At 48.0% G+C, this 271,208-nt stretch overlaps 25 protein-coding genes and 1 non-coding gene across 45 annotated transcripts; 15 read left to right on the top strand and 11 right to left on the bottom strand.

The window, feature by feature from the left end:
* Positions 1-18,863: 18,863 nt before the first annotated feature.
* Positions 18,864-22,804, bottom strand: LOC117903171 (prominin-like protein). The gene is made up of 11 exons (XM_034815016.1): positions 22,375-22,804; positions 22,175-22,322; positions 21,963-22,094; positions 21,718-21,905; positions 21,494-21,658; positions 20,897-21,027; positions 20,504-20,836; positions 20,335-20,444; positions 19,357-20,284; positions 19,151-19,296; positions 18,864-19,091 (listed from the first exon to the last, which is right to left on the bottom strand). The coding sequence occupies exons 1-11, from the start codon at positions 22,667-22,669 to the stop codon at positions 18,914-18,916; spliced, it is 2,754 nt and encodes a 917-aa protein (XP_034670907.1). The 5' UTR covers positions 22,670-22,804; the 3' UTR covers positions 18,864-18,913.
* Positions 22,805-26,230: 3,426 nt separating this feature from the next.
* LOC117903170 (AF4/FMR2 family member lilli) lies at positions 26,231-38,975 on the bottom strand. The gene is given in 5 exon segments (XM_034815014.1): positions 26,231-29,279; positions 29,416-31,737; positions 34,926-35,137; positions 36,153-37,915; positions 38,555-38,975. Coding segments are annotated over 4 exon segments (5,673 nt in total). The 5' UTR covers positions 37,767-37,915; positions 38,555-38,975; the 3' UTR covers positions 26,231-27,754.
* A 17,912-nt stretch (positions 38,976-56,887) lies between these two features.
* On the top strand, positions 56,888-57,579 carry LOC117903176. The gene is given in 2 exon segments (XM_034815021.1): positions 56,888-57,488; positions 57,491-57,579. Coding segments are annotated over 2 exon segments (648 nt in total). The 5' UTR covers positions 56,888-56,914; the 3' UTR covers positions 57,565-57,579.
* A 47-nt stretch (positions 57,580-57,626) lies between these two features.
* Positions 57,627-59,550, bottom strand: LOC117903173. The gene is made up of 2 exons (XM_034815018.1): positions 57,960-59,550; positions 57,627-57,859 (listed from the first exon to the last, which is right to left on the bottom strand). The coding sequence occupies exons 1-2, from the start codon at positions 59,209-59,211 to the stop codon at positions 57,768-57,770; spliced, it is 1,344 nt and encodes a 447-aa protein (XP_034670909.1). The 5' UTR covers positions 59,212-59,550; the 3' UTR covers positions 57,627-57,767.
* A 227-nt stretch (positions 59,551-59,777) lies between these two features.
* On the top strand, positions 59,778-60,965 carry LOC117903175 (28 kDa heat- and acid-stable phosphoprotein). The gene has a single exon (XM_034815020.1). The coding sequence runs from the start codon at positions 60,042-60,044 to the stop codon at positions 60,714-60,716; it is 675 nt and encodes a 224-aa protein (XP_034670911.1). The 5' UTR covers positions 59,778-60,041; the 3' UTR covers positions 60,717-60,965.
* A 177-nt stretch (positions 60,966-61,142) lies between these two features.
* Positions 61,143-62,121, bottom strand: LOC117903174 (ribosomal RNA small subunit methyltransferase NEP1). Its single transcript, XM_034815019.1, has 2 exons — positions 61,893-62,121; positions 61,143-61,826 (listed from the first exon to the last, which is right to left on the bottom strand). The coding sequence occupies exons 1-2, from the start codon at positions 62,058-62,060 to the stop codon at positions 61,236-61,238; spliced, it is 759 nt and encodes a 252-aa protein (XP_034670910.1). The 5' UTR covers positions 62,061-62,121; the 3' UTR covers positions 61,143-61,235.
* A 55-nt stretch (positions 62,122-62,176) lies between these two features.
* Positions 62,177-62,784, top strand: LOC117903177 (NADH dehydrogenase [ubiquinone] 1 alpha subcomplex subunit 7). The gene is made up of 2 exons (XM_034815022.1): positions 62,177-62,360; positions 62,439-62,784. Exons 1-2 carry the CDS (start codon positions 62,298-62,300, stop codon positions 62,682-62,684), a joined length of 309 nt encoding a protein of 102 aa, XP_034670913.1. The 5' UTR covers positions 62,177-62,297; the 3' UTR covers positions 62,685-62,784.
* On the bottom strand, positions 62,775-64,705 carry LOC117903172 (probable cytochrome P450 4d14). Its single transcript, XM_034815017.1, has 4 exons — positions 64,500-64,705; positions 63,972-64,428; positions 63,330-63,901; positions 62,775-63,262 (listed from the first exon to the last, which is right to left on the bottom strand). The coding sequence occupies exons 1-4, from the start codon at positions 64,660-64,662 to the stop codon at positions 62,925-62,927; spliced, it is 1,530 nt and encodes a 509-aa protein (XP_034670908.1). The 5' UTR covers positions 64,663-64,705; the 3' UTR covers positions 62,775-62,924.
* Positions 64,706-66,112: 1,407 nt separating this feature from the next.
* On the top strand, positions 66,113-70,016 carry LOC117896382. Its single transcript, XM_034804686.1, has 9 exons — positions 66,113-66,334; positions 66,393-66,779; positions 66,839-66,908; positions 66,972-67,534; positions 67,601-67,927; positions 68,097-68,393; positions 68,460-68,919; positions 68,978-69,522; positions 69,582-70,016. Exons 1-9 carry the CDS (start codon positions 66,175-66,177, stop codon positions 69,902-69,904), a joined length of 3,132 nt encoding a protein of 1,043 aa, XP_034660577.1. The 5' UTR covers positions 66,113-66,174; the 3' UTR covers positions 69,905-70,016.
* A 683-nt stretch (positions 70,017-70,699) lies between these two features.
* Positions 70,700-81,754, top strand: LOC117897795 (rho GTPase-activating protein 190). 7 transcript variants are annotated; one of them, XM_034807123.1, is made up of 16 exons: positions 70,700-70,822; positions 72,942-74,234; positions 74,305-75,020; positions 75,081-75,663; positions 75,725-75,903; positions 75,976-76,218; positions 76,288-76,356; positions 76,980-77,105; positions 78,394-78,438; positions 78,715-79,224; positions 79,526-79,750; positions 79,945-79,997; positions 80,069-80,462; positions 80,537-80,668; positions 80,737-80,881; positions 80,953-81,754. In XM_034807123.1, exons 2-16 carry the CDS (start codon positions 72,952-72,954, stop codon positions 81,149-81,151), a joined length of 4,902 nt encoding a protein of 1,633 aa, XP_034663014.1. In that variant the 5' UTR covers positions 70,700-70,822; positions 72,942-72,951; the 3' UTR covers positions 81,152-81,754. The 7 variants fall into 7 exon arrangements, with proteins under 7 accessions (XP_034663014.1, XP_034662772.1, XP_034663098.1 ...); XM_034806881.1 differs by having other exon boundaries at positions 79,526-79,759; XM_034806961.1 differs by lacking the exon at positions 70,700-70,822 and adding an exon at positions 71,082-71,235 and having other exon boundaries at positions 79,526-79,759.
* Positions 81,755-84,963: 3,209 nt separating this feature from the next.
* Positions 84,964-87,804, bottom strand: LOC117898302 (probable ATP-dependent RNA helicase DDX10). Of its 2 annotated transcripts, XM_034807701.1 has the most exons (3): positions 87,772-87,804; positions 87,173-87,585; positions 84,964-87,116 (listed from the first exon to the last, which is right to left on the bottom strand). In XM_034807701.1, exons 2-3 carry the CDS (start codon positions 87,539-87,541, stop codon positions 85,035-85,037), a joined length of 2,451 nt encoding a protein of 816 aa, XP_034663592.1. In that variant the 5' UTR covers positions 87,542-87,585; positions 87,772-87,804; the 3' UTR covers positions 84,964-85,034. The 2 variants fall into 2 exon arrangements, with proteins under 2 accessions (XP_034663592.1, XP_034663508.1); XM_034807617.1 differs by lacking the exon at positions 87,772-87,804 and having other exon boundaries at positions 87,173-87,675.
* A 464-nt stretch (positions 87,805-88,268) lies between these two features.
* LOC117898219 (calpain-D) lies at positions 88,269-94,946 on the top strand. Its single transcript, XM_034807493.1, is given in 7 exon segments — positions 88,269-88,954; positions 89,550-90,169; positions 90,256-91,198; positions 91,580-93,932; positions 93,990-94,256; positions 94,314-94,456; positions 94,517-94,946. Coding segments are annotated over 7 exon segments (4,782 nt in total). The 5' UTR covers positions 88,269-88,676; the 3' UTR covers positions 94,695-94,946.
* Positions 94,947-95,555: 609 nt separating this feature from the next.
* On the top strand, positions 95,556-98,533 carry LOC117899059 (septin-1). The gene is made up of 5 exons (XM_034808864.1): positions 95,556-95,656; positions 96,225-96,417; positions 96,489-96,747; positions 96,802-97,167; positions 97,235-98,533. The coding sequence occupies exons 1-5, from the start codon at positions 95,639-95,641 to the stop codon at positions 97,488-97,490; spliced, it is 1,092 nt and encodes a 363-aa protein (XP_034664755.1). The 5' UTR covers positions 95,556-95,638; the 3' UTR covers positions 97,491-98,533.
* Positions 98,534-98,983: 450 nt separating this feature from the next.
* On the top strand, positions 98,984-101,347 carry LOC117898808 (translation factor waclaw, mitochondrial). The gene is made up of 2 exons (XM_034808501.1): positions 98,984-99,557; positions 99,626-101,347. Exons 1-2 carry the CDS (start codon positions 99,054-99,056, stop codon positions 101,171-101,173), a joined length of 2,052 nt encoding a protein of 683 aa, XP_034664392.1. The 5' UTR covers positions 98,984-99,053; the 3' UTR covers positions 101,174-101,347.
* LOC117898414 (uncharacterized protein DDB_G0284459) lies at positions 101,229-108,596 on the top strand. Of its 3 annotated transcripts, none has more exons than XM_034807911.1 (4): positions 101,229-101,419; positions 105,349-106,411; positions 106,467-106,548; positions 106,627-108,596. In XM_034807911.1, the coding sequence occupies exons 2-4, from the start codon at positions 105,405-105,407 to the stop codon at positions 107,938-107,940; spliced, it is 2,403 nt and encodes an 800-aa protein (XP_034663802.1). In that variant the 5' UTR covers positions 101,229-101,419; positions 105,349-105,404; the 3' UTR covers positions 107,941-108,596. The 3 variants fall into 3 exon arrangements, with proteins under 3 accessions (XP_034663802.1, XP_034663887.1, XP_034663716.1); XM_034807996.1 differs by lacking the exon at positions 101,229-101,419 and adding an exon at positions 103,282-103,399; XM_034807825.1 differs by lacking the exon at positions 101,229-101,419 and adding an exon at positions 103,313-103,428.
* Positions 108,597-109,186: 590 nt separating this feature from the next.
* LOC117898573 (proline dehydrogenase 1, mitochondrial) lies at positions 109,187-119,267 on the top strand. Of its 4 annotated transcripts, XM_034808130.1 has the most exons (11): positions 109,187-109,395; positions 111,451-112,218; positions 115,120-115,241; positions 116,134-116,220; positions 116,288-116,469; positions 117,247-117,282; positions 117,584-117,648; positions 117,714-118,067; positions 118,144-118,497; positions 118,559-118,736; positions 118,799-119,267. In XM_034808130.1, the coding sequence occupies exons 2-11, from the start codon at positions 111,643-111,645 to the stop codon at positions 119,002-119,004; spliced, it is 2,160 nt and encodes a 719-aa protein (XP_034664021.1). In that variant the 5' UTR covers positions 109,187-109,395; positions 111,451-111,642; the 3' UTR covers positions 119,005-119,267. The 4 variants fall into 4 exon arrangements, with proteins under 4 accessions (XP_034664021.1, XP_034664099.1, XP_034664268.1 ...); XM_034808208.1 differs by lacking the exons at positions 109,187-109,395; positions 115,120-115,241 and adding an exon at positions 115,601-115,722; XM_034808377.1 differs by lacking the exons at positions 109,187-109,395; positions 115,120-115,241; positions 117,247-117,282 and adding an exon at positions 115,601-115,722.
* LOC117898967 (probable ATP-dependent RNA helicase DDX56) lies at positions 119,191-122,727 on the bottom strand. Its single transcript, XM_034808747.1, has 4 exons — positions 122,596-122,727; positions 121,784-122,535; positions 121,141-121,569; positions 119,191-121,080 (listed from the first exon to the last, which is right to left on the bottom strand). The coding sequence occupies exons 1-4, from the start codon at positions 122,656-122,658 to the stop codon at positions 120,645-120,647; spliced, it is 1,680 nt and encodes a 559-aa protein (XP_034664638.1). The 5' UTR covers positions 122,659-122,727; the 3' UTR covers positions 119,191-120,644.
* On the bottom strand, positions 121,649-121,741 carry LOC117889665. The gene has a single exon (XR_004648541.1). It is a non-coding gene; the product is annotated as a small nucleolar RNA Z30a (small nucleolar RNA).
* A 175-nt stretch (positions 122,728-122,902) lies between the features above and the next one.
* LOC117899140 lies at positions 122,903-124,147 on the top strand. The gene has a single exon (XM_034808993.1). The coding sequence runs from the start codon at positions 123,109-123,111 to the stop codon at positions 123,991-123,993; it is 885 nt and encodes a 294-aa protein (XP_034664884.1). The 5' UTR covers positions 122,903-123,108; the 3' UTR covers positions 123,994-124,147.
* A 297-nt stretch (positions 124,148-124,444) lies between these two features.
* Positions 124,445-125,155, top strand: LOC117899562 (mpv17-like protein). The gene has a single exon (XM_034809700.1). The coding sequence runs from the start codon at positions 124,628-124,630 to the stop codon at positions 125,129-125,131; it is 504 nt and encodes a 167-aa protein (XP_034665591.1). The 5' UTR covers positions 124,445-124,627; the 3' UTR covers positions 125,132-125,155.
* Positions 125,156-125,217: 62 nt separating this feature from the next.
* Positions 125,218-127,241, top strand: LOC117898897 (protein misato). The gene is made up of 3 exons (XM_034808624.1): positions 125,218-125,387; positions 125,443-126,172; positions 126,228-127,241. Exons 1-3 carry the CDS (start codon positions 125,307-125,309, stop codon positions 127,139-127,141), a joined length of 1,725 nt encoding a protein of 574 aa, XP_034664515.1. The 5' UTR covers positions 125,218-125,306; the 3' UTR covers positions 127,142-127,241.
* Positions 127,242-131,366: 4,125 nt separating this feature from the next.
* LOC117899288 (S-antigen protein-like) lies at positions 131,367-132,178 on the bottom strand. 5 transcript variants are annotated; one of them, XM_034809409.1, is made up of 2 exons: positions 131,591-132,178; positions 131,367-131,548 (listed from the first exon to the last, which is right to left on the bottom strand). In XM_034809409.1, the coding sequence occupies exons 1-2, from the start codon at positions 132,122-132,124 to the stop codon at positions 131,456-131,458; spliced, it is 627 nt and encodes a 208-aa protein (XP_034665300.1). In that variant the 5' UTR covers positions 132,125-132,178; the 3' UTR covers positions 131,367-131,455. The 5 variants fall into 5 exon arrangements, with proteins under 5 accessions (XP_034665300.1, XP_034665466.1, XP_034665132.1 ...); XM_034809575.1 differs by having other exon boundaries at positions 131,651-132,178; XM_034809241.1 differs by having other exon boundaries at positions 131,367-131,847; positions 131,878-132,178.
* Positions 132,179-135,381: 3,203 nt separating this feature from the next.
* Positions 135,382-135,678, bottom strand: LOC117895981 (putative polyketide hydroxylase). The gene has a single exon (XM_034803952.1). The coding sequence runs from the start codon at positions 135,676-135,678 to the stop codon at positions 135,382-135,384; it is 297 nt and encodes a 98-aa protein (XP_034659843.1).
* A 10,367-nt stretch (positions 135,679-146,045) lies between these two features.
* On the top strand, positions 146,046-146,955 carry LOC117899205 (leucine-rich repeat extensin-like protein 3). Its single transcript, XM_034809114.1, has one exon. The coding sequence runs from the start codon at positions 146,172-146,174 to the stop codon at positions 146,874-146,876; it is 705 nt and encodes a 234-aa protein (XP_034665005.1). The 5' UTR covers positions 146,046-146,171; the 3' UTR covers positions 146,877-146,955.
* Positions 146,956-157,698: 10,743 nt separating this feature from the next.
* Positions 157,699-172,777, bottom strand: LOC117902712 (neurotrimin). 4 transcript variants are annotated; one of them, XM_034814279.1, is made up of 10 exons: positions 172,498-172,777; positions 171,979-172,148; positions 165,924-166,109; positions 163,832-164,024; positions 163,633-163,761; positions 159,733-159,852; positions 158,959-159,129; positions 158,312-158,367; positions 157,996-158,227; positions 157,699-157,947 (listed from the first exon to the last, which is right to left on the bottom strand). In XM_034814279.1, the coding sequence occupies exons 1-10, from the start codon at positions 172,712-172,714 to the stop codon at positions 157,751-157,753; spliced, it is 1,671 nt and encodes a 556-aa protein (XP_034670170.1). In that variant the 5' UTR covers positions 172,715-172,777; the 3' UTR covers positions 157,699-157,750. The 4 variants fall into 4 exon arrangements, with proteins under 4 accessions (XP_034670170.1, XP_034670187.1, XP_034670178.1 ...); XM_034814296.1 differs by having other exon boundaries at positions 172,012-172,148; XM_034814287.1 differs by having other exon boundaries at positions 171,979-172,118.
* A 981-nt stretch (positions 172,778-173,758) lies between these two features.
* On the top strand, positions 173,759-174,829 carry LOC117895126. The gene is made up of 3 exons (XM_034802539.1): positions 173,759-173,897; positions 173,975-174,527; positions 174,602-174,829. Exons 1-3 carry the CDS (start codon positions 173,819-173,821, stop codon positions 174,753-174,755), a joined length of 786 nt encoding a protein of 261 aa, XP_034658430.1. The 5' UTR covers positions 173,759-173,818; the 3' UTR covers positions 174,756-174,829.
* The last annotated feature ends 96,379 nt before the right edge of the window (positions 174,830-271,208 follow it).

Here is a 271,208-nt window from a genome sequence, read left to right as displayed (position 1 = left end):
TGGGGGTTGCCCACGTTTAGGTGCACTTTTATCCACACACCCTCCACCTTTCGCTTTTGCTCTCAGCTTTTGCTGCTTTCTTATCGGGCGCCATTTCTGTTCACTCGCTTCATTTTAGACCGCCTTGTCGTCGCCCGTGCTCCTCCCCCCATCCATTTTCCACTAAATCTATGACAAATGTAAACAGTCGTCCCTTGGCCATGCGGGCTGTGTGGGGCGTGTGGGACAGGCATCGCCCCCCTTGTGGTCCCCCATCCTCCAGCAATGCTGCTGATTGTGTTCGCTTTTGGTTTGGCGTTTTATTTCCCCCTGGTTGCAACTTTAGATTAGAGTTAATCAGCTTAGCGTGTCACTTTGACTATTAGAAGGAGGTTGGAGTTGGATTGGAGTTCGAGTTGGGTTGGAGTTGGGTTGGTGCAAGAGCTGGGTTGGAGTTGGACTGGGGTAGGAGTTGGAGCTGGTTAGGGTTCGAGCGGGGCACGAGTTGGGCTGGGGTTGAATTGGGCTTGGGTTCGAGCTCCCGCTTTTAATTATGATTTTCTTTTGCGAACATCTCTCTTTCAGCTCTCTCCGCGCCACAGGCAGCAGGACTTGAGGAAACCCCAGGTGAACACACACAGTCCATTGTTCATGTCCTCATCCATGGAGTTGACACTGCGCCAGCCGCCATCCTGCCGCTGCGGCTGGAACTGTGACTGCGAGTGTGCGCGCAGGTGTGAGCGTGCCAGCGATTGGTTGCTCCTCTCCCGAAGCTCCAGCGCAACCAGCTGCGCCGGCTGATGACTCACTGCAAGGAAAGGCACTTGCAGCCTCAGAGGATTCAACGGGGATTCAACCACTTACACTTGCTGCCCATGCTGCTGCTGCTGTTAATTTTGAAACGAGATTTCGAACTTGGTGCTTGAATTTCTACTCTCTTTTCGTTGGAGTTTGAATTTGTTGTGCTGGCCTGCTTTTGATCCTGCTGTAGAAAGTGAGGCATGCCACATGCCACGAGCTGCATGCTCCATTAACCGGCGATGAGCTGGCGGCTGCCAATGAGATTTTCACCAGGCTGCACCATAAGTGCCATCCAAACAGGATTTTCGAGTTGTGGCAACTTAGAAAGTAACAGTGACATACAGCTGTGGCAAGTGCCACAGTTGCAACTGCCACATCGGAGCTGGAGCTGGAGCTGGAGCTGGAGCCAGTGCAGCGACATTCATTGATTGCCTTTTTGGCATTAGTTTCAATTTATTTCACTTTGAGTGTGATGGATGGCAGCAGCGACAGCGGCGAACGTGTCACAGACCCAAGCTATCAATTGCAGGGCTGGCAGGGCTGGGTGGAGCGCACTTTTAATGCCCAAACAATTGTTGCTCGAAAATAAATCTTTATCATTACAGCACAGCACAAACAAACAAACACAAACACAAACAATGGCAACCGAATTGAATCGCAAACGAAAACGAATCGAATTGAATTGGAAAATGGAGACAAGATGCTGCAGAATGGAAAAGGGAGCCACTGCCAAGCGATTCTCTGGATGCCCTTGCCGTTGGCAGTGCAGACCCCGACGGGCAGAGTGTACACCAAAGGCGAACTGAAACTCAAGCAACTTGAGAGCGAAATTGCCCAGCAATCAGCTGGTCATTGTACGGCTGGGTGGGTGGAGGGATTTGTATGGCTACAAGGAGTGGTTCGGCTCCGGGCTTCGGGCTTCGGGCTGTGCGGAATCAAGGAGCCGGCTACCACTTGACAAATGCTCTGTTCAAAAGCTGTGGACAACATTTAATTTCACCATTTAATTGGAGCATCCAAGTCGCCTGTGAGAGAGCGTGGAGCCCCACTCCTCCCTCCACCCGCACTGCAAATGCCAGGCACAGTTTGATGCCTTTATAAATTGCACATCAAAGTGCTGCTAAACGATTTCCAATTGACTAATTGCCGCTGACTTGCTGCCACAAAATATATTGGGGCTGGCACAAGCATTTATTTGGTAACCCCTTTGGGTTCAGCTTCCGTGGAGATCAATTTCTTCTCTTCCAAGTGCAGGCTGTGCAGCTTCTCTTTCTCTCTCTCCCTCTCTCTCTCTCTCTCTCTTGCCACAACAACAGCTACCCTCCGCCAGGGGGCGCACAGCGCGCGAGGAGCATTGCGTGCGTGAGAGAGGGAAAAAGAGTTTCATGTTTCCTTCACTCTGCCCATCATAATGAACCCATCTGAGCCAGATTTCGTAGTTTTTTTTCTCTCCGAGTTTTTGCCACGGATTTGGTTCCCTTGTTTGGCGCTTCAATTATAAATGCAGCATCCAGAACGCTCTGGAGAGGGTCAACAGACCCACGGGATCTCGCGTTGCGCGCCATTTGCCACGCTGGAAACACATCTGAAACACGACTCCACCCCGGCAACGTTTTGCGTTCGAAGTCGACAAATAACCGTAAACCAGTGAACGAAAACAAATCGGCGGAAAAAAAGATGAACTGAAAACGAGTGACAATACAGTGAGGCCTCGGTTCACTTTTAGCGATTTAGCGTCATGCATGGTAAATATTTATGTGGAATACAAGAGATTAAAATGTGCACAAGCGAAACACAAAATGAAGTCCCGCTCTCACCTGTCCCTGCTGCTCAAATATGCTGAAACTCCTGCACAAAAATGTCATTAGATTGAAAGGGAATGCACAAGAATCAACAGATCGCCCGCTAACCCTTTTCGAACCAGCGAGAGAGAGAGAGAGAGAGAGGGGGAGAGAGCATGCGGCAGTCGGGCGGCGCTTGCAGCCTTTTTGCCGCTCGCTTTATCCGGGAATTAGCAATATTAAAGTCGTCGCTCGGTTGTTAAACATATCAACTATTTGTAGTACAATTCATAATCTGTGCGAATTATGCGCAGTCAATATTATCAATAGGCAAACGCACCCCTGCCCCCATCCACAGGCACTAATTAGATGCACAAACACACACAGAGGTGGAGAGAGGGGGGAAGAGAGAGATTTAATGAAAGCAAAGCCGATTGTAGGCCATAAAAAATAAGCAAAATACGCGCATAAATGAGTGCAACACACACACACACACACACACAGACACAACACACGGGGGAGTAGCGAAAAGTAAATTTATTAAATGTACACAACATCCGTTGCTATTGTTAACCATATTCGTGTCCAAACAAAATGGCCAACACACACATGCAGTGCGGGGCGGGGGGGGGTATTTGGTGGGCCATGGACGGTGGGAACTCAGCTTAAGGGAACCGAAATATGCAAGCAATAAATTCATGGCGAAAAATATACCAATGCCACCGGGGTAGCCCCCCCCCCTTGCATGCAAAAGTGTAGGCGTGGTGAAATAAGATCAAACAAAACACAAAACACAACAACCCGACCGAGCGATACCCTGCCAATCGGGAGCAGTTCGTACTCCGCACGTAACGGATCTTCACCATGCATTTGCTTCTCAGAAAATACGCGAAAGAGAGAACGTTCTTTGGTAGCTTTGCGCTCTCTGGTTTTGTGGTCCCGCTTTACCTCAGGGATCAGCACGCAGGTACTCACGCGGTTTAGTGCTTTTGCAATGCAAAAACAACAAACACAACAGACACGACGCCAAAATCGTTGCTTGCTTCTCTGCCGCTGCGGCAGCCGATCAATTTGTGCATCCGAAGTTGCTGCTCTGCCGCTGCCGATCAATTTGTGCATACGAAGCTGCTGCTCTGCCGCTGTGCATACGCCGAAGCTCTTACGCTGCTCGAGATCTTTTTCTGCGACGCTGCAACGGCCTCTGCTCCAGGCTTCAGTTGTGATCGTTTGTGTTCGATTTTCAGATGTTCATGTAAAGAGGTGGGCCGGGCTCGATGCCCATCATCATTCATGGAAAACGCAAAACTTTTGCATTGTACAACTATTGGGAATAAATACCATTTCGGTGTGCACATGTACGAGAATAACTGTGCACATGGTATGCGCAGGGGACGGGAAGAGGGAAAGAGGGAGAGAGGTGTGGCTGGGTTGGGTTGGGGGAAGAGGCCCGAAAAAGTGCAAACAACTGCAAAACCATATCAATGGCAATGATGACGATGCTCCTCCACGTGACCATTCTGCGTGTACATACAAATTGGAACGTGGAATAAAAAAACACACACACACACACACACGCGCGCAAAACTTTACATTTCGCTGTACAGTGCGTTACGAAACTGCGGGGCAGCGCAGGTGAAAACTGCCGCTGAAACAAATGATAATTAATTCGGTAACCAAGATCAGAGGTGTCTGTGTGAGCTTTTTCCATTTCGTTGAATGTGACTTAATGGTAACTGCTATTCATTTCTCGCAGTGTCCATGCCCCATTGGTAAGTTGAACTTCCGCAATGCTTTATTTAATTATGGATAACTTTATTTACTGGCTACTCGCACTCGCTCCGTGTACATTCCGCATGCATCTGAAGTGTGTGCTGAGATTGTTGTAATGGAATATTTGTGTTACTCCTTGGGTGAGGTAACGTAACTAAATTATGGCCAGTTGAACAACTTTGTACATGCATTTTTCAATTAAGAGAAAAGTCGATGCCGTGCGGGAGGATGTGAGCCCCAGGGATTGCACAGAGACACGGCAGGGAAATGAGAAAAAAAGGCAATTCACATTGAAGCTGCCTCCTGCCGCTGCAGAGATAACTTCTTGACTTTTGGGCAAGTGCAAATACTCGGGGCTAGAGCGTTGTTTAAACATTAGCAAAGGAGCAGCGATTGCAGGACAGATGGCACACAAGACTCGTGTCTCCCCGCCCGACTCGCGACCGAAGCCTCTGTCCAATGTCAAGAGTGGCGGATGGGCCGACTCGGGGTTAGCCCAGGAACCTCAAGCGGAAACTGTGTCAAGTGAATGAGCGGCACAAAAAACAACTACACCACGAGGCACAAAAATATAATATGCCGCGAGAACTGCAGGCAGGCGGCCGACATTAATCTTCGAAATTTGTTTTGTGGCAGCGCTCTGGGTCCAACCACAGAAATACTTACAGAAAAAACCGAGAGAGAGAGAGAGAAATTTTTATGGGCCGCGGACTTTGGGCAAGTGACGCTTGAAATGTAACCAAGGTTAATAAGGCCAAAGGGGTGGCCGAAACGGGATTACGGCTGCGATTACGGTTACGTTTATGGCTACGGTCCACAGTCGGCGGACAGAACTTATGGCCCCTGGCAATTTAACGCTTGCGATTTTCCTCGGTGCTGGACTCCGATTGAATGCCAAATGCACACAAATTGCTTAGGGCAAAAGGGACAAAAACAAAACCAAAAACAAACAAAAAAATGTGTTGTGGCTTGCAAGTATGCACGGCGTCGGTGGGCCCACGAAAAAAAAAAGAGCAGCAGCAGAGTCAACGCAGCAGCGAGGAAGCGAAGCAGCGAGGCGGCAGAGTCAACGCAGCAGCGAGGAAGCGACGCAGCGGCGCAGCGAGGCAGCGACGCGGCTCATGGGGCCCACAATGTTATGCTCCAAGGCGCCTTTTCTTCGGCTCTTCGCTTTGGAAAGCTTTTAAAATTCACACGCTGCGCCTTGCAGCAGCAGCAGCAGCAGTCCCACCCTGATTTAGTACCATTCCCCACCCCCCCCAGCCAGCCCCCAGCCTTTCTCTTTCCCCACTTAATGCAATTTCCTTCACTGTATGTGTGTGTGTGTGCCTGTGTGTGTGTGTGTGTGTGTGAAACCCTGAGGACCGGCAGCCCCTGGGGGCTGTGGAATTTTCTTTTTGCCTTTTCGGTTTTGGCTAATTAAATTTTATGCTCGGTAATTTTAGAAGAAAAAAAAACAGCAAAAAAAAGCCTCATCAACATTTTGGCAAAAGGAGCGCGCCATTTAGGGTTGGGTGCGGACGAGGGGGGCGAGGCTGGCGAGGCAGCCCCAGAAGTTGCAGCAGAAGAAAAGCGTAGAACGAGAACGCAAATTACAGGCAATAAATAAAGCATCAACGGGGAAATCTTTGCACACTTTTCGTTGCCGCAGCGCCGTGAAGAGGGCTCCACAAAAGTGCACGCGGTGGGGAGGTTGTCCCTCAGCCCCTACACAGCACTCATAAACAACGACAGCGCTTTAATTGAGCCATGGCCAGCGAGAAAAGAAAACCCAGAAGCGCCTCACTGACACCCCAAATTAGTTAAGCAACGGACAGGGTAACGGAGAGTGCGACGGACAGGGTAACGGACAGTGCGCCGGACAGGGTAACGGACAGAGCGACGGACGGGGCTCAAAACTAGCGCGAAGGAGTCCGGGCTCTGGAATCTTGGATCTGGACCATGAACACTTCACTGGCATGAGGTACGGACACACAATAAGCACATTTGGCCATAAATAACATCTGTTCGCGCCGGGGGACACGGTAGACGACAATGAAATCGATTTTCAGGCAAAAACAATTTGAAAAATAATAAAAAACTGTCTTTTATGGTACCCGAAAACCGAAGACTTCCAGTCCTTACAGCTACTTTCTGCACTGTAGAATTGAGGGAAAGAATGGAGGCACTCGAAGTGGTGACGCGCCACTTACCGCGCTGACCACCAAGTGGCTAGTTGTGGAACTAGTTACGCGGGTAGCGAAAAGCGGGAAGTAAACTGGACAATGGCTGGAAAAGGGGGCGAGTCGGGGCCCAGACATTTATCATTTCGCACAGGCCCAGCAGGGGGGAGCACCGAATGGAGCGGAAGGATGCATTTCCCGGCAATGCATTTCCATCTTGCTGCATGCTTCCAGGCACAAAATGTACATAAAGATTGAAGGATTATGAGGCTGCTTACATAAATGCATAAATGCATGTGCATAGCTCCATGTGTGTGTGCGTGTGGCATAAATTTCATCTTTCTGGGCGAAACTCAATTACTTTTAATTGAATCAAACAATTGTCTCTGCGTGTGTAGAGTCTGGCGCTAAAAATGCAATTTTAACCAACAAAATTGCAATTAAATTTTGGTTCAATTACTTTCAGCCATTTGAACTTTTGCTCAATGCAATTAAGCCTAATTGGGCATACATTTTCAATCAAATTGGCCAGAGACTACGCCAGAGTCCACACGAGACACAGACACAGAGGCAGAGACAGGTGTGGCATGCCCCGCCCTGCCACATGATATGTGCAAAGACTTCTCGAACTTTGATAAGCGAGCAAGAACGAGTGTCACTAGAAAAAGGGGCAAGAGGGCACAGCACAACCGGGGCTGGTATTATATGTGAGAAATGCCTGACAATATGTGTCCAGGAAGCGGATATTAAAGCTCGAGAAGGGGAGTAGCGGAGAGCGCAAGAACAAGGCAAGAAAATAAAATAAAACAGCAGACAGCAGTCGCTCGCTCGCTCTCTGCTTTTCCTCTTCCTTTGGGTACGGGTTATGCCCGAAATTTCTTTGAATTTAAATTCAAACTATTTTTGCTTGCATAAATCGAAACTAGACTGAGATTTCCACTCACTCAACAGCTTAATAACAGACTTCTGACTGCCTCATTTCCTATTTTTATTTGATTTGTTTATGATTCATTCTCAGTTTTACTTCGTTCTCTAATTGATCAAGGAAGGGATTCGCAGAGTATTCTGCAGCGTGTTTCCCGCCTCGACTTGCAGCTCCTTTTTTCCTTGGTTTTGGTTTTGGTTTTTTGTTTTCTTTTTATGTGTCCAACTTTTGATTTGATTTATGGGTGGAAAAGCAAGTCATGAGCGTAAGGTCGCTGCTTTTTGTCCATCGCTGCTGCTGCTGCTGCTGCTGCTGCTGCTGCTGCTGCTGCTGCTGCTGCTGCTGCTGCTGCTGCTGCTGCTGCTGCTGCTGCTGCTGTTGCTGCTGTTGCTGCTGCCACCTGGCGTGTGTAGATGGCGATAAGACACTTACGGAACTTCCTCTCCCTTCCCCGTGCAGCCCCCGCCTGGCTGCATATCCATCTGCTCGGACTCTGGGCAATGCGATAAGGTTCGTCCCCACTCTCTACTCTTTTTTTTTCGTGTGTGCCTCAGAATGCCGAAGTGAATTGAATTTAATAGGGAATTAATGGCATGAAGTGGCACTCAAGGAGACTGACTCCTGGTGCGGCTTCCCTTCGCTTTCCATGCAAAGTGCTGCTGCAAGTTGGAGTTCGACTTTTGCCAGTTTTTGGCAGCTCCTGTCGTCCAGCTGTGCATACAATAATGGGCTTAAGCGTTTAGCCCTGGCCCAAGGGCCGACACTTTGTCGAAATTTGCTGAAAAATCACCACACAAAAGGGAGGAATCTGCTTCGATTTTCGACTTATTTGCTGCCCAAGTCTATTGGCTTTTATTTATTTCCAAGAGCTGGCATACATGCCCCGAAAAATGTACGAAATGTATGTATTTATGTACGCATTTATGTGCTGCATGAAGCTCTAATGAATGACTCTTAAATTTGCTTTTCGAACACACAAAAACATTCAAACCGCACAAAATGATTAGTTTAAAATATTATCTTTGTGTCTGTTTGGCAATTTGGATTTAAATTTCCATTTTCATTTATTTTGCTGGCTAATATAATTTGCATTGTTGTGTTTTTGGCAATTTTGAACCAATTTTCATTTGCTGCTCTCGTGTGTGTGTGGGGGTGTGTGTGTGGGGGTGTGTGTGTGGGGGTGTGTGTGTGTGGGGGCAGAAACAGCTGAAGTGTGGCTGAGCTTTTTTGTGTGTGTTGTGCACTGCATGTAACTCGACATAATTCAATTAAATGCTGCAAGTCATTGGCACTCGGCCTGGTTTTGGTTGCTTTTTCCTCCTCTTTTTTGTTGCCGCTTCTCCTTTTTTGTGATGTATTTTTTCGTGCTAATTGGTTTGCCAGTCAAATGCCAAAATCGGCCAGCCTGTAATTTGAAATTTGCTTTTGGTGCAGGGGCAGGGCCAGGGACGGGGACAGTGGCAGGTTCAATGAGTTTACAGCCGCAAAGGGGGTCAGAGCAATTAAGGAGCGGGCAGGCAGGGGGTGGGGAGAGAGCAAACCCCAAAATCAAATAAACATGAGGGCAAAAAAGCAAAGCAGAAACGAGACAAAAGGTCAACCAGACACGCGGCTCATGTCAGAATTGTGTGTGTGTGTGTGTGTGTGTGTGTGTGTGTTTGCTCGGATTTATGCCACGCCACGAGGGACAAAACAAATTGTAATGAATAATATGACAGCAGGGCAGAGCCCAGGCCATACCCTGTAAATCAGTCAGAGCAGGAGCAGGCTCCCCCCCTCCGCTCGGTTGACAAAATGTTGTGCTCAAAAGTGGCCAAATAGATGCCACTTTGTTTGCACATTATGGGTGTTATGCAAGCACACACACACACACACAAACTAAGCAGAGGCGCAGGCAGCGGCAGAGACAGCAACAGCAGCAGCAGAGGCGCAGGCAGAAGCAGAGACAGCAGCAGCGGCAGCAGCAGCAGCGCAAGCCAATCTGTGTCAGTGCCAGTGACATGGAGACAGATAGAGCAACTGCCAGTTTATTTAATTGAAATGTTCGGGGAAACCTATAAATTACATATACTAACATGCCGGCAGGCCGCATGCACAGGGGGGGACGGGGGTGGGCTTGCAGCAATAACGGGGTATACCAACCAGTGATGGACATGCACATTAGCAACTGTATTTGTATGCATATCAACGTTCAAATAAACAAAGCAGCAAAGACAGACGCAGAGGAAGAGCGAGCAGGAATGGGCCAGCTGGCTCCGCACTCCTCGTGCACTCTTGCCTGCGGCAGCGTCCGCTGCTTTTGCTCGGCCGCTGTGTCCTCAAGTGAAAGTGGCAAAAGCATCCTGCAAAGCGAGTGCATCCTACATAGATGCCACATCCCACATGTCCATGTCCATGTCCATGTCCATGTCCGGAAGTGCACTAAATAAAGTGACAACAAATAGCAGGCATTACTCTGTGCCTCCCTGTTTGGCCACACAAAATGGAAATAGTTGTACAACTGCTGACTGGCATTCCGGGCTCAGGGTCGAGAGGCTCATTCTACATATGCTGGCCAAGAATTTGACATGTCCAAGTGCTGACAGTATGGAAATAAGTGCAGTGTGCCATACGAAGCTGATTCTCTGCCGCTGCCGACAGGCGATCGTTGTGCAGTTGTTTCTCTGCCGCTGCGACAGCCGATCAATTGTGCATACGAAGTTGCTTCTCTTCCGCTGCATCGTTGCTCGCATAGGCCGAAGCCACACGAAGCTTTTACGCTGTGCATCTGCCGACTGCGCTGCCCGTTGGCCATGAGCTAAACGAAGCTGCTGCTCTTCCGCTGCCGACAGGTGATCATTTTGCATACGCTGCATCGTTGCTCGCATAGATCGAAACCACACGAAGCTTTTACGCTGTGCATCTGCCGACTGCGCTGCCCGTCGAGCATCAGCGAATCTTCACTTCGATTCGAGCCTATTCAAAATATATTAAAGGAATCTACAAGCCTGTACAAATTCTTTGTATTTTATGGCTTGAATTTGTGTCTCTGTAAGTGTCAAAATGCTATCCAGTGCAGCCAGCTGAAGCATCCTGATAAGTTCTGGTTCATCCGCTCTCGGCAATCATCTAGTTTATGTCCATTCATATGCAGGCACTCGATGGCAATGCAATGCTTGTGCCTGGCAGCTTCTGGCCACTTCTGGCAGCTCCTCGGTAGCTCCTCGGTTCAATGGTTCATTTGTGGCTGGGCCCTGCCAGGGCTGCCAAAAAAGCGCACACACAAACAGGGTGGCAAATTGGTCGAATCGATATCAAGAATTTATCGTTTAGCTGGGCAGTTGAACACGAAACCGAGTTGGAGGAGGAGCAGGAGCAAGAGCAGGAGGGGGGCAGTAGAAGTCTCCGTGTCTCTAAGAGTGTCTGCTGGATTTGCATTTGGCAGAGGCAGAGAGCCACAGTTATTTAATGCCCACACAAATACACTCCAACACCCCCAGTATCCAGTCCCCCCGTTCGTACAGGACAGACACAGACACAGAGCCAGTCGCAGTCGCAGTCGCAGACACAGTTGCAGCTCCCCAAGGGAGAATCTGCAGAGCCGCTCGGTGTGGATTGTGCTTCGGATTTTGGAGTGTAAATTCAACATTTAGTGCTGCAATTAAATTCAAGTTAACTTGAAAGCCAAAGATATACATTTCCAAGCAACTAACTGGCTCAATGGAACCTGCTTCTGGGTCAGTGGCCAGCAGCAGTCACGTCACATGCGATGTACCTGTCTACCCATCCATCACAAATATATGAATTACTTGTGTGAGACAGCAATTCGATGGCAAACAGTGGTAGATTTGTCAAGAAAGCTCGCATTCAACTTGCGTGCAAAAGAAACTTATTTGTGCTTCGGGTAGAAAAGTTTTAAAGGCATTAAAGCAGGCGCCGGCAGCGTCGTGTAGGAAAAGATCTCGGGCAGCGCAGTCGGCAGATGCACTGCGTAAAAGCTTCGTGTGGCTGCGGCCCAAGCGAGAAACGATGCAGCGGCCGCCGATCAACTGCGTTTGCACAATCGATCGAGGGTCGCAGCGGCAGAGAAGCAACTGCGTATGCACTACTGATCGGATGCCGCAGCGGCAGAGAAGCAAGAAACGTTTTTGCAGATCACGGAAAGGTAAATGCATAGAGAAGATCCGTTATGGCAGAGAAGCAAGAAACGTTTTGGGCTGTGTGTCTCTATTCCGTTGTCTGTGCATACGAAAGTCACATGAGAGAATTCTGATGGTAGGGTAGCCAATGGTCGAGGCTCTTATGGCCTCCCTTTATGTGTGCTTCTGTTTTTTGACTCTGTCGTTTATTTGCTGTGCCCATGTCCAGACACTGTCCTCTGTAGCCAGCCACTTGATTTCTCCGCACCTCCGCAGAAACACGACAGGGAAGCGGCTGAGACATTCGTCTTGGGCACGTGCATACAAAAGCCAGAGACTGGAAGGCAAATTTGTCGGGCACGTGGAAATTTACGACTGCCAAAACGAAACAGAAACTGCAACAGCAACCGACAGCGACACCAAAACTGAAACCGATACAACTAATTCAAGCTGACAAGACAGCGGGCCAGGGCCAGGCCAGGCCAGGCCAGGGCAAAGCCTTTAAGGCAGAGCCCAGAGAGAGGCCGAGTGGCTGAGTGGTACTGGCAGCCTGCACTGGAGGGTTCTTCGAGGTTCTGCGAGTGGACTGCCGTAGTTGGCCTTGTCACTCGACGTTAGACGGGGCTGTTAGCCGCAACTTTTTCTTTGGGCTCGTGTTTGGAGTTATGTTCTGATTGTGGTCCCGAAATGCGGTGTCCGGTGTCCGGTGTCCGGTCAGCGAAAACGAATTGAAAATGGCGCCACTTTAAGGATTTATATTCCCCCGCTGCGCTCCATCATCGCGCGGCATCAATTTACATACAATTTTTGTGGGCAATTTGTTATAATAAACATGTTGCTCAACAGCGGCAGCAGCTGCGGTGGCCCAGGCAACTTGTCAAAGAATTTATTACGCCTGTCCCAGCCAGCGCCACCTCCACCCCGCTCTCTCTCTATGTGTCTCCATGGCCCCCTCATCATGATTTATGGCTGCGAGCCGTTTACAAGAAAATCGTCGCTTCCTTTTTTCCCAAGCCCGCGCCTACTTAGGATGTGCCCTGGTGACGTCTTTGTCCGACTCCTGCCTGCCTGACGCTGGTGCCATAAATTTGGTCAGATATTTTTAGCGCAGAATAGAGAGCATCTCCGTTACCCCAAGCCATGTAAGTACACCCTGTCCCAGCCATCCTCTATCAATTACGTAATTTCCCTCAGGTGCGAGACATTTCCATCTTACAATTCTTCCATTGACTCTACTTGATATTCGTTGATGGACAACGATGATGCCGCGCCGAAGGTTTTGTGTCTGATTAAATACTTAAAGAGGCAAACGATAGTTTGCCTGCCAGATTGCTCATTTCACCCACTGTGCTGTGTGGCTTGTGCTGGCCAACAAAGCGTTGCTAACCCAATGCGATTGTCAATTAGAGGGAAGCTGTTACAGGCTTTTGGGGTTTGTAATAGGATCACAAGCGATTTCTACGGTTGGGTAATTTAATAGAAAATTAGTGGCAAATAAGGACACACACACACACACACAAACCGGATGGGCTTGTGGTGGTAGCTCATCCCCAATGGCCGCTGTTCGACTCTTTAAACACTGCCCTAAAATTCATTCATTTTACCAGCAGAAAAACTTCCCCTCCACAATCCTTTAAGGACTGTCATTAGAATTTGAGAAGCCGCTGCATACTTTGAGGCGCAATTAGCGACAAACTTCAAGTGAAAAGGCTCTTTGGGTTTGGGGGGAGGTGCTGAACCTGTCGAAATTTCTGACTGTTATGACAATCACGCAGCCGCTATCTCTGCCACCATTTGGTTACGTCCCATCCCCACGATTATGGTTATTTTATGCCAGTGCTTAAGCTCAGCAGGAGGCGGCAACCTCCTCAGCAACCAAGGATAAGTTTCCACCCCGCCCCACTTCACCTTTGGGTGGAGACTGAGGCCCCTTCATGGAATTGGTTTTTGGGTAGCAAACACTTTGTTAAATCCATGCATAATGAACCAAGATTATCGTGGACTTAGCTCTTGCTGTGTTTTTGTTTCGAACTGTTTGGGCAGACACCAATTGAGTATTTATCTAGACAACACAGAGACAACAGACACGAAGTCACAAGCGAAAACGCTTATTGCTTCTCTGCCGCTGCGGCAGCCGATCGATTTTGCTTACGAAGCTGTTTATCTGCCGCTGCGGCGGGTGGCTGTGCAAGGGCCGAAGCCACACGAAGCTTTCACGCTGTGCATAGACCACAGCCACACGGAGCTTTTACGCTGTGCGGGTGCCGACTGCGCTGCCCGAGATCTGTCTGTTGGATGATCTCTTCTAAAAGCTGCTGGCCACTAATGCAAGCTACATACTTCCAATTCGAAATGCGAAAAGAGCAACCACACACAGACACATGCTTGCATGGACACACACAGGCAGAAGTACTCGCAGAACACACGCACGGACAAACGAACACACGAACACACCTACTGTGGAGTAGGACCCGCATGCCAAGGAGCGCCCCTTTGGCAACGCTTTTATGCCTGCCAACTACTGAAAGTGCTTCAATTAGCGCTCTGATGAACTCTGATGAGGCCAAAGTAAATTATCTGCTAATTGAAGTATGCCTCCTCCTGTCAGTACTCTCTCGTTCTCTCCATTTGCGCGGGTAGGGGTAAGGGCACATGTGCGTAGGTGACAGAGCAACTGGTCATAAAACTCCTTCGCTGCAGGTAGTGAAATCACAGCAAGAAAAATATTCTCAAATAAAATTATACATAATTTGAGTCGTATAAAAAGTATGCAAAAGGTGGCGTGGTAGTAGGCCAGTGGCTCGGGCGGAAGGGGGGTATCTAAGTGACTCAATCGAGAATCGAACTTAAAGCAACTAAACCGTGAAATACTTATGTCCTGCTTTGCTGGTACAAATCTTTGGCGTGTTGTCCCCCCTGCCATGAAGCTGCTGCTACGCCCATTGACATGTTCCGTTGGCTCCTTCGCTTGCTCACGTAGAGGCCATAAAAGAAGCTTCGCATATGCAGCCGGGTATATAATAAAGCACGGGAGGCAATGAGCCTCATCATCATCAGCGGCAGCACCAGCACATATGTACATACATAGCAGCAGATGCATGAGACATCCAGCACTAAAACAGTGCGAAAGACAGAGCGGTTGAGAGAGAGGGGTGAGAGACAGACGACATTTGAATGCCCTACGCCATGAAGCATCACCACTTCAGAGCCAAAGGAGAGTCATGCGAGCGAGCGAACGACACAGTGAAGGGATCGTCAACAGCAGGGGAGAGCATCTCGAGACGCTCCCTCGCCCAGACACGTGCCACGGACATGCGGAACTGTGAAATGGAGCAATTCCAGGTGAGAGGTGAGGAGTGTGGCTGGGAATGGCTGGGAAATGAGTCGAGTCTGACTCGAGTCATTCATTTATGCACTTGCTGGCTGGCTCATGCGAGTATTGTTGCTCACTTACTCAAATGTTATTAAGTGCCATGAGGCACTCTCTCCCACCACACTCCACACTCGTGTCTGCTGCTTTAGCACTCAAAACCCACCAGTCACACTGCGTGTGTGTGAATCCTGTTTTGATTTTGGGTTTGTGTCAGCTTTTGGTTTTCAAGTCCTGCATGCAACTTTAATTTTAATGCAACATCCAGCCACACCGAGTGCACCGATGGCATCCTCCAGAGCACACATGGGTCAACTCATCTGGTTGTTGATGGTCGTGGTCATGGTTTTGCTGCTGGTCGTAGTCCTAGTCCTGGTCCTGGTCCTGGTCTGGCATGCACCCTTAAATCTCCTAATCGACATTGACGGCCACAGTTGGCCCGAAAAATGAAATCCGTAAAACTTTTACCAGTTGCATTTAGAAAATGTCCTCTGGCCCAGGGCCAACGCAGCAGCAGCAGCACCAGCACCAGCAGCAGCAGCAGAGGCGGCCATCTCTAGACACGACGGCCATTGAGGCTACTGTCGGAGACAAGGCAAAGCCGGTGGGGGAATTAAAATTCTGAATGGAAAATTCCAACTGTGCACCATGTTAATGGCAAATGGCGTTCCGTTCCGTTCTGCTCGCACTTGTCCTCGCTGCCAAAAGTTCCATCTTACTCTCACGACTGCTCTCTCTCTCTCTCTACCAACGAAATGATCCGGTGGAGACCGTCTCCATCTCTGTCGCCGTTTCGGTCTCCATTTCGTTCCCCGCCGCTGGCTCCGTCTCTGGCTCCGTGTCGGTCTCCATTTCATTCCACGTCTCCCGTTCCCGTTCCCGTACCCGACTCGGTCCGCGTCTCCGTCTCTGTCTACGCTTCGGTTTCGGTTTCAGTCTCAGTACACGGGTGCCAACAGCAAAGGGACGGGGCGGCAGCAGCATACGAAAATTTATTACACTTGAAATAGCATATACATACACACATACATACATATGTATGTATGTACATGTGTGCATGTGACTCGGTACATAGGAATGCAAGTACGAGCGGGTATCTCGAGTATGCATCCTGAAGTAAAGCTTAAAAGTGTGCGTACGACGTAAGCCAATTTTCTGGGAGAACGTTAACAGCCCGAAAATGCAATGAACTCCATGAAAGGGGGGACGCACACACACACGCACACACACAGCTACATACGCACCTTAATGGTTGAACTTTTTGGCTTGGGTAACATTTCACTGGGAACAGTCAGCGTCAAATGCGTCATGCAGCAACTTCCGACAGCGACATTCGCTCGCATTTCTAATTCGATTATTCAGCTGGCGGGGTGGGTGGGCAGGGGAGAGCGAGAAGCCAGAGCATGACGTCACTGCAGACATTGGCGTGCAGCTACCGAGATTTCATAAGAAGAAATGTACGAAGGGCCGCCAGCGATGCTCAGCCGCGGAATCATATTGCCAATCGATTGATCTCTCTCTCTCTCACTTATACGCACATGTTTACTGTGTGTAACTAGCAAATATTCCATGCCAAATGTTAGTTAGTAATTAAACAAACCAGCGTCAAAGCTAATCGAATCGATGGGCCACCTCATAATCGTTGGGTCAACATAATGGGGCATGGTGTCGGGGTGTGTGTGCCGCAAACACAGTTCAAATGACGCTCAACCTCTGAAAGGGGCAGCAAGCGAAAACAAAAACAAGTGGAGCGGTGGTGGGTGCGGGGTGCGGGGGAAAGCAAAGTGTTTGCTCTGCGCGGTTCGTTTGACAGCTCACACATTGCACACTGATGCGGTTCCTGCCTGCACACTCTCTCTCTCTCTTACTCTCTCTCTTACTCTCTCTCTCTCTCTCTGTGTGTGTGGCTGAGCTGCCTGACAGTTGGACGTCACTTACTTACGCTAATTAAAACGACTATCGCGCGCTCATCCCCCCGCACAGCACTTCGTCCCTGTCTGTCACTGTGGCAACTTTGGCGCAAACAGATGAGCGCAGCGCTGCCGCACAGGACAGTCTCTCCCCCCGCCACTGAAAAACTGCATCCAGCTGTCCGGGATGCTGTACGTGCTGCTTGCAACCCACCGAAGGTTGCATTTAATTTCCGCTCTGTTGAGCGGCAACTCGGTTGGGTATCGACGACGGGTTTTCAGCTGGCGCATGTTAGCAGCCAGCACAAGTAGCCACAGTTGACAGTTAGCCAGCTCTCCCAAAGCTCTCTCCCAACCGCTGCTGTCGTCAGTTAAGTTCTGCAGCAGACTGAGGAGCAGAGTCACAGTCACAGTCACAGTTCCACCCCTGCCCCAGGGAGGATCCTTTATAAAACGTTCAACTGGGAGCGTTAACTCTTCTTATTCTTCTCCTTGACTGCTGGCAGCAGCTTGGGAGTTGGTCCTCTGGCTGACCCTGTCCACAGCTGACTCCGCGCGGACATTGGGTTCTCGCTTTTCGCCTTTTCGTGCACTCACTGGCAGGGAGTTCTGGTCTCTGGTCTCTGTTCTGTTGCTGCCCACACCTCCCCGCACCTGAATGTTATGGAATCACACGCTTCGCTGCTCTTGCGGCGACAGGAGTTAGCTCTGCTGGACTGGGTACTGCGGGTGGACAGGTGAGTGGTTACAGGGGGGCATGGGTAACCAAGTCCACCCTTGGTTTACCTTGACTCGGATATGTACAGCTGCCGGGAAAATAAACTTATAACTCGACTTGTTTGACTAACGAATTTAAGCGACTTTTTCCCCCGTTGCTTCTTCTCTCTCTCTCACTCTCTCTTTCGCTTGCTTATTCTGCTTTCATTTCATTCTCCTTATTCCTGTCTCCCATGGCTGCTGGCTCCTCTCCCACACTGCTGCTTGCTCCACCTTTTGCACTGCTTCCTTCCTCCATTTCCATTCCTGGATTCTGCCATCGCTTAACTCTGCTTTGTGATTTAATTTGCAATTTGATTGTAATAGATATCAAAGTGCTCGTAGTGGTAAAAGATTTTCACTCTCTCTCTCTCTCTCTCTCGCTGTGCCGCTCCATTCCACCGTCCCGTCTCTATTGAGGTTCACTCTCTCTCTCTCTTGCTGCTCCTCTCCACTGCACCGTTTCTATTGAGGTTCATTGTACCCGCGCGCACAGTGGCTGCAATGACAAATCTAGCAGGAACAATTTTGCAAATTTTGAAGCAAAAGTTAATTATGTTTTAGAGTTGAAAGTGTTAAAACTGTTAAAGTGCCAACTGGTAACTGTAATCGGAACTGTGAACCTCATCGCTGTTCTCTTTTCCTTCTCTTTTTTCGCCTCTTGTCAACGCTCGGAGCAGAGTAGGGAGAGAGCGTGGGCCTCCCACTCCGTTTGTTGCTCTTGCATGCATCGCTTTACGTTTTATGCATTTGTTATAAAATGACAAAACTTTTGTCATTAGGCCTGTTAAATAATAAATTATTTTGAATACAAGCTGACATGGAAAAAGCAAAGTGTTCTGCAGAGTTTCGGGGCAGATGTGTGAAGCTCGTGCTGCTGACCCGAGGCACAGAACTCACACATGCACGGGCACGGGCACGGGCACGGGCACGGTCCGTGCCAAGAAAAACTTTTCTGACTCGTCCAGTGTTCAGCATCCATCGTGCGCTCTCCACGGAAATAAGATTTATTAGATATGGTAATTATGCACAAAGTCACTCCACACACTGTGTGGGCAAAAAGTGCGGACTGTGAGCTGTGGCTGTGGCTGTGCCTGGATGTGCCAGCCTTTATTTAAGGATTGTTTTATGAGCATATGTGGAACGCAGCTTGTTCAATGCTCAGTACTGCAATAAATCAGCTGGACTCCAATAACTTTAACAGCCGAACAAAGTCCATCCCAAAAGTATCACGAGCAAGCGGTGGGGGAGAGAGACTAGCTGGATCACTCGATAAATCGGGTGCATCAGAGTACAGACACCACTAGAAATTTTATTATACATAAATATCTCTACCAAAGACTAATCTAGCTTGTTCTTTCTGTCTTTATTGGACTCTAAATCGTTGATAATCGCCGTTGTCGTTGACGTGGTCGGCGCTATCGTGCTCCTGTCATCGACAATCGTTACTTCTTCACAGTCCGAATGTTCGAACTGACCACCTTCCATTCTTGGTGGCTGGCCCCTGCAGAAGGGGCAGCTGCAATGAAGGATTAACGATTAGTGTGTGAAATGTCTTGAATGATTACAAATACCAACCTGGGCTCCTCCGCTATCACTCTGCTGCGCACAGGCCGTATCGGGGGCAGACTTATTTGCTTGTACAAGCACTGCAAGCGATGAGCCACACAGAGGACGGGCATGAGCAGGAAGGCGGCTATGACCACGCTGATCCAATAGCCATTCTGCAATTGGATCGATCGATTGATCAGTGAGTGAGCAAAACAAACCAAAGAACTGCTTACAATGGGATCCACCATGCGATTGCACACCAAATCCAGACCGTTATCGTATATATAGCTGAGTGGCTGACAGCGACCCACAACGTAGTTGGCTTCGTGGACTACCATGCGGATGTACGTGTTGATCTGTTGGTCAACCATTTCGGTTAGGTTCTGGGCCAGTGTGGCCAGATATGCCGTCCCCTTGGTCTGTATAAATTTCTCAGTATCAAGCACCGACTGTCTGAGTATTTTTATGGAATCGCCGAGGTTGTAGTTCTGGTACAGTAAGAGCTTATCAGCTTTGCGCAGTGCTTTGACCATTGTTGCAACATCTCTGTGTATAGCTGCATGAAACGCTCTCCTAAACGACTGCAGACTCACGTACTCGTTCTCGAAGGCCACCTTGGCCATGTGGTAATGACGAGCCGACAGTGAGCGCGAGAAGCGCAGCAGATCCGCTTCGAGCTGTCGCAGATCCATGGGCGTGAGTTCGGGGCAAATGGATTCGGTGAACAGGCGACTGTCGTACAGCCCCACAATGTTCGTCTCCGACTTGGTCAGAAACACATCCCTCTCGTACGCTGTTAGCAAGTATGTTTTGGATAGATCCAGATTCGGATCAAAATTTCTGTCTTGCGGTGTCGTCACGCGCACGCGCAGCAAATTGTCCACGTTGTAGATTCTCTGCTCGCGCAGAAACGGAAACAGAAATTGCTCCCCCTCGCACGCCTCAATCACTGACGACAAGCTCATGGGTGCGGCTCTTTCGCGTTGCGACGAGAAATACTTCTTCAGATCGATGTGCGCATCCAGCTGCCGGAGCAGCGCACTCGCCTTCTGCTGCCTGAGTGGCGCGCAGGCGCCTTTGTATGCCACCGAGCCGATAATAAAGTAGAAGAGGCCCACAATCAGCATGGCGGAGATCACACAGAATATCAAAATCATGGCGCTGCAATCAAACAAATTTAAGTGGAGGATGGTAGTGAATTATTTGCTTACAGTATGAGAGCGTAGGAGCCCAGCTTCATGGTGAAAAAGGAATCGTTGACGCCTGTGACGCGCGGAGCTAGGCAGCCGAGAACCAGAGCAACAGTCAGCACAATCAGTATCTGTGTGGAGCGATAGATAGAAGCCTGCTCCGAACGATTACTCAACCTGCAATACAAACCGCAATCACGCACACGGAGATGTAGAGGACCACGTAGTAGCGCGTCTCATTGAACTTATCGTAGAGATCCTCGAAGGCACGCGTCGCACGGAGAGTGCCCAAGTGAATGTCACTGATGACCACATCGATTATTTCTTGTAATTTTCGCGACTCGCCGGCAAAGAGAATGCCGCCCTTGCGTATATCTCGGATTATCGGCGGCGTCACACGCTCCAGCTCATCCTTGATCTTTTTGCTCACCGCACGGAGACGCTCCAGCATCAGATTTGCTCTGTACTGGTCCGGAAGGAAGACCACCATCATCTCATATCTGATTTTCCGCAAACTGGGTGCCTATAGGGGGGGTTGGGGTGTTAGCGTAATATTCCAGCATTTAGGGGAAATTGTATTCACTTCGTCCAAGTGCAGGCATCTGGATGTGTCAATAAACTCAATGTCGGCATTGCGTAGAAATTTCAGGCATTCCTTACTCCCACAGAGCACCGTTGCCGCAAAGTTTATTTTACGCTTCACGCCGCGCAGAGCTGTCAAAACAAAACGAAACAAAAGCAAAAGAGAAAGGAAGTAGCAGATTACGCTGTGCAAGTTCCGTTAGTGTTTAAATGTGGGCTAAATATTTGCAGGTGCCCTCTCTGTACTGCCGCCACCCACATGTTTCACAGAGACAACAGAAAAGACTTGCTTCTATGCCAAAACGGATCTTCACCATGCAGAGAGAGCTTTACTCAGAGAGCAGCACAGCGTCAGAGTCAGCGAGAGAGAGTGTTCTTTGGCACCTTTGCTCTCAGCGGTCGGCATGCAGGTTCTCACACGTCAACAGACACGAAGCTAAAAACGTTTCTTGCTTCTCTGCCGCTGCGGCAGCCGCGCAATTGTGCATACGACGCTGCTTCTCTGCCGCTGCGACGGTTCGCGGTACACGTAGCTTTTACGCTGCTCGTGTGCCGACTGCGCTGCCCGAGAGATCTTTTTCTTTTCTTTCTTTCTTACCTTCTCTGAGAACGAAGGTGTCCCGCAGCAAGTTGTTTTGCAGGGATACAGTGTCGCCCGTATCTACTACCGCCTGGTAAACATTGTTTAATATCCGTGCGAGCTCCGCCATGGCATTGCCTTCTGCCACATCGTTCAAGTCTCTAAACAAATGATTGGGTGCATCTATGGTGGGTAAAGGACAAAACATTACATTGGCGATGGAAAGGCACGGATTATGCTACCCTTGAGTGTGGCTACCAATTGGGTCTCCATCTCCTCGTAGTTGCTCACAAACAAATGATGAACGTGATCGCTGACATCCTTCAGGAAGTTGCAAGTGTCCACGCTGCCCACTTCCAGGATTTGCTTCGTGGTGGTGAGCCCCCGCTCCAGCATGCCATTCGAGAGGAACGCCAGCACCATGCAGCAGCTGTGGAGCAGGCCAATAAGCATGCGATTTGGGTAATACCTGACCCCGTGACCTTACCCGATCAAAGCAATCATCAAGCCCAAACAGGTGCCCAAGACAACGCGTCGCCGCACATTAAGATGCGTCTCGCAGGCCGGACAACCCGCTCGAGTCTTGCAGCGAAAGCAGCAGAGGCAGAAATATAAGACGCTGATGACACACACACACACATACACACAAGAGAGAAAATAAGTGAGAGCACAGCACACAGCAGTGCCAGAGATACTCACCCTATAAAGGGTATGGCGAGAATGAGTGCCACCTGGACAAGCACCCAGGCCCACATCAGCCAGTAGGCGTTCAGCCACTGGGCCCAATCTTCTTTATCGACTTTCGGGCCCAGCTTCATGTTATCCGTGCCCAAGAACTTGATGTAGCCTGCAATCGAACATTCAGACACAACATGTGCTGCACAACATGTTGCACTCACCCCTGGGTATTGTCGGATCCATGGGGAACATTTTGTCGAAGAAAGTGCGTGACATTTTGAACACAATATCCACCCACATGCTGGGATTCTTCGTTCTCTGTGAGTAGTTCGTTGTGGGCACAAACTTCGTGAAATGAACTTCCTCAAAGTGGCCCTGGCCCATTTTCTCGTGGGTGGTGCCATGCCCTGAATATCCATTGCGCCAAATGTACGGCTCATCCGGTGCGCTCCATGACTTCACCGGCGTGACCAACACAAACAGAAACAGAGCGGCGCAGATCCTCTCTTTCATCATGGACGACTATCGGCTATCGCAAGTAACACATTTAATTTTCATGCAAGGAATCATAAGCAGCGAAAGGTTGTCCACTCTCCGTGATATTTGAGTCAACGAAGGCCAACTGTAAAATTGTTTGTGTGTTTTTGTTGTCAAATGTTTAGCTATTTGTTTACCAGTTGGCACAGAAACTACTGAGATGCGAAAAAATGTCTATGGCAGATGTATTTCAGGTAGCAGAATAGGAACCGAAAACTGTTGGTACTCAGTGTAAACATCAGGCGACGCAGTCGTTTACCGTTACCCTTCTCTCACATGCCAATATCATGTGGTAGGGAGAGGAGGAGATGCCGATAATGCACAGATGCTTACATATGTATGTATGTATATGCTTACACGCATGAAGCAACTATATAAGGAGGTCTTGTCGTCAAAAATACGGGAGCGTAACAATGCTGTCAATAAGTGCGAGTGAAACGACAATGGAGTGTGCGCCCAACCTTCCGCGTCGACAAGCAAATGTTAGAAAATACGAGGACGAGGAACGCTGCCGACGACGAGACCTCCTTATAGTTTCTTCATGCTTACACGCATGTAAGCTTAAAGCTCCTCGTTGGTGGCATATTTCCGACAAGTCGATGCAGCAAAAGCAGAAATAAATATAATTATTAAAGTACACAACGGTCTTGTGTTCTAATACAACTAATTTCTATGCTCCAAATTGTGTACAAAGCAGCTAAGAATTTTGTTATTTGCTCCACAAAAGAAGAGGCCAACTTCAGCTGCAAAGTTTCGGCAAAGTTTGTGCTCTAACGATAATGTCACAAACCGCATATTAAAGACGCAATTTACAGCTCACTAGTTGCTAACTAATTACCAAAATTACCTCAGAGTGTGAGGGCAGCACAGACTCCAGCAAGAGGCATTAAGCCCGGCTAAGAAACCAAAGAAACAAACTTTTGGCAAGTGCGAAAGTAAAAAACAAACAACTTGGGACTCGGGTGAAGGCAAAAAGGGCGCTGCAGCTGGGGGCTCGCTGTTGTCTTGGCCAAGACAAAGGGTAAACATTTTGAGCGAGAAAAAGAAACTTTTGCAGCGCAAAAACCCATTCGGATGCCCAGCCTTACCAAAGGGCAGAACATTTTTAAATGATTTTTTGTTGCACATATCAAATTTTGATGATAAAATCAGGTCCCCATCCCCAATCAGCAGACTATGGCTCGAAAGTTCCCATTGTAAGTTTCTTCCAAGTCATTTTGTCTCACTTTCAAGACTTTAATGCTACAACACAAAATGTGTCTCAGTTGCTGCCCACTTGCAGAAACAAAGAGAATCCCCAGGCAAATACAGCTGCACAGCCTGAGGGCATCCTCCAACTGCCCTCCTCTGTTTTTGGTGCAAAACTGTTGGTGTCTGCCTTGGCATTTGATTGTTTGTCGATTTATATTCTCATTATGTTTTCGCGCTTGTTTTACCAGCGCGCAAACCAAGCCAAACCGAAGCGAGGAGAACTGAAGTGAAGTGAAGTGAAGCGAGGCGAAGCGCATTTGCGAATCGTGTCTGGGGGTGCCCTGTCGGGTGTCCTTTGAATAATGCCCGGCTATACATTGTGGTCAACGGGAGACGGCAGCTGGCAGCTGGCAGCAGAGGATAGTCGGCCCAAAGTTTCCTGGCAGGGAGGACGCCATTTGGCCATCAACTTTTTTGCTCGCTGCCGCAATTTGGTGTGTCCTGGCATGCTTCTTACAACCAAACTGCTTGTCAATCACTGATGTCGACCGCTTTTTATGCTCGCTGGGACACTCATCAATTAGTCAGCCTCTAATTAAAGAGTGTCGCAAAGCGGAGAGAGTGCCAAATATTAAAGAAGTTTCCGCTCGGCGGCTGCTTCTGCTGTTTGCAACATTAAAATTCAACCACATGCCTGAAATGAAATCGTTGCAGCACGCTCGGCTCGTATCTGCATCCCAGTTGACTTCCGCTTTCAAGCTGTTTGAGAGGAAAGCGAGACATATCGCATTTCGGTTCGGTTCGGTTCGGTTCCCAAAAGCCCTCCCTGGACGACGGCGCTTGGCCCTGGACCTGCCAGCGGACTGAAACGTTTGCGGTTCTCGCTTCATAAACAATTTGTGTATATTTCATAAATATTTTTATACAAATTTCTGCCTTTCATGGCGATATTTCCATGGCGGTTTCCATGTTTTATTTGCCAGAATTACAGCTTGCAGCCAAAGGATCAACTTTTTTACACCCCCCACCCCCCATGTTGTGAGTGTGGCAGAAAGTCAACTGCATATGTGTCTGGAGACAGGAGACGGCAAAAGAATGTGTCGAAGAGGGGCGTGGTGGCGGGCGGGAAATGACTGAAGCGAAGCGAGGCCAAGGCAACTTTTTATACACTTCGTTGCAGACTTTCGACCAGAGTCCATGCAGCACTCCAATCAGCACTTTCGAATGAGCGGAATATTCAAAATTTGCCTGCGAAGCCAAGAAACGAAGCGGCTGTAAGTGCATTTGATTTTTTTTAATTTTCTCTGATAAGATAATGCCAATCGAGGGTATTTTCCTATTTGGGCAGACAACTTCTTTCATTTTCGACAGTAGTTGTTGGCTCTGTGAATCCTGTCCGGCAGACATGTGCGTTTTCCACACAGGACACGGACACAGGACACGGACACAGGACACGGACACAGACACGGTGAAAACTGCAAGCAGGGGACAGAGGGCCACATGGACACACTAGTGCCAGCAGAAGTTGCTGTACCCAGGGCCGCCCTCCCAAGGGTCATGTTTATCTTGCGCTTACACTGAAAATTCCCTTAAACTTCATTCATTCGATGCTGCTGCTGTTGCTGCTGTCACGGTTCTGCTCTGTTGCAGTTTTTCCACACAGTTTGACCCCTTCCCCCACACCACCAAGCATTTTATTGCCCAGTTTTCGTGCAATTTGTCCTGACCGTGGTCCACTAACTCCCTCTGCATCACCCCACACCCTTTCAGGCAGCAACAGAATTTTACATTTCATTGGACAAGGCAACAGACCAGCGACGCATCGATGACGCACCATAAAGCAGTTTCCCTTTTTTAGTTTTAAGCTCCTTATAACGGAAATTCACAGTTTCAGTTGCAGCTTTTCACCACAGTGCGTGCTGCTAGGCGCAAAGCTGCGCTTTATGCGTGTACTTTCGGGCGCAAAAGCTTTGGCGGGTTGCATTCCACCACACTTACAGTTCGAGGCAGTGTCAGACCAGTGAAAGATCACAACTAGAAATGATTAGCGTAGAAATTAGGGTTGAGGGAAAAGGAGTAACTATATCTACGCATAGTAACCCCTAAAGCAATGACTTTACACAGATATTCACCACCCACTACGTGCTTTTCCCCATGGGCAGCAACTCGCGTGCTGCTAGGCGCTAACAGGCAGCTAACAGTAAGGAGCAAAAGCTCTGGCTAGAGACAGTTCGAAGCACGCGCGCCACGTCCTGCAATGAGATTTCAAAATAAAAACAATTTTTGGGTTTGTTCTTGCTTAGGTTTTTTGCTTCATTTCTTTATTTGTTTCCCGCTATGCTGTTGAAGTTTCTATCTGCTCTGGCAAAAATAAAAATAAAAATAAATCATAAACAAATGGTTAAATACTTTTACGGATTTCTCAACAAACTGTACATATTCTGTACATTTTTTAACATAATTAATGTATGTAATCATAGGCTTTACATAGTTCCAGCTTAATTGCCCACAATCTGTGTTCTGGTAGCGCTCTTTGAGTAGATGTCTGTGGGCTTGCGTAAATACGAAAATACAAATGATTTAAACAAAGCGCCCAGATATTTTAATAACAGCACAAATTAATGTTTTTGTTTTTTGTTTGGGAAGGAATTGAAAGAATAAAATAAAATAAATATTTTCAATCAAATGCCTAATGATAATAATAATAGTTTATGTTTAATTATCTTAGCAAATAAAAAAAAAATTAAAGTTGATTAAATCCATAAAACGGATATTCCAAATATTTCACACAAATATTTATGTACATATACAGTCTGTATATAACTTAATCATCTTATGGGTATTTTTCTGTTTCTTCCTTAAACACTATCTATCGAATCGATCTCTTTTTTGTATGTTTTAAACATAGTTTTTTTTTTAAGTTTTTCGTTTTCTTAATTTTTGTTCTTTGTTCTTTGTTTTTCCTCTTCAGTTGTTTTGTTTTTAGTTGTAGCTTTTGTGTTTATGGTAAGATTTGGAAATGGTTCAATTATAAAAATTGCTTAGATCTTAATACACGACGTTCCGCTGTGAACTCTCGGATGAGCGTGCTGATAGTTAGGATCGTTAGCCAATGGAATCTCTCAATTTCTCACTGCCACTCATTATTACTTATTATTTTACTATTTCTTGACTCACTTTCTCGCATCGCTGCTCTAGATCTAGTTCTTGTCGTAGTTTTGGTTGTTTAGTTTTCCTTCGTAGTTTTTTCTTTTTGCTTTTTAGATTTAGTTTGTTGCAGAAATTTAATTTCTTGCTTACAATTTACGAGTTATTTTACATATATATGGATTTATATATAATATTTCTTTACATATGTATATGCATGTAAATATTGCTAGTAAAAAAAAAGGACTTTCTTTCATTCGAATATCTAATGCGCAGTCGAGAGCAAACGAGAGCCAAAAAATGCTGCGTGGCGGCTTGGCTTCTGTTCTGTTTTTTATGTTTTTTGTTTGTGGTTTAGCATTTTTGTGTGTGTGGTTTGATAATAAATTGTAATCAGTTCTTTGAGTTCTCATTTGAAAATGTTCTACGCGCAAATTCAAGTAGCCATTAAGATAGTTAACCTCCAACCTCACTCCATCTGTTCCATGCAGCTCTCCCACTCTCACTCTCCCTCTCTCTCTCTCTCTCTTTCAACCTCTGCCTGTCTGCCTGTGTGTCGATTATTTGTAGTGGCATATAATGCCCAGAAATTGTTTTAGTTAGCCTACTTAAGAGCTAATCCAAAAAAAAATAGGTATCCATATTTAAGATTAATTAATAAATAGCTTAATTCTACAACTCAAATTTACAGTTGGATATTTGTTGGGGCTTCTATCTCGGCCGCTCTCAGAAGGGAGCATCGCCCGCATACCACGGATGCACCCACGGCGCCGATGGCGGTGGCGTCGGCGGATATATCGTCGGCGATGGCTGACCGTGCGAATGATGCGCTGCCGCCGCAGCCGCTGCTGCTGCCGCCGCGGCCGCTGCATGATGGTGGGCGGCCGCCGCCGCTGCCGCATGATGATGATGATGATGCTGATATGGTGCAGTGAACGCTGCCGCCGCTGCGGCCGCTGCATTGCCGTAGTAGGAGGCTGCGGCCAGGGCTGCGGCTGCTGCCGCCGATGTGGGCGAGGCCGTGGCCGAGGAAGTGTGACTGGAGGCGGGCGACAGCCGAGCTAGTCCTGCCGCGCACACGCTATGCCGTCGCATCATAATGTGCCGCTGCTGTGGCGGCGGTGGCGCGCGTGCTGCTGGCGGTGGTGCTGCCGCTGTCACATGTTGCTGCTGCTGCTGCTGCTGCTGCAGTTGCGCTGCCCTGCGCTGACGCTGCTGCTGCTGCTGTTGCTGTTGTTTCTGCTGCACCAGACTCCACTCTGGCAGGGCGCTGCTTAGCGGCGGACTCAGCATATTGGCTGCCGCCTTGCCATACAGATTCGAGAGGTACGCATGCTCCGCCTCGGCCATTTTCTGTGCGGCAGTTCTGCCACTTGGACCCGAGGCTGTTGCTGCTGTGGTGCTGTTGCTGCTGCTGCTGCTGCTACTTCTGTGACTGCTGCTGGTAGTGGGATTGTTGCTTCTGCTGCTCGTGGTGGTGGTGGTGGTGGTGTTGGTAGTGCTGCTCCTGGCGCTGCTTTGCTCGGCATGTTGCCGCTTCTTAAGCAGCCGCTGCTGCTCAGCATGTTGCTGCTGTTGCTCAACATGTTGCTGCTCAGCATGTTGCTGCTGCTGCTTCGCATGTTGCTGCTGTTGTTGGTGGTGTTGCGGTTGCGGATGCGGTTGCGGTTGGTGCGGGTGTTGGTGTTGGTTGTGGGAGTACAACATTTCGTATGTGTTGCTGTTGTTGTGTTGTGTTCGCTGCTGCTGCTGTTGCTGCTGCTGCTGCTGTGACTGAAAGTGTTGGTGTGCCGGTTGGTGGTTTTGGTGGTGTTGCTTCTGCTGTTGCTGTTGCTGTTGCTGCTGCTGTGGTGCTGGTGGCGGTGCTAAGGCTGCACTCGTCTTTCGCTTCACTAGCAGCCCATCGCTGCTCAGATTGTGCGGCGGCGTTAAGGCTCTTCTACGCAGTGGCGTCGCTGCCACTGTCGCTGCTTCTGCTTCTGTTACTGTTGCTCTTGTTGTTGTGTTGGCTGTGGCTGCTGCTGCTGTTGTTGATGTTGTGGTACTTGTTGTGTTTGTTGTTGGTGTAAAATGTTGTGCTCCCCAGCTTAAATCCTAGCTCGTTCGCGTCCGCTTAGCTGGCGGCTGCTCCGACTGTCGTGTCATGAATGTCAACTGCGTCATATACTTGATAATGTCGCGCACCTGCACAAGCGGCATATTCTCCGTGTACTCCGTTCGATCGTACTCCATGAGGATCTGCACTTGTCGCCTGCAAAATGAGAGAGGGGGAGAGAGATTTCGTGAGTAATTGGTGTCTGCCGCATGCCAAGTACAGTCCAAAAGTGTTTCAGTTTCGTTCGTTCCCCTTTTGGCAGCAGTGAAACGAAGTGAACTTGAGAACTTACCGGTTCGCCTTGTACAACTCCACGCCGAGTGCCTCGATCAGACGCTTGCAGTGCTCGAGCGGCACGGAGGGGAAAAAGTTCTTCTGGAACTCAATGAGTGTCATCAGCTGCTCGGAGTCGTTGTAGGCCTTCATGTTGATGCACGGCACCAGATGCTTGTCCACGCACACCTTCTGTATCTTGTACGGATGCAGGTTCATGTTGTTTGTGGGTATCTCTGGTATCACGCACAGCCGCTGTGCACCGTCCGCAATGGCGGCAGCCGCCGCATGGGCCAGCGCCGCATGGCGTTGCAGGTGCAGAGAGGCGCTGTTCGCCGACGCTGAGCCCGAGGACGAGTTACTGCCGCTGCTGCTGCCGCCGGTGCTGCCGGTGCTGCCGCCACCGCCTCCGCCGCCACCGCCGCCACCGCCGCCACCGCCGCTGGCATTCGAGGAGCTGCGTCCATTCTGCTGCGCATGATGAGCGGCCACCGCTGCCATGCGCTGCTGCGCGACAGCCGCCTGCTGATGCTGCTGCAGGTAGGCCGCTGACGCTGCCAGAGACCTTCGGGAAGAGGACAAATCGATAACGTCAGTGGGTGTGGTTCGACTGCCAGCACCAGGATTCGGACTCTTCCCATCCTGCTGATAGTGGCTACTACTATTGCTACTAGAATTATTACTACTAAACTGTGGCGAGTGTGTGGGATGGGTGTGTTGTGAATGGCTGTGATGATGATGGTGGCTATGGCTATGGCTATGACTGTGACTGTGACTGTGGCCATGACTGTGGCTGTGTGTCTGACGCCCGTAATTGACAGAACCCCCGCGACGACCGCTGGCACTGCTCTGCGGCGAGAGCGAGAGTATGGCCATGGGCAGATTGTTCGATTTGGTCGAGCAGATGACGCTCTTCTGTCGCCCCACACCGCCCTTGCCGCCACCGCCGCCACCACCGCCGCCGGCGGCACCTCCTGGCACACCACCGGACGCAGCCTGACCATTGCCCAGCGGCGAGGCGGCCGTGGTGGAGGCACTTGAGCTGGAACATGAGCTGGAGGGTGAGTGCAGAAAGTGGCCCGGCAGCTGGGGCGTGATGGTCACATTTGGATTGGAGGCCAGCGACAGGGTGGTCACACCGGCAATGCCCGCCAGCGCACCGCCCAGACCCACGCCCACCGATGGGGACATGGGCGGCGATATGTAGGAGGGCACCAGATGACCCTGACCATGATTGGATGCTGCCGCCGCATTCGTCTGGATGAACGTGGAGAGATCGGGATTGGCCAGAACCTTCTGTATGACGGCACGCATCTCGTCCGTCATTTTCAGCTTCTTCTCAAAGTCCTCCAGCGCCTGGGTGGAGTTTAGGGATATGGTGGTGGCCCCACCGGAGCCATCGCCACCGCCACCGCCTCCTCCTCCTCCTCCTCTGCGACTTTTGCCGGTGCTCATCTGCTCAGCTCCGACTCCAAGTCCGCCATCTGGTATCAGTGGTGGGACATTCGGCTTCGTAAAGGTCACTCCACTGCCGCTGCCGCTGCCGCTGCTGCTGCCACTCCCCGTCTTGGAGCTCTTGCTGGCCGATTTGTTGGGATTGTTGTAGTCCAGCATCGTGATGAGATCCGTGTCCAGCGGCAGGGAAGGCAGCGTCGGAAAGTTCTTCTGTCCCAAGCCTGAGCTGCCTGCACCAACTCCTCCTGCGATGACTGGATGAGAGCCAACACTGGCGGCATTGGCGGCGCCTCCGCTGGTGCAACCCTTTAGCTGCTGACTGAAGAGCAACCGCTGGGCGGGCGTCAGCCGATTCCACACGGCCAGATTCGTGTAGTCCGCCCTCGTTGATGGCAGGTTGTAGTTGAAGGAGTTGCCCGTGTTGCCGCCGCCACCGAACAGGGCCTGGACATAGCCAGCAGCGGCTGCCATGGCAGCGGCCGATTGGGATGCGTTGGCGTTGGTGTTGGTGTTGGTGTTGGTGGAGGCGCAGGAGTTGGTGTTGGTGTTGGAGGAGGAGGAGTTACTTTTCTTGTTTCCGCCGCTGCTGAGGCTTTTCGCAAGAGCGTGGCCGGCGGAATGATTGTAGGTACTGTTGTTGTTGTTGCTGTTGGTGTTACTGTTGTTGTTGTGCGTGTTGTTGTGGGTGTTCTTGTTCTGTTGGTGTGTTTGTTGGTGGTTTTGACTGTGATGTTGTTGTTGTTGTTGTTGTTGTACGTGGTTGTTGTTGAATGTGCTGTTTTGGTGTGGTTGGTGTCGTTGTTGTTGTTGTTGTTGAGTCTTTTGTTGCTGTTGTTGTTGTTGCTGTTGTTGTTGTTGTTGCACCAGTGATTGCTCGACATTCGACCTAGAAACATTATACATAATACATAAGTGTTGTAACCTCTTGTTGGAGAGAGCTCTCTGATCATAAATTTTCCACTTTCTTTTGTTTACATTTTTTTTTAAAGATATATTTGATTTACTTTACAATTTGGTCACTTTTTAATTCGTTTTTTGAGTTGCTTTTCAATTTACATTCGTTGATTCTCAATTTTTGTTGTAATTGCACTGTGTGCTCGCGCCTTTGCCGTTCGGATTTGATCTCATTTGTACATTCTCATAATACCCATACATATGTACCACACACATGTAGCATTTTTTTTTTGGTCTAATCTGTAGCTAATCGACAAGTACACAGACTACAAGTTTATATTTTAATTTATTAATTGTTTTCTTTTTTGGAAAAACAGACAGCGAAAAGTATGGGACGGGTTTATGGGTTCTCTATAAGCAAACGCCTAAAGTTTCTATTATTGCTATTATTATTATTGCTATTATTATTTTTGCTCTCTCTCTCTCATTCCTTTCTTTTCTCTCTCTGTTTTTGCTTTTGCCAAAATCTATTTTTTTATTTGTCCTTTTGTAATGAACATTGAAAATGTGTGCGAGTATGTGTGTGTATGTGTGAGTGTGTGTATGTGCATGATCAACATGACAAGCTTTCAAAAAGCTCTCTCTCTCTCGCTCCCTCTCGCTCCTTCTCTCTTCTCCCTAAGCTTGCCAACCTTTCGCTCAACTTTTACGGCTGCTCTCCTGCTTAATTTACCGTTGCGTTTGAAACGCATTTCTGTGTGTGTTTTATTGTTTGTTTGTATGCAGATATAATGTAGCTAGGATTTTGTTTTTGGGCGGGCGGGGGAGAGTGAGAAGACGAAGTGATGGAGGGACGCGTGGGCCAAACGGGGGTTGAAACCTGCCACCACCACCAAGAAGACTTGTTTGCTGTTCTCGTTCGTTTTCGCGTTCATTTTGTTCATTGTCGTTGTCGTTGTCGTTGCATTGTCCCATCCGTTTCATTCATCGTTCGTCTCAAGTCATGAGTCAGCGTCATGCGTCAGCGTCAGCGTATGTCTGTTTGTGTTTGTGTTTGTGTGAAGAGTGTGCGTGTGTGTGTGTGTGCGGGCGCGCGATTTCATTAGGGGTAGTCAGTACACACAGCCATAAAATAAATGTAGATATGTTTGTTGCATATTATATATTTAACGATATATCTATGTAAAAACATTATTATTTTCATTGATTTCTCATTTGAATATGCGAATTTATGTTTTTCAAAATATGTTGTTCTGCCTCTTTTGACATTCGATCTCTCCAAGGAAATTATTAACAATTATTTGAGCTTAATTATTGTACAATACAAAAGAAAGAAGCAGTTGGGCGGGGGGCGGTAGGGGAATAAAGGAATAAAAACAGAGTTGTACAGCAAGAAACAAATATTGAAAAAAAAACAACAAAAAAATGATATAATAATCATAATTATTATAATTAATTATTTGTGTAGGTATTTATTTATAGAGAAAAATGTATGCTACATAGGATCTATAGATATTTGAATATTATTTCTGTTCGGGTTCATTCGGGGTTGAGCAACCATCAAAAAAAGGAAAGTTAAGGGACATGCAATCTCATCTCTAGGGGGGTAGGGTACCATTAACAAATCTTTTCAAAACTAACGAAAATAAACTCTACAAAATGATACATATATGAGAGTGTGTGTGTGCAAGTGTAGGTGTGTGTGTGTGTGTGATGAGTTTAATTTGAGTCAATTTAGAGTTTAGTTCTACTTGGGACTAGGCCTGGGCCAATTATTGTTAGTCGAAATCGTTGCCAATTTAATACATACTCCACCCAGTCACCGCCCCAGTCGCTGCGCTCCCGATACCGAAACCAATACCGAACCGATTAATTCTGTACAATTTAGAGCCGCGCTTGAGGTACCCTAATGCATTAGGAATCTGGAGAACCGAAAACAAAACGTAATGAGGTGCAGAAGGTCGGGTTATTTTTTGTTTCGTCTGTTTTTGCGGTCTCGAAAAATGTGTTTTTATTTGTAACAAAATAAAAACATCAAATAAACTGCTGTAGACGCGATGTCCTTGAAAAGTCAACTGTGGACTGTACACGATAAGTCGTAACGGTGTAATTATTTGTGTGTGTTTTTCTGTACTTTCTGTTGTTGGTGATGTGAGAAGTCTACGGATACGAATCAACATGGAATAATTTACCTTGCAAAGAAATTACGTTAAGCGAACAAAATTCTAATAAATGTTGCATGACTTTGAAAGGCAAACAAAGAGCACAGAGAGTGAGTGGGAGGGAGAGAGAGGTAAAGAGAGTTGGACAGAGACAGAGAGAAGTTATGCGTGGAGCGAGTATTATTTGTTTTTTTTTTTTTTTTTTTTTGTATATGTTTAAATATAGTATTTGATTGAGGTAAAAACGGTAAACACAGTTTGCAAATATGTATATTTTCAATCAAATTAAATAAAATGCGTGCACAAACGCCGATTTCGGTAGCCTCTATTTATATTTCTTTTTTGTGTGTTTTTATCATTTTGTTTTTTTTTTACTTTATTTTATATCTAACATTGAGAATGATCCAAATAAACAATCGGTGCATTAGATAAGAGAATAAAGAAAGAGCAAAAATAATATTGACTTTCTTTATATGTTATATGTCGTGTGGCACCCTAATGGCAAGTACAATTATAGCTCAAGCGGCGATATCTCAATGTCTCGCCCGTCACTCGGGGCCACAGGCCACAGGAACAGTAGAACAAAAATGCAAATTAATCGTTTGGTAGCGATACTTATCGCTGTACAACACAACCCTTCGAGAGACATTGAGACATTGAAAAGTCGACCTCTTAGACCCATTTTGCTATGTGTAAATAAAACAACAGCAACGGAAAAATGATAGAGTAAGGTTTGATATTGGCAAATAACGAATTACAACAAAATTTGAAAAACACAATTTCTGCGCATTTGCATCGAGATTCAACAAAATTAACGTCGTAAATATGTAATCAATAATGTAAGGTAAATATCATTAAAAGGAAAGCAAAATCAAATGGTATATAGAATATTATTAATTAAGAGATTTTTTTTTTTCTTTCTTTTTTCAATAATTTTTTGTTGGCTTATCATTAGCAGAAAATAAATAGCAGGGGGAGGGTAAATGGGAGGTATATGTGGGTAAGTGGTGGTACTTACATGTGATTGGCATTCTGGCCGGCTGCGGAGCGCACCAATGGGGGTGGGGCATTGCCCCCACCGCTGGCATTGTGACTGTTCACCGAGGACATGGAGATCGCAGGATTGTTGTAGGAATACGGCTGACGGCTGCTACCACTCATCATCAGGTTGTTCATGTGCTCGCGATAGCTGCCCACACGATTCGCGTTCGCCACATGCGACTGTTGAGCCTGCAGGAGGATGTTGCCCAAAAATGATAGAACAAGAACGAGAGAGAAGCCGCATTAAAACAACTGCAAAAGGGAGGCTTTAGAAATCGCACAAGTCCAAACGGCAGCAACAACAGGTTGCCGTCACACGACTATGCATGCATGCGTGTGCATGTGTGTGTGTGTGTGTGTGTGTGTGTGCATGCAAACAAACACACAAGTGTGCAAGTGCGAGGGAGAGGCTCTGCTGCCGCTGCTGCACACTACGGCTGGCTGACCTAGTTTCCCCCGACTGCGCGGCTGCTGCGCGGTTGTCAAACTGTGAAAAACTCAGTTAGAAAACTCCAACCAGCCACATGCACACACTCTACATACAGTGGGCACCCCCTCAACTGTCGCCGCAGCAGCCTCCAGTACATAGTTTGATTTATTCGCCCCTATATGTAGCAGTATGTTTTACATACATATTCAAGTACATATTATGTACATACATAGAGCTGTCATTACTAGCCATTACTGACACTTATTGTTACTATATTAACCATAAATAAATACCAAATATGCTTAATGTATGTATTTGTGTATGTACAAGCCCAAGTAGAGCTCATTGGAGGTGCAGAGAAGAAGAATGAACGAAAAGGGTTTTTGTGGTACATTTCATGGTACATAATATGTACAACTTTTTGCTTGCTTGGAGCCTGGTTTCATCAATCCAAATCGAATGTGCAAAACGTAATATTATGTTGTTCGAACAATTGCTCAAATATGTCTAAAAGGCGTGAAAAGTTATGAGATAAATACATATGTTGAATATCTAATCCAGCATTTGTTGTAAATATGTAAATACATGTAAATATGTAGAAAGACACTTTTGGACACTTTTTGCCATCTCTAAGCAAACACGACTCATCTCTAATTGAACGATGCTCGTGCCCTTCGGCCGATACCCTAGAGCAGATCCCTAAATCACATCTATCTATGCGTTTGGGGGAACAACTAAAGAATCCCTAATAAATAATAGAAATCCAAAACTTACAATCATTTGGGCATGCAGCTGCATGTTAGTTTGTCCCGACATCCAGCCGCTGTTGGCCAGCGCCTGCACCGTGGCCTGCGAGAGCATGCGGTTGTTGCCCGCTGACTGCTGCATCATATGTGACGCGGCTGACGCCGCCGCAGCCACTGCCTGGGTATTGAAGGCGGCCGCTGCTGCTGCCGCTGCCTGCGAGGCGCCGAATCCGCTGGCATTTGAGACGCCATTGGCGTTGGCTGCCGCTGCAGCGCGTTGCTTTATCAGCTGCTGTGCGGCAGCTGTTGTCACGCCTGAGCTGTGCTGCTGGGACTTTTGTGCGCCTACACCCCCGCCACCGCCGCCAGCAGCGCTGCCACCGCCACTATTGGCGGAGTTGTTGACGGCCGTGCCGGCGTTGCTCGAGGAGTTGGTGTTCACAGTGGTCGTGATCTTTGGAGGTGGGGCGGAGGGTTGGCGGGTCCAGTTAACAGAATTGTTAACATTCGCCCGATTGCCAATGAGCAGATTGGAGTCAACGACCTTGCTGGGCCAGTAGTCCTCGAATTCGGTGCCATTGGGGAAGTAGCTCTTGATGTCCGTCAGCGAGATGACGGCGACATTCTCGCTGGAGAAGAGCTCGTTGCGAATGCCCTGGACCTTGCAGCAGAACTTGAGGTAGGCCAGATCCCAGCCATTGAGCAGCTCCGCCTTGGTCTTGAGGTTCTCCGTTTCGCCCTCGAAGTAGAAGAGCGGCACCACCTGCTGATTGTTGCGCACCGTGTAGGGGACGACGGACTCCTTGTTGATCCGGATGAAGCCACACTTCTCCGAGGGCGTCTTGCTGCCGGTCACCAGCTTGCGATAGCAAATGTCCAGGAACTGGAAGAACTTGGAGGCGTCGCCAAGCCGCACCACCAGATCCTTTTGCGTGAATATGTCGCGACCGAACTCGCCGTCGCAGTGCTTGTGGTTCACCTCGATGAACAGTCGCGCCTCCGCATCGGTGATGTAGTAGCTGCGCACGCACGTGCAGCTCGAGTAGATGTCCGGATGCAAGCAGTTGAGGTACTTGCCGAGCAGCTTCAGCTCGATCATGCGCACCGAGCAGTACTTCTCCGTCTGCCGGTAGATGTATGGGATGGAGACCTTGCCGAACTGTGCCCAACCGAAGCGGCCCATGACCGACTCCTCGTCACATGGCCCGCCCGAGGAGGATTTCTTCTCAGTGGCTTCGCCTGCGCCAGCGGCCTGGTTCTGTATCAGCACCGAGCCGTTGGCCCGCTGTCCGTTGGGTGCCAGGGCGGGCACCACCTGCATGGTGCCGTTGGGCAGCTTCTGGTGGCGTGACAAGTAGCTCATGATGTTCGTCTGTCCATTGCCGTTGGTGACGGGCGGCTGCATGGCTCCGCCGCCTGAGCCGGCGCCATTAGAGTGCTGCATGGCCTGGCGGCTGGCCAGCGCGGCGGCCTGATGCTTCTGTTGCTCCTTCATTTTGGCGGCCAGCTCACGGATTTCGGCATCGTCAGGGCGCTCCTGTTTGACGGTGCCAGGGGTGCCGCCCAGGCTGTTGCCTTGCAGCGGCAGTGATTGACCGTTGGCGTCCACGACGCTGGTGATCTGCACATCCTCGTCCGACATGACGCGGATGTGGCACGCTCTCTGTTGTTATCTTTCTTTTATTCTCTCTTTGTTTCGCCTCTTGTTAAAGCGTTGCTCGTTTTTGTTCTCACTTCACTCGCAAAGGGATTTCGATACTGGTTTTGTTGTTGTTTATTTCATCCCAATAGCTAAAGGAAGAATCAGAAAAGGTAACTCTGTTAAAAAAACCGTTAAAACTGCACTCTCTCTCTCTCTCTCTTGCTCTCTGCCACACACAAATTCGGTTGATGACGTTTTGTTAGAGAAACACAGACACACACGCACACAATTGGGCACTGGTATATGTGGGAACGAGGGGCGGCCACTCTTTTAGTGGCCGGCATGCGCGCTCTCCCTCACACTCTCTCTTCAGCGCACACAGTTGACACAGATATGTATAGCCACTCTGGACACGCACACCAGCAAGAAAACGTCTGAAACGTGATGTTTTTGGTGTTTCTCTCTCAATCTCTCTCTCTCTCGCGCTGCGTGTGTGAGAGAGTGAGTGTGTGTGTGTGTCTGACGTGCTGTTTCTTTCGCGCGCGCACTTTTGGCAGTATTTGTTGTTGTTTTTGTTGGTGTTTTATGTTGTTTGTTGTGTTTTTGCCGTTGTAATTGTTGTTGCTTTTCGGTTGTTGTAATTTTTGTTGCATTTTTTCATTCAATTTGCAATCTCCACACTCACACACACACACACACAGCACCACTCATGCACACCAATTTAGGTACATACAAAGCGTCTATATACAATTTACTATATATTATTTATCACCACCGCCCACTCTTACACAAAACAAACTGCGACTTCTGCTGCTGCTGCTGCATGATTTTCAATGATTTGAATCCAGATGGGTTACGAACAAAAAAAAAACTATAACCAATTTTCTGGATGAACCGCTCAAACATTTGTCGCTTGCTATTTTGCAATCTGTATTCTGTATTCACTTCAAGGTGTAACAATTCTATGTGGGTCTCCGTCTCCACACACACACACACAGACACGTGACAGCCAAGGGTGACGCGGGTTTTGGTATTTCAAAAAACACCAACAAAAAAAGGTAACAAAATAACACTACTATTCTGCTGTGGCTGCTAGCTTTTCGTTTTTCGCGTTTGCGTTTCGCTCTCTCACTCTGCGGACTGTACGAGTGCCACGACGACAACGTCCTCCCGTCTTCGCAATAAACAAACGAGTGTGATCGTTGTTACGAAAATTATTTCAACGAAGTCGACTGAAAAATGTGTGCGGCACGGCACACACACACACACATGCACACAGAACGGGAGAGTGAGAGCGAGAGCGAGACAGTTTGTGAGACAGCGCTTTTAGCGGGAGAGACTGCGGCGCTGACGCCAGCTGTGACTGAGGCAGCGGCAGCACCAGTGCAGCGCAGCAGCTTTGTGTGTATGCGTTGAAATACATATATACATATGTATATTTAAGTATATATGTACATATATATTATATACATGCACATACGAATATAGAGTAAAAAGAAAAAGAAAAAATTCAAAAATACACAGAGGAAAAGCAGACCTGCTGCTGCTGCTGCTGCTACTGCTGCAACAACGACCGAGGGCATGCAACGGAACGAACATTTTGCCGAATTGCTGCTGCTGATGCTTCTTCTTCTGCTTCTTCGCTTGCTGTCCATGTTCGGTTCCTTCGGCAAACCCCCCCTCCCATCACCTAACAGACACCTTGAGTCACGTTGCGCATTTCTTCTGGCTCCCCACCCACCCCTCACCAATCTTCTGCTGCTTCTCCTTGTTCTACTACCCAGCCCCATCTACCGTTTCGTCTAGCTCTAAGCGGCATCGTCGACTGTGACGACGGGCAGCGAGCAGAGCAGAGCAGAGCACTGGCTAGATGTTACACCTACAGTGGTTCGCATTGGATGAACATTTGTACAGATGAGGTACAGATGGGCGAATACATTTTAAGTCGGACTTTTCTACGTAATGTTACAGCTGCAGTTGGGCGGTATCTACCACAACCTAACCTAAGTTAGGCTCTGATCGGCTATGGTCAAGTGCATATGTACATACATATGTACAAGGGCAGGCGTATGATTCCGTTAGCTTACTTTTAATATTTTTCCCCTCAAAGTTGTAAATTGTTTAAGACTTAGATATAATTTTACCTCTAAAACTTCGTTAATTTTCAAGATAAATTTATTTTGAATGTATTAGTTTCATTTTATTTAATTTTTTCTAAACGAAACCAAACTCAACTCAACTTTTGTTCAACTTTCCCCCATGTTTAGCCCCTTTTCGCACGCACATGTCACCACTGTGCAAGGAAAGCCTAACCCAAGTTATGTACAAGAGCCACCGCCTCCCACTCCTACAACACAGACACAACAGCAACACACGTACATGCATTCACATAGAAGAACAGCTAGAAGAGAGCTGCGGACAGACGTCGGACGCTTGCTTGGGTCAGAGCCATAGCCATGTGGTAGAGGAGGCGAGATGTGGGTTGTGTGAGCTCCCCGTGGGCGGAATGTGTGTTGTGGGTGTGCAGGGGGTTCGCTATTATGGGGTGGGGAGGGAGAGTCTCTATTTTTGGCAACACCAAGCCGCGGTTAGCTTTCCCCCATCCCCTGCCCAGTATGCACCACGCAATCCCTGATGGCCTGACTGGCATTCTCTCTCCCACTCTCTTTATCTCTTTCACTGCTCTAACACTCTCTCTCTAGCTCCATCCGCCTGTTGCCCCCACCCCATCCCTTTCTGTCGGCCGCGTGGGTGAATGCAAGAAGTTTTTGGTATTCGCGCGCTGAGGCCAGGCCAAGAAAGGCCCCGCTTCAGGACGGGGACCGACCAGAGAAGACCACTGCAAAGCAACCAACGAATGCCGCTTCGTGTCAGCTGGCTCTGTGTACATATATACATACAGTGGCTCCATCGCATAATCGGACAGCGGTTTCCTCTTTACGAATGTGCTCAAAAAGTATATAGAAATGCGTTAGACCAACCGTTTTTTCACTTTTTATACAACTTAATAGTATTACCTATCCAAATCATAAACAAAAAGTCATACTTTTTAGTGAGAACAGTTAGTTTTAATCGAAAAACCAAAAAAAGTCATGTTTTGAGACTCAACGCATAATCGGACAGGGCAAAAATGCCAAAGGAAAATCCCGTTTTTTTTCCAAAAATCTTTTCATAGTCCCGGTTTTTCTTATCGAATGTATGCCATGGATGCCTGGATATATACCAGACAAAACAAAAACATTTTTGTATGCCCCCAGGAGAGCAATCCTTTTTCGAAATTTCGCTTGCTATAGACATAGAACACGGAAGAAAACTACTCGGAAAACCGCCAAATGGATTGGAAAAGGCTAAACTATGGTTCACTAAATAAATATAAGGATCCATAATAAGTTTAGGCTGGTCAAAATTGTTCGGGAAAGCCACGGCTAACTTTTATATAAGCCAAAAGAGCATTCGATATTAAAAAAAATTAGTAAAAATAACTTTAAAAATTCATAAAAATTAGAACCTACTTCAAAATCGATCGGGAAAAGTGGTTTTCCCAAAGAGGGGGGTCTTATACATTGAAAAAGTACCATTTGTATGAGAGATTTCCCTGACCTAGTACATTTATGGGCTCTAACATTGAAATAATTAAGTCGACAACTTGTACTGAGAAAATTAATTTATCGAATAAGGCATTTTGATGCTATATCCTCTAAAACTCCAATTTTTTTGGTAGCATTGATTCAATTATATCTTTTAATAATAAACACTATCAAAAAAATTGGAGTTTTAGAGGATATAGCATCAAAATGCCTTATTCGATAAATTAATTTTCTCAGTACAAGTTGTCGACTTAATTATTTCAATGTTAGAGCCCATAAATGTACTAGGTCAGGGAAATCTCTCATACAAATGGTACTTTTTCAATGTATAAGACCCCCCTCTTTGGGAAAACCACTTTTCCCGATCGATTTTGAAGTAGGTTCTAATTTTTATGAATTTTTAAAGTTATTTTTACTAATTTTTTTTAATATCGAATGCTCTTTTGGCTTATATAAAAGTTAGCCGTGGCTTTCCCGAACAATTTTGACCAGCCTAAACTTATTATGGATCCTTATATTTATTTAGTGAACCATAGTTTAGCCTTTTCCAATCCATTTGGCGGTTTTCCGAGTAGTTTTCTTCCGTGTTCTATGTCTATAGCAAGCGAAATTTCGAAAAAGGATTGCTCTCCTGGGGGGCATACAAAATGTTTTTGTTTTGTCTGGTATATATCCAGGCATCCATGGCATACATTCGATAAGAAAAACCGGGACTATGAAAAGATTTTTGAAAAAAAAACGGATTTTCCTTTGGCATTTTGCCCTGTCCGATTATGCGTTGAGTCTCAAAACATGACTTTTTTTGGTTTTTCGATTAAAACTAACTGTTCTCACTAAAAAGTATGACTTTTTGTTTATGATTTGGATAGGTAATACTATTAAGTTGTATAAAAAGTGAAAAAACGGTTGGTCTAACGCATTTCTATATACTTTTTGAGCACATTCGTAAAGAGGAAACCGCTGTCCGATTATGCGATGGAGCCACTGTACATATGTATGTACATATGCATATATGTGTGTGTGTGTGTATGAATGTAAGGTTAGCTATGTACGTGTTGGTTGCGCAGCTCAGCAAAAGGTCGCTCTGCTGTAAGCATTTACCAAAAAGAAGTAGAAAGAGAAACATTTAATTAGCCGAGGGCCCTGGTCCAGGGCCACTCTCTACACACACAGTTATGTACATTTACATATGTATGTATGCATCTACTGGTTCTTCTCTTAAGCTCAGCTTTTACGTTTAAATCTTGTTCTATTTTGATGAGGTGTACTGAAATCTTTGCTAATTAGTCAGCTGTTTACGGATGGGTACACCCATGGGTATTCCCGTAATTCGTCGAATTTGATTATTTCGTCAGCCAGTTCCTCCAATACATACAAGTGTACATATGTATGTGTGAGTATATACATAGAGTGTGGTATGGGTGTTCTCACGCACTCACACAGATAAGGCCACTGCGTCGCTGTCGCTGCAGACGAGTGCCATAGCCGAGCGAAGAGCAGCGAAAAGCGAACGCCAAGCGAGGCCCCGTTTCGTTTTACGCTTTGCTATGTAAACATGCCTAAACATGTCCATGCATGCGTGTGCTTGGTTGTGCTGTGTGTGTGTGTGTGTATGTGTTCGTGGTGCGGTGGTGGGTGGGTGTCTCTTTCTCTCCTCTCTCTCCATCTCTCTCGCTCTATGTCTGAATGTTTGTGTGTCTATCAGGCAATGATGTAGCGGGGGGGTATGGGCATCCCTGCCAATGCTCTGATTTTGGCAATGTTCCTCGAGCAGGGTAGCTAGGGGGAATGGAGTTTGTTGCTGTCGCTGAGGGGCGGACGAATTTCCGAACAGGCCCCACTACAAAACGAGGGCTGCGAACATAGTTTATCGCCCCGACCAGGGCGGCAGTGCACACATTCCCTTTGTGAGATCATCAACATGATTGGGAAGGCCTGAAAACTTATTTATATTTTTAAGTGCAACTTTTGAAAACTTTTTCTATGAATTGAAAATATGCACATGTATGTACATATTCGCACGCCTTGCACATGATAACGTTATAAGATCATTCTTGGGTTAACTAGGAAGCTCTCAAGGTAGCTTCTAGCTTAATCTAGAGTGCTCTAGTTTCTCTTTCACACTCCTCTGCCGCTTCCACCCGCATCCCAAGAGCTGACCATTTTGGCTCGCTCTCCAGCCTGCTGTCTCTTTTTCTTGGCCAATCAATGGGGGGACCGGACATCCGTTTGAATACCCCACACACACCTCTGCAACCCATCGCTCTACCCTCATGCAGGCAGCAGCACCCACAGTCCACTCTTCTCTCTTTCAGCTCTTCCATCAGTTGATTACAAGTTGGCTGTTGCTGGTGTAAGTGTGCTGGGTGGCTCCATTATCAGTATCCCCCATCTTACGCTTATCAATTTCTTGGCATTGTAATCTATGCAAATGCATCAACAAAATAAAAGAAAAACACCAACAACTGCAGAAAGAGGGAACTCGAGAAATCGAAGAAGAGGAAGAAGAAGAGACGTGCTTAGATAGTTTGCAACACACACACACACAAACACACACACACATGCATATGTACATAAATACATACGGGGACAGAGCATTTACTTGGCTGCTTTATGCACTTTCATTCGCCTCGGCTCGCTACTGCAGTTTCTCGCTCTCTCTCTCCGCCCCTCCTCCTTCAACAACTCTGCTGCTGCCACTGCCGACGCTCTGCTCTGCTCTCTCAACGGTCTGACCGGGGCCTCACTGCGTGCACTCTGTTCAATGCCCCCATCCACCCATTCCATTCATCTCGCTCTCTCTCTCTCTCTCTCTCGATTGAAAGGCCCTTCTGCTTTCTGCCCAGCCAGCTGGCCTTTCCAGCCCTTGGCTTCATTGTCGTTGTCACTACAGTCTCTTCGTCTCTTCTTTGTTTTCCTTTCCCTACCATTCTCCCAATTGCTAATAAGAGGAGAACAACAAAGACTCAAAAAGCAGACCAAAGGAAAAGCGAAGAAGAATTCAATGACATGCTTCCAGAAAGCAATGCAGAAGCGGAAAGAGAAAGGTGAAAATGGAAAAGGTGGGTGAATCTTCGCCTTCCGTTTTCTACACATTTACCTTTTTATTCTTCTTGTGAATATCGCTCTTCGCTTTCATTCCTTTTCCACCATCCTTAAATCTTCTTGCAAAATTTCTGATCTGCTCTCCTAGTCTTCGCTGTCCATAATTATTTCTGTTTTTGCGTACGAACTTCTCGATATGAACTTTTCACTGTAGAACTACGATTTCGCTATTTTCTGTTGGGTCTTCTCAGTTCTCTTTCGTTCCTTTTTATTCGCTGTAAACTCTCAGTCTGACTTCCCTCTTCTTTTCTCCCTCTCTTCTTCTTTGTTTTCCACCCTTCTTTTCATGCCTGACACCATTTTCTTTTCTCTTAGTATTCGCTTTCCTCCCTGTACTATCCATCATCATTATTTTGCGAAATTATTGCAATTACCACTTTGCTTTCTTCATTTCCGCCAAAATACATACATAAAATGTGCATACATGTACATATGTATATGTTCAGACGTATGTACATACATATGTACATTTATTTACTCTCTATTAATGTACCTGTCGTTAGTGTCCTTCGTTGTCCTGACCTCAGCCACATGGACCTTGGCTCTCTACCATGCAATTGATATCGTTGAACTATTCTCAATCGTCTGCTTCAGCGTGTTCTCCTACTCTGCTTGAAAGTGTTCTCCTACTCGTCATCCGCTCTTCATCATTTTCTTGTCTGCCCAACCACCCCCGCCAACACTTCTTGTTCACCTTTCTCTTTTTCTCGCGTTATCGTTGCGCTTCATTTGCTTACATGGGGCATATGGGTTTCCTTTACGGGCACAACTGTTGCTCCAGCTGTGCGCATTATGGCGGGTATCTCGCGCACACTCTCCCGAATGGTAGCGCATACAAGGTGCGGGCCAGCCGTCGCAACGAACTTCTGACCCATGCAAAAAGAAACAGCAGCAACAACACTCATCGCGAAAAAGCAAAGAAATATCATACAAGAAATATGTAAGCAAAAGAAAAGAGTACACTGTAGCTACAATGCGATACCTCGCATTGTGGCGCAGCGGGTATGAGTGAAAATTTGTATATCCGACTTTCAACTTTTATAGACCCAAATTACCTAATTAAAATTAGTGGTATTTAGATGTGTATGTGTGTAAGTATGTAAGTGCTCCTTCTGTCGCATAAATTGGGTTACATTTAACATACGCTGATACTCCCCACGAGTACTGGGCATAAATGCCGAACAGCAAGCGAAATGTTAAGCTAGAATTAAGTGTGTGGCCGGGTTATTGGGCTGCGGCGGGGTGCATCATGTTGTCTAGAGCGGGCAGGGAAGGGATGTGAGTAGGTAGGTGGAGAGACGAAAGAACGAACGAGCGAGCGGACGAAACAGTTAGACTTTGCCATTCATTCCCCACGACGTCATCAAACTTCGTATCTGCCGCTGTCGCTGCTCTGCTCTGCTCAGCTGCTCCATGCTTCGCTTCTGCTATTCTCTTCTGCCACTGCTTCTTCATCATCGTCTGCTTCTTCTTCCAAATTACTTGTGTACACAAGCACTTGCACACACACACACAGTCACTCAGGCACACACACACCGGTTTGTGCGTGTATGTGAATGTATTTATTTTTTTTTTTCGTCGTCGTTTGTGTTCGTCTCGTTCGTTGCTCACTCGTTTGGCGTCGGCTGCCTCGGTGGCGCATATTTAAACGTGTTGCATAGTCTCTTGCGAGGCCCTCGTCAGCGCGTCGCCGTCGTCGTCGCAGCGCAGGCAAGGCGAACGTCGGACCGACTGTTGTCCGTCGTTCTGTCCAACTGTCCGTTCGTCACTCATTCAAGCACGCTGCTAGCTAGGCAGCCACTCTCTCTCCCTCTACACCTCTCACTCACGCTTGCTGTCCCTCTCTCTCCCTCTCTCTTCCTCGCGCTTGTTGTCTCCCTCTCACTATTTGCTTCACACAAATTCAATTGGCCTCAATAATGAATTAACGAAAAAAAAAAGTCCAAGAAAGGAACGGCTTGCTTTGAGGTCCGAAGCTTTTGATACCCTTGCAGATTAATGTACATATGTATGTATGCATTTACATTGTATGTACATATGAATCTGTATTTTATGGTTGTATGTACAAACATATGTAACCACTTATGTACATATACATACATATATGCATAGTTATGTACATATGTGTAAGCAAGTAATAAAACAATTGGCACCATCCTCTATTGTAGGGTATTGAAAGGCAGCAACATAGTAGGTGGCGTAGCGTGCGAAAAGCAGCACATAAGAGAGAGCCAGAGTGGGTGAACGGGAGATTCACAGTGAAGAGCGGAAAGTGTTAGAGAAGACAGACAGAAAAAGAGAGAGAGAGAGAGAGAGAAGGCCAATGCATGCATACATGCATACATATGTATGTAACTCGACTTGTAAAAATGATTGCCTTGGTTAATGCTAAAAAACCTTTTTCATTCCCTTTAACCCCCTCAAGTTCAAACTCCCAAAGTGATCTCAAGGCATATACTACATACATATGTACACATGATGCATGCATATGTACATACAAATGTGCATTACAATTAATTTGTTTCCTTATCGATCGCTTTGGAAATTATATCCATGTACGATCTATTTTTAGATCTGTGGATAGTCTCTTTTTAAGGTTAGTGCGTCGCCCTTTCTCCTAACCATAATGGGGGTTAACAGTTAGATATATTTGTGTGGGATTTTTCGGTATTCCTCTCGCTCTGCCTCTCTCTCTCGCTCTCTCTGTGTGTGTGCCGGCTGCTTCTGTTGAAAAACTTGTTGTGCCGCCGCCGCCGCTGCCCGCGCACACACAAAAAGACGAACAAACGAACGAAACGAAACGGGGCCTGCCTCGAGAGTGTGTCTCTGTCGACGACTCTGGAGATTAAAGAGCAGCAGCAGCAGCAGCAGTCCCAAACCCCCGTATGAGTAAGCGAGCGCGTTTCGCAAGGCCAGCGGTTCGGGCGCTTTGCGTGGGTGCGAACGAGATGGCCAGCCTAACAATGTAGCGTATTTTCTGTGTGTGCATGATTCCCTCCCCACCCCAATCTCCGCCAACGCTCTGCAGGCGTGCTTTATCTATCGCCCCCGCATCGAAGCGCAGCGTATAATATCTGTACACACATCCATATGTACATATGTACATACATACATACATATGTATGTGAACATACATAAATAATGAATGTATTGTAATGTAATGTAAGTATGTACACACTTACGTAGATATTTGTGTATTCTATGTACTAAATGTAGGAAGCTATGTACATATGTATGTAAGTTTATATCATCATCCGGCCGGACAATGATTTTTTTTGGTGATTGATATCTTAATGCGAGACATCTGACGCGACGCTTTACTTCTGCCTGACGCTGACGCAGCCTCGCTGCTGAGGTCGCGTGAATGATTGCATGTGCCCGCTCTCTTCTCTAACAATCTTTAGCTGTCCGTCTCCCGCTCTCCCGCTCTCCACCTTATTATCTGAGTATATTTTCTTGGTGTAAATTTAACTCGTTTTTTTATTTTATTTTTTTTCGCTTTACTTCATTGCCGCCGCTTAGTATACCCTCTTGAGAGCTATTACGACTTTGCACAGATGTTTGCAACTCAGAAGAGGAAGCAGAAGATCAACTCCCGATAAAAAACAGCTGCCAATCCAATCAATCGCAAAAAGCTTTGGTTTGTGTTCAATGGTTATACATATGTACATATGCATGATATGTGCAGGGTATGAAATGCGTCGACAGCCGATGTTTTTATGTTATTTTCCTTATGCCTTGTTTTGCTTTTTCGTGTGTTCTTATTTGCTTGCGATTTCATTTTCTTTATGTGCGTGCTTCTACATCTTCCCTCGACTCGCACCCGCTCTCCCGCTCCCATTCGACCAACGACCTACAACTACAACAACTACAACCCGTTATGACTTTCAGGTGTGCTCTCCCAATCGCCCGGTCTCGCCATTTCTCACTCACACTCATACGATTGTGCGCTGCCGCCCGCTTGTTTCGGTTGTGCCGCTGCTGCTGCTTATTTGGCAGCGCCGTCGCCGTTTTCGTCATTCCTGCCTTGCGCTTTTTCCTTGTTGTTTTATTATTGTTATCAATATTAAAGCATTTCTGTGGCGATGCCCTACAGGGGAGCGTTGGGGCCAATTTGTTTTTGCTGGTTGATTGAAAACTTGTTGGTAATAATAAAATAAATTTTTTCCATTTACCAGGAAAATATTACAGTTGCCACTGTTTATTTGTTGGAAAAAACGCATATTTAGCTTATTAATTATAAAATGAATATTTTGTGTATTATAATCCAGATTGAATCCAAATTACTATCTCGAACTTTAACATTTTCCTATCGGCCAACAGCTAATATTAATAGCTAAACTACATTAAAGAATATTCTGCATTGTCGTGTAAATATTTTCAGCATTATCGGCACGCAGCGACCTTGAGTTGCAAGGCATTGCCAGTGTCTGCTTGGCTGGCGCTATGTTGCCTTCCATTCACAGCTATGTAGATAGAGCGGAGGCCGTCGCCGAGCCGCGCTGTCTGCATTGCTGCTGGCTCTGTCGCTGCCTATGTCGGCAGCGGCCGCGGAGTTGTCGTCACCGTTGTCAATGCATCCGATTCTTGGACACGGACGGGCTGCTTCAGGTGCCGGAGATGATTTTGCAGCGTTAAAGGGGACAGCGTCCCAAATAGAGCTACGTACATACATATGTACATTCTTTCCCAGGTTAGACACATTAAGAAACGGGGGCGCAGAGACGCGACGCTTCCGCATGCTAGAACCAAAAGCCCCGTTATGAGCGGGCAGAGCTGTTCAGGTGGGTTTCTGTCTCCCACTGTGTGTGTGTGTGTGTGTGTCTGATAACACACACCCGGGCAGAGTTGTAAAGTGACAGCCAGGGTCGGGATCTCGGCGCTGGCGCTGCTGCATCTTAAGTGTTTAGCTGGAAAATTTGATCATTGGCGCCATCTAGTGGCAGGGACTGACATCCAGGAACGGATGTACCGATTAGAAGCAGCTCTAAAATACGAACAACGCCGACAGCGACAGCGACGCCAGCAGAGCGCAGCAAAACAATTTTTTTTGCGTGTTTGCTTTTTGTATAAACATTTTTTGTTTGTTTTTGTTGCTTTTCTGTCTGCTTTTCCTGTTTTAGTTTCTCTGCTTTTTCTTTTTGCCAATTCATGTTGGTAAATTAGCAGCAGTGGAAGAGGGAGAGAGCAAGAGAGAGAGCGAGAGAGAGAGTTAGAGTGGAAGAGAGAGACAGAGTGAGAGTTGTGGGAATTCTTTCCTTCTCGGAGATGCCTAAAAAAAAGCTACTGCTACTGTTGCTGGAGAAGAGGGGAACATTGAAAAGGGAAACATGCAGGGGAGGGAAAGAAAGGGATGGGCAGATACAAAAACTGCTAGGAGCAGGGAGAGGGGGGAAGCATAAGGGGTATTGTTGCTGAAGGAGCTTGCCGATGAGAAGAAAACTGCGAAAAGTACAGCTAGACGCAGCGACCTGAAAATTTATGTACATCCATACATATGTACATACATACATACATATGTACAAGTACAGTTGCTCCCAAGGCATTGAAATGTAAGGTAGAAGTACAGTTGATACCAGCGAACTGTGAGATTAATCCAACGACTTTCAATATTAACTAGCAGGACAGCTGATCCCAGCCTACTCCAGCGACTTGTTGCCTTATCCAGAAGTATGTAATTACATATGTATGTACTTATGTACAAACATATTTATATGTAAGTTCATACATTCGTGTATTTCTATACTTATTTACACACACATATGAATGTATGTATGTACATTTGTACATATGTATGCATCATTATTGTTAGCAAGCGTGAATCATGAATTATGGGAATTTACATTGGGAATTGCACAACTTTCTAGATAATACGAAACTCAACACCAGCTGTCATCATTTACTCATTAATTGTTTTTAGTTTTGTTTTGCTTTACTTGTTCCTTCGTTGTTTTGTTTTGCGTGTGAATTTGTTGTAGTTGAAATAAAACTAACAGTAATAGTTGCGGAGAAAGAAGAGGTGATAGAAGAAGTCCGCTTCATGTACATAAAATTGTACATAAATTTGTATATTTGCACATATGTATGAACGTACATACATATGTATGTACCCATGTATTATGCATGTATGGATTAGGGGAATTACCTTTGCGAGGGCTCATGACGTCGGATGTGTTCTTACGCTCAGATTAGGGTAAACCCTTGATTACTCATCATTATTATCCCTGCTTCCATTACCCTAACTACAACTACATGCTTCAATTTTTACATACATAAATAAATATGTACATATGTATGCATACAGATACTCCTGAAATTCGGCCTACCTGATTGTGCAAAATCAATTGAGCAGCCACCTAAAGCTTGATCCTCGCTTCGCATTCTACCTGAGTGCAATTACTAGGCTTACCTGGGAAAATTGTCTCCTAAATTGATTGCAAATAGCACTATAACGGAATGGAAGATGCTGTAAGTATGTAGGATTATTTTACATACTTTAAAGTGCATAATTTATAACCAGATCTTGCTGTAATATAATGAATTATAATGGAAGTTTCGTTGTTTTTTCTCGCTCACTCTGCGTCCAAAGAGGCAGACTTAATGCAGGGCTCTACAACATAATCCTTTATCAGATGAAAGTAAAGCAAAGCTGATACCTAACGTGTACATAAAGCAATCCAACCTTGAGCTACCCACCAGCCAGTAGACAGATGGACAAATAATGGCATCGTCCCATGTGCTTTTCTCCACGCAGGTTCACTTTTCTTAGAAATTTTCTGGCCAGCAAAGTGCCAAATGGCATGTTTCGTTTTCTCAATTTGAAATGTAAACAATTTGAAGTTTGCCAGGTAATGATTTATGCGCTTGAACTCGGAAAAATGTGAGTTTGAGAAAAGGAAACCTACTGTGATCCTTGGCTCTGAGTATCTAAAGGGGCGACCTCGGAGGTCCAGTCAGAAATAGAATTTTTATTTCGTATTTTTCGCTTTTTGTGCCGGGCTCTCCCCTCTCTTCCTTCGCTCACGTCACTTACTAATGCCTCCATCGCTTATCCACCAATCATTTATCATCCCGTCTCGTTCTGGCCCTGCGTTTTTGGGTATCATCGATTCGTATACACAGAAACCGAAGAGTAAAAAGAAAATTGGTTTTTCATATGTATGTACTTGTGTATGTATACATATTCATATACATAGATGTGTACATGTGTACGTACATCTGTGTGTATTCGCTTTCAGCTTTGCCTTTTGGCGCTTTTGCTTTATGCTGTTGCTTCGCATTTGCTTTTATGTATGTATGTATGTATTTACATACATATATGTACATACGTACATACATATGCCTGAGTGCATGTGTATGTTTTATGTGCGTAGCTTTTTGTTTGTGTTCTGTGTGTGTGGGTGTGTGTGTGTGCTGTTGTGTGGTAAGATTTTTGTCTTTTTGCACCGTTCAGCGCTGGCTTGGCTCACAAAGAAATAAAGAAATAAAATGAATAAATAATAAAGAAATAAATAAAGAAATAAAATCGATTCACATGGTACATACATATGTACATATGTATGTATGTACATATGTATGTACAGACTTTTACATATTTTCCATTTATACATTTTTTTGAACCACGAAAAACGATGAAAGATTTCAAGCAAACACTGAAAAAGTGAGATGGAGGAGAGTGGAAAAGAAAAGCTGTTGGCATTAAGGTGATGCAAAAGTACAAAGCCTGAACATTAAATATGCATTACCCTTTCAAAGGATATTACGATTATGATGTACTCCCCCAACGCAGAGAAAGAAAGCAAATTCGATGGCATTCTAACAAAATGTCATGCACTCGACATGTATTTGGTTTTAATGGGATTCTCTGTGGCAAAATAGTTGCATCAATTCATATCAATCGATGGGTAAATTTTTAGACTTATTTACCTACGCCAGGAAGATAATCTTTGATGGATCTTTTACTCAAGTTTAAACCTTAGGTTTTCCGAAAACTGTTAAACATCATCAGATAAGGAGTGCAATGCAAAGTCCTTGTCAAAATCCCATTAGGATTTTAACCATTCAGAAAGATCCGTGAGTTTATTTGCATATTTACAAGCTCGCAAAAGTCGGTTGAACCATCATACAGAGGGTAATGGGAGGTGCAATAATGGCGCAAAAAGGGTTCGCGGGTGGGGGAAGTGGGGTTGGGGCGTTACACACATCTGCAAAGTGCAGATTTTTGGCATCCACTTCCACTTGTTGTGAGAGCGACAACACCCAAAGACCCACCACACCCGCTCCTTCCAAAATATGTTCATCTTGAATCGATTCCATGGGAAAATGTTTGCTGCCTAGAAACAAAGCGCAAACAAAATTTATCTTCTGGATACACAAACACACACACACACACACACACACACACACACACATACATATGCACAAGCGAAATTGGGAAAAATTAAAAAATAAACCCGAAAAAAGAATGAAACAAAAGACGAATGAACGAATGAACGAACGAACGAACGCCAAAATGAAGCCATAAAAGCAATGAAAAGGAAATCAACGAAACTGAAACAAAAAAGAGAATACGAGATATAAATCTGTGTGCCTGTATCTGAAAGATACACATACATACATACACGTGCATGTATGTGTGCACAAATACATACATTTGCGTATACACATGACTGTACATACATATATGTACATATGTATACATGTACATAATCTGCAATGATCTCTCCAGCTCAGTCTTCTTGGTGGCAGAAAAAAAGGTCAAATTATTGCGCGCTCTCTCCCTCCCGCTCTACACTCCAAAAAAGCTACTCACAAAGAGAAAGATAGAGAAAAAGCATTGCGGAGAGGGACGGGAGATAGAGAAGGAGACAACTTAAAGTCGCAGCTGGTTAGGTAAGGAGAAAGAGAGAGAGAAAGATGTACATAGGATGGAGATATGTACAGAAAAATGTAAATATGTATGCTGATTTCATCTTTACCTACGAAATATTTCTTATTTAAATAAATGTTATCACATGCAAATAAATAAATACATACATATGTATGTACATATGTAAGTACATATACATATGTACATACACTCATGCATACATATGCACATGGCCAATACATATCTGAGGGCCACAACAGAAGCAAAAGCAGCTACAACCAACGAACCCAAAAAGCAACAGCAACAAGAAGTTGAAACATTTTCTTGATGACAGAAGCTTTTAATACCCTTTCAGCTCTGTCATTCGCGTCTCGCATGTAAAATACAAATGGAAATTTCAATGGAAAGTTACACCGAGAGTCAAAATTAAACAACTTATTACAAATAAATTTCAACATATGTATTTAGCTCTGTGCCGAAAAATAATTTTTTTATTTATACACTTATATGTATACATTTGCAGGTATTTCTATTACCTTGCGAAAACCAATATGCTCTTGGATGTAAGGGTATCGGCTCCAACAGCAGTGCAGCGCAGCCGAAGGTCGTCGCCGTTATGTTATTGCTGTTTCTCTGCTCTCTGACGCTGTCGCTGCCAACGTCGACGGCAGCCGCAGCAGAAACACACACAAACACACACACTAACAGCATCGACCGCAGCATAGATTCCACTTTGAGAAATTTGAGAAAAGTGCATTAAATTTTCGTATTTTTCGTACCCACTTTCCCCACACCCACCGCCACTACACGCCCCCTTTGCGCACACACACAACATTTCGTTGTGCTTTCGCATTCAAAAGCTGCATAGATATTCATGGAAACCTACAGAGGTATGTAGGAGTTTGTGCATTTGTATGTACGATGTACAAATGTATGTATGTATGCATATATGTACATACATAAATAATAATGGCATGCCATAAGATATACAATTCGCATTTTACATATGTATGTATGTATGTACATATGGACATACATATTTATGTTTCCATGACAGTAAAATTGGTGGCACCCATGGTGAAGAAGTAGCAAACGGAAGAAAGAGAAGCAACAAATGCTGTTGGGAGAGGAAGAAAAAGGATAAGGAATGGAACAGCAGACGATAGAAGAAGCAGATGGAAATTATTAAGCAAGAAAGGGCCACCAAGCGATGCCAGGATTAGCCGATAAAGTGATGGGAGAAGAGTAAGGGGAAAATAGGAGCAGAGACTAATAAAATGTTCAGTGAATAGAATAAAGAAATTTAATATTTCAATGAAAACAAAACGAGCGAAGGTGCATGCATGTATACATATCTAAATATTTACGTACATACACACACATGTACACACATGTTTCCATACACATGTAAGCAGGAGAAACCGTAAAAGGAGATTAAAAAGCGAAGAACAGCGCAGCGACATGAACAGTGAGAGACGATTTGCAGAGTGGACCGTTGGCAAGAAGCTGCTAAAATGAATCCTTGGCAACATTGATTATAGGAACAGTGCAAAAGACACAGGGAAATGACAAAATAAATGGCAATAGAAGAAATTACGTGTTGGTAGGAGGCAAAGTCACCTCAGTGGCAAAGAAGCGGCAAAAAAGGTAAGCGAGAAGCACGATCAGCAGCAGGAGACGGCACAACAAAGGATCAAGAGAGAAGGAAAAGTGTAAATGGACTGGACTGGAAAGCAAACAGAAGATGAAACCAAAGGAAGACCAAACACCCCACCCCGTCTCTCCTTTTGCCACTCCACAGAATAAAACCATTAAATGGGAATCGAAGCGAACGGAAGGAAACGAAGTTGGGAACACGAACACGAGCACGAAACGAAAACGGACACGAAGAGAAGTTGGAACGGTGCCCTGTTCAGCAGCATTCCCATCCCACATACACACACTACCGTTTGCCCACCCACCCTGCCCCTAGCAAAAACAACCCCGTTGCCTATGCCACCCCTCAGCCAGGCTAGATGGGTCCCGTTCCCGTACCTTCCCGCCTACGCCCCTGCTCATGCCATTAACTCGCACACCAACAGCAGGCAAAAAAGTGTGTGTGTTTGTGTGTGTGTGCTCGCGTCGCTGTTGCTGCCTCTCGCTTCGCTCTACCTTTCCCATCACGTGGCGTGGCGCGTCGTCGAAGCGGGGCCTCGACAGGAGACTATTCAAGTTGTGTGTCTCGACATACATACACACACACACACACACACACACACACACACACACAAACAAAGAACTCTCGCATACATACGAACAATTTTGTTGGCTTTTTTTTGTTGATTTGCTTTGCTGTTGTTCGCATTGCTTTTGTTCGAACACCCACCCATACATACCTACATACATACATATGTACACACATATACACAGAGAGATCTGTGTACGGTTTATTTCTCTCTACATTTTGTCGGAATGTGCTGGGGGGTGGGTGTGGAGGTAGACATGGAGAAAGAGCAGCAGGCGGCGGAGGAGGATGAGGAACAGGTGGTGGCGGTGGTGGTGGTGGGTGCGGGCGCTGCCGGCCACCATTAATTCCTAACCTAACAATCCATTGGCTGCAACCGATGTCACATTAGGCCATCAATTTGCGGTAATTATTGTAAGCTTCTAACTTGTGTGTGTGCACACCATACATAAATGTGCACGTGTGTACACACTTACATATTTATGTGCATATCGGTATGCCACTTTGCGAATAATGCCCCGATCTTGGCTGTCTTCCTGCCTTGCATACTTTTTCATTGAAAAATGGTGGAAAAATATTTGTTCATAAACTTTCCATGGGTTTAACCAATTTTATCTAACCCTGTGGTTAGATAAGGTTGCGGAGTAATTGGATTTTGGAAGGCATAAAAACGACGACCATCCAATGCGTGGTAAAATGTTCAGTTTTCCAACTACAAAATTCTCGTATATTCTCCAACAGACAATAATCCTTTGCTTGTTAGCAACAATATTTTATTTGGCAGTTAAACTTATTTCATATTTATATTCAAAAACTGGCGCCAATCTAATTTGTGATTACACTTAGTGTTGATCAGCGATTACTATTTAACATGCCGTTTGAAAGCGTGCTGTTAAGCGCAAGGAGCTCAAGGAGCCAAACAAATATCGATATTTTTAATGTTTTGTCTAGATTACTTTGTAGCCGTCTTGCGCTCGTTTCGCATGTTTTCTTGAACCTTGGAGCATGCGTGTGTGTGTGTGTGTGTGTGTGTGTCTTATTTGTCGTTCTATTTTCCGTTCGAAATTAAGGAATACCATTTGTTGCTTCTACAGTATTTTGTTTTGGATTCTGAGTACTCACCTGTTAAAAGCTGTCTGGTACGACAGGGATGACTTCTTATCATTTTCATGCGAATATCATCCCTGTCCCTGCGCCGTTTAAGCGCAAATTATGCTGTTAAGTGCAAAGAGCGCTGTTAAGCCAACAAATAAGCATTGGGCGCGTGGATTTAACTTGAATTATTTGCCAAAAAAGCACACAGCTCAACATAAAATTTGGCTCCCAATGTACACTAACCTCTTTCACGTCGATAACAGTTAACATGATCTCAAGGCTGCGCTCGTGGTCGGCGCTGATAACTATCGATGTTAAACACAAACTCGGCAGCAGCATGGCAGCAACAACAACAGCGACAGCGACGACTCCTCCAGCAGATCAGCGAAATGTGGAGATTAAGGCGAGGATACCCGGCGGAGCTGAGGACTTTGCACGCCGCCTGGACATAGCCAAGCAGCTGACTGGCAGCCCAACGGGCGAGCTCATCGTGCAGCGGGATGTCTTCTTCAATTCGCCACTGGGTGGACGGCTGAAGCTGCGCCACCTGCAGCCACCGGCACGCTCCGAGCTGCTCTACTACAATCGTCCCGATGTCGCCGGTCCCAAGTTGTCCAGCTTCAACAAGCTGGAGATAGACGAGCCAGCGGTGCTGGAGAAAATACTCATCCAGACGAACGGCATCCAGGGCGAGTTGGCCAAAACGCGGCACTTGTTCATGCACGAACAGACGCGCATCCACCTCGACGAGGTGCGGGATTTGGGTTACTTCATGGAGTTTGAGGTGTGCCTGCGCGCGGAGCAAACCCTCGAGGAGGGTCAGGCGGTGGCCGAGCAGCTGGCGGAGACTTTGGCATTCAGAAAGCGGATTTGATGAGCGGCTCCTACTTCGATGCGCTGAGCAGTGAAAAACGATAGAATTTTTGTTTCATTTTTATTTGTTTGCAAAGTAAACGAATGAACGTAATTGTTTTTCCTGTTTCTGGACTGACTAAATGCAAATTGGACACTGGGGGGACAAGAGCAATTGCTGGCTTAAGGCTAAATGGCTTATAAATCTAGGACTGAGGATTACGCAGGACGATGAACACAGGCAGGGGGGGGGGGCAGCCCCACCCCCCTTAGCAGTAGGAGCCAATCAAGCTGATGGAAAGTGTCTCCGATATGGGATCCGGCGCAGAGATCGGCTTCCAATACAACCAATTGTAGCTGACTGCAAGAGAGAGAGAGAGAGAGAGAGAGGCAGAGAGAGTGTGACACAAACTAGAGCGAGCAAGCAATAGCCAAATAAGGATAAGTGTTGTTCAACTCACGAACAAAGGACTGCGTGAGGCGGATGGACAGTGTGCGACAACGGTGGCGACACTCGCTGGTGGGACGCAAAATGATGAAGCGTGTGCCCACCGCCTGGTGCACATACACATTGGGGCACTCCGTCTCGGGCAGTGTATAAGCCGGCGCTTGGGCCGTATCGATGGCCATGTAACGCTCGAGGGCCACGGCCAGGCTGGGCAGCCGCGAGGGCCGCGCGAAAATGGGCCGCAGCAGGCGCGCGGGCAGCATGCGATTGCAGCGCCACAGATTGTGCGCCTGCTGTGTCCAGGTGGGTGCTGGACTGCCGCCGCTGCTGTTGAACTGCCCGAAGAGATCCTCGAGATTGTGAACACCTTGGTTGGTGGAGTGCACGCGGTATGCGTCCCGCTGGAAGATCACATGATTGCTGGCATAAATATTATAGAAGTCCCCCAGATCCATGGCATCCTGTTGGCCCTTGAACGCAAATGGCACACTGTCACCGCCCACGCTCAGGCCCAGCGGCTGAGCGTATTCATCGCTCTCGAGCCAAACGCTCTCCACATTGGCACAGGGCCCGCAGCTGAGATCCTCCATTTGGAAGAAGGGATTGCCCATCAGGCAGGACTCGTCGTAGAGTTCGGTCAGCCGTGGAAAGCGCTGGATCAGCGGCATGGTCATGCGCCGCCACATGCGCATCCCCGGATAAACCGTTGACTGCACGACACGCTCGCTGCCGGCACCAGCACCAGCACCGCCGCCGCCGCCGCTGCTTGCCGCCTCATAGCGGTACGCGGCCACGCACAGCGACACTAGCGTCAGGTAGAACAGCCAGCAGAGGATTTGCCGCCGGCGATCCAGCAAATGATGCAGCACCTCCAGCTTGAGGTAGGCCATCAGCTGCGGTGGCGGCAGCAGCGCTGCACTGACAATGCCTCGGTAGCCGCCCCCAGCTGCAGCAGCAGCATTCTGCTGCCGAAAGTACTGGAACAGCACGTAGCTATCGAAGGACAGCGGCCGCACCTCCCGATGCGCCTCGGCCAGACGCCGCAGCTGGCGCACGGCGCTGCTGTAGCGTTGCAGCAGCTGCTGGCGACTCAGCTGCATAAAGTTCAAATCAATATCGATGTCATAGTCATCCATGGCCTGCCTTTTACGCCGGCTCTCCTCCGTCTCTGCATTCGATGACGTTTTTGTCTTTGTCTCCGTGTTGGCCCGCGGGGGCTGCGGGGGATTGTCGTTCGCCCTGTCGCTTGCGGCCTCCGTGTGCATATATACGAGTTATCTGAATTGTTGTTGCCTTTCGAATTGTTTATAATTTATTGCTTTTGCTTTGCTTTTGTTGTTGTTGTTTTTGTTAACGAATTTTTGCGAGTGGCGTGAGATTTTTTTTTATTTACATTGCCATTTGGCCGTCAGATGGCGCTGCTTCTGTTGCCAGTTTTTGGAATTTTGTTTCTTATTTCGGCCCCGTACTTAGCATACACTTGAATTTTACTATGCATAAAGTGTGTACATTTTAAACCATAAAATTGCGTTTTCGCGTCGTTGGGTTGGCAGTTTCTGCGTGTAAAGACGTAACAAAAGTGCAAATTCCACCCCACCACAATAGAAGTAAAAAAACACTAACGCGTGCACTGCAGCTGCAGCTAGTGGTGGGAGTTTATATTGGGGGTCACACTTGGCGAGAACTTAAAGTGCAATTGCAATTGAAAAAGCTACGCAGCACTTGATTATTATTATTTAGTTACATTATTTTCGTTTCTCTTTTCTTGTAGCTAGAATTTGGAACATTAAAAACATATATTATAAATTGTGGTCTGCCATCGATGGCTAATCGATAGTTGCTGTCGCTAGTATCGATTGTACTATTTCTGTCCCGTCAATTTTATTTGGAATTTCTGTGTGCAAAAATTAAAAGTCTGCGCGACTAAGTAGCCAAATCATTGGCAAAACCCACACCTGGCCGAAGGAGCGTATCAAATTAGCAGAAACTGAGCGTTTGCTGGTTGCAGGAGAAGACCAAACCACACCACACCACACGCACCCACACACACGAGTGAAGGAAAGAAAAAAAAAACAAAGAGCCAGCAGCACCAGCCATGCCACGAGGAAAGTTCGTTAACCACAAAGGCCGCAGTCGCCACTTTACATCACCCGAGGAGCTGCAGCAGGAGTCCGAGGAGGAGAGCGATCAGTCAAGCGGCAGCGGCAGCGGCTCCGGCGACGAGGAGACCGGCGGCGACAAGGCCTCCGGCAGTGCGGCGACATCAAAGCCAAAGGCGCCAGCGGCCCGCAAGACTGCCACCCGTCCAGCCCATCGTCAAAAGCAGCGTCCGGCGGTCAGCTCATCGGAATCTGACTCTGAGGAGGAGTCCGATGATGATTCCGAGCAGGAGGCGCGAGATGCCAAAAAGGGCGTGGCATCGCTCATCGAAATCGAGAATCCCAACCGTGTGACCAAGAAGGCAACGCAGAAAATCGCAACCCTAAAGCTGGACGATGGCGGCGGCTCCTCGACGACCACCTCCTCATCCACCGCTGCCGCTGCCGGCGGCGCCAAGCCGGAGCTGTCACGTCGCGAGCGTGAGCAGATTGAGAAGCAAAAGGCGCGTCAGCGCTACGAGAAGCTTCATGCGGCCGGCAAGACGACCGAGGCGAAGGCTGATCTCGCCCGACTGGCACTCATACGCCAGCAGCGCGAGGAGGCCGCTGCCAAGCGCGAGGCAGACAAAAAGGTGGCAGCCGACACTGGCAAAAAGCCGGGATCCAAGTAGGCAGAGGCCAAGCACCACCCAACCCCCAGACCCCCAGGATGCCCGCAGAACCAAATGGAAGAGGGCTAATGGCAATTAGTTAAGCAAATGTAAAGTAAACAAATGAATCAGGAAAGAGGACTAGGAGCAGCTCCGATCTGTTTGCCGCGGAGTAGAGGAGCATGAGGAACGCCAGGAACTAAATTTTCAAAACAAAAACAAATCTTCAGGTTTTCTATGCAGCGTCTTTTTTGTAATTTGAGAATTATAAAAAAAAGAATAAAATAAAAATTATGTAAATGTATACATAAATACATAATGTGTATGCATAGTTACATAAAATCCACAAAATGAAAGTGCACGTCCCATGGTGGAGTGCCGTTATCCGCAGTGGGGAGTCGCTCAAAAGGGAAAAGCGCTAGAAAGGGATGGCGCTAGAGCTATTGATTCCCGTTAGAGTGTGGCCTGTGTGGCTGCATGTATTTTACAGTCGGAAACTAAGTGCAACTTAAATACTAACTAAACAACTAATCTTTGCGACTAAACTACCTTCCACACCTCCTCGAAGGCGCTGCAGAGCTTGGAGCAGGCGATGGCCGCCGACAGCGGATAGTTGCTGATGGAGAACAGCTCCTCGGTGTAGTCCGTCTTGAGCACGCCGTGAGCAAAGGCGCCAATTACCATCACCACGGGCTCATCGTAGGCCACGCTGCCCTCGTCGCCGTGCGGCACGAGTTCGCGGCAATTGGTCACCAGCTTGCCGGAGAAGGACATGGCGTACTTCTTGCAGCCAACCGGCAAGTGGTCTGTGATGGGATTCTTAATGACGCTCATCAATCGCCGCGACGAGTCGTTGGCCCGAATCTGAAATTTGTGCAGCAGCTGAACCATGAGGCCGGCAAACCTCTTGAAGGTGCGTGGAATGCGCGTCTGTGGGTTTATCTCGATGAGCACATTGTGCTCGGTGCGCACAAACACTTGCAGCAGGCCGGCACGGTTCAGCGGTGAGTCGAAGAGCATCAACAGGCATTGGTGGGTGATGTCGGGGCGGCAGGAGCCAGGATCGCGTTGATTTTTGCGCATAATGCCCGCATGATCGTCGCAGTTGAGCAGCTCAAAAGTGCCGTGCACCTGTGGAGTGGATGGAAGTTGGTCAGTGCACACAATTTATGGCCACAAAGCACTCGAAACACTCACCTTAACCGTCTCCAGCTGTGCGCCCTCCAGCACGATGATCAAACGCTTCTCGCTGGCATTCACGTGCAGCACCTTGAAGTGCTTCTTGTCCAAATCAAACTCTGGGTCATCGCTCTTGCGCCCCACAAATTTGCGCTTGCGATTTATCATTTTTCCCTGGCCACCCATTTTTTTATATTTATTTGTACAAAAACAAAAACCATGTGCACCATGTGCGGCCAGCAATTATCGATGATTGCAAATATTACAGCACTGCCAAACGGTATTCGATACTATCGATAGCCGTACTGCTGCACATCTTCAGTCAAAACAACAATCAGCTGGGCGCTCAAGTTTTTTACGCCTACAAATTACAAAGTAAAATCATTTCAGACAGTTAAACATTTTGTTTTGGCCAGAACAAGCATGTCTGTTGTACGCCGTGACGTGGCCCCCTTGCTGCAGCGAGTTCGGGCCTTTCTCCTGGGCGTAAGTATGGCCGCCGCAAGCCTCCCAAATGTTACGTTATGTAAGAGGAATTTATGCATTTTATTTATTATATTGCAGCGTGAGCACACACAGGCGCTGCGCTTCGAGGATGGCGTAGCCGATCGCACCCAGCCACCACCAAAGATCCCCGATGGACCCTCGCAGCTGTACTCGGCCAACTACTACTGCCTGCGCGATGGACGTCGCGAGGTGAATCCTCCCATCGATCTGGTCGAGCAGCAAAAGCAGCTCGCAGCGGAGGGCACTGCGTCGCCCAAGGCGACCAAGTTGCCCACTCCCGGACAGGTCTATGCCTGGGATTAAGTTTCTTTTTGGAGTAGCAATCCCCTCCCCTTTTTTTTGTGTTGTAAATTGATTTTAGGCTGAAACTAAAATAGAATCCATGGAAGCCAGTCAAAGTGGATGAAAGATTTGCCTTTATTGGAATATATACAGTGCGATTCGGCTTATAAACTAACAAGAAATCGATAATTGATATCGATATCGATAGCTGGCTGCTGCCCATCTTCCGTCATAACAACAAACAGCTGGGCGCTAGGAAATTCAATAGACGCGCGGTTTGATCGCCACATTGATGCCCGTGGTGGAGCGTAGAATGATATTCAGCACCAGCTGCACGTCCTCGCCTTGGGGCAGCAGCTCAAAGTGTCGCACCATCTTGCTAATGGTGCTCTTCATCTCGAGCATGGCAAACTTTTGGCCAATGCAGTTGCGCGGACCAGCGGAGAAGGGTGTGTAGGAGAAGGAATTGATTTCGCCCTTGCGCTCCGAACTGAAACGTTCCGGCACGAACTTGTGCGGCTCGGGGAAGTGGTCCGGATCGCGCTGAGCATGGTAGATGAGTATCATGACATCTGTGTTGCCGGGTATCAGCTTGCCGTCTGCAGGAAGGCAAGAAACAGCATCAGCAAAAAGGGAAAGAAAAAAAGGAAACGCGCGGCAACCCACCCAGCACGGTGTCCTCGACAATGTGGCGTCCGATAATGGGCACCGAGGGATACAGTCGCAGCGACTCCTTGATCACACACTCCAGATACTTGAGCTCGCCCAGCTGCTGGGTGTTCACGGGCGCATTCTTGTCATCGCCGAGCACATTGCGCACCTCCTGAAAGACGCGCGCCTGCACCTCCGGATGGCGGGCCAGCAGATAGCAGGTGAAGGCAATGCTGCTGGTGGTGGTGTCATGGCCCTCGAACATGAACGTGTCCACCTCCTCGCGTATATCCTCGTTGCTCAGCGGCGCACCATCAACGGTCGACTGCAGCAGCACATCCAGCAGGGCCATGCGACGCTTCTGGCCGACATCATCCTGGGACGCTGCATTGGACGCCTCGTACGTGCCATCGGCAATGGACTTTTGCAGCAGATCCCTGCGCTCGCTGATCACGCCGTTCGTGAAGTCCTGCATCGTTTTTATATTCGCATTAAGCTCGGCAAAGGCAGAGGGAAAGAAGAGCCGCATGAAGATGTCCAAACGTTGGGCGGGATTCGTGAAACGTTCCGCCAGCATGGCAGAGGCACTAAGGGGAGGAGCAGGAGGAAATGATCAGACTTCGCGCTGCATCCAACTGCAGCTGACATGCAACTCACGTTGTCACCGACTGCACGTAGGGAAAGTTTGGCTGCAGCTGCGCATTGACCTTCACGCCCATGGCCGTCTCAGCGATGATGTCCAGGGCGCACAGGCAGGCAACGGGAAACATATTGATCACCGTCCTGCCGTCCGCCCGATCGTACAAATTCCTCACCATAATGGCGCTCTGCTGATCGAAGACCTCCACAAACTGTTCGAGTATCTTGAAGTGGAACGCGGGCGTGATAATCTTGCGCCTGCGGAACCATTTCTTGCCCTTGCTCAGCAGCAAGCCATCGCCCAGCCAGTTGACCAGCAGGCCGTATAAATTGTTCTTCTGTATCGTCTGCTGGCTGCTCATGATCGCCTCGATCATCTTGGGGTCCGCTGTCATCAGGCCGCGATCTTGGAGGATCTGCACGCGTATGTTCTTGCCATGTGTCCGGATCAAGCGCCACTGCAAGTCGAACACAGCTGCAAGGGAGAGGAGATGGTGGATGGTGATTTGCTGCCAGAGGATTGCTTCGTTCTTGCGCGCTGCCTACTTTTGGGCGTCTCCTTAAGCATCATTGGGGCATTGCCCACGACGGGCCATCGGAAGGGCCCCTTGATGCCGGCCTTATCAAAGTATTTGCTGTGTTTCCGACCCACCAGATAGTCCCAGACGACGGCCACCGTCAGCAGCAGCACCAGCAACTCCACAAACATTTTCCCAACTAATTTCCTATCCAACACGTTCACGGTCCACGACACACTGCTTGGCCATGCTCGCTGGTGCGGCTGTTTTGTAGCCAATTTTGGGCTGCGATAAGCAGGGAAGCCGTAATCAGCGGCCAGTAAACTTTAACCGTCGCCTTGGGGTTGGCAGGTCAGCAAAGGGGCTGCAGATGGCCCAAGCCTTTGCCCTGGCAATGTCCCATTTATCGGCACTCGTTTGGGGCATCTCTTCTGCTGGGTTATCAGTGAACAGAGCCCACCCCTGCCTCGCTGGGGGACCTCCAACCCCCCACACGGCACGGCGTGGAAAGTCGCACGTTCAGCATGACTCAAGGCCTTTGGCCACTATCGGCAGACTAGAACTCCTCTGATTCACATGGCAGTGGGGCAGGCGAGTTGAACGTTCGTTCAATCTGCTCACTGGATAGCAGTCTGGGCAGAGCTTTATCTGCGCCTGATCTCTGATAAGATCGACGGCTGCGCAGAGATCATAGGAATGGGCTTAAGGCATGGGAGCCTGCCCTGCCTTTTGGCTGCTTTTTGTTGCTCCAAATCTTATCTTGTTTGGGGCGTCAGGCCAGTCATGCTGAGACAGCGCTTTTCGGAGCTAATCTCCAACACGATCGTAAGCGTAAATGGATAACAAAATAGCTATTGGCCGGCAAACTGCAGTGGAGAGTCAGTCTCTAGTGGCTGCATTAATGGCAAAATAAGAGCAGATCTGCAGCGATTTCCCTTAGCTGGTTCTTGCTCTTAAGAACCGATTCTCTCTCTTCAATGCAATGTCTGAGCCATGGTAGAATACTAATAGGTAACGTATTCACCACAGTGCTTCTCATTCCAGGACCATATGCAGAACGTAAAACGTTTGCTATCTCTCTCTAGCGCTTGCCTCTCTGAGCGTGGTGAATAAGCTTATGGTCCTCCACTCAGCTGACGACGTTACCTATTAGTAATTCTACCATGGTCTGAGCGCAGCTGAGTTCTAATCGGTTGGATGCTGTGCGCCACAACAGGTTCGACGACATCCACACTGACGCTTCCCACGAGAGAGCGAGCGTCCAGAATGTCGCCTGACCGATTGGACTTTTGTTTACATTTGTTTTCCCAGCGCGTGGGAGGCGCAGACCTTTATCAGCACACTGATAGGGCAGACATTGTGTGTGTAATTCTAGCTGCAACTTAGTCTATGGTTTGCCTAACTTTACAACTGATAGCCAGCAGATAACCGACTCGGAATGGCATTCTTTTAGTCGGTGTAGCTGATGTTCGGTTGTGCAGCTTGCAGTGTTTCCTGTAAATCTAAACAGAGGTAGAACTATTGCCAAATCGCGATAACAAATGCGAGCAATCAGCGTGATTGGACAGAGTCCAATTTGTGACTTCTCTTAGGCAAAGGTTCTCTCTTAATCACGACTCTTATGGAGCGCTAATCTGTAGAGCCAAGTGGCACATTGGATTACGGTCTTGGTCGCACAGTTCGCTTGCACTTGTGGCTGCACAATGATCGCTTTCGCTTTGTTCCTGCTGGCGCTTGCTTCCCTCCTTGCGTGGGATTTTCTGTGGCGCAAGCGGCGCAACGATATGCTGCACTATATGCCAGGTCCGCGTGGACTGCCGCTGCTTGGCAATGTGCTCATGTATCGCGGCCTCGATGCCGAACGTAAGCTCAAAGCTAAGCCAATGTATTCCCGTCTTCCATGTCTGCGTTCTGCTTGCAGAGATCATGGGATTTGTGTGCAAAAATCGCAGCAAGTACGGTTCGCTGTACAAAGTGTGGGTGCTCAATCAGTTGGCTGTTTTCTCCACGGATCCGCGCGACATCGAGTTCATTCTGAGCAGCCAGCAGCACATTGCCAAGAACAATCTGTACGAGCTGCTGCACTGCTGGCTGGGCACGGGCCTGCTCATGAGCACTGGCAGGAAGTGGCACGCGCGCCGCAAGATTATCACGCCCACGTTTCACTTCAAGATCCTCGAACAGTTTGTGGAGATTTTCGATCAGCAGAGCGCCATTATGGTGGAGCAATTGCAGCAGCGGGCGGATGGTAGAACGGCCATCAATATTTTTCCTGTGGTTTGTTTGCTGGCGCTGGACATCATCGCAGGTGGGTTGCAGGATCCTCCAGCCATCGCCAAGTTGTTTGCATTTTCCGTATCCCCATAGAAACCGCAATGGGCAGCAAAATCCAGGCACAAATGAGTCCCAATCTGCCCTATGTCCAGGCTGTCACGGAGTGAGTTTCCATCGTCTTGCTGCCGCACTCGCTCGAGCTTCCAGCCACCTCCTTTCCTTGCAGGGTAACCAACATCATGACCACCAGATTCATTCACGCCTGGCAGCGCATCGATTGGCTTTTCCGTTTGCTCAAGCCGGGCATGGCCAAGCGGCAGGATGTCGCCATTAAGGTGATGCATGACTTCACCGAGGGCATCATTAAGCAGCGTCGCCAGGCGCTCGTCAGCGGCGGGCAGCAGGCGGAGGAGCAGCAGCAGCAAACGAATGAACTCGGACAGAAGCGTCGCATGGCGCTGCTGGATGTGCTGCTGCAGTCGAGCGTCGATGGTGCGCCACTCAGCAACGATGACATACGCGAGGAGGTGGACACGTTCATGTTCGAGGGCCATGACACCACCACCTCCGCCATCTCCTTCTGCCTGTACGAGATCTCGCGTCATCCGCAGGTGCAGCAGCGTCTGCTGCAGGAGATACACGAGGTGCTGGGCCAACGCCGACAGCGGGCGGTCACCCTGCGCGATCTGGGTGAGCTCAAGTATCTGGAGAATGTGATTAAGGAGTCGCTGCGGCTGCATCCGCCCGTGCCCATGATTGGCCGCTGGTTCAACGAAGATGTGGAGATACGTGAGTGTCCTATAGGAGGGGCTTTCCGTCTTAATTCCTGACACTAAGCACTCCTTTGCTTTGCAGGTGGCAAGCGCATTCCAGCCGGCACCAACTACACCATTGGCATCTTTGTTCTGCTGCGCGATCCCGAGTATTTCGAGTCCCCCGATGAGTTCAAGCCGGAACGCTTTGACAGCCCCTCGCCCCAGACGAGTCATCCCTATGCCTATATTCCCTTCTCGGCGGGTCCGCGCAACTGCATTGGCCAGAAGTTTGCCCTGCTGGAGATGAAGAGCACCATCAGCAAGCTGCTGCGACACTTTGAGCTGCTGCCCCTGGGTCCCGAGCCACGACCCGCCATGAATATTGTTTTGCGCTCGGCCAACGGTGTGCATTTGGGCCTACAGCCACGTGCAACTTAAATTTTACACTGTGAATGCTGGAAAATATTTGTTAATTGAATTTCCATTTTGGTTTTAATGTTTTTTGGCTGTTTTTGTTTGGTTTTCATTTTGTGGCGCTGCTTGCAACAGCTGTTATGCACCCAATCAGCTGTTTGCTCTCCCTCTCCCACTGCTAGTGGTGGACTTTTTGAACCCGTTTACTTTATGTAATTGCCCCCACAGCAACGATACAAAAACCAAAGTGCACGGACACACGCGTCCACAAATAGTTATCCAAGTGCCAGTTCAAGTGTTCCCTGATAAGACCATGCTGTTAGCACTGCTGCTGACCCTGACGCTGACCCTCATTGTGGTGTGGCTGCTGCAGCTGGCAATGCGTGAGCTGAAGCATCCGCTGAGAGGGTTGGTGCCCAGCGTCTCGCAAGTGCCGTTAGTCGGTGCCGCCTGGCAGATGCGCAGCTTTCAGCCAGACAGTAAGAGACAAGACCCTGCGATACTCAGCTCCGCCGATATTTACTGCTCCGCTCTCTCCTCTCTAGATCTCCATGAGAAGTTCTCGGAGTATGTGCAGCGTTTTGGTCGCAGCTTCATGGCCACCGTGTGGGGCCAGGTGATTGTGGTCACCGCCGAGCCACGCCATGTGGATGCGCTGCTGCACAGCCAGGAGCAGCTGCGCAAGAGCAGCATCTATGGCGCGCTACGCGGCTGGCTGGGCAATGGCCTGCTGCTCAGCCGTGGCGAGCAGTGGCACGGCATGCGCAAGATCATAACGCCCACGTTTCACTTTAGCATATTGGAGCAGTTCGTGGAGGTGTTTGACAGACAGAGCCAGCGGCTGGTGGAGCGACTGCAGCCAGTGGCGAAGGATGGCCGAGAGCCGATCAATATTTATCCGTTTGTGGGCCTGGCAGCGCTCGACATCATCACGGAAACGGCCATGGGCGTGTGTGTGGATGCACAGCTCGATGCGGAGTCGCCTGTGGTGCAGGCTGTTAGAGCGTAAGTTGCCAATGCCGAGCTATCGCTGCCATTTTGTGCTTAACTTTGCTCCTGGCAGGGTGACAAACACTTTGGCCACGCGCTTCATGCGTCCGCATTTGCTGCCGCCGCTGCTGTTTCGGCTGTGCTGGCCCAGCGGCTATCGGAAGCAGCGTGAGGGCATACAGTGCCTGCATCAGTTCACGGATCACATCATCGAACAGCGACGCCAGCTGCTGCGGCGGGAGAGCGAAAGTGCAGCGGATGGGCAGCGGAACAGTCGCAATGCCTTGCTGGACACACTGCTGAGGGCGCGTGCGGTGGATGGGCAGCCGCTGACGGATAAGCAAATACGCGACGAGGTGAACACGTTCATCTTCGAGGGTCACGACACCACCACATCGGCCGTGTCCTTTTGCTTGTACCTGTTGTCGCGGCATGCGGACGTCCAGCAGCGGCTGTTCGATGAGCTGCTGGCGCACTTTGGCCGATATTTGGATCGTTGCGTGGTGTATGCGGATTTTGCCGCTTTGCCGTATCTGAATTGTGTGGTCAGGGAGGCACTGCGTCTGTATCCGCCCATTCCGGCTGTGGGACGTTGCCTGGAAACGGATTTGACAGTGGGTAAGTGGCCTTAGACTTAGCTTTAGCCTTGGACACGAGACTAGGACCTACCTCTGCAGTAGGTGGCCGCATACCAGCGGGAACGAATGTCATTCTGCTGCTCTGGCAACTGCTGCGGGATGAGACGCTCTTCGCAGATCCACTGCTCTTTCAGCCGGAGCGACAGCTGGGCAAGGGCGCCTACAGCAATATTCCTTTCAGTGCGGGTCCGCGTAATTGCATTGGCCAGAAGTTCGCCCTGTTTGAGGTCAAGACTGTGGTCATTAAGCTGCTTATACAGTTTGTGCTGCTGCCCCTCGGACCGGATGTGCAGCCCTCCATTAAGATCGTTTTACGCTCCAGAAATGGCGTCAATTTGGGACTCAGGCAGCGCCAGTATTGAATCAGCTGATTTGTGTTTCAAAAACTCGCTAGAGCACCGCGCTATTATCGATATTTGTATCGATATATTACCAAAAATCTACTTAATTGCAATAAAGTTAGTTTAACTGAAATGATGTTTGTAGTTCATTTTCATAATTAAATTTAATTAAATACTTGTGTGCCCGTTTTTAATTAGTGGTGACGTCGATTGATAGCCTAGCTATCGTTATTGTGGCAACTGTTGCTTGCAGTTGGTCGGACTATCGATTCAGGATCAACAGTCCTGGGAGGTGGGAATTCAATCAAACCAATCAAAATCATTATTTTTTTTTGGAGCATGAACGCTCCCTTGGTTCCTGAAGGGAATTAAAATTTCAAATACATATTTGTAAAATATAAGGTATGAGAGTACACAATCCAATAAAAAGGAGTATTTATAATAAGCTAAATTGATACTTCAATCGGATTAAATTATTGTTTCATTGTTTTTTTTTTTTTTATATTTAATCGCTACTGCGAAATTGGTTGGTCGCAGAGATGAGTCCGCATTGACCAGGTACTTCAGTTTTGTGTTGAATATTATAAAAAAGTTACTGAAAATTTTGAACTCAAAAAAGAGTTGTTTGCCGAACGAACACTAGAAATAGAATGTTGTTTCATTGTTAAGAGTCTTTGCAAGCAAGTTAAATCAAATAGAACATCAAAGTCGTGGAATATGATTTGAGACTACGGTATATTTCGGTATATTTTTAAAATGAGAATGTATATTTTGGTACATTTGTGAGGGCCTGACTGTATATCTTATCGATAATTACGCGGTCACACTGCTAATTGCATTTTTGTTGTTATTAAAGCTCAGCTCGGATGTGGAATAACTTTTATTACTATATTTATACCGTTTAATTAAACGTATTGGAGCTGTGAAAGTGCAACAATTGTGAGTAAATGTTGAACAAAACTCGAGGCAAACTCCAACTTTTCACTAGCGTCAGGAGAAGTTTTTTCTTTAGTTTTGTGTGTGTTTTACGATGCTGATTCGTAATTGTCTTCTTGTATACGTCGTGTACGCTCTTGCTCGCTCGCTCGCTCTTGGTCTTAGCTCTCCCAACGGCATCTCCATGTCCCGTGGCCGTGTATGAGTGTTCGCGTGCGTGTGCGTTCTCTCGTGTTTGTGTCTGTGCAAGCTGGTTGGAAAATAATTAAAGCAAATACAACTAAAATTTGTTGTAAGAATTTGTCTATTGCCATCATTAGAAACAAACGAAAAGAATACAACAACAGAAATAAAAGAAAGTTGCTTGTCTGATTATTCGCCCCGTGGCCCTGCTTCTCCTTTGTGCGCAACTGCAGGTAATTGTCGCAACTCGTGTGTGAGAGAGAGTGACTCTGATAGAGAGAGCGAGGGAGAGCTGTACAGATGAGAGTTGAAGTGGAAGTGGATGTGAATGTGGGAGTGGGAGAGAGACAGTGATGGAAAGACGGATGCGGCAACAGTGTTTTCTGCATCAAATCCGAATTTCGGCTGCAAACAGTTCAATGAAGTTACACAAAAATTGTTTGTACTCCATCTCTCTCTTTCTCTGTCTCGCTCTCCATGTTTCTCTCTGTGGCCCCCCCTCGGTTCGTTCAATGCCCCACCCGTTGCATATTCCTCTGCACTTGCAGCCAGAACTACTATCGACTCCCCTACTCCCGCCCCTTTGTAAAGTGAAGGGCCTGGCAAAGTGAATTGAGAGGCAAGAACATCAGTAACCGTAGACTAAGGTTCTGCTCGCTGCAGCATTGTCGTTGTTATCGTAGGCCCTGCAGTTGTTGTTGTTGCTGTTGCTGTTGAGCTGCCCGGGAATGTAGATTGTACAGGAAATCTGTTGCTGGAACACTTTCATCTCTATGGGGGCCCTACAGCAGAGCAGCAGCACCAGCACCGCTGTCCAGTGTCTCCAATTTCGATTCTGCGTGCTGCACTTGCAGTTGGAGCACAACACACACACACACACACACAAACATACCCTCACGCTTAAACACACACACACACACGTGGAGGAGGGTTTCGCTTGCAATAATTTGTAATGCCGGAAAAGCTCAATTAATGTTTAGAGTACAAGTAGAGTAGAGTAGTGGTGGGAGGGGGGGGGGGGGCAGTGCTTATGTTTATTTGCATTTGACTCTGGTTTTACTTGCGCCCCTCTTTGCGCCCCCTTCAATGTTTATTGGTACACACCCACACAACTGCAGCCGCAGCAACAATTCGTGTTTTTTTTTTGCCTCCCCATTCAGTAAATGTTGTGTAGTTGCTGGAGAGCGCGAGCAGCAGGAAGGAGAGAACAGGATAACAACAGCAACATCTGAAAATTAGGAGTGAGAAAAATGCACTAGCAACAACAACAACAACAGTAACAACAACAACAACAAAATCCACCCACATTGAGTGCGGCTCACCTCCTCTCTCTTACTCTCTCAGTTATCGGAGGTTTGCTCGCTCTCTGGCTCTCGCGCTCACTCTCTCTCTCTCTCTCTCTTTTGCTGTCTTGCGCCGTTTGTAGCAGTCAGCAGGCAGGCAGGCAGCAGCAGCAGCCTCAGTCAAGACAGAAAAAGGATTTGTGTTGCAGACAGAGTTTTCCCATAGAAAAATGTTGTAAAATTCAGGTACTGGCACGGTCTAGGACGAACAAAATAAAAAGAAAACGTAGCGGGTATTGCAGGCAATTGTGAAATCAAGCGGAAGGCATTTGCAGTTCGAAATCAATTTGGTTCCATTTTCCGCTTGGCACCGGCAAAGATAACCAAAAAGGAAAAGAAATAGAGTCCGTTTTTCTTTTGTCGACACAGCAGCCGCCAGCAACCAGCAGCCAGCCGCCAGGCTCTCTCTCTCTCTCTCTCTCTCGCTTTCGGTGTCTCTCTGTGTGTGTAGGTCGGGCGCGGGGGTGTCCATCCGTGGATGTATCCGCCGTAGCTGCGTGTATAGGGAAAATTGTGCAAAGATGAGAGTCCGGGATCCTCATCCAATATGTGCTAATGGTAGCGAACGATAACGCTCCTCTCCTCTCTTCTTGCAGGTGCTTCAAAATGCGTCAGTTCAACATTTCGGTCATTGGACTATCCGGTACCGAAAAGGATCGCGGCCAAGTGGGTGTGGGCAAGTCATGCCTGTGCAACAGATTCATGCGGCCGATGGCCGACGATTACTTCATCGATCACATATCAGTGCTCAGCCAGAGCGACTTCAGTGGACGGATCGTGAACAACGATCACTTCCTGTACTGGGGCGAGGTGCGCAAAACCACAGAGGAGGGCGTCGAGTACAACTTCAATATCATCGAGCAGACAGAGTTCATGGACGACTCCACATTCCAGGCCTTCAAGGTGGGCAAAATGGATCCCTACTCAAAGCGCTGCACCGCCACCAAAGTCTTCTCCGCGGAGAAGCTCATGTACATATGCAAGAATCAGTTGGGCATCGAGAAGGAGTACGAACAGAAGGTGATGCCCGAGGGGCGTCTGAGCATCGATGGCTTTGTCGTCGTCTTCGACGTCAGTCCCGTGCCAAACCGCAGCGTTGAGAAGCAGGTGGAGTTCGTGCAGAATGTGATTGCCACCATTGTGAAGAACAAGAAGCCGCTCGTGCTGGTCACCACCAAGAATGACGATGCGTACGAGCTGTATGTGCGCGAGGCGGAGAAGATCAGTCAGCGCAAGGACTACAAGAGCACGGTGCAGCTGATCGAGACGTCGGCCCATGAGAGCATTAACATCGATTTGGCCTTCCTCATGCTCGCCCAAATGATTGACAAGGTGAAGAATCGCGTGAAGATCATTTCGTACCAGGAGTCGGCCAAGTCGCGCAAGGAGCTGCTGGACACCAGATCGGAGGCGGTCACACGACTGATACGCAATCAGATCACCGATTATCACATCCTCTGGTCGCAGGGCTCCAAGATGCTCTCCCAGTATCGCGAGTGGAACGAGTTCTTGAACATATTCGGCCACGAGGCCGGGCAGAAGCTCTTCCGCCGCCACATGAAGAAGCTGCGCGATGATCACCTCAACAAGAAGCTCCACCAGTATCTGGATAAGTTCGCCCTGGCCTTGGAGTACATGCTGCCGGACATTGGGGCGTTGAATATCATCGATGACGATGCCTGGGACTGTGCCCGCAATTATCTGCAGAATCACATTGAGTTTGAGCAATATTTCTTCGAGTGCCCCCAGGCCTCGTGGACCGAGCTGGTTGACATGGACGAGGCCGAGGATGAGGCGCGCATACCCTTCGATGTGCTGGAAACCTCCGAGGCAGAGACAGTATTCCGAAACTATTTGAATTCCGTGCAGCAGGACAAGAAGAAGATTGGGTAAGTCCCGCCAAAAAGCAGCAAAAATCTCCCACTCGATACTCATCCTTGATATTCATTCATCCCTCAGCTGGAAGCAGCAGTTCAAGATGCTGCTGGAGGAGTCCGGCTTTGTTACGCCCGGCAAGCAGCTGTCCGAGGTGCGTGTGCTGTTCATGGGTCGCGAGTGCTTCGAGGCGCTGTCCGAGCATGATTGCCAGCAGATCTACGACATCCATCAGGACGAGATTATCGAGAAGAGCAAACAGAACTTTGTCGAGCTGCTGCTGGAGCATGCCCAGTACTTTCTGCAGTTCAAGAACGTCGACATTATCACGCAGGAGGATGTGCGCCAGATCACGGATGTCATACAGGAGGATTCGCGCTACAAGATGCTCGATCGCCTGGACCAGGAGCGACGCGTGATGCTCGTGCAGCATCTGCGCTTCATTCACTGCCCCATACGCGATCATTGCCCGTTCTTCAACAACTGTGTGGACAGCCTGATCGAGGAGGTGCTCGCCGACAAGTCGGCCACCAGCAATCACAAGACACCGGGCGTCGGAGTTGGCGTTGGCGTTGGTGGCGGTGGCGGCGGCTGGAAGACGACTGGCAATGGCAGCGATCGCACGCTCAATCTGCTGATTGTTGGCTCCGAGCATTTGGCCAGCGATCTGCTCAACGATATACGCATCTGTACGGGCAGCAAGGGCGAGTACATCTACGAGAATCAAACGTATTATCTCAATTATCGCATTGCCAATGGGGACATGGAGGCCTTCAAGGCCATCGATGTCTACTCGAGTGGTGAGTGTGGCTGCTGCTCCTCCTTCTGCTCCTCCCCGACACACACTCTCTCTTTTGTAGGCCTCATCTGCGTGTACTCCAATCAGCAGTCGTTCGAAACGCTCAAGGACAACCTGGAACGAACGCTGCTGTGCAACCTGGAGCTGGAGGATAAGTTCGAGAATCTGCCCATTGTGCTGGTGTATCAGCCGCAGGATCTCAAGGAGAACGAGGTCGAGTATCTGCGCAGCGAGGGCATGCGCCTGTCGGAGATGCTGCACTGTGACTTTATCGATCACACGCAGAACCATCAGAAGTATGTCTACGACATACTGAACATTGTCATCCTATCGCTCAAGCTGACAGAGATGAAGAGCTACGATCCGTATCCCTCCAATCACACCGATCTCCGTATTCTCTGCTGCATCTTCTGCGGCGATCAGTATGACATTGAGAACATTGTCCAGCCGCTGGTCGCCGAATCGACGCTCGTGAAGGCCAGCGAGCACTCGATCATTGTCGATGTGTTCATTGGCGATGCCAAGCGGCGGGTGGAGTTTATACTCTCCTCCTACCACGGCACCAATCAGTATCGGGATGAGCTTATCCATGGCTACATTTACTTCTACTCGGCCAAACGTCGCTCATCCCTGGCCAATCTGAGGTACGTACGAGGGGTCTATGCCAGTTTCCTAACTAACTAATTGTTGGGTTACTTTTGACAGCATTTTGGCTGCCCAGAATGCCAACATTCCGTTGCAGATCATTGCGGTGACGGAGAGCGGCGGCGTCAATGCGTTCTTCAACAGCGACATTTGTCAGTTTCTCATTACCGAAGGCAATGCACTGGCCGATCGCTTCAAGGGCAGCTTCATGACATTCTCAGCGGATCAGTATGTTAAATGTAAGTGCCCACCGTGCCCCCTACTGTTGCCTTGCTTCATGCTCATTATTTGCTCTCTTTGTGTGCTTGCAGTTGCATTTTATAATCCGTTCCTGAAGACCGCCTGGGACAACAAGTATGAGGTGGAGAATTTGCATGTGGAGGAGTCAATTACTTTAGATTCGGGCGAGGGTACGCTGGAGAGTTCGGTGAATCAGATGCCGCGCCCACCGCCCCGCCACGAGAGCTACATGCTGTCAAATACATTGGGCACCGATGGTTCCGGCAGTGAGAATTACGAAATGCTTCCTACCCGATCTCTGAACTCATTAAATGGTAAGCGACCAACCGAATGGAAGTTTTCTGTAATTTATTGTCTTCTTTTTATGTCTTTTCGCTTTGCAGAAGAAAGAGATATATCATTAGATGAAATCTACGATGAAAACAACGAAAAGCCCAAGCACCTGCATCAAAGTAAGTTCCATGCTGGCGGCCACTAAAACCCAACCCCACATTTATCCAAACCCCAACAAACAATAGAAAAGAAAAAAAGAAGAAAAACTCTGACCAAGCCAAGCCCAAAAAAACCAAAAACCAAAAACCAAACCAAAAATATCCGATTCAGAATTATATTCGTGCGCCAAACTGTCCCAAGAAGAAACAGAAACACAATTAAATATGATAATAATTATGATAATAATAATAGCATTCCCAACTACCTACCTGCCCGCCTCTACCCAACCACATGTATATGTATATGTGTATATAAGTCGTATATATATATCATATATCTATTATATATTCATTCATTCATTCATTCGTTCCATTCTCATGCTCATTTCTCATCAACCATTGCCATAGATCATTCTCACATAAGTGCGTTATTTACTCTCCATATGCCATATACAGTATCTATATGCTATATAATATAATCTATAATGATTAATGATTAATTAACGATTCATCTTAACCAAACCTTTTTAATCGATTTATCTCTGTGTGTGTGTCATTTGTTGTTGTCATTGAAAATTATTTGCTCAAACTCGAATCGAAAAAACGAAAAAAAAAAAAAAAAACGAAAACGAAAACTATATAAGGATTCCAGATATTCCCTCCTCCAACAACTCCTCCAGAGCCAGCCCCTCCAGATCATCAGCTCATTACATGCACATATAAGAGTCAATTCGTTTCGGCTTCAGAATCAAGTTTGGAAGAAATAACATGTAATCTAACTATTTGAATATATTTCAACCTATTTGCTTCCCTCTTTTTCCACCTATACTTTTATTTCTCTATCTCTCTGCCTATCTCTCTCTCTCTCTCTCTGCGTATCTCTCTTTTTCTTTGATTTATATTCCTTAGACGGTTTCTTTTTCGTTATTATTCTGCTCCATCACTCAGTAAAATAAACTCCACAAAAAGTGTCACCAACTCCACTCTAGTAAGCCTTTGAGCCCTTCCCTCCCGTCCTTCCCTCCTCCCTGATTCCCTAAGCAAAAAGGTGCTTAGCCATAGACCTTGCGGTGGTAGCTCGTTCATTTTTATGAAACAAAATAGATCTTTATTCAAAACTCTCGAAAGTGTCGCATCCTGACTGAGGAACGCCTTGAAATAATCGGAATTTTGAAGGTCTCTGAGAGTTGGAATCAATCTCTGCAAAAACTTTCAGTGTCAATTTGCTCAAAATCCCTGACTGAGGAGCACTGCTGCATGTCGCGGTGCAGGCATGAATCGAGACATGAAGGAGGGACATCGCTCAGTGTCCTTTAACTACAGCCCAAAAGGTGCAACGAGACCCCGCAAGGTTTAGCTAGCCTCACAATCTCCTAATCCTCACCCTGCACTTACCCCACACCAGGGCTCTGCTCTGCTCTGCAGCGTCGCTGCCGCTAACGTGCACGCGCATTACAGTTATTCTTACCGTTTTGCGTGCCCGAGCTTAGCCCAGCCCGTTCACCATGCAATGTGCTTTCCCTTGAGTTTTCTTAGCGACTTTCCTCCCATTTTCGCTTATTAGTTGTGTTTTAGTTTCCTCTTTTTCGTGTGCTCTTTTCCTCTTTTTGCGCGATTCTTTGGTTGATCCTTGAGTTTTGCAGGCCGCGCGCGGCAGCCTGCTGTATACGAAACACATAATCTCTCTATGTAAATACACATGCTCTATAAACCATGTATCTATAAACCCATAAATCCCGTACACCCCACCCGATAACCCAAGAACCCAACAACCCGACAAACCCTTCGATTGGAATCGAAATATTTGTACAAAAGTTATTTCGTTCGTTTGCTGTTCTCGTTCTTGTTCTCCATTTTGCTTTGCCATCTCTTTGCTCTCCCAACCTTCCACTCTCTCCCCCACTCTCTCTCTCTCTCTCCCTCCTTCTGTTTTAGTGGAAGATTTTTCTGCAGCGCTGAGTCGAACCGAAACTGATCTGGTAACTCTCTTCTGCTTCTCGTTTCTCTTTCTCCCATTTTGTCAAACTCTCTCTCGCACCCACACACACATACAAGCAGCGGATGTCAGCGGATCGAAGGATTCATTGGCCACCCACGATGCAGGTTAATCTTTACTGTTAATGCTCAGCACGCAACCACCCTACGCCCCAGTCCCCCGATAGATATATATTTCCCAGCTAGCTGCCTGATTTTCCCGCTCCTTCTGCACGCAGTTTGTTCCGTTACACCACCTCCCCTCCCCACCACACACCCCTCAAGTTTAGCTGTAGATGGGAGAAGCCTGCTGGATGAATGATTGAAGCGGGAGAGAACCCCCCGAACTCCACCTCCACTCTTAGGCCTGCCTAATCCGATCTCCCAATCTCTTTCCTAAATCAGAATGGCTGGAGGACAAGAGCGATGGGCGACGCAACATGAACAAAAACTCAATATGGAACAACTTCAGCGGCTCAACGCACGCCTACACCACGGGCCGGCGGCACATTGACTCCAATCTGAACAAGATCCGTCCGAAGGGTCCCAGCCAAACGTTGAAGGTGGGCGAGGCGCCCAGCCGCAACTGTCCGGCAATGAGCTCGTCCACCTTTACGCTGCCCACACAGCCGCCGGGCAAGCTGAATATGAAGAATTTCCAGCTGGTCAGCGAGGCGGTGGCCAAGATGAACTTCACGGGCTCCGGTTCCGGTTCTGGTTCGGGCTCCGGATCTGGTTCCGGCACTGGCCTGGGCCTCTGCACTGGCAGTGGCAGCATGGCCGACTCATATCTGGGCGACTGTGAGCCCGTGCCTGTGGGCAAGGATGGCAAGCGGTATGATCACGCTCAGTTGGATGGCGAGGACGAGGACTCCGAGGAGCTGGCCGAGTACGAGCAGATCTATGAAAACGAAGGTAGGATCGAATAGGATCGGTAGGATCGGAACCTCCTCCTCCATCACCTCAATCACGGGAATCTCTCGAAACTCTCACACCTCTCTCTCTCTCAAATCATCCTCAAATCATTCGCTAACGCACCCCCCGCAACCCCGCGCTCCTTACTCCTTCCGGTTTAGTTTTTTTTTTGTACTCTCTTTCCCCCACCACCCCTATCCCCCCCGCCAGGCAGGGCATTTATCCTAGAAATCACAATCCCCTGCTGGATCACACACACTCATTTTGTTCTTTTCTGCCTTATTATCCCTACCATCCACAGACTGCACCGAGTCGGACAGCTGCGCCAGCTCGACGGAGCGGCGTGTGCGCCAGCAGAATGCCTACTACAAGGCCAGCAGCAAGGCGAGCAAGGCCAGTGCCAAGAAGCAGAAGAAGAAGAAGGTGGCCATACCCGTGCAGACGCCGCGTGTGCCACCATTCGGCTCCTATGTGAGTCCGCCGGAGATTCCACTGCACTATCAGCGCATGACCGTCGTCGGGGCAGGTGAGAAAAGTATGTGTCGTGTTTGTGTTGCATCAAAATCCTACGATATCCTGCTCCTGACTCCTCCTACTCCCTCCCCCGCTTGGGTTTGTTCTTGGATATCAGCTGTTTCTGTTTCTCTCTCTCTCTCTCTGTCCCCGTGCCAACCATGAACCATGCCACCGCTCAATGCTTCACATTCTTCCCATTCACAGAGAAACCCGAGGCTGGTGTGCCGGAGTTCATGAAGAGCGACAAATCCCCAGAGGTAAGCTCTCGCTCTGGCAGGGGTGCGCCACTCATGAGGGACCTCTTTGACGCTTTTGTCCCCTTTTTTAGTATTCCATGGTGCCGGAACTGACTGCAGCTGGTATATTCGGCGCTGAGAATCTGCCAGAGTACAACATGAATGCCAAATGCCTGAAGGACTTTGAGAAGCACGAGAAGAGGCGCATCAAGGAGGAGACGGCACGCATGCGCAAGCAGCAGGAGAAGGAAAAGGAGCAGGAGAAGAAGCTCAAACGAAAGCTCAAGCAAAATGCCAAGGGACTGGCCGAGTCCGTGGAGGCGCAATTCGGCAAGCTAATGATTAGCTCCGAACAGGGCGAGATACCCATTTTTCTCAACAAGTGCGTGGAGTTTATCGAGAAGGAGGGTCTCGACTCGGAGGGCATCTACCGTGTGCCGGGCAGTCGGGCGCATGTCGATATGCTCTTTCAGCGTTTCGAAGAAGGTAAGAGAGAGATTGACAGGGAGAGGATTAGCCAGCACCAGCACTGTCTACATTTTATTCCTTGCTGTTTTCAGATGTCAACACTGTCATCGATGTGCTGGACATACCCGTCAATGCCGTGGCCACAGCACTGAAGGACTTCTTCTCCAAGCGCCTGCCGCCTTTGTTTAGTAAGGATATCATCAAGGAGCTGGAGGAGATTGCTGGTAAGCAAAGCGCACTTGGACTCGAAGAACGAGACAGTTCAATTGTCTTGTCTGCCCATTCATTTCAGGCTCTCGTGGCGTGGGCTCCTCCAAGCTGAATGTGGAGGTGAAAACGGATCGCAGCTGCCGCTTGATAGCTTTAAAATCGCTGCTGCAAAAGCTGCCACCCATTAATTTTGCCATACTCAAATACATATTCCAGCACTTTGTGCAGTAAGTGAACACTGACTGACTGTTGGCCCCTTTTGGCAGCTACTAAACTCTCCAAATAATAATAATTGCAGCGTCTCGGACAACTCCAAGCTGAACAGCATGGATAGCAAGAATTTGGCCATTTGCTGGTGGCCCACCTTGATACCCATTGACTTTACCGACATGGGACACTTTGAGCAGCTGCGGCCATATCTCGAGGACATTGTCCAGACGATGATTGATCAGTTTCCGTATCTATTCTGCGGCAAGGATGCGTTTGTAATGGTCTAAGCAGCAGCAGCAGCAGCAGACAGCAGACAACAAGAACAACAACAACAGATCCTAGATAGACTCAATGTTCGCATGCGTGTGTATGTGTGTGTATCTCGTGTGTGTGTGTGTGCGTGTGCGTGTGCCATGTATGTGTGTGGATAGAAATGAAAGGGATAGCAAAGGGAGAAAAGTAAGCTAGAGAAAGAAAAGGCAGCCCATCGATCGATCGATTCATTTTGAGTGGAGTACAGCAGAGACTCACAAATTAGAAATTTGAACCCCGACCACTTGAATGCATTGGCGGATGTGAAATTAGAACCTGTGGTACACAGCTTTGCATTTTGGTTGCACTAAAACCCAAAATGGGCCGTCCTCCCCAGCCATTCGTGGCTCAAAATTGTTTAAATTTATGTCAATTGATGACTCAAATTTCAAATTTAAATTTAAATTGTTTCTCTTAAATTAATTGCAATGCACTTCTATACATTTGCATGTTCAATTTACGAAATATTTATAAATAATAATTGTTTTTCGATCAAGTAAGACTGGCGCAACTATTTAACTATTTTATTTAAACAAATAATGGCCATAAATGAGAAATTAGAGTCACCCCGAGCCATAAGCAAAGTGGTTCTAATGTGTGAGATTCTGCTGTAGTCGTAGGAGGAGGAGGAGTACGAGGAGGAGTCGCTTAATTGATATATACAAAATGCTCCATATACATACATATGTTTACAAATACTTCATATATATAATACGATGATGATATTATTGTCTGTGTGTGTATTAACGTTTTTTTTTTTGTATTTCAGGTGTGTATATCAATGTGTGTGCGAGTGTATCTGTGTGTAGCTGTGTTTTGTATTCGTAGCTGTAACTGCTGTAATTGCATGTGTAAAGTATTTTTGGGGGGTGGTGAGGGGGAGGTGGAACGAACACTTGGCTAAGTAGGGTATATGTATATTTATTTTTTATATACTTGCATACATGCATAACTATGTAACATTCATTACATACATACATACATACATATATGTATACATATATATTTTGTATATCCAATGGCTTTGTTGTGTTTCCGTGATATATGTAAACGCGCGTCAAGTGTTTTTTCTCTGCGTGTCCCTGTCGTTGAATCCATTGAGTGAGAGACACCCCACATCGAAACCTTCCCAGAGATGTGGTGTGGGTGGGCGACAACGCACAACTAATATAAAATATTACATAAAATACAATTTATAAAATTAAAACTAACAAAGAAAACCAGAGATAAAGAAATGAACAAAACAAAACAACAAACAAAAAAAGAAAGAAATCGAAAACGAAATACTGCGGGAAAAGGATTAATACAATTTACTGTGTATCTGTGTATGCTATAACTGTAATTGTAACTGTAACTGTAATTGTAATTGTAATTGTAACTGTAACTCTTACTGTAACTTAAATTGTATGTTCAAACACCAATTTCCACAGAACGTGCATACATAGTACATATATACAACACGTATCTATATAATATATATATGAAGATAACGACGCTAGATATCTAGAATATCTACAATTAAAGCTATATAACTACTACTATATCCATTACTGTATTGTGTGCGTGTATTATATCTAAATATATTATATTATTATATAATAATTAGCCTAGAGGCGGAGGACAAGTAATGCCACAGGATCTGCGGATCTGGATCACGGATCCAGATCAGGATCTGAAGCATAAGCGTAAGGCACATTATGCGGAAGATCCGAATAAAAATCGAATTTTCGAGCTAACAACTAAATGTGCAACTCATTGAGCGAGCGTGTGTGTGTCTGCGTGTGTGTGCGTGCATGTTGTATCCAACTAGACGTTACCCCCTAGATGTACATACATATATACATGCATATATATGTATATATGATAATGCCGATTATGATAATTACCACGTTAAGCGTATGAAAATAAAATTGAAATTCAAATTTACGTGCGTGCAACACACCTTGCCCGGCGAAGAACAGACAAAGCAAGTAACACAACCACTCTCCAAAACTCTCCAAACTCTACACTGATTGTCTAAACGATATTCGCATACATACATATAACCCTACCAAACATGCATACATAAATGTAATGCATGCTCCAATCTCTCTCTCTCTCTCTCTCTCTAAATCTCTCTTCGCGGCTAAGTAATTGAGTGTGCGTGTGTGTGTGTGTCTACGCAAATTCCATACATGCATAACTGTATTTTAACTATCGATGCGCTGCTGCTGCAGGTGCATGTGGGGGCAAAGGAAACAAAACAAAACAAAGCAAAAAACAATTGTAGACAACATAAGCCTAAGTGTTATTTCTTGTAATTGAGCATTAATTTTTTTATATAAAACAAAACTTAAGTATGTAATATATATATATGTATATGTGTATGTGTGTGTGTGTGTGTGTATTGCATCTTGTGTCTGAACGGACCTCAAACTTAAACAAAACAAAACAAAAATGAAAACAAACGAAACGAAACGAAAAGAGAGCAGAAGAGAAATACTCCAATAGAGCAGAGAAAAAGGCTCAAAAACGGCTTAGAGATGAAATCTGTTGCCAAAAACAGAGAGTAGAAAAGAGAAGAGAACAGAAGAGTAGACAGGAGACTGGAGACGAATGAGCGGATGAAGCGGAATAAACAATTAACCATTATATAGTATAATTTGTATAGATGTGTGTCTATTGCATTATTTGTACACGTACATATATATACCGTCTATGTATTAACGTATATATGTGTATGCATTTATTTATATACGCTAAACAAAAAAACAAAACAGAAAACCAAGCAAAAATATGTCTTAAAAGCAAAACTAAAACAAACAAAAACAAAAAAAAAACGTAAAAAATGAACAAAAAAATAATTGTAATTGACGTGATGTGTAATGATATTTTTAAAAGCAAATTTTATGCCACGCCCATGCTAAGCAAAACAAAACACAATCCTACGCCCTCTCCTTTGCCCGATTCCCACCATTCCCTCCCCCTTTCCCATGCGTGTCCGCGACGCGACGCGTCGATCACCCACCCACACACATGAACACAACTCTGCTCCCGGGCCACATCTCCAAAACACCACACATTGGGGTAGTCCCATCGATGAGTCTGGTAGCACACATATCCACTATATCCATACACATACATACATATATGCCTGTGCTACCACTGATTCTGGGCCCTTTGCAGAGGTGAAACATCCACAAGAGCATGAGAGGAGATAGAAAAACAAACAAAAAACAGAAAGAAAGATAAATCATAAAATGAAATCAAACGAAAACGAAATAAGAATAAACTTGTGGGCATTTTCCAAATATTTGTGAAGCAGTCGGTGTACGTTTTTTTTTTTATTAATTAAAGGGGAATATCAAAGACTTGGAATGGATACCTAAGAGACATATCTTTTGATCTATTAGAAGTCATCCTATGTTAATTGTTGCTAGGAATGTTTCTCATAGACATTTCTCTGTGCGAAATGCAATCTCTCTCTCAGAACTGAAAGTGTTCCCAAGTCAAATTTTACTCCATTTCCTGTACTTTGCAGTTCTGTGGGTATCCAAAGCTCACACTTTGAAACTTTGGTAGAGATTCAAGGTCCAAAGGTCGTGTCAGAGGATTAGCTAGAGGACACACAAGCAAAGACAATGCAAGCGCATTCAATTTTTAGATCTCCACGCTCTCATATGTGAGCAACCTAAAAAATGGTTGGTGTCTTGGCATTGGTTGATTTCTTGGCTCGACCAAATCTTGCTTGCCGGCTGACGTTCTGCTGAGCGTTCCAATGATTCAAACATCAAGAAAAGATTGGATGTTAGAGGCTATTAAAATAACAGTAATTTTGCATTAATTTATTGAAACAGTCGAAGAACCCCCAATAACCACTTAACTACCCAAAAGATTGGCCACAATCGCCTCCGTGTCCATCAGCGTCATCTTTTTCGTTATTTTGGACTTTTTGTGGGCGGGCTCGTCATCGGAGCCCAAAGCATCGTCTTGGTCATCATCATCAGAGCTTAGACTGGGCGCTGGCCTAGCCTCCGATTGATGATCCGCACTGGACTGCGTTTTGTAAACTTTATCGGGATCGGGCAGCCAGGATAGGTCCACAGAGCCCTCACTGTCACTATTGGCATCGTCTGCCGACTCCCGATCGTTGTTCGCCTCTTCCTCTTCGCTCTCCTCTTGGGCAGCCTCCGTCTTCTTGCGCAGCTTCTCGCGCTGCAACTTGTGCCGCTTCTTGACCAGCTCGCGGAAGCGCAGCTTATCATATTGATCCTCCTCGGAGAGCAGTGTCTTGGATAGCATCAAGTTAATGCCACCATCGTCGTCCTTGTTCTTGTCCTTTTGCTGGCGCTGCTGCCGGGTGCTGAGCGCCTTCATCTGGCTGCGATCATCGGCCACAGTTTCGCCCTCTTCGTTGAACTTGAGCTTGGAGTTCACCTGCAAGTTCTTCTTGAGCGCCTTTTTGGCCAGCGACGCTTTGGTAACGAGCTTTTCGCGCTTCGGCACCACCAGCAGCTCCTCCGACTCGCACTCATCTTTGGTGTCGTCCATCTGTAACTCCAGGGCTCCACCCTCCACATCGTGATCCCTGCGCTTGACCTTGATCAGATCATCATCGTCATCGTCGGTGCCATCATCGCCATTACTGCTGGCATCCGCACCAAAGGTGTTCTGTCTGGTGCCAGCTGGACCCTCCTCCTGTCCCTGTCCCAGCTGTTGCTGTTTCTGACGCCAAAGGAACTTCGCGAGGAAGGGAACACGCGGCGTTACCGCCAGGCCCAGCGACTGTGCGTAGGCGTCCAGGTCCAGGCTGAGCACATTGAACAGACGCTTGTTACGCATGAGAAAGACGGACTTGATGTACGAGAGGAAGGCACGCTGAGCGGTGGCACGCAGCTCGGGGAACTGCGCCAGGAACGCCTCGATCTTGACGCGCGGTGAGAAGAGCTTCTTCGGGTCGATCTGCACGCAGTGGATGTTCAGGTTGAGCTGCTCCTTCAGCGCCCCGATCATGTACTCCTCTTCGCTGGGCGTCAGGACCAGAAGGCACTCGCCGCGGGTTTTGTTGCGGGCGCTGCGACCCGCTCGATGGATGTACTGGGAAACATCCTCGGGGCAGTCCAGCTGGACAACCCAGTTCACTGCGGGAAAGTCAAGGCCGCGCGAGGCCACATCCGTCGAGAACATGACCACGTGACTCTTGCGCAGGAAGTCCTCGTAGATGGCAATGCGGCGATCCTGGTGCAGGGTTCCGTAGAGGGCAAGCAGCGGACACCCCGGCCTTAGTTTACAGAAGATCTCATAGAGATACTTTGCCTGCTTGCAGCTGGATACGAACACGATGATCTTCTGCTTCAAATGGTTCTTGATGAACGACCATAGCATGGTGATTTTGTCCTCCAGATTGAGCACCACATAGCTCTGCTGCAGCAGCTCCGGCACAGCCAGTACAGCAGTCGTCTGACCACCACCCTCCGTTGTGGCTGCGGATGCTGCTGCTGTCTGGCCACCATAGCCCACGTAGACGGGATCCACTAGATTGAGTCTCGCCAAGTCCTGAACAGTGTTTGTCTGCGTGGCCGAGAAGAGCAGCGTCTGCCGTTGGGGCGGAAAGTTTTCGATTATGGAATTCAGCGTCTTCTGGAAGCCCATGTCCAGGCAACGATCCGCCTCGTCCAGTACGAGAATCTCCATGGAGCTAGTGTTGAACAACGGATTCTCGTCCATGTGCTGCAGCAGACGGCCGGGCGTGCAAATCAAAATGTTGCACTGATCCATTCGCGTTCGCTCAAACTTTAGATTCTTGCCACCAATTATGAGGCCGGCCGAGAAGTCGTGATGCTTGCCAATCTTCTTAAGGGTCTCGAAGATCTGGTAGGCCAGCTCGCGAGTGGGTGAGATGATTATAGCGCCCACTCCATCCGTGCGCGACCATTTGTTGATGAACAGATGCTCCAAGACCTAAATAGAAAATCTTCATCAATTGTATTTTCTTTTTGTGTTTATCAGCCACTTACGGGTATGAGGAATGCCAATGTCTTGCCACTGCCGGTGACAGCAGCGCCCAGCACATCTTTGCCCAGCAGTGCTGGGCCGATGCTTTCCAGCTGCACTGGCGTTGGGTTAACGTATTTGGCCTCGGCCAAGGCCTTCTGCGTCTTTTGCGAGAGTGGGAACTGTGCGAACTTCTTGATGGCCTGTGCATCGATCTCTTTGTATTGGTCCTGGAGTGCACGGATCTCTAATTCATTGGCCGCCAGTTTTGACTTGTTGTACTCCGGCCTGGGTCGATGATGCTGCTTGTTGCTGGCGGCGCCTGGTTTTCCATTGTTCGTCTTGGGGCGCGGTCCAGGTTTACCCGACCTCTTGGGTTTCTGTCGCTGCATTCCCTGGTTATTCTATATTCTCTCCCAAAATGTTGCTAAAAATCCAAAACACGTTCTTTTTGGATGCAGATTTCGCTACAGCGAAATTGGTTGGTCGCAGAGGTGAGTCCGCATTGACCAGATTTCAGTTCTGTGTGTTCTTCAGTTTTGTGTTGAATATTATAAAAAAGTTACTGAAAATTTTGAACTCAAAAAAAGAGTTTGCCGAACGAACACTAGAAATAGAATGAATGCAAAACACGTTCTGGTTGCACGCGGGAATCGAGTCACGATGAATTTATTTACATCAGTGTGACCGCGGAGTATCGATATACTTTACCGTTTGGCTCTCAGATATATACCAGAAATATACCTTTCTATTTTTTGAAATCAGCTATATTAGGGAAAATAACAGGGACATATACGAACGAGACTTTTTACAGTCTGGGCGAGTTCTTCCTCATCCTGTCTCCTGTCGCAAAGACGCAGCCCTGGTGTTAGCAGACCAGAAATCGATAGAAAACTGCAATGAGGCTATGAAATGTTAACTTTTTTAATTGTAAGTTCAACTTTATTGTACATTTATTTGATCTGATCTTGCATCTGTTTGCGATATGGTAATCTCATTAGGGCGAACCAACTAATCGTTTAATTCAGTTACTTTAGTGCACTCGACAGCCCTAATTTAATTGATACAACGGTATGGCAGCCCTGCACAAGTTGTTCTCATCTCAGTTGTTATCGATAAGTTAATCAGGTGGGCCGTTCTTATTGTTGCTGTCCGAAGTTTGTATCTACAACAAGGTCTGCCCATACAATCTGCTAAATATGTGTTGTGCTGCAACAGTTAAAAGTGTGAAAGGAGCGCGCGGCGTGAAACTGTCGAAAGCAATTGCCATTGCCTGGGTCTACTGGTGCTCGCTGTGAGGCTCTGTCCGCCCCCCACCCCGCCACACAACAGCACAACTCGAACAACAACGGGCGCTGATAACGGTAGCTTCAGACGCAGCAGCCATAGGCCATAGGCAGAGCGAAAGCTCCAGTTCAAGCTAGTGGCAGGGCAGCCAGCCCCAACTCCAAGCAGTTCAACAGCAGCTACGCTGTTGGCCCCCTGCCCCGGCCTCTGTCCCTTTTACCCAGCCATTCAGTGTCAGTCATGGGCACCATCTCATCGGTGCTGCAGTGGTCGTGCACCAAGTGCAATACGATCAATCCAACTGAATCTCTCAAATGCTACAATTGCGGTACTGTGCGCAAGGTGTTTCCCAGTCCTACCGCAACATTGTCGTCGCACCAGACGGTCACAGCGACAGCAACAACAACTACACAGCGACAGCCCAGCACTTGGATACATCGACAGCGAGCACCCCCGCATCCGGCAGAAGCGTTGCCAGCTGATGGAGAGTCGCTGGATAGGAGCAAAACGGTAACCAGGTAAGCACGCAGTAGGTAGGCAAAAGCAAAGCAAAAGAGCTGCGGTGGGCCTAAAAAAGTCATCACACAAAAACAAACAGCCTGTCTTCCATGTGTATTTGTGTGCGTTGCGTTAGTGTGTGTGTGTGTGTGTGTGTGCGTTTCGCGTGCGTGCAGCGTGTGTGTGTTTGTGTGCGTGTGCCTGTATACATAGAGAAGGAGGAGGAGCAGCAGCAGCAGCAACAGCAACAACAAAAAGGAGGAACAGAGACGAAATTGGGGAAAATCGATTTGGAACCAAGAAACATTGTTTACAATTTTATTGATTTGGTTTTTAATTGAATATTACTCTTCGTTCCATCGTCTCCCCTGGCCCACAAACAACAACAACAACCAAATTTGTGCTGAAAATTAAGCGTCAAGTGAAGTGAGTGGGCAAAAAGCGCAGAGAAAGGAACAGAAGGAACACCAAAAGAAAAGAGGAAGGGGTGGTGGTCCGCGAGTCGAGAGTCGCGAGTCGCAAGTTGGATTTCCATGCGGTCATTGAAATAACCTTTGACGCGTGCAACCCCTAACCCACACCGTTCTCCCTTTTACCCCCTCCGTGTGCTTCCAGAAATGAATACAACAAACATGTCTACAAGTCGCTGCTGCGCGGCTGTCTGAAGCGACCGCAGCGGAATAGCCAGAACCTGCCCGCCAATTGCGTGGATTGCGAGGATACGCGAAAGTACATCAAGAGCTCCATCGAGCTGTATCGCCACTTCTCGAATCCGGCGTTGAACCGACGCTGGATCTGCCACGCCTGCGAGACGGACAACAATTCGGTGACCTGGCACTGCTTGATCTGTGACACGGTCAGCTATCTGGCGCCCATCTACAAGGACGCAATTGCTGGCCAAGAGCTGGCTGCTGCTGGCAGTGTGTTGGGCAGCAAGGGGGATTTGCTGGTGGACAGATCGGAACCGAATAATCATCACCAGCATCAGCACCAGCACCAGGAGGAGCAACAGCAACAGCAACAGCAGCAACAACAACAACAACAACATTCCCAAAAACGACAGCTCAAGGGCAGTGGTCGCAGCGGTAGATTCTCACTATTTCGTCGCACCCAAAGCCTGAGCACGGCCATTGACAAGAGCTCCTCGGGTCGCAGCTGTCACATTTGCTATGTGAACAATCAGAGCAAGGATATCTTCAATTTGCCGCAATCCAAGCCGCAGCTAGTGGCCGCAGGTGAGTAGCAGAGTGGCAACGCTCCTCCCCACCCCAGTGGCAACTCTAATCTCTGTCTCTCTTGCGCTCGTTCCCGTTCTTCCTAGGTGCTCCTCCGTTGGCCAGCTGCAGCAATTCCCGTTTTGCCATTGCCAATGACACATTCTGTCGCCGCAAGCAGAACAACAATAACAAGAACCAAAATAAAGTTGTGCGCGAAAGTTGCGCCAAAAAGAAATATAATTTTACGATCACAACGCTGTCGCGATCGGCGGCCAAGGAGGTGCCCAAGTCGATAGCCAAGCCGCTGCGACAGCAACTCCTCCTGCAGCAGCAGCAGCAGCAGCAGCCGACGACGAAGCAACAGCAAGCGAATGCGCAGCGTGAGCCAGCAGCAGTGAGTATGAATCCAACACAGTTCACCATACCGAGGAACGGAGTCTTCATAGCGGTCAATGAGTGGTCAGAGCCGACAACCAGCAGCAATGTGGCCAGTGGAAAGCGCACTCAGCAGCAGCAGCAGCAGCAGCAGCAGCAACACAATAACAACAACAACAACAGCAGCAATAGCAACAAAAACAACAACAAGGAGCAACAGCAGCTATACGAGAACGATTGCGTGGCCTTGGCCCAGCAGCAGCTGAGGGCAAGCGCGGCACAGGCAGCACAGATAGCAGCAACCGCCGTGGCTGTGCCCGAGATTAGCTCACCTGTGGCTGTGGCTGCGGCTGAGCAGCCGCTGCCGGCAATGCCCATCTACGCACAGGTGAACAAGCAGCACAAGCTCAAAAAGAAACAGCAGCAGCAGCAGCAGCAGGAAGCGCTGGCCAACAACAATGGCCTCAACAGCGTTGAGGCGGCAGCAGCAGCGGACAACGGCAGTGGCAGCGAAGCTGTGACAGGATTTGGTTGCCTGGGCGCCAGCACCGATGGCAGCGGCGAGGCCAGCGAAACAGAATCGAGCAGCACACAGCCGGAGCTGCATGTCGAAGAGCATTCCATTTACGCCAAGGTCTGGAAGGGACCACGCAAGGCGACAGAATCGAAAATGTAATTGTAAACCCCCGGCCAGGGCACAGAGAATGGACCCCACTGTGCTCCTGTGCGCTTATCAGTTTCTGTTTTGGTTTTCCGCTGATTATGTTTTGCTTTTTGCTGCGACGCTGAGTCACAGACCGGCCACACAGTGAGCACTTGCCCCTTGGACGTAGCACAAATGTTAAGCCAAAGTTTGTCCACTTGCGCGGGTGCCCACTGTCGCTTTGGCTTTATCTTTTTTCGTTGTTGATTGTTGGTTCACCTTTTTGTTGCGGTTTTCAGTTGCTCATTTCGCAGCTTCTACTTCCCAGTTTATTTGATTTAATTTCTTATTATTATTGTGGCCACTTGTGCTGTTTGTTTAATTGCCTTTCTGCCTGTGTGTGCTTGCAGCACGCATGAACCGCGTCCCAACGCCGCCTCAAGCTCAAGCTCAGCAGCGACTGTCGGGCAACGCAACGACAATAAGCCGCTGCTGGTGTTGGCTGCCCACAGCAGTCGCAGCAAGATGTGGACATGCATCAAATGTTCCTACGCCTACAATCGTCTCTGGCTGCAGTCCTGCGAGATGTGCGAGGCCAAGCTGGAGCAGCAGCAGCAACAGCAGCAGCAGCAGGCAGGTGCGTAAACGGCGCAGAACTCTCCCGAATTTGTGTTAATAAATTGTCTTGCAGAGACACCCACGCATCGCGATGAACCGTGGACCTGCAAAAAGTGCACGCTGGTCAACTACTCGACGGCCATGGCCTGCATTGTGTGTGGCGGCTCCAAGCTGAAGAGCATCTCCTCCATCGAAGACATGACGCTGCGCAAGGGCGAGTTCTGGACCTGCAGCCATTGCACGCTGAAGAACTCGCTGCATTACGGCATGTGCAGTGCCTGCAAGTCGATACGCCTGCTGCCGGTCGAGACGGTGCGCGAGCGTCCCGACGGCCAGTCGTATGAGGAGCAAGACGCAGCCGCTGCCGCAGCCGCAGCCACTGCTGCTGGGCAGCATCTACCAGCGGGCAGCGCTGGCAATGAGGCGAAGACGCCCACAGTCATGTCTATGCCCATGCCGATGCCACTGTCCATGCCCATGGCCATGCCCATGCCTATGCTGCAGCTGCCCGCAGCTGTGGTGCATCGTGGCTCGCGCAGTCCATCGCCCATGCCACAGCAGCAGCAGCAGCAATCGCAATCGCAGATGCAGCCAGTGAGAAGCTCCTCGGGTGCCATACCAAAAAGACACAGCACCGGCGGCTCCATTGTCCCACGTAACATTTCCATTGCCGGGCTGGCGGCCGGCACTTCGGCCTACAACATACAGCAGCAGGGAACGCCAGCAGCTGCTGGCGCCAAGAAGTGGCAGTGTCCGGCCTGCACGTACGAGAACTGCGCCGCCTCCGTGGTCTGCGACATCTGCTCGAGTCCGCGCGGCCTGGTGAACGCTGTCATCGGGGATGCTCTGTCCAGGAAGTCCATACGCGTGGCCCTCACCGACATCAGGCAGGAGAGCAAGCTGATGGAGAACCTGCGCCAGCTGGAGGAGACCGAGGCGCTGACCAAGTGGCAGAATATCATTCAGTATTGCCGCGACAACAATGAGCTCTTCGTGGACGACTCCTTTCCGCCAGCGCCCAAGAGTCTCTACTACAACCCGGCGAGCAGCGCCACCGAGGGCAATCCCGTGGTGCAGTGGCGTCGCCCCCACGAAATCAACTGCGACGGTGGGGCGTATCCACCGTGGGCTGTGTTTCGCACTCCCCTGCCGTCGGACATCTGCCAGGGTGTGCTGGGCAACTGCTGGCTGCTCAGCGCATTGGCCGTGCTGGCGGAGCGGGAGGATCTGGTGAAGGAGGTGCTCGTGACGAAGGAGATATGCGCACAGGGCGCCTACCAGGTGCGCCTCTGCAAGGATGGCAAGTGGACCACGGTGCTGGTGGATGATCTGCTGCCGTGCGACAAGCGCGGCCACTTGGTCTACTCGCAGGCGAAGCGGAAGCAGCTCTGGGTGCCGCTGATCGAGAAGGCGGTGGCCAAGATTCATGGCTGCTACGAGGCACTCGTCTCCGGCCGTGCCATCGAGGGCTTGGCCACGCTGACGGGCGCTCCCTGTGAGAGCATACCGCTGCAGGCCAGCTCCCTGCCCATGCCCAGCGAGGATGAGCTCGATAAGGATCTGATTTGGGCGCAACTTTTGAGCTCGCGCTGCGTGCGGTTCCTCATGGGCGCCAGCTGCGGCGGCGGCAACATGAAGGTCGACGAGGAGGAGTATCAGCACAAGGGACTGCGTCCCCGGCACGCCTACTCCGTGCTGGACGTGAAGGATATACAGGGGCATCGGCTGCTGAAGCTGCGCAATCCCTGGGGCCACTATTCGTGGCGTGGCGACTGGTCGGATGACTCCTCGCTGTGGACGGACGACCTGCGGGACGCCCTGATGCCGCACGGCGCCTCCGAGGGCGTCTTCTGGATCTCCTTCGAGGACGTGCTCAACTATTTCGACTGCATCGATATCTGCAAGGTGCGCTCCGGCTGGAATGAGGTGCGCCTGCAGGGCACACTGCAGCCCCTGTGCTCCATCTCCTGTGTGCTGCTCACCGTGCTGGAGCCCACCGAGGCGGAATTTACGCTCTTCCAGGAGGGTCAGCGCAATTCCGAGAAGTCACAGCGCTCCCAATTGGATCTCTGTGTTGTGATATTCCGCACCCGCTCGCCGGCGGCACCCGAAATCGGGCGTCTCGTGGAGCACAGCAAGCGGCAGGTGAGTGCTCCTCTTTGACCCCATCTCCTCCTCCACTCTGAACCGAATCCTTTGCAGGTGCGCGGCTTTGTGGGCTGCCACAAGATGCTGGAGCGTGACATCTACTTGCTGGTTTGCCTCGCCTTCAATCACTGGCACACTGGCATCGAGGATCCGCATCAGTATCCGCAGTGCATCCTCGCCATCCACAGCTCAAAGCGTCTGCTTGTGGAGCAGATAATACCCTCGCCGCATCTCCTGGCCGATGCCATCATCAGTCTGACGCTGACCAAGGGCCAACGGCACGAGGGACGCGAGGGTATGACCGCCTATTACCTCACCAAGGCAAGTTTTCTCCACCTTTTTCCGCAACTGCAAATGTTGAGAATGATTTGTTCGCAGGGCTGGGCGGGTCTGGTTGTGATGGTTGAGAATCGGCACGAGAACAAGTGGATTCATGTCAAGTGCGACTGCCAGGAGAGCTACAATGTGGTGTCCACACGAGGCGAGCTCAAGACCGTGGACTCGGTGCCGCCGCTACAAAGGTAGAGCTTCAGCTTTTGTATTCACTTTTCCCCTTTAAACATTTGTTTTTCCCCTGGCAGGCAAGTGATTATTGTGCTAACCCAGCTGGAGGGCAGCGGCGGCTTTAGCATCGCTCATCGTCTCACGCATCGGCTGGCCAACTCGCGGGGCCTGCACGACTGGGGACCGCCTGGAGCCACGCACTGTCCACCAATCGAAAATGTACACGGGCTGCATGCACCGCGCCTGATCACCTAAGGATGGCACGCATGAAAATAATGAATGAATCAACGCATAAACGGATGGGTGGGGGGATTATGCCTGGAGCACTGGTTAAAGATAACGAACGATTAATGATGATGATGATGATGATTCCTTTCGATGTTCTCTCGATGTGTACTTATGTATGTTCTTGATTTCCATTCGTCTCCGCTCTAGTCGATGTTTTGTAAACGTATTACGTACCACACACACATACAACAACAACAACAAAAAATACCAAAACCCAAAGGAAAGAAATATATATATATATATGTATAGATGGATATAGGATACATATCCCATCTGATCAAACATAACACGGGACTGCTTCAAAGTAATTAACATTTTGTATACAATTTTCCATATACTTTTTGTGGGCCACGGCCTGGTGGATGGAATGGCAATGGCTTTTAGTTGTTTTAATGGACAAATGGCAGAGCGTTTTTAGGTATAGATATTCTACAAAACAGGCTGATAATATGACGGCCCAATGAATTACTTCACGTAGACGCATTGCAATCAATTATTGGCCGTTTCATGTTTTCCAATTTAAAAAAACGTTTACTTAAGCATCGATACTATCGGTTGGTGTTTTCGACGTTTTTACAGCCCTTGCCAGAAGACTAGAGACTCGATAGTTAGAGGATGCGTTAGAAAAGAGCCCATTCTTTGCCCCTATGTGCAATCTTTGTAAAAAAAAAACACTCACTCACTATAAATTCGTAAAACTTCAGTTGAGAAAACAAAATTTCAAATATCGAACATTATAAATTATACAGCCAAAACGCCCATCGGTATATTTAATATACATTATTTTGGTATATTTCTGAGGGTCAGACGGCATAGCCTATCGATAAGTCCGCGGTCACACTGCTGGCGCTCCAATTACCATTTTGCATTGTGTTCGTTCGTTTCGTGTTTTTTTTTTTGTTGTTGTTAAAATGGCTGATACAAAGGGCGTGAGTAGCCTCGATAATTTGATATACAATTTTGATTAGCCTGTGAAGTGATCGCTGCAGAAAAGCAATCCATTTAAAGCATTTCCATGCAGATGCAGTGTGTGGGTGTTGTCCAAAAATGCATCCCGATGCCGATGCCGCTGCTTCCTCCTTCGTTCTGTTCGCCCTGCGTCCGCTCGTTTGCGCAGTGCAAGTCAAGTGATTCACACACAACACATGCCGGCGTCGGTGTCGGCGTCCGCGTCGCTATCGGCATTCTTTCTTTGTTTGCGCTTGCAGATCTCGCCGAATGTCCCGCCTCTGACCCACATTCAGAGAGGAGAACTGGCAATGGCCGTCGGTAACGCTAGCATTTCGTTGCTTCTTTGCCCAACATACATACATACATATGCACATATGTACATAAATATGTCGATTGAAGCAAGAGAAATTTTCGTAGTTTCGTTGTCGTGCGTGACAAGCATTTAAAACAATTAAAAAGCGACGCCATCAGCGCTTTCTATGCGCAAATTTCAACAATGTCTGAAGACTCATCTTTTGGTGTTATTTGTTTGTTGGTTTGTTGCAGTTTTCCAGCATCGAGACGCCCGGCTATGTGGGCTTTGCCAATCTGCCCAATCAAGTGCATCGCAAGTCGGTGAAAAAGGGCTTCGAGTTCACGCTGATGGTGGTGGGTGAGTCCGGTTTGGGCAAGTCCACGCTGGTCAACAGTTTATTTCTGACGGATCTATACCCGGAACGCATCATACCCGATGCCATAGGTAGGCGTTATGCTCCAGCCCAGTATGTCTTTGTTCTCTGATGACTCTCTCTCTTTCTGTCTCCCTTGCAGAGAAACAAAAGCAAACAGTCAAGCTGGAGGCATCGACGGTGGAAATTGAGGAGCGCGGTGTCAAGCTGCGACTCACTGTTGTCGACACACCCGGCTTTGGTGACGCCATTGACAATTCCAACAGCTTCAGTGCCATACTCGAGTACATCGATGAGCAGTACGAGCGCTTCCTGCGCGACGAAAGCGGCCTCAATCGTCGCAACATTGTGGACAATCGCATACACTGTTGCTTCTACTTTATATCGCCCTTTGGGCACGGGTAAGCATACACTGCGCACTCCCCTGTGGGCATTCCTAAAGCTGCTCTTTGTAGCCTGAAGCCATTGGATGTGGAGTTCATGAAGAAGCTTCACTCCAAGGTGAACATTGTGCCCGTTATTGCCAAAGCCGATTGCCTCACCAAAAAGGAGATATTGCGGCTCAAGTGCCGCATTATGCAGGAGATTGAGGGCCATGGCATCAAGATTTATCCACTGCCAGACTGTGATTCCGATGAGGATGAAGACTACAAGGAGCAAGTGAAGCAACTGAAGGAAGCTGTGCCTTTTGCCGTCTGCGGCGCCAATACACTACTCGAGGTCAAGGGCAAAAAGGTGCGCGGCCGTCTCTATCCCTGGGGTGTGGTCGAGGTCGAGAATCCCGATCACTGTGATTTCATAAAGCTGCGCACAATGCTGATGTGAGTTTCAGTTGAGTTTTAGTTGTTGCTGCTCTTGACATTATTTTCTGTGTGTTCTTTCTGCCAGCACCCACATGCAGGACCTGCAGGAGGTAACGCAGGAGGTGCACTATGAGAATTATCGCTCCGATCGCCTGGCCAAAGGCATTAAGGTCAAGGAGAATGGCATCAAGCAGGAGCGTGACAACAATGTGAATGCTCAGGCACAGGCCAATAATGCGCTCTCGGAAAAGGATCGCATACTGCAGGAGAAGGAGGCGGAGCTGGCACGCATGACGGAAATGCTTGCACAAATGCAGGCACGCATGCAAGCGCAGCATTGAAGCGTTTTCCAACACCTACACTTACACACCTACATCTTAAAAATCAAGCAGCGAATTGCACGCCAATGTGCAATCGTTTAGTTTATACACAACAACAACAACAAAAACAAAAACATATATATATATATATTTTGTACGCAGATTTAATTAAGTTGCGCTCGCGCTTGACTATATATTCTCAACTGTAAAACGAATGGCGCTAAAAGTATTTTGTATTAATTTTTTGCATTCATCATATACATTACATATTTGTATGTACAATGAATATCAATATATAGTACATAGTTATATAAACACACACACAAAACCACAGGCGAGCAAGCGATGTAATTGTTTACCCACAAAAATGCTCATCAAAACGCGTACACAAAATGGCCGCAAAAGTTCTCTTCATATCACACACACACACACAAAGAAACACTCCTAAAAGTCGAACATGAATTAACTGTATTCCTACTATGTATTTAGACATGACTTTGTCGATATTAACCATGGATTATTGCACACTGTATTTGCATTTAGATTAAGTTATAGTATACCCAACCCCCTCGCCCCCTGGCCCCCTGGCCACTCATCATCCAATTTTATTGTATGTTACTCGACACACATTTTGTATCGTCTTTATAGCCGCTCTGATCTTCCGTATTAAGCGTTTTTTATTTAGGTTACAGCTGTTGGTCGTCCCTCGTTTTGGTGTTCGAGCTATGGCACCCTGTTCAGCACCCTGTCGCCTGCATCCTATGCACAATTTGACTGCTCAAAACGTGATCGTTAAAGTACTTGAAGCTCTTTAAAGTGATTGATCCCCCTCCTAGCTGACATGGACAATGGACACCGAACCATAGTTGCGAGCGCGAATTCGAAGCACGAGTCGGGGTGGCACGTGGGTCACGTGCACTCTCGAAAGTGAAAACCAAAATGTGAAATCTCTTATTTTTATAATTATATGTGAACTATTTTACCCAACAAAAGAACTATTCGCTATGACTACACTTATATTCTCTACAAGGTGCGTTCCACACTAAACGGAACATCTTACAAAATAAAAAAAAACCATCAAAAGTGTACCTTTGGCAGCAGTTTTTTGTGAGCATTCCAAAGGGGTTTCTTTTTTCAAAATGCTTATCTTTTATATCCATTAAGTAGGGCCTTATTCGACATAAATTCCGACACGTTTTGGCCACTTCATTGTGGAAGGAAACTTACTCACAATTTACCGCTAAGACTTACTCTAATGCCTGTTGCCTGCACAGTTATTTCCTCTTGTTAAACCTTAGATCTGCTCTGCTTACTATCTCTTGTCTCAATATTATGGCATTAGCTTGCTGCTAAAGCTTTTTGGTTTCAAAAAATAACGTTAGATTAATAATTTTAAGCTTTCACAGATTTGGCCGCCCTGCAGGCTGGTATATAAATTATTTTTCGAGCTATTTTTACGTCGTAATTGAGTATATTGCGGTATATTTGATGGATAAGTCCGCCCTCACACTGGTCACACTGCACTGCGCACATGTTGTGCGGTAACAATTGCCGGGCGAAGAAAAATGTGAATGTAGAGAAAAAATGCACAAGACTCTTTCAATCCGCTGGTCCCTTATCCAAGCGGTGGGCATTGTCCATTCCCATCCAGCCAGTCGGTGCAAGGGCACCGTACTTTGGCCATGGCAAGCAGCCTGCAGCTGGCGCAAGGGCCTATCCACAACAAATCGGGTCAAGGACGCGACGGCGGCATCAGAGTCTGACTCGGGTTCGGGCTCGGTATCGGAGCTGTCTCAGGATGCGCTCTTGAGGGACTTTGCCAAAATTCCGGTGGAGCGTATACGCAATTTCAGCATTATTGCCCATGTGGATCACGGCAAGAGCACCCTGGCCGATCGCTTGCTGGAGCTGACGGGGGCCATTTCAAAGAATGCCGGCCAGCATCAGGTGCTGGACAGCCTCCAAGTGGAGCGGGAGCGCGGCATCACAGTGAAGGCTCAAACGGCCTCCATCTACTACAAATACAAGGACGAGCTGTACCTTCTGAATCTGATAGACACGCCCGGCCACGTGGACTTCTCCAATGAGGTGGGTTAGCAGGCACCCAGGCAGGATATTTGTCTGAATCGGTAATCATTTCAATCCTTCCCATGTAGGTTTCCCGCTCGCTGGCAGCCTGCGATGGAGTCATCCTGCTGGTTGACGCATGCCACGGTGTCCAGGCCCAGACCGTGGCAAACTATCATCTGGCCAAGCAGCGGAATTTGACTGTGGTGCCGGTGCTCAACAAGATCGACATCAAGCATGCCAATCCCGAGCAGGTGTGCCACGACCTGCAGCTGTTATTCGGCATCGATCCCGCCGAGGTGCTCAAGGTGTCCGCCAAACTGGGCACGGGCGTTGCCCAGGTGCTGGAGCGAGTTATCGAGCTGATACCTGCGCCCACAGTGGATCGGAAAAGTGCGTTTCGTGCCCTGATCTTTGACAGCTGGTTCGACAAGTACCGCGGAGCACTCAACCTCATCTATGTGCTCAACGGGCAGCTGGAGCAGGGCCAGGACATTCAGTCGTTGGCCACCAAGAAGAGTTATCCCGTGAAGAGCATCTCGGTGCTGCGTCCGGTCGAGTGCAGTGTGGCTAGCCTGTCCGCCGGCCAGGTGGGGCTCATCGCCTGCAATATGCGCAACAGCAAGGAGTCCATCATTGGGGACACCATCCACCTGAAGAACCAGTCGGCCAGCGCCGCCGGCAGCTACCAGCCCCAGCAGCCACTTGTCTTCGCCGGCGTCTTCCCCGTGGATCAGTCCAAGCACGTGGCCCTGCGCAGTGCCATTGAGAAGATGGTGCTAAATGACTCAGCGGTCACCGTGAAGGTGGACTCGAGTCCGGCATTGGGGCAGGGCTGGCGGCTGGGCTTTCTCGGCCTGCTGCACATGGAGGTCTTCTGCCAGCGGCTAGAGCAGGAGCATGGCGCGGAGCCCATTATAACGGCACCGTCGGTTACGTACCGTCTAGTGTTGGGCAACCCCAAAATGATCCGTCAGCAGGGCACGGACACCATGGACATATCGAATGCGGCGCTCTTCCCCGACCCCAGCAGCATCCGGGAGTACTACGAGCCCCTGGTCATGGGCACCATCATCACGCCCACCGAGTACGTTGGCCAAATTATCGGCCTGTGTGTGGAGAGACGCGGACTGCAGCAGAGTTCGGTGAACATTGATGAGGCGCGTATTCTGATGAAGTACGTTCTGCCGCTGAGCGAAATCATACTGGACTTCCACGATCGCCTCAAGTCGATCAGCTCCGGGTACGCCAGCTTCAGCTACGAGGACAACGGCTACCATCTCACCCATCTGGTGCGTCTCGACATTCACCTGAATGGGCGGCCCGTCGACGAGCTGTGCCGCATTGTGCACAGCTCCAAGGCCACCGGCGTGGCCCGGCATATGGTGCACAAGCTCAAGGATCTCATACCCAAGCAGATGGTGCAGATAGCGATTCAGGCGTGTGTCGGCAGCAAGGTGCTCGCGCGCGAGACCATCAAAGCCTACCGCAAGGATGTCACTGCCAAGCTCTACGGCGGCGATGTGACGCGCCGCATGAAGCTGTTGCGACAGCAGTCAGAGGGTAAAAAGAAAATGCGTCTCTTTGCGAACATTCGTGTGCCCCACGAGACATTCATCAATGTGCTGAAGCGCTAGGATCTGCAATTGGCATCCAACCACCCACCCACACATTCGTATGTAACAGGCAAAGGAAGAGGAGCTGCATTTGGCAGCATTGTGCGTCAGCAGCAGACGCCCACACACAACGAGCAGCCCACACCCACATGTAGGATTAACAGCAGCGAGAGGAGATGAGAGACAGTGAGAGAAAGGAGAGCAGCGAAAGAAGATGAGAGACTGCGAGAGGAAGGATATTTACCGGTTCGTGTTTGTGTATGTGAGGTAAGTGCGCCACACTCTTTTTTACTCTCTTTCGCTTGCCTATCGCAGCTTCAACTCCCCACCCTCCGCTACCAGTGCTTGCTATGGTGAAAGATAACCGTTCATTATCGCCTGAATATAGAAATAGAAATAACGGATTACAAACCGCAAATGGGGAAATGGGCGTGACCGCATGCACGCCCATATTTTATAATGCTAATGAACTTAACATTGAATCTATGTACATAGATAACAACAATTGTTGGTTAGAATTTGTGCTAGTAGAGACATTCCTCGTTCATTCGTTTCCGCCCCATTGGGAGAATTTCCATACCCAGGATCAAGCTTACAAATAATGTGTTCTGCCCTAGAAATATGTTTACATTTTTATGTTGAACTTTCTCTTTTAATTACAACTAGTCCAAATCGCAAGCTTCCCCTTGGAGAAGGAGATTTACCAGCTTCAGGTCGAAAAGTCAAAAGTGTATTAGCAGCTTCGTTGTGGTTCTCGGGCAAATCGTTGCGTTTGTTCGCTTGTTTGCTTTCCATTGCCTATGTGGCACCCTCCCTCTCAATGAAAACCAAAAGAGGATGAGGAAGAGCAAGGCAAGGCAAGGCACAAAAAAATCGAATTTCCCTGACCCTGAAATGTGGCACAGAGACACACTGACTGACGCACACTTGCGCACTCAGAGAGAGAGAGAGAGAGAGAGAGACAGAGCTAGATGTAGTGCATAACGGTATCCTCCTGCCTCCCCCAAACACACAACTTGAACATACAGATGCACACATACTGCCATACAAAAATCTGTGTTCGAATGCAGATGGGGGTTCGGTTTCTATGTGTGTGTTGTGTGTGAGATAGCAAGTTCTTAGCTCGCTTGTGTCTCGCTCCCGGCAAAAATGTTGTTGTTTATGAGAAAGATAGAGAGAATGAACGGAACAACAGAATCGTACCAAACCGAACCGAACCGAACCTCCAAACCTGATGGACGTCGTCCGTTAGGTGTGGGTTGAATGATGGGGGAGGAAGTGCGCGGGTGAGGGCGCTGACGGTGTCGTTCATCTCTATGTGTGTGTGTGTTTGTTTGTTTGTGTGTATGTGACCTTGAAAAACAATAACATTGTTGTTGCTTCTGTTTTGCTGCTGCTGGTTCTACTTTGCTAAAAGTAAAAATGCAAATTGCAAATAAACCAAATCCGAGCAAAACTGTTAAATGATTATGCAATAAACACCGGACAACCGAAGCTCCAGAAATGGTATTAGCTCAAGGGGGGAGAGGCGATCGAGGAATACTGCAACTTGTCCGATCATCTGGAGAAGTGCCAACTTGTTGCAGTTGGAGATGATGTGAGAGAGGGAGTGTGCGATTGACTGTACGTGTAACTGTGACTGCAGCAGCCTCCCTCCACTCTTTCTCTATCGCACCCTGCTCCTCTTCCGCTGTCAGCAATCAGCTGCACTGGCTTTGTCTCCCCTCCCCCTGCCCCCTGACCAACGGAAACAGCAGAGAAGGAGACGACAAACAACAAGAGTGGACTGAAAACAGCTGAGTCTGACCTCCATGCCCAAGTGCAAGAGAGATCGCAAGTGTTGGCGCTCTCTCTGCTGCGTTCAGCCGTTATGTTGTGCACATGTAAATGTGGGGAACGGAACGACCAGGAGACACACACAAGCAAGCACATGCAGAAAGGGAAAAAGATAGAAAAAAGTGTCCGTGTCCGTGTCGACTCTGCTGCTGCGCGCAATTGAACCTCACAGAGCAGCAGCAGCAGCAAGCAGCAGCGACGCGACTTCGTCTCGACACATCGCCATCGTCGTCGTAGTCCGCTGTCGCCGTCGCTATCGCTATCGTTGTGTTGTCGTTGTCGTTGTCGTTGCCGTTGCCGTTGCTCTGCCCGTACACAAAACACAAAAACACAGTCAGTTTTCATTCTCATTTGACATCATCAACATTGAAATTTAATTAAATAAGAGCAGAGCGACCGAGCACTGTGACTGTGAGTGCGATTCGATTTCTTCGATTCAAGTAAATACTTTAGTTGAGACCATTTCAGGCGGGGCTTTATTAATGGCCCGGTCAGGTTCATTAGTTTTCATTTAGGAATTGGATAAATAAAATTCCGCCATTCTGCCATTTCATCCACAACAAATTTTCTTTGCAAAATAGTCGACGCGCACAAAATAACAAACGTCATCAGCTGTTTCTTTACCTATGTGTGTGTGTGTTCGTGTGCGAGCGTATGGCTGTGTGCAAGCTTGTGGCTCGCGAGTCTGCGAGTGTGTACGGGGGGGTACTCATTTTAGTTGTTTTATTTTTGTGAAAATTAAAAACAAGTGAATAAAAAGTGGACAAACAAAAGAAACAAAAATTGATTGCATCTAAACCTAACCTAGAAACGGAATTGAGAGAACGAGAATTGGTTTTTTGAAGGTTATGGCGATGCCATTGCCTCGACCACCCTGCGACCCCACCGCCAGCCGTCTCAATAGATTGGCCTTGACCGTGTGTGTGTGTGTTTTTGAGTGTTTGTACGTGCATGCATTTGTGTGAGAGGGGCAGCAACAGTGACAAAAGCAACGGTAGCTAACAGCTGAAAGCTGCAGTTGAATTTTTGCTTCAAGTGGCAGCCCAGCAGATCCTCCCACACCACACACTCTACACTCTACCAAACTGTCACAGAATTGTTGTTATAAAACTCAAATCCCAGTCTCAAAATTGGCAAACATTTTAATAGGAGGAAAAGGGAATAAAACACTTAAGCCCTGTGCGTTGCCCACAAACAATAAACAGCAGCACCAGGCAAAGCGCAATCAAGTTCAAAGCAAAATGCAAAGAGAAAGAGAAAAGGCGAACGGCATCTACCGCACACACACATGCAAACGCATGAACCTGCGCGCATTCGCACTCTCGCTCCCTCATACCTATACAGTCATGGCAATCGCACAGCTGTACACGTAGCCAGTGTTCATCGCGAGAGTGAAGTTTTGTTGTTTTCTTTTCTTTTTTTTTTGTTTTCTTTAGTTTTTATTTTGTTGTTTTGTTGTGAAATAATTGTGCAATCCAATCCAAGAAAGTGGGTGAACGGTAGACAAAGTAAAATATTAATACATATTGAATCGAACAGAGTAACACTTCCATACATGTGTGGACATAAATGTGTGAAATTAGCAGCTGTTGGTGTGAAGGAGAGGTGCATGAAAAACTTGTAAAGAATTCAGTTACTTTTCAATAAGAACGACCAGTGTTGTAAAAAGTTACAGTCTGCTTTCTTCCCCTTTGTATGAATTTCTTTTCGCTTAATTTGTTTATGCAAGTACACAGGCTTATGTATTCGCTGACCGATCAGACAGAGTCATACAACTGTACACAAATCTTACATATGCATGAGCGTACATACATTGTATGCATATGTGCGTAAAAAATATCGCTTTCGCGTACGTACACATGCCAATACATTTGTTCATGTTTGTATGGGGGTATAAAAATCGCACAAAAAGAGAGGAAAGTGTTCATTTTCTCACATATTCATTCATTCTCTTCCTACCGTTTAGGCGCAAAATAACACAACATTTCATAATAATAAAAAACACTGGTGTTGGTGTGAGTTTTTTCGTTATTTTTGTTTAAATAAATGAATGGGAGGGGGGTGCGATCACACAAACACAGCTGATAGTGGTTGACGCACTAGAATATATGTGCAAACACACGCACTCACACACAAACACACATTAGTATCACTCTCGCACTCACTCACTCTCTCTCTCCGCTCTCGCATGAAACTGGCTGCTTAAAATTGTAAACAACTCAATACCGTTTAACAGGGCTGCCAAGTCCTGTCAACGATTGATTTCAAGCATATTGGCAGCCCCGGCGATCTGTGTGCGAATTTGTGAAATTCATTTAACTGATCCAAAATTTTCCGTCTCCTTCTCTTCTCCTTCACAGCGTAATGTGTTTTACAATTTCCAACAAGAAGCGGAACAATTATTCATGAGATAAAGATGATCAACGGATTGAGTGTAAGCGGTGGTCAGCAGCAGGCAGCAGCAGCAGCAAATACGAAGAAGACGAAGGCAAAGTCAGGTGGAGGTGCTGCAATAACATTGCACTTTGCCTACAACAATAACAACAACAATAGCAACAGCAGCAACAGGAACAATTATAATCATATTACTGGCAACAAAATGGACCATCAAATGAACAGCAACAATCCAAAGGAATCGCTATCCACGAAGGTGCTCAAAATAATAGAAAGCATCAGAGGAGGAGGTGGAGGAGGAGGAGTTGGAGGAGGAGAAGCAACAGCGGCAGGTGAAACTATAGCAGGGGCAGTGGCAAAAGCAGTAGAAGAGGCGGCAACAGGTGGCAACAGCGCTGGTGGGGCCGTGGCAGGCCTGAACTGGTTGCCAATGCCCAAACGGCGCACATCTTTGCTGCAGCAAGCAGCAGTTTCGAGTAGTACCTCAGCAAACACCAAAGAGAAGGAGCAGCAGCAGCAGCAGCAGCAGCAGCAGGGGAAGAATGCCATCAAGCCATCAGCCTCGTCTGCTGGTGAGTTGCCTTTGCAGCCACAGCGCACCGAAGACCAGGAGCACGCGTTTCGACTCATCGAGGATGTGCACAACTATGCCAAGCTGCAGGACGACAGCGAGGACGATGGTGAGGATCTGCTGGACGATGACGAGGATAATGATGATGAAGACGAGGACGATGATGAAGAGGAGCAACAGAGAATGGCAGTGCCAGCGCCACTGCCAGTAATGAGAGTGCCGCAGGAGGTGACGCGCATCCAACTGGAGGACACCGAAGAGCATGTGGATGTGGTGACTGTGCCGCAGCAGGAGGAACTGGTACAGCAGCAGCAACTGCAGCTGCAGCAGCAAACAGCAGTTGAAACGGAGGACAGAAGACCCGAGCACCATGCCCGGCGTCCGATGAATGCATTTCTCATCTTCTGCAAACGTCATCGGGCCATTGTCAAGGAGCGCTACAAGTCCCTGGAGAATCGGTGAGTTCATTGGATCCCAACAGCCGCAGCTAGCAGCTAATGATTCCCCCCGCAGAGCCATTACCAAAATACTCGGCGACTGGTGGGCAGCACTCGACGAACAGGAGAAACATTGCTTCACGGACTTGGCACAGCAGGTAAGGAGAAGGCAGCTGCTCCATCTAGATTCTAGAACTTCAACTTAAACGGGAACCCTTTCCATTTCTCCTTCTAAGAACAAAGATGCCTTTTTCAATGCCAATCCCAACTTTAAGTGGTACAAATTGCCAGCTCCACCGTTGCGCACACTGGCCACACGTCCCGGAAATGCCACAGCGACTGCTGCCAGCGATGGCCAACTGCTCGAGGAGCACCCGCAGCAAGTGCCGCTGCAGTGGGAGCAGCGCAATGAGCTGACCGCCTCCCTCTCCGCCGCCAAGTTGCTGCGTGGCAACTTCTTCAAGCTGGCCGATGAGACACAAATGGGTGAGCTGAGCGCCCTGCTGCAGGCACAGGTGCAGGAGAAGAAGAAGGAGTGTGCGCTGCAGCAGGTGCTGAGCGAAACGAGCCAGTTCCTGAGCACACACATGCCTGGCGGCACCAAGCGGCCCATTGCGACACAGGACAGCAACTCGAGTAACTCCAGCGAGGAGGATGCGGGCATATCCCCCTGCAAGAAGGCGAAATCCTCGCGCTCCTGCAAGGGCAAGATCTACCAGGAGCTGGTCAACTCCGGCCAACTGGCGGCTGTGGCTAAAAAGAGCAAAATCCGCCTGAATAGCGGCGGACAAGCAGATCCTGGCGTAGATGCAGCCGTCAGCAGCCCCCACACGCAAGTGGAGAGCCTGGAGGTGGCCAACAGCCAGCATCCAAGAAGCGTCTCCGAGTCGAGCAGCAGCGGCGGCGGCGGCATCGCCGGCTTTGACCTAGAGGAGAAGATCAAAGAACTGACGGCGCTCAGTCTGGATGCCTACTTGCAGCGCAAGCGCAGCACCAAGAAAAAGAAGAAGTTTACGGCGGGCAAGAAGCAGCGCAACTCGAACAGCGCCAGTGCTGCGACAGTGTCCGCTGGAGCAGGACCAACAGCAGCCGCAGGTGCAGGTGCAGGTGCAGCAGTGAAAGCAGAGACCATCGATCTTGTGCGGAAGGAGGCACAGCGGCAGGCAGCGGCTGTGGGCAGTCAGAAGCGCAAGGCACGCAAGGAGAGCATCACACGGCGCGACGTGAGCGCCATTGAGCAGGAGGTGGCGTCCATTCTGCCTTTGACCATCAACGGGTGCTACATCTTCGACCAGACCGCCGCCTGCCCGGATGTGGCAGCGAAGGCAGCAAACAATACGACGTCCCTGACCCTGTCCACCACTCCCTCCGCCTCCTCATCGTCGTCGTCTGCGTCGCCGCCACTCTCTTCGGCCTCGTCGTCGTCATCGTCCTCGTCATCATCGTCGTCGTCCTCCTCGCAGGCAGCTTTCGATGTGACCTCTACCTCAGATCTACTCATACTGGCCGAAGTAGCCGCCAACCGCACTGAGCTGACCAAGTCCAACTAACAGGGGGGAAGCGGATGATGATAATGATGCTGCCGCCTCCGTGCACCACCAACATGCAACAAGCCACAACAAGCACCAGCACCAGCAGGAAGCACTGCTGCACCCCCCATCCACCACCCTGCACTCTTTGTATGTGTATAAGTGTTGTGCAATGCCAGAAAATGTCTCTCTGCAAGCGTCGGGAATCGTTGGTCGGTGGTGGTGGTGGTGGTGCGACAGAGACGGCATAATGAAGAAACAGACATTCGTTGATCTACAATTTAGTCAATAATATTATGTAAAGAGAGTGGGAGACAGAGAGAGAGAGAGCGTATGCGTATGCGTGAGAGCGAAAAAATTGATATAATTTTATTTAATTTGTTGTGATAGGCAACTCAAATCGGTCGCGATCGGTTCTATGATTATCACAGCGCACGCATCATATATGTTTATACATATGTATACCATATTTTTTTTATACATAGATGACTTGTTCTGTTTTTGTTTGTTAAGTTTCTCTTTGATCGGGCCGCGTCCGAAATTACCAACAGCTGGACCCTCATTAAGTGTTAATTATTATTATTATTATATTATTTCTAATAATTAGTTGTAATTTATTACTATATGTGTCGAAACGCAAACATTATGCAAACAAAAATATATTCATCCAAAAAGTAGAAATATGTTTTGAATTCTTTGGCGTGTGCACCGCTCAAATTTAAACCGGAGCTGCAAGTCAGCTGGTAATCGATAAGTATAGCAACCCTGTTTGGGATTTGGTGTGGCCAGATTGTTTTTCACATCAATTCATTTGAGCAAACAACAACAAACGTGATTTTAGCCGGCTGCTGAAATGTAACGATCACGCGGGGAGGTGGGGGTTTGCCCGGGTGTGGGCTGTTGTGCAAGATAAGGCAAGGCTCTACGCCCAACCAACCGCCACTTACATAGATAAGCCGAGGCGCTCCAATTGGGCGCCGAAGGTGCGATACAACCGGACCAAGATGGCGGGCGCGTGATTAAGAGAATGGGCTGGCTCACGTGCAAGGAAAGAAACGGCACAGCGCAGCATAGCACGGGAGCAACAGCAAAACAGCTGCCTTGCCACACTCTCACAAAAATGTGGCACCCCTGCCATCCCCTTCCGACACCTTACAACCGAACCAACCCAATCCACCCCAAATACCAAAACCATACACCGTTTTGACCATTCTGGCAAGCTTTGGACGAGCTTTCGCCACCAGTTTCGCTTGAAAATGTTGGCCTTAATTTAGTTTGTTCGCGCATTCAGACCCTTACAGTTGTTCATCTTTCTCTCTTTCGCTCTCTCCATCCGATTCTCGATTCCCGTACGAACGTGTGTGTGCAACAAGACCCCAAAGAGCAGGCAGGAAAGAATCGAGCCGAGCGGCAGCCCCAACAATATTCGTAAAAACTACAAATTGCCAAAAAGAAGTGTGGCTGTATTCAATTGAGGTACGGTACGGTACGAAACAGAACGCTACGGATTTCCTGTCATCGGCATTGCCGCGCACTGTCTGTCCGGCTAGAAATCACGAAACTCTCAGAATCAAATTCAAAAACATAACTTTTGGGCCCACACCGCGACTGCGAGCGATATAAATTATTTTCTGTGTATTCGCCGATGAGAAGTTGTCGGAAAAGTGTCATTTGTGGACGGGAAAGATAATTGAAAAGCGCTGAAAAAAGAAATAAGAAAAAAAGGTAAAGAACGCACACGCACACAGATACACATAGGCAAATGTGAAAAATGTACCAAAAAAAGAGGAAGCATTGGCAAGTGGTATTGGTGCGGTGGGTAGTGGGCGAGGGGGGCTGGGGTGTGTGTGTAGCGAAACGGGCGTAGTTGTGTATGCGAGTGTCATAAAAGGATCTCTATATTATAGCGAGAGAGTACTGTTATATAATAAAAGCAGTCACTGCCTCTTGGCCGCACGCTGTACTGTTCTCTCTCGCTCCACCATCCCATCCCACCTTCCGAAAGAGACTTGAGCTAGCAACAGCAAACGATTTTGATGAATTTGCAACTTAATTTGTGTATCGCGCGCGGGGGGTTTCTGCTACTGTTTCTGCTTCTGCCTCTGCCTGCCTTCACATCTCGCGCGCTGTCTGCGCCCCACACTCCACCTGGTCTCGAGTGTGTCACTCTGTCTGATGAGTGATGCCGCTGCCGGGAGGGAAGAGAGACAATAATAATAAATCGTAATGAAATTTTTGCAATGAAACCCGACAAGTTTTGGTTTGATTGTTCTGCCGCTGAGGCGGCGAGGAGGCGGGGCAGACACAACTACTAGTGGCAGCATCGACAGAATTAAAGGGAGCAGCGGCAAACAGCAAACAGCAGACAGAAGACAGCAGATAAATGAGTGAAAGCAGTGACAGCTGCGTGAGAGAAGAAGGCAAAGAAAGCAGTTGCAGCAATGATGGGATGGGGCGAGGAGGCAATGAAGCAACAGCGTCTAGCGTGCATTTAGCATGCCGCTAATTAATTAAGAGTCAAGAGGAAGAGACAAGAATAGAGGAGAGCCCAGAATGTGAAGGGGCACAGTCACAGTCAGGGCCTCACTGCGGAGGAGTTCGTGTACTTTCTATCCATTGCGCTTATACTCTCGTCTTTGCCAGCTTCGGCCCCCCACACCACTTAATTAACACCATTTAGTGGGTATTCCATGTTTGCGGCGCATTTCAATTAAATCTAAGCATTCATTAGTGTGAGGAACAGAAGCCCGCAGAGAGGAAGGTTTCAATCGGAATACAAAAATCAGAGCCAAAGGCTACACAAATCCACACTCAACAGCCGCCTATCGGTAGGGGGCTCGCGCTGCTGTGACGTCACAGCGCCATATTTCTAAAAGGGGCAAAGGGATGAGACACGGAAACAGGGTCACATCTGAACTGTTATGTAAAAAGCAGAACGCGAACCGACCAGGATTTTCGTGCTTCGTGTCGGTCGCCGTCGCTGTGGCTGTCGCTCGTGTCTGGCGGGGACGAAGAACGGCTCTGCCAATTCGTCGTCATTCGGGCACTGCGCTGCCGCCGATACCTATGCTTTGGCCTTCGAGGCGTCGTCACAGTTTGTTTCGTGCTTTTGCGACAGCAAAACGTTTCGGCGTGCAAAGCGCAATAACACATAACACAGGGGCAAAAAGTAATAGTCGAAAATCATTAAAAAAAAACACACAGAAGCGAAGAAATTGAAATAATGTTTTTTTAATTTAACATTCTTTGAGGTGTTCCATTGTGTCTGTGTGTGTGTGTGTACTTGCGTGTTCGGCTGTGTGTTTGTGTGTGTTCCTCTCACGCGTTGCTCTCTTTAGATCTCTATGGGAGCCGTTTGCAATTGTTGTATAACAGAAGCAGGCAGCCAGCCGTTGGAAGAGAGAGCCGTGTGCCAGAGAGGGAGAGCAAAATCAAAATCAAAAGCTCTCGTAGTATACCCAGAAGAATGGGAAAAGCAAATGCAAAATCAGCTGTGCGTCTCAAATTATGTTTTTTTTGTATTTGTTACAGCAGCATCAGCAGCAGCAGAAAAAGCAAGAAGAAGACTGGAAAGTGTACGAAAGGAATAAAAGCGAGTGAAATAGCGCCAGGCACACAAGGAATACAAGAAAAGAAGCAGCAAGACGCAGCAGCAGCAGCAGCAGCCGAAGAGCGACTGACCCATCGAATTCCCTTTCCTCTCCCGAAGCACTTGCCCTTGTAATGGCTCTACTTCGGTCGCTGAGGACCCAACGTACCACAACATACTTGATCTACAGCCGCACCAGCGTCAACGTCAGCTCGAGCAGCTCAGCCGCCGTTGCTGCCATCAGACGCAGCCTCCATACCACAACCGCCCTTGAAGTCGACGTCCAGGCGAACAGCCAGAGCAGCTCCAACCAAGAGCTCCAGCATGGGCAGGCAGCAAACATATTGCGTCGCCGTCAGCAGCAGCATCATCATCACTTATTGAGTCGCCTGATTGGCACACCCGTGGGCGTTGGAGTCGGTGGAGGATCGCGGCAGCACGCTCGCTATGTTCACTCCGGCCAGAACGGGCGCCAGTCCCATCAGCTGGTGCAGCCCGAGGTCATCGTCGGGGAAACGATGCGCGACAAGCGACAGCTGGGAAAGTCGGCGTCGCCCAAGCCGACCGGGACGCCGCAGCGCGATCCGCTCGACGTAAGCTTCAACGATCCGATTGCTGCCTTCAAGAGCAAGACCACGTGGGAGCTGGTGCGCGCCTATATGGTGTACATGATCTGTTCCAGCGAGAAACTAGTCGAGCATAATATGACGGTAAGTGGCGGCGGTTCTCCAATAAGCTTCTCTTTCCCCCAGTGCTCGTGCCTCGTCTCTGCCGCTCCCTGCTTCTCTCTCGCTTTGCAGCGGTTGAGCGGCAGGAGCTGCTGCCATCGACGCTGATCCGTTTTGTGCTCTCTTAGATGTATCACCTGTGATCTCTGTGTGTGTAAATGTGTGTTCCTCCTCGTTGCTCTCTTTAGTGCTTTGACAGACAGAGCGAGCGCGCTCTCCCTCCCCCCTCCCCCCTCCCCCCTCCACGCTGATCTCTCTCGTAATAATTTCTGCAGGCGAAAGGTTTTCTCTTGCACTTATTGCTTCTTCCCATTTGACCTGCTCAACCCCATCCCCCTGCTGCTCATTTCTTATGCAGAATATAATTCGTGTGTGCGCCAGCTGTTGGCTTCTCTTCCGTTTCCTTTGTGAACTTTTTTTTAGTGTGAATTCTTGGCTAATTGCTTGACTACGTGATGTTGTTGTCGCTGCTGTTATTTTTGTTGCCGCTGCTGCTGCAGGTGCAGGCACTGCACTCGTCCGCGAATTGCTGAGTGAATGGCTTGAATGACTGACTGATTGAGTAAGCGCTCACTACGATGTGCAGTGTGCAATGTGAGTGCATGCGAGGGTGTGTGTTTGTGCCAAAGAAAAGGAAAACTTTTTGCATTGCAAATTGCAGTGGGACGACGTAGTGTGACCTTGCCAGTCAGCAGTGAGGCAGGCAGCAGATACACACACACAAACACAAACACACACATGCTTATCTCTAGACAAGTATAAGGCATATGCAGCCAGAGTCAGGCCCCCAAAAGAGGGCCAATCAGAACGCAGGCAGCAACAACAGAAACAACAACAAGCAACGATACTCGAAGCATTGGATACCCTTGCATTTACATGTGCAGCTATCAGCAATGTTATAGTCATGCGATTACGATCAAATTAAATAAAACTAAAGGCAGTCTTGGGTTTGCATCAACTTCGCAGTCACAGAGCGAGTCCAACGGCAGCCTTTGTACAGTTTCCACAGCAATTTTACAGCCGTAAATAGTAAAGTTTACCTCAAAATTACTTCAATTATTTATTTGCTTCAGCTTTTAGCCTTTAGTCATTCCTTTGGTTTATGCGAAATTTGTGCAGTTGCAAGCCAAAAGTTGTCTTCTCTGCGTTGCCATCTCTTGCACACTGTTTCCAGGGCATCATCATAGTTGCTACCTCCCCATCTCCATCCACCCTTCTGCCCGTGGGGCTGATTTTAATTACGTTTTCAGCACACACACCCACCCACACCCCTCCTAGCGTAGGTCCCCTTATCCACTTGATTGTTTATTGATTATTCCAACAATGTTTGATCCATTTCCATATTGGAAATATAATATGTACACACATACATACACACATGCACACATATAATGCTGCTCCCTGAGACGCATAACATGTGGGCATTAGTCAGCACTGTCCCCCCTCCCCACACCCTCTTGCTAGAGAGAAAGGCTTGTCCCGTTATTGCAATTGCTTTTGCTTTTGTGCTATTTAAAGTTTTGCTTTTGGCTACGGCGACGCTGCCGATGACGCTGACGGCAACGGGTCTCGTGATGTGTCGGAAGGGGTAGTCGGGGGGCGGTGTGGAACTGCTGGCAGGAACTTAACAGCAAACACCTGTCCTCGGTCCACCTACTCATTCTCGCTCTCTCCTGCGCGCTCTCTTTTTTCTATACCCGCCGTTCGTTCTCTCCTTGATTACTTTTTTCGAAATTGTTTGCCAAAAACAAAAGTAAAGCACGAAAAGTGCCACTAAAAAACCAAAAACAAAAAACAAATGCGAAACGAGAATTGTTTTTTTATGTAACCAGTTTTGTTGTTGCTCTTTTTCGCCTGTGCTTTTGGTCAATTAATTACTTTGAGAACCGGTTCCTCCCAGACATTGGCATTGTGCTTGTACTCCCGCCGCCTCCCCCTCAAGCACCTGCTGTTGTAACCCGTCTGTGGCCCGACGGATCCCGCATCAGACACGTGCCCAGGAGAATCATTCAACAATATCTGTCAAGGAGGAAGGTCAATGATCTTGCTCTCTGTCTGCCACTCTCTCTCTCTCTGTCGTTCTTCGACCCCTTCGTGCATTTAAAGATCTTACAGAAGTGTTTGCCAGGAAAAGGGAGACTTAGTTGCACAGCCTTGATCTTGCCTTCTCCTGGAATCGCATAGAAATTCCATTTGCTTCCCATTGTTCGTTCTGCGCTGTGAGTGTCTGTTGTCGTTGTCGCCGCACTGCTTGATTTATTTTCGTTCGACTTTTGTTCTGCTTGATGGATTTACTTTGCTTTGGCATAGATCATCTTTCGCTCGGCCCGTTATGGACATACCATAGATACACACATCTGTAGCTTTCCTTCCTATTTTCCTAGACTTTTTCTTTGTCCAACTCTGTTCGCATTGTGTAGGCGTGTCCCCCGCACAATTGTCGCATTTTCGCTTGGACTTTGGCAAACGCTTTACCCGGCCTTGACTCGTTCACGCTGTTCCTTGGCCTGTTGGCCAAATTCCAAATGTTTTATGTCTCATCCAGTGACGAACGAGCGATGGAACGAACGGGGGAATGCAATGGGAAATGGGACTGTGAATGGGCATTGGAACTGGAACCCATTCACCGTTCACCGTTTCTCTTAAATTTACTGCTGCTGTAGTAGTCCCCTCCCCTGAGTCCACTCTCTCTCTCTCTTAGTTTCTGGTCACACTGTTTTTAGTTTTTATTCAAAATTGCACACATAAAACGGTAAACATAAAAACCAATACAAATATTTCTAATTTGAATTCCCAAATATACCAAAAAACACACACAATAAATATTGGAAAATTACTAAAACACAACGGAAAACAAAAAATGTTCCAACGAAAATTTCGCAGCTTATGAAATGGTCGAAGCAGATCTTGGGGACGCGGTTATTCACAATGTTGATGAAGGCGACGTTCTATGGCCACTTTGTTGCTGGCGAGGATCAAATCAAGATAATACCCACACTGGAAAGGTAATTGCCCATTACGATAAACCCACTCACTTACCGCTTTCTTTTCTCTCTTTCTTCCTACTTTTTCTTCTTTTTTTCTATTCTTTTTTTTGTTTGTTTTTTTTTTGTGTGTGTTTTGTTGCCCTTGGGTTCCCGTTGTTGCGTTTTCCGTTACCGTTTCGGGTTTTTGTTTACTCTTTGAATTTTGAATCGGAAATATTGCGGTTGTGCCCCACCAACACCCCAACCACCACAACCAACCACAACCGCTACAACCGCTTTGTATGTAACCGGAATCCACATGTCCACAAAAAATCAATCGAATCGAAATGTATTCAACGAAACGAAACCATCGCATCCCGCCTGCATCGAATGTACAGCTCCTGAAATTGGCACGCAACCTGCTGGGCCAGAGACTGTTTGTGCTGCTCATGAAGTCCAGCTTCTACGGACACTTTGTGGCCGGCGAGAACAGGCACACGATTGTGCCCACCCTGGAGAGGTTGGGCAAATACCTACAATACCTACCTACAACAAAATACACTCTTTGTCGCTACTAACGAGCTAAAATCATCCTGCACTGAGCGTGCGGGCATCCATTTGTGTGGCATGTAGCAACAAGCATGAAGATTTTTTCTCGAATTCCTGAATCTGATTACCCTCTCCCGCTACCGCCCCCGCCCCCCAATCGAATGCTGCAACCACCCACTACTACTATCTATCGCCTAAAATGAAACAAAATTTGAAACCCACTACCGCCAGCCACCACCCCCCCTCCCTCCCAAACTCTAACAACGAAATTCTTTTTGATGTAACTAATCTCTTAAGTGTGTCCATGTTGAAGTAATAATCGTGATCAGAACCTGACCTGACGAGTGTCCTTTATCTTCCCCTTTAACCTCCTCAAATGCAGACTCCGTTCATTTGGCGTCAAGCCCATTCTTGACTATTCCGTCGAAGAGGACATCAGCCAGGAGGAGGCAGAGAAACGCGAAGTCGAGTAAGTACAGTCAGTCACCCGCGCAATCGTTTCCCTCTCTAACTCACACTTTGTGCTCTTTGGGCAGATCTTCCGTTTCGAGCGCTGGCGATAACAAGGAGGAGGGCGCCATGCCGCAGTACCATGTGGACAAATCGTTTGCCGACCGTCGCTATAAGGTGAGCAGCGCCCGCACCTACTTCTATCTCAATGAGGCCACCTGCGAGCGCAACATGGAAACGTTCATCAAGTGCCTGGAGGCTGTTTCGGGTGAGTCACGAACACTTGCACCACTCTTCCAGTTCTTGGCATGTTCATTGCAAAGTTTTCTCAGCATGAAGTTTATTTTTCTCGTTTTTTCCATTGTTTATTCTGCACCCAAGCAGTGACCAAGATTTTGCATGAGACATCAAACCAAAAAGGGTTCTATTTGGGGCAGTTTTCGCAGACAGAATGACGACTCGCAGGGGTCGCTGGTTCTCAGAAGCCAACAAGAAAAACAAACGGCCAACTCTTTGATGGCAAGTCGCTGCCGATAACACCAGCAAAAAATACACAAACAGAATCGGAATAAAGCAAAGAATCGAATAAACATTGAAATGAAATTCGATCTCGATGCAAAATCTTGTCATTTGATCATCTAGTAATTGATTCAGTTCGTAGAAAGGTTTTCGGTTTGCGGCAAACTCTTTTCAACTCTTTTTCACTTGAATTTTGAACCAAAAGCCGATCTGAAATAATAATAACAAATGCAAATCCTCACGAATTTCCTGCTCTTTCAGCATGAGAAGCGTTTTCCCCTATGCTAGTGTCTCTCTCTCTCTCTCTCGCTCTCTCTCTTTATACTGCTCTCTCCTATATCTATCTGAGTATAAAGTAATTTTATGGCATAAAATAATTTAAGTTTTCTTTCGCCTCCACCCTCCCCTCTTCCTCGCAAATGGTATGTGGCTACAATAAAACGAAAACAAAACCCCCAAAAATCGAATCCATCTGTCAACAATTCTGTCAAAACTCCCATTGAAAAACAATAACCCTAACAATAAGATGACGATGCCAAGGTGCCCCGTGCCAGCGCCGCGGGTAAGGCAAACAAAAGCAATAACCCAAAAGACAAACCCAAATAAGTATCAACACAAAAAAACACCTACCAATAGAGTTGAAAAAGTTGTGCTTTTTGGCATCATTTGTGTGCAGTTTGTAGTTCGTTTTTTGTAGATTTTTCCAATCGTTTTGTAGCGCTTTGAACTAAACTAGAAGTCAAGTGCATGCTCCGTAGAAACTGCTTGCCCACTGGGCTTTAGCTGCTTCAACAACTGCTTTACACTCGGTTTCCTTTCCATGTTTTTCTTCAACAACTCAACCAACGGAAATTCAACAACAGGCGCTACATTCGGCACTGGCATTACGGCCATCAAGCTCACCGCCCTCGGCCGTCCACAATTGCTGGTAAGTGGCAGCGCAAATGTACGACAAGGAGAAACATCTGCTAATCCCATTTCCATTCCCATTAGCTGCAATTGTCTGAGGTGATTATGCGCACACGCCAGTATATGGAGGATCTGATGGGTGGGCAGGGCAATGTGCTGACCCACCACAAGACGATCAAAGATCTCGAGAAGTATTATGCCACGCTGGGCGACAACAAGAATGTGCAGGACTTCCTTAAGAATGTCACCTCGGACAAGGAGGGCATTCTGCATCTGTTCCCCTGGTCGGGAATTGTCGATGAGGACTCGCAGCTGAGCGACACGTTCCGTGTGCCCGATCCACAGACCGGCCAAATGCGCCGACTGATCTCACAGATACCGCCCAAAGAGGAGGAAATGTTTAGGAATATGATTCGTCGTCTAAACACGATTGTAAAGGTAAGCGACAGCCAGACAGGGAGAGCGTGGACTCTGCTGGAAATCAGTTACTGATGCGTGTTCCCCCGCCCGCCAGACTGCTGCCGAGCTGGACGTGCGCATTATGATCGATGCGGAGCAGACCTACTTCCAGCCGGCCATTTCGCGCATCACCCTGGAGATGATGCGCAAGTACAACAAGGACAAGGCCATCGTTTTCAACACGTATCAGTGCTACTTGCGCGAATCGTTCCGCGAGGTCGGCACCGATCTGGAGCAGGCCAAGCGCCAGAACTTCTACTTTGGCGCCAAGCTGGTGCGCGGCGCGTACATGGAGCAGGAGCGTGCACGTGCTCAGGCCCTGGGCTATCCGGATCCCGTCAATCCCACATACGAGGCCACCACAGACATGTACCACAAGACGCTGTCCGAGTGCCTGCGACGCATCAAGGTGGGTTCAACGTTGTCCCCATTCTGCTCTTGCAATATCTTGAAATGCTTTGCTCTTGCAGCTGATGAAGGACTGCGGCGATGATGCCCGGAAGATTGGCATTATGGTGGCATCCCACAACGAGGACACCGTGCGCTTTGCCATCGAACAGATGAACCAGATCGGCATCTCGCCCGAGGACAAAGTGATTTGCTTTGGCCAATTGCTGGGCATGTGCGACTACATTACCTTCCCACTGGGTGAGCTCGGGCCTTTGCCAACCTGTTTTCGCAGCGCTCAACGTTTCCGTTTCGTATTGCAGGACAGGCCGGCTACTCCGCCTACAAGTACATCCCGTATGGACCCGTTGAGGAGGTGCTGCCATACTTGTCGCGTCGCGCACAGGAGAACAAGGGTGTGCTCAAGAAGATCAAGAAGGAGAAGCGACTGCTGATGGCTGAGATTCGGCGTCGCCTGCTGCGCGGCCAGCTCTTCTACAAGCCCAAAGGCAACTACGTACCCATCTAAGCCTGCTATCGGCAGGCAGCACACTGGATGGACGCGCACTGTACAGACACACACGGACAGGCACAACGTACAGAAATGGGTTGCGGTGACAGCGACAAAGACCACCACCACCACCACCGCATCCAAGCGATGCTGTTGATGATTATATGTCGCCAGGGAATTGTGCTCGCTTCAGGCTTTTTTTTATTCTGTTTGTTATCCATTCTAAATGTTTACGAGATCTGCGTCCACTGCTCCTTCCACCGCACATGCTCCACCCACAATCCACTCACAAAAACGAAAGGAGGAGGAACAGCTGCCGAACGCGAAGGAGGAGAATTACAGCCATAGACAGCGCAGGATCAATGGAAGAGGAGGATGAGAGGGGAAATGTTTTTCTAATGAAAATATGTATGATATTTTGATGTCTTGTTGCAACCAATAAATTAAAAAAGAGTTCTGTATGTGTGTTACAAAAACAAAAACTAAAAACTAAAACCAAAAACCAAAAACCCCCCCATAGAAACGAACAGAAAACGAACGAAGAATCCAACGGATTTTCGATGAAGAAAGTAGGAAGAGAGAGCGAACATTTTTTAGCATCGTAATTTAACACATACAAAAAAGAAAACATTACAGTATATAAAGATTATACAATTATATAACAAACATAATGAGAGCAAAACGTTTATAGAAATACATACACATAAATATGTAACGAAATATGTATACATAGAGTATATTATGTACATGCATATGTATGTATGTATGTATGTATGTATGTGTATGGCTGCATTTTAGTCCAAAACTTTTTGTTGCCTTTTTCCGTTCAACTTTCCCTTGCAATTCGATGTTGTTTTCCTCCTTAATATTACGATCTGCCCCCTGAGCGAAAGAGTTAAAGACAGCGAAGGACCAAGAGTACAGTCATCCACTCCAGAATAGTCAACGCACTGCCGTGGGCTGCAGCGAGAGCGAGAGAGATGGAGAGAGAGAGAACCATTAGGAACCAGGGATAACCGCGCATACCTAAACCTAACACCTCCTATTATTATTATTATTATGATTATTATGATTATGTTTATGGCTAAATTAACATTTGATGTACACATATGAATATATTTTTAGCGTGTAGCAAAAGCGATATTATAAAAGTCATTAATACGATAGTGGGACACAAACCCGAGCACTTTGCCCTGCCCCGCCCCTTCCTTTGTTCCGATTTGTCCCAGGGAGTTGATAATTCCTGGCAGACACGACACAAACTTTGGTTATAGCACCAGGTTGGCCAGGAGCGTTAGTCTTTGTTGTCTTTAGTAATATTCTCATGATTGCTATTATTATTATTGTATTTGCATAAACGCTATAAATAAATAATTGTATGAATGTTAACTATTTCAATGACAATAATAAAATGTTAAAAACGACCAATTTCCCATCCTCATTTGGCGTCAGTTGATGGGGCAATTTCCTTCCCTCCCCAGTGAACACATTTATTCGCACGCCTCTGAAAGGGACAGGCTGTGGCCCTCTCTTTCGTTTTTGTTTTCTTTCTGCTCAATGAAACAATTACAAAACTTCCGACTTTAACTCATGGAAACACACGATATTTATGTACTCTATAAAAGACTTTCTTTCGATTTACAAACTAAATGAACTAGCTAAAAGTTTTTCTTCTTTTTTTGCCTTGTGCTGGAGCGGCGATTGCCAAACTCCACCATCAAAGGATCGTTGGTCTTGCGGTCGAAGGCTGCCTTGGCGCCTGTCGTGTGGCGTGGCCGCTTGCCATCCGCGGAGGATTCGCTCGAGACTGTGGTGGAGCCAACGACACGCTTCAGCACCTTGGGCACCATGTACTCGGGCATGTCGGACAAATGGCTGGGCGTTTTCAGTATGCGCAGCGGCTTGTCGTGCCGCAGGGCATTCAGATCACGCTGATGATCCTCGAAGTAGCCCTTGAGCTTGACACTGTTGAGCACCTCGGTTTTGATTTCGCGCAGGCGAGTCTCCTGCACGGCAACCCGCGAGGCGGCACGCCAGGCATCGTACGCACGATAGCGAAAGGACTCCAGTTCGTCCATTTTGAATTGGTAATTTCTGCGCCAAAGAAAAACATGTAAATGCTGCTTACAGTTGGGAGACTCTCGCGCCACTTACTTGATGATGGTGTCGCCCTTCTTGGCACTGAAAGTCACACGGAGCTTCTGCTCGACGGCATCGTTGACGCTCGACTCCTTGATGCTGACCAGCGACAGCACAGAGCCCTTGTTGTTGCCTCTGGCCGTGCGTCCGGCACGATGAATGTACGAGGTAACATCCAGCGGAAAGTCAAAGTTGATGACATTATTCACCGACTGGAAGTCGATGCCACGCGAGGCGCTCGACTCGAAGTCGCCGCGCGATGACTTGCGCTTGTCCTGGACGCTTGCATTGTCGGGACGTTCGAGGTAGTGCTGGTCGGAGGCAATGATGATGTCGTACGTGCCCTTGTTGAACTGGCTAATCATGTTGATGCGAATCGAGGCCGGCAGCTGTGGATTGAGCACGCACGCCCTAATGCCAAATTGCTCCAAGAACAAGCGAATTCTGCAAGCAAAATGAAAAGTGTGGGGAAGTTTGAATGGAAGTTCTTGCAGGGTGGGGGTTTGGTTGAGGGTCGGCCTGATCCATCAGCGAGAAGATTAGTTACTGGTCATGCGTGTGCCAACTGTTGCCAGATGCGCACTCCCTTTTCACTTTGTGTTTAACATCATGCGGGACTCAGGACTACTAGGGCAAGGGGCACGCTTTGTGCACTTACTTGTAGCTGCGATCGATGGTGTTGACGAATATGATGGACTTGCCGCGCACAAGTTGCAGCTTAAGCAGGGCGTACAGGATGACCGGCTTCTCGTTCTCTTCGGCCAGGATGCGCTGGTGCGTGAGCTGATCCTGTGACACCACATCGGGCTCCTCCAGCTTGAGCGTGACTGGATTGTGCAGGCACAGACCCTTCATGCGCACCACATCGTCTGAGAGCGTGGCCGAGACGAGCACCGACTGGTATATGGATGGCAGATGTTTCAGCAATGCCTTGAAGTCCGTTTCGTAGCCGAAGGCAAATATCAGATCTGCCTCATCCACCACCAGAGTCTCGACTTTCTTCAGGTCCAACACACCGTCGACCTTGGCGTGGTTCAGCAGCTTGGCTGGAGTGGCCACAACAATGTCGGGGCGCTCGGCCAGGGCATGGCGCTCGGTTGCAGTGTTGCTGCTTGTGCCCGAAATGTCCGCAACGCGCACAACCTTGTGGCAGAGTTCGGCCAGCTGCTCGAGGACGGCGCGCGACTGCCGGCACAGCTCTTTGGTTGGGGCCAGCACCACGGCGCTCACACATTGCTCGGTGGCAGTGAGCTTGGAGTTGAGAATTTTCTGTATCAGCGGCAGGGCATATGTGGCCGTCTTGCCGGAGCCGGTGCGAGCGCGCACGACAACATCCTTGCCCTCAAGCAGCAGCGGAATAGCCGTGCCCTGAATCAGCGTGGGCTGCTCCCACCCCAGCTTGGACACTGCCTGCACGACGAAAGGAGAAATCAGTAAACGCGGAATAGGTGTCAGTTTCTTGGCTACTACCTTGAGGATGCGATGGTCCAGCTCGAGTTCATGGAACTGTGGTATTTTTTCTGGACCGCTCATTGTTGTAAATTTCTAAAATGCGCAGCGAACAACGCACATGTTTATGTCTAAAAGTAGTGTTACCCTAAAATACCACCAAATAAATGGAATATACCATTTTGTGCCGCAAATATACCTTCATCTGTACGGTATATTTATAAAATATACCAAAACATAGTGGGAGGAGCCGTGGGTTCGCCACTAATCGATATGCGATTGAATAGAAATATAATAAATACAGGCGTGTGAAATTTAAAAATTAATTATGCGATTTAATAATAAGCTTTAATCGCTGGAATTGCACAAATATATTCGTAACAGAAACTGAAGCAACAGCTTTCCCATATCACCACTTCTGGCAGCTGTTATTTGCACGCTCTGCAACACTAGTCCAACCAAGCACGTGCGTGCAGCTAGGCGGCAGGCGTTTGTTTTTAATTATTTATTGAATCGTGTATATTGTTAATTCTAATGGAGAAAGATGACAAGAAGAGTGCACGGAAACAGGCCAAGCAGGCAATCGAAGACTTTTTAGAAGACAACGACTGCGAAGCCCTTCAGCCGAGCAGCAAAAGCAACAGCTGCTGCGGTTGGGGCCTTCAAGAGTTCGATGCCCAAACGCACGACGCCTGGCTATTGAAATGCCCCAAGAGTCTGGATAGCAGTGAGCTGGAGGGCAAGCGCATCAAGCTGCCCGGACGTCGCTTTGTGGGCGATCTCCAAGTGCGGGGCAGCGAATATGTGACAGCGTCCCCTGAAACCATTGCCTACACGAATGCCAAGGGCAAAAATAAGGTTCGCAACATTCCCATAAGTGGCATTGTGGTTGTCAGCAAGCGTCTGAATTTGGCGCAGCCCAGTGCCATCCAGCAGGCCACACCTTTCCCAGCGACCGCATCACCGCCGAACTTCATGATGCCTGTGCGGCATCCGTTCTTCGGCCGTGACTTCAAGAGGCGCATTAAGTTGCCCCAGGAGATTTCCCAGCAACTGATCGAGGCGAACAACAAGAGCATTGCGACATCCGAATTTGTGCGACGCAATGCAAACTTTTACAAGATTCGCAAGCAGATTGAGGGCTCTACACAGACGCTGGAGGAGAAGGAGCACGATGTGCGTCAATCGGTGCTGACCGGCGTGAAGCCAGACTTTATGAATCCGGGCAGTGGGCCGAAGTACAACCTCGGGGACCTCACCAGCGGCGACAAAGAAGAGCGTATAAAAAAGAAGCAAGTCTCGTCCGTGGAGAAACCGAAAAAGCGCACAGCCAACGGAGAGGTAAAAGCGATACGGGACAGCGCAGATGGTGCGTCACGAATGAAACGAACGAAGCTGGTAACCAATGGAGTAATATAAGTAATATATTTAAGCAGAAAACAGCCTGAAACTGAATTGAAACGTTCTTAGACTCCGGATATCGTGTTGTTTTTTATTTTTTTTGCTTATGTTCAGTTTTAAGAATACATTTCGAGAAAGTCTTTGTGAATTAAGTAAACAGACTTACCTTTAATTGTTGCTGTTTTATTTGATTGCTTTGTGGTCAGGGCTCGGCGCGGCATAGGAAACGGCTCTGCCGCTCACGTACAGCTGCATTACAGTAATTCAAACCAATATCAATGCATTGCAATGTTCCGTTGTGCGTGCTGTCTGTGCACACAAACGCACCAAACGGAGCCCTGCTGTGGGGGCATTCGTCTCTACTTAATTGCTTGATCTTGTAGGATTTTCTTATCCTGACAATTGCAAGATGACAGTTGAGTGTAAATTAACTGTAATCAGCGTTGCTTTCGACACATTTCGGGAATGTATTTGGAAATCCTAAAATTTGAGGGGCATTGACAACCCTTTTCCGTGTCCAAAATTAACCAAAACAAACTCGCAATGTGTTCGGAATAGGTTACAAAATCACATTCATTCCGTTTGCCCACACTGCACAGGTGCACGCCGCAGAAAGGAAACACGCAGAGGAAGTAGAAGGAGAAGCAGAAGCATGGCGCTGCGTGCCTACATACGGGAGGGCCTGAACGTGGCCGCAATCATGGGTGCTGGCGATGCCATTGCCCAGCTGGTCATTGAGAAGAAGTCGCTGCAGCAGTGGGATATTGGACGAACGGCCCGATTCAGTGCGCTGGGTCTGGTGTTTGTTGGCCCGGCTCTGCGCAAATGGTACGTGACGCTGGAGAAGCTGGTGAGCAAGGATCAGCCGGCGCTGCGGCGCGGCATCAAGAAGATGGCAATCGATCAGACCGTGTTTGCGCCCACCTTCACGCTGGCCATGTCGTTTGCGGTGCCCTACGTCAACGGCGAGGATACGGACAAGATTAAGAATCGCATTCGGAGCAGCTACTTTTCGATTATGCTCAAAAACTACATGCTCTGGCCGGCGGCACAGTTCGTGAACTTCACGTTCGTCCCACTGCCCTACCAAGTGATTTATGCTCAGTTCATTGCCCTCATCTGGAACTGTTACATTTCCCTCATACTCAACGAATAAAAGAACTCCAGCGGATACAATTAAGTATAAAACAAAAACAATTCTTTCAATTGCGCGCTCGCTATCGTAACAGCTATCGATAGCACTCATCGATATCCGCACCCATCGATAGTGTTTGTTGGGAAGTGCGCGGCTGCTTGCAATTTCATACGAATTAGTCACTTTAGCCGACATTATGGATTATACACGTGAGATATTGACTTTCCAGTTCGGCACCTATGCCAATTATGTGGGTGCACACTTCTGGAACCAGCAGGTGAGTCCATAAGGGCAGTATTAGTTGCCAAATTAATGCTTTTCGCTTCTTGCAGGAGGCACACTTTGTGTACGACGGCGCCAGCAAACAGATGGCCGAGGAACAGCGGCCGCAAAACGATGTACTGTACAGGGAAGGCCTCAACGACTACGGCCAGACGACCTATACGCCGCGTCTGCTCTCCGTTGATCTGGCCGGCAACTTGGCCCACCTGCCCATGGGCGGCGAGCTCTACGGCAACTTTGTGCAGCGCAACAAGGAGCTGCTGCCCCTCACCATGGGCAATGATCTGCACAAGCTCAAGCAGAGTGCTGAGCAGAACAATCTCTCCACCGTCGATCAGCTGGAGGTGCGCGAGCAGCCGCAAGTGCCGATATCCGAGTACCAGCGGGATTTGCTGCAGGGCGCCATAGCAGCCGACAAGAACTACCAACTGGCGGACACAACGCGCAGCTGGGCGGACTATCTGTACGCTAGATATCATCCGCGCACGCTCAACGTGCTGCCGGACTTGATACGCGACAGCGAGGTGCAGGCCTTGGCCACCCAAGCAGCCGGCAAGGAGATCTGGGACGGGGAGGCCTTCAACGAGGATTTCTGCAACCGCATCCGCCAGTACGCCGAGGAGTGTGAGGGCCTGCAGGGCTTCCACATGCTCTTCGACATAGATGACGGCTTCAGTGGGCTGGCCAGCAAGTGCATGGAGCACCTGAACGATGAGTACGGACGCGTGAGCTACGTTTTGCCGCTGCACTATCCGCGGACTCCTTCGTACAATCAAGCAGGTGGGCAGCCAGGTCACTCCATGTGGGTTTTCCCAAGTAACTTTCTTCCCGTTAGATCCGCGCACGGCGCACAGCATACGCGTGGTGAACAGCGTCATGAGCTACTACCACCTGAGCGAGCAGGCGACGATGTTCACGCCGCTGTCCACGCTGGAGACCATTTGGCGGAACAACACGCTGCAGTCGCGTCGCCTGCCAGGCGTCGCATGGCGCGAGGGCAATCTCTATCAGACTTCGGCTGTGCTCGCCGCCTTCGTGGACACGATGACGCTCAGCTACCGTCTGCCGCAGACGCCGCAGTCGCTGGTGCGCTTCTGTGACAGCGCTTGCCCGGTTGGCCGCAAGCTGACAGCAGCGGCCATGGCTCTGCCCTTTGGCTTGCAGCAGGAGCAGGACCTCATCGACTTCCTAGACCAGAGCGGCGACCATTCCCTGCTGACACAGCTAACGCCGGGCTGCGAGGCGGGCAACGCGTATGTGGTGCAGTCGCTGATGGCGCGCGGCATTCCCACCAACCGCTTGAAGCGTCCGCAGGAGCAGGCTGGCCCACAGCTGCGCATGGCTGCCTACAGCTGCGGCAGCGTCTCGCAGATGCTGCAGCTGTACTACCAGTGCAGCTTCCACGGCAGCGTCACCAATGCTGCCTCCACGCCACTGCCCCTGAGGACCAGGCTGCCGTTCCCCTACGAGCTCTTCGAGGCGAACATCGCAGCGGACGGCTTCCAGGTGCCCGGAGGCGGGGAGCGCGAGCCGAACAGCCGCGTGGAGTCCGCGCCCGTGCTGGCCGCCCTGCAGAACTCCACCAAACTGGGCGAACATCTCGACAGTCTCCACGCCCAGACCCATCGCGTGCAGATCGCCAAGCTGCAGTCGTACTCCCAGTCGGCCGTCGATCGCGAGGAGTACGATACGGCCCTGGACAAGCTGCTCGAGTTTCGCGACAACTACGCCGACTCGCAGTACCTCTGAAGGGGGAGTGTCTCTCTCTCTCTCTCTCTCCCTCTCCTTCATCCGATTGTGATAAGCATAGACTAGAACAAGCACACAATAAAAACTCATTAACATGGAAGCGCATGGCGCAGGGATTGCATTTCTAGGATCCACCCGCGGCACCCGCAGTGCATTTTCTCTTCGTTCTGCGGCGCCCTGTGAATGGGAAGTAAGACAAAGGCATGGCCTTTGTTCTCTGCGGTGCTTTGCATTGGCCAGGAATTCACAAAAGTCGTCAAAGGATTCAGTTTTGCATTCCCACTGGCCTGTTGAGACTGTGCGGCATATTGGCCAGGAGCAACTCTTGACTGGAATTGAATTTGAAGGCAAACATTCATGCAAACTAATTAGTTTATATTTTTTGTGCTCTAAAACGATTGGCCAATTCTATGGGAAAGTTGCTCATTTAAACGTTAAGAATTCTGTTTGAATTTATCAACGAAAAACTGTTCTCAGTTCTGCAGCCCTGAACGAACCAGGTTGCAGTCTTGGGTGCAACAAATTCACCACCAGCGGAGATCGTCACCTTCTTAGTAATTTCACCATGGGCAGTGGTTCTTCCGTGCAAGCAGTGCAAGATTATTTCAATTATTATTTATAATTCTGTTGCGATTATTTGCGTAGCGTTTGGCTCATGAAATGTTGAGGCATGTTATGTAAATGATGTTTGAATAAAATAAATATATTTTGTACACATTTCAAGTCTGAGATCTGCCGGAAGCTCGTTCATTTTCGCAGTCATCGCTCCCCGCTAAGTTCCTTGCTGAGTATCAGCCAGTCGCATGCTGCAGACCGCTCCGCTTTGCTGTTGTTTTGCTTTGTCTCCAGAAGTGAACCCGAAAGGCACTCTTTCCGGGCTGGCTCCACCTTTGGCTACAGGCTACGTGCGGGCCAGTTCTCGTTCCGCTGCTTAACCCTTTCGGACATCCGGAGTGAAAGTTGTTGGCCCCCGCTCCATCTAATTTATACGGAAATTTATTGCCAATAAAGCGGCAGTAATTGAAATCTCAACGGGAGTAAATCACAATTTTATGGACTGCCAAGGCACACTCTCGATTGAGCTCCAGCCGCCGATAAAGGCACCTCCAAAGGATAGCAGAGGGGGGAGGGCTGCTGCGGGGGCTGTTCATAATTTCACACTGGGCCTGGGCTTCCTTCTCTCTGGTCTCAGGTCTTTGGTCTCAGGTCAAGTTTCGGGTTGCGCCCGCCCCGCATTGTTGTGCAAATTAAATTTCAATTTGATTGGCACACGGAGGTCCCTCCCTCTGGAGCTTCTTAAAGCAGCTGCTGCCACGGGCTCGCCTCTGAAAAGGGACCCCAAATCCCGAAATTAAAATTACGCCAACGACTTTAATGGAATATGTGCGTGGCATTCGAAATGCCACATTCTGGATCGGAGCCAACAGAGGCAACGCATGCGAAATTATTTGTCTCTTTCGCTTCTAATTTCATTTCTGGGTTAAGTAATTTGGTTTTCTCTTCGTTCTGCGCCTGGCATTTCCTCTGGTTTCGGAGTAGAATTTACAGTCGTTTTTTTTACCATAATTTAGAAGTTTTTTAGCAGCAAAAGCCACAAAGCGCCCAACACTGGCGGCTAGATGACACTATTCAACAAAAACCAACTTTCCATTTACTCAGCGAAGCCAACTGACTTTTTCCCATCGATTTGCAGCCTTAAAATATTTGACATATTTTTTTGTATAATTTTTTCCTTGGGCAAAATGCTTTTGAATGCATTTTGCGGGCAGCTCTGCTTTTTCTCTGTCTCACAACTGATTTTAGTGAGCTTTGCCATTCGGAAAGGCCAATAAAAGCAGCTCCAAAGTGTAGCTGAAAAATTTCTAGCTTTCAAATTAAAAATTCACAGCTCAAGCAGAAACATTTTTTAACACTGGCAAAGCCACAAATCCAGCAGCGAAAGTTGCTTCGGTTTGAGGGGTTACAAGTCCTGCAGCGTAGTGTAACATGTGAAAATAATAATTGAAAATGAGTTTGCCAATTTGTGGATATTTTTTGGAGCATTTCAAATGAATGATAAACATCTATTTGGGCGATTTCCGCAAGCTTCTGGCACTTTTCAGTCCTTGCACGTGAGTTCGAGGACAGGAGAACAGGGGGGGGGGGTGGGGGAGCTGTCCCCGAACCCCGAGCTGTCCTATCATTTTCAATTAGCTGCGCCAATTACTCAGTTGGTCAGCTACTTAAGTGCTTGGCTTGGGCGCCTTCCGAGTTGATTTTTAATTTCATTCCCGACACCATTTGCGGCCCCACCCCACCCACTGGGTACTTCATCATTTCATCCCATGGATGGGGAGTCCTGGCGCTGGCACTGGCACTGGCTGGAGCTGACTGACTCCCGGGGCAAAAACAAACTTAACAAACTAAATTCGGCCGAAGGCGTCATTTAACTGCCGCCTACCCACCCCTCCGCTCTCTCTCGCTCTCTGGCAGCTCCTTTAGCTATCCTCGCCGACATTTCAATGCCTTTTTAATCTAGAACAAAAGCAAACTTAATTTGCCACAACATCTGAGATGGCACGGGGCAAAAGGAACAGCCAACAGCACAGGACAGGCTACGGTTGGGCGGGGACGCTGACGGGGGGGAGGAGGACAACAGTCGACGACGTCACTTGACACATAATTTAATTACAACAACACTTTCGGGATGGGTACGACCACGCGCGAGCCACAAAGGAGTGTGGATGGGCATTGCCACTTTGAAGTTAAGCACTCTGCCCCATCAGGCCGCCAGCACTCGTTCGTCCGCCGCTGCCTCTCGCCACTCGCCACTCGTCTCTCGCCTCTCGCCTCTCGCCGCGCACACCGAGAGTGTTGAGCAACAACTTTCGAGCGCAACGCGTCCTGAATTGTAATTAGTGCCCAGAAGCAGGGCAGATCTGGCTAGTTCTGGCAGGGGAAGTGGAGTCGGAGTCGGAGTCGCTTGATTTATGGAGCGCGCGCATTTGTAATTGTTATTACGTGTGAATGCTCCACTCGAAGTTACAGTTACACTTCCAACGTTCAACTCAATTGACTGCCCCCACCCCCCGCACTGCATGTCCTGGCCATAAATTCGTTATCCGTGCTAATTGTTGAAGCGAATGAGGCGTGATTTGATAAGGCGCTGGCACCCACGGAATCACGGTCACCAGTCCAACCCGTTTGACCCATTGACATTGATACTTGACCCGCCTTGAAGCGTTTGCCGCTTTAGCCGATCAATAAACAAGTGCCAGTTCAGTTCCAGTTCTGCTTTCATTTTGGCGAAAAGCAAGCAGTGCAACGCACATGTGCTTGCAAGAGAGACAGACCCTGTTGCGCTCTTAAATATGTTAGAAGGTGCGCTCCAAGCTGAAATTGCACTCTCTTTCGGGGATCAATGCTCTAGCTCCATCCCTTTCTTACGCTTGGTTCTCGCACAGTTAGCAATTTCACCATGGTTTGTTTCTTTGCTTTCTGCGCACGCAGCTTTGTGTGTTTTTGTGTGTTTGTTTTTGCACAGCCTTAATCCCGTTGTTTTACATGCATGCAGCTCTTAAGTGCTCTCGGCTGATGCTCCCCCCACCCCCCTCTCCACTCTTCTGTTTCGTGTTTTCTCTTTTCGGCAGCTTTTCGAGTGCGAATTTCGTCATCGGAAATTGACCAAATACAATTAAATAGAAAACTGTTTCGCCCAATTATGGCAGCAGCGGGCGGCGGTCAGAGGCAGGGCGCACTTAATTCCCAATTAGATGGAAAATGGTTGAATGGAAGCAGCCGAGAAATGCTCCCTCCCCAGCAGCACACAGCTGCAGCTGTTTCGGGCCTCCCGGCTCGGCCTCGGGGCTGTCCATTGTTATCGGTGCTTTGTTTTCGGCCACACAATGAATCGGTAATCGCCTCCGGCTAATTAATGGAATGGGCCAAAGGTGCTTGCATGCATCGTGCAGCGTGCATAGAGATAGAGGTAAGCCCACGCTGACTCCCGGAATTGAATGGGAATCACTTCGCACTTAACTGCCTGGGATCAGGTCAAACAATTTGGCCGAGGGATGCGCCTCCTCAGCAACAGCTCCAGCATCAGCATCAGCTCCAGCATCAGCATCAGCTCCAGCACTTGTTGTTCCATAAGCGGATTATGTTCAATTGGGCAGCCGCACAGCTGCCCCAGCATCGGAATTACACGCACCCAAAGCCCTCGGGCACCAAGCACAACAAAACAATATTCTCGTCAAGCCATACATATATTTATTTATTTACTGGCTTCCCGCACGCCCCCCCAGCAGCAGAAATGTAAGCCAGATCTGAAGCAGGCTAATCGGATCCCGAGCCGCTGGCCTCGGTTGAGGTGGACTCGTCTGTGCTGGACGCCTCTGTGCTGGCAGAGCTTCCCTCTGTGCTGGAGGCCTCTGTGCTTCCCTCTGTGCTGGCGGCGTCTGTGCTGGCGGCGTCTGTGCTGGCGGCGTCGGTGCTGGAGGCGTCTGTGCTGGCGGCGTCTGTGCTGGAGGCCTCTGTGCTGGAGGCGTCTGTGCTTTCCTCTGTACTGGGCGCGTCTGTGCTGGAGGCTTCTGTGCTGGGCGCGTCTGTGCTGTCGGAGCTTGCCTCTGTGGTCGTGCTGCAGTTGCGTGGTGGCCCCCATGGACCGCCTGGACCCCATGGACCACCAGGACCGCCATGACCACCGGGACCGCCATGACCACCGGGACCTCCAGGGCCTCTGGGAGGGCCACCAGCACCTCCGGGGCCTCTGGGAGGACCACCAGCACCTCCGGGGCCTCTAGGCGGACCACCAGGACCTCCTGGGCGACCACCGGGGCCTTGAGGACCACCGGAACCTCCAGGACCTCCACGACCACCCGGTCCGCCAGGACCTCCACGACCACCAGGACCGCCACCAGGTCCTCCTGGACCTCCACGACCAGGTCCTTGAGCGGCGGCCAGAGAGACCACGGCGAAGAGAGCGACTAGAATGAATGTGCGCATTTTGCTATCGGCTTGCGATCAGTTTGTTTTAGTGGAGAGACAACTCCAACTGACCTTAGCACTCCACTAGGGCTCTATATATACAGCGAAAAAAGAAAAGGCTGGCGGGGGGAAGCGAGTCATCGAGTCAGCCACAGGTGTTTCATCCGTGACGTGTGCAGGCTGAGCAAACTAACGTCAATTCGGCGGGGGCTAAGGTAAACCCCACCACACTCTTCACTCTCCACTCCCCACTCCAGCTCCAGCTCCAGTCAATGGCTCTGGCAGCGGCCTTGGGTGGCGTCACATACGTCGCAGATTCCCACGAGCAAACAGCTGTTTTCGGGATGTGTTTGTCTTACATAAGCCAGCGAGAGTCGGGCGGGTCTCAGGTCTGATGGTCCGTCCGGGAATTGGTGTCTTGTGTCCACATCCCTCGCTGGCGCATGCAAAATATTTACCATCGATAGAGATACGTAGATACACCTGCATAATGCACTCGAAGCGTCAGCGGAAATGCTCCAATTTGTTGGTTCAACATCAACAAAGTGGTGCAGCCGCGACTCGTTATCAAATGAATATTCTGGAAAATGTGTGCATGGGCCTTAAGACGAAGATGAAATGATTTTCGCACAAAACAAGTTTCAGTTCATGTTTCGTTAATAGTCGTGACTTTGGTGATGTTTTGGTTGAACTATTGGCAGGCATTTGGTGTTCCTTAGTTTGTTTTTAGTACAATTTCGCTAGTTTTATGCTGTTTACAATGTGCAATACACAGATACATATGTCTACACATATTTACATAAAAAGAAATTAATATTTAATTGCCATTTCGATTATACACTGAATCTAATCACGACTGATAACGAGTTGATGTAATACTTTGCGGTAAAGACAACGAAAATACATATAGAGCAAATTAGCTACGATTTATACATACACATGTACATACGTTCTACATACATATGTATGTATGTACGTACGTACATATGTAGTTTACATTTGCATGCATGTAAATTAAAATCTCAAAACAACTTTTGCTCTTCTCCGCACTTTCTGCTCTCCCCGCTCTACCTTTTATGCCTGGCTGGCTGTGGTGTCTGTGTGTTTGCATTGAAATTTCTCGACTGTCATTTGCAGTTTGTCTATTTGCAGCTCATGCCTTTTCCTCCCAGCCAGGATCTCTATCTTCATCCGTCTTATTCGAACATGTCCACATACATAAATACAAACATTCAATGGAGTTGTTGTTTTTTGGTAATTGTAATAAATTGTCTTGAAGTTTTATTTAAATACGATTCGTATTCGTATTCGTATTTGTTTTGTTTCGCTCCATCAAAATGCGTAATTAAGTTTCGGCCTCTTGCTACTCCTTGCAGTTCGAAAGAGCAGTTCGAAATCGAAAACTTGTTCGAATTGTGCAACCTTGCTGCCTGTTATTGTTTTAATATTTATCAAGTCTTTTGTTAAGCAAAAAATTATAAAATGTGCAAATATTTTTAAATTGTTTCCAACATTTTTACCTTCTTCGATTTGTTCTCAATTTCCCGTTTGAACCATGCAAAAACGCAAGCAGAAAGAAGCCAAATTGTGGGGGGCAGGGCAGTTCACATTTGAAAACTTTAACGATTTTCGCTGCATTTTGGGTAAAATTAAAATGGCCCACACTTTGTTCTCGGCTTATTTGATTTCCGGCCTGGCCCCCATACGGGCAATGGTGCAGTCGAGTCGACGGTAAAGCCAAGACCAACGCAAAAGGAACAAGAAAACAGAACAACAACAAAAGTTTTTATTTGCATTTCTTTGCCATTTCGCTGCAAAACAGAAAGTGAATCGAAAGAAGTCTGCAGGTATGCCATGGCCCGGGCCCAGGGGAGGCGGTCTCCCTGCTCCGACCACCAGCAGCTACAAGGAGCTTGTTTCATCTGGAAAAGCTCAACGGGAAACAGAAAGGAAGGCCAGCCTCGAAAGGGTTGAATACTGTGATACCCTTACGCAAAGTTCGTTCCATGGAATAAATTAATTTTCTGAGATTGGCATAAAAAACAAAAACGAGAGAATTCGCTCCAAGGCGAGAACTCAATCGCAAAGGCAAAAACCAGCCAGCGCGAATTCGCTACAAGGCGAATTCCCATCACAGCAGCAGAGCGCAAAGCAAGAATGAGCGAGAGCGAGATCAGGCAAGAGCGCAAAGCGGATCGTCGAGAGAGCTCTGCAGCTTACCTACAGCTTCTGTTGGCTTTGTTGGTTGGTTGAAGTGAATATATTTACGGACGTGGCTATACCTCCTTGCAGTTGTTTTATTGTTCTCTCGTGAAAATCATGATACTCTCTGCAAGAGCATCAAAATCCAACTCATTTTACACAGATTCTTCTTTTTCTTCGTCATCTTCTGCTGTTTCTCACTCCGCACCACTTCACGCTACTTCAGTCCACCCTTCCCTGCCACCACTTTCTATACATATAAACAATTGAAATGAATTTGTTTCCTGTACACACACCCACACACACACACGCAACAAGAAGAGCAACAAAAAAAAGGGAAAACTTTGCCGACAAACTTTGACTTTGGTTATTGTTACAGTTTAACTTTGTTGCCTTTGCCATGCCTTCTCTTCTTGTTCCTATTTTGATACCCTCTAGTATATGGCTTGCGAGTGCAGATGTGTTCAGCACTTTCGCGGAATATACCAATGTTCATCGTGTGATGTATTAAATATTGGCAATTAAATATTGTTTCATGATTTTTGCTCATTTATTTATAGATTTTAGCCCCAACTCATCTTGAACAACTACTCCTACTTCATACTCGTGCTCCCGAAACTCAAGTTAAAGTGAAAGAGAGGATATCTTCGGTGCTGGACACTTGCCAACTAGCTGCTCAGTTGCTCGCTTTGTTGCTTTTGCACTTGTGCCATGTGCTCTGCTCTGCTCAGCTCGGCTCAGCCCTTGTCGCCGCGACGCACTTGCCGTTATTTCCGCTGTTGCTGTTGTCGCCAATGCCAGAGAGAGTGAGTGCTAGGGTGGGTGGCAGAGGGGCGTGGAAAACGAAACTTTTCAAATAAAATGATTTCTTATTTAGGCATCCGATTTGAGACACGCCTCTTCTGCTGCTTCCCCACACCAGGCACCACCCTTTGAGAGGACTCTTGAGTTTCAGTGCGAAAACCGATACTCTCAGATTTGGAGTGGATATTTTCTGATTTCAATATGTGCGACAAGCTCTTTATTCTGTTTGCTAAAGAATTTGTAGAGCTGTAGATGGGATCTCCTGCCGACTAGGAAGATCCGGAGTCTGGAGCCTCGGAGGCTGCATCATCGGATGGTGGAGCATCGGATGGTGGAGCATCGGATGGGGGTGGAGCCTCCGTAGAATTACCGCTCGGGCCATGACCGGGTGGACCTCCATGACCACCATGTGGTCCTCCAGGACCTCTGGACGGACCGCCAGGACCTCCAGGACCTCCAGGTCCCCCCGGACCACGGCGCGGCCCACCGCGACCACCAGAGGGGGGTCCCTGGGCGGTAGCTACAGCGACCAGGGCCAGCAGAGCAACAAGAATGAAGACGCGCATTTGTTTAGCTGTTTGGTAGACTGAATGAACAATTCCAACTGACACGACCGTCCACTGGCCGCTCCTATTTATACCACTGCTAATTAGCTGGACTTGGGTCCGGCACAGATGTGGCAATCCGTTGATATTTGCTCTGGCCAAACATTGTATTACATTATTGTGGGATGGAAAACATCAAGGCCAATAAATAGTGCAGGGCATTTCCGATTGGGCTCTTGTTTACACAAAAGTTAAGTCAATACGCGGGTGCTACAAAATAGAAGTTTTGCCTAGGTTTAGCTAGGAACTGGAGTCCGCTTAAAGCGTAATCAAATCCATTCAGATCTATCAGATTGAGGCATTAGTCAGACACCTAAAGTATTTCTGGACATCTTCAAGCTGGAACCCAAAACCAGCAGAGAATTTTCTTTCATTCAACTCTTAATGCACTTGCCCGTATTTATTTTGATTTCCTTGAAGGTTTACCCCCAACCCAAAGTCTGAGTCAAAAGTCTGAAGTTGTTTGGCAGAGATTTGCGCGACACAATAACCTTCCACGTGCTGCAGATCCGCAAGCAACGAACTGAGATGGTATCAAAAAATGTCTACACATGATTTCGTTTTATTGCTTTATGACTGTGCTGAATATGTGTCTTGCCTTCGTCTTCGTCTTCGTTTTCGTCTTCGTCTGTGCTTTGGCCCCCGTTAACTCTTATGAATATTTCACAGTGGAAGTACGAGGAACAGCGGAAGATGAAAGTCGCGAAAGAAGCTCAAAGTTTGACATTCAGACGGAAGTTGCCGCTATCCTCCATCACCAAACGTCCCGCGGAGACCAGCTCACACACACATATCCCTTGTCCTACGCCCTTTTCCGCTACTCAACTGCAGGCCGCCCGCTCTTCTCTCAAGTGTAACATTTTTTTCTCCCTTGTGGGATTTATTTTTTTTTGTTTAGTTTAATTTATGAATCTATTAAAATCGTAACAATGCATGTGGGAGCTTGCAGTAGTAGGATTACGTGGCCGAAGGACCTTTCTTACAATAACTTTTGATGATCTGTTTGGCACGGCGCGTGCTGTGAATTGTCAATAAATAAACAATTTTGACGGAGCTTCAAAGTGCACGGATAAAGCCCTGACCCGTGCACTACGAGCCACTTGCCCGCGCGCGCTGCTAAAACCATTTTGTGGCTCTCCACCATGCTGAGAGTGTCTGCCCCCCCCACCACATTCCCTGGTTGTACTGTTATTTCCCTCTGGGTCTGAGCGAAGGTACCGCCGCCCCAACATGTTTTAATATGATAAAGGGGGGGAGGGTGAGGGCGAGAAATCGAGTTAAGCTATTTCCCAGCGAGCTTCAAGCTGTCTGTGCTATCAAAGAGTTGGTTTCATGATATTATTTATTTACCGCTGCATATGCGAAATATTAAAATTTAAATTCTAGGACAGCCACTTTGACACATCGCTTCTGGTTCTAAACGGTACGCAATGGGAGAGAGAACTCACCGCTTCTGTCACTTGCCCCGCAGCTTAATGTCCACGTTAATGGTTGACCCCGGTGGTCCGGGCGGCTCCGTTGATTTGTGGTCACCTGTCGATGGCATCACTCAAATTTTGATTAGCTGAGCATCCATGCGAGCACAACACGCATCGGAATGTTGATATGTTGATGAAGCATTATTGAGTACGAGCACCGAGCTGCTGCGCTAGTTCGAGGTTTGGTCTATTCCATGCGTTCCGCACCGCGCCGTTACGTTTCTCTCCGCTCCGCTCCGCTTCATGTTCGCTCTGTCCCTTTCAGGCCGGACTGTGGCCGGTTTCGATTGCACAATCGGACACACAGTGCATGGTTCCAGTCCTCAGGCAGCTCTCTCTCTCTCTCTCTCTCTCTCTGTCACTGTCCTTCGGCTACAAATTCCGACCCAAATACCGTTATGAGGAGGAGCATGAGCGGAGGATGAGCGCGCTGCGGGACGGCAGGGGACTGACAGGACAGATGGATCCCAAGTTGGTTGAGTGAACGGAACGGAACGGAACGGCACAGGGGCCAGAAAATGTTATTATGCAAAATAATAACAACGCACCGCACTATGAAATTAAATTTTGAATCCCAGCAGTGAGTAAACTTAAAATACAAGTTATTGCAACACCAGGAACCGTTACACATGTGTGTGTCAGTGTGTGTGCGCTCGTGTGTGTGTGTGTTGCCACATGACTGGCTTTGACTCTGACTCTGAGTCGGTGCGGGGGCCATGGCTGCTTCTTTGGTTCTCTGACATTTGCTGCCGTGACACAGCGGTCGGGTATACGGGCCCTGGGAACGCCAGAAAGCGAGAGAACTGAAGAGACAAGGGAAGCACACCGAAACCCGAGCCTGTATCAGCTACCCGTAGAACTGTTATCCCAAAGGGTAACCAAAGAAAATAATAATTCCAATTTAGAGAATTTTCTTACATATTTTTTATAAATGTGAAAAATTCGTTTGACGTTGCCTCGGCATAGAGCATTTCGTCTTCGTTGTGTCTTGAGCGGAAGCTTTCAGCTTTCAGCTGTTTTTCTGCAGCATTTTGCTGGCTGCGTTCATTCCTTTTTCGGTTTGGCTTCCCCGCGCTCGGGCCTGCACTCGTCTCTGCTTTGGCCACGGTTCGTGTGTGTGTGTGTGCAAGTGTGCGGGTGCTTCGGTTTGTGTCTGGGACTGGGACTGAGACTGAGAACATTGCCGTTGCCGTTGCCGTTGCCGTTCCCGTTGCATTTGCCACGTTTCGGCTCGTTTTCTTTTTCGTGGGAGTTGGAAGACAAATTGATTTCATGTCTGAAACTTCTTAAGCGCCTGCAACGGGGGAATCCTTGGCGCCTTCCCACATCCCCACCAGCAGTCCCCCCGGCCATCCCTCCTCTATTCATCTATCCCAGGCCCGGCTAGCGTCTAGTCGTGTGCGGTCGGTGTTTGTGTTTCAAATTTGATATTGTGCACATGAAGCGCAGCCAGATAGATCCACCTACGAGAGCCCGTATTTGCCGGCAGCTCCTTGCCGTTCCTTTTCCTGCTCCTGCTCCTGCTGCTGCTGCTGCCTTTTTGGTTTTTATTTTATTTTTTGTTGTGTCTTGTGCTCTCTGTTAAATTTGTCTAGAAATTGATGCGCTCTGCTCGAAACAATATAGCAAGACAACAGCTCAGTGGCAAAGGCAACATGTTGCAATGGCCAACGCCAGGTTGCATGCTCTTGGCGCATATTTTGCGGCTCCGCTGTCATAGACATGAGAAATAGATGGATACATGTGCATATACATATGTATATATACATATGTATGTATACATATGTAAGGGATATGTATGCATGGCGCAATATTTGCAATTTCGTTTGGTATTCCCACAAGTGTGGCCATAAATTGCCTCTCATAATACGAGGTGCAACTCCGCTCTTTCCCCCATTCCCTCCTGCCACTTTCCTCTCCTCTTGCTATCGATTGCATACGTACGTACGTACGTATATCCTTTATAGTTTTCTCCCGTCTGTAGCCTCTCCCAATCACTTTTGGTGGCCATCAAGGAGTTGACCCAAAGAGGTTTTCTCGGACCAACGGATACGGATTCAGCTCAAGTGGAACAAAGTGGACAAGCAGGGCGAAAGAGCGAAAAGGAAGACACAACAGAGGCAGCACCAGGGATAATCATGTATGGCGGAGTGCAAAGCGAAACTGAGAAGATGAGCAAATTGGCAGTTCATTCGATTGGAACGGATTTTAATATGATCCATCAAGTGGCTGGCTCTACACATTGGAATTCATCATCGAAGCGAAACCAATCGTAATCATTCGTAATCAACTAAATGCTGCCATGGATCCCTCATAGCCTACTCCCGAAACAGATACATTTTTTGCATATTTTCAGGAAGGATTTGGCTAGAGAATAAATAGCACATACAAATAATACATAATCTATATTAAAGGAACTAAAATAGATAATTCCGATTTGGTTCCCAAAGTAACTCCACTTTGATTTGGGAGTGCCCAAAGCGAGTGTACAGTTGCCTCAAGAGGAATACGAAATATTTCCATTCATTTCCGAATATTTCTTCCAACAAGTTTTGCCGGAATTCTTTTTCGATTACAAATAAATGAAATTAAGTAAATATTATATTAGAAATGTTTTGCCTCAGCTGTGTTATCTGTATTTCTGATTTCTCTTTCAGTCTAAACTTCATTTTTCTATAAAGGCAACAGCAAAAGGAAAGTTTGGTCCGAAAAATGTGCACAACAAATTAGAAATCAATTTATTTATTATGCTCCTGTTTATTGACTTAAGAGCCCGAAATGCACCTTAGTTCTATATTCTATATTTTCCATCTTACGTACAGCAGGAGCCGCAATTTGGTTGAGGTTGAACCAAATGGTCATTGGTAATATTCCAAAGCCAATTATCGAATTACTTGTGCAAGTGTCAGAAGTTCTCCTAATAGAATCTCACACGCACACTCCCACATTATTCAATTATGCTGATACATGTGGCACGTACATCTGTGAGATCTCCTGGTGCCACACAAATATTTGCAGCTTCCATAAGTTGAACGTTTCGAAGGCATCAAAACGGTTTATCCACACTAAGTTCAATGCAATCCCTTCGCCCTTTCCCTTGCCGATGTCTTCGCCCCTGTCTGTCGCTGGTAAGTAGTCGAAAAAATAAAACAGAAAGAAACCAGCAAGAGCAACCCATCGAGTGAGGGAATCTGGGAATAGTTTCACCATCGCCCTCCAACCCCCATCCAGCCCTTTTGTTTTCCACTCACAGTGCAGCTCCTGCCGCTGCCCCGATGCAGCGGAGTATGCGTGAAAATCCTGGCAACTTGTTAGCTTATCCGGTGATTACATCGATAATGCTACGTGGTGTTTTAGCTTTCCAGCTACGTGCTGCTTATGCCTGGAGAGTCAAACGAGTGCTGCCCCAGACAGTGGCAAAGATGCGGGCACGGGCACGGGCACTGGTTCCTGGTTGGGGTGTCCTGTGGAATGATACTGTTGCTGTATCCGTTCGACTGTCTCGTTGTGTGTCTGCCCCGCCCCGTCTTGGTGTGTTACTTTTATCCTGGACTAAGCACTCCCCACAGCACTTCACTCTACTATTTCCCTTTGTTTTGCCCTGCAAATGTGGATCGGGTCTGTCGATTGCGGTTATTCGTTTGGCATACAATTAAGCTGTAAATAAATATTTAAGTAAAATATAAAGAATTATATTTGTCAGTTCCACGAGCATCAAATTGACTTCAACTTGCCCAAAGTTAGGGTACAACTCGGCTCGTCCTGGCCCACGGCCTGTGTTGTAACTGTTGTAATTTTTGGCATACAAATGCGCAAACTGCAGCCAGGGTGCGGGGTGCGGGGTGGGGGGTGTGGCATGTGGCAAGTGCAGTTGCTCCTTGCCAACACCCCCCCGCACTTTGTACATTTTATTGCCCTCAGTCGCGTCGAGAGCTGTAAGCAGAGACATTTGTATGGGCAAACATGTATCTAGCAACTCCTAGGGCACTCCCCCCGTACCGCCCGCCCTCCCTTAAGCCATTTCACTAGCTGTTATTCACGCGCTCAATCAATTTTTCATGTTTTTACAACCAGGAAACGGCAGCGAGCAGGACACAGCAGAGCGGTGCCAGAGGCTAGACTCGTGTCTCGGGGTGTTGCTTTTTGCTTGCACTTCTTTCTGCGCTTCTTTCTTGCGCTGCTGCTGCTGCTGCTGCCGTTTCTTGTGGGTCTCTGACACTAATGATATTTCATTGGTTCTGATTTATAGCTTCTCACTTGGAGTTTTTCGCTCTCTCTTTATCTGTGCTTTGCATTGCTAAACAGCAACAATGAGAAAAAGTAACCTGCGATAGCGGCGGCCATGGTAGAATTACTACTAGGTAACGTCGTCAGCTGAGTGCAGGCCCATAAGCTTATTCACCACGCTCTCTCAGCTCTCAGAGAGGCAAGCTATCTCTCTCTAGCAGATAGCAAACGTTTTACGTTCTGCACTCTTCGTTTTTATTGTTTCTGCTGACAGCAAAGAAAAGATGTTCGATAATAAATGAGCTAAATAATGGAGCTAAAATACTTCCATGCAAAGTTTTGGATCGGCACAGCAAACAATATTTTGCAGACATTTTCATTTCTAAAAATAAAAAATACATCCAAAATAAAAAAGTACTTGCATGTTCAGTACTTAATTTCATTGTCTTCCGCTTACGCCTTCATTCGTAAGCAATGAAGAAAAAGAAGAAGAAGACAATGAAAAAATTCGTGCGCTACACAACCTCTTTCGTCGACGTTTGGCAAACGACTGACAAGATTTACCGGCCTCGAATGAGAAGCACTGTGGTGAATCCGTTACCTAGTAGTAATTCTACCATGGCGGCGGCAATGAGCCAATAGGTAACACGAGGCTCAGCATTGGATTAAGCTTATGCTTAAGAGAGCGCTCTCTTAGAATCTCTCTCTCGAAGTGTCTTTTTCTGCCTGCTGCACACTCTCTCCCGATACGTCTTCTTATAACTGTTCCCATGCAGAGCTGCCAGACTGTTCCAATTGCAGTTTTCAAGCGAAATTAAATTGAAAGCGCAAGCAAACAGGTGGCAAAAGAGTTCTGGCTTATGCATGGCAAACATAATGCCTGCCAGATTATCTCTTTGTGTCTCTGTTGACCAACAGACTTTGTGTTCCATGAAAAAAGAAACAATAAAAAAAGGTTATTCAGCGTCACTTAAAATTACCACGCAAATTAAATTAAAAACTTGTGAATAAAAGAAAAACAGGTGAACAAAAAATTGGATGAAGTTTTCCTTATGCTATATTTGTCGACAGCCCCCCGTCCACCGACACATGCCCACAAGGCGCCCAACCCGAGCCCCACATTGCGTGTTTGGACGCGCTTAATGCGGCCAGAGAATTGGTTAGATGAGATGGTCGGGGCGGGCGTCCTATCTCTGGCAAAAGTTACTCCTGCAGAGACGCTTGCTGTGGCTGTGGCTGCGGCTGCGGCAGCGGCTGTGGGGTGCTCTCATCTCGAAGACCGTAATGTTAACGCAATTATTACGCATTTCTTATGATGTAATCAGACGCAGCTTGCTTTTCAAATGAAAATATGCTATCCAGCTCCACTCGCATCCGGATTCAAATACTCATCCGCAGCAGCAGGAGCCGCATCCTTATTCCCATACCACAGCCCGCTGGTACGAGTATCCTGGCTGGAGTCGGGCCTGCGCTTTTTTGCGGCAAAAGTTTTGCCAGGTAGGGCCTGGCAGGGCTGAAAATGAAGCAAAATAAAACTAAATTATGGCAATTGAAAATGAAAAGCGAAAATTAAACGCATAATGAGTCGCAACAGAGGAAAGCGAGAGAGGGCGGGAGAAAGAGGAGGAGGAGTAGGGGAGAGGGAGGCTAAGGGTAGGCTGAGGGTAAAAGCAACAAGCGACGAGGACGAGGACGAGGAGCACTACGACGACCGGGATAACGACAATACAGGATAATACAATAAAGGCCGACAAACAACAAGAAAACTGCCAAATTATGAAGCAAAAGTTGGCGTGAAGCAATCTCAAGAGGAACACAAAGCGCGGGGCGTGTCGGCAGAGGGAAAGCGCATTATCCGAAGCCCTAATGCACTGTACTGTGCCACAATGAACAGAGCGAAGAACAACCAAGTGCCCCACCAAGGAGTCGGTTTGGGTGGGGCCTGGTTTGCCATGAACCTTCATTGTGAACTCTGCCCAGGAACGCCGCTGCTTTTGGCTGCCACTTGAGCAGGTCGCCTGCCAGATGGCTGATGGTTTGAGGTGTGGGTGGAGGGGGAGGCCTTGAGTATGACCGAGGCGTGGTTCGTTAGCTTGAAATGAAACGAAGGAGGCAAAGCCGAGCAAACTCACGTGCCGTAAATCAGTCAAAAGAAATACGCTTGAGAACTGCAAGAAATCTTCAGAGTGCAGGGCGATGAAAATGTCAAGATCACAAGCGAATAAATCCACTCAAGACATTTTGTGGTACTACGTTTACCTAGGCGGCTGCTCCATTGTTCACTTAAAGTATGAAATATACACTTAATATACAATTTAATAATATTTGAATCAAGTATGAAATTTAATAATAAAGCCAAGCACCTGAAGACATTGTCTTCGACACTCTTGTCGCCAGGCAAGCTGCACTCGCATTCACAGACATGTGAACATTTATTCGTACAGACAGATCAGCACACACATACACACACACACACGAGTGAGAGCTGGCCTGCACCGTTTCCATATGCTGCTGCAGCGCTGGGCAAACAAACGGCTCTGTCATTCAAATCTGACACAAGACAAATCGCATTGAGTGGCCTTCCAAATACATTGCATGACTGTGCTCTGCTCTGCTCTCCACTCTCCACTCTCTGCCGCTCTCTTCTGCAACTTGCTCGAGTTCCTTCTTCTGCGAGTGAAATTCGCTACACTCGAGCAATCAATTCACAATTACGGTACTACTGCCAGCCGCTTGCTGCCGCTCCCGCTCCCGCTACCGCTCCCACTTGCTGCCATTCTCATTCCCATTCTCATTCGCATTTTGCATTGCTACTCTGCTCCCCCCCTCCATTCCCGGAATCGCACGAATGCAAAGTTCAATTCAATCTCTCAGTTGTCACTGCCAAACACAACATGCGGAAGGGGTGGGTGTTGCGGACAGAGGCACATCTGTTGCTCCTTTTTTCTCTTTGCATCTTTGCTGTCATGCTCCGGGCGTGCTCCCGAATTCACTTTCGCAAGATTTAGTTTTTGGGTCGCCAAAGGTAACGGTAAGCGAAAACTTTTCGCGTGTGTTTTCTATCGAAGACAAAAGTAAATCGTAGTTTTCGACGAACTTATTTCTTTGGGTTTCTTCAACCCAGTTAGAAAATATTTCCACTATTTATCCCGCCGAATTTGTACAAAGCGAAAACGGAAACGAATGTGAGAACGCGATCGTTGCTGATTTTTGTTGCTAAGCATTTAAATAAGTGCACGCGTGTGTGTGTGTGTGTGCGTGTGTGTGTTTGTAATGGCATTTTCAATGCGAAATCTAATGGAACGTGTTTAAAACAATTTGTCCCCAATATTGAATTACACACATGAGTGCCTTTTGACTTCTTTTGAATGCGAGAGTGCAATGGCTTTGTCACTTGATGATATCCATGCAGAACTTGCAGGAGGACCGTAGAGTGCGGTGTTCACACGTACTGCATCTCCTGGCAACTTCATTGAATAGACAAATACGACGACACGACTACACATGCACACTCGAACCTTGCATGTTCCTAACTTAAGCGGCATCTGTGTCTGTGACTTAAGTTTATTTAGCTGGCAATCAATTTGCATCCTCGAGGCCATGCGGACGTGGCCGCTCTCCGCTAACGGGAAAACTCTCTTCGTGTGTATGTGCAGGTGGATGCACGTTGACTCTTCGTGTTAATAGGGTTGGCATCGGGTGATGGACACAGTTCTGTGATTAACGCTGCACTACCAGGAATACGATACTAATTGATGATCAACATGAGCAGGTGTGTGCTCTAACGAGGAATGCTATAATTTGCATTGTTATTATGATTGCTCGTTGTGTGCAACGCAACGGGACAGAAATATGCATTTTCATGCACATACAAAATGTAAAAAATATGTAAAAAAAATGTACAATTGTGTACTATTTCGAGTTCTGTTCTTCAAGCAATAATTGTACTGTTTGGCGATACAATCGGGAGCCCCAAGAGACAATTACATAACGACCAGAGCGGGTTTGGACGGTAATAAGTGTCTGCAACGCTCAGTCGGCTGCACAGGTGACTGCTACAGCAATTGTTGCCAGTTGCCTGTGCGCGGTGCATAATTTCCTATCATATCTCAAAAGTTGCACAGTGCAAAAAGAGTGATTGTAAAAGTGGCAGAGAAACAACTTTTGGGACTTGGCCGCTTCTGGCGCTTTTTCTGCCATGCCATGTTCCAGCATATTGCAGATTGTAGCTTTGGTCCCACTGTGCCAGTGCGAGTGCAAAGTAGATCTTAAAATGCATCGACCGTTCGCTCTAATGAAAACGTTTCGTTGCCTTTAATATCCATCCATTGACTACGGCAAAAAGTAGCTCAAAAGTAATTGTTGCCACGCACAAAACTTGTTCACAGCCCCACAGTGTTGGTGCTGGACATTTATGTACACTACATAACAGACAGCGAGCAGAATCAAGACTTCATTTTGTTAATAAGAGACCAAAATCACTCACAGAGCAGCGTTGACTCCATCAAGTGGAGTTTCCCCGCGTGGCCTTGTGGGAAATAAAAGTCGAATTTTGTTATCCAGTGTTCCTTGAGCCAGCCATTCAACCCGTCTAACTTGTTGAGATTTGGGCCACTAATCCACCGCTCGGCGCTACGCCCGAAGTCTGCATTGGAGCGCTGATTAGGGACAGTTTTGAGTCAGACGGCGCCAAGTGCGGTACCGAAAGCGGCACTCAAACCAGAACGCCATCGGCTGTCAGTGGGGAATATGCTGCGACAGCTCTGCCCAGTGCTGCTGCTAGTCGCATTGACTGTCGCTCCTGCCAGCAGTCATGCCACGATCGGGGACTCGGAGTTGCGGGACAAGCGCGGCGCCGTCACCATTGACTTGGGCCAGATCCTTCGCAATGTGCTGCTCAAGAGCGCACAGTTCTCCAATGCAAAGGCCGCGCTGGCCCATCCAACGAGACGACCCACCAAAGCAACAACCACAACGACAACAACCACAACGAGTGCACCACCAGTCCAGCCACGAACTCCTCCTCCAGCTCCTCCACGTCAAAGACCAATCTGGCAGCCGCATGGCTACTATTCGCTCGGCTATCTGCCCTTTGACTATGACAACGACTATCCCGATGCCGTGGGCAGAGCACCAGCCGGACGCCCGCCGCAACCCGCGTTTGTGCAAAGGAAACCGGCAGGTCCTGCTCCGCCTGCCCGCTACGAGCCTGATTATGACTATGGTGCAGCGCCGCCGCCGCCGCCTCCACCACCAAAACAAAAGTCTCCCCCGCCACGTCCCCGTCTCCGTGCGCAGCCGCAGCCGCAGCCCCGACAACCGACATTGCCCCAAGCCGGGCTGGGCGATCGCCTGGTCTATCAGTACGCACAACCGAGTGGTAAAATACAACAACTTTTAGCTAATTGCCGAACAATTGGATTCTCTCCAACACTTTGCAGGTACCTACTATAGGCCCAGCGGGCTCGGTGCGCAAGGGGGAACGGTGGAAACGGAATACGCACCGGAGGGGGACGATGGCACAGACGGCACAGACGGCACAGGCGCGGCAGCAACGGTTCAGCACGGAAACTCTGGTGCAGATCCACCCTGGTTTCTAGTCAACTATGCGAACGAGAACGAAGATCTGGCAGACTTCTCCAGGGAATCCAGGGACCCAGCCTCGGGCTACGTGTAAGCGCCGACCTCCTACTGCAGCCTTCGAATGGACAGCAAACAATAGCATTAGCAGCGAGTATTTATGTTTGTGTGTGAGTGTACGTATTTCCATAAGGTGCTGAGTGATTTTATTTTCTTGTAATCGAATATCATTGGGATAAACTAATTGTTTGGATGCTAATAAATACATAAATGTGGTTGTAACTGATGGAAATGTCTCGCTGGAAGCTAAAGTAACGAAATGTCTCGCTGGAAGCTACAGTAACGAAATGTCTCGCTGGAAGCTAAACTAACGAAATGTCTCGCTGGTAGCTACAGTAACGAAATGTCTCGCTGGAAGCTAAAGTAACGAAATGTCTCGCTGGTAGCTACAGTAACGAAATGTCTCGCTGGTAGCTAAAGTAACGAAATGTCTCGCTGGTAGCTAAACTAACGAAATGTCTCGCTGGAAGCTAAACTAACGAAATGTCTCGCTGGAAAGCAAGCAAAAGGGAAGCAGCCTTAGAGCCAGCTTTAGCCACGAATTTCTAAGGAATCGACCGATTATCAAGTGCATTTTGCAGTTGATGTAATTTATTTTTAATATGTGCTTAGCCCTTGCCAGAAACAACCAAGAATCGACCAAAAAGGCCGCCGCTGTGCTCATAAAATGGAAAGAGCTTCCCAAGCGGCGGCCCTGGGCTGCAAACCTCAGCTGAGGCTGAGGCTGATTCTGGGGTCCAAAGCCAGGCCCGGAAACCTAGATTAGAACAGGCACAGGACAGGACAGGACAGAGGCACAGGCACAGGGCGCTGGTCGTGCGCTGCCCACACTGAAGCCCGAATGGCAATGGACCATTGTGTAAACACATGTAAGTCTTGGTCAATTGTTGTTGGTGCAACAACGGGTTGTTGTTGTTGTTGGCATATTGTTGCTGGCGTTGTCTGTCTGGTAAACCAAAATTGTTGCTCGTTTTCCGCATGAATCACTTGCATCATCATCATCAGCATCATCATCATCATCGTTGCCATGGCCATCGTCATCATGGCCCGTTTCGTTGCCAACGTGGTGGCCTGGCCTGGCCTGGGCTGGGCTATATGGGAACCACAACACTGCAAATATGTGTGTGTGTGTGCAGTCACACCCATACACCACACACACACACACACACACACGCTGGCAGGCCAAAGCGTTTGGCTCTGCACTTTGTAAGTAGCTTTTAATATATTTTGCCACAAGCCGTGGGTAAAAAAATCAGAAAATAAAAGCACACACACACAACAAACACACACACAACACACACACACCCACACACACAATAAAAAACAAAACAGCAAAAAAATGCGAATAAAAATAAAAATAAATTCTCTTCGCTGCGCTTTTACAAGCGTGTGTGTGGGTGTGTGTGTGTGTGTGTGTGTGTGTGTTTCAGCAGAAATTGGATTAAAATTAAAATAAAATAAAAGGAGAGAAAAGTACAAAATAAATAAATAAATAAAAGTACAAAAAAAGTCATCCAAAGAGCACGAAAATTAAATGAAATAAAATTGTACAACATAAAATGTGTACAAAGGGTGGGTGAAGCAGGAAGGGAGGGGCAGGAAGGTTGACTGGTGGTGAGTGGGGTGAAGCGCGTTGGGGCGGGGGGGCTTTCGGCTTGCCGACTTTGATTCTTGTTGCAGCAACCTGGACGGACTGCACTTGCCGCATTTCGATGCTACTCGGCGTAGAATTCACCCTCCACAAATATCTATTTACTTTCTATGGCTGCAATAATTCGATTTGATTTTGTAAAATTTAACATTTGCCACTTTGTCGCGGTTTGTCGCTGCAAATTGCGTTTCGTTTATGCCTGTCCATTGTTCGTGAATTGCACCAATCAAGAGTTGCAGCAGTGGGAGCCTGAGAGCGCTTTCGAAACTTTCTTTGCTCCGACTCTAAAAAAGCTTCCTGCTGCCGCATAAGCCACGCTCGGCTGTCCAGCACGCACACTGCGAAGAATGTGTAAATGAAAGCGAAACCGGGCGCAAGAGTCAAACCAATTACGGGACAGACAAGCATTCGATTGGACACCAAACCAACAAACCCCCCACGCCCCTCGCCCCTCGCCCATTCGTCTGCAGCGCCTGTCGGTTCTTTGACACTTTCCATTTGCCTCTCCTCTCGTTTCTCGCAGTGCCAGTGGCTGCGGGAGTGGAAGAGGGAGGGGGTGCGGTCAAAGCAGGGTGCGTATTTTACTGCTTAGCCTAGCACTTTGCACATGAGCATTTTCGACTGTGTCCGTTGAAACTTTCGCTGACGTTTGCAGTGCAAAATTGTTGGGTATTGGTCGTCAGCACAGTGCCAATGCCACATATGCCATATTAACCAATAGCCACAGTGCCCACTCCCAGCCCCCTCTACTCCACCCCCCCTCCGCTACTGACTCGCTAAGCCCTCAATCATGTCAATTACTCGCCAATTGTTGGTGTCTCTTGGCCCAGTGCAAAATGTGTGTGCAGTCGGCTCTCGGGCCCTGACGTCTGCCTTGTTTCGCATGATGGGCATAAATTTTGATTTATGAACAGCCAGAGATACGAATAAATGTACATAGTACACACATATGTACAGTTGTGCATGTACGCATGAGTTCGCTTTATTAATTTGTCATATGTAGCGATGCATAAAGTGAGAAGGGATATCCATGCACATACATACATATGTACATATTTCTGTACATGAATTGCAACATCATTAAGCAAAGGAGTCGGCAGCAGACATCGAACTGCCTGCCTGCCTGCCACATTCGCATGAAATTCCACACACAGTTTAAGTTTTCAATTAATGCGCAAATTATGAATATGTTTTTGTTGCTGTTGCCTCAACTGAGATTTAAATAATAAAAACCGCTGATTGGTCATCGGGGGGCCGCGGTGGCGGCGAACAATTTCGGCCGCTTCCCCCTCCCTGCACTTTGGCAGGTGAAGTCGTAGCCCATAGCCATGCTGATTTATGAGGTTCAACCTCAACCTCACCCGCCCCCCCTCCACCGTTCTCCCGCTCCAATTCTGCGTCTCAGCATTCCGTTTATTCTTTATTCATTGTTTGCCTCCTTTGGCTGCATTAACCTTGGGCCTGATCCGATTCCATTCGCTTCGCCCAGGGATTGCCGCTGGGGCCGTGCCGGTCCGGGCCACCGTTTCGTCCGTTTCGTTTCGATTCGTTTCGATTCGCCTGCGGGGCTACAATTGAAATTATGGATTTTATGTGTCATAAGCTTTTATTGATGCAACAATCAAATATTTATGATGACAATTCCCGCTGACAATGATGGCAATAAAAATGCTTTACTCCCACCCCCTCCCCCGTCGCTCTTTCTCTCTGGCTGAGGGATTTCTCTCGTTCATTTTTTGGCTGTGTGCCGGAAAGGTGAGTTGTGGTACGAGGGGGAGCAGAGCCGAAGAGCACAATTGAAATTCAATTCCGTTTGATAAGTGCCGCTAAGAATTTATATTTATTATCTGTACCTTTTTAGCCGTGAAACGGATGATTCTGCTGGGTCTTCTGTGGGTTCGACTTGACACTCAGATTTTACTTGTTAGAAGTGGTTTAGCTGATTTTTGGTATAATTTAAGCTGATTCGCGGTGTGCGCTGTCAGTCAGGTCAACAGTCTTTATGCAACACAACAGAAACGTTGAGATAGCGAAATCACATGACTAGCACCGCAGACCGAGCCGAGCCCATCGCTTGTGCAAATGTTATTTATGTGGATAAGCCCAGAGAGAGAGAGAGAGAGGGAGAGAGAGCCCGCACCCAAGACCAAGCAGCGACCCGGACATTCAGTTCCCATTCGACCGCTGCCGCATGTCTTGCTGCCGCTGCTGCTGCTCCACCTGCATGCGGGTGGCATTCATCGCCCGCCGGCGGCTCCTCACGGCGAATATCTATGAGTGCATCCATTATCCTTAATACACTTACGTGCACTAATGTGCTCCACATTAACGTGGAGCTGCTTGAACATTTTAGGTTTTCGCTCGCTCCACGTCTATCCGTTCGTCCCTCTGTCTGTCTGTCTGTCTGTCTGTCTTTCTGCTTGTGTGCCTGTCTGTTCCCCTCATATTCAGCGCAGCCACGCCCCTCGCATCCCATTCCAGCAGGAGGAGTGCTGGGGCCACCACATGAGCTCTTTTGTTAGCTAAGAGCCGGGCACGGGGGGTCTCCTGGGCAACACGTTGGATATCCGTTTCGTTTCGTTTCGTTTCCATTCTCCATTCTACGTTTCCTCATTTCCACCCCCTCCCACACTTTCCAGTCTTCATTTGTGCGGCTGGCATGCAATCATGCCTGGGGGCGTATTCGGCATAGTGGGCGTGATTGCCTAAACGCCACGGCGTTTGCATTTTTAAGGCCTCGACCATCTTCTTGGCCTCCTGCTGGGACGGATCCCGTGCAACATTAATTAATGTAAAGCGAAATTGAAACGAATTCGAATCGGAAACTTTGCCCCGCCAGCCATCCCTTTTAGACTTTAGTTCAGAGTCATGGAGTTCATTTCTGGTTAACGCTTAGAAGGCAGAATTATCTTTGCACGACTTCATGGGGGAATTGTGCGAGAAGCTTTCGATGTGGAAGCTTTCGCTGAAGCAGGTAGAACAAAGAGCCGCTTGCGATCCCGAGGCAAAGCGAAAATGGACAAGGGCGAATTCGAGTCGCGCGAGCAGCGCACAAAGCACGAACGGACCACGGCGAATTCAAGTCGCGGCAGCAGAACACAAAGCGACGCAAGCGACGGCGAATTAAGGTGTGAGCGAAAAGGAGATCATCGTGAGAGACGCCGACGGAGTTTCAATTCTTCTTTAATTCGTAGTCCCAAACTCAGCCTGGAATGGATCAGGGCTACATTTGGCAGAGTCCAGGTGGAAAACCCGCTTACCGTGTGTATTTTCTCTATGCTATTTTTTATTTATGGCTAAATGCTTAAACAATTGAAAGCCGGGAGCGAGTGCATGGTGACTCTTTTGGCCTGTTGCAATGGAAAAAGCAGCGGCAAGTAAATAAAAGTAAGTATGGCAAACAACGCAGCAACAAAGCGAAAGCGACGCAGCGAGGAGGTGGCAGAGGAGAGAGAAACGAGTGAACGATGGAGTGAATGGAGGACGGGTCAAATTTTATGCAGGCGCAAATATTTTAAATGTTAACAATAAAACATGTGCACAGTAAATAAATGCATTTGCGAGCGAGCGAGTGTGTTTGTGTGTGCGATGCAAACAGGCTGCAGAAGCAGAAGCAGCAGCAGCAGCAGCGTAAACAGAAAAACAAACAACGAAGCGAGCAAACCATAGGCAGAGTCTAAAAGTATGCAATACTCTCGGTCAGAGGGGCAGGGGGGCGCGCGCTCCACCATCCTCATCCACGACCCCATCGGCAGCCCATCCAACAACATGCAACATTCAGCAAGCGCAACCCGTCGAAAACCCAACCTCCCTCCACCCCCCGCTCCAGCTCACTTGACCCAACGGCCACATTCAAACAAAAACCGCTTAAAACACTTTACTATCGCATTTTGGAATTGTTCAAATATTTTCGCTCTTCTTCTGTCTCTCTGCTGCTGGCTGATTTTTTTCTAGGCATGTTCTCCCTCCCGCTCTCTCTCTCTCTCTGTCTCTGTCTTTCTTGGTCAGGAATACAAACAATTAAAATCCTCAAATATTTGCTTCAGCTGTAAAAAAAGCTCAACAACAAATGTGAACTCTCTTTGTTTTCTCTCTGTGCAAAGAAACAAGCCTAAAGAGTGTGAGTAGAAAAAAAGAGCGGAGCGGGATACGTTAAAGCTGGTCAGCAATTTGTACAGTTGTAAATACAAATTTGTGGAGAGAGAGAGTAAATGTGCATTCTCTTATCTTCTTGATCGCCATCAAACTTCCATTGAATCCGTCTCTCTCGCAGCTTTAAAGCTTTTAGGAATTTACTTGGCATACGCAGCCAAGATCGACAGTTAAAGTTATCATAAGTTAATTTCAGTCAAAAGCTCTGTTAATTGCAAAGGGGAAATATGTACATTTCAGCTGTGGTTGCGTTCCCTTAAAAAGGCCGCAACGAAAACGAGCATTTAATTAAAGGGGCAAAAATAAGTTAATAATAGTCGATGCCTGAGGAATATGGCAAATGTCAGTATCCCAACAAATATGCTGCCATCTTGTTGTAATACAAATCTGTGACTTTTTCCTGTCCGCTGCAGCCTCATTATCCTGACATTTGCATTCAGTGTAACTTGAAGAAACTGAATACCGAAGACCGGCAGCAGCCCATTGGTGTCATTTGATCCTCTTGTCTGCAACTGCATTTTGGGAGCGCCCAACTGGAGTGTGGGAACTTTGATTTACTCACATATGTATGTATGAGTCGTGCGGCTGTCAAAATTGTTGACATGATGGCCGCTGCCCAGCAGGGATATGCCAATGCCAATGTCAATCCCAAATGAAAATGCATTTTTGGGTCTCGAAATTTGAGCTTCCGAGCGGAGAAGCTCCTCCTAATTGGAGTAACTTGAAAACAAAATTTGAGCATGATTTGGAGCGCATCTTCGTGCTGCCATTGTGTGTTATTTAATTAGAATTATATTTAAGTAAATAATTGAGCCCATCGATGTGCAGCATGCCGCCGGCAGTCGGCGGCTGGCACAGCTTCAAGATGCAAGTTGCCAGTTTTCCCTGTGTATCTGACAAGGAAGAGATGCTCGTACTTGTGCGCAGATAAATATAAATAAATACATACACACACATCGCATGTGTGTGTGTGTGTGTGTGTGTGTGCATGGAGCTTGACAGCTTTGCATTTGACGTCGTCACGTGGCCGTGGCTCTGGCTCTGGCTCTGGATCTGGCTCTCCCCTGCTATTCTTTTCCATCTGTACGTCGAGAGGGGGGTGTGGTGTGGGGGGTAGGACATCAAATCATTAGCAGTGCATAAAGCGTGAAACCAGACACAGACATGCAGATGAATTTAAACTATTAGTGTTCGTCGAGAGAGAGAGAGAGAGAGAGAGGAAAGAGTGGAGCTTTGCCTGCTGCTGCGCCTCTCTTTCATCTGCATAATCCACTGCTTGCTCTGCTGCTGCTTGCATGCACTGCTTGTGCATCTTTGTGCGATTTGCAAGGTGCATCCATCGCTGGGCATTGCCTTTGCTTCTGCTCATCTCTATCCACAGTTTTTGTTCCCATTTTGTGTTGCTGTTTCTGTTTCTGTTCTTGTTCTAATTCTGGTTCTGGTTCTGGTTGGTTGACATAACCCTGCACATTGTTATAGACGCAATCTTTGCTTCCTTTGCTCCCTATCCGTATGCCCTTCCCCCCTGCTGCCTGCCTTGGCCTTTATTTGTGTCGTGTGAATATAAAAGATGCAAATGCAAAGATATTCTTTCCATTTTCATTTTTAGGCTGGAAGGAAGTGAGTTCCGGGAGCTGAGTTCTCCGTTGAGTTCTGTGGCGAGTGCCGTCTGCCGTCTGCCGTCTGTAGATGCTGAAACATTGTCACACAATTTTATTCATTCTGCCACAGTGTGTGTCCCTGCTGCTGCTCCTCCTCTGTGGGCCCTGCAACATAAATAACTCTGGTCGAGCTGTGTGCACATTTTGTAGCTGCAACTTCAAGTAAATACAAAATGCTAGTTAGTTCTGGTCGTTGTTTTTGTCAGCCCATCATTTGACCAACACACACACACGCACACACACGCACACACATGCTAAATATTTGCCCGGTTTTTGCATTTGCATTTGCATTTTGTATTTATTCTTTTGCTGCAGCAAATCGAGCTCAAATGCCACTTGTCCCATGCGAATTCCTTGTCCCCCCCTGGGGCCATTCTGTTTATCAATAATCAAGGCACGTCCTGCACTTTGTTTCTGCGTGTTTGGAACAAGTGCAAAAAGTTGCACTTGCCAGCGAGCCATTGCGACGGGCCTATTGGCGGAGCATACTTTTAGGCGATCAATCGGGGCAGCGCGTGGCCGAGCGGCTCCACAGCTCAAAACTCAAGCAACAAATATTGAACACACTCTGGAAAAAGAACTAAAATGCATTTGTGGTAATTTTGCAACTACTGTGCCTCCCATTCAAGTGTTTAATAAATGTTTAATAAAATGCACAATTGGGAATGTTGTGCAAATATGGCGAGCGGTTTGTCCGTTTGACAATTAGCAGCGCAATTATTATAAATATTTTTCTCCATTATCCAAACTAATTAAGGCACAAATGAATGGGCTTTAAAGTGTGCTGCAACTGGAATTGAGTTACTTTTGCCTGACAAGCATCGCGTTTGGGTTTGCCCCTCAATCACAATTGATTCATCATTCACAATTACAATTGTGCACACATTTTTGTGTCGATTGCATTTTCGGAGACAAACAACAATCGAAAGACACAGACACAGACACATTTTGTTGTTCAGCCACTTCAGAACTGTACTTTAATGGCGCAAACATTTAATTTCGAGTGGCATCCTTCGGTCTCTTCCTTACTGGCAGGGAGCTTGAACCTTTTACAATTTATTTACTCTTATTTACTTACCTTATGTACGGCCCCCCCTCCGCCCTGAAATCGATTTGCTGCACCATGTTTTCCATATATATTTATCTTTATTTTGAATTTATTCTTCAGTTTTTCTTTGTTTGTTGTTCTGGGTGTTTCCTGGTGTGTATTTCTGCTGTGTATCGGATCTGACAGTACAAACATTTGTTTCTTGCTCATTTCTTATGTACATAAACACAAAGATCGTAACTAAACACTATAAATGTGGCTCAAGTGTGTCATGTGAGAGACATGCATTTGTTCGCATTAATTTGCAATTTTGCGATTATCGTTTTTGATTTTGTTGTGTGTTGGTGTTGAATTTGCTTGGATATTCGCATGGGATTCTCGCGTATTATGCCATGCGTAATGGTTGAGTATTTGTTGTATATTTAGTTTATGGTTTATCTCTTGGTATGGTTGTAGCGTAGTAGACATTGAATGCTTTACGATTTGAATGGATTGCCCTCTCCCTCTCCCCTCTCCCCGCTGCCGGCTTACGAGTACTTTCACATTCACTTAGGTATTATTATTATAGTTCTGCTCTTCCATTAGTTGTTCTCCTCCACTTTCCCCTGCACTTAGAGTAGATTAAATGTATCTTTGATTTTGCCAGGCGACATCTGCACGCTGCCCGTTTATCCACCAACAAAAAAAATATTCCCTATGCATAATTAACTTTAGTTTGTATTATATTTAAAATGTATTCGTGTGCCGCCCGCCTGCCTTCTACGAGTGCATGTCCTTGTACGTATTTGAGTCAGAGTTCGTCTGAGAGTAGTTCGCTTTGAAGGAGCTCGAACTGAGGGGGGGATATGTATGGGGTAGGGGTAGGGGGATATGTGTATTACTGTATAGTTTCTTCGATATGAGCACACAAATTGTATTTTATTTTTCTCCTTTTCTTCTGAGTTGCTTTTAATGCTTTTGGCACATTTAATTCTGCGTTTTCTCTCCTCTTTCCTTGGATTTACATAATATTTAAGCATGGAACACACACACACACACACACGCACACACGCACACACGCACACACGCACACACGCACACACACACGTGTACAAATACGTAGGGAACTCCGACTGGTGGTGGCTCCTGTAATATTTCTTTATTTTTGTCTGTTCGCTCTGCTCCATCGATAGTAGTTTTTGGCATGCGGAACACTTCGTGGGACAGGGATAAGGACCAAGGATGCACTTCAAGTGCACATTTGTTTAATTGAATTTAATTTAATTTAATGCCATGCCAACCACCAACCATTCGGCCGTCGTCTTACATTCTAGCGCGACCCGCGGACTTGTCCGCAGTTGGTCGTTTGAGCCATGCAAAAGGAGACAAACAAAACGAGTCCAAAAGTCAACGGAAACATTCTCCAGATCACTACGAGTGTAGATATTTACAATTTGTATGGGCTATGCGCAGAGCTCCATGGAGGAGCAGCAGCGATTGACGATCCATGACCACCCGCCCCCTGGAGCACTTACTTATGTACAGAACTCTGGATCAAACGTAACCTATGGGCATATACAATATAATAGATTTCGCCTAGAACACAAACACTGTCAAAACTCAAAGGAACAAACGGAAAATAAGAACTTTTCTTATGGGTTATCCATCATAATCGCTATCGATAGATGTTTCGTTTCGTTTCTATGCATGTGTAGGTGTGTTTCTATGTTTACTCTTTGGGGCACAAGCCATTCAAAGAACCGAACACCGATAAATCTGAATACTCGAATTATTTTATGCTATATTTAGTTGTTTTTCTCCTTTGGTTTTCTTCGCTTTTTCTCATTTTCCACTAACGAGGTAACATTTAAACGCATTTTCTTTTCCACTTAACTACGAAACTTTGGGTTTTTCTTCTCCACTTGCTTTTGATTTAATATTCATTCGATTTGGCCAGCTCCTTTCGCGCTCTCTCTCTCTGCCTCACCCTTTGTAATTAGCAAGATGATTAGCTCGATGATTCATGCTCCGACTTTGCAGTCTCACGAGAGCGCGGTAACGGCTGATGCGGGGAGAGAGAGAGAGAGAGAGCAAGAGTGAGAGCGAGATTAGCTCCTACTCTGGGCCCGCCCCCCTCCCCTCCCCCCACCGTATAATCGCGTTTGTATAATTACAATTGAATTAAGCTATAATAATCTTACTTTGTTGCCGGTGTGCGGGCTGCTAATCCTTGCACGCTCCAGCCGATTCTGGCCGTCGCCGCTGATCTTTCGCAGTACTCGTGCTCCGCATCCCCGGCCCCATTTAGCTCGAGCCTCAAATTCGTTTCCTTTGTGTCCTTTTGTCTGGCGGCGCCCTTTGTGTAGAAGAGCATTGTGGCCGCCGCCGTTGTGGCTGTAGCTGTAGCTGTGGTTGTTGCTGCTGCTGCTGCTGCTGTTGTTGTTGTTGGCGCCACCGCCTCGGCTGTCGCTGTTGTGGCTAATAGCACCAATAGGGCTAATATAAATGTCTTGATTAGCTGCATTGTGCCCTGTGCCGGGGCTGGGGCACGGGTCGAATCTGCTGAGCTGCCCAGCTCCGGCTCCTGGGTGCGGTCCTTGTACAGACGACCATTCTGGTTGCGTGAGCCCTCCTCGTGCCGATTCTCCTTGTGACGGTTCTCCACCTCGTTTCTCTGCAGAGAGAGAGAGAGAGAGAGAGAAAGAGAGCGAGAGCGTGCGTTTTATTTGGCTATTTGATGATGATTTGGAATGCTCACCGTCACTTCGTTGATTTCGTCATCGCGCATTTGCTTCCTGCCGGGACGTTCCATTTCTGTGGAAGTGAAAATATCGATCGTTGAAGTGCATTGGCTATGCAGATATTCGCAGGCAAAGGCTCAGCCAGAACAATGAAAACGGTTTACCCTTGCTCTCGCGCTTTTTCTCACTGAAACTCATCCTCGTGTTCAGCTTGCGCTCTCTGTTACTCATAACTGCTGACTGCTGCTCGCACTTCGAAAGAGAGAGCATAAATCGAATTATAAACGGCGCATCGGCTGCATGCTGAAGCTTTCGTGTCTGGCGAGGCTTTGCTTGCTTTGATCAGCAAGAGGGCAGACAGAGACAGACAGCGCGCAAAAGCTCAAAGCTTGACTTTGCAAAAGAATTCACATGCTGGCGGTGCACCGTTTTCAAGCAGCTGAACAGCTGCGTGCTGATACTCCGTTGCGCTGCTGGCGAACGAAAGAGGTGAAAGAGAGACAGCGCAAACGAAGCGCAAAACTATCACACGCACATAACTAGCGCTCCTTTCCGCATGTGCCGCTACTCACACAACATTACGACTGGACAAATGAGTTCTTGGGCTTAAGATTTCCCATGTTAGGATATACCGAGCCTTTGCGTGAGGTGTCCATTCACTTACCATACAGACGAATGGTGCCTTCGGTGTCCCCGATGCTGTTCTTTGAGATGCACTTGTAGCCACCGAAATCGCTCGACTGCAGCCGCTTAATGTGCAGCACCATCTCCATGGAGTACATGTTGTGCTCCTTCTCGGTGAGGGCATAACGATCGCCGGCAATAATCATTTCGCCTGCGGCAGAGCATAGAGCAGGCGATGAAAACGAGATGACATGCGATGCGATGCGATGCGATGTGATGAGGTGTCACGAGGTGTGAATGGAGTCATGAATAAGAAGCAGGGCCAAACGGAGGAGACAAACCAAATGAGTTTAAGTTACGGTGCAAAAAAGAGACGGAGAGAGGGGAGCACGGAGAATGCTGTTGATGAAAAGTCGGAGCCATGCCATTGATGATGACATTGCTGGCATGGCTGCTGAACGTTTCACGTTTACGCTGTGCTGTGGCTCCCGTCACGTTTGCAATATACGTCAAATGCACTTGACAAAAGAGCCATCCAGCTCGAACTCGAACTCTACCCCAAAAGCTCTTTCCACTCTCCGCTCTCCGCTCTCCGCTCTCTTCTTGCTCCTTTCTTTCTTCTTAACAACAAAATATTTCAGCGTCAAACACGAACCAAATAAAGACAAATTGCGACATTGAAAGGTTTATAAAGTTTCAACGACTTTGCCCCAAACTTGCCAAATGCTAAATGAAAAATTCAATTCGTGGCCTTTCGGCTGCCACTGGCACTGCCACTGGCACTACGTACTCCTCCCCGGGGGGGCTGGCTTACCATTCTCGCGCTGCCAGTAATTGATGGCCTTTGGCGATGCCTCGACATTGCAAATTAATGTGACATCCGTTAGGACCGGGGCGCCGACCAATTGATTTGGCACTTGAACCAGCGGATGAACTGCAAAAAAGAGAAGCAAAAAAGAGAGCAAAAACAAATGGGAGACTGAGAGTTAGTAAGTTGGTTATGCCAATCCCAATTGTTAGCCCATCAGCGGCTGTGACCTTGCATCCCAACCGTTCAACCGCCCGACCGCCCAACCGGACTAGACTGGCAATTAAGCCCCAAACGGACCCAAAGTCGAACTGCAAATCTGTGGCCCGGGCATCGGGTGCCCATGCAATCCTTTCAAGCTGTTCTGCTCCTCCTCCTTCTCCTCTCCATCTGTTTGTTAATGGCAGCAACAGCTTCCAACATCTGATACGATTTTAATTGAAAATGAATTATTTTGTTGTTAGAGCAGCCAGCAATCCTGGCCAACAATCGGAGCCGGGGACTCTGCGCTGGCTAACCGTCCATCGTTCTCGCCCAATGCCCTCAGTGGCCAGTGGAATTTCTCTCTCTCTCTTTGTGTGTTGATACACTCACTGGGCCGTGGCTCTTGCTGATGGGAATTGACCCTCAAGGACCCGGCGAATCAACCATTCAAAATGGAGGACATTGATATGCCGCAGGAACTGATGGATGCTCCTTGTGGCACGTGCACCCGTGAGGTGTGCTTTTGCCCATCTTCGAATGCAATTCGTTCTCTCCTTCCCCTCGTTTTCTATTGCACATCCTGCTTAGGGCATCCAGAGCTCACCATAGTCCTGCTGGCCTTCTGCTTGACGGCCCTGCTGCCCTTTGTGACTTTAAGCATGTTTTCTCGTGTCGTGTTGAGATTTTTGCACATACATTTTTTCTTTATTTCCCATCATTTGTTTTCGCTCTTTTTGTGTGCTGTCTCGCCTTCTATCTCCCTCTGGCCGGAGGGTCGCGGTAGAGCCAAGGGCCATGGAGCACCAGCTCGGGGCTAGCCACTCGCCGTCATTGTTTTTTGGTTTTTCAACTTTGGTTTTGCCAACCGCCCGCAGGCAGCTGGCAGCCGGATCCCTGCTCCATCGTTGTGGCAGCTGCTGGCTTCTGGCTGCTGGCTGTGTTCGAGCGTTCATTATTGGTCAATTTATTGGATTTGTGCATGCTCCATTCTGCAGTCCCCATGTGAGTGTCCCTGTCCGTGTCCGTCCAAGTGTCCGTGTCCGTATGTACCGCTGTCCGTGTGAGTGGAAGGAGTCAACCTCCTACGCTGCACAGCATATGTGTCGCTTGTGTCGCTCGTGTGCTGTACACTCCTTGCCCCGCGGTAGCCCACCACTTATTGAAAATTAAATTTACCCTAATAGAGTTTCGTAGCAGGCAGCTGCTGCCTGAGACGAGGGAGCGACTGAGAGATGGAATCATGTTCCTGCTGGATTTTTCGTTTATTCAAATTTCTTCATGGAGAGCTTTTTGGCGTCTAGCCTTCGGTGGTGCTGACGGTGCCGCTTGTCTCGGTGGTGCTATCGCTGCTGCTGCTGGTGGTGCTGTCACTGCTTGAACTGCTTGCCGTGGTGCTGTCACTGCTTGAGCTGCTTGCCGTGGTGCTGTCACTGCTTGAGCTGCTTGCCGTGGTGCTGTCAGAGCTCGAGGTGCTCTCTGTGGTCGAAACGCTTGGGATGGGGCCGCATGGTCTGGGACGACGACCTGGGGGACGACGTGGCGGAGGACCACCGGGTCCACCGAAACCACCGAATCCACCGAAACCACCGAAGCCACCGCGATCCCTACGCCCACGGCCAGCAAATCCGCCCAGAGCGCGACCGCCACCGCCGCCGCCGCCGCCGCGTCCTCCACGACCACCACGACCACGGCCAGGACCTCCCTGGGCCATGGCGACCGCCACAAGAGCCAGAAGTAAAATTGCAATGTAGAAACGCATGCTAGGTCTTAGAGGGCAATCCAGATGAGCAACTGACTCTCCACCAGCCACCGGATCACCTTTTATAGGCAACTTTCCGCTGACGTCAGAGGAGCGGCAAAGTTTTTTGTGTGTGCTTAGCTGCAACATGGCCGAGACCAGGCCAAAGTCTCGGCAAATGGAACCGCCAAAAATCGAGCCATAGTTCCATTCTTTCTTCTGTGAGTTGTTGCTGGATTCCATTCTTTAATCGCTGGAATGGGTTTTTCTGCGGCGGCCCGACAGCTGTCGAGTGTTTGACTTTGTCGTTTGTTCTCTGTTTGGACACGGGCTCCGATTCATTTGCAAAGAAGCAAAAACCGAAGGCAAATAAACAAATGGCTGAAGCACTTTTGGGGCAGAGATCTGCGCACTCGGAGTGTGGAGAGCTTAAAGCAAGCAAAATACTCATCGACTCATCGGCAGCCAATTAAGGACTCCTCCGCTTTAAGTTGCCGCCCCTGCAAAGCCCAGGCATCCACTTAATTTTCTGATTAGAATCAATCAAGCGGGGGGGTGGGTGACAAAACAAAACAAAAAATCAAAGGCAAAGCTCTCACGCAGCCACTTAGTCAATGGGAGAGCGAGAGTGGGACACAGAGAGAGGAGAGCAAGAGGAGCCACAGTCGACACTTATGCACACACACACGCACACGCACACATGTGTTCATGTGCATATGTACACATGGATTTTTAAATTGAAATTGAGTCGGCGGAGCCGATGTCAGCAGTGGAGAGAGGGAGCGCAATAACGGAACAAAGGAACAAGTGGAAAGCATCTTTATCGATGCTGCAGCAGAGGAGAGTGAGTCAAGGAGAAGCAGCCAGCAACTGACGGAAATGAAATGACAAAAGAAATGAAATGAAAGTGGAAGTGGAAGTGGAAGGAAGATAGAACAAAGCGTAACCAAAAAAAAAAAACAAAACGAATTTGTGGCACAGATAAAATAAAAATGAAAATTAATTTTTGCGGCACACACTACGCGTGAGTGTCTCGTGGCAAAAGTGGCGAAACATTTTCACGCTCGTGTCAATATTATTTCGAGATAAGATCTTGTCTTCCGCCAAAGTTGCTGCTTCAAGCGCGCGCTCTCTCGCCGCCCCACCACCACCTTCGCTCTCTCTCTTCGCTACTCTCTTACTGCTTGCCAAGCGCGCACCTACCTCACTCTCTTCTCTTCTCTTCTCTTCTCGTGCTCTTTCTACTGCTTGCCAAGCACACCGCTGACTGCGTCGACTGCTTGCAAGACCGCCTCCCACCTGCTGCCAGTGCTGGCCAAAGTGTCGTCGTTCGAACTTTTGCCCCTTTCGAAAATTTCATTAACTTTGATGCAGTCAAGGAGAGGAAGCGAACTGCGGGAACTGCCCTTAACAATTACACCACACACGCGCCCACTCGCAGCCACACACACACACACACACACACACACTGAAGCAAAGCACATGGCGAAGGCGCCTTAAAGTTTTACAACATGAACGTGACGCGTTGCTGGGCTTGGGTCCGGGTACGGGTACGGGTCCTAATGCATTTGGAAAGTTTACCGGCCACGTGAAGGAAGCTGCCGGATATCGGAACGGAAACACTTGCAGTTTGGCGCCCAAAGCGTTATTGCTGCGGTGCTGTTCCTGTTTCTCTTCCTGTTCCAATACACAAACACACACACACACACACTGACACACATGCTGGTGTGCACGCACATCATATCCGAGTTGGGCTATAAGTTACCATTATGATTATTATGGTGCATTAGCTCGTGCCCTGCCGGGCCCCATAAATCAAAAGGAAATCATTTTCTTCTTGCGCCACCAGCAGGTGCCACCACCCATTCATCATCTACAGTTTGCAGCTCTTGGCTCCCTGTCTGTGTGTGCGTGCTTTGTGGGCTTGGGCTTGGGCTTGGGTTTGGGGTTTTCGGTTTACTCACAGTGCACCTGTAGCTTCATCCGCTTGCTCACCGATGGCGGCACTCCGTTCGAGGCGATGCACATGTAGGCGCCCATTTCCGATCGCGTGACTTTCGAGAGCGTCAGCATTTCGCCTTCGACGGACGGAGCTGATGGATGGATTGGCATGCGGTTGGTTAGTCAACTTACTTGCTGCCACACCAGAGTGGAGTGACTCACCTTTGGTCTTCTGGTGGCCAGCGTGCCGTGCAATAATCTCGCGTCCATCCTCGCGGCGCCAGGTGATCCGCGGCTTGGGATGACCGCGTGCCCGGCACACCAGCTTGGCGGCACCGCCCTCGGGCACCATGAGATCGCCGGAGGTCTCCTCGTTGATAATGTCCGGTGGTATGACCACCTCCAGGGTGGCTGTCTGCAAGTGAACAGCGCAAGAGATTAGTCAGAGACATGGAAGTGGGAGCTTAACTCTTTTCTTTGCCAGCAAATCTGCACTCGTTTGTGCGTACAGTTGCCACAAAGCACAGCTCAGTGCAACCCTGCTAAAGGTACAGCCTGCAGCTAGTTCTTTGCATTATTCTAGCTAGCTTTTGGTGCTCGATGTTTGTGCTTTCTGCTCCATGGCGCCAGAGCATAATCGGTTGTGGTCAACGATTTAGTGGAACGCGCAGACAAATTGTCTCATTATGCGGCCATTCCGCAGTTCTTTTTCTGCCCCCCATCTACGAGTGTGTCCCATTTGGCTCCTGTTTTTTACATTTGTTTCATTCTGCGGTTGTTGACTCCCACAAGCAATAACCGAATTGCTGCTATCATTGTCGTTGTCGTTGTCGTTGTCATTGTCATTGTCATTGTTCCCGCTGCAGTTGACAGTTGTGTCATAAAATAAAGTTGACGTCGGAGCGAAAAAGCAGCACGAAAAAAATACATGTATATTTGTATATAAAAAGAGGAAAGCAAGCGCGAAATGTATAAGGGGAGTGTGGGTGGGGAAATGGGAAAGGCTTGAAAGGCAGCACAGGCGAGGAGGGAACGTGAAGCCTGTTTGCTTTTTATTTGTCTCATATTTGCTTTTCACTCAATTCGCTTTGTTAGGTTGATTTTATTACAAGCCGACGAACGGGTGGGAGCCGGCAGGCAGGGCCTCGTTCCACCATCCCACCATTCCACCATCCCACCTTCCTGCACTACAATTCAGTGGCATCATCTCTCGTGCAGCATAAACGAAATGAAATTGAAAACGCAATCGTTTTGCACATGTCGAGCGAGAGCGTTTAATGACAAAAATAAATAACAAGCAGTGCGATGGTGCAACGCGGACGTCATCAAGCCAGCTCGGGGTGGGGTGGCAGAGAGCGAAGGAGTTTAAGTGTGGGCGGGGTGGAGGCTCATGTGACGCTCTTCCTCCCACCACTCTCGGTGTCTCGCGGCTACCCTCGCGCTCCCACCCACCCAGAGACTCTGCTCCGGCTCTTTCCCATGCCGTTCCACCGACCACATGCCCGTTAACCGGTCCGTTTCCAAGTGCCCATTAAAGCGCTTCATTGTTCGTACGTATATCGGTTTTTAAATTTCAGTGAACTGCCTCACCCTCCACACACAGCCAAGGAGAGAGCGGCGGAAAGAGCGGATGGACATGTGTGCTGCTGCTGCAACTTAAAGCTGAGCCAATGAGGATGTGCGAGCGAGCAGCCAGAATAATTTCATTATGTGCTCGGCATCTTCCGTTGCAGTTTCCCTCCTTCTTCCCCTTACTTGCTTTTGCCGCATTTCTGTCAGATGATAGCTTTGATTTCGAACAAGTCAAAAAAAGAGAGCGTACAGCAGGAAATGGAAAGCCAAACGGGAGTTCTGCTGGGAAGTGTGCAGTGTCTAGGGCTGGTTTTTTGTGTCCATAAAGAGAGCACACTTTGCGGAGACTCGCTAAATAGTTTCCACTTCAGCGTCAGCCAAAAGCGCCAGCAGAGAGTGGCTGTCCATGTACATTTTCCATGCCTGTATTTCCCCACTAAGCTTCGGAAATTCGGCAATTTTCCAGTGCAAAAATCCATTATTTTGGACGTTTTCATGCCAGCGGCTAGCTTCCCCATCCATTTATGAATGGACAAACAACTCTGAGATGCATAATATTTGCAGCAAGTTCCAACAGCCCACAAATGTGGTTTTATTTCACTCACTTGAGTTTTATACCTTCAAGCACAAATCAAACCTGGATCAATTCAGTTTCTAATCTCTTCTGTTGACGCCAGAATGTTTCGGTGCTCCGAAGTGAATCTTCAGCGATTCCCTCTTGGGGCAAACCCCTTTTGCTCACCTGCATCTTCATGGGATCCGTGTTGACTTGACACATGTATTTGCCGGAGTCCTCCATTTTGACGCTGCGTATGTTGAGTGTCCAAGTGTTGTAGTCGTTGTGCTGCACCGTTAATCGATCATTGTTGGTTATCACGTGCTCGTGTATGGCCAGAATGGCCTTCGCATCGGCCTTAATCCAGGCAACCTGATGGCGACGCACACGCACACATTTGCCATGTGCCAAATGGCATGATGATGGGAACGCCGACAGAGTCCGAGTCAGAGTCCCAGTCAGCGTCAGAGTCAGTCAGGAAATAGGAATGGGAGGATAAAGGGATGACCATTGTTGGTATCGTTGCCGTTGAGTTGATGACACAGCCAGGCGTTCCCCGTGTGTGTGTGTGTGTGTGTGTGGCGTTGATAAAGACAACGTTGGTCGTTGGTCGTTGGTCGTTGTTGCATGTAAAAGTGTTGTTTGTGTTTGTGTTTGTGTGTGGGCCAGCGTTTTGCACGCCAGATGTTTTGAAATTGCAGTTTGATAGCCACCCACAAGGCACGACAACACCAATGCCCACCATCGCATGCGGAAAAAGTTCGATGTCGGTGTCGGTGTCGATGTCGGTGTCGGTGTCGATGTTGATGGGAGTGAAAACGTTGTCATATTTAGTTAATGTCCCTCATTGGCATTGTCATTGTCATTGCCGTCATCATCATTATAAGCAGTATCCAATATCATTGCACAAATGTGTTGGTATTCGCATTGGACAGCGTTCCATTTCATTTCGTTTCGTTTCCGTTTCGATCCGAGGCGGAAGCAAACCAGATCACGGGACCATTCAAATCGATTTGCGGATGTATTAGAATTTAGTTGGTTGGAAGCCACCGGCCAGCATGGGCGTTGGGCGTTGGGCGTTGGTCAGGGGTGTGGACCGTGGGTGGAGTGGCAGAAAGTTAGGCATCGGTGTCAGTGTCGTTGACAATGGATTCAAAAGGCGCAGGCGATAGTGTTGATAGTCAGTTTGGGGTTGTCGTTGTTGGTTGTTGTTGTTGTTGTTGGTTGTTGTTGTTGTTGTTGTCATCGTCAGATGTCAGCGCAATTTGACGCCATTTCCATTTTGTTGCAACAGCAGAAGCAGCAGTCGGCATCAGACGTCGTTGTTGCCGCAAAGTTTTAGCAAAGTTTTTTGTGTTTTTTTGTTGGTTTTTTTTTGGTTTTGTTCAAGGGATTTTTAGTCGGTTTTTCGGGTTTGAGTGCAGATTGTTAGAGTCAGATTGGATGTTGTTGTTGGTATTTGTTGGGGGATATGAAAAGGGATATTTCAAGTGCAATTAGTGGAATTGGGTTTGCGGTTTTCGGTTTTCGGCACGGCACGGCACGGCGTCCATCGTTGTTGGCCATTTGGGGAATGGTTTTCATGTGTGTGCGGGTATCGGTTTTTGCGTTTGTGTGTTTGTGTGAAGAGAAGAAACATTCGACAATTAGTTAACATTTTTAGCTTACGCTCTGCTTTCGCTGGCATTCATTTCCCATCTTCTATTTTGGGTTTACATGGAAACATATTTTCTCTTTTGTTACAATATTTTTATCCAGGGAGGGTTACAACCAAAGGAATCCACAAAGAATAAAACAAACGTGACGCACAATGTCTAGGTCGCCGCAGATGTTGCAAGACGCTTGGAGTGAGGGAATGACTTGTGGATGCGACGCTTACCCCGAGCAGCTGAAGAGCCACCAAATGGATTTAACAGAACAAATCTATTTATTGGCAGCAATCGCGATCACTGCCATTGTAGTAACAGTTTTGCTCGCATCCAGTGGCTATTTGGCTGCTGATAAGTGTCACAGCCACGCAGCGGGCGGTGCAGCGTGCAGATGCACCTCATTCCATTCCCATTCCGTTCCACTCCACTTGGAGACTTGTGCGTGCGTGCAAGAACTGGGCGAACACACAGAGAGAGAGAGACAGAGAAACGAACGGAACAAACGAAACGAAACGAAACGGAATTCAAAGCAAAGAAGTCAGGAATAATGGGTGCAGTTGGCGGTGCGTTCTGAAGCGGCTAATCAGTTGGCATTAACATGGCATGCACAATTAGAAACAACAAAATAAAGAGCAGAAGAACAGTAACGAAGAAGAGGAGAGGGGCAGGGGAAGGGGAAGAAGATAAAGATACACAGCGCCAGGTCGCGGCATCGCAGCCAAAAGCTGCTCTCTGACACAGCAGCTTATCCCACAGAGACGCAGTTGCCAGCGCAGCCAACGCTTTCTTTTTTTCAGCTCTGTGTCTGCACATGCATATTATGTATGTACATATGTACATATTATGTACGTACATATGTGTGTGTGTACGTAGTTTTAATTAACATTATGATGTGCAGACTAAGCTCAGTCTCCGAGTTTTAGTTAATAGGCTTAAGCAGCTTTTCTACGGTCCAAAATGGGTTTCACAATCTGCTGCTGTCAGCGCAGGAGAGAGAGAGAGCTGGCAAAAGGGAGGGACGGGACTGTCGTCGCGTGGAAGAGAGAGAGAGAGCGAGAGAGCGAGAGGAGCTCAAGGGCTGCCTTTTATGCATATGTAAGCCACTTTTTAGCTACATATACACGTACACACATATCTACATGTGTAGTTACAACATGTAGAATACATTTCAGTTGGCTCGGATGATAGTAACTTTTCGCAGTGTTTTGTTCGTTGGATAAAGTGCGAATATTTGACATTAGCTCTTTGATCTCGTCTGGCAGCTGTGTCGATTGTTTGCCCCGCAATCCAATAAGTAGGAGTGCCAATACAGCTGTGTGCCCCATGGGGCACGGGGCATGGGGCCCATGCGTGTGTGTCAACACCAGCACAAGAAGGGGAGGCACGGGCCTCTGCCACAGCAAATAAATATCCACGGACAGTGGTGTGTCCGTCCGTCCGTCCGTCCGTCCGTCCGTCCGTCCGTCTGCTCTTTATTTATTTACTCAATAAAGCAAATTTATTGAGTAATGCTTGAATGCGACGGGGCAGCGGGGCTGGCACGGGCACGGGCATGGGCAGTGGGGTTTTCGGATCAAACAAAGGCTCAAACGGATTGTGACGAAAAGCGGGGGGGCAAACAGTAAGCGGGGAGGGGGTTGCAGCAGCCCCCCGCACCACCGTCAAAAAGAAAAACACAGAAATGTAAAGGGGATTGTAAAAAATGTTAAAAATGTAAATGCAAATAAAGCGAGCAAATGTCATAAAGTAAGTCTACAGTTACACACACACACACACACACACGCTACTACTAAAAAAGACTACGTGAAAGCACACACACACACACACACAACAAATGTACATACATAGATTCATAGTTACATACGAAAAATGGTGCAAAGTTTGTTTCGGTTTGAACTCGGTGCGCTTGAATTGTATTTTTATTTTGTATTTTTATTTGCATTAATATTCTTGTTCGGGTGTACTTTTTTATTCAGAGTTATACTAACCGAAAAAGGAAATACCAACGGAATGGACTAAAACAAGAATGCCGCACAAAAGCGGCGAAGGGAAAGAACGAAAAAAACACACACAAAAAAAAGAAACGGAACGAATTAAACAGGAGAGTAACAGTTACCAGAGAGAGAGAGAGAGAGAGAGAGTGCGGGAAAAAGAAAGGCAAGAGAAGACCCAAACAAAAGCACTTCGGACGCCGAAGCTTTTAATATTCTTTGGGTTAGAGTTTTCTCCTGGAAGCTTCGTTGGCTTCCACTGCAGTTCGAGTGGCCCTCAGGCTGTTGATTCGCTAAAAACTAACAACTAATCGCTGTTGAATAATAAAATAAATGTATAATAAACACATATCCCCTCAGAGTTGCCACTTGCTGTGGCGTAATACCCACTGCAGCAAGTGTATTACACTGCAACGATTATGCGACTGTTTGTTGTTGGCCTCGTTATTGCTGCTGCTGCTGCTGCTGCTGCTGCTGCTGCTCCCATTGTTCCCATTGTTGCTGGCAAAGTTGTTAAACAAATGGGCGAACAACAGGCAGGAGCAGGAGCAGAGGAGCAGCAGCAGCCGAAACAAAGGTCGCGAATGCTCTCCTGCATGCCAAATAAATCTTTAATTATGCATATCTAGCATAGCGGAGAGAGTGGATGGGCAACACATGTACGTACGTACGTGTGCATGTAAACATGTGTATAAACATGTATGTTTGTATGCATGTGTGCAAGTGGAAACGTTTTGCGTTAAGTGCCGCTCCAATTCCCGTTCCAATTCCATTTCCAGCTGCACACAAAAAATTCCTTCTGTCAATTTGGAAGTCTCCTCGCGGTCTTCAATTTTAGTTGTTTTCGCCTTTGTCCATTTGTTTTCTTGCGCCCGCTACAGTTTATACATTTATTTATTTATTGTTTAAATAAAATGAAACCATCCCCGCTGCCCGACTGCGCCGCAGCGCTCCACTTGCATTTCGCTGCTGCTGCCGCGTTGCTTTTATTTGATTGAAACATCGAAGGATTTATACGGAATGGCGTTTTTATTTATGAGGCCATTTCGTTGATTAACACTCTTTGACGTGCAGCGCAAACAAACGCGGAAAAACAGCTCCTCCAAAGCCCCAAACCCAAACGCATTCAGCGAATGCATAAAAACAAAAACAAAAGCAAAAACCAAACAACAAATAAACAAAATAATAAATGAAAAGGAAGCTCAAGCCGAGAGACACTTTTTCGGATCGGAACTATCTAAACGACAAAGAAGCGATCCATTTGGTGCACATTTTGTTGTTCAAATTTGATGCCAACTTTCATTGAATCTTTGCCCATCCGCAGCCTTGCTTGGCCACTCCGTGGCTGCAACCTCATCCGGTGCATGTCTCAGCTGGGAGATGTCTTTGCTGCATTTTCCACCTTCAGCTTGCGATCTCCCACAGGGTTTCCGCTCCAGTTGGGTTCTCCAGTTGCTCCCTGAGAGCCGCGCACCGCTAGCTGCTGGCTCAGCCCTGGATGGGCAGTGGCCAAAGTGCTGCAATGTGGTCGAGGCTTAGGACAAATGGTTGAAGGCACTGCCCAAACGGATTACGCGCGCTTTAAAGCGATTTAAGTGCGTGTTGATGTAATGACTTCATTTGTTTTCATTGTCCATTTGGTATCGTGCGAGCCCGAGCCCGAGCCCGAACCCATCGCACCCTGGGGCCCCAGGGCAGGGCAGGGCAGGGCGGCATATAATGGCTGTTTTGCATATATTATTTATTTATTTTATTTTTTAACGCTTGTCCACTGTCGACTGTCGATTGTTTATTGTTGTTAACAACAATCGCTCACAGGTCGCGCTCCATGCTGCTCTTTTATCGCTTCAATTCCTGCCTTTATGCGGGACTCTCGCGGGGCCCGGCTGCCTGTGAGTGTTATAAATTAAGTGTGAGTGCTAATAACAATATAATGCGATGGTAAAAACAATAAGCTAGTCGTTCCCACTTCACACGAATCGTTGTGCGATGTTGATTCAAATTTGTATCTGCTCGGCTCCACCCTGATCCGTGGATGGCAATGCTGCTGCCTCCTTGTGGGTGAACTCTTCAGTTGCTGCTGCTGCTGCTTGTTGGTGCGCTAAATGTGCGGAGTGCTCTCTAGATATTTATACTGGGTGCGTACATACAGATGAATAGATTTGGAGTGCAATATTTGTGGTTTATCTGGGGATACTTGTGTGGCAGCTACACTGGAAGTGAACTAACTATGTGTGGGGTTTACTTGGTGTGGGTATGAGGAGTGTTGTTGTTGTTTGGTGCTCTTGGGGGGTTACATAATTGCGTTAGTTGCTGTGCTGTGATTCGTTCTTATCGTAATTAATGTTTTGATATTTTGAGATATTATATTGCGGTTTGTAGTTGGGCAAATCGCTACAAACTGTTTACAAATCGCAAATATTTGGTGCACTTGAAATGACAGAAATGAAACGGGAGAGAATACCGAAACGAAGATCCGAGAGAGAGGGTACAGAGATCAAGAGAGCGAGAGAACTGAACGAGTGAGTAACTGATCAAAATAATGAGAGACGAACAGAAAGTAAAACTCATTCAACGCGGCGCCCTGAAACCGATACATACCTTGGCGGGGACTGTCGCACCGTCGCCACTCACCCGATGACCACCCAAATTGTTCACCACACAGGTGAAGGTCGCGTCCCGGCCCTGGGCGATGGTTACGTTCTCCAGCGGTATGACGAAGTCCGGCTCGAAGGCGCTCACTGTTGAGATTTGGTTCGAAACGGTAAAATCTTCATTTCAATTGACATTTCCATGAAGAGAAAACATTTTTTGAACAATTAACGCAATTTTTGTCATTCAAATTAATTCACTACAATTGCTGTCTGTCTGTGTGTGTGTGTGTGTGTGTGTGTGTGTGTTGTGTGTGTGTGTGTGTGTGTGTGTGCAAAGCAAAGCAAAAACGTTCCACACTCAATGCACAACAAAGATTCCAAAGCTCGATCTTGCAGACGGAGCTCCCCACTGGAACGTCCAACTCCAACTCCAACTCCAAGTCAAAAGGGAAGAAGTGTCGGAGCCGAACGTCCAGTGGATTCTCGATCTTTGCCTTCCTCCTTGCTGCTTGCCGCTTTTACTCACCAACAAAATTGCACAGCATCAGCACCAGGAGCGTGAGCCAGTGGCTTCCTCGTGCTCCGATTCGTCCTGCGAATCCTCCCGATCTTCCTATCTGCACTTCCGCCAGCTTGCCTCGCTTCAGTGTCGCAGTGTCGGATTCCACGTTCGATGTGCTGCTGCTCCGGGCTGCTTCGGGGACAAGTTCGCTGACTTTCTTGACTGCCAGAATCGCCATCATAAGACTGACGTAGTTCCAACTGGCATGACTTTATTCACACACTTTGCCGGCTGTGAGTGCTGAAAATGCACACAAAAGCAAAAAGCGATCAGCTACGATTACCAACAGAAAGTTCTGTCTTCAAAAATTGACCAATCGTGCTGGTCAAACTTCTAAATCATACAAAAAAGTGCAATCCGATGGTATCGCTGCCATAGGACGCGTCGCTCAACTATCGTTTCTTTTGCACTTTGACCCCAAGCCAAGTCCCTCTAAACGATGTCGCATCGAGCTGAAGCTTTCTTTTTTATTGTTCTACGGCAACAGGAACATTTTCAGACCCATTTTGTTGGTTTCCATGCACAGTCCTGGCAAAAATATTAGGGACAGTTGGGACTTAGTTCAGCAAATGCTCGGCAAATGTTTATTTTAAGGAATTCGGAGTTGCTCTTAATGTTTCTTAGTTTGTCCCTTAAGTAAGGCCCACTGTCCTTATTATTTTTGCCACGACTGTGTGTACGCTTCTCGCATCAACACGCGCTCTTAGCAGCCACCACTGTACGCGGTGGAGCGAGAGGGAATGAGTCGGAGAAGGAATGGGATGGCTGCCATGGGGCAGTTTCATTCTTCATTCTGGCCATAATACTGATCCGATCTGACCCAAATTCGGGAATCTGATAGCTATGGCTCTTCTCTACGAAACTGCGCTTTCAGTTTTTTGATAGCTGCAAAATTGTGAAAGTTTACTTTATGGGGCGGGAAACGTTTTCTTCTGTGCATTAAATAAATCCATTTTTGAGCAAAAAAAAAACAAAGAAAATTAATAAAAAATAATAAAAATAAATAAAAAATACAAGTGATACAAACGATAGTGTTCATCGCAGCAGCATTGTGAGGAAAACAATTCTGCCAGCGCTAGTCGAGAGCTAATCGTTTCGATTGCCGACGCTGCCCCACCCTAGCCCTAGCCTAGACATTCGTTTGGAGTAGGCCCTGTCCTTTGGTCGTTTTGCAACACTGTGCCAACGTCAGCGTGAAGTAGGCGAAAATTCGACGAGTCATTCACTCGCACTAAAAATCTCCAGCTCAAAGGTTTGTTCGGTTTCCTGTCGTGTGCCTTCCGCAATGCCAAAAGATATTTTCCGTAAACGTTTCGCGCATCGCCGCGACCAATTGCATCGCGACTTGGACGAGCTCGAAGAACGTAAGTCTCGGACTGTGGCAGCTCAGTTTTTTCTTGTTTCTTTTTTTGTTCGTGTCTAACCTGGAACTTTTTTTCAGAGCTTCGCCGCGTGGCATCCGACGGGCAACCAGAGGTGCAGGCAGAGGTGCAGGCAGAGCCGCAAGCAGAGGAGCAACCAAAGCCGCCAGCAAAGCCCAAGGAAATCATCGGCAAGGTAATTCGTCCGCAAAGACACGCGCCGAACGTTCGATACCATTACGGCAGCGGGGAGCCGAGCACCAATTGGCTCTGCAGCGATGACATTCCCATTGTGACACGCCGCGCCCTGGAGGACAACGGCTCGGAGCAGCTGATGGCCCGCCACCAGATGGACGATGTGGGCTCCGAGTTCAGCCACACCGTCTGGAAGGTGGTGAAGCCGGGCCAGCGCCGCGACAAGAAGTACGACAAGAATGGCGTCAGAATCGGCTACATACAAGAGCTGCCCGTGGAAACAGGCGACGAAAAGGGAATCGGAATGGGAATAGGAGTAGGAAAAGGGAAAGGGAAAGAGAATGTGCCGCCAGCTGTGGGCAAGTCGGCGCAGGTGGCCGAGCTCGTGCTGCCGTTCGGCTGCACCGCGAACGAATGCAAACTGAAATTCGCCGATCGGTAAGCACACGAACGGTTTTTATGGCTTTGATTTGATTTGATTTGATTTTTGTTGTTGTTCTGCCCCGCCGCAGCGCCGCGCTGAGCGCCCATCAGCGCCTCAGCGGACACCACGACTGGCAGCATCAGTGCGAGAAGTGCAAGCAGTTCTTTCGCCAAATCAACTACTTGAACCGCCACAAGGCTGCCTGCCTCAAGGAGGGGAAAGACGGCGCTGAGCCCGAGTAATGCCTGGCAGCGAGAGAGAAAGGGACGCCACACGCCACACACGTGGCACTGACGCGCTGTGATTTTTAGTGTCCTACACATAAGCTTTAGAGCTAAACTAAACATAAACTAGACTTAACAAATAAATAATTAATTGCCGAGCGAAACAATTATTTACTCAACTCAAGTGCCAATTGGTTGGACCGACTCTCTGGTTCTGTTTGGAGTCTTGCAGATCCATAATCTATGGACAAAGCGCCGCATGGAAAAGAATGCCCGAGGAAGGACACAACACACAGGAGCAGGAGCGGGAGCGGGAACTGTTAACAGTTAGCAACAGGAAGTGCAAGAGGAGCAGTGGCTGCTGGTGGCTGGGATTCGTCTTGGCACAGGGACTGGCACTTGCTGCACGTGCCGCTATTTACATTTGCACGTAATAAATTCACAAGCACCAGGAGGATGGCAGAACGAGAACGACAGGGAGAACTTGCAACAGGAAATGTGCCCGGAAGTGCATATGCCGGCTGTCGTGGAGGGCACTCCACGCCCCATGCCCCATGCCCCACGCCCCATGCCCCAACGAGGCAACGGTGCGGCGACCAACGTGTTGCATTCAAATGGGCAGCACTCTGTCCTGCCCTGCCACTGTCACATATTTGCATTGACGAAATTTAATGAGCTCACAAAGGCAGTGGGCAAACATTTGCCAAGCTCCCAGGCACTGGCTCGGATCGAAGCCAGGACATTAGTAGAGCACAGGGTGGGGCGGGGGGCTGGGACGTGTGCGAGGCGCTTTATTAGATACGTGTCCTATCTGTCGCCCAAGTCCATGGTGGCCTGCCCCATCCGGCCCACAGTCCCATAATCACATCCTGCCGCCGATACGGGCCGGTGGGCCGGAGGGCCGGGAGGGCAGGCAGCCTTTGTGGCAGCTTAAACACATTCACGTCGTGTCCTTTGTGCCTGGCAATCCTAGATCTAGAGTAAGATCCGTCGAATGGCCCACAGACACTCGCTTTTTCCTTGCCCCTGTGCGGAAACCCCGAAGAAATCTTCTTTGTGATTCCCTCACTGAGATCCCAGAAGTTCCGGCAGCCAACCGCTTGGGTCAGTGCATTTCCACTTCGTTGCAGCGTGTTGTGTTCGCTGTTTTTGCAACACCCAAACACGCTCACTGGTGGCAGTGATGGATATCCTATCCCCATGTATGCCTGCAAATCACTTCGTTGTCGAGCCTCAAATGAGGGCCAGTGCAGGCCACTTTTGGAGCGGCCTTTTAATTGACGCTAAGCCATGGACTCAAATTTACTCTCAAAAGGGAGCAGCTCCAGCTCCAGCACCAGCTCCAGCTCCAGCCAGTGTGGAGCTACAGTGGCAAAGGCTCAGCCTCCTCCGCTCCCGTAAGTGGTTTAATTTCATTTTTGTTTGCCAAAAGGTGGAGCCACATTCCCTGCCCTGGCATTTAATTGTTTCTCTGCCAGCTGATCCACTGAGCTGCGGAGCATCTTCTGCTGCGCCTGCCATTTGCCACATTCCATTCGTTGGTCCGGCAGCCTACCCCGGGACCCGGGTTGCCATGGCAATCGTCGGACGAGTGCGAGTATTTCCTTTGGCTTGGATTTGTTTTGTTTTTGTTTTTTCTTTCGCTGTGCTGTGTGCGGAAAGAAAACTTTAAGTAAATCAGTTTTGTTTGTGGCCAAAAGTGAAATGTCTGGACACACACACACGCACACACATATTTCCTTGTTGTGTATGTGTGTGTGTGTGTGTGTGTGTGTTTATTGTTGCTGACATTTAAAATTACACTCTGGGGAATGCACAGACGAGGCGAAGAAGTAGAGCTTTGGCTTCAAAGTAAGCAAAATTAAGCAAACAGACACAGGGCTGGGGCAACGAATATGCGAGAAAGGGATACAATGAAAGGGACTAACACACACACACACAGACAAACACGTACACACACACACACTCAGGCATTGGCTGAGGTGTAGAGTTGTGGCTGCGATGACTCGGGGGGGATCTGCGCTGTGTGTTTGGCTCAAATGACATCTGACCATCGGCCATGGAACGTGCTCATTCCCCACTCCACGCTCTGCACAGCAAAGTCATCTGACTACCCCTCCCCCCTATCAACACACTTCTTCAACGCAGCCACCACGCCTCTCTGTACCCCTTCCCCCCTTCTTCGCACACAACCTTCTTCGTGCCCCCAGCAACAACAACTATTCTGTGTACGTTTCTGGTCAATGTGGTCGTGTCATGGTCAGCAAAAGTTACTTCTCGCGGCGCTTGGGGGCGGGTTTGGGCAGACGTGATAATGGAATGCGGTGCAGCGGGAGGGGGGAGTGGGAGCGAGAGTCAAACTGTACAACTGGTATAACTGTATTTGCTTAGCAGCACAGAGACACAGAGACAGAGAGACAGAGAGAGACCGACACTGCGAGACACAGAAAAAAGACACAAGCAAAAGCCAAAACACAAGCATAAATGTATGTATGTATGTACATATGTATATATGTGTGTATGTGTGCACACTCGCATATGAAAGACAAATAAGTTTAGTTCAGTTGAGTGGATTTCTTGCAGCATTCTTTAGGCTCCCAACTAGCTGCACACCCTGTACATCAATGGGCAGACAGTGGCAGCCTCAAAGAAGAACAAATGTGAAGCACGTGAGTCTCACTTCCATATGCAAGTACAGTGGCTCCCAGCTTAAATGAACCAAAACCTTTTTCAAACTTCAAAGTCGTATAACTTCTGAACCGTCTAACTCACCGCTGAAAATGAAATGTAAACCGATAGATAAACATTTAATCTTCAACAAAACCAACTTCATTTATTTTTAAACAATTTTTTAAAACACTTTTCACAATTAAAACCAAAGTAAGTGCCTAATTTCATCTCTCAGCTTATTTGAACCAAAATCCCCAACCCATATTTTTTTTTTGTTTCCAGATTACTTTTCACCTAAAAACTCATATGTTTTAAGTTCCTCCTATTGTTTATAGCAATTATCAGCAATTTTGGAATCGATTCGACCAATTTTACTGTGACTTTTAGCGTAATTGTTCCCCACCCCCATTTTTAGGAACATTTTCACGTTTTTTAATGTTCTGGTCCAACATTAGCCAACAATTTTTAGTGGAATTATAAGTTAGGATGTAGAGCAGACGGAATCATTAAGTTTAGGCACTTTAAAATGGTCGAGTTCCGAGAAAATCCCGATTTATTTCGATTTTTGGATACGGTCATTTACGGTTAAAACCCAAAAATATTTTTTTTGGCCGAGATTTTGGAATAATTGACTGATGCTATTTTCTGTATCGATAGATAACAGATACATGTCCACGTTTTCATAAAAAAATCCGAAATCCCAACAGCAGGGGGTTCCCGTACGGGCCCTACAATGTCCATTTCCTCCCACTTGCATGGCTGCAGCGTTCAGGTTCGTTATTAAAAGTCATTAAAAGTCCTGTATATGTTTTTTTCAGCACAAATGTGTCAAATCAGAGTTAAATGCAATTAAAGAGTCCATCTTGAGCCTTTTGGACCATTTTTAACACATTTGGACCTTGTAATGACAAATCTGAACGCCAGACGCCCGAACAGCCATGCAAGTGGGAGGAAATGGACATTGTAGGGCCCGTACGGGAACCCCCTGCTGTTGGGATTTCGGATTTTTTTATGAAAACGTGGACATGTATCTGTTATCTATCGATACAGAAAATAGCATCAGTCAATTATTCCAAAATCTCGGCCAAAAAAATATTTTTGGATTTTAACCGTAAATGACCGTATCCAAAAATCGAAATAAATCGGGATTTTCTCGGAACTCGACCATTTTAAAGTGCCTAAACTTAATGATTCCGTCTGCTCTACATCCTAACTTATAATTCCACTAAAAATTGTTGGCTAATGTTGGACCAGAACATTAAAAAACGTGAAAATGTTCCTAAAAATGGGGGTGGGGAACAATTACGCTAAAAGTCACAGTAAAATTGGTCGAATCGATTCCAAAATTGCTGATAATTGCTATAAACAATAGGAGGAACTTAAAACATATGAGTTTTTAGGTGAAAAGTAATCTGGAAACAAAAAAATATGGGTTGGGGATTTTGGTTCAAATAAGCTGAGAGATGAAATTAGGCACTTACTTTGGTTTTAATTGTGAAAAGTGTTTTAAAAAATTGTTTAAAAATAAATGAAGTTGGTTTTGTTGAAGATTAAATGTTTATCTATCGGTTTACATTTCATTTTCAGCGGTGAGTTAGACGGTTCAGAAGTTATACGACTTTGAAGTTTGAAAAAGGTTTTGGTTCATTTAAGCTGGGAGCCACTGTACATATATATGTACATATGTACATACATGGCATAAATATTCCCTATTGTTGTTGTAAACATAACCTTAAACCCTGACAACATTATCAGAACTCTTCGTTATTCGAACGGGATTCATCAGCTGCAGCTGGCACTTGAATTTTGTTCCATTTTTGTCTTTGCTTTCTGTCGCTTCCTTCTTGCCGTTTGGTACCTCGCATCATAATCCACAAAAGCAGTGCGAGGCATCCCCTCTCTCCGCTGCCCCCCTGCCAAACACCTCGTTTCGATGTTAGTGCTGAGGCGTCGGATTTTGCCGGTCACTAGCAGGGGGGGAAGGCGGGACATGGGCCAAAGTGTAAATGAGCAGTCATAGCCAGCGCCATGTAGTTGCAGCCAGAGGCGCAAAAACGTCACACCAGCAGCAGAGACAGAGAGAGAGAGAGGGAGATAGAGTACCGTTTCCACAGCTTCGCAGCCACGACACAGACACAGGCAGAGGGACGGGACCGAGTAGCGTCGCTCTCTCACTCCTTCTTTCTCACTCTCGCACTCTCTCGTGTTCCCCCCCTGCAAATATTCATGAATATGCGTGACTGTCAAAGCGGTCAACAGACTCACAAAAATATAGCCGTAGGTGATGAGTGTGGAGCGGGGAGCGGGGAGCGGGAAGACGGTTGATAAATTCCGAACTCGTGTCATATTTTTATTCTCCCCCCTGCTCCTCCTCCTGCTACAACTTTCGATTACTTCCCTTTCTTATGTTTCCTTTTGCCTTTTGTCTCCTTTTTCGTCAGTGTTTACTTGTGACGCACGCTTAGCCACGCCCATAACGGTACAGCTCGCCTCCCTGTGCTGTCTAATTGAGCGCCACTGAACCGCCGGCCACTGTCCACTGTCTGTACACTGAGCCGCTGAGCCGCCTCAGCGAATGTGCAGCAGTGTGGCCAATTTAGCTGTTTTCCCACTAGATCTAGCGGCTTGCAATTGCCAGGCTAGCGGGAACCATGGCTATTTTCCACCTCTCATTACTCTAGCGGTTTTTTTTTGGTTTGGCTATTTCCAGCTAGCTTAGCTTTTTTATGACCCGCAGCGGGGGCAACACTGATGTGCAGCTGCACTTGTGGCGTGGCTGGTGGTGGAGCTTCGTCGATATGCCAGGCCCATGGCACAGCGCCTTGATCCTTGGTTATCCTTAGTTATCCTTAGTTATGTGCTGTGTGCGTCGGCACTGAAGTGAAAGAAGTGAAGCAGCACAAACCAGACCGGACCGAGGCAGATCGAAGTGCTTCCCTGGGGGATTTGTGTTCGCAGTTGTCAGGGATTGCCAGTCCCCCCCCTGCGCACAGATCTCGTTAAGCTTTGGGTGTGTGTTTTTTCTTGTTGTTGTTGTCTCCACCCCGCCCCCGCTCTGCTGTCATTGCCGAGTTGTCAATTTCAATGAGCCGAAAACCCTCGCAAGCCCCTCGGCCACGACTTCCCTCGTTATCCCTAATCCGTAATAAGCGGCATCAATGGCCGGGGCCAAGTCAATAAGCGAACTTCTCAGCTCGAAGCTCGGCGAGCGGTGCGGCGTGCGGTGTGCGGTGCGGGACAGCGTTCGCCTCGCCTCGCCTCGCTTCGGTTCGGTTCAGTTGAGTCAAAGCAATTGGCGTCAAGTGCCAAATAAAGGCATAACTCGGCAGTCAGGACACGACATCCGACATCCGACATCCGACCTATCAGGTTCGGGGCCAAGAGTGGCTGAAAAGGGCAGGAATGGGAAGGAGCGGCATAAAGATTGAAACTTGTAAATGGGCAAATAAAATGGAAATGAATATAACAAAGACTCCTCTCCTTTCCTCTCCCCTCCACTCCCCTCCTCACCGCTGCTCATCCTCGTGGCGCACACTTCTCGCCGACGACAAGCAGCTTACGTAAATAATGTCAACGCAACAATAAAAATAATAAACGAATTAGCTGCTTATTCAAGGGCTCTGACCCGAGGGTGAGCACCGGCAAGGGGGGAAGGGCTGCAGCCCCACAGACAAACAAGCGAACAAACATTCAAATTGACTTTGCGACTCGGCGAGCGGAGCTGCGCATTTGTTGGGTTTACAATTTTCGCCTCAGCCTCAACCTCAAGGAGCCCAAGCTCCCGGGCGACATTTGTAACTTTAGTCTATTTGTCTGCCGATGGGCATGGCAGTGGGGCAGGGGCAGGGGCACAAGGACGTTAAGATGTTTATGGCTTGTCAAGGATTATTGTTATCACCAGCTGGCCAGGTATGCAAACAAGCGAGAGAGCCAGCAACTGACACCTTTTCACGCTCCGTCGTGCAATTGCCGAGCGAGTGGGATGAGTCCGTGCGGGGCAAGCCACGGGCCAAGTGCTGGCCAACTTCAGTTTTAATCTTTGCCAGAGTCGAGACAAAAACCAAAAAGAAACGAAAAACGAATGGAAAATGTTATTAGAGGGGAGCGGAAGGGAGGCCAAAGGGCAGCCCCGGCAGATTGGACTCGATGGAGCATTGGTAATGCGGGGATGCCAAAAGATGGATGGAAACTTTGCGAGGAATCGGAATACCAATTGAAGCAGCAAGCTGACCCTCTGCCGGCTGCACCCTCCAAGCATTCTTCGCGCTCACCTGGCAAGGGGAACTTATGAGCAGCAAAGCCAGCTCCAGGCTCCAGGATCCAGGCTCCACTCTGCTGTCTCCTCCGAGGAGCTGGACAAGCGAAAGCTGCCGAGTCATGAGCTGTGACAAAGGGATTACACGAGAGTTACTTTTGTAGCGCTGTCGGGGCAGTGCAGTCTATGGGCTAAATAAGATTAATTTCGAGATTAAGAGCGGCGGCGGCAGGGGCAGGGGCAGGGGCAGAAATACTTTGACTTCCGTGCAGGATGCAGTGCACAGCTGGACAGATCAAGCTACATGTCTACCCACAAACTGTCTGTCTGCCTGTCTGCCTGTCTGTCTGTCTGTCTGTTTGGCTTTCAATTCATTTGGTCGTCGCCTGTCTGCCTGTCTGCCTGTCGATTTAGTCAACGTGCAAATTTATTAGATTAACAGCAAATATCAAATAGGAAATTAACTGTCGTCTGGCGGGGACTGGCGCTTACACCTGTGCCACACACACACACACTTGTCACACACATTGTGGCTGATGTTGTCTGCTGGCTGTTGACATGCAGAAATCGGTTGCCTACTTTTCGGGGCAAACGAACTTTTCGCTGGCCAAAGAAAGATTCATCCAGCAGCAGTTCATGCACTCACTCAGCTGCTGTCCCAAATGCATAATACAGAATATGTTAATATCCATTTTAAATTAAATCCTGGAGCTCGGTTCCTCCTTTGGCTGGACTTGTAGCAAGGAAATGCCTGCCTTTGAGGTGCGGGCACATTGCGTTATTTTGTGGTCAGCCACAGCTCAGAGAATACTCAGCAGCAGCAGCAGCAGCAGCAGTGGGAGTGGGAGTGGGAGTGCCTGGGTTTGCATTTCATGGATCATTTTTACGTTTGACTGCAGAAATATGTCCTAGCTGCTGGCTGGCAAATGCTGGGCACAGTGTCAAGTGACGGGATGCCAGGACGAGTCCAACAATGCGCTTGCCAGGCGCAGAGGCAGAGGCAGAGGGAGGGCGAGTCGCATGAGCTATGGAGTGTTAGGGCAAACCGCACTCAGCATGGGGATGCGTATTAAATGCTGCAAATAGCTGGAGCCCCATTGCAGTGGGACAGCAGCAGCAGCAGCGGCAGCGGCAGCGTCTGGGGTTAACTTTCTGCAAATCCACAAAATGGCAGAGCCAAAACATGATTCGCTGACTTGTTGCTGTGTGTGTGTGTGTGCTGGCCATGTGTGTGGCAGTGCCATGAGTCAACGTCACAGGGACACATCCTCTTTCATGTTTTCGGCGAGCGGGAGAGCGGCAAAGGGGCAAAGGCAAACCTCAAACGAAAGCAAAGTTTACTCCCAGACATATGTGTGTGTGCGTGTGTGTGTGTGTGTGTGTGTGTGTGTGTGTGTGTGTGTGTGTGTGTGTGTCCTCTGCTTGTGTCCCGATTTTGTCAGTTGAAAAGGGTTCCGAAACATTTTTAAATTAATGATCAAAAAAGCAGCGACCAAAGCGCGTACAAAAATCGCTTAGGGGATGGCGACACACACCACGCGGAGAGAGAGAGAGAGAGAGGGTTGCCCCCACACCACCTTGGTTTGGTATTGGAAAATCGTTTTAATTAAATTTCGCGGCCAGTTGGCAATGGCAGCAAGCAGCCGCGAGCCGCGAGGCCCTCCAACAGCCCCCCCCCCACGAGCCACCGAAATGAGAGCAAAATGTACTGCATATTATTTATAATTATTGCCGCTCCCAGCCCCCCCCCGATTTGCAATCGAAGGAGCAATCAATCAAACACCATCGCGGCACTCAAAGCCACTCCCGATGGAGTTTTCCGCCACATTCTGTGGGACATTTCCGGGCTGGAAGCGAAGTTACAGTCCCAGGGCTGCTCCTCCCGGCCTGTGGCTGTGGCCTGGTGACATCACTGGCCGCCCATGCCGCTGAATTAAGTGGTTCGCTGTCTTGTTGCGGCATTTATGGCTGACATTCAAATAGATATTTGTGTGCACGAAGACGCACCAAGGCGCAAGTTGTGGTGGGCCCATTCGCTCCATGCGAATGTTTCGCTTTGTGTAAACGATCTGCTCCACGCGCTGATTGCAGCCAAACATGCAAGCGAAACCGGGCAGGGGTAGTAACGGTGGCATGTGGCATGCCACATATGTAAGACAGCGAAAGTTCCTTTTGTTCCGCTTTTCTCTCAGGCAATTTGTGTGCCAAAGCCAGACCCAGCCGCAGGGCTTCTGCCTTTTGTTTTCTCCATTCCAATTTCTCATTTATAATTATTTCAAATGTAAAATTTATTCACGCATTTCGCAGATTTTCGTTTGATTTTTTTGCTTCGTTTTTGACGTTTTTCTTGCCACTTTCCCCGCTGCCTGCCCAGCATTACGCATACGCACGGTGGCGCAGTGCCTCGTCTGGACTTTTGTTTGTTGTTGCTTTTGTGTTGTTGTGCTCTTAAGGCCACCAACGGCACTGCCTCGCACTCCACACAATTGTTTGTGCACTTTTCCTGCTCTCTTTTTATGGGCAAAAGTTCTCCCCTCCTGCCCATTGGCTGCTGTTGCTGTTGCTGTTGCTGCTGTTGCCTTTGTGCCTTTTGTTCGTGTGCAAGCGCTCGTTTTGTGGCCGCTTTGAGCAGCTGCTCCCTCCCCTCCCCGCCGCTCGCCTGCCCCGCCACTGACCGCTGCCGCGTATCCATCACGCTCCGAAGCGCGCACTCTCCCCTCCTGCACTCCCGCTCGAGCGTGTGCCAACATTTGGCCGCTGATGCGTTTTTAATTGTGTTGGTTTCCGCTTCGCTGTGACACGCTGCCCCCCGCCCCAGGGCTGTGGAGTGCTGCACAGATTGCCCGAGGCAATTGCAAGGCTTCAAACGAGCAGCAATCGCTGACTCGAGCCTGCGTGGGAGGCTGCAGCGACAATTGCCATGCGAGTCCTGCTGCTGCCTCTCCTGTGGCCCGCCTCAGACTCGTGCTTACAGTTCAAATTTCCCTTGCTGGAGCGGCAGCCTGCTGCATGCCACATATCTACTTTCACACGCTCCTCGCCGACAACAAAAGGCCTGCCTCGCTGGCCAGCGATTTTTGCTCATTAGTTTTGAATGCAACGCATTCCCCACTCCCCACTGCCCACTGCCCTTTGTCTTTGCTGTCCGCGCGCTAATAAACCAAACCCAGAACGTAACCTGAACCTCCACCGCAGCGAAGTCGGAGCTGCCGCGCTGGAGTCAATCATTGATGGCCACATCATCGTCAGCCATCAATCCGCGCGCGCTGCCATATCCCATGGCCAAATAATTAGCACCGCTGCACGGGCTGCACGGGACGGGCTCTGGCACCTTCCATGGATGGTTTCCCGGCAGGTTTACCCAAAGGAAGGAGCACACTCGGGGGCCGCGCAGCCCAGCGGAGCTCTCACGAATGTTCTTCAACAAATTGCAATTATAGACAATATATTTGTGGCAGCCAGAAGAAAGTCTTTCACAGATACAGGAAGATATAGCGACTCAAAGGTGCCATTTTCTACCAGTTTTAATCTCTCTTCGAGCTTGAAAATATGGAAAAATAGTTTCTTGGTTGGTGGCATTTATGCTTGAAAAATAATTAAAGGAATGCCATAGGTGCGAGAAGCAGAAGGGATTCCGAGGGTGAAATAATAATGGAATCAATCCACAGGCGAATTGCGTATCCAGTCTCCAGTTTCTAGTCAAATGTTTCACTCGTGAGTGAAGCGAAGGGCTTGCTGCGTGCACATTTTAGCCTTTAGGGAGCCAGGATTATGCGTGGCTTTGGTCTCGTCTGGAATGCGCTCGTCTGCCGCTTGATAAGAAAGCGAATTTCGTTCGAATTTGGGCGAACATTTCGCTTACGCGCACACACACGGGGACGGAGGAGACACACACTCAAAGGCAGACGATTGGCGGGACCACGGGGCGAATGAGTGAAAAATGTTATTTGATTAATTAATTTTCATTACAAACAGGACAAAATGCGAGGCACACGCAGAGAGGAGGAGCAGCTGCTTCCTTCGTCCTGTCCCTGTCCTGTCCCTGTCCCTGTCAGTCTTGCTGTCATTTATAATTTTAATCTCGCTTTGCAGTTTAGCTCAAGTTCGGGTTTAATGCGCATTGCTCTAGGACTGCCGCTTAGGCAGACATAAAGATCCTGCCACAATGCAGCGCCAAAGGACACTGAGAGCGGCGGCGGCGGCGGCTGCCGTGTAATTAAAAGAAATCTCGCATGCAGCCCACGGTGAAGGTTTCACCTGGCCACGGCCAAGTTTTGCTCACAGTTTTTTAATGGCTAATAAATCACTTTTAATATTAATAAAACATAAATCACGGCCAGCTAAGCAGCTCGAGGGGAGGGTAGGGCAGGGGAGCGGCTCGCGGATGGCTGGCAGGAAGTGCAGTTTCGTTTCGTGGCACCTTTTGTTCGATGGCATAAAGTTTGGGCTGAATGCGGCTCAGAGGCAGAGGCAGAGGCAGGCGCTCAAACGGGGGCAGGCACGAGGGGAATTTAGTTGGAATTTAATCCAAGGAGATCGGAGGCGGGAGGCGGGAGGCAGGAGCGTGAATGAATTTCAGTTAATTAATAACTCGACAAATCAGGCAAAAGCGCAGCCAGATGGAAAGCAAAGTGATTAAAAAGCAAATGCAATTGGATAAAATGGTAAATAAATGGCCAAATGCACAGCAATCGGCAACAGAAGCTGAGTTGCGAGTGGGGAAAAGCGTTTTACGAGTCATGAAATATAAAAAGCGAAGTGGCAAAATGTGTGCAGAAAGCGGGGAAGAAATGAATGACTGAATGCACGAACCGGCGAGACGACAAATTGATGCGAAAATGTACCAAATATTGCCCAAAATTGGGTGCATAAATCTATGATTAGTGTGTGGAAAAACGAACAACAAAATCGACAAGGAAATGCTGAAAGTTCTCTCTGATTGTGTGCCGCCAAGATCGATTCTTCTGCGGAGGCTGATCGGGAATAAACCCAAAGCCAAGTGATCGAAAAGGCCGTGCAGTCTCTCAGACTTCTGCTCCTTTGCTCATTGCCTGCCCCAACTGTCTATAATCCTTTGGGAAAACCTCACTGCGAACTCAAAGCAAATCATTTTCGAGTTTGCAATTAAGATTTGTGATTTCTGATTTCTGATTTGTGATTACCTGTGCCGCCGGTTCACGAAAACGATTTCAAAACACTCGAAAAAAAATGATGCAAAAACAATCGGAGGCGTTTTGTTTACTCTTTCACTGAACAAAAAAAGAAACGCCAAAGATTCGAAATACTTTTTGGCCGTTCGAAACTTTTGAGACAGTTCTCGCTGGATTTAGTTTTGTACTTGAAGTAGCTTGCACTTCCGCTTGGTTGTTTCTTGGTTTGGTTTTGTATTCTGGTTTGATTTGGATTTGATGTGATTTCAAGCGCTGTTCAATCAAACTGTTTTCGAATTTGTGCGACTTTGTAACGGCTCACGAGACGCCCCAGAGCTGAGGGAAGTTGCGCTTTGTGACTGAGCCAAACCGACGCGCTAGGAAGTTGCCCGAGCACTGAACCTGTCGCGCCAAGCTCTGCTCGCATTGGGCCGACCTAACACAACGCGCTCGTCCTTCGGCAGCACCGCTCGTGCCTGTCCCGCTGTTTCCTGTGCCCAGCGAAGCGGCTCGGGGCGAAGTCAGACGAATCCGATGACGAGACGAGCGGCACTCGCAGCTCGGCATTCCGGCTGCCCGAGCGGCACAGTGGCTCCGTAGGTGGGGGCGTCGGGCCGTTGGCAACATGTTGCCAGCAACATGCGCCCCCAGCAGACTGCTTCCACCTGTGCGGGCAGAAAGGTGTCCCGTGTCCCATGTCCCTCTCCGGTTTCTTACACTTTGACTGCATAATATTTTGGAATATCCCCAAACAGCGTCCTCTGGCTAGACTTTGTTTGCTGCTAATCGGAATGCGTTGGCATCTTGCTTATGCATTTCGAATTGATTCCGGAAAGGCTCCTTGGCCGTTTGCTGCCAGCATTGATTGTGGTTTTGGCCATTTATTGCTCCTCATGTGGGTTTCGCAGCAACTGATTTTCTTTTTTCTGGCCTAGCTGCAGGTTTCTGAACTCAATATTCGAGTGTGTTTGCCCTGGCTCTCGGCTGTAATGAAGATGAGTTTCAGTTCAGCTCTTTGGGGCACAGTATTTTGGTTGCAGTATTTATGAAGACTTCAGCTGTGGCTGAACGGTGGCGAGTCTTTGGTTTCTTCGCCTGTTTGAGTAATTCCTAAGGCTGTTCATTTGTTGACTTCTCTTACGGAGAAAAAGTGCCACACAAATACTCAAAGTACTCTCTCGGAAATATTACTACTTGCTCAGGCGGGAGTTGGACAAACCGACTCCACTTGACATTGCTCAGGTTACGATTAATTTCTTACAAATTGCTGGCAGTTTTAGTTCGAATTTGGGTACGTGGCAATTCAGAGAGAGTTTCGTAAAGCATTCGGTTGAGAATGTTTTGTTTAATGGCTGAAATTTGAGCTGCAAACTCAATGCGATCTCTGCGGCAGCGACGGACAACTAACGGACAGCGTTAACGGACAGCGAGAGTCTCTTGCAACACCAAGAAGAGAAAGAGAAAGAGAAGCATAAGGAGCACAGCTGTGAAGACTTGTCCTGCTTTAGCTTTATTTGCTGCTCATTTGATCCGATGATCGTCTGAGTTCTCCTTGCAGTTGCAGGAAGAACTCTAAAATGCACATGGAACATTGCGGGGAGAGGCGATAAATAGTCAAATATTTTGCGGCTCTTGCAATCAAAGTCACTCTGGCTGTGTGGAAGAGTCAGCTACAAGGTGCTTAATGTGTACCAGCCCCAACCCCTTTAACACACACACACACACCACACACACACATTTTGGCACATCACTTAGGCAAATCAAGGAGACCAATAAAGGCTGAAAGGCGGCAACACTTAGTCGCTCTCCTTCTCCTTCTCTCTCTCGCTCTCTCTCGCTCTCTGTGTCTGCTGGCGTCTTCTGCCTATCATAAGTCTCCGCCTGCAGAGCTCATGTGTGCTGTGCGGTGGGGCAGGGGGTGTGTGTGCGGTGGGGGGTAAAAGGATAGGTAAAAGCACTTTTGCGCTTGTTTTAATGAAATTCAATGCGTCGACGCAGGCCCCGGCGTCGCTGTCAACGTTCTGCGCTGCCTGCAAAAACCTTTTCACCAAATGAACACGAAAATGTTCATCAATGCTGTTGGGCTAGAGGGGGGAGGGGGGATGGGGGACTTAACCGAAAGTAACCAAAGAAACCCACTTTCATGCTCCATAAGTAAATTCATTTGGCACGCCTGCCAGCCTCCGCTCTTCGGGCTCAGGTGCCAGGTGCCAGTTCCACCCGTTCCACCCGTTCCGCTGCCCGTTCCACTTCCACCACCACACACCCGCCTTGATCTTAATGAAATGTCATCAACTTTGAGGTGTTTATTGCGCACACAGCGAGGGGCGGTGGGGGGTGGGGGGTGGGGAGGGGAAACAACAGTTGCAGAGACTAGAAAGGAGGGTGGGTGGGAGGCAGCGGCGAAGGGTAATGGCAGAGAGGTTGCCGCAGAGAACCCTTTGAGGGACAGACCCGAGACCGAAAGTAATCTTTGAGTCTACGCTCGCACCCTCTCGCTCGCACCCTCTCGCTCGCACTCGCACTCGCACTCCCTCGCTCCCTCTCGCTCCCTCTGGCTGCAGGTATGCGGTTGATTGTGGCAGCAGCCAAGCGGGAAGCACATTTTCATGTATCATAAATTGTCCAACACTTAAAAAGTGATTACGTCTGCGTGTTCCACGGGGGGTGTCCCCCTCCTGCTTCTGCTCCTGCTCCTGCTCCTGCTCCAATCCAATCGAGGACATCAATTCATATTAGATATAGTCAGGCACAGCTTAGCACTTTAGATAAACAATTTTGCGCAAGTTGTTAACTTTTACGATGACTCATTAATTTCGTAGATTCTCCACTTTCGGTTTGTAAAGGGAAAACGGGACACGAGTGGCGGGGGGACGCACCGCTCGGCTGTAGTTTCTGCTGAATTGTTGTTTGACAAAAGTTGTTTGTCGATTTTAATGATGTGACACTAAACACAGCTCTCCGCAGCCCCAAAGTCCACCCCACAAACCCGAACCCAAACCCAGACCCCAACCGAGACCCAAGCAGAGCCATCAGCAATGTGATTTGCTTTTGTTTCTGCTCGAAACTTTGGCATAACAGCGCCATCCATCCACTGGGGACCGCAATGAGCAGCGAAACAATAAGCAGCCAAGGACTAGAACTGCCGCCAGCCTCATCATTATGGACAAAGGCAATTCCAGATTAGGGTTTCGTTCGGCTCCAGCGCCCAAGGACGACGCCAGCACACGTGTGGCCGCCGCTGGCTAATTAGCAAGGAAGTTGCCGCAGCAAATGTCCAGAAATTTGAAGCAAGTTCTTGGGCCCAACGCCGAAAAGTGTTCGCTGATCTTTTGCCCCCTCAGCTGTACGTGTGTTCCCAGTGCCAATATTTCCCAGAAGGCCACCTTTGCCCTCACAGCAATCAGCTGTGATTGAGGCTACGCGCTCTACGCTGCCCACACAAAGGACACGGACACTGTGCCTCCGCCCACCCTCCTCTGTTGGTGTTGTCGCGGGCAAATCGCTACAAAATGCAACTACTTAACAGCGACAACATTTGTGCCGTGTGTTGGCCAAAGTGAGGAGTTTCCATTGAAAAGCAACCAGCCAGTCACGCAACAATCATTTGGCCTGGGCCAACGTCGGACACAAACCAGCAGCCACACTTTGGGCCTGTCCGTCAGTGGGGGGCCAAGTCCTGGCTGGTGTCTCTGCTCCCGCCCATGCTTTATTATTTCTTATTGAATAATTATGGGTCATTTGTGAGCGGCGACGTGGTGGGCGTGGCAGCGATACCATCTGCCCCCCCCCCAGTGCCATGGCATGCCAGCGGCAACTCGGAGCTGTGGGCACTGCGGGCACTGGCCCGTCGCTTCACGTGCTTATCTTGTTTCCGTTACTTCATTTCAAAGTTAATGACTACTTTTAATGCCCGAGTCGCAGGACAGGACTGGGGCTTCAGCTTCAGCTTCCAGACAACCAAATTGATTAGGTTTAAAGGGCGGCCACACACCAAATCAGGGACACAAGGGAGTGCATTAGGGGCAGGAGAGGACAGGAGAGGACACCCCAAGCCTCTACATTAAAAGCGAAAATGTTTTATAAATTGAAAGTCACGCAACAATTGATCGGGCAGGACCTTCGCTCACAGCGAAAGCGAAAGCAGACACCGACCAGCGACCAGCGACCACATGAATGTCGGACAGCAGCAGCCAGCCAAGAGCCGTCGGAGGCAAATGTTATTGAATCATTAACACCTGAGCAGAGCTGATGCCATAAAGTTGATTAGAAGTCACTTAAGGGCCGCGGATGTTCCCGGTTTATTACAATTTGTAACGAGAGACCGGACGACCAGACCCCCGACTGGCCCCACATTAGCGCTCATAAAATATGCACCAGTCGCGTGTCCGTTTCAAATAAAATACACTGGAACCCCGCATACCGAGGACCAAGGGTCCTGCCAGGTGGCAAGCGGCGGGCATTCCGCTCGAATTGGACACAGTCCGCAGAGCAGACAGCGTTCTGCGGCTCGAAGTGAGTGCCACACGAAGTAAATTAGTTGCAAAAATAGAAATAGAAATGGAAATAGAAATGGAAACTCTACAACGAGCAAAACGCGATTATGATCCACACTTGAGCGTGGAACTTGATTGCGGAGTTGAAACTTGATTCAAACACTTCGGCAGCTGCCATAAAAAGGCGCAGAAATGTTTGAAGACAAACCTCTGGGGCCAAACCTCTCAGTCGAAAGAGCAGCTGCTGGGATTGTGGCTCCTTGTGAGCTTCATCCCAGCTCTGCAGATCGTTGGAGCTATCTCTACAGCGTCCGGTCAGCGGTAATCCTCGAGCACAACGCAAATGTGATGGCATCCGACCAATCCCTGTCCCTCTCCCGCTCCCTGTCCCTGTTGATATTATGTATTCTCCGTGGAGCAGCCATCACATTGTCCTGGCCCGCGTCCAAGTGCAGGAGCAGTGTGACAGGGGCGGAGGGGCCAGCTGGTGGGCGTTTTTTTAATGCTGCCAACAACTTTTAAGTAGCACAAAAATGACGCAAGACAGACGACGAGACGTTGGCTTTGGCGAAGGCGAAACCGATGGGGTTGAGCCTCAGGTTGCAGGTTGAGGGTTGGAGGTTGAGGGTTGAGAGTGGAGTTTTGAGAGTGGCTGCGACTACGTCGACGCACGCTTAAGCATAAGTACTTCCGACTTTAAAAGGATGTCACATCCGGTCTCGCTTCTGGAGCGTGAAGCGCAGACTGGCGACGCGATAAGAGGTCGGGGCCCCAGCGCACGAAAAGGAAAAGGAGCCCGAGACCAGAGACCAGAGTCAGCCCTGGGCAGGGCAGGGGACTGTGGGGGCGACCACAATTTAAGGTGCAACAGTTTGACAGGCTTAAGCCGTTCGTCCTGCACCTTCAGTGGGTCCTGCCTGGCACTAGGAAAGCTACGACGAAAGCTGCTTAAGGGGCACACTCGTTGGCCAGTGTGCCCGTATAAGAATCTTAGGGGCAAACGGCTTAAAGTCCAGCAGCAAACGTTCACATTCGAGCGACTCAGGTGTCCAAGGGTGACGGCTCGGGCTTGGATTCGTGAATAATTCAATTACCCAACTGAAGGCAGAGCACTTTGGATGTTCCATGGTGGAAAAAAGGAGTTCCGAATAGTTCCTGGAACATGCTATGCCATGGATGCTATGTGGAACCCATCTGTGGATGCTATGTGGAGCAGTGTGTCAGCAGTGGAGAGAGGGGGAGGGCGGCTGCACATCAATGGATGTGGAATGGCAAGATACAGCCACAGATTGAGATGAGAACGATAACGATGATGGAGTTGTTGTAATGAGTTTTGAGAGACAATGCCGACAATCCTGATGCCGACATTTATGCAGTTAGACACAACAATAACGGCAAGCGGCGCGATGGACGGCAGCGAGGCAAAGCGCAAACAATGAATGCAGGCGAAATTGTTGCAGAGGCGAGGCAGAAGCGCGACTGTGACAATAGAAATGTGCCTCCTGCCCACATTCGCATCCGCCTTTGCCGCCTACACCTCCTTCAGCTCCGTTTTGCAGCATAAAAAGCAACCAAGATTGATGAAGAAGAGCCAAGCCACACAGCAAAAACAATAAAAATGTATCCAAGGCAGGAATCGGATACACAATCAAAAAAGAAAACAAAACAAAACCAGAAAAGAATAGAAAAAGAAAGAGAAACACGTTAGTGTCTGTATCTATGACAATCTGTGTGGCAAACAATAAAAAAAGAGAAGAGCTCGAAGCTCGAAGGCAGCAAAGGCAAAGGCAAGGCAGAGGCAGAGAGAGAGAGAGAGACAGCGGCAGCGGCAGAGAGACAGCGGCAGCGGCAGAGAGACAGCGGCAGCGGCAGAGAGACAGCGGCAGCGGCAGCGGCAGAGAGAGCACAGGCAGCGGGACAAAGAGAAGAGCGCAGAGGAACCGCCAACGGGGAACGACGAAGAAGAAACGGAACGAATTGGGATCGGCTTGGGTCTCGGGCAATGTGGCAATGGGCAGTGGGGGATTGTGGATTGTGGATTGCAGATTGGGGATCGTGGGCAGGGAAGGGCAACGAACAATACGCCTGACAAAAGTGGAGTCAACTGCAACGGCTGCATGCTGCACGTTGCACAATGAGGGATAGGCCAGCGACAGGCAGACAGAGAGTGAGAGAGAGAGAGAGTCAAAGAGGGGGGACGGAGGGTTAGGTTCTGGCACCGCATAATATGTGTAAAGCCAAAAGGATTTGTTATTCGAAACCGAGCGAAAAGATAAATAAACAAAAGAAGATTCCTCTTCTCGTTCTCGTTCTCGTTCTCGTCTTGCTGTGCCATGTGGCCACCAATTCCCTCTGCTCCCTGTCCTCTCCTCTCCCTACGCTCTTTGCCGTTGGTGGGTGGCAGGTCAGGACAGTGGAAACAAAGACCCAAAGGAGAGACAGAGAATGAGAGAGAGAGAGGCTGGGAGTGGGGAGTGTGGGTTGGGGGGGATGTAACAAAACCAGGAAAAAATACCAGAAAATTTTTAATAAGTGCCACAATGCAGCGACAGAAGGAACGTGAACTGAGAGCGGGAAACACACAGAGGGAGAGACAGAGAGAGACAGAGAGAGAGTGAAAGAGTGAGCAGGCAACAGCAATAATGAATGCTCGGACACACACACACACACACACACATGTGTCCCTCTGTGTGTGTGCGATGCATTTAGAAGCCAGCCAGAGGCCAAACACCAAAATCCACCATGGCGACGGCAACGGCAACAGCGACGTCCACGTTGACGGGATGTCAACCAAAACGTTTGAATGACATGCAAAAGTGAGAGGAAATACAAATTGTTGCATTCCCCCCTGCCCCAGCGATACCCCCAACCACAGCACCATTCGTAGTAGTTGTTGTTGTTCTTGTTGTTGAATAAATTTTATTGCAGCTGATGTTCCTGTGGCTCCTGCAGTATGTTGGCGATGTTGTTGTTGTTGGTTTTTGTTGTTCTTAGTTGTTGTTGGTGTAGTTTTTATTGGTATACTTTTATTTTTGTTGTTGTAGCTGCCATTATTGTTGTTGTAGTTGTTGCTGATGAAGTTTCGGGCGACGTTTTGTAAGATTTACTTGTTGAAATGCTGTTGTTGTAACTTTCTTGTTGTATTTTAAGTTGTTGGTGTTGTTGTTGTAACTTTCTTGTTGTATTTTAAGTTGTTGGTGTTGTTGTTGTAACTTTGTTCTTGTATTTTTAGTTGTTGGTGTTGTTGTTGTAACTTTGTTCTTGTATTTTTAGTTGTTGGTGTTGTTGTTGTTGCTTTCTTGTTGTATTTTAAGTTGTTGGTGCTGTTGTTGTAACTTTGTTCTTGTATTTTTAGTTGTTGGTGTTGTTGTTGTAACTTTGTTCTTGTATTTTTAGTTGTTGGTGTTGTTGTTGTAACTTTCTTGTGGTATTTTTACAAGTTTTTTGTGATTAAAATTATAATTATTTGCTCATCTCCGTATTTACTTGAACTCCTACTGCAAACACGAGGGGCACAAGGCCTTCATCAGCGTTAAAGAGACCACCATGATCAGGATTACAAGAACATAGGATAATATTCTGGCAGGTCCCCAACGAGGTTTTGGCTTTACTTCTTCTGGGGCAGTGTCTGCCTGCTGTCGTAGCTTTCTGCATCTTTTGTTGAGTCTGGACTGCAGTTTTGCATCGATCAAGTGGTCCAGCGTGGCCTTGCTGATGTACCCGGGGAGCTTTGGCTTTCCACGGGCAGGCATGTTGCCGGTAGAATCGATGACTGGAACTTGTAAAATATAAATTGTAGAATTTGAATTGTACGAATGCCTCGACGACACAACTGTGACTGTAAGTTTGCTAAAAAACACTTACAAGGCCTACCAGGAGTGTCCCCAAATAGCATACAAAATGATGAAGGTGTACTCCTATTGGGTTGCATACTTTGCAGATTGAAGTGGAAGAGTCCACGTGCAGATTTTGAGAGTTATCTGCGACTCGTGTGCCCCGCACTCGCCTCCCTCTGAGCCGACAGCTTCCATTGCTCCACTCCAGTCTGCTCCATTTCCACTGCGGATGCGGCAAGGCAAGTCGAGGCATGGAAAGCATATTTGGGCTCGCTGCATTTCGAAATAAAACCATTCTAAAACTGGGGCGACTCCTCCCCTCCTTGCAGCACCCCTCCCAGTCCCCGTTCCCATGGCAATCTTTCGCTTTGGGGTGGCCTGCTGCAATAAAAAACGAAAGCAAACAAAAGCTCTGGCCACGGAAAATGCAAAATGCGAAATGCAAATATTGTAACAAAAATAAAGGAAACACAGGGACAGGGGATGGGGGATAGGGCAGGGTCAGGGATGGTGCAGCCAAACCGGCAAACGGAATTGCAAAATGAAAACAAATTGTCCACAATTTTAATAACTCACATTTTGCGGCAACGTTTGGCGGCAGTTTGGAATTAAAAGCCACAGACGCAGACACCGACACAGACACCGAAACGAAGGGGCACAAATTGTAACTGAGAGCCATGGAAGTCGCATCAGGTGTCTTCTGCAGCAGGGAATGGCACCAGCTCTTCCCTGTATTTATTTATATTTTGTATTTATTTTTGCTCGACAGGCAACAACTTTCACTGGCTAAGGGAGAGACTCCAGAGTGAAGCAGTTCTTCGGCAGCTAATCGCTTGGATTCATGGAGGAGCTCTTCGCAGTCTTCTGGCATCACACTCTGCACACCGCTTTGTGCACTATTTACCTTCATTTACAGCCACGTTAAAGCTTAAACAAATATTATAGCGGCAGCAGCGTGAGCCCCGAAGTGGTGGCCACAGGTGACGAGCATTTAATGGAATCTGAACATGCTTATTGGGCACACAACACAAAATTAAATATCGAGAGGCAGAGGCAGAGGGAGAGTTTTTTTGTACAGCGCTTGACCCGCTTAATGCCAGCATGATTTATGTACATATTTAATACACATTTGTACATAGCTATTTATGTATTTATGTACACAGATAAATACATATGTGGGGCAACCTTTTTTGCAAAAATAATCAAAGTAAAGCGAACAAAATGATTGAAACTGCGCGGATAGTAAAATATTCATGTTTGATTAATGCAAGGAGTACAAACACCGACGCGGACACACCCACATGGACACGGAAAGGCACACGGACAGGCAAACGGACAGGCAAACGGACAGGCAAACGGACAGGCAAACGGACAGGCAAACGGACAGGCAAACGGACAGGGGTACGGACAGGGACTGTGGACGTTGGACGTTGGACTTTGGACACGAAACCACAAGCACATGTTGACTGTTTGCAGAGAGATTTTGATGCAGTAGTTGCAGCGTTTCAGTTTTTTCACTTTTCACTTTGTTGTTTGGCTGCTTGTTAATGTTGCAAAATTATACAATTAAATGGTGCACGAATGCCACAAACAGGAGCAGCCAGCACCAAATATTCAGCTGCCATCGAGCCCAGCCCACCAAGTTTACCTTTTGCGGTCCCCCCGCTGCCACAGTAATACACCCAGCACTCCCTGGTAATTGCAGGACTCTAATGATGCTCTCTACCGTTCAATTTTCAATTTAATTAACGCTCCATTTTGGCCCATTTCGTGCCTGGTTCTGCATCGACCATCCAATTGGTTCTGAAATCTGCACCCAATTGCCGCTGCAGCTTCAACGATTTGTTGAATTGTTTTCACATTTGGGAGCGTAATCGAATGCTCCACATGGAGCTGCCAAGAAGCTGCACTTTGCAGGTGTGTCGTGCGAGAGTCCCTCGCCCTTGCAGAAAATTATTCAATTATGAACGAATTGGAAAGACAATGTGGAGCGAGGCGAAAGTGCCACAGCGGGGTGGCTGCTAAAGCCAACACAAATGCAATGAATACAAAGCCAAACATGAATGCAAACTGGAGCAGGCAAATAAATGTGTGTGCCATCGGGAGAGAGAGAAACTTGCTCCTGCACATATCAGACTTAAGCGCACATTAAATCTCATTGAACGGAAAAAATAATGTTCTTAGAGCAACATCATCATCGCCACTAGTCCCTCTCCGCTGTCCGTCCAAGCTCATCCCCGTCGAGCCAATAACTTGAATGTTTGCGGAGTGGGCAGAGGGCAGCGGATGGGCAGACGGTGCGCGGTGCGCAGGCCAACATCAATTTAAAATCATTTAATAAATTCGCACTAAATTTCAATTCCGTTTTCATTAAATGCCACATAAATTATACGAACTGTGATGGGTTGTGTGTCGAGTGGGGGGGAGGGCTGGGCGGCTGTGTGGGGATTGTCAGCTGGGGGCAAGGCAAACGAAGTCGCGGGCTCCCATATTTCGTATGCGCGCCATTTGGCGCCCGAAATGCTTTTCATTTTGGTAACATTCATCGCTTGTTCTGCTCGCTCTCGCGAAGCCCAATAAAATGTACACCCCAAAGCCCGAGCAACTGGCAACAGGAAACGACAGCAAGGGGCACAGAAGTGGCCGATGACTGTTGGAGGCTCAAAATGTGGCAGTGCCAAAGAAAAACTGTGGGATCAATCTGCAGAAACTTCTTCCACGAAGAACGAATAAATTTAGTAATTCCCAAAAATGATTTCTATGAATGCTTCAGCTAGAAATTCCCAAACGAACTTCGCAGATGAACATTTTTTACCTAATTCCGCTGCCGATTCCGGGACTCTCTTTTAAGGACCAAAGCAGTTCGTTGTTCTCCATCCACTGCGCTTTGTTGTTGTTGTTGCTGCGTTTGTCGCTGTGTCGCAACTCCACTGCGCCTTGCCTCATTGCCCAAAAAGTGTTCATTTCCTTTGCGGCGTGTTATCATCGCCACTTCCGGCGGCAAACGTTGGGAATGTCTAGAAGGGGAGTGCGGATGGGGATGGGGATGGGGATGGGGATGCTGGCGACGTGTGTGTGCGTGTGTCTGTGTGTGCGAACAAATAACCAAACTTGAAGGCTTTGACTTGAAGGCATCGACAGAAGCCAAAGCAGCCGCAATGAAAACAAAGGGAACTTTAACCTGAACTCCTTTTCGGGCTTCCCTTCGGGCAACTTAGCAATTCGCACTTGCCACCACCCCTAGTGCCTGTCGCCCTGGACAGCATTCTATGCACCGACTATGCCAGCCAGCCAAACTCTCAACTTCTTTGACGACCTTGGCTGGCAGGAGTGGCTCCGCAGGCTCCGCAGTGCCGGAAAAGTGAAATAAAATGAAACTTTAGCCTCTCCTTTTTCGCTCCTCTCCGCTCTCCACTCTCCTCGCTCCTCTCCGCTCTCTTCGTTCTGCTTCACTTCGCTGCAACGGAGTGCAAACACAATTTGAATGCTGCCGCTGCCATCAAATCGAGTAGAAAACATCTCCCAGAGCCACCACAGCTGCTCCCCGCCACTGCCGAGCGCACAGTCTGGCAGGAGAGGGGCGGTGTGGTGGTGGCTGGGAAAAACTTTTCACTTAATCGCTTTTCGTTGCGTTCGAATGAAAACAAACAGAGCTAATTAGACTTTATCTACTTGTCCTCCTTCGATCTCCCCCGGCTGTCGGCTGTCTCCCACTTCTTCTGCTCGATTCAACTAGTTGTTCGCATGCATGGCACAAAGCAGGGAGACTCTGCCAATAAGTGGCGAAACTTTGTTGACCATGAACTTGAACAGTTCTCCAGGGGCTTTATTGAATGCGAGAGCAGCTACCCCCCAATCCACAACTGACTAATTGTAGTGCCTTGAGAGTCCCTACTTTTGGTCAGAGTATTGCTGGTTATTCACTACGAAATTGCATGCAGTGTTCCAGTTGCGTTGTCTGCTTTGCACTTTACCGTTGGTTGTTGTCCACTGTTGTGCACGCTCTGCTCATAGCTGCGTCATTGCAAGTGCTGGCGTGAGCGTGCGTGGGGAGAGCGAAGATCAAAAGGGAGACGGCAAGCGTGTTGCTCCGCAGCCACTTGCTTGGCTAGAGCGAGAGAGAGCTAAATCGAGAGAGAGCTAAATCGAGAGAGAGCTGCAGGCTACAAAGCTACAAGTTGCAGGGTTGGTTCGCGATGCTCTCAGAGTAGCTGTTTTATGGAAGTTATGGAAATACGAGTAAATGGAAACAATTTGTTTATTGCACTTTGTTTTTGGCAAAAAGAACTCAAACAAACCCAGAGATCACAAGCGAATTTTTGGAAACTTTTCAAAGTTTTTATTTGGATTCAAAGCGGCAGTCGCAGTCCCAGTACGATGCTGCTGCCAGCTTGTCACACCTTTTTCAGCACTATCAGAATACCAACTCCAACCCCCCACTGACAGACAGACAAACAGACAGACGGACAGACCAAGACTATGCCAGACGCCCACGCAAGTATTTCTGGTGGTGGGTGGGGGACGGGGGAGAAATGTTTTTGCGCATTTTGTAGCCGCGTTTTTCAAATACACTTGCGACATTTGACAGCTCGACTGTCAGTGCAATATGTGGTGTTGTATCGCTGCTGGTATTGGTATTGGTGTGTGTTGCATGTTGATTTTCGAGTTGTTTCGTTGTGCCCCGTGCTCCAGCCATGTGCCACAGCCAGCGGCATTCACTCACGTGGCACTGCCATTGCCAGCAAACAGAAACAGCGACGGGCGACGGGCGACGGGCCACGGGCGACCCTGACGCTGACGCTGAAGCTGGCTTCACTTGTAAATAAATTTGCATTTTTGTCAATTTTGATGGCGACCACACAAACACACCCAAACACACACGCAAGCAGCTACGCAAAAACACACACCGAAAGAGAGGGACAAAGACAATGCGCGAGAGAGATAGAGAGAGAGCAAAGAGGGAGAGTGAGAACAAATACACAGAGGCACGCATGAGTGCATGGAAAGTATGTAAAGTTTATTCATGTACGAGCGCACCAGGGAGCAGGCGATACGCCGACCAGGGCTGCAGCGCGAGTAACAGTTGGGATCAGCCGAAGCGAACTCTACACTTAGGGTCTCTGCGCCTCAGATCCTTCTCTTCCGAGTTAGAAATTTCATTCTCTTAGCCCTGAGACCTGCTGATTGCCCTTCGGTTCAAATGTTTGATTATATCACCTCAAAGAGACTCCTCCTGCCCAACCGACAGCTTGCCATTGAATTGTATTTTGCTTTTTTTTTGTTGCTGTTGCTGTGTAACCCTGCTGCTGTGGTCAAAACTCACGGATAACGGTTTCCCCCCCCCACACCCTTTAACAGGCAGCACTGAGCAGGGGACTGACTCTCTGGTCATGATCGACTGGGAGGGGGGAGACTGGACTAGGGGGCAGGGGCTAGTGGAAGAGAGGGACTGCAGCCCACACAGCGTGCAGAGTGAGAAAAATTTGTGTTGGTGAAATAGTCACAAAGTTGCTGACTGCGTTTTTCGGTCATCACTTTGTCGTCATTCTTGTGGTTGTGCCCTGCCCCCCCACCTCCCCTATTGTTGTTGTTCCTAGCTGCTGCTGCTGCAGTTGTTGTTGTTGTTGCCTAAACACTATTATCGCTGCTTTGTGGGCGGCTGTGCTGCTGCTGCTGCTGCTGTGTGTCTGTCTCTGTGCTGTTGAAGGTCTTTGTTGGTGTTACCAAAAATTAATTTGCATAATGGACAGACACACACACACACACACGAGCACAACATTAAACATTAGCGCAGGTTTTGTGGGCGGTTGTGGAGCGCAGGGGGCGTGGCATGCAGACCAACATTGCTGGCATATTTCTGCACACATTCGTCGTCGTCGTCGTCATCGTCGTCGGTGGAGTTGGCGGTGGCTGCGGCGCATACAAAGCAAAGTAAATTTGTTAAATCTGAAATAAAATCAAAAAATAATAAACACACAGAGAGAGAGAGAGAGACAGACACACACGCAATGTCCTTCTGGTCATGTCCCTTTTTTTGGGTCATTTATTAACACTGGGAATGCCAGTGTTTGCTTTTTGCATTTTACATTTTTGATTGCAACTGTCCACCGCCCACCCCCCAGTTGCTGCTCCTTCGACCCCTTCAGCCGAGCAATTAATTGAAAATGTTCTCGTATTTATTTAATTGTGTGTTGAATTATAAAACAATCCACAAAAGATGACCGATTTTCTCAGTAAATATATTCTCAGGTAGTTTAGATCTTTGGCCTCAGGCTTTGAGCGCCTTCCAAGGTGCCTGGGGGAGCCCGTTCATTGATTTGTGGCTGCCACAATCGATGTGAGTTCGTTGGGCAAGAAAAATGTACAAATGCTGGAGGCAACTTCACTCTTTGTTGCTGTTTTTCCAACATAATTTTGACTTTACATTGTCGAGCCTTGAGTCGATTGATTCGGGCTTACGCTTTAAGTTCTCCCTCTTTAAGTCTTCTTGCAGCACTCCAGCCCCATGGGATCTCCATTTTTCCTCCAGTTGCATATCCTTCGAGTGTCTATGGTCGTGGCGTGGCCCAAGGAAGTGCTTTGAATCTATGTTGCAGCTACTTAAACTTAGTTGGCCAACAGTTTTTAGCACTCTTTTCTTTCCCCCTGCTGCTGCTGCTGCTCCTCGGGTTGTCTCCCAAAAACTTTGATCATAATGGAATGGAATGGAATGGAATGGGACGAGCGGAGCTGGCCAGCGAGTGTAAAGAAATTGCCACATAAACATAACAATAAAATCCAATAGAAGGCTGCCAGAGGACGATGATAATGGGAGCGGGCGCAGCTTAAAGTACCGTTATGGCCCGCCTCGACCACGGACTGGAACAGCTGGAACGGCGGAAACGGAACCGACTTACGCGACACGCTCAGCAAAAAAAAAAGAAGGCGAATCTCGGCTCAGATTTGAAATTACTCAGCAAAAGTTGAAAGTTCAGGGAAGCGTGTGGCAAGTGGCAACTGGAGGGGCAATGTTACACTTTTAATCACAGACAGCAGCAAATTCTGCTGTGTGTGTTGTTGCTTTTGTTGCTGTCATGTTAATTCCCTCGTAATACCCATGTTCATTATGTTAAACACTTAGCCAGGCCCTGTCTGCGCGTGCGTTTGTGTGTGTGGCACATTCGAGCTATTGTCAGCTTCGTCATTCATTTGTCGCCTTCCACACTCCACACTCCACCCCCGCCACCACCCAACAAACAATAAATGAAAGTGTAACACACTAATTAGTATTGTATGCGATTCATAATGATAACAGTAATTAACATGCGTCTGTGTGTGTGTGTGGTCTATGTGTGTGCGGCAAGACGAGCCTTGGACGAGCAGAGAGCGCCCTCTGCTGTTCATTATTTATGCGTTTATGCGTGCGAACATATCGCGTATATGTACGAATGGGTTCTTCGTTGCATTTTGCTTGCAAAATATTTCCCTTTCTTGTGTGATTTCTAACCACAAAGTTCATGGCTTCCCAGCTGTTTCTGCCTTCATAATGCTGCTTAAATTAGTTTCAATCACTCGTAAATTTCTTCACCATTTCATATTTTATTTAATATTAACCACAGCAACACTCCACGCATTTTATTTACAGCTCCTTTGATTTGTATCTTTATTTTGATCCATTTTGGATCCTTTGTTTGCGATCTTCCCTGCCGCATGTGCCTGTTTTTTGCGCATTTCACTGTTGTTGGCAGTTTTCTTGCTACGTGTACACACACACACACACACACACACACACTTTGGCAGCTTCCTGTGGGACAGGCATATCCTTGCCGCATGCCCCGCTCCCTGTAGCCACCTTAGGCGCTTGTTTATTGCCCAAGTGTTGCCAGTAAGGACCCAGAACACACACATACACGCATATAAGCAAACATTTACACATCAGCACACCACACACACACACACACACTGGCAGAGGGGGGACTGGGGGGCCTGGGGGGCCTGGCGCATTTTGATTCTCGCAGGATGCCATGTCATGTTTTCATTATGCTCATGTGTCTAAACAATTATCCTGCAGGCATAATTATGGCTGACGTTTATAAGCTTTGACACTTTCGGTTTTCGGTAACATGTCGAGCCACTCCCACTCCCGCTCCCGCGAACCCCGCACCGCCGACCAGCCCCTGAAGTGGAGATTTAAAGTGTTGGCTGCCGGCAGAGTTGCCGCTGCCTTCATATCGAAATGATTATAACTAATTACGATGCACTTAGGCTATGGTTAGAGCCGAGCCCGCTGCTCCTTCGCCACCAATCGGGGCCACACCCCAGCCCAGAGCCACCACCCATGGACATGCCACAGCTGCTGCTGCTGCTGCTGCTGCTGCTGCTGCTGCTGCTGCTGCTGCTGCTGCTGCTGCTGCTGCTGCTGCTGCTGCTGCTCCTGCTCGCTGTTTTGGGTGAAAAATTACTGGCAGGGCAAAACTTATTTTGGCGTAAAATTGAAAAATTCTTTTGTATAAGGAATTAAGAGCAAGTTGATTCTTTGTTTTCCGTTTCCGAGTCTCCCTGCTGCTCCTCTTCGCCTCTCTCGTTTTTTTCCTCTGTGTTTCCTCTGTGTGTCTTTTGGTTGGCCGGTCTTCGGGGGGCTCCCCACTCCTGTGGCTTCCTGAAGTAACTGACGCGATGCGATGCGACGCGATGCTGCGACTCGACACGACTCGCTCCCTGTGCCTCGCGCCCCGTTATTTTATTATGCAAGAAACAAAAGTTTCATTTGTTTGTCCCGTTCTTCGTTAAGAAAAACCATCAATCATTCGCGTGTTGTGCGATGTCCTCCAGGACGACTACGCAGAGCAGCCAAAGAAAGCGCAGCCAAGCAGCTAACAGCAAAGATACCCCCAGATATGTGCAGGCGGGCGGGCGGGCAGGCAGGGCACGTGAAATGGAAAGAAGTCGAGCGGCGGCGACAACAAAAATGTTTCATTTTCACACACTAAACAAATTGCATGCCGACAGAGTGAAGTGTCCTCCTCCTGTCTCCGGTCTCCAGTCTCTCGCAGCCGCAGCCACTGGCCTGGGCAACGCATTCCGGTGGCCTTCTTCTTCAGCTAGGTGGCAAATAGTTTCCATAATACGCTTCGCTGCTCTGCGCTGCTGCCGCAGCACGCTGCCTGACTTCACTCACGTCTGCTTGGGCTTACACACATTTAACCATGCAGGATTCCAGGCATAGCTGCCCCGACTAGGAGCTGCCAGCTGCACCAGAAGCTGCCAGTTTCAAGCACTTGAGACTCCATCTGCAAGTAGATCGTTCCGGGCATTAATTGATAAAAGGAAGAGTTTCACTCATTGATATTGATCCGATTAGACTGGGATTTGGCAACCAGTTTGAATTACAACAAACAGCCAGAAGTTCACACAGCACGAGCACACTTTTTGGCGACTTTGCGTCCAACTGAATGAACTTTCTAGTCGGACAGATTTGAGATTCGTTGCTGCATTTGCATGCGAACATCCTTAAGCCGCCTTTGGCAGCGTAAGCGGATTATTTTGCTGATGATTTTGACCCAATTCCAAGTCTCCAACTGCAGGCAGATCTTTTGTTTCGCAGTTTGGGCTTCAAGTGTTTGGTTGGTCGACTGCCAATTGAAATTCATGTTTAAGCATTTATCCATTTCACCTTGGCACCGCCATTTGACCTTCAGGGGCAGACAGTGAGCGCCGCAAATTCCACACAGAGAACGCAGCTAAGCTGAAGGCAGCCCGATGCCCGAACCTGAAACCGAAACCGAAACCAAAACCGAACATGGGGGAACATGAACCTGTTCCTGGTTTCTGGTCTGTTCTGCGTGGAAGCAATTTATTTTGCAACTAATAGCGCTCCACCCCCTGCCACACCCCTTCATCTTTTGCCAACCCCCCCGCCCCGCGCTCACTCCGGCACACCGTCTCACCGTCTCGGCTCGACACTTGAGTCATGCAACTTAAATTTATAGAAGCACATTAAACTTTTAAATGATAAATTGCTGAATATAATTTACGTTTCCCACTCAAATGAGCGGTGCAAGTGGCGAACGTGGTATTGAGTGGGCGGGGGGTGGTGGCGTCGGAATTCTTTGCATAGTGCTGGGGCGGATAAGCAAAGGTTGCAGGGGTGCGGGGTCCATTTCTCCTCACTCAAAGTTGACGTCGTGGCAGGCCCAGTTAATAACTCTTGGCGCTATTTCCTTCGACTGTGCCACTGCCAGTGGCTCGAGGAAGGTGCTGGTGGTGCTGGTGGTGGGGGGCAGTGGTATCGCTGCTTAATATGCACGCAATGTCGGCGTAAATGTTTGTTGATTAGTGTGTCCTTAGTTTTTAGTGCCTTCCGATGGCGGGGCCAAACAGCGATGGAAACTGACGAATGCGTTTCCGTTTTACACATTGTTGGGTTTTGGCTGGGCGGAGGGGGAAGGTGGGGAGGTGGGGTGTCTGCTGGCAGCACTTCATATTCATGCTCATTGACAGCACGCTAACGGCATATAAATTGACAGTTATTCGCGTGCCAGCGACACAGACAGCAACAGAGAGAGAGAGAGAGAGAGAGAGAGTAAGTGAGAGCGGGAGCGGGAGCAGCTATTACTATCTGTTGGCGCTCTCCTGCTCTCTCTCACTCTCCATCTCTTTGCCGCGTCTGTTTCCGCATACGTCAAAGCAGAAAGTGCCTCTGCCCCTCTTAAGCTCTCTTCACTTTATTTTTGTGCACACTTTCAAGCGGCAAAACCCTTTTGCGATGGTTCAGCCGAACTTTAATTGGCAGCAGTGCAAGCGCGGGCTAAAGGGTATCCAAAGCTTCGTTGCGCGGCCCCCTTTTGGCTCCACTTTTTGTTTGAGCATTGTTTTCTTTTTGTTTCCTTTCTGCTGTTCGTGTTTGTGTGGGGTGTTTTTTTTTTCTTCCGCTGCTTATCCCTTTGTTGCTTTTGCATTTTCATTTTCAATTACAAATGACACAAGTGCCTCACGCTCCAGTTTCTCTCAGTGTGTGTGGCTGTGTGGCTGTGTGTGTGCTTGGCATCATAATAACGAGTACCGCAATTTGTTGCTGGGCTCCCGCAAGCGCAAATACAAGCCTGAAAAAGCAACAACTTAACACGTTTCCATTGCCTACTTCATTTGTAGTTGTGTTGACACACACAAACACACACACATCCCCACATACACATGTACCTAGGTGCGAGGGTCCAACACCTTTTGGTGGTTTCGCCCTGAGGGCATTTACGCCTTTCGATTTCGTTTGACCCACACCTGTCAGTCGGACAATTGGTCCCAAAATTAAATTGTGCCGCAGCCTCGCAGAACGAATTGCCTCAGCATTGCCTCGAATTGGGTAAAATAAACAATCCAAACACACAGAATCAACATGAACAAGTTGGCAAACAATTGCAACATTTTTCTCTGTAATTGTTGCACTTTAAACATTTGGCTTTTGATTGCCCATGGACCCCATTTCAACGCATCCCCGTGGTGTTGCCTGGAAACTCCCTAATTTATTGTATTGGTAGCTAATTTGAGCAGCGTTTAAATAGTTATATGTAAATGTTTTGCAAATGTTAAATAAATCACGCGACCGCAGCGCACAGCACTTCCAGTTTTTGTTCAGTTCAACGCTCTTTCAAAAGCATTAACAACAAATCATTTTATCGGATGAATCTGTGCATTTTCTAGAGAGCTCTGAAACATGTCTAGAACTAGCCAAAATGAATCATCAACTTCTGCTCTTCTTGGGATCACTTTTTCTCTTACTTTTGCGCGTTCCCTTTTGACGCAAGAGTGCGCTGAGTAGCCATAACGGTGCTTTGATTTCGACTAAAAACGGCAACCAGACGAATGCAAAACACACCCGCAAGCAGCGGAGAGAGCATAAGTGGGAAGGAGGGAGAGATGGGGCCAAGTGCCCGATTTAAATTTTACGATAACGGGGCGTTGCGGGGGTGAGCGTAGATCGGAATTGTGCAGCTCTTTGGCGACCGCGGCCCGCAAGTCGATTATAGAAAACTTGTAATAACATTTTCGTTAGCCGAAACCAACAAATGAAACGCAGGGAACGGGCCCAGCGTGGACCGTGGAGCGCCGAAACAGAATGGAAAGGGAGAGAGGCGAGGCGGCCTTCGCCTTCTGAAAGTTTTAAGAGAAAGAATGAAAAGGAAAGAAGCAGAAGCAGAAGCCGAAGCGAAACAGCGGCAACGCGAAACATTCAGCAAATGCGGGAGCAGGGCATGAAGGAAGGAGAGGGAGGAGAGGGAAGAGAGAACCGCTGAACTCTTGGCAATTGGAAACTATGAAACAAGCGACCGCAGCAGCCGTGAGCGGAGATTGGGAACGGAGCGGGACAGCTGCGAAAATTGTGTTTATTTAGCGCTGCACGAGAGAGCAAAGGGGCATGGGGGAGGGCGGGGCACGCAGTCAAGGAAATCTGCGGGCCAAGCAAGGCTCAGCCGCTGGATCCCAGCAGTACGAGGACGAGGACGCTTTCGGCTCCATGCAACCTGCGGTTCCTTCAAGATTAAGCGCATTTATGCGCAAAATGTAACCAGAGCAGACAGCAAGCGGAGGAAGAGGCAAACAGCGAGAGAGAGAGAGAGAGCGAGAGAAGAAGAGAAGGAACACTGAGAAGTGGGGCGTGGTCAGCCACATGAACCTAACTAAGCCTCCAACGAAGCGTGTGGCGCGGACTGGTGGGGAGTCCACGCGGAGTGAACCAATTCACTTAACAACTTTATCAACAGCTCTCATCCGGAATGAACCGAACCTCTCCGCTCATCAGCCGCTACATCAGATACAGATACAGAGACAGCTACAAATATTTCACTTCAAAGACAGACATGGCCACAGATACAAATACGCTGGGAACAGTGATGCCAGCCTATAGCGGACAACGTTCTTTATGCCAATTCGATGACACACAAACGTCATTATCCGCTCTGTTGGGAGGGGAAGGGGGATAGGGGGAGAGAGCAGAAATCCGGCGTACGTGATTTTCCACCTTAATGCCAGTTTTTAGTTGACAATCTCTGACAATTTGACACCCTCGAGGTAACCTTCTGAGGGCCTAGACCCACCCTCAACCCACCCCGCCTGCACCACTTTCCGCTCATTTCACTTTGTATTCCTCCTTTTCGCTTTCTGGTTTTTTATGGAGACCAACTCGCGCAGTCTTTGAGGCACCATCCTCAGTTTGACACCGACAACTGAATTGGCATCCTGTTCCCCTCTGAACCCGTCCCGTCCCGTCTCGTTCCAGCCCCAACCGCGCACCCCCTGCTGAGGATTATCGTGCAAAGTTTTTAAGTTTCGATTCGTGTTTGGCATACGTAATAGAGGAATTCCTTCCTCCTTTTTTTGTCATGCCTGCCTGCGACTTCCGCCTCATCTAGGGTCTAGGGTTGCCTGCAGCCACTCCTGCCCCTGCCCCTGCCCATGCCCCTGCCCTTGTTGAAGCTTTTCAATTTGCAGATTTCCGAAATGCTGTGCTTGCTGCCTTTTCCATGAGGTTAAAGCCGAAGAGAGAGCTCCACCCATAAATTATTGAATTTGCTTTTGAAGATGCTTTTGATGGGCTTCTTTCCCCTTTTCGTCACATGAACTCTCTGGCTCTTGTTTTGATGTCCACTTGAAGCACATTCCACGAGGCTAAAGACGGAGGAGCAAAATAACTGCTGGGAAGGTCAGCGTTGGTGGAGAAAAATACCAAAATGTATGCAAGAAATTGAGCAAATTACATCGAAACTGCATTATCTTTATGCATTCGATTCCAATCAGCTATTTGCACTGTTTCAAACACAAGTTTGCACATATTTGTAGCACATTTAATATTTGCATTACAAGATAATCCTCTAAATTTATTTTTAGCTCCTCTACTGGCATTGGTTTTGCTCTATTTTGCACTCAATCTTCGCCTTGAACCACGAACCCCACGTTCCTCCCCACTCTGACAACATTTAACAAAACTTGCAGCAAACTCGCAGCTACAAAAAAAAAGGAAAGAGTGGAAACCACTTACAAATTGAAATCCCCTTCGAAAAATACGACAAAATCCTTTCATTTCTCGCTGCCGATTACAGTGTTGACTCGCAACTGCGATTCTATTCATCAATGGAGCAGCTTTGTCGAGTTTGTGATCCCCGTTAAGCGGCGCATTTGTCCTGTAGTCCTGGCAGTCAGTGTATTCTGATTACCTCACTGAATGTGTAAATATCGGATTGAAGGATGCTAAATTCGGAAGACAATCCCAGTGCCCCTCAGCCCCGCTCTGTCTGCCTCTTTAAGCCGCTTAACAAGCAGCAGCAGCAGCAGCAACAGCAACAACAACAAATCAAGGTAATCAACATGAAATCAATCGATTGTCGCTTTTAGGCGCTTTCGTTTCCATTTTCCTACTTTGCTATTCCCTTTGTAGTCGCTTCAAGCTCCCCCCCGCCACCTCCATCACCGTTTCGCGGCTCTTCGGCTACGGCCTCGGCCTCGGCCACCCTTTCAGGTTTCTGTTTCTGTTTTTGTTTTTGTTTTTGTCTGCCGCCTGCTCAAGGAAAGAGAACAACAAAAAGTGAGCGGATGGGCGGAGGGAGGGGAACGCACAATTTAAAAATGCCTTTGTTTGAGGGGGGCGAGTAGGGGGGGGGGGAACGCTGTGGGATTCGGTCGTACTTTTGGTACAGCAGAAAAAAGGACAATGGCATAGAACAAACATTTTTCGGGATATACCAGCAGCATACAAAAACAATATCGAGCACATCAGAGCCATATGTGTGTGTGGGGGGTGGAGGGGGAGGAGGGTGTGTGGGGTGTGGGGGGTACAGTGATGGCAAATAGAAATGCTAATAAAAAAATTACAACATCAATCTGTGGAATTTGTGTTGAACATATGCGCCAATAATGTTGGATCCCCCGAACACACACACACACACACACACACACACACTGACAGAGACAGCAACAGCGAACGAAGGAGGAGGTGGGGGAGGAGGAGCAGGAGGATGCAGGAAGCAGGAAGCAGGACCTGCTGCCACGTCCTTGCTCCGATGAGGTCGATATGTTTGCTTAGCTGAATGTTGGTGATGATGTGTAAACATTTACATGACGTGCTCCAGTTTATTTTAACCTTTGATCGGTGGGGTAAACCTGCCCCCTGCCCCCTGCCCATCGAGCTGCTTCCCTTGCAGGCTGCCTGCCGATGGCACCTGCCCGACTGCCTGCCCGCCTGCCTGCCCGCTTGTGCTCCAATGATGGGAATAAGCTTGGCAGGCACTGAGGTACGAGAAAAAACATAACACACACACAGACACACACACATATTTGCATTAAAAATGACTTGTTTGTGCAGGCAGGCGGCGTTGGACAGGAGCGGGGGAGGGGCAGCAGGCAGCAAGCAGCAAGAAGCGAAAGCGAGTGAGAGCTGCCTGGTCTGATGTGGCCAGTCGCCAGACTTTCTTTCGACACTGAATTTGTGAGTCAACACTCCACGCACCTCGAAACAATACACACACACACAGACACACACAGACACACACGTAGACACACACTTCGCTGCAGCCGCTTGAAATGCGCAAATGAAAGCTCAAGCGAACGCAAGCCACGAAGCTGCTCGTTGAATATTTGCCCGCAGCTCGGCTTCACGTCTAATGCGTGGACAGTGGACGAGGGGCAGGGGGGAGGCACTATTGTGAACGCGCATTATTATTGCCTCCAGCAAGAGCAGCGAACGCGCTGCAGCCGGAGCAGCAATAAAACACATTGGAAAATATTACAAACTGTAACGGACACGGGAAGTGTCGTCTCGTCAGCACTCTCTGTCTACTAAAGGTTGGCCGGCTAGGCTCAGGGAAAATGGGGTGGGTGTTGTGCTGCGAAAACGAACTCCGTCACCTAACAAAATCGTAGACAGATTTACGGGAACTGGGATCGGAATTACAAACCCGGACGGAACTTAAGGTCCACTACCTACTGTGAAGAGCAAGGTGGTTGTGCTCTTCCCTCTTGACCCACCCTCCATGTAGAATAACATAAGAATATGCCATTATGGTTCTACCCAAAACCTTCTGCTGCTGCGCTATGTGCCTTAGGAACCCCTCCCAAAAATCAGATTAGAAATTCATGTTAATCGTTATAATTTTACTTTGACTTGTATAACTTCATGTTGTTTGTAACCCCCATTATTTCTACCCTAACCCTTAAAACTATTTTTACTGCATGTGTATATATATGTGGGGCTAATTTAAGACATAGGAATTCAAGAGAATGATCAAATATGAATAAAAATAATATAATCAAAATATAAAGTAAGAATGAATTAATTAAAGGAATTAAGTGGCATAATTGTAGTGATTGTAGTTAATAATAATTCATTTTATATATGGTTAAGCATGCATGTCTCACTGTGTAGACGCTATTCTCCTGACCCGGAGTGTATGTGTATATATGTGTGTCTACTTACAGACTTTTAAACAGCTGCTGGTGTCGTTGGGCCCAATTTCACGTTTGCACTAAAAACTGTTAAAGAAATGTAGAAATATGCAAAATAACAAGAAGCGTTATGAAGAGGTATTTTACCAATACCCTTCCATGGACACAATGAGACCGATGATGCACCTTTTAAAATCTATTCTTAACTAGGCATAAATTTCATTTTTTTTTTCTTCTTCTATTTCTAAGTTAACGTCTAGGAATATTTAATATTATTAAACAATTTTCTTTTCTATTTTTTTCTTCGATCCATAATTTTTCATTAAATTTTCTTTTCTAGATTTTGTGATTTATTTTTCTTCCCTTAAGTGGCTTTTAGAATGTCGGCATCGAACAATTTTAATAACCTGAGAGAAGACGAGAATAGGTGACATACGGTCAGGTGGGTCTAGTTAAGTGTGCATAGGTGTATGGTCAGCCGCAAGGGCAATGACCGCTGAGCTAATTTTTCCACACCCTACATGTGCAAGCACCAACATTTTCTTTACACAAGGCGCGGTGATATAATATTTTAGATGGTTTTATATTTTCGTTGTTGTTGAGCGGCTTAATTGCGCGTGAGATATATGTATATAAACGGCTCGGTCCCGATCGCCAAGTCCATCCGTTTCTATGCCTGCAGGCAAGGTCCGGTGGCACCAAGAAGAAGGACTAATGATCGTCATGAAGCGGACCCCCCCTCCTTGAGGGGTGGTCAGGCCAGGTCAGCAATTTTCTGCCACACGTGGATCATAACCTTATCCATGGTTTGGTTTTTAGTTTTTGTTCTTTGCAGCCACAACACTTTTCAAATGGTTTTTATTGGGTTTATGTTCCCTTTTATGGTTTTGCAGAATTTTCACCACGTTTTTCTTTTTATATGTTCTGTACGCACATTAATTAAGTCTTCCAACTTTGAATGCACTTTTTGTTCTGTCCAGCATGCACTTAGCCTAACTATTTTACCCCTCCAAAAGCTGGGTATGAGAGAGCTAAGAAGGTTCTCGAAGGGCTAGCCGTAAGCTATGCTTGCGGAGAGAAAAGCTCACATGTGAACGGCGCTCGCACGTGCAATTTCGAAAAGAGAGCTTTTCAAGATAAAAGCTTCTGATCTTGCATTTGGGCTCTCTATGGAATGCATGTACAGTTGGGAAGGTTCAATATTTTTGCGATAAAATAAGAAGACTGTTCCAAAAAAAAAATTCTTAATACAATTCTTGTCCAGACATTCTAAATTTTGTATTTTTGGTCTGCAACCTTCACACCCCCCCGCCAGATTTTATCTTAGGGTTTTGACCCAAGATAAAACTGAAACAACAACAAGGAAGGGTGCAGACTTTTGTCTCTAGCTACCAAATATCCTTAATGTGAAATTTCCCCAGCTCTTTACAGTTCAATTGAGATTGTGAACGCAACGGTAACGAACAAATCGGCATGTCTCATTGGATGTCAACCAATCCGATAAACACGACCTGTGATATTTGTGTTTGCAATGGGTTTCTAAAATGTCGGTGTCCTGGCTGGTATCATTGCATATAGTGCAGTGTACGACTACCTCGCCGAGATTAACATTTATATTGTCAATACTTCGCCTTACCGCCATTGTAACAAATTATGATTAAGGAAAAACGATATAGTCTTTAAGACTATGAAAGATTTTTTTTTGTTTGATTCTAAATTGGAAAATATGGGCAATGATTGTGAGGGTCTCCTATCAGGCACCAGCACAGCAGAAGGAATGTCTTCGGTTGTTATAACCTTAAGTCCGTAAGCAGAAAGAAAGAAAACAAAATTTTGTTGTTGATCCTTTCGAGAAAAAGAGGAACAGGACCGAATTCTCCAGTCTGAACAAGTCTCAATTAATCTCGAGAGAATAAAGGTCATTCATCTTCGCTACTAGGTATAGAACCAATTTACTCAGAACTATCGTTCCTAGTATCCTGATGAAATGATATAATGAAGTCTACTGTGATCTTCTTCTATGCAATATATCCACTGGTCTGGGTCCGACAATGATCAGATTCCCAGCTGTTCCGAGCTGGATATATAACACAAAAACTGAACTACTTTAAAATTTGGATCAATATTGGGTTGCGGAAGGGATTGGGAAGGTTATTGGGAAAACGTGAGGGAACCTATAACCATAGAATATATAGTTGGTAGGTACGGCCATTCGGGCCCCACGTTGGTAGATACGGACCATTTGGGCCCCACGTTGGGCGCCATTTATTATGTAACGGACACGGGAAGTGTCGTCTCGTCAGCACTCTCTGTCTACTAAAGGTTGGCCGGCTAGGCTCAGGGGAAAATGGGGTGGGTGTTGTGCTGCGAAAACGAACTCCGTCACCTAACAAAATCGTAGACAGATTTACGGGAACTGGGATCGGAATTACAAACCCGGACGGAACTTAAGGTCCACTACCTACTGTGAAGAGCAAGGTGGTTGTGCTCTTCCCTCTTGACCCACCCTCCATGTAGAATAACATAAGAATATGCCATTATGGTTCTACCCAAAACCTTCTGCTGCTGCGCTATGTGCCTTAGGAACCCCTCCCAAAAATCAGATTAGAAATTCATGTTAATCGTTATAATTTTACTTTGACTTGTATAACTTCATGTTGTTTGTAACCCCCATTATTTCTACCCTAACCCTTAAAACTATTTTTACTGCATGTGTATATATATGTGGGGCTAATTTAAGACATAGGAATTCAAGAGAATGATCAAATATGAATAAAAATAATATAATCAAAATATAAAGTAAGAATGAATTAATTAAAGGAATTAAGTGGCATAATTGTAGTGATTGTAGTTAATAATAATTCATTTTATATATGGTTAAGCATGCATGTCTCACTGTGTAGACGCTATTCTCCTGACCCGGGTGTATGTGTATATATGTGTGTCTACTTACAGACTTTTAAACAGCTGCTGGTGTCGTTGGGCCCAATTTCACGTTTGCACTAAAACTGTTAAAGAAATGTAGAAATATGCAAAATAACAAGAAGCGTTATGAAGAGGTATTTTACCAATACCCTTCCATGGACACAATGAGACCGATGATGCACCTTTTAAAATCTATTCTTAACTAGGCATAAATTTCATTTTTTTCTTCTTCTATTTCTAAGTTAACGTCTAGGAATATTTAATATTATTAAACAATTTTCTTTTCTATTTTTTTTTCTTCTATCCATAATTTTTCATTAAATTTTCTTTTCTAGATTTTGTGATTTATTTTTCTTCCCTTAAGTGGCTTTTAGAATGTCGGCATCGAACAATTTTAATAACCTGAGAGAAGACGAGAATAGGTGACATACGGTCAGGTGGGTCTAGTTAAGTGTGCATAGGTGTATGGTCAGCCGCAAGGGCAATGACCGCTGAGCTAATTTTTCCACACCCTACATGTGCAAGCACCAACATTTTCTTTACACAAGGCGCGGTGATATAATATTTTAGATGGTTTTATATTTTCGTTGTTGTTGAGCGGCTTAATTGCGCGTGAGATATATGTATATAAACGGCTCGGTCCCGATCGCCAAGTCCATCCGTTTCTATGCCTGCAGGCAAGGTCCGGTGGCACCAAGAAGAAGGACTAATGATCGTCATGAAGCGGACCCCCCCTCCTTGAGGGGTGGTCAGGCCAGGTCAGCAATTTTCTGCCACACGTGGATCATAACCTTATCCATGGTTTGGTTTTTAGTTTTTGTTCTTTGCAGCCACAACACTTTTCAAATGGTTTTTATTGGGTTTATGTTCCCTTTTATGGTTTTGCAGAATTTTCACCACGTTTTTCTTTTTATATGTTCTGTACGCACATTAATTAAGTCTTCCAACTTTGAATGCACTTTTTGTTCTGTCCAGCATGCACTTAGCCTAACTATTTTACCCCTCCAAAAGCTGGGTATGAGAGAGCTAAGAAGGTTCTCGAAGGGCTAGCCGTAAGCTATGCTTGCGGAGAGAAAAGCTCACATGTGAACGGCGCTCGCACGTGCAATTTCGAAAGAGAGAGCTTTTCAAGATAAAAGCTTCTGATCTTGCATTTGGGCTCTCTATGGAATGCATGTACAGTTGGGAAGGTTCAATATTTTTGCGATAAAATAAGAAGACTGTTCCCAAAAAAAAATTCTTAATACAATTCTTGTCCAGACATTCTAAATTTTGTATTTTTGGTCTGCAACCTTCACATGTTACACACGTTGTCCTGTGTGTCCTGGACTCATTTGCAAGTGGAATGCAGCAAAGATTGCCATGGAAGCGCGGCTCCTTGGTTACCTTTTGCGTAGCCAAAAACCCAGCGACACCAGCGACAGTTGGCGATCGAATAATCTGCTGCTCACTTATGAATTTCGTGGAATTTTGCATCGATTCTGGCACTGAATGATGGCCCTGATTATGGCCCTGATTATGGCCCTGGCCCTGGCCCTGCTTGAGGGCCGCGCATATTGACACAAAAATTGCAAAAACCACGACTCGGTGCTCGCAGCTTTATAATTGCCACGCCAAAACTGCAGCGCGCACAATCGCAAAACAAATTGTGTTTGATAGGGAATTGTGCCATCTTTCACAGGATTTTTGCTGCCTGCTGATGGCATGAATACATTCGAAGATATGGCGCCTCAAAGCAGAAGTTTTAGCATTACAAAAAGGAAGCAAATTCCCTTAGCTGCCGCTGCACATGCCAGAGACCTGTGGGAAGCTGCACAACAATATCCCCAATCAATTGTTGTGCCTGTGGTGCATATTACTACTACTTTGCACCTTCATTTGCAATATTTCACTGCAATTTAATTAACGCCGCAATCAATTGGGAGCAAACAGCATAATTTGCATTTGGCATTTGGCATTTTTGTGCTTCCACCGACAAAAAAAGGCCCATCCTGGCGTTGGGCAATACATTTATGTTGTTTTTTTTGTGGGTTATTCCACCGCTGAAATGTGAACAATATCCTTGGCGCATCCTGCCTAGTCGGACTCGTATTTGTGGCCACAAATGATGAGCCATATCGATGACAGGCGTCGCCACGTTGCCGCGCAGGCAATTAGCCAACTTGCAACTAAATCCACTTGAAGGCAATTGCAGCTGCAACTAAATACAGTTACGAGCTGCCAGAGGGGGGGTTGGGGTGGGGTTGGGTTTGGGTTCCTGCTGCAGCGTGGCTGTGCGTGGTTTTGCCGCGGCTCCAGGATCTCGTTTCGCTGTTGACAAGAAAGTTTCGCCTGTCGTCTCATATTTTTCGTATTTAATTAGTCAGCAACTAAATATCCGCCTCCCCATCCTTATTTCTCACTCTGTGTCGCTGTTGCACTGTTGCTGCCCCCCCTTGGCCCCCCCGCATTTGTCAGTTAGCCAAATTCTGGGGCTGTTATAAAGTAATTTTCGGCATTGGCAAGTTGGAAGCAAGTCAACAATGTTGTCCACACAGACACAGGGCACAAGACACATGGCACTGTGGCACTCCTCCCCTTTCATGTAACCGTTGATTACATGTGTGTGTGCGTGTGTGTGTGTGTGTGCGTGTGCGATGTTGTCAACAAATATTTGTTGCTACATTGCATTATTAGTTTCTATGAGTTATGAAAAGTTAAATAATTGCACACACACGCACAAAGAGAGCGGAAGAGTAAGAGTAAGAGTAAGCGAAAGAGAAAGAGAGAAAGAGATGGAGACTGAGGCGAAAGCTTGGTGCTGGGGCTGCTGCTGCTGCTGCTGGGAGGGGGCGTCGTCGGTCGCTTCGGCAAAGTTGTCATCGCTCCGCTTTCTGCTGACACACGTATGGCGATTCCTTGATTGCCAGCATGCCACTTGCCAAACGGAAGTAGAAAATGCTCTGCTAAAAAACATTCCAAAGAAGCCAAAAGTTGCAGCAAAGTGTCGAAAAGTTGCCCCCCCCACCACCCATCGCTTTACTTCTTCTTTTTTTTTGCCATAGATTGGAAAAGTGAAAAAGTGTCCGAGTCATGGGTCTGCTATAAGTTAGTGCTCCCCAGATAGTAATTATCAGTAGATTGTTGGTCAGCCCAGAGCACACACACACACACGCACACTTGTGTACACACAGACGAAAGTTTGACAAGTTTTGTAATCGGTTTTTGCCATTTTGATTTCATTTATTGTACATGACAGAGGTGAGTGGTTTTGGGGATGTGGCAATGGCTGAGGAGATTTGCTCTGCTGCAAGGCACTGTTCCCATGGCAGTCATAGTTGAAGAATAAACCAATCTGCCTTTGATTATTGTTATAAAATTATTAAAACCGAAAGTGAAGAGCAGGCCGGGGGCTTGGATACCCGCACAGATCGAAGATTCCAGCAAAAGCTTTGCCATAACGGATCCAAGCTGCCCGCACGCGCAGGCAGCAGCAGTGAGAGAGCGAAAGCGATCAAAAGAGAGCGCTGGAGCAGGTCGGCGCTGCTGCCAAGTGCAGAACGAACCTTAGCTAGAGCGAGACAAAAGTGCAGCAACGAAGTAGGCGCGAAAGATAGACGAAAGACTTTGCACAAACGTTTCTTGCTTCTCTGCCGCTGCGCGCACCCGATCAATTGTGCATGGGGCCCAACGAAGATGTTTCTCTGCCGCCGCGGCGCTGCTGTATGCATGGTGCGAAGCCACAAGAAGCTTTTTGCCGACTGCGCTGCCCGCGATCTTTTGTATGTACATACATATATGTATGCTTAAACTTTGCACAGCAAACAGACACGAAGCCAAAAACGTTTCTTGCTTCGCTGCCGCTGCGCGCAGCCGAACAATTGTGCATAGGGCCACAAGAAGCTTTTTGCCGACTGCGCTGCCCGCGATCTCTTTCTATGCACATGGAAGAAGCGACGCTGCCAAGCAGCTGCATTACTAGTCCTCAACTTGTCAAAACTGTCTGCCAAAAACTTCCTTGAGCTGGTCACAGGCACATTCCTACTGCCTTGATTATGTATGTGAAACTACCGCAAATTAAGACCATTCAATTGGGCAAAAATGTAATTTTCTAATTCACAGACCAGGGAGCAGGACCGCTGCTGCTGATGCTGAAGGCAGCAATGATGACAGAAATTCGGACACCGAACTGACCAATATCCGCCTCCGACACTGTACGATGGCTGGCTGGCCATTGGCAGGACACAGGGGACACGAGCCCGAACCCTTCATTGGCCTGTCTCCTGCCCCGAAGGAAATATTGAATAGTCGTCGAAGTCGTCGAAGTCCTCGTTCTTGTCTAGAGTCGCACTGGCAGTGGCAGTGGCAGTAGCAATATCATCATCAGGCATGCTCCTCCTTCTTCCACACACACAAACACACATACACACAGAGAGAGGGACACACACATGACCCGAACACACACACACAAAGTTAAAGGAAATGAAAAATTCTTAGTAAAATTCCCATCATCCCTTATTGTGCTCTGGGGCATTTTGCCTTTTGGTTTTTTTCGTTGTTGTTTCTTCTTGTGTTCGCATCCTTCTCTCCTTTCTCATTGCTTTTTTTATGCCCTCACCCCACGCCCCGCGCCCCACACCCCACACCCCCACTCTGCTGCTGTTCGCTTTCTATATTTTCCAAAGAAATTGCAATGGTGTCCATCGGGTGGGTGTGCGTGTGTGTGTGTGTGTGGGTGTGCCTCTGCCTGCGATGACAATAAACACACACAATATGTAATAAAATCGGACGCGTTATAGAAAGCGCCGTGGGCCACAGCTACTCCAATGATGACGATGACGATGATGACGATTCCCGCGTAGAAGAAGCCACCCGCTGGGGTCCCCGATATGCGTGCTATAAATAGAATATCGAAACTTAGGGGAAATACTCGTGGCGTACTCGGATGTAAATTGAATAAAATAAGCGAATGAATGAGCAAAACTCTCGCATCGAATTGGATTAAAATCAGCACAAAACTAAGTTAAAATCATGGCTAATTTTTTAACTTAAACTTAAGCTAAAACAATGCCCAATCCATCGGTCAAGCAGAAAGTTACACCCAACCCGTTGCCATAATTAGTTTTACTCGAAAGTGCCAAAAATACTCCACGCCATGCGCTGAATTGTAGGCAACACTTTTTCTGGCAGCTGTTGGTGCACAATTTTCTATGAATGGACATTTATTCTTGTTGTGAGTGTTTCCTATTCATTTACGTTTTCAGCCAACACAAAATATCACTTAACCCGAGCCGAAAGCGACTTCAATCGTCGCCAATGGGGCAGGCATAATTGAATTCGTTTTGCTCCTCCCTTTGCCCGGGCATCTGATTATTTATTCAAGTTTTCTGGCCTTTCGGACAAACTAATTAAAATGGCAAGCGATTTAGCCTGAGCCGACAGCCACCCGGCCCGCGCTCCTCACTCTCTTCTCTGTGCATAAAACTTCGAGTCGAGGGCAAGAAGGGAAAGCTTCGGGGAAGAGACAACACTTGAGGATGAAAGTCAAATAAACTTGAACGCATCCTGGGCCCTGCCTGATGCCCAGAACTGAACAATGCAGAAGGCAAACAGGGAAACAGGAAAACAGGCAAACAGACAAACAAAATAAAGTGGCAAGTAAATAAATATTAAGTATTTGCAGTTGTGGTCGAAAGGCAAGCTGAAAAGTGCAATCGGAGTCAAGGGACAGTCTGGGCAATGGCCAGAAAGGACAAAGGACAGAGGACACTGCTCGTAAAGCACAACAGGTGAAGGCGAAGGGCAGCATCGAAATGGCAAAATTTAATTAGGGCCCAGGCAGCCGCAAATGAATCGTAAATCGTGAATCGTGAATCGATTTGCCAAGCCAACTCTGAGGTCATCTTTGTCGATATTTGAAGCAGGTTTAACCTGCGCTTAGGTCTAATTAGCTGGAGTCATTAATGCCTAACGAAACTTAGTTTGAATCAGCATTGAACTGCTCCCAACTGGTCTCCGAATAGTTTTGTCTGCAACTCCAATTGGATGTACGAATATTTGGAACCATTTCGAACCGTTTGCACTCGTTTCTATACCCAAAGCTCTGCTTTTGGGCTCGAGGCAGGCACAGGACACCCTACGACCCCGAGCCATTGAAGCCATTGAAGCCGCAACTTCTTCTTGGAGGCAGCTAATTGAATTACCACAACTCTGGATGGTAGTTGGGAAAGCGGAGAACTGTCGTTGGGTAGGATGAAGCTGGAGGCGCGGCGCTACTCCTGTTGCTCCGCCTTGGTCTCCGTCTCCGTCTCCGTCTAAAGTCCTCCTGCTGATGCTTTTGCTCCTGCTCCTGCTCATGCTCGCGTGTGTGTGCCAACAATGAAGTGCAGCATGTTTAGAATAGCAATTAAGCGAACGAAGTCGAAGCCAAAGCTAAGGCCAAGTCAAGTCGCAGATAAGCTACTCGCACAGTGGACAAAATGCGCAATTTAGCGGCGAAAAGTAGCACATTTTAGAAGCCATACAAATAGAAACTATAAAAGAATTTGCATTACAGCTGCGCAAGTTGCCGCCCTGCTGGCAAATGAATCCAATATTGAGCTACAAATTAAGGTAATATTTTCCAGGAAATATTGAAAATTTTCATATTTTGATATGTAAAATGCACAGATCTCAGGTATAATCATGCAAACCCTTTTGGAAATTTCATCAGAATTTCGTTTAGCTTTCCTCTAACATTTCCAACACAAAGAACATTCCAAAACTGTCGAAATTTTAGTTTTTCGTGCCTCCAAAAATGCTTTCTTTTCGCAGGCGCAAAATGAATCTTTTGTTCGTTTCATCCCAAAGGTTTGCTGCCCAAAGTTGCCTCATTTTCATTGGGTATTTCCATGCCCCGTGAGTGGTCTTTGTTTTCCGTCTGATACTTCAATTGTTGTTCCATTTTCTATCGCTGGCTTAGCCGCTTGGGCCCACTGTGCTCTGCAGCCGACCGTTTAATGCGACGAATGTGCTCGCACGTGCCACACACAAGGCCGTTCCGTTCGGGGCAAATATGTGGGGTGGCAGCATCGCCAACAAGAGGGGAGGGGAGGGGAGGGGCCAACGCGTGCACGCATCTGTGCCCCGGGAGTCGTGTGGCCACAATTTCGATTTCACTGCGCCAACTTTAGTTCCACAATTTACTTCCAGCTGCATCGGTTTCAGGCTGAAACAAAGTTGATCCCAAAGCCAGCAACTTGTTACGCAATTTGTCAGAGGGGAACGAAAAAACACAGAAGCTGCTCCCATCGACAGTGCAAGATTCATCTGCAGACTGGAGCGGAGTGTCTGCGCTTTCTGCATCGTCAATAAATCATTCCTTCGCACGAGGGTTCGCAGTTCGGTTGGGAGTTCTTGACGAAAATTCCAACTCAGCTCACATTATGCGTTGCCATTCCCTAGTCCAATTGCAGGGGGGCCTTTGATCGGGCGAAAGAATCTTAAATGCTAAATAAACCCATAACGAGGAGGCGGCGGCAGCGTGAGAGTTGCGAGGCACAGGACTGGCCGGCACACAGGATGATTGTCCATAACCGAAAGGGTTTACGGCGCCATCTGCCATTTATTCAGGCGTCCTGCAGCCCCCCAACCACCACCACTCGGCACATTGGCAATAATCGATGCTGGCTGACTGGCTGGCTGTTGTTTGCCCAGCGTCCAGCCCAATCGGTGCACCAGCCAGCCAGCCATCCATCCATCCGTCCATCCATCCATCGAATTCGGCAGAGAAGAGAGGCTTTTGCTTCATTACCTTCGGTTCATTCGGCATTTGTATGCCCAGTGCCAGTCCCAGTGCCACCTTCCACCACCTGCGCGGGCTCATTGAATGATGCGTTTGATAATTTACAGGCTTGCTGATTGCACATGCCCCTCCCATGCCGCAGATCTGCTGCAGCTCCATAATTATCAGAGGGAAAAATCGAAATCGAAGTCGAAATCGAAGCGGGAATCTGGCATCAGCAATGATTAGCAGCGAGCGGCATGGAGTCCGTCTTGGAGTCGCTGCCAGTCCAGCCTCCATGCATGAATTGACTCTGCATTCATTTGCCTCAATTGCGAGGGCAGTGCGAAAAGTTGAGCGACCACTTCCGCTTCATTGCACCGCATGTAAACATGGCCACGACATTTGGCGTTCTTTTTGGGCAGTTTATGAGAGTCAGTCTGCCCCAAGCCCAAGTCCTCACTGACTTCTGGGGACTAACTTTCAGGCGATGCGTTTGCTGTGTGGCATTGGGGTGGTGCGGCGATTGGTTACTGGTTACTGGTTGCTCTGGGTTGCTCTGGCGACTGTGTCGTCATTCCGGGGTCGCGCCATTTAAGGCCACACTCGGCTGCGCCAGTTGCCAGCGCCATTTTCCATTATCCGTTAGTTTTGCGCATTTCCGGTTCATGCGATTGCCGGTCCCCCCCCCCCCAGTCCCGTCCGTTCGAGTTGGATTTGGATGTGGACCAGCTCTGTCTTTGGCCAGTGTGCGAAAGCGTCACACAGCTGTGGTCGGAGGGGGGAGGGAGGAACTGAGGCGGCATTCAATGTACAAAGAACAAAAGCTGCACATTCGCATCAGTTTTTAGCACGAAACATTTGAGCGAAGGTTCCCGGCCCCCCCCCCCCTCTAGCCACGCCACTGGCCACACATTTGGGCAGCGGCAGCGGCAGAGGGGAAGAGGGGAAGGCCATCCGGGTGCGATTCCTGCAGCAGCGGCAGCCTCTTGCCTGACCTCCAATTGGACCCAACACACAATTGCTGTTGAATTTTTAATGCGCTTCGAGTGTTGCTGCGGTGCTGCTGCTGCTGCTGCTGCTGCTGCTGCTGCTGCTGGATGCAGGCGGAATGTATTGTACATGTGTGTGTGTGTGTGTGTGTGTGTGTATATTTATATTCATTTAGTGTGTAAGGAGAGAGAGAGCATTGTAGAAAATCAGGCAATTGCACTTTTAATTAAATTTTTATACAAGTTTCCGTTTCGTTAGCTGCGCTGCCTGCACCAGCTTCGGCTCCCCAGCAACCAGCGACCAGCGACCGAGCTTTCTGCTTCCAGTTCCCCATTCTAGGTACCGTTATCCCCCGTCCACGGCCACTGGCTCTGGTGTGCCAGTTTGGGGTTTGGGGATTAGCTGCCGCTTAAAGTAAAGCAAAATGTTCTTTGGCTGGAAACCAGAGTCAAGGTTCCTTCAATCCTCGCCCCACTACCCTTTCCCCCGGAACTTTTAGCGTATTTTGAAGGCGTGTCCCGTGTCACCAAGAGCCACACGTGAGCTAGGAGGAGGCGGGGCTGTGTTGGGGTGTAGGACTTCACACAGACAGACAGAGATATATCAGAGGCGAGAGAACAAAGCCATGGCGGCCCCACTCCTTGGCAAGAGCAACACAACCAGCATTAACACCATAAAAGTTGGTAAACAGAGATACAGCACGTATCTAATAAAAGGCCACAACGTGATGCCACGACAAGCGGTCGACCAGCCCAGCCCAGCCACCGGAGATGAGGCGACACCCGTTCACAGCACAGAGAGAGGAAAGACAGACACAAAATATACCCGTACGTATGGCTGGACGCTCCGCTACGCTCTATTAGTGATGGAGAAACTCACAAAAACGGGGATCGATCTTTTCCAGCTGCAATTGTTGCGCTGCGTCTCCGCTTTGTTGTCTCCACAGTTCGATCCGGCCAGTAACTGTTTATTCGCTGCGCATCTCTATGGAATGCTGGAGTGGAGAGTGTGTGAGCGGGGGCGCTGCCGACTGAGATTTCCTGTCAGTGCCTGCCAGAACGGGAGAGACGGAGCGACGTTTGTGGAGAGACGTTCGCGGAGAGATGTTCGTGGAGAGAAGTTCACGGTGAGACGCTCGCGGAGAGACGTTCGCGGTGGCCTCGTTCGGGTTGTGTTCCTACAATATTTTCATGCGTTTTACTGTAACGTAACTTGTGGACAGAGGGGACACAGAAGGAGAGACGAAAAAGAGAACAACAAGGGAGATGGCGCGACCGAGTTGGCTGCACCTTTCAGCGCTTTTGCCAGTTGATATCCTGCTTAAGGATGCGCTCAAGTACTTTCAAGTCACTTGGCAGCTGCTTAAGTTAACTTTTACTTGGCTTTGTCAGCGGAACCAAGGACCAAGCTGGCCCCAGACATTCAAACAGACAAACAGAGAGACAGAGACAGAGACAGAGAGAGAGAGAGAGAGAGAGAGACGGAGTGGGTGCCATGGGTACAGGGGGGCTCCATGAATGTGTTTCAATGTTGACGCAACAAGAAACGGCAAAAAGATGAATGTGGCGGAGTGGGTGCGGGTTGCGGGGTGCTTGGTACGAGAACGAAGGTCGTAGCCTGGCATACCTTTTCACCTTCTTTGCCAACTCTTGACTGTCAGCGGGGCTATCCTTTTCTCTTTCTCTCGTTGTCTCCCTGTTGGTCCTCAAACCTCCGCAAGTTTCCTGTTGCCCTGACTGCACTTGACTCAAGTGGCCTTCTGGTGCTGCTTCAAAGCGACAAAAGTGTCGCCGCAACTGTTGCGGTTGTATCTACAGCAAAACCACTCGCACACACACACACACACAGACACACAGAGAGAGAGACACACACACGAGCCAGTTGGTCATGGCCTGCCGCCAGAAGAGAAAAGATTGCCCGACGGGGAACACCGAACATTGGAACATGCTCCCACAGAGCCCACAGATCCTCCGAGCTAAGAGGAATAAATATTTCTTAAATAGTTGCATAATAATTGGATCCCAATGCGATCCGCAGATAAGTCCACGGATGGCCCCCACATCCCACACATAATTGGGCTCGAGGATATGGCAAAAACTCAAAGCTGGGCAAAACAATTTACGAGACGAGATGGTGAGGAATGCCTTTTCCTTTTCCGTTTTCCAAACGAAAATAACATGTAATTCGGGTGAAACTTTTTCGGCCAGTCCCTGGCGGTGAGTCCCATTCAGTTCTCAGTTCTCAGTTTGTTGTCGTGCAATTTCCGCTTTCCGCTTTCCGCTTTCCGCTTTGGTTGGCGCCCAGCATGGCCATGGCCCGCCCCGCCAATTCATTCGCAAAACACTTGACATTGTTTCCCAAGTTATTTTCCTCATTGTTTGATTTCACTTTTACATTTTGTGTCTGCTTGCTCAGACACGAGGGTAAATAATGCTCCAGCATTACCTGCTGCTGCCGCTCGGACTTGCCCGAGTCCCGACCGAGTCCGCCCTCCAGCGACGAGCAGCATTTGTATTTGAATTTTGTTATAAACATTTTAGTGGAATTACTTTCAGTTGAAGTTGCCACGCAAAGTGCCCCATTGTCTGGCTCTGCTCTGCTCCTCTCTCTGCCGGAGATTTCTGCTCTCCCTTTTGGGCCCAAATGTTAGTTAATGTAATGAAGAGGCCAGGCATGCAGGCACCAACTCGCTGCAGATGAATTGAGTCACTCGCTGGAGTCGTCGCTGTATTATGATTATTTGTGCAGCAATTTCCTTACTGAGCTGTTGGCAGTGCTGGGCCCGGGATACAAGTCAAAGCTGAGGTTCTGCTGCTGCGTTTCTGTGCTCATCCTTGCGTCTCAGTGCAACTCATTTCATTCCACTTCATTCCATTCCATACCAAACCATTCCATTCCATCTCGTCTCATTTGGTTCTTCTGGCTGTGGTTCTGCGCCGGGCTCCGTGTTTGCTCCTTTCATTATTTTCTAGTCCTTAAGTCCTGGCCTTTGCCGCCTCCTGCGTGCCGCTGCGAGCAATGCGCGGAATGCAAAAAGGCAATACACATGTTCCACTACAGGTTGGCTGGCAGCTCCTTTGGGCCAAATGCTTGGAATATTTTTGGGGCCTTCAGCCAGCATCTGGCAGTGGAAACGAATCGAAGCTGCTGGCTCAACATGCTGCTGCGGATCATCTGCCGGCTGACTGACTCGGCAGCGTGCAGTCCCGTAATTGCCTGCCACCTGCCGCACACACGGCCTGTGGTCGCCTTTGGTGCCACCGATGCGCCTCGTTGCGCCTCGTTCACGAACACTTTGTGTCTGTGGCCGGCCCCAAACAAAAGGAGCCGCCACCCGAACCGAACTTGCCTTGCGTTTGTGTGTTTCCTTTTTCTTTTTGCTCCCTCCTTCCCTTCTCCGTGCACTTGCCAGAGCCGAAGCGACAACAGCGATGTCGGGAGGCAGAGGCAACGAGCCAATTGGGGCGTCGCGACGCCAGCGCCAAGCGCCAAGCGCCAAGCAACAATGTTGCCAGCAACACGAGGGGTCCAGCTCCGGCAACATGGCTGGCCCAATGATTGCCCATTACTAATTATTAACGCAATTATTGTTGCATGAATCGAGTGGCAGGGTGAAGGTGGAAGGCCTTGTCACGTCCCTCTATTAAAATATAACGATGCAAATTAGCTAAAGGAATTACGAGTGCAGCTTGGGCCAAAGTTCGTCCTCAGCTCGCACGTCGCAAAATCTTTTGCTACACTTTCCATCATCATCATCATCGTCATCAGCCAGTCATCAGCCATCATCGTTCTCGCCTGCAGAAGCTGCAGACGGGCCAAGACTATCGTCAGTCACTGTGTCTGTGTCCTGTGTCCTGTGTCTGTGTCTGCGCTTCCTTCTCCCTCTCGTTCGGGGGTTAATTTCAGTTTCTTATTGCAGTTAATTAAGTGAAACTTGAGTTGACTTCATCCTGCATTCCACTCCCACTCCATCTGCAAGGCAGTTTTAATTTATGCAGAGTCCTTTCCATTCCTTCAGTTCGCTTCAGTCGCTGTGCATGTCAAAGCGCTGACAATTGGGCGGCACAAACCCAACCCCAACCCCAACCCCATTCCGAATCCCAATCCCGACAATGATAATCACGCTGATTGCCAGCCCCAACCCCCAGGGCATGCTCTGTCCTTTAAGAGTTCAACGATTCAAGAAATTGCTGAAAAAGTACAGTCGCAGCTGGACACACACGATCGTGGGGCGACCATCTCCGGCCAGAGAGTTCCTCTTTTTGTTTTCTTTTGGGACACCTTTATGTTTGGTTTGCTTGTTGGTCTGTGCAGCAATGTGGATTCAACACACACATAGAGCTGTGATTGCGCCAAGGACATAAAGTATGCAACACTCGATGCGGGAGAACGAGAACGAGAACGAGTAGGAGGACGCCAGCGAGTAGGAGGAGGACAGCAGCAGCAGCAGCAAATGCTCATTGAATCCGAAATATTTGCCTGTGCTGGGCAGCCGCTCTTCACGTATAATCATCATAATGGCAAATTATATATAATAATAAAATATTTCGTGTTCGAACTAACAAACTTTTACCTCATTCAATGGCCAGTGTCCATGTGTCCCTGTGTGCCTGTGTGTCCCTCTGTGTGTGTGTTTTTTCAATACAAAATGCGTACGTGCTGGCATTGCTCGATCTCATCTCTTCATGGTGCCACTACCAGTCAGACATTGGCTTTAAGCAAATCCTTTTTGCCATTTTTCGGGACAATCCCCAAGCAGCAATCCTCTCCCACTCCCAGGCCTCTGCCACTGCTTCGTCTGGCTATTTTATAGACGGCGTGACAATGGCCCGTTACCAAATCAATCGTCTGCGTGACCGTGCCACTCCCAGCCTCAGCCTCAGCCCCAGTCGCCAGTCGCCAGAGCCACTCGCTCGACTCCTCTGTGCTGTGCGCTGCATTCAAAATTAGCCAGAAACTAGCGAGCAGAAGGCTGCCTGAGGGGGTGGCTGGCTGGCTTCGGCGTCTCGAAATCAAATGTTTGGAGACCTTGAGTCGATGGCTGCAACTCCGCCCCTCTGTTCGCTGTCCCCCTGGCCATTATCCATATCCATATCCGTTTCCGGCACTCGACCCAGAATCGCTTTCGATTCAATGCGTGCTCTCGCCATATCGATAACTCGCCTTCGATTTCTATCCACGCGCTCGGAGCGAGAGAGGGAGGGAGAGAGCGAGAGCGAGAGCGAGAGCCAACGAGTGAGCAAAGAGCGACAAGCGGAGAGACAAGCGTAAAGATAGACAGGATCTCGGACAGGATCCAAGCGAGTGATTTCCTTCGAAACTTAAAAGGTTTTCCACTTCCTCCAAAGCCACACGCAGGGCGGGGCAAGTCAATTTGCAACTTTTTGCAGCACAGAGCCAAACCCCTGCCAGATCTGGCCACCCACTCCTTGGTGCTGGTATTTCCTCTTCTTTTTTGATAGCACCGACCACAGCCGCTTCCGCAGCTTCCTTCAACTTCTTCCCGGCAAAGTGTTCCATTTCCTTTGTGCCTCAGCTAAGGGCTGCCAACCCTTGGCCGAAAGGGCGGAGTGGAGAGGCTGCCGGGTGCTCTTTAAGTGTGGCTGCCGCGGTTTCCACTGCCGCCACTTCCACTTCCACTTCCACTCTTCGAAGACGATGGCGCTGGCGATGCCGACAATGGCAAAGTTCAAAGCGAGGAACATTTTCGATTTTGCCATTAATTAACGTTAGTAAATTAGCGGCTCAGCAGCAGCTGAATGGGTAACTGAAAGATAGAGCCGGCAGGTCGCGGCGGGAAGTGTCGAGTTCATTGATTCGCACTCGACAGCGGCCGCACTTCATTGATTCGACAGGTGGCAAAAAGAGGCACCTCGAGAGGTGAGAAGAGGAGGAAACGCCGCGCCGCTTCCCGGCCAAGAATTTGTACTTAATGCAGAAATATGTTTATAAAACAATAATCAATATTTAATACATATAATTATGAGTTTAAGAATTGTAAATTAGTTTGGGGAGCGAGGAAAAATCTGTATCAAAATTCGATGTTGTGAAACGGCAAACAAAAGTGGCCAAAAATGCTCATCCGGAGGAAGCTTTCAAGAGACTAAAGGGGGTTTAATTTGAGCTCAAGTATTGTTGATATTTTGCACCAAACGTGTTCCACTTTTGGAGAAAAAAACCAAAAGAATTCTCTGTCGGAGTGGAGTCAATAGATCGAGCTGCCCATCCCTCAAGTAATGTTAATAAATATTCCAAAATATGGGAAGAGCTTCCCGTAATACTCAAATGGAACTCACATGTCCTGCCAGCCACCGGCGAGTGATTAAATGCGATTTATAGTGCGCAAAATGTGTCCCCAAAACTTGTCGCCAAACAGCGCACAGCTGCTCCTTGGCCCCGAAAAGCGGATGATAATCACTCCAGTGGTGGCTCCCCCCGCACAACACAAGTGACATTAAAGATACATCAGAGCAGAATTCATCAAACATCGAACTAATAGAAAAAGTTCTGACTGGCGGCAGCCGTTGCCGCCTCGTAGTTTCCCAATGCTCCCCCCCAAGCCATACCGTAACGTGCCGCACTGTAGTCGTATTTTTTTCTGTGTCGTCTACAATCAGTGGGCGGCTCAAGTTAAAGTTAAATAGGAGGCAACAGCGACCAGCTAGCAGTTTCGGTTTCCATTTCAGTGGCATGTTGCATGTGGCAGTGCTTGGGGCACATAAAAATGATTTAAATGCAGTCGGCGTGTTGCATTATGGGCTTACTGACTCAGCGCTCGCTCTCCCTCGCTCGTTGAGTGACAAGTTCCTCGCTGGGGGCCATGTATCAAGTTGATGGCTGCTGGCTGGTGGCTGGCAGAAGCGGCAACTTCGTTATGAACGTTAGCAGCTCTATTTGCCAAACGTCCGGACTGTGGATAGTCCTCCTGCTGCCAGCAGCTAAAGTTCAGTGTATAGCTGCGGCGCACTCCATCTGCATACTTAATGCATTTCCATTTTATTTCATTGCTTTAGTTCTGACCAGAGAGACAGAGGGAGTCTGCCTTGGACTTGTACTTGGACTTTTGCTCCCTCTTCATCTTCATCTTCATCTCCATCTCCATTGCAGTTTACATTTTGCATTTGCATCTTCATCTCCTTCTCCCTCCTCCTTCTCTGCTTCGTCTCGCTTTGGCTATTTGCTCTATGGCTTGCCTTGTGCTTGCTTACTTTCATTTGTTTACTTGTGTTTCATTCGGTTAAGTGCTTCCTTGATTGTTTTTCCCGCGCCCCTGCCCTGCCACAGTCGTGGCACACATTTTGGGACTTGCTGCCGCCTCTTTCCAGAGTTCTTATCCAATCTCTGGCCCAGCTTGTAGCCTCCTCTTGCAGTCAGTTATTATTGGCTCTGCGCTGGCACTCTGATCCACTTGTTAACAACTTTTTTGCGGGGATTAAGTCGGACTTTTCACACCAATTGGCCATCGATGAGTGAATAAATATACATATGTATGCCGGCACACACTCATGCACATGCACTCTCTTGCTCTCTTGCTCTCTGGCTCTCTTCCTCTCTTGTTCTCTTGTTCTCTTACTGTCTCTGTTTTATAGTCCCACGGATTATCCGTGCATGTGTGTGTACTCTCCCGCTGCCGCTGCCGCTGCCGCTGCTGCTGCTTCCCTGCTTCATGTGTTGTTGACCATAAATCTGCATCTCTTATGCATACATTATTTTAATGAATTATTGATTTCGTTCAATTTCAGTACAAGGCCACGACCAACACGACTGCCGAACACCCTTTTCGGGTGCAAGCGAAGGGAGAGGTGCAGAGGCAAGGCACGTGTTTTGGCATTGAATTTATTATTTCTTTCTGTTTCTGTTGCTGTTTTCTATTTATACTTACTCTTGTCACAAAATACTCTTAAAAGTGAATTATTTTTGCATCCAACTTGCAGCTGCACTTTTTCTACCATCATTTTCCTGCTCTTTCGCATCTCCTAATCTGTGTGTTTGTGTTCCGGGCAAAACGAGTTTCCTTTATTTAGTTTCTCCATTATTTCCCTGTGTGTTCCGCATGTTTATGCTCCTATTTCCATATAATTTATAATGCTTAATTCCCATTCAATCCATTTTGGCATTGTGCGGCGGGGAGTATCTTACGCATTGATAACTAACTGTTCTCCCCCCTCCCGCTGCACTGCCGCTCTTTGAACTCTTTCACCGCCACCGGGCTGCTCGCTTTTGTGTGCGTTGGTGAGTTCGCTGGGATGGAGAGGGAGAGGGAGAGGGAGAGAACTTTTGTGTGGTTTTTGTGGCCTAAAATAGCACTTTGTTGGGACTCCTTCAGCCGTGTGTGTGGGTGCGGGCGGGGGGAAAGGTTGCCGAAGGGTAGCAAAGGTTACCGACGAGAGAACGCATTAATGGAAATAATGGTATATCTATTCAATTATATCGAGGCAGAAACTGCTCTCTCCCGCTCCCGCTCCCGCTCCCACTCCACTCAGGGACTGACAACAGGCTGGCACTACAGTCTGAAGGTAATTGAGGATCCCAATCCCGTGCCGAGCTGCCTACGTGAGCGTATCAGTGCCCTGCCCTGGCCCTAATGGATGACACAGGCATTTTCATGGACATTTTATGTTAGTGCATGTTATTTATTATATTAAAAATCCATTAGTGATTTTTTGAAACTTGTGGTCGCCACACACACGGCTGCCACTACAGCCACTGTCGCCACTGTCGCCACTGTGCAGCCACATCTTTCATTTTCGTTTTGGTCTGCCCGTGTTCAGTTACTGTTTCGGTTTCATTTCCCTTTTATGTACATTCTCGCTAGCGGCGGGAGTCACCGTCAATAAAATCTGTCGAGTCTGCCACAATATTGTGGCCACTAACTGCATTTGGCTTGGCGTTGGATCCGTAGCAGATCTGCCCCGAGAATTATGTCTATAATTCGTAACCCTGGTGCTGCACTTGATGCAAGCATTGGACACACCCCTTCCCCAGGGATCCAAGGGCACCAAGGGATGAGCGTCATTAATGCATAAAGTGGCTGGGCAGAAGAGGACAGAAAGGGCTACAGAGCAAGCGCTAAAATTGTAGCTTCGTTTTCTTATTTGAATGCTTTATGAGTTGAGGCTCCCAACTGTGCATTCAACTGCTGTACAGTGGGCGAAACGTATGCGGATTCTGATTAAAATTTGTACATTTTTCTTTTGGAAAGCGTATAAATTATTTTCATTTCAATTAAAAATTAAATTGAGATTCTTTGCATATGTCTCTGGAATTTGAATAAGGAGCAGCAAATTCGACCACTGTGCGTGGCAGGGATTAAAATAGCTTGCAAAAAAAAAACAGATTGCAAAAAGAAGAGGGCAAAAATAGCCAGCGAAAGGGAGCCGAAAAACATTTAACATTGGAAAAGATGCTCCACTCATTATATGCCAAAGTTTTACCTTTTTTTTTTGAATACTTCAACAATCTTAACAATACATAGAAACGACACCGCCAATACCTAGCACTCACTATGAATACAAAACAAACAAAGTGAAACACTAATACAGTACAGGAATGGGTTTCTATTGAATTTTTGAAATACATTTGGACAGACTCCAATAACTTAGGCCCCCCACTTAAGGGTTAGGACTTGAGATTATTCTATGCTCAAAAACATTCAGAAAATGTGGACTGATTGAACTCATTGGGTGAGCGAAAGGGCATTGAATGGAATGGCATTTCCGCTGCCATTATTGTTGACATGCCCAATGATGGAGCTACTGACCATCAACATTCCATATCATCCCTATCAGGGGAAACCAACAATGAAAAGAGGGGGGCTGAGAGGCGTGAGGGCTTGTCCTTTGTGCTTGCGTCGAGGAGCATCCCATTCAATCTTTTTATCGTGATAAACTGCTTAATGCACTGAGCTCGATAAAGAGACACACAGAGATGAGAGAGAGAGAGAGAGAGAGGGAGAGAGAGACACTGGCCGAAATGCGAATACAAATGGCCATTGAACTGACCCATTCCCCAGTCCCTGCTTCCCTCTGCCCCCTCGCTGGCCATTGCTGTTCCACCCTGCCCATTGCTTCCCATCACTGTTCGCTGTTCGCTTTTGTATCTCGTTTGTGTGGGGGATGACTAAGTAAATTGGATTGAAAAGGCAGGTAGCCGCTTGCATTGTGACGTCACAATGTGGAATCGGGCCCACAGACACAGTCGGAGAAGAGTTTGCATTAAACAATTATTGAAATCTGCAAAGCATTCTGGTTAACGGGATACATTATCTCATCAATAATCAAAGCTCAAAGCTAAATATACTATGAATTATAATTGTTACGCGTTAACTGTACTCGTATTTAAGTACTTGTAATAATCAAACACTTTTTCCCGTTTTTCGTTTTGCCGTGAGACGGGCAAAGCAGACAGCGCGCTCTCTTAAATTTGCTTGCATTTGTCTTTCGAGCTTGAAAGAAGGTAAAGACAAAGAGAGGGAGAGAGCGCGACAGGTAGTCGCATGTGCATGTTGATCCTCCCCACAGGCACGGTGAGAGCATTTGCATTGAATAATTATTGAAATCTGAAAAGCATTCTGGATACATCAACTCATCAATGAGCAAGACTTAAAGCTAAATGTACTATGAATTATATTTGTTATGCGTTAACTGTACTGGTACTTAAGCACTTGTAATGGGCAAACACTTTCTCACGTTTTTTGTGTTATCGTGTGACGGGCCAGCAGACAGCGCGCTCTCTTAAATTTGTTTGCATTTGTCTTTCGAGCTTGGAAGAAGGTAAAGACAAAGAGAGGGAGAGAGCGCGACAGGTAGTCGCTTGTGGAATGTGGAATGTGAAATGTGGAATCCAACCCACAGGCACGGTGGGAGCTTTGGCTTTAAATAATTATTGAAATCTGAGAAGCATTCTGCACAACGGGACCTCATCAATAATAAAATACAAAATATACAATTGTGATATTGTTGCTTGGAGAACCAAAAGAAGAGGTGATTGGGTTGAAGAAAAGCAAATAAATTATACTTAAAAACTCCCATGAAAAATGTCGAAAATCGTACAAGAAATTTCCCATTCTGTGTTGCAGATTTATGTCTAGGAGCAACAACAATGCCATTTAATGAAACAAGTGAAGCAATATGGGAATGGAAGTAACAAATTTATATTTAATGAAAAACGAGCAGCGAGACAATTTGTGAATGAAAAGCAATGTCTCGTGTCCCCAAATAACAACCGATACTCGTGCATGCATGTGTGTGTGTATGTGTGTGGCTTCTGCTCAAGACTGAAGAGAAGAGCCGAAGCGCCGAAGAGATATCTCTCCCATATGGGGCTGCCGGCTAATTGAGTCATATGTCAGGCCACGCAATTCGGCAGGAGGCGTAATACAATTCAGATTGAGTACCGACCGGGGAGCAATCTTCTCTGCGGAGCGCATGGAAGAGCATTTGATTTTAAGTTGCCATTTGCCATAAAAAGTAAGACTTTCACTTGCCCGCCACTGCTTGCCTTTTTGTGCTGTTCGCGTGGGAGTGAGGAGTAGGGAGTGGGGAGGGGGGGCATTGTGAAAGGTCGTTTCGGATTTAGTTTACACGGTAACTTATCGTGGGCCACTGCGGGAGGGAGGGCAGGTTGCGTGGGTTGCTCCGAAGGTTTTTAATTGAAAACAAACAAGGCTTAGGCCAACCTCCTTCGACTCCTTCGACTCGTTCCCGCTTGAAGTTTGTTTGCATGCGTGCCGCTGACGTTGACATTGAACAGAGGCGGGGGGGATGGGTTACACGGGGGGCATTGAGTGTTTGCGGGTAGCCCAAAGTGGCCATTGAAAGTGAAATGCGAACTGCGTACTCTCGCTCGTACTTCCCGGCAAGTCCAAGGTGCTCCCCCACACTGAAGGATGCCTAGCGGTGGTGCGAGCGGTGCGCGGGGGCGAGGACTGGGAGCATAAAAGTGAAAAACAATTGAACCCTTGGGCAAAATTGGTTTTGACAATGTAAATAAATAAAACACACGCATAAATATTTACTGCTGACGGCAGTTTCGTTAAGGGCTTAGAGCGACCAAAAGGCAAAGAGCAGCGAAGGGAAGATTCACTTCAGGCGGAAATGAAAGTGCCCAGCCCAGAGAGAGAGAGAGAGGGGGGGGGGGGGGAGACGCAGCCATAGCTGGTGCCAGAGAGCCGAAGCCCGAGGTGGAGAGTCAGAGTAAGCGCAGAGATTACAGGGGGCTCAACAGAGTAAATTTTCGAATCGTTTTTTTTTGTTTTTGGGCGGACTCCAACTCTGACCTTTAACGGTGTGTGTGGGTTGTGTGTGGGGGGGTGTAAAGGGGACATGTTGTCAAAAGGATTTGCAGCTCATTTCATGTCGAGCCCCCAGGAGCACAGGAACAGACCCCAACAGACACAACCCCATCCCAGAGCGGAGCCAACAGCCAGAGCTAATATTTGATTGTGTTGTCGGGTCAATGGTTAACACAAATTTCAAGCTCTACTAGGTGGGAGGGAGAGGGGGGGATGTGCCAGTGGATTACAGCTTCAAAATGAGGGATGTGCGTGGGCTGGCTCTTGGGTTGCCTCTGAAAATGCGGCCCCAAATTAATTCGGTATATTGCAGTTTGTAGTTTGAAGTTTGTAGTCTCAACTTACCCACAGTTAATCACTTGGTGGTGGAAGGTGGAGCCTCCACCTTGGAGCTCCTTTGCTATGGCCCGCACAGTGGGTGTGGGTGGCAGTTTAGCCTGCATTTAGCCAACATTTAGCATCAATTTGTGTGCAATTAACGTTCTGCAGAGCAGAGACAAGGGCGCCCTGCACAGGTAACGGGAGGCAGCAGTAGCTGTGGGAATATTCGGACCACAATTGATATCAATGATTTACACAGTGCGGATGTCCATTGTCTACTCGGCCAGAGAGAGCAAGAGAGAGAGAGAGAGAGAGAGCGGGAACGTTGTGGCGTGGTGTGAAAGTCTGTTATCCTGCTGAGGCTTCCCTCAATCAGCCTTGCACACGCTGTGAGCCCTTCATTAACCATCTCCTCATTGAAATGGTTGAATTGAACGGAGCAGAGGCCTCAGAATGGAGCTGAATGGAGTGAAGCAAAGCGTCTCACAACGTTTCTACTCGTTTTCGTATTAATTTTCTTTCTCTTCGTACTGCAGATCTTTAAATTCTTTGCGGATTACTCAACAAAAAACAAGCGAAATATTTAAAGTTTAAAAAAAATATGCAACCTGCGTGGAGGCCAGCAATCTCTGGGCTTTCAACTGGGTATGCGGGTCAAAACACTCGTATTATTGCCAAAAGGTCTGCAAACAGAGACCGGGCTGAGGACTGTTGAAACGGCAGCATGTGGGTTGGGTAGCAGCGTGGAGCCTGAAGCCTGAAGCCCAAGGAATGTGCATGAAAATATGGCAGCTGTTGAAGGTCAAAAAAGTGGCAGTGAGAGAGAGACAGTCGCCAGAGGGGAGAGGGAGAGTCGAGCGAAAGCTGCTAAGATGAACCGACATCAGGCAGCCAACGTCAGACATCACTGCGGGGCCTGCACTCTCCTCTCTCTCTGCACCTCTTCCTGTCTCGCTCTGCCTCACACTCCACTGCTCTTCACCTTTCGCTGTGTGTGAACGGAATGGTGAGAGTTGCGCTCTCCGTTCTACACTCTCCGCTCCCGTTCTCCACTCTCCACTCTTCGCTCCCGTTCTCCACTCTCCCGTCTCGTGCTGCTGCTTTGCCGCTATGTTCCCGTCTCTCCGTGTTCCTGTCTCTCTCTGTCTATGTGCATGATGAGCAAATGAATTTTTCATAAAAGCGCCACATGTTGCCAATAGAAGTGCAAATACAAATGGAAAAGGGGGCGTAGCATGGGCATGTCCCCCATGTCCCACGTCTGCTGCTGCTGCTGCTGCAGTGAGGAGCCATTAGGTGAATGAATTTTTATGCCTGCCCTGGCCCAGCTCCCCTCACCCCGCCAGCAAGGGGTGAGGATAGTTGCCTTTTAATGTTCCCTCAAAGCGCTCTGTGCTCTATTTATCTCTTGGCCAGCCCAAACATTTGAAGGCCCAGCAGTGGGCCAAAGAGCTGAACGAAAGTGAGTCGGGAGCGAGTGTCTTTTGGGCGCACTTTAAAGCATTTCCCCATTGCCAATTGCCAATTGCCAATCCAAGTGATTGGAGTCCGCACAACTTTAACTCTAACTTGGACTTCCAGCTCCCAGCCGCAAAGTGATTTTTTCGCGTGAGTTCTTCTCGTTTCTGTTGAATTTTGACATTTTCCAAGGACTTAAACAATTGTCCATTCGCGCAGGAACGAAAGGGGAGGCAACAAGCGCTTCATAAAACTTAAAATTGTTGTAGTTAAACTCCTCGAAGAGCTGCTTCCAGTGTTGAGTACTTCTTTATGTCTCTGCAGTCCAATTTGCCAGTCCTGCCCCCCCACCACCCCGCCCAACGCACGTTCCGCAACTGACAGCTTCGATTGTGTTTATTGTATTTAAATTAACTTATTTATGGTTATTGCCAGGCAGTGGCCGCATCAAATGCCCACAGGCTCTGCCCAAAGGTGACCCATAAAACCCTCCCCCCGGAAAGAAAGAAAGAAAGTTGACAATGAAAGCCATAAAAGCGGAGAATTTGTCGCCGCATGTAAATGGAATTGTTTAAAGGTGAAAGCGAACGAAAGGGAGAAACAGAGAAACAGCAACAGAAACAGAAACAGAAATACACAAACAAATTAAGAAGTTGCACAGCAGGGAGCAGGAGGCAGGCAGGAGGCAGGCAGGAGCTGGAGCTGGAGCTGGATCGTTGGGCAGCACAGAGACCGCAGCGGATGCGACTTATTTTTGCCAGGCCAGCAGGCAGCAGCCAAAGGGCGTGGGCGGCGAAGGCTGCCGACAATAAGCCCAACGGGCAGCTGCAGTCGCGACTGGCATGGACCCAGGCATACCCTTCCTTCCACCCTCTCCGCACAGCGTTTCGACGATCATAACGAGTGGCCGCCACTCGCTGCTGGCAGCTGTTACGAGTGCCATGCCCAGCACAGCATACCCGCGTGCCCTCGGCGAGTGTGGCAGAGGGTGAGAGAAATTTGGGGTAAAACGTCTGGGAATTGCAGACGACGCGACGTCGGCTCATGGCAATGGCGATTTAATCTTTGCAGACATTTTTATTCAAATTTATTTTAATAATTCTCATTTTTGCTTTTCTTTCTTGCCTCGTCTGCGGAGGGGGATGGGGATACGGATGCGGACGCGGACGCGTCGCGCACAATGCACGCGAATTATGGCCCGGCTTCCACACTGCCCTACCCCTACCCCTTCCCCTTGCCCATTCCCTTCCCTTTCTCACACACAATATATGCCGCGACACTTTATCTCATAAACGAGTCTAGCCGCGCGCTTGTGGGTGGAGGTTTTGTCTCATCGCCTCACCTATAAATACTTTTTCCTTTTTTTTTATTTTTATCCCCAGCGGGGCAGGCATATTGATGCAGGGATCGGCATTCTTCGCATTGCTCCGTGCTGCACAGCGAAAGGAGAATCTTCAGCGTTGAATAAATATTTAGAAAATAAACAAAATAAATTAGCAAGCGCCATTTTTCCTCCGTTCAGATGCCATTTGAGTTGCTAACACAAATAAATGCCTTGCCTTGGGCTGCATTTTGCATGAAGGCTCCACCAAAGTTGAGGAAATTCCTCATTAAGTGGAAAGTTATAACGCATTCCGGTGCCGGTGGTGTGCTAACTGTTGGGACACTACGAATAGAGGGCGCAACAATGACGATATGTGGCTAAGACGCATATGATGCTGTTCCGCCGGACAACGGACAGCGGGAGCAACGGACAACGGACAGCGGGACAGGCGGACAGACATGTTGTCAACTTTGCAAAAAGCGGAAGTTAGAAATTTCACAGTGTTCTGCCATCGCTTTTGGCACATGCTCCATGACCCTGCCGCTGCTCCTGCCACATGCTGCATGCCTCGTGCCGCTTGCCTCTTGCCGCTTGCCGCTTGCTGCTGTTACGTTGAATTCATTACGGCGGAAAATGTAAAAGGCATAAACAGCATCGCACAACATCCGCTTGTCCACTGGCCTCCACACACACAAACACACACACACAGGGAGAGACACACACTCATATCCGGAGTGCAGGACAGCGAGACGAGCCCCTGCACGAGTCCAAACCGGCGAGAGAGAGTGCGGCGGGGGGTTTGGTCCACGCCGCAACAGAACTGGCTACGGTTGCCGCTTCCCCCGTTCGACTCCAGTGCCCGCTTAATATGCTAAATGTTGAAATTCGTACGAATTTAATGCGAGTTAGCCAAAGGTCCAGGCAGGTCCAGGCCCAGGTCCGGACCCAGGCCAGACCTGGCCCCAGACATGGATGAGATTGTGGCGGAGACGCTCACACACATGGTCCTTGGATTGGATTTTGTGTCTGTCTGTCTGTCTGTCTGACTGTCTGCCGCATCCACCTGCTGGGCTTCTACGAATAAGAGCGAAAGGTCAATGGCTGGCACTGCAGGGGAGAGAGAGAGCAGAAAAAAAAGGACACACAGCCAGAAGCATTCGTAAATTACACAAATTAAACCTTTGGCCAAAGACTTTAAGAATCAATTCTCTTTTGGCATTTCGCGAAGACTTTAATGACCAATAAACTGCAAGTGGGAGCAGCTGGGAGCCTGGGCTTGGTAATTGCTTGAGTGAAAGGTGGAATGGATGGATGATCTCTGCTCGACTCAGCTGGCAGCTGATGCGGGAAATGCTGCGAAAAAGAATGGGAAATATATGAATGAATGGCTTGATGTTGATTTTATTAAATGCCAAACTGTTTATCGATTTCATTTGAGTGCATGTCGCGCACAGGCACTGGCATCGGCATCGGCATTCACATTCACATCCGCATCTGCCCCCCGACTTTATATGCAAATGCTTCGGCAATTTGTGGCCTCGAGGAGCGAGCATCTGAGGCTGTAGCTGTAGCTGGAGCTGGAGCTGCTGAAAGGGGAGAAGCACGCAAATCGAAATCGAAATGAAAATCTACAACTTGTTTTGGGGTGCGGGGCTGCAGCCAGTTGGTAAGTGGGAAAAAAGCGAGCCAAACAGCAATGAAGAAGAAAAAAGTGCTGCGACAACAATCCCCTTAGAGCTTCCAGCTCCTGCTCCTGCTCCAGCTCCAGCTCCACTCTGTTGGCTGTTATCGCCATCGCCCCATTGTCAGGCTAATTCATGTGTCGACTGCAGGAGCCGCAGCCGAAGCCAAGCGGCTGCTCCTAAATCGATTAAAGAGTCAACGGATTTCAGATTGTAAGCGAACATTTTGGATTGGATTGCCCCAGCTACAGCCACAGCCACAGCCACAGCATCATTGAAGACATGTCAATCCCATCCATCCACTCCGCCTTCTAATTGGCCTGAAATGTATAAGCTGCCGGGGTTGTCACTTCGTGGTTAATAAAACACAATCGGCAAATAGGCGGTAAATGCATTTGCAATTGTTTAAAATTAATTTCAATTACCATAAACAAACCGCAACAATTGGGCGGCAAAATATGAAGCGCACAATGCCTGAATGCCAACTGACTGACTGTCCGTCTGTCCGTCCGTCTGTCCGTCCGTCTGTCTGTCCGTCTGTCTGTTTGCGTGACATTTGTAAATTTTCGTAATTAAATTAATAGGCCGTGCTCGCTCGTTTCACCACTCGTTATTTCGCCATTGATGCGCCCCGTGAGCTGTGGAAGGCACAACCGAAATGTCAACACAATCGCGGTGGCGACTCTGATTTAAATAAAGGTTCATTAGCGCAACGCTTTAATGATGCCCAGCACGATAATTGGCCCAGTGTTTGAAGCGATAGCACATCGATTAATGAGACCACACGACGAGTACGCAGCAGCGAGAGAACCCAGCGAGTAAGTCACATTTGTGGCTCGCAAACTCGCTTAAGTTTGTGCTGAAATTTGCATCTCTTGCTGCTCAAATTAAACAGAGAACAAGCAGAGTTAGTTAGAGCGAGGAACAATGCCAAAGCCAATCTTCTGCAATTTAATATTCGCAAAAAGCTGTCTTTGCCCCGCTTCAGTCCGTGCAGTCCTGCTGCTGCTTCATCCCGGGTTCGCCATTCAACAACAAGGACACCACACCGCCAGAGTGCAGCACTTGAAACTCACACACAGGAGGAGGCGTGGCTGGGGCTTACACACATTTAAATTTACTCCTACCTGGCTCCTGCTCTTGTGTGGGGGAGGGACCACATTTTTAACATACTAATTAGTCTTTTCTAAGATTCATTATCATAATTGTAATTAACAAAATGCGAACAAAAAGCGCGAACGGCCAGAGCCACACAGAAGGGGTTGCATGGGGTCGCACTTGGCAAGCAAAAAAACAGCAACACGGAGGGAAAATTAAAGGGAAAAGCGGGAAAAACGAGGCAACACACGAGGCCACACAGCCTGTTGCTGCCAGCTTTTACTTTTCTTTTTGGAGCGTAAAACGCGGCGGCAGGGCTTAGCCCCGAATGACAGACAAAACAAAAACATTTCGGCCTTTGGGTAGACACATTCTGATGGATCGATGGAGGAAATTAAAGTACTTAAACGCTGCACGAATGGAGGTGTCGTATGAGTAATATTAGCGAGAGAGTCGCACAGCATTTAAGTGGTTAAAAATCCATGAATTGGGGAACAATTCAGCTACAATTATCACTTGTTGTTCGCTGCATTATGGCTCTGGTGTTCCCATCCACTTGGCTTCAGTGAGGATTCAACGCCAGTTGGAGCCACCGAGGGACCTGCCAAATGTCTAGCCCATCCTGCTCCTGCGCCTGCTCCTGCTCCCTTTGCAGGGCTTACTCCTTGAGTTCTCCAAGTGTGTGCTCACATTTGCATAAGCACTCAGCTGTTTTAATTTTGTTGCCTACTTCTCAGCTGACGCTGCTGAGAGGCCCAGCAAAAAATGTGCAAACTGATTCGCTTATCAATGACATTTACAGCGAATCGCTGACGGCTTATCAGCCCCAATTTGTGCGTTTATCGTTTAATAAATGAAACGAATCGGCATTACAACAAACGCACATTATTCGCTTGATTCAAATCATATTTTTGCAGTCAAAAATAAACCCCTCCAGTGGTGCGCTCCCTGTTTTGCCATTAACATCAGTTTCAACTGAATTCACACTCACTTTTTGCGGGCCACTCGATGGTGGAATCGATAATTAATACGTTGTAAAATTGCTACTTAACACTCGCCGCTGCAAGGCGATTTATTGTGCAGCGAATGATGCTGCCTGTCAGCAGATGTCAGGCCATGGATCGAGTCCTGAGTCGAGTGTCACAACGTGCATTTCATTATCCAGCGACATCTGCATCAATTAGGAAGGCATTTTATTCATAGTTCCCTGGATCTCCATAATCGAGCTGCCCATGAATATTTAGCAGATGTTTTCTGCTCCTGCTGGTGTCCTTTTTGCTGTTGGTTGCACGACTGGCTGGCTGTCTGGCTGGCTGGCTGGCTGACTGCCTGGCCTGTCTACTGGTCTAAATCATGTGGAAAAACAATCAGGCTCCACCCCCACAGTTAATCCCGCTGCGGGGCAACTCCGTCAGTCATTGCCAATAATTTATTATGTAATAATTTTAATGAACTGTAATTGAATTACACTGCCAACTGGCAGACTGCAGTGCGATGATTATTGGAGACTCCACACAATATTTGATTTGTGCCTGGCCCTGTTAATGTCCGTTTGTTTTCCCAACTCTGACATGTTGCAATTTCAGTTGCAGTTGCTGTTGCTGTTGCTGTTTGCGTAATTATAGCCGACGAAGCAACAGTTAAACCGGATGCACAAATTATGCGTAGCCCCAAAGTGACAGCCACAGGACGAGTGCCAGGCAGTGAGTCTTTATGTCATTTATTTGAAAAATAATTACCTCAAAATATTGCATACTCAGAGCAAGATTTCATGGGGAAAAGCGAACGCTTCGGGTTTACATCTGGAAGAGAAACGCAACTAAGCGTGAGACGCGTGAGACGCGGCACTACCATACGAGGTACTCTGGTGAGCAAAATTTATAGATTACTTTATTGCATTTATTTGCAAGGGGACTTCAGTTAAGACGCACTTTTGCAGGTCTGTTTTGGAGCTATTAGAAATGCGAACATTTTGGTCGCAGCTTGCAGCATTTGTGACCCTTGCGAGCACTCCTCGCACACTGCTTAATGAAATGTTGTCTGAGGAATGCCACACACACACACACACACACACACGCACACACATACCAGCGCCCTCTGGCGGGCTTACTGAGAGCAGACAAGGAAACATAAAAGCCATAAAATTTCAATTAGGCAAACCATTCAAGAAATTAATTGACAAACCTTCTCCTTGAGTTGGCAGCCCCCACCCACACACACACACACACACACACCCACGCACACACGCACCCTCTGCCACTATATATCTATGTGCTCTCCCTCCCGCTCTTGCAATTTGCAGCTTTTCAGCATGAAAATTAATTTTCGACAATTTACTGCGCAATCTTAAGCAAAAGTTCAACAAAAGCGGCGGCGCACTTTTGCTCCACACCACATGACCTACGCCTGCCAGCAGCCCAGCAGCCAGCAGCCCAGCAGCGCCACCTGCCACCCACCACTGGCACCCCTTGCTGTGGTGGGAGAGGGACACGCCCCACACCACAGCCAAACCAAACAATCTGCCAGAGCGCTAAAATTCTCTTACACTTGTACCGAGGCGTGCGCCCCCAGCCACCCCCGCGTAAACTTGATGAGTGTTTGGGTGGGTGTTGAGGGAAGGGAGAGAACTGTAGAGAAATTGTATGAAACTTGAAAAATTACTTGGCTCTTATGCATCAGCAGCCAGCCGAGCGGAGTAGCGGGCACCCAACAGCTGGGGGGGGGGAGTGGGGTGGGAGTCCTGGTGAGCATGTGAGTGGAGCGACAAGAAGTTATCGCTGCCGTGACTTTGAACCCAAGCCCCAGCCAACCCGCTGGCACTGGTGCTCTCCCCCCGCACCCTACATATCCGCTTTCCGGTGCCAAAATCATCCGCATCTATCTCCGGTTACAGCAAACTTGACTCGCTCGACGCGCTACCTTCTCCACCATGCCTGCTCCCTTGTTCCCACTTAACCGCTCTCCTTTTTCCACTACATTGTCATTTAATTTTGGCAATAAATGTGAACCATTGCCGCCGCTCCCCCGTTGCTCTACCAGTGCCAGTGCCAGTCCCATTCCATCCGTTCCCGTCCCATTCCCAGTTCCGCATGCGACGACATTGTGTGCAAACTGTCTGATAATCGTCTTCCGCCTATTTTAACGTGCTCCCAATCCTCATCCTCCCAGCCCCTTGCCAGATTTACTGCACATGTGTGCGCTTAAATTATGCAACGGAAGTTTCTCCAAAAAACTCTGGGCTCCAGCACCAGCAGCTTCACCACTGCCACTGCCACTGCCACTTCCACTTCCTACCCCACGCCCACGCCAAACTCCCGCCCCCTCCATGGCACTCGTCCACGAGTGAAATATGATATTACAGCGCTCAAATAAATTACGCGGAAAATTATTATGGCCGAGTCTTAAATGGGGGCGAAGGCCCGAAGGACCCCCCCTGGCTCATGTGATAATAGTAATGTAAAATTAATGCAGCTCCAGGCTGCTCCTATCCCATTCATAGACCGTCTTAAAGGGACAGATATTTTATTTGATTCTGCAATGGAGACTTAAAGGCGTTTGCTTAAGCAAACGATTGGCAAATTAATAGAACAGACAGAACAGAAGTGCTTCAATGATTAAATATTTGGGGAGGCCGTAAATTAGTTATTTTTAGCGCTGGTTTGTTATATATTTATGCAAGAAAGAAAGAGTACCCAAGTCTAGCCTTCGTTCCTGCGCTGTTCTTATTTACAACGAAACAAAAGGCTAAATGAAGTGGAAGGCTAGGTATTTCACACAATTCGCACCATTTCCAGTGCTCCCCCCCGCCACCGCCACGGCCCACACATGTGAGCGGACTGACTGACTGACTGACTGACTTACTGCGTGGTGGGCAGAGTGGCCAAGGGAGGGGGGAGGTCTAAGCAGGTAGACAACACACAACAAATAAAGCAACAAAAAACAAAACGAAACGACGCAGACAGCAAGCAGAAAACGTAACGAAAATAAAACAACAAATAACCAGGAATGCCACGAAGAAGGAGGAGGGTGGAGCGGGAGAGCAGTTAAATGCTCGAATGTGAACGAAGTTACGAGTAGGGGGAGAGAGCGAAATCGAAATCGAACTCTAAATCTGCTTCGAACTGGTTTCGGACAGGCTTTGGATTGCTTGTCGATGCATGGATGGATGGATGGATGTGCAAATTCCAGTAAGAAACAGATAGAAGCCCCTGCCAGGTGCTACTCCAGCCACAGCTTTGTCCTTGGTCCATTGTCACTGCTGGGCCCCACCATTCCGCATCAAAAAGTACTTCATTATTGCGCTCGATTGTGCACGTGTAGCCCTTGCGGGGCTCGCCGCTGGCCAGTGGCCACACGTAATCGAAGAGAGAGAGCGGTGCGGTGTGGTGCGGTGCGGTGCGGTGCGAACTGGACTGGCCGTGGGTGTAACTGAGGTGACTGAGCGCAGGGTAGCCATCCCGCCGGGCACATTACAGCATTTCATTTGTTGTCCTTCACATTCTCTTTTCACACTTGCACACACGGCCACAAACAAAGGGAATCATCCAGATGCCCACTGGGACCCACTGCGCTACCTTTGGCATTGCAATGTGTCAGACCCAACACAGAGCCCCACATGCCACATCCCACATCCCACAAGCAGAGCCCCACCATGCCGGAGACCGCAACTCTGGCCGTCTGTCAAATATGCTAGAGAAATATTTCAAATTGTGGCTGCTAAAAATTGAACATCCTCCAGCCACGTGACCCAGCTAAAGCTGCTCCCCCCTCCTGCCACTCCTTTGTCCACCGGGGGCTCCTACACTCGCCAGCTCCAGGCCAACAGATCCACTCTGAAATTGGCAAGCCAGCGCAGTTTTCTTTCACTTTTCTTTGCTCTTTCTTTTTTTCGTCGAGTGTATTCATTTCATTTATTTATTTGGTATTCAAAGCGCAGGTCGCACCACCTGCCCCGCCACTCCGCTCCACTCTGCACTCTGCACTCCCCATCCACCCGCAGTTGCTTGAGAATCTAGAATTTCATTATGTGTACCTCAATTTTCTCACGGTGTGTGTGTGCGTGTGTGTGTGTGTCTCTCGTTTTAAAGCAGAACATGAAACAGTCCTAAATTATTCATCCAACAAACAACAAAAAAAACAAGAACAGGAACGGGAACGGGAACAAGAAAAGAAAAGGAATATCATTTCAGTTTTTATATTTTTTTTATTTTTAGTTGTGTCTAATTTTGAGCCACGCAGAGCAGATTGCCAAGCCTGCAAATGACAGCCATAAATGGGGCAAATCTTGAACATAAGGCTGGGGGCGCCACCCTGCCGTGAAGTTGCGAAACCAAAAACCATCAAAAGCAGATGAAAGAGATATAACTAGGACGGTCATTGCGGGGGACGTATAGTTATATAAATATAACGCTCCATTGAGCTTCGAACTATAACTGCAAACTGTTTCGATTTTTAAACCTTTCATTTCAATTTCGAGAACTTTCCACCAGCACCACTAAGCAAACAATTTTTGGCTAGAAATTCGGGGGATATTAAATGGTACAGTTAATTATAATTATTGCACAAAACCCTGAAAGGTTCATGCTGGGAGTAATTAGATCTACATTTGGCTAATCGAAGGGTTTGGGAGTCCACAGTCACCAATTGGACCACAACAGCAACAGCAACAGCAACACCAGCCCTATTTACCTCTTGCCATCGGTGAGGCGCGAGTGTCCAGATTGGGACCCAAAGGCTGTGTCCTTTGCCAACGAGAGGCCAGCGTCGAGTCAGCGGAAGAAGTCCAAGATTAAGACTGAGCCACCGATTGTGGGATCCACCACGCTCCGCATTTGGACAAGGAAGAACTTAGTTGCAAGCTTCGCAGCTCATGGAACAAGCACCAGACCGTGGGAAACTGCCAAACCAAGTAACCGGCGGATCATACAAACTTTCCAAAAGAAAGCCCTTCGAATAGTCGGTAATGCACATATTTAGCACGACATACCGTGGGTTTCGATTAGCCAAATGGTTTGGGAGTCCAAAGTCACCAATTGGACCACAACAGCAACAGCAACACCAGCCCTATTTACCTCTTGCCATCGGTGAGGCGCGAGTGTCCAGATTGGGACCCAAAGGCTGTGTCCTTTGCCAGCGAGAGGCCAGCGTCGAGTCAGCGGAAGAAGTCAAAGATTAAGACTGAGCCACCGATTGTGGGATCCACCACGCTCCGCATTTGGACAAGGAAGAACTTAGTTGCAAGCTTCGCAGCTCATGGAACAAGCACCAGACCGTGGGAAACTGCCAAACCAAGTAACCGGCGGATCATACAAACTTTCCAAAAGAAAGCCCTTCGAATAGTCGGTAATGCACATATTTACCACGACATACCGTGGGTTTCGATTAGCCAAATGGTTTGGGAGTCCAAAGTCACCAATTGGACCACAACAGCAACAGCAACACCAGCCCTATTTACCTCTTGCCATCGGTGAGGCGCGAGTGTCCAGATTGGGACCCAAAGGCTGTGTCCTTTGCCAGCGAGAGGCCAGCGTCGAGTCAGCGGAAGAAGTCAAAGATTAAGACTGAGCCACCGATTGTGGGATCCACCACGCTCCGCATTTGGACAAGGAAGAACTTAGTTGCAAGCTTCGCAGCTCATGGAACAAGCACCAGACCGTGGGAAACTGCCAAACCAAGTAACCGGCGGATCATACAAACTTTCCAAAAGAAAGCCCTTCGAATAGTCGGTAATGCACATATTTAGCACGACATACCGTGGGTTTCGATTAGCCAAATGGTTTGGGAGTCCAAAGTCACCAATTGGACCACAACAGCAACAGCAACACCAGCCCTATTTACCTCTTGCCATCGGTGAGGCGCGAGTGTCCAGATTGGGACCCAAAGGCTGTGTCCTTTGCCAGCGAGAGGCCAGCGTCGAGTCAGCGGAAGAAGTCAAAGATTAAGACTGAGCCACCGATTGTGGGATCCACCACGCTCCGCATTTGGACAAGGAAGAACTTAGTTGCAAGCTTCGCAGCTCATGGAACAAGCACCAGACCGTGGGAAACTGCCAAACCAAGTAACCGGCGGATCATACAAACTTTCCAAAAGAAAGCCCTTCGAATAGTCGGTAATGCACATATTTAGCACGACATACCGTGGGTTTCGATTAGCCAAATGGTTTGGGAGTCCAAAGTCACCAATTGGACCACAACAGCAACAGCAACACCAGCCCTATTTACCTCTTGCCATCGGTGAGGCGCGAGTGTCCAGATTGGGACCCAAATGCTGTGTCCTTTGCCAGCGAGAGGCCAGCGTCGAGTCAGCGGAATAAGTCCAAGATTAAGACTGAGCCACCGATTGTGGGATCCACCACGCTCCGCATTTGGACAAGGAAGAACTTAGTTGCGTGCTTCGCAGCTCATGGAACAAGCACCAGACTGTGGGAAACTGCCAAACCAAGTAACCGGCGGATCATACAAACTTTCCAAAAGAAAGCCCTTCGAATAGTCGGTAATGCACATATTTAGCACGACATACCGTGGGTTTCGATTAGCCAAATGGTTTGGGAGTCCAAAGTCACCAATTGGACCACAACAGCAACAGCAACACCAGCCCTATTTACCTCTTGCCATCGGTGAGGCGCGAGGGTCCAGATTGGGACCCAAATGCTGTGTCCTTTGCCAGCGAGAGGCCAGCGTCGAGTCAGCGGAAGAAGTCAAAGATTAAGACTGAGCCACCGATTGTGGGATCCACCACGCTCCGCATTTGGACAAGGAAGAACTTAGTTGCAAGCTTCGCAGCTCATGGAACAAGCACCAGACCGTGGGAAACTGCCAAACCAAGTAACCGGCGGATCATACAAACTTTCCAAAAGAAAGCCCTTCGAATAGTCGGTAATGCACATATTTAGCACGACATACCGTGGGTTTCGATTAGCCAAATGGTTTGGGAGTCCAAAGTCACCAATTGGACCACAACAGCAACAGCAACACCAGCCCTATTTACCTCTTGCCATCGGTGAGGCGCGAGTGTCCAGATTGGGACCCAAATGCTGTGTCCTTTGCCAGCGAGAGGCCACCGTCGAGTCAGCGGAAGAAGTCAAAGATTAAGACTGAGCCACCGATTGTGGGATCCACCACGCTCCGCATTTGGACAAGGAAGAACTTAGTTGCGTGCTTCGCAGCTCATGGAACAAGCACCAGACTGTGGGAAACTGCCAAACCAAGTAACCGGCGGATCATACAAACTTTCCAAAAGAAAGCCCTTCGAATAGTCGGTAATGCACATATTTACCACAACATACCGAGGGCAACGGAAGTGATAGCCGAGAGTAGCACCAGGTACCTCACACGCCTGCACCAACACGATAACAAGCACAAGAAGACTCAAAAGAGATCAGCTGCTGGACCAGCAGCCATGCAACGCTAGCTTATTCGCTCTGCCTCGCTCGACAAGCAACCACTCGCCCTCGTTCTGCGTTCGGTTGTGAGGAAGAATGGCTGATAAAGGGGCATGGGACAATGACATCAGCAGCAACACCAACTAAATCCGATGTTACCGAAAGTGTCAATTTCGAGAACTTTCCACCAGCACCAATAAAAAACAATTTTTGGCTAGAAATTCGGGGGATATTAAATGGTACAGTTAATTATAATTATTGCACAAAACCCTGAAAGGTTCATGCTGGGAGTTATTAGATCTACATTTGGCTAATCGAAGGGTTTGGGAGTCCACAGTCACCAATTGGACCACAACAGCAACAGTAACACCAGCCCTATTTACCTCTTGCCATCGGTGAGGCGCGAGTGTCCAGATTGGGACCCAAAGGCTGTGTCCTTTGCCAGCGAGAGGCCAGCGTCGAGTCAGCGGAAGAAGTCAAAGATTAAGACTGAGCCACCGATTGTGGGATCCACCACGCTCCGCATTTGGACAAGGAAGAACTTAGTTGCAAGCTTCGCAGCTCATGGAACAAGCACCAGACCGTGGGAAACTGCCAAACCAAGTAACCGGCGGATCATACAAACTTTCCAAAAAGAAAGCCCTTCGAATAGTCGGTAATGCACATATTTAGCACGACATACCGTGGGTTTCGATTAGCCAAATGGTTTGGGAGTCCAAAGTCACCAATTGGACCACAACAGCAACAGCAACACCAGCCCTATTTACCTCTTGCCATCGGTGAGGCGCGAGTGTCCAGATTGGGACCCAAAGGCTGTGTCCTTTGCCAGCGAGAGGCCAGCGTCGAGTCAGCGGAAGAAGTCCAAGATTAAGACTGAGCCACCGATTGTGGGATCCACCACGCTCCGCATTTGGACAAGGAAGAACTTAGTTGCGTGCTTCGCAGCTCATGGAACAAGCACCAGACCGTGGAAACTGCCAAACCAAGTAACCGGCGGATCATACAAACTTTCCAAAAGAAAGCCCTTCGAATAGTCGGTAATGCACATATTTACCACAACATACCGAGGGCAACGGAAGTGATAGCCGAGAGTAGCACCAGGTACCTCACACGCCTGCACCAACACGATAACAAGCACAAGAAGACTCAAAAGAGATCAGCCGCTGGACCAGCAGCCATGCAACGCTAGCTTATTCGCTCTGCCTCGCTCGACAAGCAACCACTCGCCCTCGTTCTGCTTTCGGTTGTGAGGAAGAATGGCTGATAAAGGGGCATGGGACAATGACATCAGCAGCAACACCAACTAAATCCGATGTTACCGAAAGTGTCAATTTCGAGAACTTTCCACCAGCACCAATAAAAAAACAATTTTTGGCTAGAAATTCGGGGGATATTAAATGGTACAGTTAATTATAATTATTGCACAAAACCCTGAAAGGTTCATGCTGGGAGTTATTAGATCTACATTTGGCTAATCGAAGGGTTTGGGAGTCCACCACAGTCACCAATTGGACCACAACAGCAACAGTAACACCAGCCCTATTTACCTCTTGCCATCGGTGAGGCGCGAGTGTCCAGATTGGGACCCAAAGGCTGTGTCCTTTGCCAGCGAGAGGCCAGCGTCGAGTCAGCGGAAGAAGTCAAAGATTAAGACTGAGCCACCGATTGTGGGATCCACCACGCTCCGCATTTGGACAAGGAAGAACTTAGTTGCAAGCTTCGCAGCTCATGGAACAAGCACCAGACCGTGGGAAACTGCCAAACCAAGTAACCGGCGGATCATACAAACTTTCCAAAAAGAAAGCCCTTCGAATAGTCGGTAATGCACATATTTACCCCAAAGTCACCAATTGGACCACAACAGCAACAGCAACACCAGCCCTATTTACCTCTTGCCATCGGTGAGGCGCGAGTGTCCAGATTGGGACCCAAAGGCTGTGTCCTTTGCCAGCGAGAGGCCAGCGTCGAGTCAGCGGAAGAAGTCAAAGATTAAGACTGAGCCACCGATTGTGGGATCCACCACGCTCCGCATTTGGACAAGGAAGAACTTCGTTGCGTGCTTCGCAGCTCATGGAACAAGCACCAGACTGTGAGAAACTGCCAAACCAAGTAACCGGCGGATCATACAAACTTTCCAAAAGAAAGCCCTTCGAATAGTAGGTAATGCACATATTTACCCCAAAGTCACCAATTGGACCACAACAGCAACAGCAACACCAGCCCTATTTACCTCTTGCCATCGGTGAGGCGCGAGTGTCCAGATTGGGACCCAAAGGCTGTGTCCTTTGCCAGCGAGAGGCCAGCGTCGAGTCAGCGGAAGAAGTCAAAGATTAAGACTGAGCCACCGATTGTGGGATCCACCACGCTCCGCATTTGGACAAGGAAGAACTTAGTTGCGTGCTTCGCAGCTCATGGAACAAGCACCAGACTGTGAGAAACTGCCAAACCAAGTAACCGGCGGATCATACAAACTTTCCAAAAGAAAGCCCTTCGAATAGTCGGTAATGCACATATTTACCCCAAAGTCACCAATTGGACCACAACAGCAACACCAGCCCTATTTACCTCTTGCCATCGGTGAGGCGCGAGTGTCCAGATTGGGACCCAAAGGCTGTGTCCTTTGCCAGCGAGAGGCCAGCGTCGAGTCAGCGGAAGAAGTCAAAGATTAAGACTGAGCCACCGATTGTGGGATCCACCACGCTCCGCATTTGGACAAGGAAGAACTTAGTTGCGTGCTTCGCAGCTCATGGAACAAGCACCAGACTGTGGGAAACTGCCAAACCAAGTAACCGGCGGATCATACAAACTTTCCAAAAGAAAGCCCTTCGAATAGTCGGTAATGCACATATTTACCCCAAAGTCACCAATTGGACCACAACAGCAACAGCAACACCAGCCCTATTTACCTCTTGCCATCGGTGAGGCGCGAGTGTCCAGATTGGGACCCAAAGGCTGTGTCCTTTGCCAGCGAGAGGCCAGCGTCGAGTCAGCGGAAGAAGTCAAAGATTAAGACTGAGCCACCGATTGTGGGATCCACCACGCTCCGCATTTGGACAAGGAAGAACTTAGTTGCGTGCTTCGCAGCTCATGGAACAAGCACCAGACTGTGGGAAACTGCCAAACCAAGTAACCGGCGGATCATACAAACTTTCCAAAAGAAAGCCCTTCGAATAGTCGGTAATGCACATATTTACCCCAAAGTCACCAATTGGACCACAACAGCAACAGCAACACCAGCCCTATTTACCTCTTGCCATCGGTGAGGCGCGAGTGTCCAGATTGGGACCCAAAGGCTGTGTCCTTTGCCAGCGAGAGGCCAGCGTCGAGTCAGCGGAAGAAGTCAAAGATTAAGACTGAGCCACCGATTGTGGGATCCACCACGCTCCGCATTTGGACAAGGAAGAACTTCGTTGCGTGCTTCGCAGCTCATGGAACAAGCACCAGACTGTGAGAAACTGCCAAACCAAGTAACCGGCGGATCATACAAACTTTCCAAAAAGAAAGCCCTTCGAATAGTAGGTAATGCACATATTTACCCCAAAGTCACCAATTGGACCACAACAGCAACAGCAACACCAGCCCTATTTACCTCTTGCCATCGGTGAGGCGCGAGTGTCCAGATTGGGACCCAAAGGCTGTGTCCTTTGCCAGCGAGAGGCCAGCGTCGAGTCAGCGGAAGAAGTCAAAGATTAAGACTGAGCCACCGATTGTGGGATCAACCACGCTCCGCATTTGGACAAGGAAGAACTTAGTTGCGTGCTTCGCAGCTCATGGAACAAGCACCAGACTGTGAGAAACTGCCAAACCAAGTAACCGGCGGATCATACAAACTTTCCAAAAGAAAGCCCTTCGAATAGTCGGTAATGCACATATTTACCCCAAAGTCACCAATTGGACCACAACAGCAACACCAGCCCTATTTACCTCTTGCCATCGGTGAGGCGCGAGTGTCCAGATTGGGACCCAAAGGCTGTGTCCTTTGCCAGCGAGAGGCCAGCGTCGAGTCAGCGGAAGAAGTCAAAGATTAAGACTGAGCCACCGATTGTGGGATCCACCACGCTCCGCATTTGGACAAGGAAGAACTTAGTTGCGTGCTTCGCAGCTCATGGAACAAGCACCAGACTGTGGGAAACTGCCAAACCAAGTAACCGGCGGATCATACAAACTTTCCAAAAGAAAGCCCTTCGAATAGTCGGTAATGCACATATTTACCCCAAAGTCACCAATTGGACCACAACAGCAACAGCAACACCAGCCCTATTTACCTCTTGCCATCGGTGAGGCGCGAGTGTCCAGATTGGGACCCAAAGGCTGTGTCCTTTGCCAGCGAGAGGCCAGCGTCGAGTCAGCGGAAGAAGTCAAAGATTAAGACTGAGCCACCGATTGTGGGATCCACCACGCTCCGCATTTGGACAAGGAAGAACTTAGTTGCGTGCTTCGCAGCTCATGGAACAAGCACCAGACCGTGGGAAACTGCCAAACCAAGTAACCGGCGGATCATCATACAAACTTTCCAAAAGAAAGCCCTTCGAATAGTCGGTAATGCACATATTTACCCCAAAGTCACCAATTGGACCACAACAGCAACACCAGCCCTATTTACCTCTTGCCATCGGTGAGGCGCGAGTGTCAGATTGGGACCAAAAGGCTGTGTCCTTTGCCAGCGAGAGGCCAGCGTCGAGTCAGCGGAAGAAGTCAAAGATTAAGACTGAGCCACCGATTGTGGGATCCACCACGCTCCGCATTTGGACAAGGAAGAACTTAGTTGCGTGCTTCGCAGCTCATGGAACAAGCACCAGACCGTGGGAAACTGCCAAACCAAGTAACCGGCGGATCATACAAACTTTCCAAAAGAAAGCCCTTCGAATAGTCGGTAATGCACATATTTACCACGACATACCGTGGGTTTCGATTAGCCAAATGGTTTGGGAGTCCAAAGTCACCAATTGGACCACAACAGCAACAGCAACACCAGCCCTATTTACCTCTTGCCATCGGTGAGGCGCGAGTGTCCAGATTGGGACCCAAAGGCTGTGTCCTTTGCCAGCGAGAGGCCAGCGTCGAGTCAGCGGAAGAAGTCAAAGATTAAGACTGAGCCACCGATTGTGGGATCCACCACGCTCCGCATTTGGACAAGGAAGAACTTAGTTGCGTGCTTCGCAGCTCATGGAACAAGCACCAGACTGTGGGAAACTGCCAAACCAAGTAACCGGCGGATCATACAAACTTTCAAAAGAAAGCCCTTCGAATAGTCGGTAATGCACATATTTACCACAACATACCGAGGGCAACGGAAGTGATAGCCGAGAGTAGCACCAGGTACCTCACACGCCTGCACCAACACGATAACAAGCACAAGAAGACTCAAAAGAGATCAGCTGCTGGACCAGCAGCCATGCAACGCTAGCTTATTCGCTCTGCCTCGCTCGACAAGCAACCACTCGCCCTCGTTCTGCGTTCGGTTGTGAGGAAGAATGGCTGATAAAGGGGCATGGGACAATGACATCAGCAGCAACACCAACTAAATCCGATGTTACCGAAAGTGTCAATTTCGAGAACTTTCCACCAGCACCAATAAAAAAACAATTTTTGGCTAGAAATTCGGGGGATATTAAATGGTACAGTTAATTATAATTATTGCACAAAACCCTGAAAGGTTCATGCTGGGAGTTATTAGATCTACATTTGGCTAATCGAAGGGTTTGGGAGTCCACAGTCACCAATTGGACCACAACAGCAACAGTAACACCAGCCCTATTTACCTCTTGCCATCGGTGAGGCGCGAGTGTCCAGATTGGGACCCAAAGGCTGTGTCCTTTGCCAGCGAGAGGCCAGCGTCGAGTCAGCGGAAGAAGTCAAAGATTAAGACTGAGCCACCGATTGTGGGATCCACCACGCTCCGCATTTGGACAAGGAAGAACTTAGTTGCAAGCTTCGCAGCTCATGGAACAAGCACCAGACCGTGGGAAACTGCCAAACCAAGTAACCGGCGGATCATACAAACTTTCCAAAAGAAAGCCCTTCGAATAGTCGGTAATGCACATATTTACCACAACATACCTAGGGCAACGGAAGTGATCGCCGAGAGTAGCACCAGGTACCTCACACGCCTGCACCAACACGATAACAAGCACAAGAAGACTCAAAAGAGATCAGCTGCTGGACCAGCAGCCATGCAACGCTAGCTTATTCGCTCTGCCTCGCTCGACAAGCAACCACTCGCCCTCGTTCTGCGTTCGGTTGTGAGGAAGAATGGCTGATAAAGGGGCATGGGACAATGACATCAACGCTAGCTTATTCGCTCTGCCTCGCTCGACAAGCAACCACTCGCCCTCGTTCTGCGTTCGGTTGTGAGGAAGAATGGCTGGACTGGTCCGAGATGGAAATAGAGGCAGGGTGGCGTTGTCGGTTCAAAAGGTTGAGACGGAATGAACCATTTGTTCTGTCTGCTGCCCTTCGAAGCTGCTTTCTCGGCGGGTCACTTCCTGCCTTTATGTAATGATAATTGAACTTTCTGACCACCGCAAGTGAAAACCGTAGAAATTTTGATTTTTTAATTAGCAAATTATATGTAGCCGTACAATAAGGTCAGGAAGGGCTACCGAGCGCCGAGCCCCTCCCTCGGCACACATGTCCTGGGTGGACCGCAAAGGCCTTTCATTTGCCTAAGTAACCGCAATGACGATGATGATGGGGTTGATGCTGGCTGCATGCCACAGATACGCCAAATCAAAGCAAAAGAGGGAAACCCATTCGAGCGCAGATGAAAGCGAAACAAGGGATTGAATTTAATAAATAAAAATCCAAATCAAAATCAAAATAAAAACAGTTTCGTATCCTGTTTTTGCGATGAAAGATTCAATGAAATTTGAATTTACTTCGTGGATGGGGAGGGGTGGGCATGCTCCAGCAAAAAATCAATTTAACTCAAAATTAGATTTTCAAAATCAACAACAAAAACACACACCCCGAGACGAAGGACATTAGCGGGAGACCCAACCCACACACACACACACACACACACACACGCAAAAGTTTAAATATGAGTTTGGAAAAAAGTTTTCGCTTAGGCGTAAATATATATTTTTTTTTTTGTTGTGTGGCTCCAGCTTCAGCTCCGACGGACAGGACTCCGCCAACGCATAACCCTACAATGGCTGTTCCTGTTTATCCTTTTCACCCAGGCAGAGCACGAAAACTGCCGTCCCAGTGTTTGATTTATGCCGGTTGAATTTTAAAACTTCCCTTTCTTTGCCAGGCACACGCCAAATCCGATTAAGTTTTCACAGAGGAGCAGCAACACACATCCCGCACCACGCACCACACACCCCACACCCAACATGTGTGCAAAGAGTTTTAAAAAGATCAAAAAAAAAAAAAAGAGAAGCAAACTGATGACGGGAAAGACGAAAAACTTGCTCAGTTTTCAATCTCAAGACAGGCACCCCCCCCGGTCCGAACTCGTATTTTTTGTGCACAAAGAAAAGCGAAAGGATTCAATATTCCATGCAGAAAAAGAAAAATAAAGCACGCGACCAACAGCAGGAAAGCAGCGTTGGAAAGCGAAACAAATCAAAGTCTTTGAAGTGGCAGGCCAAGGGCGTGTCGAATTGCTACCAGGCGTCGGGCATAGGCGCCCCGCCACAGGCACGACCTTGCTAAATAGTTGACATGTCACACACACACACACACTCAAGCCAACTCCATGACAGACAGTTTGAAATTTGTCAAATTCTTTGGGCTGCTCTACGGATTTTGCCACACACCTAAGCAGCTATAATGGGGTTGGGGCTGAAACGATTTTACCCGAAATAAGTGAAATTTATTTTTAGGTTATTGTATTATTAGCAATTGCCTAAGTACTTTAATTTCTTGCATTTTCATTCAATTTCAACTGCCACTATTCCGCACGCTAATCAGCTTAAGCAGCAAGATTGTTCCTGCTTCCCACTCTCTTTCCTTTTGTAAAGAGATTTGCAGTGTTCCAGTTTCATTTCATTCCGCGCTCTGCTTTCTGGCGCTTCACGTTCGTGTTGGCATTTTTATGACTGTGTCGCGCTTGTTGACGACGCCGCCTGTCGCCAGCGATTGACTGTGTGTTCAGGGGGGGGGTGTGGGAAAGTACATAATTTGGTAATACAATAATTATTGAGGCTGTCGGAAATGGGGGTGTGCGGTGTGCACGGGTGACGGTGGCGGTGGCGTAGGCGGATCCTGGCCTAATCATTAATGACTTTCCGTCAACTTGTCAGCGTACAAATGTCATAATAGATTTCTTCACGTTTTTGTTTTTGTTTATTCGAAATTGATGGAGAAACCCTCCCCCACCCGGGGCCCGCACCAAGTTTAATGCTTTTCCTTTTTTTTTTTTTTGTGTCACCACCGAAAATGTTCCGCTGATTTGTTGATGTTGTTTGCTGATACGGCAACGCTGTCACAGAATTTTGACCAGCAAATGGAAGAGTGGGGTGGGGAGCGGGCGGCAGGGGGAATCAATTTCTGTTGTCTAATTACCGCAGGAATTTGTTGAATGCTCAACTCGGGTAAGGCCAAGAACTGGAAACTTTAAGTGGAAATGTTTTCGGCTTTTGCATTAAATAATGGCAGAAACCCTGGGCACATTCTTGAGTCTCTAAAATCAGCGTTAAGTTATAAATTGTTCCATAAATATCTAATAAATATTCTATGTGAGATAAATCATAACTTTGACCTTCGTGTGGTACTTCAAGGCTCATTCAGGGGCTCACCAAAAGTGATTTCAGATCGCTAAAAATGTCTGAAAATGCAAAGCAAAAGCACAGAAACAACCAGCGCTGAGCGGGGAAAAAAAGAGTTAATAAAATAACGAAAATTCGAGAGCTTTCGTGGAGCACTGTAAAGCCTCAATAGCGTGGATCGTCCCTGCTGCGTCTCACTGTCTGCGCCTTCCTCCCTTTAGTGGATAAAGTTTTAAATGCCGCAGCAGACCCAAAGAAGCAGAGGAGGAGACGCGGCAGCGACAGAGAGAAGGAGAGCGCGCAGAGGGGTAAGCCGAAGATACCGAAAACCAACAGAAAAAGCCGAAATCTTGGAAGCGCCAGCCAGGCAAGATAAAGTTTACGCGCCGAATTTTTCACAGTCCCCAACTCTGCCTCAAAGGGGGGACTCGGCGGCGGGCAGATGGGGGGCGACTGGCAGTTCCCACGCAGAGAGCCAACATATTTCGAGGACTTGAATCACATTGATTTCTGGGCGGGCATGAACGGGCGACTGACTCTCAAAACTGTCTCAAGGCGAGAACGCGTCGAAAGTTGTAATTAAAACCTTGAAGCCAAAGTCGCGACAGAACCAACAAGTCAGACCGAGGCCGAGCCTTACTCTTGACACAGGCCAAAAGGGGGTACAACAGCTAGAGCAAACACTTTGCCAACATTTTCAGATGAATATAAACTTAAAGTAGAAGTATTTGGAGGGTGGAGGAACACCCTTCCACTCATATAACTAAATTTATTCCACATCTTTTACATGGATAAAATCGCTGAACATCTTTTATTTGAGAGGGAAAACATCAGCGAAAGAGTATTCCCAGTGCTGCGTTTAAGCCACGCCTCCGGAGGACCAGCACAAAACCAATTGAGGTACGAAAATTGCAAACTTTGTCTATGGCAAAAATTCGGCGGGCTCTGCCACAGGCTCCGGAGAGGCAGCAAGAAGAAGTCTCCCCCTCTCTCCATCTCTCTCGCGCTCTCTCGCGCTCTCTCGCTCTGCCCACCCGGAAGTATTGATTCTCGCCCAGCTCTGGCTTCCCAGCCCCGCGGGCCAAAGTCGAGGCGAAAGTTTGCATTTTTCGCCCAGACTTGATTTCTTTGCAGTTTTTCACTGGAGTGTGTGTCATGCTAATTATAAATCGAAACTTTCGTCGACACTTTGTCAACTGCAAGAACTCTTACCCCCCTCCCCCTGCCCCACCCCTTTGGCGCTTGTCCGAACCCTTTGCTCGTCCTCACTGGGGTGACTTCCACTTGGCACTTTGCCGACACTTTCAGCGATTCTGTCTCGAGCCACTTTGTAAGCGAATTAAATTCAATTAAATTAATGCAGCGCCTCAACTTCTGCTTAAATCTCCCAATTGCCAAATCGCTTGAGCATTTAACAAGCTTCTCGATGGGATGAATCAGAGTGGAAACCGCTTCGACTTGCCGCCGTAAGCGAGTTTCTTATCTGTAATAATTTGCGGAGCACGATTACCGGCCATGAACCAGAAATAAATGCGACCAAAACCAGAATTACAGGCTGAAACAGATCGTGGTTCGGTGGCCAGCGAACGAATACCTTTTATCGAACACCTTGCCGCAAAAATGTATAATTAATTGAATTAATGAAATATTTTAAAATCATAAAAGCTGACAGTCGCCCCTGCCACTGTTCCCCTCCCGCGCCAGCGCCCATCCAATTTTCCCACCGCAATCGCTCACGGACTAAAAGCAATCAACGTCAGTCTGCGGATGGGAAGCTGGATCAGGGACAACCAGGGGGGGGCTGCAGGGGGCCGGCCCTTTGGGATGGGACTTGACTGAGTGACAGTGGCATGTAATTCGATTTTGGTCGCCACTCATTTATGGACTGCGGAAGTCAGTCTCTCTTAATGCCTATTATCGACTACTGTTTTTCGGAAGGGGGGGCGGGGTAATATTTATACTGATGGCAATGTTGAGGGGCATTTATTTATATATTTATGGTAAAATATTTATTTTTGAGTAGAAATAAAGTGAAACCTATCCAAGATGGGAACAGGAACTTCACTTTAACAAACTTTAAATGTAATTAACTAATTAATGCATGGAAATGTTTCGAGTAGAAGTTCCAAATTATACCAGAAACTTTCTCACTGAAGTAATCCACAAAAATATTGCACACTGAATCCCGTTCGGAGCTCTTGCTGCTGGCATTCTCCTCCGGAGTTGGCGCCTTGCATTTTGTTACAATGTTCGTGGGTTCTGGGGGGTGGAAGTATCCCCTGCTCTTCGCAACTCAACTGAAAATTCCCCGACCCGACTTGCAGAAGGGACATTAATGTGGCATCTGGCTTTCGACAGCTTCCCCGACTGCTCCTCCTCCACGATGCTCTGCTGGTCTCTGCCTTTGTCTTGGCCATCAACAATGTTGTCCGCATCTTGGAGGGAGTTCGCTTTTAATTTTTTAATGACACATTTAGAGACTCGCGCCTCATGCAGTCTGCTCCTCCTGTACTCTTGGTCCACTCTCAACGTGTGCCCTGATTTGAGAACCGGCTGGCTGGCTGCAGACAAGGACATTGTCTAATATCTGTAAGTGGCAAACAACTTTTCTCCGCTTCCATGGACAAAACGATGATGGAGCGGACACGCTCAGGTGTTAATCAATTAGCGGATTCAGTTTCCTCGACTCTGTTCTCCTTATAAATGCGCAAATTATCCAGCGGTCTGCGGCTCAGTCTGTTCTGCTCAGCTATTCACTTAGTCGGTTCTTGATGGAATCCTTTAAAGGCCTTTAAAACCAACTAGAGACAAGCGCTAGACTGAGATGAGACTGGAACTCTTTTTGCCAAAAAGCAAATCTGGACTGGCTGAGTACCAGACCTAGTAAAACTTCCTCGGATCACCAGAAAATTCTTATCGGACCAATCGGGGGTTCGCCATCTGGCTGGCAGAACAACGAGAAGCCGAGTTTTTTTTTCCAATCTTTACCCATTCACCAAAGCAAAGGCATATACATACATACATATGTACATATGTATGTACTTGTGTATGTACATCGCTTCCCCTCGCGAGGGGCCAGCGGGGCCACTTTACCATGCGACGCTCAAGTCAATTCGTCGGAATGCATTCGAAATGTCGAAATCTTGGCAGCAATCAGTGTTGTTAGCTTTTGGGATGAAAAATAGCTATTTTTGTAATAAAAGATGAAAATGTTTAGCTTTTCTACGGGCACTTGTTGGACAATGTTTTAGGAAAAATACACATCTGCCAAAATACAGGTAAATATATACATATAAATGAAATATTAAGATTTTCGGCCAATATAAAAATACACACAAACATATAGTTTTGGTGATCGTGCTCCAAAAATAGCCAAAGCTAGCTTGAAAGCAAATAGCCAATAGATTTGGCATCAGTGGCAGTAACATGCTTTTAATTGTTGTTGCTTTGCTGTGGGTAATGCGATATCTGCAACGGGACCTCTTTCGCGTCTGCTTTGTGCTTTAGTTCGTTTGCGAGCGGCACAGTGGGCCGAACATAATTTGGCCAAACTGCACTGTGGTACGAATGCTTCGACTGCGAGCGGCATAAATAAATCAATGGTTTGAATAAATAAACTTATAATAAATTAATTTACATATGGTCATATGTATGTGCATACATTGTTACAGTTGTTAAAAGCAACTAAATAAAAATGTAAAATAAAATAATGAGTCAGAGCTGCTGCGCTGGAACTGGAAAATAATGAGATTAAATTTTGCCAATTTTGACATTTGTATATTGCTATTAACCCCAACACGTGTTCATAGCGCCGCAGCCAGACAACATACATACACATGCACTTGCACAAATGTGTATGCGTGTGATGGGCGGCACCGATATGTGTGCTGGAGATGGACTGCAATGGATTACCATAGATGCATGTGTGTGTTTGGCTGAGCCGCTGTGCAAACAGTATAAAAAGGCGAACGTCAGCATACGATCGTGTCATTCTAAGCTTTCCTCCTAGCGATTAGTGACGACGATTATATGAGTTCTGTCATGACTCATGAGCTTGAATCTCTCCCTCTGTTGTTCTCTCTCGCTCTCGCTCATCATCATCTTGCCTCTCCCGTGCCAATGCGAAAGTGAAAACAATCCAAAGGCCAAGTGTGTGTCCCCTGACACACACACACACACCACACACAACCTTTGACATTGCCAATTGGTTTGCTTGCCACCGTTGTCCTTTTTTTTATACTTATATTGCTTGTTTACGAGCTTCTCCTTCTCGGTTTTACCCTCTTTATCACTCCAAAATGAACAGCGCCAACAAAATCCCACAATGGGAGGTTTAGCTTCCCGTTCGATGCTGTTGTTGTCGATGTGCGGCTAAACTGCGGTTCGGTTCGGTTTGGGAGGTTGAGTGGTTGCTGTAGTGCGGTTGCTGGAAAGGGAGGTGTGTGGCTGCTCAAACACCGAAAAATGTTCACAAGCATTTAATCGAAAAAGTTTCTCCTTTTTTTTGTGTGTGTGTGTGCAAACTTCTGCTTTTCAGCTGTTATTTGTTGTAAGTTTTGGTCCCGTGTTGGGACATCGATGGACTCAAAAAGGTGCCACATGCACCAGGTGCAGCTGCAAGTCAATGCAAATTAGTCTTGTCTCAATAAATATTGTGAGTCCGCTATGGATGCTGATCTACAAAGGCCCAAGACGTGTTGTGAATTAAATGACCGCAGGCTGAATAGGTGGCACCTGTACCTTCTCTTCATTTCATTAGCCACTTATCGCGCACTTCCAGTCCCAACGGGATCGACACTTTGGTGCAGTTATTCACTGCCGAGCTGCGATATGGATTCCCTGGAAACGAATGGGATTCACGAGCATTGCCAATTTTGCTGAAACTCTGTCTGTCTGTTTTTTCAGTCACACAGATAGTTGAGATACACAAAGAGCACAAGAGAATTGAATGGATACTCCGAGTGAACTCGTGACTTGTGGGTAAGTTTTAGTGGCCTCGGGCGAGTTGGAGCAGGAGACGGCCCGGAGCCTCCCGCCCCTGTTTGGGGTGGCCTGCGGGTGAGACATTATTTAAATGCAGCCAAGAGGCGGGGACATCGCATCAGTGTGCATATCCTGGGGCACAATTGAATTAGGTTAGTCATGCTTTAATGCATATCAACATACGACGTGCAGCCAGGCAGGACACTGCCCCCCTTGGCTACGTCCTGCACGTGTGTGTGTGTGTGTGGGCGAGCTGCCTCATAAATCTCATTGTCAGTGTTTAACTTTCTTGTTGGCTTAACTTAACTTGAGGCAAACTACAACACACAGCAGCGACAAGAAGCCAAAGCAAAGGCAAAACCTAAAGTCATTTGTCATTTCAGTTGGCAACACACACACACACAGACAAGCACAGACACACACACTCACATGTGTGTATTTGGCTGCATTTATTGTTCGGTTAGTTCCGCTCAGGCTGGGTCCTACGGCTAACAGATGAACTTGGACAGGATCCCGGGAGCAGTGCTTGACGGATTGGGATTACGCTCGAAGAGCGAACGTGCGCGGATCTGGGCATGCTCCAAGCATAAATCTGCACATCTCCTTTGTGGAATTATTTGTAGAGCATCCTCGTACTTCGAAGCGGTTGCAGTTGCAGTTGCTTGTCTGCTGTGCAACATGCAGTCAACTGCAATAATTACAAACCCAAAAGGATGATCCTTGTTCTTATACAGCAGTGGCGGGCAGAGACTGCTCTCTATAAGGAGTCAGCATATGCATAAAGCCATGCGGTGGCCTAGTTCTCCTCGCAGATGCGTTTCATTGCAAAAGTTCATAGCTGGAGCTCCCCTTGGAGCCTTCTATCTGGTCTGTTTCGGGTCACGTTCCTGATGAAGAGACACAAATCAACGGCATTTGCAAATGCAGATCGAAGTGCATTGAAAACAGAATTGGATTTGCAGTGGATTTCCGATAATGCACAGTGGCCACACTTTATTATCAAATCCGATCAAAGTATTCTTCACGTTTGTGGCACATAAATCTCGGGAACTTTGCTGCGCATTTCTTCGATATATTTTTCGGAACTTTTCGCCGCCATTCAATCATTTCTTCAATCATATTTCCAGCCATCCCAGAGGCGCTCCAATAATCGACTTCATTTAACTGAAAAGCACTGGCTCTGGGCCACAGCTGAGCCATGGCAGTGGGGGGTGGGGGGCAGAGGGGAGGGAGTGGATGTGGGTGGATTCATGCTTGGTGAATGATATTACGATGTAATATTGCATTAGATGATAGATTTATTCCCAGCACAATTTTAACTGCCACTTTTGCTGTTTTCCCGTTATTTCCGAATTCCCCTGTCCCGACAATCCCCAACCCACCCCACCCCTGCTTCTGTGCCATTTCGATGGATTCTCTTGTTCTGCCATTCTAGTTCCTTCGGCTGCCATCCTCTTGCCTCCTCTTAGCCGGTTTACAACGTCCGCACAGTTGTTGGCCCAATGGCCGATTATGTCCTTTGGGTGCATTTTGCCATTATTCCCCTATGCCTCATACCCCCCCCCCCCCACCCCCCACCCATCACATCACTATTTCCGAGCATCCTTGGCACTCCCACACCCTCTACCCTCTACCCTTCGCCAGTTGCTTATTTCGTTTTCGTTTTCATTTTCTCTCTTTTTATTTTTTATTATTTCCCTTTTTAATACTTTGTTTTCTGGTGGAGCACAGGGCATACTGTGGGATACTGAAGGGCAGATTCGAGGCGTTTATATTCACACCCAACTACAGGGTATCCCTCGAGTCGCAGCTCCTACGAGCTCTCCATCTTCGGTCCCTTTGTGCTCTCCGTCTCGTTCCATTTTTTCCATTTTGGTACTTCATTTTGTCTGTAGCTGCTTCTGATTCTACCACTTTATCTACTTGCGAAATCTGTATGCAGAAAATATTTTGTCCATCACCCACGACGACATCCACTCTGCGAGGCAGCTGTCCGTCCCCGTCCGCCGTCCGCCCCCCGCTGCAAAAACTTCTCGGAGTGAAAATGATAAACATCTTTGTGAAAATTCTGTGATTTTTCGTTTCGTTTCGTTTCTTTCGTTCTGCTTCTGTGTTTCTTTTTTTCCTACTCTAATACCCAAAGCCAAAGGGTATTGTCATAATGTTGAGATGTTTGCAACGCGTGGAGGAAAAGGTTCAAATCTTCCAATAAATTGGAGATTTTAAACAGCAAAATCGAATGAAAATCAACAATCAATCGAAAGTCCAGAAAAGCTCTCCAAATTTGAAACAATTAAATAAAGTTTTTGCTTTTATGGTTCTGCATTCTGCATAGCAAAGTGTATGTGAAAGGGTATCTGTGGTGCCTCAACTTCCTTGGCCATTTCTCTGAGACTTTTACCCACCAGCTGACGTAGTTTTTCTTGCACACACTCAAACTTATAACCATCTCGCTCTAACCATCAAGTGCCTGTCCATTCTGTGGCTTGTTTCTTACCCAGTCCCAGCCCCAGCCCCAGCCCCTTCTTCAGGGTCGCTTCATCAATGGCTTGGTGTGAAATGTAACAGCCACTTATTGTGATTGTGTGGGTGGAAGGGAGATAGCATCAGGCGATATCTGATGGGAGCAGCCAGCCCTCCCCCTCCCTCTCCCTCTCCCTGGCATGCTGATGATTCAGTTCGACTTGCTTGTAATTTTTGGTGTCCCTTTCTTCGATTGCAACATCATTTACACGCTCTGCCGTATTTATCAATCAAATTGAAATCTGTTTGTTGTTACAACATCGCCCCCTCCCGCCTCTCGCTGCCCAATGTGTGCCATAAAATAATTGAAAAAAAGAATCAAGAAAATAAGAAAAAAGGCAGATACGAGTGGAAGGAAGAGGACCACGATGAAAAGGATATGTGGGGCATCAGAATGAAAAACGGAAATGGAGCTACCACCGCAGTGCTGACCATTTTCAAGGAACTTTTTCCAGTTTTTATGAACGCTAGATGTCCCCTTGCCTCTTCAAAGATATCATTCGATGTGTGATGAAAATAAATAAGTTATTTTATTTTCTTCTTGCACTCTACTTTTGACAATAAAGTGTGTGCATAAAATGTTCAAAAAAGTGAATTTGATCGGCTAATTGTTAGGAAAATCTTTTAAGCAAGAGCTTGGACCTTTACACTAATTTTCTTCTGCATGAACTGAACCATAATTAGAGAATTAAACTTAACTTTCCTTTTTGTCTCGATTTCCGAAGGATTTTCGTTGTTTGTATGCTGCTGCCCTGCGTTATGCAGTCATTTAATAGGTACAGTCTCCGCTCAACAAACTGTTCCGTTCCGTTCCGTTCCGTTCGGTTCTGTTCGCATTCAATGGTCGGCTTAAGGCATTAAAATATTTTTTTTTAATGTTTTTCTCTCAATGCCAAACCATATTTAATAACTGTTTCATTTTGCATACCGACTGGATACAAAATAATTGCCTCTTTTTATTTATCTGCACATATTTTAACGAACATAATCGGAACGCATGAAAATGTGTGTCTGTATTTAATCACGCAGATTTTAACATGTTTTCATGCGTGTGTGCACATTCCTTTGAATTTTCGTATTTCGTATAGGAAAAAACAGATTTTTTATGTATTCGTTAGCTTTGAAATGAGTTATGACTCCGCTTATGTGATACCATGAGAGCCAAAGCTTCGATATTTATGCACGGATCAAAATGGTTCATTGGCAACATCGTTTACCGCATCAATATAGAATATTTGTAATCAGAATTTGTCTTGAGCGATCACATTATACATATGTATATCCCTCAGCCATGCCATGGATAATTCATCTATTTGCTTATTAGGTTTTCCTTTCTATTTATTCCCTGGTCCATTCGAACTCCGCTACTGACTTCTCTGTGTGCGCTACCTCCGATGGGAGTGTGGGGCAGCTGTTGGGGTGGTGTGGTGTGGGGTGGGGTGTGTGTGCTTTCATTTGATTTTCCAAGCTGGCGCTTTCAGTTTTCATTTCTTTGTCAAACACGTTACGCAAATATTGTTCCAGTTCCAGTTGCACAGCGACAGGGACAGCGACAGCGGCAGCGACGGCCGTGCAAACATTTGGCGCTTGTGCGGTTACCTCCACGGGAAATGAATGAAATCGGCAAGTTCCAGGTACACCGGCACTACGATTGGGACTTTGCCTACGCCATTTGTTTGCTTGCTGTCCATCCGCTGCTTTCTACGCAGCCCCCTGCTTCCCCCGTACTCTGCCCCACATCGACACAAAACAGATAGACAGTCGCCAGGGTGGGCGTATCGTTTGGGTGACAATTTTTGGCGTTGATTCTGAAAAGAAGTTAAGTTGATGTTTTTATTTTCTTTCTGTGGCCTCATCCAACCGAGTTGTTTTGGTTCACCCGCCGCCTCATTCCCAATTTAATCACTTGCCGGGCACATTTGCGGTACTCGATGTAGCAGAATTGCACAGATGCCTTCCCACTGGATTGGCTTAGCCCCACATGCACCCATCGATGCACTCCATTCCAGCCATTCTGCGGGCACTCCCCACGTCCCTATCTCTGATCCCCTTTCAATGCATACCGCAGCGCGGCTTTTCAGCACGTTCCGCTTCCACTCGTTCCAGGCGTTGCGTAGAAATGCCCCATGGCATTTGTTCCGTTGCTCTCTGCCGCTCTCCACTTGTCCCTCTCCCACGCTACAGTTACACTTGTCGCTCTCCACACCACTCTTCTCTCCCCGCCGCTAGAGTTACACTCGTCTCTGATCCCCACCATAAATTATTCCAGCGCTGCAAATTAAGCGTACGTCATCGCCTTTTGATGGCCGAGGGTTCTCGACGCGTCCTCGTCCCACCTCCCTCCCCGACCACACAGTCGATTTCGCTTTTTTTCGGTTCTTTCTATTTTTTGTTTTGCTCTTGCTTTTGCTTTTGTGTGTGTGTGTGTGTGTGTGTGACTTGCTTGCGGGGTTTGTTCGTTTACGGGTGTGTGGCCCCCATGGACATTCAACAATTTGGTTTTTTCTCTCTCCCTCCCCCAGGTCCAGTGGCTGGCTCCTGCAGCTGCTGCTGCTGTGTCCTGTGTCCTCAGCCCACTTCGTGTTGTCCATTGATTTTACATGTTGTGAATAAATAATGAATGGCCATGATGTGGTAAATTGAATATGGCGTAAAATTAGCTTAAGTAAATGGAATTAAGTGGATTTCACGGCCGACTGAGTGCGACACCCCCAGGCAGCGGCCCCCAGCCAGCCATCCATCTTTCTACATTCCGGTAAACAACAAAAAATAGACAGACCCCCAAGAGTGGACAGTGGGAGCCACTGATTTAGTGGCCTATAAACTGGGCAAACTTCGCTGTGCAGGAGGCTAAAAACGCAAACTTTCGAATTTTCGATAGACAATCCTCTTGGAGCCATAAAACTGTTTGCAAAAAGTCGCAAAAGGAAGCCAAAAAGGAGATGTATGTAGATATGTGTGTACATTTTTATGTATGTCAGTTGTCGTCTCATGTCATGACCTCCTGAAAACATTTTATGACCCAAAAGGGAGTGAATTGGGTTTGCAGGTTCTGAGGGCTTTCAAGAGTCTTACAAATCCACTCAGCAAATCGCATCGCATTAACCTTCAACATTTTCCAGAGACTGGAATTCAATTCCACCCAGGCAATTCCCTGCCCTACCCTGCCCTGCCCTGCCCTACCCTGCCCTTCCCTTCGCACTTGATCCCCATTTGATTTGTCAAATGTTGGGGCTTGGCCCAGTCGTCGCAGACTTTTTGGCACAAAAAAGAAAAGGGGTTCTGGCAATGACACTTGTAGCCGACAGAATCAGCATCATGCATGTGATTCCCTCTGTCTCTGGTTTAAATAATATGAGAGTAAAGCACACAGCGGCATACACTAACCTTTGACATGAACATGAACAAGTCCCGACTAAGGGGAAATATTACTTTCACACAAGAAGCCATTATAAAAGGAGGTCCCGTCGGCAAAATAAGGGAAACGTGGCAATGCTGTCAATGGAGAGCTTCATGCAAGCACAGAACTCAAAGGGAAATGACACGAGGAACGCTGCCGACGACGGGCCCTCCTTATATAATTTCTTCATGACTTTCACACAACCTCTACCTCATAGAGCATCCCCTCTTCGTTGTGCTCCGAGTGCAGTCTGATTGTTTCAGGTTGAGACTTTCAAGGCACCCGCGTGGCAGGGGCAGGGGCAGGGGCATATGGGCTCGTCAGGGTCAGAGGAGTGGGGGACCTTGGGGATCAAGTGTCTGGATTTTGACTCCGACTCTGACTCTCTGGCTGGTTGAGCTAAAATGACATTCACTGACACTGAGCACTCGTCGCCTGGGAGTATTTGCAATAAAAATAAAACGTTTTTCAAATAAGCGCTCCGGGAGCTTTTCTTTGCTGTCTTCTTCACTGCCACAGCGCTCGCATTTCCTGTCAGCTTTTCTGCCAGGCAGGCAGGAGAGAGAGCGAGAGAGAGAGAGGGAGAGAGAGAGCTTTCTTTATGCGTATAATATTCGCACCTGGAATATGCAGATCGAGCATGGGGTGTCCCGCTGCCAAACGGAGATGATTGCGTCGAGAGTCTCTGCTGAAGTTGAAGTTGAAGTTCGAGTGCCGCGCCGATCCGGGCTGCAGCCGCTTTATTGTGTGTGTTTTGTGAGCATTCAACTTGTAGCGCCTAATCCCACGCTTTCAGTCTCAACGCCCCCGCCCCACCCGCATGTGAGTGCGTTGTGCTGCCTCTTGGCTCGCTTAAAATGCTAATTATGAAAACAATTTTCAGCTGATGGCGGGATATGATGCCGCATCTCGTTTGCTATGCATGCGCTTTTCCGCTCTTAACAAGTTTCTTTTGCTAATTTGTCAAACACTTTGCATAATTTGGCACGAACCCCGCGCGCTGCACCCCGCACTCACGGCCAGTGCGTGTTGATGGGGCATAATGATGTGGCAGCAAGAGCCGTCCCAGAGGAGAAGATGTGCCAGCAGCTGGCCTGGGCTGGCCTGGGCGGCTGCTGCGTGTTTGTTAATTATTAATTTTGTTGTTTTTTTTTTTTCTTTTTTTGAACCCAGTTTGAAGATTGCTTCAACCCATCGCACAGTGGGTGCAATTGGCAATCTTTCTCCTTGAAAACTGTGACATTTCCATAAACTCTAAAGCTGCAGCTGGTGCAGCTTTCATATACGATTGGAAAGCTAAGAACTGTTTGCACTTTGTAACCAAAAACAAATATTGAGAAAATAAAATTTGTTTTTGCTGCCAGTTTAATCATTTTAGCCACTGTGCCTCTATGTAGTGCCTTCGCTGCTCTTCACTTGCAAAGGAAAGTTTGGTCCAAGCTTTAGCGGCTCTTCGCATGACCAAAGCCAACGCTGAAGTCGATCGATCGATGCATTGTCAAATAAAAACTAGAATAAATTGGAATGCAATTACATTTTTTATAAAAATCTCAAAGTTCCTGGCACTTTTTCATGTATGTTTAATTTTCTAGCTACAATCCAGCGGCTCTTCCTCAGAGAGACACCCTCATGCCCATTGTGCCATTTAATTTCATATTAATTGATCCCGTGCCATTTCTAGCCACGCAAATCCCCAAAGAACGAGTTGATTTTTGCACAAAACTGAATTATGCCTCAAACAAGCGGAGAGGCAGCAAGTCTGCCCAAGCGGAGAGCGTTACATTGGGGTAGTTCTGAGTTCTGAGTTCTGCGGTGGA

Source organism: Drosophila subobscura, chromosome A (assembly GCF_008121235.1).
Source record: "Drosophila subobscura isolate 14011-0131.10 chromosome A, UCBerk_Dsub_1.0, whole genome shotgun sequence".
Lineage (NCBI taxonomy): Eukaryota > Metazoa > Arthropoda > Insecta > Diptera > Drosophilidae > Drosophila > Drosophila subobscura.
This window is presented reverse-complemented; position numbering and strand designations above follow the sequence as displayed.

What these genes read in the sequence shown, in the direction of transcription:
- LOC117898302 (XM_034807701.1), bottom strand. Translation starts at nt 87,541, where the DNA reads ATGCAGCGACAGAAACCCAAGAGGTCGGGTAAACCTGGACCGCGCCCC. An exon ending in CATTGGCATTCCTCATACCC is followed by an intron (nt 87,117 to 87,172) that starts GTAAGTGGCTGA and finishes TTTTCTATTTAG; the next exon opens with GTCTTGGAGCATCTGTTCAT.
- LOC117898414 (XM_034807911.1), top strand. Translation starts at nt 105,405, where the DNA reads ATGATCAACGGATTGAGTGTAAGCGGTGGTCAGCAGCAGGCAGCAGCA. An exon ending in TACAAGTCCCTGGAGAATCG is followed by an intron (nt 106,412 to 106,466) that starts GTGAGTTCATTG and finishes TTCCCCCCGCAG; the next exon opens with AGCCATTACCAAAATACTCG. An exon ending in TCACGGACTTGGCACAGCAG is followed by an intron (nt 106,549 to 106,626) that starts GTAAGGAGAAGG and finishes TCTCCTTCTAAG; the next exon opens with AACAAAGATGCCTTTTTCAA.
- LOC117899205 (XM_034809114.1), top strand. Translation starts at nt 146,172, where the DNA reads ATGCTGCGACAGCTCTGCCCAGTGCTGCTGCTAGTCGCATTGACTGTC.
- LOC117903172 (XM_034815017.1), bottom strand. Translation starts at nt 64,662, where the DNA reads ATGTTTGTGGAGTTGCTGGTGCTGCTGCTGACGGTGGCCGTCGTCTGG. An exon ending in GCTTAAGGAGACGCCCAAAA is followed by an intron (nt 64,429 to 64,499) that starts GTAGGCAGCGCG and finishes TCTCCCTTGCAG; the next exon opens with CTGTGTTCGACTTGCAGTGG. An exon ending in TGTCGAGGACACCGTGCTGG is followed by an intron (nt 63,263 to 63,329) that starts GTGGGTTGCCGC and finishes GCCTTCCTGCAG; the next exon opens with ACGGCAAGCTGATACCCGGC.
- LOC117903175 (XM_034815020.1), top strand. Translation starts at nt 60,042, where the DNA reads ATGCCACGAGGAAAGTTCGTTAACCACAAAGGCCGCAGTCGCCACTTT.
- LOC117895126 (XM_034802539.1), top strand. Translation starts at nt 173,819, where the DNA reads ATGCCAAAAGATATTTTCCGTAAACGTTTCGCGCATCGCCGCGACCAA. An exon ending in CTTGGACGAGCTCGAAGAAC is followed by an intron (nt 173,898 to 173,974) that starts GTAAGTCTCGGA and finishes ACTTTTTTTCAG; the next exon opens with AGCTTCGCCGCGTGGCATCC. An exon ending in AAACTGAAATTCGCCGATCG is followed by an intron (nt 174,528 to 174,601) that starts GTAAGCACACGA and finishes GCCCCGCCGCAG; the next exon opens with CGCCGCGCTGAGCGCCCATC.
- LOC117899288 (XM_034809241.1), bottom strand. Translation starts at nt 132,124, where the DNA reads ATGCGCACATTCATTCTAGTCGCTCTCTTCGCCGTGGTCTCTCTGGCC. An exon ending in TCCTCCCAGAGGCCCCGGAG is followed by an intron (nt 131,848 to 131,877) that starts GTGCTGGTGGCC and finishes GAGGCCCTGGAG; the next exon opens with GTCCCGGTGGTCATGGCGGT.
- LOC117899059 (XM_034808864.1), top strand. An exon ending in ATATCGCCCTTTGGGCACGG is followed by an intron (nt 96,748 to 96,801) that starts GTAAGCATACAC and finishes TGCTCTTTGTAG; the next exon opens with CCTGAAGCCATTGGATGTGG. An exon ending in AAGCTGCGCACAATGCTGAT is followed by an intron (nt 97,168 to 97,234) that starts GTGAGTTTCAGT and finishes TCTTTCTGCCAG; the next exon opens with CACCCACATGCAGGACCTGC.
- LOC117898808 (XM_034808501.1), top strand. Translation starts at nt 99,054, where the DNA reads ATGCACAAGACTCTTTCAATCCGCTGGTCCCTTATCCAAGCGGTGGGC. An exon ending in ACGTGGACTTCTCCAATGAG is followed by an intron (nt 99,558 to 99,625) that starts GTGGGTTAGCAG and finishes CTTCCCATGTAG; the next exon opens with GTTTCCCGCTCGCTGGCAGC.
- LOC117895981 (XM_034803952.1), bottom strand. Translation starts at nt 135,678, where the DNA reads ATGCGCGTCTTCATTCTTGTTGCTCTGCTGGCCCTGGTCGCTGTAGCT.
- LOC117897795 (XM_034806881.1), top strand. Translation starts at nt 72,952, where the DNA reads ATGCGTCAGTTCAACATTTCGGTCATTGGACTATCCGGTACCGAAAAG. An exon ending in TCATCCCTGGCCAATCTGAG is followed by an intron (nt 75,664 to 75,724) that starts GTACGTACGAGG and finishes TACTTTTGACAG; the next exon opens with CATTTTGGCTGCCCAGAATG. An exon ending in AAGTTTGGAAGAAATAACAT is followed by an intron (nt 77,106 to 78,393) that starts GTAATCTAACTA and finishes ACATACAAGCAG; the next exon opens with CGGATGTCAGCGGATCGAAG.
- LOC117903174 (XM_034815019.1), bottom strand. Translation starts at nt 62,060, where the DNA reads ATGGGTGGCCAGGGAAAAATGATAAATCGCAAGCGCAAATTTGTGGGG. An exon ending in CACAGCTGGAGACGGTTAAG is followed by an intron (nt 61,827 to 61,892) that starts GTGAGTGTTTCG and finishes TCCACTCCACAG; the next exon opens with GTGCACGGCACTTTTGAGCT.
- LOC117899140 (XM_034808993.1), top strand. Translation starts at nt 123,109, where the DNA reads ATGGAGAAAGATGACAAGAAGAGTGCACGGAAACAGGCCAAGCAGGCA.
- LOC117898573 (XM_034808130.1), top strand. Translation starts at nt 111,643, where the DNA reads ATGGCTCTACTTCGGTCGCTGAGGACCCAACGTACCACAACATACTTG. An exon ending in GCCCCGTGCCAGCGCCGCGG is followed by an intron (nt 117,283 to 117,583) that starts GTAAGGCAAACA and finishes ATTCAACAACAG; the next exon opens with GCGCTACATTCGGCACTGGC. An exon ending in AGTGCCTGCGACGCATCAAG is followed by an intron (nt 118,498 to 118,558) that starts GTGGGTTCAACG and finishes TTGCTCTTGCAG; the next exon opens with CTGATGAAGGACTGCGGCGA.
- LOC117903177 (XM_034815022.1), top strand. Translation starts at nt 62,298, where the DNA reads ATGTCTGTTGTACGCCGTGACGTGGCCCCCTTGCTGCAGCGAGTTCGG. An exon ending in TTCGGGCCTTTCTCCTGGGC is followed by an intron (nt 62,361 to 62,438) that starts GTAAGTATGGCC and finishes ATTATATTGCAG; the next exon opens with CGTGAGCACACACAGGCGCT.
- LOC117898897 (XM_034808624.1), top strand. Translation starts at nt 125,307, where the DNA reads ATGGATTATACACGTGAGATATTGACTTTCCAGTTCGGCACCTATGCC. An exon ending in CACACTTCTGGAACCAGCAG is followed by an intron (nt 125,388 to 125,442) that starts GTGAGTCCATAA and finishes CGCTTCTTGCAG; the next exon opens with GAGGCACACTTTGTGTACGA. An exon ending in TCCTTCGTACAATCAAGCAG is followed by an intron (nt 126,173 to 126,227) that starts GTGGGCAGCCAG and finishes TCTTCCCGTTAG; the next exon opens with ATCCGCGCACGGCGCACAGC.
- LOC117903173 (XM_034815018.1), bottom strand. Translation starts at nt 59,211, where the DNA reads ATGCACACGGAGGCCGCAAGCGACAGGGCGAACGACAATCCCCCGCAG. An exon ending in CCTCACGCAGTCCTTTGTTC is followed by an intron (nt 57,860 to 57,959) that starts GTGAGTTGAACA and finishes TCTCTCTTGCAG; the next exon opens with TCAGCTACAATTGGTTGTAT.
- LOC117899562 (XM_034809700.1), top strand. Translation starts at nt 124,628, where the DNA reads ATGGCGCTGCGTGCCTACATACGGGAGGGCCTGAACGTGGCCGCAATC.
- LOC117896382 (XM_034804686.1), top strand. Translation starts at nt 66,175, where the DNA reads ATGATCGCTTTCGCTTTGTTCCTGCTGGCGCTTGCTTCCCTCCTTGCG. An exon ending in GCATTTGGGCCTACAGCCAC is followed by an intron (nt 67,928 to 68,096) that starts GTGCAACTTAAA and finishes TCCCACTGCTAG; the next exon opens with TGGTGGACTTTTTGAACCCG. An exon ending in GTGGTGCAGGCTGTTAGAGC is followed by an intron (nt 68,920 to 68,977) that starts GTAAGTTGCCAA and finishes TGCTCCTGGCAG; the next exon opens with GGTGACAAACACTTTGGCCA.
- LOC117898967 (XM_034808747.1), bottom strand. Translation starts at nt 122,658, where the DNA reads ATGAGCGGTCCAGAAAAAATACCACAGTTCCATGAACTCGAGCTGGAC. An exon ending in TGGACCATCGCATCCTCAAG is followed by an intron (nt 122,536 to 122,595) that starts GTAGTAGCCAAG and finishes TTCGTCGTGCAG; the next exon opens with GCAGTGTCCAAGCTGGGGTG. An exon ending in ACCATCGATCGCAGCTACAA is followed by an intron (nt 121,570 to 121,783) that starts GTAAGTGCACAA and finishes TTTTGCTTGCAG; the next exon opens with AATTCGCTTGTTCTTGGAGC.
- LOC117902712 (XM_034814279.1), bottom strand. Translation starts at nt 172,714, where the DNA reads ATGATGGCGATTCTGGCAGTCAAGAAAGTCAGCGAACTTGTCCCCGAA. An exon ending in GATGCTGTGCAATTTTGTTG is followed by an intron (nt 172,149 to 172,497) that starts GTGAGTAAAAGC and finishes ATTGAAATGAAG; the next exon opens with ATTTTACCGTTTCGAACCAA. An exon ending in CGGATCCCATGAAGATGCAG is followed by an intron (nt 164,025 to 165,923) that starts GTGAGCAAAAGG and finishes GTTCACTTGCAG; the next exon opens with ACAGCCACCCTGGAGGTGGT.
- LOC117903171 (XM_034815016.1), bottom strand. Translation starts at nt 22,669, where the DNA reads ATGATGAAAGAGAGGATCTGCGCCGCTCTGTTTCTGTTTGTGTTGGTC. An exon ending in GATGCCTGCACTTGGACGAA is followed by an intron (nt 20,837 to 20,896) that starts GTGAATACAATT and finishes CCCCCCCTATAG; the next exon opens with GCACCCAGTTTGCGGAAAAT. An exon ending in GTGATAGCGGAGGAGCCCAG is followed by an intron (nt 19,092 to 19,150) that starts GTTGGTATTTGT and finishes CCTTCATTGCAG; the next exon opens with CTGCCCCTTCTGCAGGGGCC.